Below are 288,358 nucleotides of genomic sequence, written 5' to 3'. Positions count from 1 at the left end.
GGAGGGATGATTTGTCCGAGCAGCGACAGCTAATTTTCAAAACTGATTGATAATGAAGGAATCATTTTTAAAAATTCGGATGTCGTTCCCGTGCCATGGAAATCGCCAGTCCAGAGCAAGCAATTCGGTGATTTCCAGCACACGAAGTCATCGTGTTTAAAAAGGCTGGTGAGGATCGGCGGGGGCCAGCCACGCTGCAGCCTTCACTCGGAAACTCGAGTGGTACCTAACAGTCTGGACGACTGCAGGTCCCCCCCGGGTCGCTCCGCTGTGCCGCTGCGAAGCGATCTGCAAATAAACATGGGTTTCTGTCCTACCGAAGGCAGGAATTATTAATCAACTTTACAATGAAAGTTCAGGCATTTTAAGCTTTAATTCTGCAGAGAGGCAGAGGGAGTTGCAAACACCCACTTTTCAAATTTCTTTACGAAGATGCTGTTTGGAGGTCACTTGAATGGAAAAAAAATTTCAATTAGAGAAAAATAGTTTTTGATAGATAAACGCTATTTTATCTATAAGATAAGCTAGAGAACATAGTTTTTGATAAAAAAAATCAAGTTTTGGAAAAACTTTTTTTTTTTTTTGCAGATAGGCTGAATTTCAGAGAAGACTGCTTTTCATGATTTTGGGGGTCGATGTATGCATCACAGTGAAATTTCGACTTTAAAATGTCAGAATGCTATGTGAGTAAAATAGGCTGAACAAATAAGCTGATGAGAGGCTTCTGGGGAAGTTAGGACAACATAGAAGATAAAATTCAGTAGAAAATAGAAGATAAAAAATCGTTTCGGCTGAAAGTAGATTCTTTTAACCAGTGCATCTCAGCTAGAGGTGGAGGCATGTTCCAAAGAAATAAATACAATTTCCTGAGAGTCTTTCACATTCTAGGCCTCTGCGTTGTACCCCCCCAGCCCCTCCCCACCAAGATTTTCCTGTGTCCTCCTGGTACCTGGTCCGTAACAGCCTCCTCTCCATTTGAGACGAGACAAAACAAGACAACCAACACTTTTCTTTTTTACAGAAATGACTTTTAATTTAAATCACACTCACAATTTGTAATAATTTAGTGAAGAGTTAAGAATCGTCTCTGCATTATCCATGAAGAGAAAGGTTTGCCAAGTAACTACAGTAAAGATTTTATTTTTAAAAATATTTTATTTATTTATTCACAAGAGACACAGGCAGAGGGATAAGCAGGCTCCATGCAGGGAGCCCGACATGGGACTCAATCCCGGGTCTCCAGGATCATGCCCTGGGCTGAAGGCTGAGCCAAACCGCTGAGCCACATGGGCTGCCCTAGAAAGCTAGACTTTTGCACATTGATCTCATCTCTGTCTACCTTGCTGGACTGTCTTAGTTTTAGTCTTTATTATCTTTTAGTTTCTAGGGTTTCTAGGTAGTCAGTTACACTGTCTTCAGATAATGTCAATGTTATTTCTTAACCTCCAAATTTATACTTCCTTCTCTCTATATATTTATCTTACTGCTTTGGCCAGGAGATTGAGAATAATGTTCTCAAACAGAATAACAACAACTGGGAATATTACTTTCATTTTTTTCTTTTTGGAAACTGCCTTAAATGTTTAATTAATGTTTGTACAGCTTGCTTATCTCCTCGCTCATCCTGAAGTCTTCCCCATTTCAGTGAATGGCACCTCCAAATTTCTAATTCTGGATAAAAACCTAGGGTATTGTTCTCAACTCTAGTCTTTCTCATAAACCTTACACCTAAATCCATATAAAAATCCTGCTGGCTCCACCTTCAAAATACATGCAGAAGCGTTTCACTACCTCTGTCACTTCTAGCATCTGCACATTGATTCAAGCTACTGTCACCTCTTGTCTGGATTGCTGCCCTAGCCTATTTGGTCTCCTTAGTTTTGTCTTTGTCTTAACACAGCATCCAGAAAAATTCTGTAAGTTTGTAATTCAAGTCATGTCTCTGTTCAAATCCTTCTAAAGATTTCCCAGCTCATTCAGAGTAAGAGGCAAAGTCTGTACCTCGTCTTCTACATGGTCCTATGCGGTCAGACTTCCTCATCATCTCTTTGACTTGTGTTTCTTACTCTTATTATCTTCCTTTCCTCTCTCCTCCCTTTTAGGCTTTTGCTTAAATGTCAGCTTTTCAATAATTCCTTCTCTGACTACTTCTTTAAAACATTCACAACAGGGGCCCCAGGCACCTGGCCTCTGGCCCAGCCTTCCAGAGTTGAGATTAAAAACTTTGAAAAAAATAAAAAATAAAAAAAATAAATAAAAACTTTGGAATTGGAAAACAAAACAAAACAAAACAAAACAAAAATAAAGATTCACAACACCCTATTCTTCCCCATATTTCTTCTCTGCTTAGTTTTTCTCTATAGCTCTTGTTTCCATCTGACATAATCTATATTTTATTTATTTGTTTGCTATCTATCTTCCCCCACTACGATTAAGGCCCATGAGGGCAGGGCTTTCTTCTGTTTTGTTCACTGCATTACCACATGCACATTGCCTAGAAGAGTCCTGGGTGCATACTGATGGCTCAGCACATATATAATTTTTCTCCTTAATTCTGCTAATATTAATTAAGATTTAAATGCATGTTTAGCATAATTGTGATCCTGGACTAAATTCTCATTGGTCTTGAATATTTTTAATACTCTGCTGGCTTTGAGTTGATACCGTTTGATTTATGTTTGTGCTGTTTTTTTGTTTTTTCCTTAAGGGAGCACAGTTCATAGTTTTCTGTTTGGTTTATAATTATTCAATTTTATATCAAGATTATACTTGTCTCATCAAATAAATTGAGGAGGAGCTTTCTACCCTTTTTCTATGCCCTGTAACCATTTATGTAATAGTCTTTTCATTAGATGTTTTATAAAATTTGTGTATTAAAAACAGGTGGACTTGGTATGAAGTTATTATTTATTTATTTATTTATTTATTTATTTATTTATTTATTTATTTGAAGTTTAGAGTCCTTCTATGGAGATTGATTTATTCAAACTCTCTTTTGATTTAATTTTGATAGAGTCTTCCATTTGATTGCATTTTAAAGTTTATATATATAATTGATGTCTTTTTATTTCTAGTGATATTTGAGTCTTTTCTATTTTTTGCCTAAAAAGCTTTGATCTTTTAGAAGCTTTGGCTTTTTATTTATTTATTTGCTTTCTTTTAAGTTTTTCATTCACCTTACTTTGTCTATACTCCAGTGTTGAATGTTTAGGCTTCTATTTTTATTTTTTTTCTCTTTTCTTTTTTTAAATGAGTATGTTTAACTGTATAGAAAGCATTTGAGCTGCATCACAAAGATTGTGATAGTTTGTTCTCTTTGTCATACATTTCTATTCAGTCTGTAGTCTCCATTTTGATTTACTATTTTCATTCAATAATTATCCAGAAGAATGTTCTAAATCCAAATCACGTGGATAGATTTTTTTTAATCTTTTTGTTATGTTCATTTTTATTTTATTATGCTCAGAATCAGCATCCTGCATGCTTTCTTATGTAAAACATTTAAAGGGATTTAGTCTTGTGGCTTGATGATGAATTTTTTTCAAGTATGTCGTGGGTATTTAAGAATATATTTTTTCTTTCTTTGTCCTGTGTAAAGTTTTATGGTTATCACTTAACAACTGCATGATAGTTTGTTATTCAGAACCTCTGAAGGGTTTATTGATTTCAGAGCCAAGAGTTTTAGGATCTCCTTGCTGGACTGTGATTTGCATTTCCCATCATTCCCATTCTCCAAGTTTCAAAACTATGCTGTTAAGTGTGTGGCCATTGACATGATAAAGACCTACTATTCTTGATTTTTACATTTCCTTCTTGGAGTGTTTTTTTTTTTATTTTTTTTTATTTACGATAGTCATACAGAGAGAGAGAGGCAGAGACACGGGCAGAGGGAGAAGCAGGCTCCATGCACCGGGAGCCCGACGTGGGATTCTATCCCGGGTCTCCAGGATCGCGCCCTGGGCCAAAGGCAGGCGCCAAACTGCTGCGCCACCCAGGGATCCCTCCTTCTTGGAGTGTTAACTTTTATTAAGAGCCAAAATAATGTGAGGTTTTTTGTTTTTTTTTTGCCTGTTTCTTTTTTGTCTTAAATTCTATTTTGTATAAATTAGCAGCATGCTATGAGTGGCTTAGTTTGAGTAGATGGCCACTCTGGACATGGATTATGACTAGGATAGGTAGGATTAGGTAAGACTATGGGACACCCAGAGTAGCCACCGGGGCTAGCTAGGGTTTTGGGAGAAGGGAGCACATAGAGGGGGCTGCTGCAGTGTCATGGATGTCCACCAAATTTTACTTTACAACAATGCAAAATGGGGGAAATAATAGAAGGCATCAGATACAGGAATGCATGAATTAATTTCACTGTTCACTTTTCTCAAATAAACATCCTCATTTGAAAAGCTTTCTTGATTTCAAAGGGAATGAAGCCAGGTACATGTCTTGCAATCCTTAGATGACTGGGTAAATACAAAACCCTGAGGTGTTAATTACTTTTAAAATCATTAGGGAAAATAGAAGCACATGTAGCAACTCTCAGAAGGGAATTGATCGGGTCTACAGAATAGAATTCTAAATTCTTCAAAAGAGAAGCTCATAAAAACGTCGCCTTGTAAGCTGAGGCCTTTTAGCGGTACTGAAGTTAAGGGGAATTTCAGATTGTTCATTCATCAGGCTTCCCACTCAAACCTGTGTGCTGTATTTTGCAATGTGGCCCAAATGGCCATACTTTCTTAATAAGTACTCCTGCAAAGCAAACCTTGACTCATGTGGAATACAAGGCAAAGGAGAATCATAGAACCATGTAATTTAAAGCCAGAAGAAAGGGAGGAAGGAGGAGAATTCTTTTTTAGTTAACCACCTGAATTATGGAAGATATTTAAATACATGTAATTTTATAAACTTTAAGTATATGTTGTGAACTAAGATACAAATAGACCTCAGTAAGAGAAGTGGGGCAGGGAAGAGTGACAATTTACCTGGGTTTCACATCACAAGGTGAGATGCCATGGTGTAGTGAGAGATGTTGCAGCCTCAATAATTTTAACTAGTCCTATATGCCCTCTTGGGAAATACATGCTTCTGGCATTTGAATATGTTGCATTGTGATTACTTTGTCTCATGGATGTCACCTAGTAGCACACGGACTTTGAAGGGAGGTGTGTGTCATTCATTTTTGTGGCTGCTATTAGTGCCAATAGCTTCCCAAACTGGAGTTGATGCTCCACCAAAGTTTGCTGAAAGATCGAAATGAATAATTAAATAGGATTTATATAGACTGGTCAAAATCCATCATGTTTCTGTCTCCAAATATTGGTAAATGAAGTAATCGAATTAAGGGTATGAAAATTATTTAAAGAGTCTGTATTTAGCACAAACTCAAAGATAGCAGGGTCCAACTTAGAACTTACAGAACTGCATGAGAAGAGAGTTGTAGAAACATTCCCAAGGCCTTCAATCCTTTCTGTACAACCTGGGTAACCTCAAGTCCTGGTGTGTCTGGGACAGTCCCAGTTTATGCTGTTATCTCAGTGTAATTATTATTAGTGTCTCATTTCAAAAGTGTCTCATTTGGAAAAGAAATTGTGATCATTCTATGTATAGAAGCTTGTACAACTCCATGTTCCTGAACCTATAGGCCCTTCAAATAGCGGAGAGTCTCCTGTATTAGAAGAGGACTGTTTTTCGTCCAAGGTGGACTCTTTTCTCTTCTGCAGAAGGTGCACTTCTGGAGAAATGTCTTGGAACCATGGGAGAGCCAAATTTTACAGCTTTGGGAAATGACATCTTTGGTTGCCTCAACGTGCTAGGACATTTTTGGCTTGAGCAAGACTCCAAGGGTCCAAAATATCTTGGTGCAGTTTTTATGAATCTGAGCCACTCTGTTTGCTGCTTGACATTTGACCCATTTGAAAAGGAAGAAGTATCAGGTTTCCCCGAAGCTTTGAACATGAAATTCTCCCACACTCTGGCAAAACCCGTTGCCAGTTGCCAGGAGAACTGACATAAAAGTGACGAAGGCAGTGATGACAATTTAGAGCTTCATTATGATTTCAACTCCCAAGTATCAGGTGTGTGGTTAAGGTAGTTTAGAGACCCGTAATGATGATTGCTTTATGCTCTGACCTTTTGTACCCACTTATCCGCCACCCCCCCCCCACTCAGTCAGCCAGCCTGTCCCTACTCTGTCTGCTTGATCGTGGTGCATTCTTATTAACCTGAGTCATAACTGTAGTTAGTCAGGTATTTGTTCAAAACACATTTATCAAATGCTTGTCATGTGCTAAAACTAGGGACATATAGATTTTTCAAAAGGTCTCTGCATTCTGGGAACTCACATTCTAGAAGTTGGGACTGAAACACGGGTAGATCATTAAGTCGTAGTATGATAAGGACCATGATGGTAGTCTAGCCAAAGGGTTATGGGAACTTTGAGGCAAGACTGATTGATTCCGTGTTAAACTTGAGGTTTCTTCTGTCAGATATTCAAGCACAAGTGCCTTGTAGGCCGTTAGGAATCTGGACACGGGGCTCAAGAAAGAGGCTGGAGCTAGAGCTAGTCATTTCGAAGAGATCCTAGTTGGAATCTACCAGAACGGCACATGGTGTAGCAGAGTTTAAAGATGCAGGCTCTGGAGTAAAATTCTACTCTGGGAAGACACTAAAGGGAGCTTTTTGCTTCTTTTTTTAGAGTTGTCTTGATTATAGTTTCTGTTAAATCACTTTTGACTGGAGGTATATAGATGTCATATGTCAGCATATGTATACAAAACTCAGAAATTTTCCTTTCATTGGGTAAAGAAAATTCTTTGATTTCTATTAAAATGGCTGAAATGGATTTACTCCATCATATATCATTAATGTTTCTTTAATGAGATTCTATCTACTATCTATCTATCTATCATCTATCTATCATCTATCATCTAGGTATCTATCTATCTATCTGGAACAATTGAATGTGTTACTTTCCTAAATGGGGATGATGGAGAGAACAATTCTGGTGGTGAGGAAAAAAAAATCTGTCAGGTAAACTAGCTCCCAAACATCTATTGTTCTATAAATATTCCCTCTTATCTCAAGGTGTGTGAGATAAGGCAATCTAGATTTTATCTTAGAAATGTCTCAGGAAAGCTAATCCTGATTGGAGACATCTGGCCGAAGAATGCTTATCTCCCCTACCCCCGTTTTATACCCTGAAGCCACAGAATAAGAATGATACGAACCCTTCTGCCAGCATCTCTCAAACAAAGACCAGGTCCTCTGATAGTTCTTCAGTCCTGTAGCCACCATCCAAGGCTCCCTCCACTGCCAGGGCTCATGAAGTTTTCTGGTGGAAGAAGATTAGAGACACTATCAAAATGACCTAGGAAGGCCGTGTGCAGCCTGGAACAGGACGCAGGGCTCTCTCCAAGATCCTTCCTCAGTGATGTTTTTGTTTAGGCCGTGGAGGGTTGAAGATACAGAAAGGATTTACTTTAAATGGCCGTAATGGGGAAAACAGTTGGGAGACGGGGTGTTTCTATGTCCTGAGTAGATCTTGCATGCAGAAGGTAAATGTTAAAATTTTCAGATATTTATAGTAATTCTTATTATTATTATTATAGCAACAACAACAAAGAGTAGCAACAACTAGAATGATGCTAATAGCAGACAGACAGCAAGTCCCATGTACCACATCTTCTAACCACTTCTTTAATCCTCACAATAAAACCCTTATAAGGCAGGGATATTTTACCCCCATTTTACATATGATAAATCAGAGGTAATATATTAAGAACGCTCTTGGGGCAAAGTTGGGATCCTAATTTGATTCAGATAATTCTACCTCAGGGCTAGTTTCTTCTTACAGGTACATGAGAGAGGATAATGGGAATTTCAAATTTTTTGAAATAAAATTTTTTTTTCTTAAAACTTGCTTTTAAAGGCTAATAAATATATGTATTTGAGATTTTTTTCATCTCTTGACATAGGGTTGTATTTGGCTCAGGAATGGCACAAAGAAACACATTCTAATTAAGTTGTGAATCCTTCTTTTGGGTCACTCAGTCATGGGTTCAGCCAAACACATGCTTTTTCTGCACCAACCTGGGACCTACTTAAGCAGGAGAGAGGAGGACCCTCATGTAATCTCTTTAGTAATAAATCCCAAGATACTCAAGAACTTGCTATATTTCAAATAATATTTATCAAGGGATCGAAGAAAATAAATGCTTTTAGAAGTCCTCTAAGAGTTTGAAACTTGGTAGTATATTTAAAATGGAGTCCTGGGGACTTTAAAGCATGTTTTTGCTTCCGTTTATGGTTTTGGAAGGGGAAAGAAGTCATGTAATACATTTTCCTCACCCTTTTAGGGAGGAACGAATAATTCTGTGTTCGTAATTTAGGCATTTTTCTGTCTTGATGACTTGGGTCAAGTCAGTCTAATGAATCAAGCCACAGGTTGGGTGGGCAGGAAGTGGCCACCACAGGATGCCCACATGCTGGATGCTCTGTGTCGAAGCGTGAGAGTCAGAATGACAGAGCCCTGCTCTGTGGGTGCCCGAGAAGAGGTCAAGGTGTGTAGGAAAGTGAATACCAGGGCTGACGTGAGAGGCTCGGGTTGGAGCGCCAGTTCCGTGATATACTGGGAAGGTGGCTGCGAACAAATGGCCTGAGGTCTCAGGTTTTTCATGAAGAAGTGGCAATGCCTAGTTTGCCATGCAAATATTTTAAAACTATTAAGTGATAAATTAATATGTTATTGATGGTAAAAGTAGTAGTGGGCTGTTTTGCAAATGTGTCCCAAGGGCCTACCGTGTGTCAGGCAGAGCTCTGGCACTGATGATACAGGAGTGACGAGCGAGTTAGTCTTTCTCGCGGAAGACAGTTTCTGAGGGCCAGGAATCCAGGAGTGGCTTAGCGGGCGATTTGGGCTCAGGGGTTCCCAGGAGACTGTGGTCAAGGGGTCAGCTCAGGTTTAAGGCTCGACGGCCTAGGGGACTCCCAGGCTTATTTGGTGACTATTGGCAGCGGGCTTTGCTACTTTAGCACCTGAGACTCTCCACAGCACTGGGTGCCACATGGCACCTGGTTTCTTCCAGAGCAAGTTATCCAAGAAAGGAGAGACAAGCAGGCCGGGAGCTGCAGCCTCTTTTATAACCTCGTCTCAGGGAAGGGACACATCATCACTTCAGATCGACTCTGCTATATGGTGGGGATGGAACCACGGAGGCTGTGAACAGCAGGAGGTTAGGATCCCTGGGGCCTTCTTAGACGCTGGCTATCACAATATCATAATACGTGCAGTAAATAGTGCCACAAAAGTAATACAGTTCTGTGATAAAGAATGATGGAGGGTTGGGGCCCAACTTAGCCTTTCTAAGAAGGTGACTCCTGAGCTGGGATCCTCCAGCGGAGAAGGAGCCAGCCATAGGAAGGTCCAGGGAAGAGCAGCAGGGATGCGAAGGCAGGAAGGGGAAGGAGGTGAGTGTTTTCTGGGGCTTGGCAATGAGTGGTAAGGGGAGAGGGTGTGGCCTGAGATACCCCTGGAGGGCCGGGCAGGGGCCAGATCCCCATAGTAATAGTTTGCATTTTTTTTTCAAAGAATGATAGGAAGTTATTCAAAGGCTTTAAGTGAGACTTAAGCATGACCTGCATTTTTTAAATTTTTTTTAAAGATTTTATTTTTTTATTTATTATGAGAGACACAGAGCAAGAGAGAGAGAGGCAGAGACAGAGGCAGAGGGAGAAGCAGGCTCCCTGCAGGGAGCCCGACGTGGGACTCGATCCCGGGTCTCCAGGATCACGCCCCGGGCTTCAGGCGGCACTAAACCACTGTGCCACCGGGGCTGCCCTATGACCTGCATTTCAAAAAAGATCTTTCTGGCTTTTTCTGGAGACTGAATAGCGAAAGAGCAGGAGTGAAGCCAGGGAGCCTCGTTTTCAAGTTATTTTTTTAGTTCCCAGCCAAGGTAAGAGGGCATGATGCCAGGAGCAAGTTGGTGAGAATAAAGGTGAAGATCGGCGGGCAATGAGGGCTCTAATTTGGAAGAGGAAATTTTGGGATGTGCTGATGGATGGAAATTACTATTTATGCGTGTGTGGAGGGGGTGGGAGGAAGACAGGATCAAGAATGAATTCCTAGTTTCTGTTGGTGTCATTGACTCAAATGGAGAACAGTGGGTTGGAAGGGTTTGGTTGGGGTGGGTGGATAGGGGTTGGAGAGGATCAAGAGCCCATTTTTGTCTGCGATGTCTTTGAAAAGGCTAGGAAGTACAGTTAACAAGAAGGCAGTGGCACATATGACCCTGAGGCATTGAAAACAGATCTATGAATTTGGGAATCATTAACAGAGATGTTTTTAAAGCCACGGATTGAATGAAATCCTCTAAAGAGGGTGTAGATGGAGAAGCAAAGAACCCAGAGAAATCTAGCTTCATTCTGGGGGTAAATAGATGACTCCGCCCATCACCACTGTCACTCCAGTCTTTCCCATGAGTGCCAAGAACATGCATTAAAGATAGAAGGAAAGGAAGAGGGACTCCTGGGTGGCTCAGCGGTTGAGCATCTGCCTTTAGCTCAGGGCGTGATCCCGGGATCTGGGATCGAGTCCCACATCGGGCTCCTTGCATGGAGCTTGCTTCTCCCTCTGCCTGTGTCTTTGTCTCTCTCTCTCATTGTCTCTCATGAATAAATAAATAAAATCTTTAAAAAAAAAAAAGAAAGGAAGAAGGAAGGAAAGACCAGAGGAAAAGAAGGAAAAGGAAGGAAGAAAGGGAAAGAAAGATCTGTCAGAGGAGGAGCCAGGGAAGGTAGCAGGAAGAAGTGTCTGTGAAATGAGCAGAAAATAAGGTGAGGGTGACACCCAGGATAAAGAAGAGGGGACCGTGGTCAACCATGTCCAAAGCTCTGGAGACACAGATGTGTTCTTTGAAGTTGTTTACAAGGAGATCGTTGGTGACCCTGACAAAGGGGGTTTGGGGGAAGTGAAAGAGGAGATCATAGTGGACAAGAGAGGAGCTGGGGAATGGGGAAGATGAGACCAGACAAGCAGCAACGTTTCCAGAACTTTTGCTGCAAAGGGAAAAGGGAATATAGTGGGAGCTGAGGGACAATGTGGGAATAAGGGAGGTGTGTGTGTGTGTGTGTTGGGGGGGGGTGGTCGGGGCTTCAGGACGCCGTTACATTGGAAAGTTGAGAGAGAGAGAGACTTTGGATGCATCAAAGAGAGCGAGAGTGAGCAAACACGAGAGATAGAACAAGAAAGGATGACATCCAGGGACACATGAGGCAAAATAAACAAAGAAAAAATTAGTTTAAACTTTTAAATTCTTTCGTTCTCTCCACCACTACCCTCCTCAACTAAAAAAGATTTTAAAACTTGATTTTTTTTTTTTTTTGCCAGATTTATTTAGGATGTGGTGGTACTTTCTTCTTTCGGTCTTTGAGTGATTTTTTGCCCAGAAGGCTAAGTTACTCATCCTTAGTCTGACTCATGCCTGGATGGAGGATATTAAAAAATAAGCCCAGCTGGGTGTGGAATAATATCTTCTACACAACATAAAGGCCTTGTGATACTCCGCGAGGTCAAGCGAAGGGACCACCTGAATGGAAAAGAGAGAATTTTCTCAGTTTGAGGCCAGCCCGGTGTTAAAGGTAAAGGGCAACAAGAAGAGAGGCGGCCTGTTGGAACGGCCTGGAGACGCCCCATTTCCCTAGTCGCCAGGGCTCCTGCTCCCCTGTAGGGTGTATTATGAAAATTCCAGCCGCTCTTCGAGGGGCCTTCGCTTGTGCCGTAGTTTATTCGACAAGCTAGTTTTATTCTTCTTTCCCTCCCTTCCCCTCTCCTCTCTCTCTTCCTTTAATTCTTTCTTTTGTTCTCTCTTTCTTTGATGCATGTTCTTGGCACTCACGGGGAGGACTGGAGTGACAGTGCTGACGGCTGAAGTCATCTATTTATCCCCAGAATAAGCACAGAATAGGCAAGAGATTACGCAAATTGACATGGATTGTGCATCCAAAAATACTTTGGCCTTAATTGAGAAGGAGGGTGGTTGTCCCGAGCATTGACCTTTCCTGCCTGGACCCCGCGGTCACCCCTGTCAAGGGGAACGGGGTGATGTCTCCTGAGGACCAGACATCCCGCCGGGCCTGCGTTATCCTGCTCGGTCCTCCTCGGTGCTCCTCCTCCTCATCCTCCCTTCCTGAGCGAGACTCAGTAACTTGTCTCACCCTGGATTATATTTATTGATTTTTAAATACCTCGTTTCTTTCCAAGAAGCATCCACCACAGCGTCAACCAACAGTGGATGAAAAAGCTCATGGAGACTCAAGACTGTCTTCGGTGACTCATTGGCTCAGGACCCAAGCCTATTAGCTGTCAGCGCACTCGGGTCCCCGGGGCTCGTTCGAGGCGCCCTGCTTCCTCCCCGAGGCTGTCCTAGGCCAGGGTCAGAGAGTTCTTGAACTGCGGGCACAGCAGGGGTTGGGGCGCAGGCTTTATGTCTGCACCCCGGCTTCTGCTCCCCCTGACCCCGTCCCTCACCTCCCACCGGGCGAGACCCCCCCAAGCCTGTCCCCTCCCCAGGAAGGCTCAGGAGAGTGCATCCCCTGTGGGGCACATAGCCCTTGGGTAGGGTAGCCGGCCTCCAGGCCTCCCGTCCTCCAGGCCTCCAGGCCTCCAACTCAGGCATCCTCGGCTTCGGAGGGGCAGGGATGAAGCTCTCCGGGCACAACTTTCAGGTCGGTGCACAGCTGGGCAGCGAGGGACCTTGGGGCCTGCAGAACTTTCCTTTGGGCCCAGTGCATCCTGCGCCCTTCCTGTGGCTGCGGGGAGAGGCTGGTGGGGCCCGTGCGGCCTGTAGGAGACGGCCCCCTCCTCCTCCCCCTTTGCTTGGCTCCCCGCCTGATTTCCAGGTTTATTCCATATGCCCTCAGGTGGGAGTAGAGGAGAGGAATTTGGTTAGCGGCCCCTGTTGATGACCCAGAGCACTGATAACCCAAAACCCGGGGTCTTTTAAACTGTGATTTAAGGGAATCGAACTGCATTTTGAAGGTAAAATGACCTAAACATTTTCTAGTTTCTGGCAATTAAAAAAAACTACCTGGGACTCTACGTCTTTATTTAAAGGGGTTTAGGTAAAGATTGTGAGTGTTCTTTTTGAATTCACATTTTTATTAGATTAAAAATATCACAGATACATGCTCATTAAAGCAAGTCGTGGAAGGAAAGTGTGTCGACTCCCTCTGCGTCTCCCCTGAGGATGTTAGTTTGGTGTGTACCTTTCCACAACTTTTCATGTGTTCTTACAAGCATGTCTATAAAAATATATATATAATAAATGCATAAATACATATATATATAATTGTATGCAATAAATAAAATGTATACATACATGTACATATAGATACATACATGCGTATATACACACATACATAAATGCACATAGTGGGTTTATTTGCTAATTTCTGTAAGATGGTATCATACTAAATAAATAAATAAATCCCCTTTAAGTTTTAACTTTTGTCTTTTCACTGATCTTAAGTCCCTGATAGCCCCAAGGTCAATCCAAACAGATCAAACCCTTCTTTATTATTATTATTACTACTATTATTATTTTTAAAGACTTTATTCATGGGAGACACACACACACAGAGAGAGAGAGAGAGAGAGAGAGAGAGAGAGAGAGAGAGGCAGAGACACAGGCAGAGCGAGAAGCAGGCTCCATGTTGGGAGCCCGACATGGGACTCGATCCCGGGACTCCAGGATCACGCCCTGGGACGAAGGCGGCGCTAAACCACTGAGCCACTCAGGGATTCCCCAATCCTTATATTATTATGATTCAAACAGTAAGGATGAAAGAGAAAGACAGAGACAGGATGGTTCATGGTGTTTTTCATCAAGACCATATGCGTGATGTTGAAGGGATGGAGGAAAGACAACAAGTTCCATTCTGAACCAAGTTCGAGACACCTGCAGGGTACCGTGGGAGATATCTAGTAGGGAAATGGCTCTAGAACTCCTGTGTGAAGTTTTGCGGTTGTTAGTGCTTAAGTCATGAGACCAGATAGATAAGATCACCCTCGGAGAATAGAAGGGGGAGAGGAGATGGAGCTAGCACAGACCCTAACACTCAAGGCTCAGCTTGCTGGAGGGGGAACCAGCAAGGGAAACTCAGAAAATAATTGTGTCCCTGAAACAGAGCCAGTGAGAGACGTGTCCTGCAATACTGTGAAAGCTGGACATCTCTCCAGGGAGTGGTCTCGCGTCTGATGTGTTATTTAGAGCACTGGCACCTACATTACCTATCTTAGTGCTCCTAGCATCATCTCCTGGCTTTCTTAGTTATCGTAAATTGAAGTTCAGGTTTCCAAATGGAGAGCTAAGACTTGAAACCACATCTTCCTGCTCCGAATCCAGTACTCTTTCCACTGTTCCCAGTTGTCGTAAAAAAAAAAAAAAAAAAAAAAAAAAAGCCAAGTGAAATGTAGATTTGAGCTAGCTTGTTCCTATAATTCTTTTTTTTTTCCCATGCAAACACACGAGGGTTTATTTATAAGCTCGAACTTGGGTCCAAGTATACCCGACACAGCGGAGCAGGGACTTGGACCTTGTTCCTATAATTCTTGAGACTAGATGACCTATTGAGATGCTGTGATGATCTACTTACCAGTCTCTTCAATCCTACCAATGGCTGGGAATTTCTCTTGGCACCTGATCTTCGGCACGGCCCCCAGATGACCTAGAAAAGCAGCCCTGTAGGGCCACAGAGCTGAGGAATAGGTCCCCTTCCTCAGGGCAGGTAAGGGGAGAAGGATGGAGCACAGCGGTTCTTGCAGGTTATCCCAAGGGGAGGGGGGTATTATTTTGCCCTCACCTTGGCCCAGGTGTCTTCAGTATCTCCATCCATTTCTCCTTCCCTGGATGAGAGGGGATGGGCGTTAAGGTTGGGCTGGTCTGGTTTTAAATGCTGGTTCTGCCACTTGCCAGCCATGTGACCTTGAGGGTATCATTTAATTCTTGAAAGACTCAGTTTCCTTTCCCAGGAAATGGGTCTAGTAATATATTCCCAAGGGGAAAATTATTTAAGCTCGGCAAGTAATTAATGTTCAAGAAAAATTAGTTGAGTCTTGCTGAGATTAAAACTCTTCATTGCCTCTCTGTTGCTCTGGGATAAGGACTCCTTTACCTTCACTGGGCTAAAAAGCTTTGTGAGGCCCAGTCTCTGCCTTTCTCTCCAGCCTCCTCTTGTACGTGTGCGTTTCCTATGCTCGTGGCTCCAGCCACACTGACCTCCTTTCTGTCCCTTCCCGCCACGTACTTTCCTACCATTCAGCCTTTGCAAGTGCTGCTCCCTCTGTCTAGAATGTTCCCTTCTCCCCCTCCTTTGCCCTCTTAACTCTTACTCACTTTTTAAAACTCATTTCCCATGTCCCTAACTCCAGAGAAGCCTTTTCTAATTTCTTGACCAAGGTGTCCTCTACGTACTTGTCCCTAACTGTACGGACTCGACGATAGGTAAAATTTTCTCATTGATCTGTGTGGTTTTAAGTACTTGTCGGGAAAGGTTGAGACCTCATCGGTTTTGGTTATCTTCGAATTCTCAGTGGCTGGTACACTGCCAGTCATGTAGTAGATTCTCAATATTTGCTGACTCAACGAATGAATGATGTAATACATGCACATTACTAGACATTCGCAAGTGCTCAATAAACGTCAGTTGGTTTCATAGCTCTCAGAAGTGAGTCAGCGATCTCCTGTAGCTACAAAGCTCTGGATCCCTCCAGAAGACAATATCGTGTTATGAAATCACATGGCGCTTAGAGCTGTGCTGAAGCTGAGTTTGAACGCCAGCTTTGCTTACTAACTGGACACATTTGAAACCTCTCTGACCTTCAGTTTCCTCATCCATAGAATATGGGACAATCATCCTTAAACAGGGCTGTTGTTGATGTTCGTTCAGATTTTCAGAGTACCTTCTGTGTGCTGGGCTCTCTTCTGGCCACTGGGGGCAGAGGGTGATGGGAGTAGTAGTCAGTGAGGTCTGAATGCGGACGGGAGCCAGGTCGTGCAGGATTTTATGCGTCACTAGGAGGACCTTTATTCTGATTGAGGTCGGGGTGGGGGAGGTTATGGATAAAGGAATGACATGTAGTTAAATAGGGTTATTCTGGCCACTATCTTCAGAATAGATTGTAGGGATGCAGGGGGAGAACCAGGGAGACCAGTTAGATGAGAGACACCGGTGGCTTGAATCAGAGAGGTAGCAGTGGAAGTGGTAAGGAGTGGTTGGGTTCTGTATGTAGTTTTTTTTTTTAAGTTGCTAGCATTTTATTTTATTTTATTTATTTATTTTTTCACATTCAGACACTTATAAAAAAGTTGATCACATAAGTAAAAAATAAAAATATCAAGTAAGAAAGATGGAATGCGTAGTTGAAAATCTTATCTTTACTGTCTTATCAAATTATACTTTCTTATAAATTTATTTTTTATTGGTGTTCAGTTTGCCAACATACAGAATAACACCCAGTGCTCATCCCATCAAGTGCCCTCCTCAGTGCCCGCCACCCAGTCACCCTCACCCCCTGCCCACCTCCCCTTCCACCACCCCTAGTTCGTTTCCCAGAGTTAGGAGTCTCTCATGTTCTGTCTCCCTTTCTGATATTTCCCACTCATTTTTTATCCTTTCCCCTTTATTCCCTTTATTAATGAGAGACAGAGAGATGGGAAATATCTGTATGTATTTTTAAGGTAGAGCTAATTTGTTAATGGATTCGGTACGGGGTTGTAAGGAAAGAGAAGACCCAAAGGTGAATCATGGACAATAGGAAGAATGGAGTTGGTATTTACTAAGATGAGGAAAATTTCAGGAGAAGCCACTTTGGTACATGGAGTGGGAATCAGGATTTTGTTTTCGGACATCTTAAATCTAAGATGCTAAGTAGAGATATCCAATGGCAGTTGCATATGTAAATGTGGAGTTTGCAAAAGAGGTCTGGAATGGCATTATACATTTGGGGATTGCCTGCAAAAAGATGCTATTTAAAGCCACGAGACCAGATGAGAAGCGCATCCAGGCTAATGTTGATAAATGTAGATTTAAAAACAGAGACGTTGGATCCAAGGACTCACGTCTAGAGGTTGAGATGGTAGGGAAAGCAAAGGAGCCTAGAAACCAGGGAGGAAGGGGGGAGACCAAGTGAGTGTGGTGTCCTGGAAGTCAACAATAGAGCAAAATGTTCAAGGGGAGGGAGTAGCCCGTGGATGTCCAATACTATTGGAAAGTCAAGCGGGATGAGACCTGAGGGTTGACCATTGGATCTAGCAGTGTGAAGGCCAAGGTTATTCTTATTACGTGCATTCATATATGGGAGGGAGGGAGGAAATAATTTAAGCCATAGTGACCTAGGAAAGATCTTTCATTGAAGGGAAATCCCTTCGGGTCAGCAGACTCTGGATTAACACATGCAGGAGTGTTCCTGGAGCCTGAGGTAGTAGCGGCTTAGGTAAGCTGGACCTCTTTCATTAAGGACTAAAAAAGGGTTTACACTGGGGGTTAGACGGGGTGGCCAGGAGGGATGAGGAGGAGGGATGAAATCAGAATGGGTGCAGGTTATTGAGATCATCTGAGGCTGGGGTTGTGGAACACTGACAAATGCCTGGTGATTAGGGCCAAAGAGCCGTGAAGCCCTGGGATGGGGATGTCCAAACAGGGTGCTGCACTGAGGGCCAAACCATCTCACCTGTGGCTAAATCTCTGATGAAGTCGGTCACTCACACTGACACCTTTGAAGAGTGTGCTTTTGGTGTTTTGGTAGAAACCGAGGGAGGCGTTAAGCTTCACGTAGGTGCTAACGAGGGGAGGCCCACATGCAAGGTGTCTGAGACCAGGAGGTGGTCTGCTGACCAGAAAGCAGCAGGGGCGGGATCCCAGGCTGCGGGGACCGTGGGGCTGCTAGCCTCCCTGGAAGCTGTAGGACGTTTTGCAGAGACGGCTTTGGACTTCTCCAGGGTGTGGGGTGGGAGGCCTGGGGGCCCTTATGGAGGTGACAACACCCAGGGCCTTCTGAGCTTCCACGTAGAGGCACTGGCCATGTGATGGACTGTATCCAGATGCTATTTTCCTTCCTCCATCTCAAGGCCTTTGGACCCAAATTCAAGCAGGTTCTCCCGAAATTTGGTCAGTCCCCCTGTGATGAGCTAGTGATGCGGGCCAGCTGCACAGCCACCGTAGTGCAGAGGTAGGACCAGGTCCTACCCAGGTACGGGGACTGGGATGGGGGGCAAAGCAGGGGCTCCAAGGTCAGGGGGGCAGCTCGGCCCCCGGGCTGCGGGGCTGCTTGGTCCATTCACCCCTGTCCTGTCTGGGCCTGCTGAGGCCTCGCCGGTCCTCTTACTGGAGCGACCCTCCATCATTTGAGGGCCGCTCCCACAGGCAGCCCCAAAATCCGGTGGCCTAGTCTAACAAGGATTCGGATTTTATTGGTTTCTCCCAGTCGGCGGGGGGTCAGCTGGAGTCGGGGTGGGGGCCCCGGCATGCTCCTGGCTCAGCAGCGCAGGCCCTTCCTTGCGCACGGCCCCTCGTCCCCGCAGGCCCCAGCGGCCTGTGCCTTGGACTTGGCCCCACATGAGGAAAGCACATGGGGGGGCCTCCCTGGTCTCAGTGGCCTGTGCTCAGCGGCGGCCTCTGGGATCCCCTGAAGCGAGGGAGTGGAATGTGCTTCAGCAGAGCACCCACGAGGGGGCACAGGGTCCAGTGAGCATCCACCGTTTATGTTCTTTATTATTATTATTATTTTCTTAAGTTTTACATTTTTTGAATTATTTATTCCTGAGATATATAGAGAATGGCAGAGACATAGGCAGAGGGAGAAGCAGGCTCCCCGCAGGGACCCCACGTGGGACTGGATCCCGGGACCCCGGGGTCACGGCCTGGGCCGAGGGCAGACGCCCACCGCTGAGCCCCCCGGAGGTCCCAGCATCCAAATTTTAAGTAATCCCTGCCGTGGGCCGGGAGTGGGGAGATAGCGTGGTCACCTGCGTAGGGAAGCGGCCCATCAGAGCCTGGATGTAGGAGCAGAAGGTCTGGTCCGTGGTGCCTCGTCGGGGAGCACACATCAGAGCATAGGTGCGAGGCACAGGTGCGTGCTGCGCCGACGCCGGGCCCTCGGGGGCCTCCTGGCCACGCAGCTGCTCGCAGGCACGGTGGGCGCCCGCGTCGGGGCATCCTCAGCCAAAAGCTTGGGCAGGGCCGTGGGACCCGGCAGCAGGGGAGGTGGGGGCTGGTGCTTCGTCCCCGATGCTGCCAGGAGGTGTCCGGGTCCCGGGGGTGGGACGCTTTGCAGGAGTGGGTGGCTGCGCCCGGGCGGCCCTACCTCCAGCCCCATGAGTGAATATGCTCATTTCTGAATCAAGACGAGGCCCCGGGGCTGACCCAAGTTGTCATCCTCAAGCCACGAGTCAAGCCAGGCATCCCCGTCTGCGTGGCTGAGCCGGAGAGCGTGCAGGGAAGCACAGGGAAGGGTGAGCCACGGGGGAACCCCACGGATGTTCCTGAACCGGCTGCGCCTCTCTCAAAAGAACACTGACATCTTGGGGCAAAACCTCAGGTTTCTGCTGCGCGCTGCCCGGACCGCGTTGCTCCAAAGTGTGTCACCGATGCAGCCTTGAAATAGGAGATTTCTTTTAATTAACATTCTCATGAACCTTATCACCAGGCCCAATGTGATTTTTTTTCTTGATATGCTCGCTCTCTAGCCTGAGGCTGCCTACAGGAGGCCACGTCCCAACGTTCCCATAAAAATGACTTCCACATTCCACATCCCAATTACTCTGACGGACCTGCCCAAGATGCCTATAAAACTCGACTACGGTCTACACCACCTTCTAACTAATATTCGACATGTGTTTTTGATCATTGAATCAGATTTTCAAAAGTCAGAATGGTTTTCCACGTGGAGTTTGAGTAAACATATAAACCTTTGTTATTTATATACGTGGTTCAAAAAATAATCTGCGAGGCCAAGGTTGCGGAGAGAGCATTGGACTTGGAGTCGGCTGAGCTCAGGGCTCCGCGCAGCCACTTATTCTCAGAGTGACATCGGGAAGGTGAGCTAATCTTTCGGAGTCTCAATTTCCTGATTTGGAGTCACCTCCAGGGTCACTGTGAGGCTTACGTGAGCTGACGCCTGCCAAGGACTCGCGTCGTGAGGGGCTTATGCTCGATGCTCAGGAGATAAACTTGCCTTTGCCTTTATTCGGTGCTTTTAGGTGCCAAGGAAGGAACACATTCAGGTTAAACCTTCCTGGAAGTGCTTTTGGTTACAGTTGACAGAGAACTCACACCAAATGATTTAAACGGCCTAATAAATGCGTTGGCTCCTCTATGTGAAAATTCCAGAAGTGGGACATCAGGCACGGTTTGATCCAGAGGTTCAGAACATCGTCGGGACTGCGGGGCTACGTTTCCACGGCTCCCCTTCACATCTGGGTTCATCTGTGGGTTGACTCCTCTCGTGTGCTTGGCTGCCTGCTGCCCCGGGGCTACACTGGGGTTGGGGGCGGTGGGGAGGGCGTGGGCCGTGGGGAAGAGAGCTTCTCCTGCTCCAAACATCAAAAAATAGTCATGAACTCCCTCTGGTTCGATCGTGGGCCCATCACCAAGCCCACCTATCACCGCGACTGGGGAACTCTGATTCCTTGATTGGCTGATGTCTGAAGCGGGGGGTGGAGTTGAAGCTTCCCAAACCACGAAGTTGGGGAATTTCTTTTCCTTTTAAGCATGGGAGAGAGTAATGGATATTGAGGAGACACCCCACTGGCAAGTCCCCTCTTGGTTTCCCTCTTTCTTCCCATACAGACACTTTGAAATCCGTTCCCGCCCGTATGACCACCCGTCTCTTCCACGGAAGGAGAAACCTCAAGTCCCCCATGGAGCTCCACATCTGGGGTCTGTGGATGTTTGGGTGGAACTCTTCACACTCCAGTGATTCGTGGCTAAATAATACGGCTCGCTCTCGTGGGAGAGCCTGCAAGTAGTCCCCGGGGGACAGGCTCCGGTCGGCCCTTTCCCCCGAGTGTTTGCGGGGAATGCCAGGTGGTGCTGAGCCAGCCCCGCGAAGGAGAGCGCTCTCAGGGAGCCTCCGCATCAACCCCAACCCCGAGCTGGGAGGTTGTTAGAAATACGTAGTTTGGGGTCCCACTCGGACCTGGAGATTCAGAAACTACGGCATGGAGGCCCAGAAACCCCTAGTTTTCAAAGATGTATTAGTCTTATGAAGATAATTCGATGATGCTAATTTAGGTGGGGGGGGAGGAGGGACATGGTTTTTAACGACCTCAAATTATTCGCGGGCCGGGGAAGCCCGTGAATACGGGTCGAGACAATACCCCGCTCCTAAAATCATCTCCTAACATCGTCAAACTCGTTCGCACTTGCAGCCGAGCAAGAGTTTTGCATCCCAGTGAGGAAAGGTAATAGAAACTTCGGTCTCTATCTGCTACGTGAAGGGGTGTATAGCCGAACAAAAGTGCTACCAAGAAAAACTCGAAAAGTCAGATAAGAAGTAAAAACCAAAACACCTGTCTGAACGTGTCAGGGAGTCTGTTTTAACAAGCTCTCGGGGTCGTTCCCATACGACTTAAGTTGGGGAGCTGCTGGCAGGGGTCCCCAGCATCTGGCAGCATCTTTGATGCCCACCGAATGGGTGGAGGCGAGGTGTTGCTACCCGCGTCCGGTGGGTAGGGCACAGGGGCCCAGCGCGTGTGTGGGACGCCAGGGCGCACAGCGGACGTGGATGGGGACCCAAGCGGCAGGAGGGCTGGGGCTGAGACGCTGCCCCCGGCGCTGGCGGGACAATGACCTAGAACCAACCTTGTCGAGCAGCAGCGTCCGCTTGCCCGGGACGCCCTCCTGCGTGCCCCCCTCACCGGCCAACCCGGCAGCCGCGAGCCACCCGCAGCCACGGGGCACTAGAAGCACGACTCGTCGGAACGGAGATGGGCCCTACACAAGCACAAAAAATGTAAGATATCTCAATAATGTCTTATATCGACCGCGTGTCCATGCGATAATATTTTGGATGTATTAGATGAAATGAAATAGGTTTTTTGAATTAATTTCACTCGTTTCCTTTTCTTTTCTTTTCTTTTCTTTTCTTTTCTTTTCTTTTCTTTTCTTTTCTTTTCTTTTTTTTTTCAATGAGGCTGCTACAAATTTTAAACCCTAAAGGCGAGCGACGCTGCTCTGGAGGCCGCAGGAAGAGACATGGACGGTGTCTTCTTTGAGCTGCTGGACTTTTAGGTCTCGTCGCAATAGGGAGGCCTGGACGGCTCGCTCTTACAGCAGGGTGAATAGGGAGGCGGATTAAATATAAAACATAACGACTGCAAGAAAAGCTCTTGTGGGCAGAAATAGACAATGAGAAGACGGCGGCCGGTAACCACTGGCTGGTTCCCTGCCGGAGCCCCTGGCCGGGGTCAGTGCCTCCTTGGCGCTGCAGTCAGTCCTGGGTCGGCCAATCCTGCAAATGCTGGCTATGCCTTCTGGAAGGATCCCCTTGCCCATTGTCCCTCGTGGCTCGTCAGGGATGGGTGCTGGTGGGCTCTCTTTCCGGGCTCTGTACTTCTTCGGAGCCCATTACCCTTTGGTGCAAATTTGGGGGCCCCAGGAATTGCCTTAGGAGCGGAGTCATTACAGGCTGTTGTCAGCCAAGCTTGGGTTTGTTGGGTTGAACCAAGTTCCTAAAACCGTAGGCTTCCTGTCTCAGCTCCGGAAGCCGGTAGTCAGGGCCCAAGTTCTGTGTAGCCACGTCCGGGTCAGGGAATCCGTGTGTCAGCGGTGAGCTTCTGTGGGCTAGGCCGTCGGGAGGGCCTGGGAGGGGCCCCGGCCACAGTCGGCACCCCTGTCCCCGTCCCCGCCCCGGTCGTGCAGCAGGCCGCCGGCCAGCAGGCCATCCCATAGGGCTACCCAGAGTGGTCAATGCAGGGCCATCTGTGTCCCCGTCAGTGTCCCTGTTGGTGTCCCCGTCGGTGTCCCCATTGGTGCAAGGGCAGCCCTGTGGTTAGGAGGTAGGCGGTGGCGGGAGGCCTGGGTTGGCGGTAGGGGCAGCAGCCCTGCCCCGGGGTCACAGTGAGGATGGCAGGCCTGCCCCGGGCTGGCGGTGGGGACGGCGGCCCTGTCCCAGGGTGGTGGTGGGGATGGTGGCCCTGCCCCGGGGTGGCGGTGGGGTCGGCGGTAGCCCGACGGGATGGGCTGGCCTCACAAGGCCCCGGGGGCCTGCATGGTGAGCACCCAGGGGAACACCCAGGGGAGCATCCAGGTGCCTCCCGCGCCTGCACCAAGCCTGGGCTGCTGGGTGTTCTTCAGGCACCGGGGTCCCCTGTCTCTGAGGGGACACACTCAACCTCCACTCCTAGGTTTGCGAGCAGAGTTTTTCTGGTGGAATAACGAGCCCCTCTTGCCATTAATCTTAATAGGCTTTGGGGCTAACAAAATCCATTTTCCCAAGGTCGAAATTATTCTTAAGTGGACTTTGGGAAACATTTTAACCTTTTTGTCACTCAGGCTAGAGAATTAAAATGCATTTCTGGAATTTTTTTCTGGGGTTACTCGAAAGCCAGAGCGAGGCGTGGCTACCTCTGTGTATTTTGTTTTACAGAAATCTTGACATCAGGGGACACGGGCCCTTCTTAGTTCTGGTTCATGTTTGTACTTCCATGTATAGTGCACATTCCCAGAGGATATAAGGAGTGGCGTAATGATAGACCAAGGAAAGTAAAAAAAATGTTTTTTTGAAGCAAACAGGCCAAAACTAAAAAAAAAAAAAAAAAAAAAAAAAAAAAAGAATGATTATGACACTGATATACCGCCCTGGTTGCAACCCAGGCAGCAGGGTTACCGCTAGGGTCTCAGACTGAATTCCCCTAACGTAAAGCAGCGCATGGCAAGCAGCTCCCCCTTTGCGCCCAGGTAGGGTGACATAGGGGGAGATGTCACTTTGAATACTCCCGAATGAGAAAGAAAGTTGACAGATTCAGCCGCTGCCTGGTTCAAAGGTGCAGGAAATGGATCCGATACATGGTGCCGTTTAGATTTAAAATAAGGGTCCTCGAGTGTTCACTGTTACTTGCAATAAATATATTAGATTTAAGCCTCAGTTTGAACTTAACCATAACTGGACTCCTAACTATCTGGTTTAAATGACTGGTAACATGAGGCATTTCATAATTTCTGGTCCATTAGTTGCATTCGGGTCCCAATTAACATTCCAGGACCTGGCTTAGCCAACCTACGTGGAAAACTGGAAGTGGGAGCACGGATTTGGACAGCCTGGGCCTTTAGTTTGGTGTTTGTCATGTAGTTTGTGTTGCCTTTTTTTTTTCCCCCTCTTTTGCGGGGTTGGGCTGGTGGAGGTCATCGATATTCTTTTTCTTTATTTTATTTTATTATTTTATTTTATTTTATTTTTTATTTATTTTAAAAATTCTTTTTCTTTAATATTAACCCGGGCTGCATGAATTTCCTGGTCCAGAGCCGCTCTCTGTGCATAACGAGAGGGAAAAGCCTTCTCCGGGCTGGTGAGGTTCTTATCTAGGGATCAGGCCAGGTTAAAAGCAAAAATCCACCTCTCTGCTTTACGTCCACCCCTGAGTGAGAAGTTAAACTGCTGCCCCACGTGAGCAGACGCATCTAAAATCACCGTGCCGCGCCCAGCTCAGACCTCCAACACAACCCCAGCCTGCTCCCGGGGAGCCCACTGTCCCTCTCAGGGAAGCCCTGTAGGTTTTTCTTAACTCATGAGGTGTCCAAATTATCTGAAGGGGAGACGTTGAAAGGATTCTTATGGAAGGAGCTGACAGGTCATCCCAGGCAGCTTCCCCAGAGCCGTAGTCGGTCAAGAGGTAGATATTGCGAGTCTGATGTCACCTCAATACCTGTAGCCCTGCCAGGCTGTAGCGACTGAAAACGGTATCTTTTAAACATTAAAAAAAAAAAAATTTAGAGAGGAAAAGAGAAAGAGGGAGAGAGGGAATCTTAAGCAGACCCCATGCCCAGCACGGAGATCATGACCTGAGCAGAGATCATGAGTTGATGCCTAACTAGCTGAGCCACTGAGATACCTCAAAATATAGTATCTTTTCTTTCTTTCTTTCTTTCTTTCTTTCTTTCTTTCTTTCTTTCTTTCTTTCTTTCTTTCTTTTCTTTCTTTCTTTTTTTCTCTTTCTTTCTTTCTTTCTTTTTTTTAAGAGTAGCCCCCTCTCTTTATTCCGTAGGTTCACGGTGAGTCGTGTGCCTGGGGTGAATGCACAGCGAGCGGGTGGCGTCTGAGAGCACAGTTTCATGTCCGTAACAGGCTTGTCTGATGGCCCTGTATTTCCAGCTTCCACTGAATACACTTGTCGCAGAATCGATCATGAGTTCCCACGCAGCTCCTCGAGCTCTTGGGTTCTGTTTGGCTGGAAAGAGCACGTAGAAGAGGTGCCTGGCTTCTCTGTGGTTTTTCCTGGCCCTGGGCCGGGCTTTGCCAGTGTTCCTAAGGGTGACGACATGTGGGCACTGCGACCTCTGCCCTTGACTCCATATTCAGTGCCACCCTACATCGATCCACTTCTGTCTACGTCTGGACACCGTGCCTGTTGAAGACCCCACTACCTGTCACCTGGACGGCTTCGGTGCTCTCACCACGGGCCTCCCAGCAGCCGTTCTCGACCTTCTCCGGATCCTTTCTCTGGGCTGCTGACAGATGATCTTCCTAGATGGCAAGTCGGACTGTCTAACTTCCTTCCGTAATACCCTTCTATACTTTCCCCCTGCCTTCAGGATCAGGCCCCACACTTTTGAGACGGCCCCTAATAACCTGCTTGATGAGCTGCTCCCCCATCTGCGGCCTCCTCGGGCACCTTTGTGCGATGAGAGCCTTTTCCCCTCAGCCTGCAACACTGTGAGGCAGACTGGAGGTTCGTTGCTCGCTGACTATTGGTGCTGCCCAGAGCGGGGATTCAGTATTTGCTATAAACGGACGAATGAAGGAATGACAGAATGCCTGCAGGGCCGGAAGCTGGGAAGTACGTAATGGCAAAGCCGATCGTGGCCCAGGGTTCATCCTTTATGTTACCTGTATGTTAAAAGTTAGCTAACACCAGAAGGCCAAGGATCTTAGCTTTTTAGGGATGAATGCAAGGTGGAAGGAGTTGGTATGCCTGACTGGTCGCGAGGAAATACATCAAATACGATTATACTAAAATTGCAAATGAAATGTCCAGTAGTATTTATTTGTCTTCTGGTCTACAATGGGATAGAAGTGGCTTGGTGGCCACCACCGCATCTCTGGCTATGGTCTGACAGCCTGCGGATACTTCCGGCCTCAGCACGGAAAAAAAGTGTTCAAAAGCATTTGCACGTCTGTGCGGGTTTTGCGTTTGTCAGTGGAAAGCTTCTCCCCGTAGGTTAATGAGTCTCTCTGCTTCTACTCCCGTGCCACTTTGGAAAGACTAGAGATGAAGAGCCTTGCCTGACCGCATGAGACTTCTTCTTTAGGGGCGTCAAGGCCAGTTTTCCTGAGAACCTGACCAGCCACTTATGTCTCCAATGGGAACAAGAGGTGGAGGGTGCAGGCCTAGGGACACAGGCAGACCTGCAGCCCAGACAAAACTTGGAGAGGAACTCACAGAATCTCCAACTTCCACGCCACAAAGAGTCTAGATGAACGGTATTAAAAACGAGAAGGTCTTTAAAAAATAAAAAATAAAAAAATAAATAAAAACGAGAAGGAACCCCCCCCACAACCATTTTTCTAGCATCAGTTAGATGCATTTCTTACTTTTATCAAAGTAGATAATTAGACGAATGCATCCAGAGAGACGAGAACTTCCATCAACTTCCAACCCAATAGCAGTAATGGCTCCCAATGACACTCACTATCTTTTGAATAAAAAATCTGAAAATTAATTATAGTTTGACATGCATATCCCAGAAGTTGATATAGTTGCTCTTTAATCAGCCCTCCATGGATATGCAATTTATTTTTATTTTATTTTATTTATTTATTCATGGAAGACAGAGAGAGAGAGAGACACAGGCAGATGGAGAAGCAGGCTCCATGCAGGGAGCCCGATGGGGGACTCGATCCCAGAACCCCCGGATCATGCCCTGGGCCAAAAGTAGGTGCTAAACCGCTGAGCCACCCAGGGATCCCTGGATATGCAATTTAAATCACATACAGCAGTCCCTTCCTGCTGCCTGGGATCCAAGTGTGATGGCTGGAGCTCCAGCAGACACTTTGGACCATGAGGACTGTGGACACGGTAACTGGAAGAAGCGTGGGCCCTTGGTGTAGATCTGTTCTGGGGGCTGTACTTCCAGTCTCTTCTGACACGGAGGGAAGTAACGTTGCCTAGGCCACTGCCTGTGTGTGATGTGCGGACAGACTAAGGCCAACTGCCATCCTGTGAACAGGGAGAGAAGGGGTGGAACGAGCTCTCATTCGTGGCACCCAGCGTCTGCTTGTGGCAATAACATTTCCTTGGGGCGCATTTCTCCCCAGGCACTATGTGAATTCTATGGGAGGTAGACACCCGGCCCCCCCCGCCCCGGACCGGGGACCAAGCAGCACATGTCAAGTTTCTTAGGCTGGGCTCTGCGCAAGGGTTCCTGGGGCGGCCTCCTGTGCCAGCTGGGAGGCAGCTTCTCACCATCCCCGAGAGAGCACATGAAGCGGGTGGGGGGGGTGCGGGTGCTTTGGGAATTTCCCAGGATGACTGCAGGTGTTGTAGGTGTTTTTGTTAAAGACGCTGCTCTTCTGAAATGTCATCAGAGCCAACGGTGTACCAGATCCAGCTTGTACCAGCTCTGAGAGCCTCCCTTCTCCTATCTGGGCTCCGACGTCCTACTGACGGCTGGCAATAGGCCTCGGCGGGGGTAGTCACAGTGTGGCCATTGGCAAAGGCTAAAAATCAGGTTGCTGTCCCCCCCATCCCCCTCAGCAGCCCACTGGCTAACACTGGACTAGCGTTCTAAAAAATCATCCTCTTTTTTCTCCCTGAGCTATCAGCGTGTGAAGCATAATAGTTACCTCGACAGTTTGGAGCTTCAGGAGCTGCAGGATGCTTTCCTGCCATCGGATCCTTCGAGCCCTGGGGCAGCCCCCGAAATGGCAGGGCCGGGAGCCGAGGTCCAGGGGTGCAGGCTGAACGGGGAGCCACACTGGGTCAGAGGCAGTGCTGTTGCCTCCACAGGAACCGATGGCATTTCCCTGGGGACAAGGACAGGGAAGCTCTAGCTCAGAAGGAAAAGATGAATCAAGGAGAGAGTCATTTTCTTTTCCATGTCGATGTGATTTCTTTCTAAAATAGGCCTACTTGAGAGGTAATACGGAAGGAATCACTGTGACAGGTTGAAGAATAGCACAGTACTTTCCTTCGAGGATTAGTACTAATCAGTGTCCCTTATGAAGCTGTGCAAGCGTGGTGGGGACCAGCGTGCTGCCAAGGACACCGCACGGGTTCTGGAATCACAGACCCGGCGCGGGAGCTCTCATTTTACACTCGTTTTACTGAATTTGCTGTGTGAATTCAGGTAAATCGTGAAACGTCCACACGCATCAGTTTTCCCATCTGTAAAATGGGTATAGTGAGGCCCACCCGGGGCTGCTTCAGGAACTGAGTGAGATTGCCACGTAGAGCGTCCACCGCAACGCCGCACACACGGTGGATACTCACAGGAGGTCATGCCCCCCTTTGCTTTTAGGTCTGGAAATGCTAATTATCATCAAGGTAACCACGAGCTGTGATTCATGCCTACATTTTCCTCAAAACGGGTCCAAATGCCTCTAACCTAACACCATTTATATTACGGACGTTCCGAAGGGACTCTTGCATTTTCAAAGCCAGAACCGGCATCACAGGTTAGTGGGAGACGGAGTTCAGAGGAGAATTTAGTGGGGAAAGGCCAGCAGTTTTTAATTTTGCTCTTTGCCTGTAGTACATTCCACGCTGGCTTTTGAGACCAAAACCAAATCTGGCAGCAGCAGGCAATCATAGAGTTTTCATGTAATTCAATAATTTATCACAAAAAATATTCATTTATAAACAATGACTTGTTTTGGAATGATAGCAGCTGTCAGTTTGGAGGCCTGCTGCTCCCCCCGGGAGAGGAGTCTGGCTTCCCCTCTGCTAAATCATGCAGGGTCGCTGGGTTTGGAATCTGAGGCTGAATGCACTTTACAATGTGTTTATGTTTTGGTATGTGCATTATTTCATTTTTACTTCGCGGTCATGAAATCCATGTCGCCAGATGCTGTGAGTGCCTCTGAATAGCCCCCCTGCCTGCGGAAAGGAAATAATCAAGCTTGGAGCCGTGATTGCACCTGAAAACACTTGGATCCGAAGAGCGTCAAACGTCACTCCCCAGCATGACAGACGCACCACGTCCTGGTGCTCCTCTGTGTCATCCTTTGGATTTGCTTCAGCAAGAAGGAATCCTGGATCCTTTGCTTTTTGGAAACTCTACTGCCAGAATGATTTGTACGTCTGCAAGTTGTGATTATGTCTCTCTAGCGTCTTGGGAAATCCAGTGTTTTGAGTTCAAGAGATCAGACTGCCTGCCGGGAAGGAAGTGCTCAGCATCCTATGAAACCACTTGCTACCTTGCATCACTTTTTCACGGCTTCACATCCGTTTCACTAAGAGCCGAAGGGCCCTGACTTCTCTGGGAGCTCTCCAGGCTCTCCCCAGAGCTTGGAAAGCCGTCGAGCAAATGCAGAAGGGAACTTGCCCACGAGCCGGAGGTCCTCCACTCCCAGCTTGCACTTCCATGGCCTGCTGTGGCCCCTTCCCTCCCAGGCTGACCTTCCACAGTTTAATCGCATCCACTCTCAATATCCAGCTACGGGCTGCAGCCAACTGGAAGACCTACCACAGTCTACTGGGGGGCTGCTGAGACTTTAAGAGTGTCCTTCCCCACCCCCAACCCCCCACACACCAAAAAATATGCTGAGTCCTAACCTGTACTATCTGAGGATGTGTCCTTGCTTGCACTTAGAGTCTCTGAGGGTGTAATCAAGTTAAGATGAGGTGGTCAAGGTGGGCCTTATCCCAATATGCTCATCGTCCCTCCTAAGAAGAAGGAAATCTGGATGCAGGGAGAACACCGTGTGACAACAGAGGCCGAGCTTGGAGCCATGCCATTCTGAGAATTACCAAGGATTGATGGTCACCAGGAGGGACTGGGAAGAGATGAGGAAGGCTGATCCCCAGCAGGTGTCAGAGGGAGCACGGCCGACTCCTTGACCTCACACTTTGACTCTCCAGAACTGTAAGACAATAAATTTCTATGGTTGTAAGCCTCCCCGCCCCCACCTCAGGTGCCGAAACCTGTATTAGTTTGCAAGGGCGGTTGTAACAGGGGTACCCAAACTGGGCGGCCTGTGCGTTCCCTGTGTCTCTTAAGAATCGGAAAAGTGTCCTCGACAGATGAACGGATAAAGAAGCTGTGGTCTATGTACACAGTGGAATGTTCCTTGGCCGTCAGAAACGACAAGTACCCACCATGTGCTTCGACGTGGATGGAACTGGAGGGGATGATGCTGAGCGAAGTAAGTCAGTCGGAGAAGGACAAACATTATATGGTCTCACTCATTCAGGGAATATAAAAAATAGTGAAAGGGATTATAGGGGAAAGGAGGGAAACTGAGTGGGAAACATCAGAGAGGGAGACGGAACGTGAGAGCCTCCTCACTCTGGGAAATGAACAAGGGGTCGTGGAAGGGGAGGAGGGCGGGGGGTGGGGGTGACTGGGTGGCGGGCATTGAGGGGGGCACTGGACGGGATGAGCCCTGGGGGGTTGGCAAATTGAACTCCAATAAAAAATAGAAAAAAAAAAGAATCAGAAAAGCCCAGTGGATTTCTGCAAGTCACAGTCTCCCACCCCTTTATCAGAGTTCCCCACCGCTGTCCCTCTTCCCCCAACATCCTTCAATGCTCCTCCCAACGCTCGGCTGTTGACACTGCCTGCGTCACATCGCCAGTCGCCAGTTGGGGTGGAGGTGCTCAGGCTCCTGACTGCCCGTCCCCACCGAAGCTTCCTGCTCTGGGCCCGATGTCATCATTCATTGGTCCTCTGCCAATGAGTAGCAATCATTTAATAGGATAAATAACTTCCCAGTGGGATGACTCCTCTGTGATATTCTTTCTGAGGGTTATGCTGATTTAACCCAGACATCTTCTTGAGAATTTCCCTAAGAAGCCCAAGTGACGTCTCTCAAACACCCCGATGGGCTATTGGGGAAGACGGCAGCAGGAGGATCTTTGCAGCCCTTTAAAGTACGAGAGTGGTGCTGTATTCCCCTTCCCGCCCTACAGAGGAGAAGAGCAGGAAGCAAGAGCCACCTACCCAGGTTCTCTTTCTTGGTAGTCATGCTTCCACCAGGGCTATTTTTGCCCAGATTTTGTCTCAAGGAGAAAAAACTTTTCTGTGCAGTCAAAAGACCATGTGTGGTTTCCAGCAAATGGGACTTTCTAACGGTTTATTTTTTGTTAACAACATAGATCTTGTGGACTGACACTTTTTCTTCAAGAAACTTCACATGGGCTGTAAATCGGTGACGGTCTTAAGCCAGCCCCTTGCATCCATTTCCCACCCTGAGTTGGAGGGCGCTGAGCCACCTTCGCTCAGTCTGCCGCACGCAGTGAATGGTCTGTGGAGCCACATGACGGAGCGGGGCGTCTGGAGAGGTTCTGCTCCCTTTTACCCTTACATGTAAGCTCCCCGCTGGGGTTTTTTTTCCCTCTCCTGAAGTTTTATCCAACTTAATTTCAAGTTGTTAGATTGCGGCAAGCAGTCTGGGGTACTTTAGAATGGGGGTCGGGGTAGAGTGGGTGGCAGAGAAAGAGAGAGAGAAGCATCTGGAAATCTGGGAGACTGTGGTGCATTTGAAATCTGATAAGCTGCTGCTGGTGTTAGCAGATCTCAAGGTTTATAACAGGCAGGCAGCAATGGCTGGAGGCATGTGTGCCCCTTGGCGGGTGCAGGGTGCTCACGCTGTGGGGCAGACCAGGGACACAGCACTCGGGCTTCGGGCCTGGGACTGGCTGAACCGTCTACCCTGGGACCGTGTCCGATCAGGGACAGAACCTCGCCCCCCAGCCTGAACCGAGCACCATGTGTGAGGACTCAGTTGGATTGACGTCACCAAGACCCACTTTAGGTAGCTGCCCAATATGGAGCTCTAGGATATCCAGGGAGCATGACACATTGGAATTAATATGGAAGACATTGGGCGGCCTTGGGGGCTCAGTGGTTTAGCGCCACCTTTGGCCCAGGGTGTGATCCTGGAGACCTGGGATCGAGTCCCATGTTGGGCTCCCTGCATAGAGCCTGCTTCTCCCTCTGCCTGTGTCTCTGCCTCTCTCTCTCTCTCTCTCTCTCTCTTTCTGTGTCTCTCATGAATAAATAAAATCTTAAAAAAATATGGAAGAGATTGGGGAGCTCCTAAACTCCTCAACGAGGAGCACAACGAGGCCAGGTGCTTTCTCATGAATGACCACAGCTACGCTAGTGACTCTGAGTCTCCTGTGCATCTGACACTGTGCTAAGCACTCAACGTACATATCTCCTTTAACCCTTTCAAGCCTATGAGGGTGTTTGGCTATCAGATCCTTCTTATAGGTGAAGGAGCTACCTTAGGGCTTAGCCCAGTGCTGCCATGTAGCCGGCCCCTGATAAATACACGCTGACTACGCGAGGAGGGGTGACAAGTGTGCTGAGGTTCGTATGGTTAGGAACTGATGGAGGCCACATTTATATCTGCTCCGTGAGATATTTTCAATCATGCCAACCAATGTACTCTGCACAGAATGTCAGGTGGAAGCAGCAGGGCTGGAAGTAGGATTTGTTCATGTGGAAGTCAGCAGCCCTGGAGAGTAGCATTGAAATACCCTTTTCCCCCCCACACAATAGAAGGAAGGAGGAGGGTTGGCGTTGACTGAGGTGGTGGCTGAAGGCACTCAGGCTAGGGCTGTGAACAAGGCAGGAATATTCCAGAGGGCAGACTTGAACCCATATAGGACCCCTGCATGTGGCTGAGGCAAGGGAGGGGAGGCTCTGAGACCTTACATGGTGTGAACAGAAGGAAATAATTAGCTAAATACGGGCAACCCTAGACCAGCCAATGCCAAGGGATCAGTGATAACAATCTTGGTTCCTTTCAGCTTTTGCTTGGAGGAAACTGCTATGTCTACATGTTTAAATGAATAGCTCTTCAATTTCAGGTCCTGTTTTAGACTCTCAAGGGCAGTCAGGTCAGCAGGAGTCTGATTCCAAAGAGGTGATATCACACTGGCCTATCCGAAGATGACCACTACAGGGCTCAGAAACAGTCTGTGTCATCGTAAGCAAACATGGCCCTCCAGAAAGCAGCTGCTGCTTGAGTCAATGGAAAAAAATATCGTGAGAAGGAAAATGTGAGCCATGTGCCTGTGCCCCACCCAGTTGCATCCCCATTTAAGGAATTGCCTGCCCTTTGAAATACTAGGAGTGAGGAGTTTGCACGCAGAGGCCTGAGTACTTTGCAACATGGGAATGTAGAGTTGGCCACTTCTCCAGGAAGGGAGCTTAAGTTCAGACGAGCGTTCAGGCCTGGCTGTTATTTCATTATCTAACTGCTCCAATGGGATGGGAATGAGCCCAAAGGACCACAGTACCTTTCAGATGTGGTCCCTATACGTCAAACAAAGCTCTCTCAATCCTCCAGGATCCAAAGAGGCAGTAGGATGGGGCTTCACAATTAATTATTTCCTACTCACGAGTTACACCAATGTATTATCCAAGCAGGTGAAGGGAACTGACACAGAACTTAATATGGAAAATATCCAATATCTCTAGTGGACACTGTTGACTTCTTATCCAGCAACCATCCTCTCTTGTCTCCACAATGACATCCCAGTTTTGTTCATATGATTTAGGGGGAAGTTACTCCGTTTCCAGGTTTAGAGGTGAGAGCCAGTTAATCTCGGCCACCAGAGGAATTGAATGCGTTTGTGGGTGACTGCTTTGGGAATGGGTATATGACCTAATTTTGGTTTAGGAGAGGGTTTCCGGAGGTTTCAAAGTTCTTCCCTTTCCTTCAGCGTCCAGGCCAGAAGTCAACTGCTTCTTTCAAGGGATATGAATAAGGAACAATGTTCTGTTCCTCATGCTGTGGCCGCCAGAGGGGAAGTCAGATTGAGAACAAAGCCGACAGACGGAAGAGGGGAGAGACTCCAAGACCAGTGGAGCCGTGGGTGTATCATCAGCAGAACCTCCCCACCTGTAGATTTCCAGCCAACACAACCCCTTGATGCCTTAGCCGACGCCTGTTCCTGGCCACTGAATGGCAATCAGGAAACTGGTAATAACATGGGAGAGAGAGAAGGAAGTGGTGGTTGGTGATAAGAGAGGGAACTGAGGTGGGCACTTGATGGGATGAGCACTGGGTGTTATTCTATATGTTGGCAAATTGAACACCAATAAAAAATAAATTTATATAAAAAATAAAATAAAATTAGAAAAAAAAGAGAGGGAAGACTTATTGGCGGGGGCAGGGGTGGTAAAAGACAAGGCAAGCATCATCTCAAATAGCTGATTGGTATTTGGGACTGTTGGTTGACTTTACCCTGTATTTTTCTCTATTAATGGTTGTAGGTGAGAGGAGCAATGGGAGGGACCAGAATTTCTATTGCCTAGTAGATCATGGCTGAGGATTTGTCCAAATCTAAAAGTACGACCTCTGTATCAAGGTCAGATGGTAGTAAAGAAGATCGGTGATAAGTGCATCCCAGAAGAAGAAGAAACAGATGGAATGGCCCTGCCGCTGGCTTGGAAAAATTGTATGATTCCTTTTTTTTTTTTTTTAAAGATTTTTAAAAATTTTATTTATTCGGTAGAGACACAGAGAGACAGAGAGGCTGAGACAAAGGCAGAGGGAGGCTGCAGGGAGCCCGACGTGGGACTCGATCCTGGGACCCCGAGGTCACGCCCTGGGCTGAAGGCAGATGCTCACCCGCTGAGCCACCCTGGGGTCCCAATATGGTCCCTTTCTTCATCTGGATGCATAGTGTACCTGTGGCCAACAATGTGGATTTACACAGCTATCCAAACACTGGGAAGTTTAAAAATGCCACTGCAAAGAGATTTCCTTTATTTCCTTGGAGTAGGTATTCTTTTTTTAAAAAAGGATTTTATTTACTTATTTCAGAGAGAGAGAGAGCATGAGCAGGGGGAGGGGCAGAGGGAGAAGCAGGCTCCCCTCCGAGTAGGGCTCCCGATGTGGGGCTCCATCCCAGGACCCCGGGATCACGACCTGAGCTGAAGGTGGATGCTTAACCAGCTGAGCCACTCAGGAGCCCTGGAGTAGGCATTTCTTATTATAAGTAGGAGTTTGGGGACCACGGAGTTATCAGTGATCCATACTGACTGGTGTACCTGATCTTTGAGTCTAGGTTGCAACCGTGGCATGTTGGAGATAATGGCTGAAGGCTTGGGTAGGTGGAGGCAATCAAGGGACCCCCAGCCTGTGGCTATGGGCTATCCCCAAGCTGGGTAGCCTTAGTGCACAGACCGAACAGAGAGCTATGACATTGGCCTCGTTAGCACCCCGGCGAGGGCCACCTCTAAAGTGCTTCCTGTTTTTCTAGATCGTAGACATGGCTGTGCCCATGGTTCACAGAACCAGTAACTCTTTCTCCACCAAACAACCAAACCAATCAACCAACCATTCATGTGGACACATAAACACACACATGTACAGACACACACACACACACACACACACACGTAGGCAAGGTAGGGGAGAGAGAGGGAGAAAAATTGCATTGATGTCAGCACTATGTCCTAAGTCCGTTTTGCTATGAGATCATGCTGTCTAGGAACGCTGCTTTGGCCACCAAAACTCTTGAATCTCCCTTTCTGGGTGTGAGTTTGCTTAACATAATACTCAGGGCTACAAAAGTACGGCACGCCTATGTGTTGACAAGTGACAGAGCCCTACGGTTCTAACCCGGCCATGCACTGGCACCTCGGGTGTAGCAATTCCCGACTGTTCTCTGCCACAACGTGCATGATGGATGGTGTTCACATGCAGGACCCATTTCCAGGAGCGTGTCCACTGTGTCTACACGTGTGATTCCAGGTGTCCTCAAGGTAACACACTTTCTCTGCAACTCAAGCATGCTGGCCAATGTGGTGATTTGCAGTGACACGATTATAGAGATGACCTCAAGGCTGCTTCTGACTTCTATTTAAAGCTGAATTATCCGCAAATGCCAGGACTTTATCACTGCTGATGGATCACTTGCAACGTATCTCACAAGGGATGGTGATAGGCGAGGATGACATGACGCCGCAGTTGAGAGCTGTTCCTCTCACACATAATCGTGCCTCTTTTATCTCCCGAATGGAGGCAGTTTCCCTTATGTAGCCCCGTATCTGTTTATTAAGTTAGTAGACGGTGCTGTGCTTGATTTCAAGAAGCCCTTCCGAGGACCTCTAAGGTGTAAGCACACATAATCCACATCACTCTCCAAATGCAGCTTGGTGTCACGTTTTCCGTAGGACTTACTGAAAAACTATGAGCAAATGGGATAATCAGAGAATGCATGAGAGAAGACCGTTGAAAAGAATGTTTAGAAAAAGAACATTTGATACAGAAAACTGGCTTGATGGCTAAAGGTCAATGCCACGACCCTGAGTAGTGGGAGGAGTAGCGGCACGATGAAGAACTCAGATTCAGCTGACTGTTTTTTCCAAAGCAAGTGCTAAGCTTGATAGAGCTTAGATGTTGACGGCCCCCTCTGCCGAGGAACGGGTGACGGGGCTGGGGGGTGCATTCACCATCTGACGAGGTGACTCGGACCTGGGCTGTGGGGCAGCTGCAGCAGCCCGGTCTCCTCTGCAGCTCCCTGCTGGTTGGGGGGAGGGTCCTGGGTGGACGGGCACGACGCCAGCATCCCATGCAGCTAAGTGCTGGCCGCTGCGCCCCGGGAGTGGGTGCTGCGGGAGGATCCGGCCTGCGGTCGTCCGTGTGCCCTCTCCCCAGCCGGGACTGAAGGCCGGAGAACTCCCAGAGCCTGAGTTCTTCCTCCTGTTACTGAAAGCTCTTGCTTTTCATTTTTTTGCTCCTGGTTGACAGGTGGATAAAACCCAGCGCAGGGGAAGTCATAGGAGGAATCAGTCCAGTCACACACTCCCCAAGGCAGCCAGTTGGTCTGATTACAGAGAAGTGAAGCCCACCCATGGTCTGAATTAATGCCACAAACATGTGTGATCACAGCCAGTCAGCGTGCACACGCTCCCAAGCACAGGCGGGCCCACTCGCACAGCAGAGCAATAACAGCTCAATCACGCCAGCGCTCCGGATGAGAGGAGACACTGCCAAGCCCACAGTGGACCCGGGCGTCAGGGGGTTTGGAACCTGAAACGTCTTTCTTCTCACTCCCCAACTGCACTCCTTCAACCGCAGGGAGTGGAGAGTGTCATCTCTTGGCTGAACGAGGCTTCCTGATGCTCAGGGAAGAGGGTTCGCCGTGGCACACCAGTGCGGAGCCCGTGGGATACGACAGCCCTGACAAAAGGAGACTTGACGAGTTAAGTGTAGATGAATCAGAAACAGATGGATGAGGTTTTTGTTAAAACACACATGGGTTGTACAGGCGAGGGAGGAGGGCTGGGGGACAGCGTTGGCAAAAATGCCTTGGAGTCTGCTGCGTCCTACCCAACTGTTCGATGAACTCAGAACACGGCCAGGGTCAACCTCCCATCATTACCGGGGAACATATAGGCCGTGACCCCCACATGAGCCATGAAGTAGAAATGGGCTTAATAAATATGCCCGCGCATTAGCAAGACTTGCAGGTTGTGACAAGGACGGAATGGGGCAGATTATGTCGCGTGATTGCCTGACGTGCGTTTCTCAAGCCAGCAGTTGACTTGATGTAGGGATGTGGGCAGCATGGAGGTGCTCTCTGTACCTCTCTCCCGTCCTGGCAGCTGGGCACTCTTGGGCCATAATCTTTCACAGGGTATTGAAAAGTGATGCTTTTAAATTATAATTTGCCCTCATTTTTTTTTTGCCACATCTCTTGACTAATTAAAAACTGACAGAAGAAAATGCCCTCAACCACAAACATCTAGAAGAAAATGGAGATATTTGGACAGGCTGAAATACTGGGACTTTTATGAGCTTTAATAAGGTTAATCAAGGCTCTGGAAAGGGTTTGGTTTCACGGTGGACTCAACAAAACAAGGAGCTTGGACCTTCAGTGGTTGGCTGGCGGGGGAGGCCTGGGAGCCGGGGCCCTGATGAGCGAGCGGCTGGTAAGGTTGGGTGAGGCCCTGCCGCAGCTTCTTTCCATGCTGACGCCACCATGGCGGAGCTTGGACCCTTCGGGCTGCTGTCGGTGTCCGACCACTGGAGGTCCTAAGTGGCCTCCTCTGAAGCTCTCACAGCTGAGTTTATCCCTCAGGAACTGGTTTTCAGAGGAGAGTCACCGGAGGTGGAGGCGCTTCGCTTCTTCTTGGCAATGTTACCCAGCCCAGGCCGGGCTGCTGGGTGCACGTGGGGCCCCGACGGGCCGGAGCACTCGGGAATGGCAAGGGAGCAAGAGGGAGCTGACGCCACTGGAGGCCGGGCTTCTACCCAAGGATTCGTGGGAAACAGGGCAAGAACCTGCTTCCTGAGCCACCCCCCGTCTCCTGCAGAGGGGCTCTCAGGAGGCGTGGACGGTCGCCCCAGCCGGCCATTCTGAGGCTGACCCCCAGGCCTCCATCCCAGCAAGAGGCCCCACCGGGTGGCAGGTGCCACGGCCACGGCGTCTCCACGGGATCTAGCCAGGGCGGCACTTTATCTTCAAAGCCTTCAGCCCTCCTTCCTGAAGTCTTTTCTTCTCTAAGTCTCTTCCATGATTTTTTTTCTCCTTCTGCTGACATCCCAGGAAGTTCCTCAGCCTGGCAGGGAGAGAGGTCACACAGTCTTCAGGGCGGGGGCTTACCCCACGGCCTTGTCCCCGAGCTCCTGCGGGGTGTCTAGCATGGTGCGCCCGGCAGGATCGTCGGGGAGCTCCTGGAACTGGGCTCTGCTTGCACTCGCGACTCAGCCTCGGCCGTGATGGGGCACGAGAGGGCATGGCCTGCTGCTCTTTGGCGGCGCCTGACATTTCCTTCCTTTCCTCTCCCTAGGAGTTGTGTGTTCACTTGCTTCCCACTGTGCGTTGGCAGGACCCCCCCCCAGCCTTCCTCCCCCCCCCAGCCTTCCTCCACCGACTCAATACGACCCTCTCCACATGCTCACCCCCAGCAGTGCCCTCTACTAGAGGCAGCAGAGGTTGACTCTGCTCCTTGGGTCCTGTTCCCTCTACTCTGGACAAGAAAACAGTGTCCACAACATTTCCCGTTCATGCGGACCAAGGTTAATGGATTGCTTAGCTGTGCCTCCCAGGTAATATATTTCTGTTAGAGAAAATGCCCTAAGCCCAGAGGTGACCCGGGGGCGAGTTGGGGGGGGACTCCAGGCACCACAGTGAAAGCCGGTGCCCTTCCCCCGTGGAGAAGGGGTTTGGGGCGTCAGAAGGCCACAGCCTTCAGTCAGAGCCATCAGAGTTGGTTCCCTGGCCTCCCACTTACCAGCTGTGGGAAAATACAGCAGGCAATTTTCATAAGCTCCCAGAGCCCATTGGACATGAATACTCATCCTTGGGCACCCCCCTCCTCCCCCTCATTCCCCCCTACCCCTCCTTCCCCTCAGGGTTGCTGCAAGGATTAAAAGACGTGCCATATGGAGTCTAACCCAGTGCCAGGCACACAGTAGGCACACACCAAAGGCAGGTGCTCATTTGCCGCTATCATGAGCTCCGACCACAAGCCAGCCTTGCCAGGCGCAGCAGGTGCCCCCGCCCGAGCTGTGAGGCTCACTTCCCATTGGCACTGGAGGTCGGGGCTCCCCGTTCCTCCAACAGGCCCCACCTTACCTGAGCGAACTCTTGCCAACCAGCTGCTCCTGGGCCTCCGAGGCCGGGGCGGCCGTCCTCCAGGGAGTGCCCCCGAGGGCTGCGGGCATCTCTGGGGCTGGCGTCCACTCTGCTCCCAGCTCGCTGCCTGTCCTGAGCAGGCCCGGGTGGCCTGCCGGCCAGATGGCTAGCTAGGCTCCTTCACAGCCCCGAGCCCCGCTCTTGCAGGGAGACACGGGCCCGCTGTCCCCGGTGCCACCTCCTGCACCCCGGGCGCCAGCCAGCATTGCCCCGGGAGGAGCTCCAGTTGGTCTGAGCAGAGGAGGGTGGAGTGGCCTGTGGAGCTGGACTCAGCTCGTCCCCTGGAGCGTGGATCTCCGCTGACCAGCTCACCGCCGAGCTAATAAATATCAAGCCCTTCAACGGGAAAATAAATTATCCTCCCGCTGCTAGGCAAAACAGTCGTGATAAATTGTCGTTTTAGCCAACAGTGTTTAAAGTAAAATCAGTAAAGTGTGAGTAATGACGGCTGAGTCAAAAGTCTTGTATTAAACACAATGGTCTGAGGAGGGCGGGGGCGGTGTTCAGAGAAAAGTGAATGCAAGTTTAACTAAAACAACTCTTGCTCGGAGTGGGGAAAAAAGGACTTGGGATTTATTATCCTATTAGTTTTTTCTGTAGGAGCAGCGCTCAGGGTGTCCCGGGCATAAAGTCAAAATCTCCATTTACCAGAGATGTTTAGAAAACATGTTCTTAAAAGTGGGAACTACCAAGTTTTTGACTGGACACCAGAAATATGGTTGAATTCTTTCAGTTTAGTGAGGAATCCTGAGAGAGTCCTATGGTATGGCCCTGGTGCTCCGAGGGCCTGTCTGGGGAGGACTTCTGGGCGAGGCAAATCTACTGGGTTTTTGCTTGAAAGATAAAAGGCAGGGTGTCTGGTTAGGTGACCCTGTTTCCAGTATTTATACATTATATTACATAATGTACAGTCAAACCTTACTAATTCCAATGAAGATTAGAGAAAAATGGAAATGATGGGAAGTTGAGTGTGATGCATTAAATGAACCAGCTTTAAAGTTCTAGAACCGTAACAGTACGGACAGGTGACACTTGTCATCGAGAACTTAAGGCCTTCTATGGATCCTTTTACACAGATTAAATATTAAATAACTTTCCTAGGGTCACATAGGTGGCAAACTGGTACAGGCAGGATTCAAACATAGGTCTGCCTATTTCTAAATCCTCATTCTTAACCACTATATAGGTGTCTTCTCTGTTCAATCTATAAATTCTATTTTATTATATTCGGGCACACAGGATTACCCAAAATAATTAAACAGGTTGCCAAATGGGCATTGGATGGGCTCAAGTTTAATGATGACAGAAATTTCATTACCAATATTAATCAATAACCATCACATTAACTGTTGGCCAGCAAATGTGCAAATAGCTAAGGTGCCGGATGCTTAAAAAAGGATTTATTTTCAGGGATGCCATACCTTTATATTCTTAGTTACATTATAGATATTACTAACTTTAGTTAGTTAAGGATTTGAGGTAGCTTAGTACATCTATAGATTATGAAAGAACACTCATCCTTCTCATTTAAAGTCATCCCCACCCCCTTTGCTACTGACTGTGTTCCCTTCAACTTTCTGAAAGGGGACTTGGCTCAATAGATCATCTCCGGTCTCTTCTCCATCTTGCCTTTTCTCTCTGTGCTGGTCTCTGAAAACTTACTTTTCAATCAGTCCAACATCCCTTCATTTGGGGAACTGTTTTTCTCCCATTCCATAGAAATGAGGTAGGACTGCCAATCAAAAGGCTGTGTTTTCTCTGTCACAGGATGGGGTACAGGATACAGACTGGCTAATCAGAATATCCTGTTATTAATTGACAGTGATGATCCCTAAGTGACCATAGGTAGCAAGCATAATCAGAATCCTTTTGATTTGTAAATGCTAGGGGAGGGGGGGTAGGGAAGGGAAGGGAAGCGAAGGAAAGAGAAGGAAGAGAGAGAAGGGAAGAGAAGAGAAAGAAGAGAAGAGAAGAGAAGAGAAGAGAAGAGAAGAGAAGAGAAGAGAAGAGAAGAGAAAGAAGAGAAGGAAAGAGAAGATCTTTCTTTTAGATATGTGAGTCCTAAATCCTTGTAAGACTCAAACTGATTACAACCATCTATAAATGTATATGAATAAATCCTAATCATGAAACCAATGTAGAGGAAATCAAGGATGAGAGATGTAGAAAACACTTTGAACAGTGCCCCCCCCCATGCCTATGTTCATTGAGCTCTTCATTTCCGATGACTGTGGGTGACAATTTAATGAGCTGCTACGCCAGAGTACTATCCATCAGTTCTAATGGGATTTTCACAGGCTTCATCCCAATGAGGTCAGATTTTCAAACCTACATTCCCTCCATTTCCTTGATGGTCTGTGCAAATCACTCTTTGGTACCAATTTCTACACAAGTCCAGGTTCTTGGTTGCAAGAATGTTAGCAGGGATGAATTTATTGTTCAGATTTTTAGTTGCTAAATTTAGCAGAAACACATTTATTGAATGACCTTTGGGTAGTTCATAGAATCGATTGAAAGCTGGAACACCAAATTAAACACTGGTAGGCACCAAGGGAACTTGACAACAGAGAACATCCTATTATCCTTGCATTATTATATCGCTCCAGTCAGAATCAAAGTCCTGGGGGGGAGGGTCCTATTGTCAGAGTCTAAGTCACTTGCCTACCCTCATTCTTTTTCAGGGATTTTGTGTTTATGTTCATAAGGGATATTGGTCTTCTTGTGATATCTTTATTTTTTGCTATTAGGGTTATACTGGTTTCATAAAATAAATTGAGAAATGTTCTCTGCTCTTCTATTTGCTGACATAGTTCACGTATAATTGGTATCACTTCTTTCAGATGTTGAGGAGAATTTGCCAATGAAGCTACCTGGGCATGGACTTTTCTTTCTGGGAAGGCTTTTAATTAACAAACCCAATGATTTAAACAAATTATACTTTCTATTTCTTCTCATATCAGTTTTGGTAATCAGCGTTTTCTCAAAAATTTGTCCATTTCATCTAATTTGTCAAGTTAATATTACTTCATTATCCTTTGAATACTTGTATGATCCTTAGAGATGTCACGCTTTCCTGATCAATCTGTCTAAAGGTTTATCAACTATCAATGTTTTCAAAGAACGTTGTTAGGCTTCTCATTGATATTATTTTTCTGTTTTTTGTTTCATTAATTTCTGTTCTATATTTTGTTTACTTTAAATTTAATTCAATTTTTTTCTATTTTCACAAGGTAGAAGCTTAAATAGTTAATTTGATACCTTTCTGATATAAGCACTTGATGTTATGAATTTTTCTCCAAGGACTGCTTTCATTCATCCCACAAATTTTGATATACTTTCATTCTTACCTACTTAAGAATATTTTTTTCTTGTGGTTTCTTTTTTAATTCATCCATTATTTAGAAGTATGTGACTAATGTCTAAGTATTGAGGATTTTCCAGATAGCATTTGTTATCAATTTCTAGTTTTATTCCTTGGTGATCAAAGAATATATATTATATGATTAAGGTATTTTAACTTTATCAAGTTTTTTTTGTTTGTTTTTAGTTTAGAATATGATCTAGTTTAGTGGATATCCTTGTGCACCAAAAGCATTTGTCTGAACCTGTTATTGGATGGAGAGATTATATAAATAATAATTAGATTGAGTTGGTTGATAAGTTTTTTTTGCATCTTATATACTTTACTGGTTTTCTTTCTGCTCATTTTGTCATTACTGGGAGAGGACAGTTGAAATTTCCAGCTATAATTAGGGATTTGTCTATTTCTACTTCAAGTTCTATTAGTTTTTCTTTCATATATTTGGAAGTTCTGCTATGAGGTATAGACATTTATGATTATTATGTAATTTTGATTATTTGATCTCTTTATCATTATAAAATATGCTTCTTTATCCATTGTAATATTTCTTGTCCTGAAGGCTACATTGTCTGATATTAATATAGCCACTCTAGCTTAGTGTTTTCCTGGTATCTCTTCTATCTTTTTATCTTTTAGGATTTTTTTGGAAAAAAATTACTTTTGTTTGCAGATGACATAATCTTAAATTAGTCTACAAAAATTCTTTTAGAAGTAATAAGTAAATACAGAAAGCAAGATAGAAGATGCAAAATTCAATTGTGTTTATTTATATAAGCAATGTATAATCTAAAAATGATATTAAGAATAAGTTCCATACATTACAGCACCAAAAAGAATAAGATATAGGAATAACTTGAACTAAATAAATACATGGCTTGTATGTTAAAATCTACAAAACATTGCTAAGAAAATTTAAGGAAGACTTAAATAAATGGAGAGATATTCTATGTTCATGTATTAGAAGGCTTAATAGTGCCTGTATGGCTGTTCTTCCCAACTTGATCTAGATAGTCAATAAAATCCTTATTGAAATCCCAGCAGACTCCTTTGAAGAATCTAACAAACTGATTCAAAAACTTACATAGGAATGTGAAGGACCCTGAATAGCCAAACGGTTTTGGAAAGAACAACAGAGTTGGAGGACTTATGCTACCCAACTCCTAAACCCACTATAAATCTACAGTAATGAAAATTGTGGCGCTGGCCCAAGGGCAGATATATAGGTCAGTAGAAAAGAGCAGAGTCCAGAAATAACTTTATAGTCAATTAAATTTTTATGAAGGTTCAAAGGCATTTAAATGGGGGATGGTATTTTCCACAAATCTGGATATCCACTTGTAATTTTTATAAACCCATGCCATACCTCACACTCAACACACAGAAATTAAGCCCAAATGGGTCACATGTCTTTTTACTGTTAACCTAGTTATTAGGTGTTCAGATTTAAAGTGATCATGTTTTTTTAGTCCAGTCTGACAACCTACGCCCTTTAAATGGGCTGATTTAGACCATTTACATTTAATATAGTTACTGATTTAGGTTAGGCTTAGATTTACCATCCTGCTCTTTCTTTTCTGTTCATTCCTCTTGTTCTTTGGCTTTAATTTCTGTAAGAATTTGTAGAATTTCAGTAGAATTTCTTCTGTAAATGTTTGGTATCATTCACTAGGGAATCCATCTAGGTTTAGTGCTTTCTGTTTTGAAAGATTATTAATTAATTGTTGATCCAATTTCTTTAAAAGATTTAGGCCTGTTCATATCATCTATATGTCCTTGTGTGAGTTTTGGTAGATCATAACCTTCAAGGAATTCCATTTCATGCAGGTTATCAAATTTCTGGGCATTTGTGATATTCTTTTATTATTCCCTTAATTTCCATAAGATCTACAATGATGATCCCTTTTTCATTTATGATATTAGTGACTTGTATTTTCATTCAATTTTTCCTTAATCTTGCTGAAGGCCAATTGATTTTATTAAACTTTTCAAAGAAACAGATTTTGGCTTCATTGATCTTCTTTATTGATTTCTTGTTTTTAATTTCATTGATTTTTGTTTTAATTTTTATTTATTTTCCTTTTTTAAAGATTTATTTTTTATTTTATTTTAAAGATTTTATTGTTTATTTTAGAGAGAAAGAGAGCATGTGTACATGTGTGAGTGGGAGGAGGAGCAGGAGAGAGAGAATCAGCAGACTCCTGGCTGAGTGCAGACCCCAATGTGGGGCTTGATCTCATGACTCTGAGACCATGCCTGAGCTGAGACCAAGGGTCAGATGCTTAGCTGATGGAGCCACTCAGGTGCCCCCATTATTTCTTTTCTTTTGATTCAGATTTAATTTGATTTTCATTTTCTAGTTTCCTAAGGTGGAAACCTAGATTACTGATTTTATATCTTTCTTCTTTTCTAGTGTATGCAGTTGTTGCTATAATTTTCCTTCTAAGTATCACTTTAATTACATCCTACAAGTTTTGATAAGTTGCATTTTCATTTTTATTTAGTTCAAAATAGCTTTTAATTTTTCTTCAAACTTCTTCTTTCACCCATGTGTTATTTGGAAGTGTGTTGTTTACTCTCCAAATATTTGGGGATTTGCTAGATATTTTTCTGTTATATATTTCTAGTTTAATTCCATTGTGGTCTGAGAGCATTACTTTGTATGATTTCTATTCTTTTTAGCTTGTTAAGGTGTGTTTTATGACCCTGGGTGTGGTGGATGTTCCATGAGCTGAAGAAGAATGTGTACTCTGCTGTTGTTGGATGAACTATTCTACAGATACAAATTAGATCCATTTGATTGATGGCAGCGTTCAGTTCAACCATGTCCTTCCTGATTTTCTGCTTGCTGGGTTTGTCAAGTCCTGATAGACAGGAGATGAAGACTCCAAAAAGATACAAAATACTTGGATCTCTTTAATTCTCAAACTCTCCTTCGTGTTCTGCAATTTAATGTTTGGTCTATAAAATTTATCTTGTTCAGAACTTGATAGAATATTTTAATGTGAGGATTTTCTTTCTTTTTGGGGAATTTTAACCATTATTTCTTTATTGCCTTATCTTTCTAGTGACATAGATTCTTAATCTGTTTTTCATATTTCAACCTTCCCTGCCAAGACAGAAACAAAAACAAAAACGAAACAAAACAAAAAAACACAAAACCCAAGTCTCTGTTTTCTTTTTTCATTACAGGCAAATCATTAAGGTCCAAATTCTCTCACTTATTCCTCATCTGTGCCAGCAAATACATTGTATTTTTATTTTCATAATTTTTCCTAACATCTCCAAATGGCATTTTGTGTTTCAAAATAATCTTTTTCTGCTTCATAAGTGTAAACCCAACTTTACAACTGTGATGTTCCTAATTATGCTGAAGTTACACATTTTACTCTACAATCAATTATTCCTCATGCCTCAATTTCCTCATCTTTACTAGGAAGGAATCCCAAATAGCATCATTTTCATATATTTCTGAAAGGATTAAATGAGATAATGCACAAAAAAACCCCCTCAGAACATGCAGAGTTTCTCTACCTGATAGAACATTTCCTCTCCCCACAAAGATCTTCTGAGAGACAAGTCTGAGTAGTCTCAGGGGCTGTGCTCCAAGGTTTTCAGTGAGAGTTGGGGACTGATGAGGTTTGGGTACCTGAGTTGTACCTTTTCAGGCCTTGGATGCTCTTCAATCTTATTGCTCAATCCTTCTGCTCCAAACAAGGCTGTTGACAGGGATGTTCTTTCAGCTGCTAACTGTTCCTGGGCGTTGCAGGGAATTAGGGAAGACATGTAGAGGTCACCGAGCCTTCTGTTGGCATGTCAATACCCCAACCGGGCCTCTAGGCCATGGCCCCAGGCCTCCTCCTGACTTTGGCCTTCCCCCAAGCGTGAACCATATTGCCTCTCCCACCTTTTGACATCGTCTTCTGCTGAGGGTTCCTGCACACACTGTGAGCGACTTCTTCTCTGGGTAATAAATCCCCCCTGTCTCTCAGGGGGGCCTTACTGATAACCTTCCCTTTTACCTTTGGGAACGGTTACATATTCAGAATATCAGCCGTTTCCGGTGGTGTGTAATAGGCCACCTCCACTCTGAGGTGCTTAAAACGTAAACCCTCATTTGGTTCACGGGTCAGCAACTCGGGCAGGTGTAACTGGGTGGTTGGACTGCCTGGTGGCTGACTGAGCTTGCCCAGGCGTTGGCTGGCAGCAGTTGACATTTTGTTGTATGAAACTTTATCTTGTCTATAACCTTTGATTTTCTTAATTCTGGAAGTGATGGTGGTGGGAAGCTTTTTAAACATTTCTCCATGTTTTCAGTTCCTCATTTCCTATTTAACTCTTTAATTCCATCTGCAGTTTATTCTGGTGTTTGCTGTAAGATACCGCTCTAATACATTTCCCTGTAAAGTGTCTATGTGTCTGAATTTTAAATCATTTATTAAAAATACATATAGGAAAAAAAATTTAAAAAATACATATAGGTTTAAAAGATTTTATTTATTTATTTATTCATGATAGAGGCACAGAGGGAGGCAGAGACATAAGCAGACCCATCCAGGGACCCTGGGGATCACGTCCTGAGGGGCAGGCAGATGCTCAACCACTGAGCAACCAGGTGTCCCAAAAATATTTTATGATTATTTTAGAGAGCCTACTTTATCACATATTGAGTTTTTATGGATAACCGAGTCTTTCTGGACTCTTGTTTTATTGAATGCTTTTTATTTGCTTAAGTACCCCTCTATTTTAATAAAATCTATGGTAGGTTTTAATGACTAATAGAGGTAAAAATTCTTATTGCTTTTTTTTCAAAATTTTTTGTCATTCTCAAACGTTTATTTTTTTTGTAAACTATCAGCATTTTTTTCAAATTCCCTACTAATACTGTGTACAATTACAAAATAATATGGGCAGAAAAATCAATTTTTGCAAGTTTTAAAAATACTGCATACTTGGTGATAAATTTCTTTGTATATTTAAAATTAAAATATATTCACATTATTTATACTTTTAAAATAACTCCAAATTTCTTTTTTTTAATAAATTAATTTTTATTGGTGTTCAATTTACCAACATACAGAATAACACCCAGTGCTCATCCCGTCAAGTGTCCCCCTCCGTGCCCGTCACCCATTCACCCCCACCCCCCGCCCTCCTCCCCTTCCACCACACCTAGTTCATTTCCCAGAGTTAGAAGTCTTTATGTTCTGTGTCCCTTTCTGATATCTCCCACACATTTCTTCTCCCTTCCCTTATATTCCCCTTCACTATTATTCATATTCCCCAAATGAGTGAGAACATACACTGTTTGTCCTTCTCCGATTGACTTACTTCACTCAGCATAATACCCTCCAGTTCCATCCACGTTGAAGCAAATGGTGGGTATTTGTCGTTTCTAATGGCTGAGTAATATTCCATCGAAAACATAAACCACAGCTTCTTTATCCATTCATCTTTCGATGGGCACCGAGGCTCCTTCCACAGTTTGGCTATTGTGGACATGGCTGCTAGAAACATCGGGGTGCAGGTGCCCCGGCGTTTCATTGCATCTGAATCTTTGGGGTAAATCCCTAACAGTGCAATTGCTGGGTCGTAGGGCAGGTCTATTTTTAATTCTTTGAGGAACCTCCACACAGTTTTCCAGAGTGGCTGCACCAGTTCACATTCCCACCAACAGTGTAAGAGGGTTCCCTTTTCTCCGCATCCTCTCCAACATTTGTTGTTTCCTGCCTTGTTAATTTTCCCCATTCTCACTGGTGTGAGGTGGTATCTCATTGTGGTTATGTCAATGCTACCCAGGGCAATTTACACGTTCAATGAAATCCCTATCAAAATACCATGGACTTTCTTCATAGACTTAGAACAAATTATTTTAAGATTTGTGTGGAATCAGAAAAGACCCCGAATAGCCAGGGGAATTTTAAAAAAGAAAACCATAGCTGGGGGCATCACAATGCCAGATTTCAGGTTGTACTACAAAGCTGTGGTCATCAAGACAGTGTGGTACTGGCACAAAAACAGACACATAGACCAATGGAACAGAATAGAGAACCCAGAAATGGACCCTGAACTTTATGGTCAACTAATATTCGACAAAGGAGGAAAGAGGATCCACTGGAAGAAAGACAGTCTCTTCAATAAATGGTGCTGGGAAAATTGGTCATCCACATGCAGAAGAATGAAACTGGACCACTCTCTTGCACCATACACAAAGATAAACTCAAAACGGATGAAAGATTTAAATGTGAGACAAGACTCCATCAAAATCCTAGAGGAGAACACAGGCAACACCCTTTTTGAACTTGGCCACAGTAACTTCTTGCAAGATACATCCACGAAAACAAAAGAAACAAAAGCAAAAATGAACTATTGGGACTTCATCAAGATAAGAAGCTTTTGCACAGCAAAGGATACAGTCAACAAAACTCAAAGACAACCTACAGAATGGGAGAAGATATTTGCAAATGACGTATCAGATAAAGGGCTAGTTTCCAAAATCTATAAAGAACTTCTTAAACTCAACACCAAAGAAACAAACAATCCAATCATGAAATGGGCAAAAGACATGAAGAGAAATCTCACAGAGGAAGACATAGACATGGCCAACATACACATGAGAAAATGCTCTGCATCACTTGCCATCAGGGAAATACAAATAACTCCAAATTTCTCCCAAGTAATTCCTGTTTTTCTGTTAGGAAATTATAAAATCCATATTGTAAATGGGATCTATCTTTTTCTAAAATTGATGTATTATTTTAAAAAGTTATTAACAGTATGAGACAGTAATACTGACCTCAAATTTTATCTTGAACTTTACTCCTTTACCTAAGTTGTTTTATAACTTTTAGTGGGTTTTCTTGTGATATTTTGACTCCATAACTGCATGAGCCAATTCTTAAAATAAATCTCCTTTTATATATATCCATGTATATCTTATTGGTTCTGTTTCTCTGAAGTATGTCATCTTCAACTATTCACTTGTCTCTTTTTAATACACAGTCATTTCATTTGTTACAACATTTTGCATTAGTAAAAATGACTACAGTGATAAAATTAAAATGGTAGTGGTAGGCTTCTTTGCTTTGTTCTTGAATTTGAGTACATTATTGAGGATGAAATTGGCCAATTTTAGCATCCACTGAACCAGTGAATTTTATCTGAAAGATTTTTGATGTGGCCATTTAATTGTGTTTTTAAATAATGTATCATATTTCCATTTCTGAGATAATAAGAATTTGGTTGTGATGTTCTTTTCTTCTAAATGTTTGCTGAATTATATTTGACAGTTAAAAAACTAATTAAAATGTATATTTTTATATATTTCTTAAAAGGAGAATCTCTAAGTACAATGTGGTTTTTGTTAATTCTCTTTTTTTAAACTCTTTTTTTCCCTGTCTGTAGTATTTTTTGGTTGTAGGTTATTAAATGCATACAAGTATTTTTAATATCACATCTTTATAATTAATTTATTTCTGCTATCATATCATAATGATCTCTTTTGTATTTCAAGAGTTTATTAATATGTTGGCTCATATTATATTTTAAGCTTTTCAGTATCTTTGTGCTTTTTGTACATCTCTAAATTCATCATAAATTTGCATAACCAAATAGCATGTCCTTTGGTGAATGAGTTAAATTATTTTATGTTCTCTCTTTCTTTCTTTCTTTTTTTTTGTTCTGTCCTCTGTTTTCCTAGCTTGAGTTTTATAAAATAGGACTTCCATGTTTTTTCCTTTATATCATAAATTCTGATGAATGGACTGTAATATTTTCTTTTTCATATTAATATAATTTAAAGTTAAAATCCTGTACTTAACATTATTTATGATTAATTTAAAACTGGCTATAAACGTTCTTAATTGCAGTAGTCATTAATTTATTACTGTAAAATCAGTCACAATTACTTTGGCAAATGTTTAGTATTCTAATCATTAATTTAGATCTGTACATTTAAACACAATTACTTTGGTCACTCCTCTGTGGAGGATAAGACATTTTTGTGCTTCATGACTCCCCCTTTCTTCTATTTGTCATTTGCTTAACCTGAGGTTCTTTTGCCTTCATTAGTTTTGATTTATTTTGTTCTGTTTTTGTTTAAACAATTAGTTAGATGTTTCAGCAATATCACTCTCATTTCTTTTATCCTCAAGAAGAGGATTTACTCTAGTCCTATCAGTATTGACTCACCAGCCTTTTGTATTAACATTTGCTTATTTTTAAAATGAAAAGAAAGGAAAGGTTGGCTCTACTGGATATCATACATTATTTTCTGCATCTAATTTTTCATTCAAGGATTCCTTCTTAAACCTCTACGCCAGGATTTAGTGTGCTTGTTAACAGCCCATGTGATCTCTGCGGAGAGGGCATTCAGTAGGTTTTCTAGAAGATCCACCTCCAGGGAACCCAGCCCCTCCTTCAATCAATGGGCTCTGAGTCTGTCAACTGACTGAAATCTGAAAACTGAGTTTTTCACTGTGGTGCCTGTCATTAGCCTTCAACTCATCAACCGTTGACTTTTTCAGATTATACAAATTGAGTTATTATACAAATAGTTCTCCATTTATCTTGTCCCCAGGAGCACCAGGATCTATTCTCTTTACCAGATCCCTATGGGTTAAGTCATTATGATAATTAAATTCACCTTGCCTTTGACGTGTGAGTCCTCTAGTCCTCCTTGCCTGATCTCTGCTATTCTAGAATCCCATCATTCTCACTGATACTCCGCGTCATTAATCCCCTACCATTATGTTGGCTTGCAGAGAACAGCCAGCCCCTAGTTTCTCATTTTTGCCAATGCTCCTCTTACCAATGAATTCCTTAATGCTTTTCTTAGTGAATTCAATATTCTCTAGAACTTCCCAGGAACATAGTCAGGTAGAGTGTTCTCAGGTAACTCAGTTAACATAAGCATAGTTGATGCTCTTTTTTTTTTTTACAGCTTTATTGAGATTTAATTCACCAACAAAATATACAATTAAATGGCTTTTAGTATATTAACACAGTATTCTAATATCCATTTATCACCACAGTTTTAGAACATTTTCTTGCCTCCACTAACACCTTGTATCCTTTAGCCATTACCTTCAATCCTCTCAAAGCCTCTTTCCCTAGGCAACTGCTAATTTGCTGTTCCTATAGATTTGCATATTCTGGACATTTTGCACAAATGGAACCAATAATATATTATTCTTTGTAACTGAGTTCTTTCACTTGGCATAATATTTCCAAGGTTCATTCATATAGCATGTATCACTACTTCATTTCTTTGTTATTGTTGAATAATATTACATTATATGGCTATATCACATCTTATTTATTCATTGATGGATATTTCCACATTTTAGCTATTGTTAATAATGCTACTATGAACATTTATATACAAGATTTTGTGTTTACTTATGTTTGCATTTTGCTTGGGTATATACCTAGAAATGGAATTGCTGGGCCATAAGGAAACTATGTTGAACTGTTAGAGAAACTGTCAGGCTGTTGGCTTTCCAAAGTGGCAGCACCATTTTCTATTCCCACTAACAGTGTATAAGATCTCCAGTGTCTCCGTATCCTCAGCAACACTTGTTATTAACTGTCTTTTTATTATAGTCATTCTAGTGAGTGTAAAGTAATATCTCATTTTGGGTGGATAATGATGTTTCACATCTTTTTAGAGTGCCTGTTGATCATTTGTATATCTTCTTTGGAGAACTGTACATTCAAATCCAATTTTTAAACTGGGTTAATTATTTTTCTGTTATCAAATTATGATAGGTCTTTGAATATTCTAGATACAAGTCCCTTATCAGATAATTTGTAAAAATTTTTCCCATTGTTTGATCTTCTCACTTTCTTGATGCTGTCCTTTGAAGCACAATTAAAAACATTTTTATAATGTCCAGTTTATCTATTTTTCTTTTGATGCCTGTGCTTTTGGTGTCACATCTAAGAAATCATTGGCTAATCCAAGGTCACAAAGATTTACACTTATGTTTTCTTCTAAGAATTTTATAGCTTCAGTTCTTACATGTGGTCTTTGAGCCTTTAGAGTAAATTTTTATATCTGATATGAGGTAAGGGTTCAACTTCATTTTTTTACATGTGGATATCTAGTAGTCCCAGCATCATTTGTTGAAGATTATCCTTTTCCTCATTTCAAGAAGGCACCTCACTGAAAATAAATGGACTCTAAACATCTGAATTCTTTCTAGGTACCAATGTTAAAGAAAGAAGTTATTCAGACACTTGTTAAAACAAGTAGGAAGACTTTGTTTAGGACTATTGCAAGAGGGGCATTGCAGTAGGGAAGAGAGATCAGGCCCGGCTCCAAATACAGCAAAAACAGCTGAGAATTTGTAGCCAACAAGCAGAATAAAGGGATCAATGGATGGAAAACGACTATGAGGAGAGATCGAGAGTAGGGGGATTTTTGCTAAAATGACTTAACAGGATTCTTGCTGAAGGCAGTCTATGATAATCAACTATCAAGGGTGGAGGATGAGGAATGTGATCAGATACCACGAGTGATCAGATAGCCAGGGCTGGGGGATTCTGAGAAAATTAATTAGCAGAATTTTTTTTTTTTTGCTAAAATTGGACTTTACAAGGACAGACCCAGAAACCCAAAGTTGAGGACTAGTTGATAAAATGGCTAAGAGGAGACTGACTAAAGTTTGGTCAGGAGAGAGTCTTTGTCACCACACCTAAGAAATCTTACCATGTTACCATTATCATAACTAAGTTTCAAGTAAGTATCCTCCCCCTCACCTAGTATTAGGGCCACCTCTAGGTATCCTTGTCAGACACTGAAACCTGAGTTAAAAATGAATGCCCTCTGTCAGTGAATTCTCAACTATTAGGTTTTATAGTTACTCCCCAATCCTAACACTCTTCAAATCTACCCCAAACATAGTCTCCCTTTTCTTACCAAATATATTAGGCAGGTTCTGCATTTCTTTTGACATATAAGACATCTCATCCTTCAGGGATTATACTATTCCTCTTAGATTATTCTGAGCTCTAACTTTTATTAACAGCTGGAAGGCGATGAAGAGTGGTGGGGGCAAGTATCACCCGGGGATGTATCTGCTTCAGCTGAGCTCACTGTATGGTATTCAGGGAAGGGGAACTTTCTCCTCTGACAAGGAGAGTGCCACTTTTGCTGGCCTGGAGGGCAGGGGATTTGAGGGGTTGAAGATTCTGTCTTTTTTAAAATTTTATTTTATTTTATTCAAGTTATTTCACATATAGTGTATTATTAGTTTCTGGGGTAGGATTTGTGATTCATCAGTTGCATTTAATATCCAATGCTCATCATATCAGGTATCCCCCTTAATGCCCTTCACCCTGAAGATTCTCAGTCTTATCCATTCAAATATGCCTATTCCATATTTTAGAGGACCACATTTCCTTTCAGGACCCTAACTTTGACATGAAAGACATGTTAAGGCTACCTATCCAGTCTCCATTGCAGCTCTGCCATTCTTACTATCAGATCCTGGGCAGAATTTTCAGCACAGTCAACTTTGCAACCTAAAGAGATGAGAATCTCTTTAAAGCTGCCATAAAGGCCATCTGGCTTTCAGCAGATGCTCTAAACTTATTAATTAATGTTTCCAAAGCTTCCGATATAATCACAAGTAGTCAGCCCTGCACAAATCCATTATTCTCATAGCTGGCATATTTTTCAAGTGCCACCGTACTGAATAACTCAGTGTCTTACCTGCTATATGCCTCTTATTCCAATTAAACCCAGGGGTGAAATCCCTAGTACTTTTGATGGCATTGCAAGCCAAGGGTTGCCTCACCCCAGGTACCACCAGCAGTGATGGCTCTTGTGCTTTCAGACCATTGGGTAATCCACCTCCAGAATCTAGTCCTGAGAGTCTGCTTTCTAAGGTCACTCTCAGTGCCCACTATTTTATAGTTGGTGGATCTGGATGCAGAACCCAAGATAAAAGCCTATGTACTACTACTCTATTAGGGAGTAAAATCCCTGGAGGAAATGGGAATAGTTAGGAAAGGAGCAAGGACAAATATGAGGGTACATCACCGTCTGGATACCACTTGATTTCAAGTGCAACTGACTGTTCAGTCTCATGAGATCATCTTCTGAGGGTTGTATGAACCTCAGAATAGTCCATTTGGGAATAGGAGTATGGTCAAGTTCTTGGCCCATGTGCACTAACTTCCCCACACTCTGGTTTGGGCATGCCTGGGACATGTACAAATACCAAATGGGTCCTATGGCATCCATGCCTCACAACAGGGCACCTGAGGCTTGAGGTGAGAAGCAGGTAACATGGAAATGAGTAAAGGGGCTTTGGTTGGTGCTTTTGTGAAATTCACTGCTATGGTGGCAACTGAGTGGTGTCCACGTAGAGATTATCATTGTGAGGAGACTGGGCTGAAACAAATGGTCAAGGGTCCAGGTATAGGTGAAGCTGAGAGGAAATGAGGTCATGAATATGATATGGAGATACAACACCCACATAGTCAATATGCAATCAATTTGTCCATGTCAAAGACTATAATTTAAGTTGCCATTATGAAGCAAACCATAGTAAGATCTATGATTGGTATGCAGATGAAAAATATATGGGGTAAAAAAAAAGAAAAATATATGGGGTGAAAAACTTATTGAACTGAAAAAGGCCAACATTTCAACAGCATTTGTTCTTGAACATGAATGAACCGATATATGTGGCTTTAAAATGCAGCCTTATATTATTACAATAAAATATGTCCAACTTCCTTCACTCGTTTCCATTATTCCTCCGGCCCCATGAAGCTTTTGTGTTTTGGACTACTGTGAAAAGGAATAATAATGGCATATACCATTTGCTAAAAGCTTACATATTCTAGGTATTTTATGTAACTTAGGTATTTAATCCTCGAGCAGCCTTAAAAACTACATATTGCTTCTGTTTTAAAGACCAGGAAATGGAGGCATAGATAAATGGCTTTAACCTGCCCTAATTACACAGCTAGTGATGGTAGAACAGGAATGAAATCCAGAAACATCTGGCCATGAAGCACATTTGCTGAGCAGCTACTGTATGCTGAGGGGTAGAGAGCACACTGTATTAGCTGGGGTTCTCCGAAGAAACAGAACCAACTTATATAATATAATATAATATAATATAATATAATATAATATAATATAATATAATAATATAATCATATCATATATAATAGGATATATAATCTATATATAGGATATATAATCTATATATTATATAATATTATATACACACATACACATAGATTTTTTTTTATAAGGAATTGGTTCATGGGATATGGAAGCTGGAAAGTCCCTAGATTTGCAGGGTGTCAGTTGGCTAGAGACCTAGCCGAGCTAATGGTGTAGCTCTAGTCCTAAGATTGGCAGGGCTTGACGTGTAGAAGAGCCAATGTTTCAGGTGGAGTCTGAAGGGAGGATAAAAGGCCAATGCACCAGTCAAAGGCTATCAGGAAGGAGAATTCTTTCTTACCCAGGGGAGTCAGCTTTTTGTTTTATTCAAGCCTTCAACTGATGGGATGAGGCCCACTGGAAGAACAATCTGCTTTACTCAGTCTAGAGATTCAAATGTTAATCTCAGTCAGAAATACCCTCACAGACACACCAGAATAATGTTTGACCAGATATCTGGGCATCTTGTGGCCCAGTCATGTAAACACATAAGATTAACCATCAGACCCACCCCGCCTTACTCAGGCCCCATGTCTGCCTGTGATTCCCATTTTATAGTTGAGACATGGGAGAGGGGAGGTGGAGGAGATTACTAAATGGTTTTCCCATAGCGACTCTGCTGGTTGCCAGAAAAGCTGAGCTTCACACTCAGCACTCCAGGGAGCCAATGCTGGAGTCATTTCCCCTGCATCATTCTTTCAACAGGGAAATTTCTGTTCTGTGATGAGGGGTTGTCAAGGAGAAGATGGGGATGTGTGTTCAGCCTTGTTTTGGAGAGATGAATTAGCAGGGAGTACAGGATGGATTTGGGTTTTGTCAAGGGTAGTAGACAGCTGGGAGACTGATGTTCATTCTAAAGCTTCATTTAACATCTCTAGGTCATTCATTAACCATTGGGGGGGGGATTTCATTGTTGAGAATTTGAAGCATAATTCTAGGGTGAAATATTGTAGAAAGCCTCTTCTCAATTTACTAGCAAAGTGGATTTTAAATAATTTTTCTTTTATAGCAAATATATCCTGTATTTCTATAGTGAGTTTGCTTAATTTAGCTTAGTTTTATTTAGTTTCGAATTGCTTTCATTTTTCTCTTCCAAAGACTTAACCTTAAACAAACTTATGTGTGTGTGTACACATATATACATTTACTTTTAACAGATTGCAAAACTAATTAAAATCCATACTCATATCTATATTGATACTTACTGTTGAAAGGCAGTAGACCACAGTGGTTTAGAGCTGGACTCTGGGGGCAGACTGGCTGGATTCAAATCCTAGCTCTGCCACCTACCAGCTGTGTGACTTTGGGCAAATTACATAACCTCTCGTGGCTCGGGGTTTTTTTTTTTTTAATCTGTAAGTGGATTGTATTAATAACACTTAGAACAGTGCCTGGCACATATTAAAGTATCTAAGGATAAGAATTTTTAAAATGCAGTTGGCTTCTAGAATCTAAAACGGAAAGGGGACAGATTCCTTCCTATAGCCTCCAAAAGGAGGGCAGCCTTGACCACGCCTTGATGTTAGCTCAGTGAAAGCCATTCCGAGTGGCCCTCGGAACTGTCAGGAGTGGGTCATCTGCGTGCTGCTGCTTTTCTTGGACACGGCAGGTGTCTCTCAGGTTCCTGCTCTCATTCTTCATCACTTCTGCTCCTCCCTGGAGGCACACTGCCTGGCCTCCATGGGTAGCCACCACTCTGAGTCAAAATGAAAATCTACACTAAAATTAAGAACTACTGAAGTTCCCAAGCTTGACTGGACCAACAGAATGCAAAGATGGGGAGTCAATGCACAGGCATTAGGGCAACACAGGCACGAGAGTCTTCACTACCTCCCTCAGAAATTTACCATGAATTTTCTTGATCCTAATTCTGAACATATAATTTCCATTATGCAATAAATTTGTGCTTTGCCTGCTCGAAAAAATAATTTTTATCATCACCATATAACAGGCACTATTTTAGGTATCAGTGATAGAGCCGCAATGAAAATAAATGAGGCCTTTCTGTTCTGTGCTTTTGTGAAACTCATTTTATTGGAGAAGACAGCGCCCATTCTTATTGCTTATCAAAGAAACAATTCTGGCTTAAAATATTATTTTTGTGATCGATTAAACACAGCACAAAAATCTCTAACCTCAGTAGTAATGAAGAAATGTAAAACAGTTTGACATTTTTGCTTATCACTTTTGCAAAGAGGGAAAAATAGCACTGGTGAGGTTATGGGTAAAGGGCCACTAGCACAGAGCACCACTCTAGAGGGCGTCCTCAACAGCCTCCATTTCCTTCCTACTTCACACTCAATCCATCTGGAAGTCCTGTCCTCTTTACTTTGAGATGTTTCCAGAAACCATCTTCTCCCCCAGGGCAAGGCATTGCCCCCTCATTTTTTGTGTAGAGGATTGTGACTCCCACCTAACTCAACCCCTGCTTCCTATTATCCTTTCCCCACCCGCCAGCCAGTCATGTTCTTGTGGGTAACACGATTATGTCACTCTATCCCATCGCAGTTTGAGCGCTCATGATCTGGCCCCTGCCTGGGGCCCCCAAGTTCCTCCTCTTGTCTACTCCACATCAGCCACCTCAGCCTTACAAGCTCACAAACCCATCAGGCTCAGTCCACCTTCCAGATCTTCCCATGTGTTCTTTCCTATGTTTTCCACTTGGCACATTTTGCCCAGGGGTAGTCACTGTCTGAAAGCCATGTCTTCGGAGGGGCATCCTGTTGATCCTCTCCAACATACAAGGCCCTATCACTGTACCCTTGCCTTTATTTTTTCTTCAAAACACTCAGCACTCTCTGAACTGACATCTTGAATTTAATTTTTCACTTGTGAATTATATCCAGAGTTGCCTATTTTAGAAACTTTAGTATTGAAGTTCCCTGTCAACTAGCTAGGATTTTGGTGGGGGTTATGGATTAAAGGTTTTTGTCCCCCCAGAATTCATATGTTGAGAGCTGAACCCCAAGTCATACTGTTGGGAGGGGAGGTCTCCAGAAGATGATTAGGTTCTGAGGGTGAGCATCCGTGAACCAGGAAGTGGACCTGCCCATATCGAATCTGCTGACACCTTGACCTTGGACTTTCCAGCTTCCAGAACTGTGAGAAATAAATTATTGCTGTTTAAGCCACCCCATCTATGGTGTATTTGTTTTAGTAGCCTGAACAGACTAAGACAGTGGGTTGTGGGCAAATTATTGGGTGGCCCCACATAATCCACTCTATTTCACAGCATGAAACTCTTTCTGAACAAGGAAAGAGCTGGGCAGGAAGTAGGCATTTGACTACGTCAATTAGAAAATGCACGGAGTAGATCATGCTGTGCAGGGACAGAAGAGGGAAAGAACGAAGGGTGAAGGGTTCGCTAGAGGGAGGAAGAGCAGGGAGCCTCTTGTTCTCCAGAAATAAGAGAACGGAGATGAATATTTACCTGAATATTAGATTCATCGTGAATTCACCCAAGTAGATTGAGGTTGAACCGACTTAAAATAAAATTACCTTTCTTTGTTTCCTTCCCCAAATCCATTCTTGTGTCAATCTGCATTTTGGCCAGGATCCCAGGGAATTCCTGTGAAGAGTAAATTTTTCTCCAGTTTGTAAATGTGTTCTGTTGATGCCACAGAGTGATACTACCTTACAAGTAGCTATAAACTCCGGACAAATTTGTAGAATTTGTAAAACTCGCAGCCAGTATGAATGGTTGCTGATGCCATTTCGTGTAAGAGCATCTCTTCAAAAAAAAAAAAAAAAAAAAAAAAGAAAAGAGCATCTCTTCAAGGTGGCCTAAAGTAGTTTCATTTAACAGAAATCTGTAAGCATCTATATTTTAAAAATAAATCTATGCAATGTTGTAGAATAATTTCTTGTGCATTTTTTGTGCATGGACAACAGCCTGAATCCTTTTCTCAAGGAAGAGATTATGTCACTTTGTAACAATACTCACCCTTGACATCAAAATCCTTAGGTGTCTTTCATTATTCTGTGCATGTAATGGTGCAGAAAAAAATCCTACGTTCCCAATTTGAATGCATTTTATGGAGCTGCAATACTTTAGGGAGGGGGGGGTCCCATGTTTTGGGAGCAATTAACGTCATCAAGAATCCCATTGCTGTGAGGTGTAGAAATAAACAACATTCAAGAAAAAAGCAGTATACAGATCTCCTTCATGTTCTGCTTCTGATAGAAACAAGGAAAGAACCAAGAACTCCCTCTTAAAATTGGTTTTGCATGAAAATGCCCAGCAATGGAGAGGACGGTTGCAAGATGGATGAACAGCAAGTCACGAGAGAGCCTTGAAGGGCATATTGCTTACAGCTGATAGGTAGCCGCCATGTGAAAACGAATGATCAATTTTGGGAGAGAGAAGTCTGCAATGAATTTCATTTTCTTTCCTTAGAGACGTTCTGAGAGAAAGCAAGCATAGATCTTCCAAGAAGGTCTGGCTCCTGGGATGACGTAGGTGAAACCCTCTTCCTGTGGTGCCCTTGGTATAGTTGGCTTCTCTCTTTCCCAGGAGCCTCAGTCAGGAAGCTTGAAGATTTTCTCTGGGTGGAATGCTCCCCTAGGGGCAGCCTCTACCTGAGGGAGGACCTTGCTTTGGCTCCGTTGACTCAGGAAGGTCAGGCATTGGCATTCCCTGCTATGCAAGTGTTCTTTTCCGGGTTCAGCTTACATGGCACGTTGAGTCCTAGAACACATGCAAATACACACAAAAATCCCTTGTTTTTACTGCTGGAGAAGCCCTTCAGAGAACTTGGGCCTGTCTCTCGAGTCCCACCAGCAGATGTCTCTCCTGTGTCTAAAGGACAGAGTCCTCTCATATGCTTGTGTCTGGAGCCAACTTGGGTCTTGATCTAATTTGACCCTCTCACCAGTTCTTGGTCAGGGAGTCAGGACTTTGCCCTGTGCATGCTGTTCTGCTTTTAAAGACGTTTTCCTAAATAGGCTGTGGAAAAATAAGACGTGTTTTGAAGTTATTTTTAAATATGTCCAACTGGAAAAGACAAGTTTCCTTCATTTACAAGTGACAACGTAATGCAATAATTTCAGAAAGTTTTGCTACAAAACATTTTCTACAAAAGAACTATGTGTACAAGACTTACTTTTGAGCTGAATTTCTGTTTTGTGACTCTGGGTAGGTCTAAAATGTAAATCTAATAAAGTGGTTCCTCTGCTTAAAACTTATCTGGCTCCTTTGTTGCCCATAGTTAATTATCAGAAGTTAATTAACAATGATATTGTAATAAAATATGATAACATTTAGTGGAATATATAACAATACTATTAGCTTAATTTTCCGGATTTTGTGACGCCTGTGTTGTCATCTTTTAAAGACTGTAATTTGTTAAAGAATTTCTTTTCTTATTCTAAATAAACCTTTCTATAAAATGTTTTATTATTTTAAAAATAAATATAAAATATTTCTTAAATAAAAACAACAATTTTGTATTATTTTTATTGAAGTGGAATCTCCAAATTATCAAGGCCCCGAAAACCTGGATCCTCCCTTGGTCATATTTTAGTCAGAATTTCCTTAGAGTGGTCTGGTCATCTGTATTCCTTGCTAGGCAAATGTTCTTAAGAGGGTGGCATTCACACGGTGCACTGAGACCCAGAATATACACACAAAATCTTTCATTTTGTTACTTCGGCAAATGCTGTGATTATCCTGTGTCTGTAAGCATCTGGAAAAACTACAAGTAGGGGAGAGAGAAAGTCCAAAGTAAGGGGGTTCCTTATTTATCTCATCTCTCACTGGGATAGGAAATTGCTTTGTGTTTCTTGGAAAGATGCTTTAACCTGAGTTTGTTTTCTTTGGGGATTATTGGGAATCACTTTTTGAACATGACCTTCTAATCCTGTGGCCAAACAATGGGCGACCTTGGGCTTCCCTGTGAAACATACACCTGTATGTGTCTCAGATGTGTAGGTGTGTCACGGCCAAGGGGCCTTCCCCTTTCCAGTGGTCCTGCCCCACCACCAAGCCTCCAGATCTTCTTTTAGGATGCTGCTCACCCCTCTCTAGTCCAAGCCAGCTGTCTCCTCCTACCCAGCTCCAGAACCAGTACCATGTGATGCTGTGGAAAAGACAGATACCTCTAGGTTCAGAGACAGACAAACCATGGTCTACTGTGGTGAGTTCATCTTTTTAAAAAGATTATAAATCCTCCCATTGTACAGGTGAGCCCCCAATAAATAACAGAGGAAGGCATCAGCTAAAGCTATATTATTACTATTAACTAGTATCTTTTTTTTTCTATTTAGCTTCCCAGTTTGTGTCAAATGCTTCCCACTAGAGTAAAGCTTTAATAATCCAGAATGCCTTAGAATGGTTTTGATTTTTTAAAAAAGTCAATTCAGCATAAAGGCATAACTATAAGCCCCCACCACCCACTCCCAACCCTCTCACCCCTACTCAAATTTTAGGAAAAGTGGGCAGCCCCGGGGGCTCAGCGGTTTAGCGCCGCCTTCAGCTCAGGGCATGATCCTAGAGACCTGGGATCGAGTCCCGCACCGGGCTCCCTGCATGGAGCCTGCTTCTCCCTCTGCCTGTGTCTCTGGCTCTTTCTCTCTCTGTGTGTCTCTCATGAATAAATAAATAAAATCTTTAAATAAATAAATAAAATCTTTTTTTAAAAAATAGGAAAAGTTATGTTGGGTGAGATCAGTCTTCTGAAAAGCATTAACTTTCTCTAACCAGTAATTTGAATGTAAGCGGCCAAAATGTGTAACCTGAGGGAAGTCAGGAGTGCATGTGACTGCACTGGTCTTGTCTAAAATCAAGGCCTGGTCAGTTGTGTCTTCCCAGCCAGGACAGTGGATCGACTGCGCAAAGACTAGAAGATGAGATGCTGAAGAGGTAGGATTTTTCAGAGCGTCTCTCTCACTGTCTGGAGAAAGCTGCACTCTGGCTGGTCTTTGGACCCATTTCCATCTGCTCAACAAGGCTACGCTGTGCTATGTGGTTGCGTGGAGGAGTAAATTCGGCTGACCTCTTGATCATCCATGCTTATCAAGCCAGACTTCTGATTATAATCTTGTTTTCCCCGTATATCTTCCTCCTAAAAAAGTGCTAACTACAGAAAGCTGGCAATTAAAGTCCTTGGCAGTTATACATTTTTTTTAAAGATTGTATTTATTTATTTGAGAGAGACAGAGAAAGAGATAGTGAGAGAAAGCCCGAGCAGGGGGGAGAAGGAGAAGAAGGCTCCTCCCTGAGTGGAGAGCCTGACCTGAGGCTGGATCCCAGGACCCCAAGATCATGACCTGAGCTGAAGGCAAACACTTAACTGACTGAGCCACGCAGATGCCCTGGCAGTCATATTTTTATGGATAATTAATACACTGGCATTCTCCCAAGCCTGAGCACCAAGTCTGAGACCAAGTGGAATTTCAGGATTGTGGAAGAGATTCTGGACGGCCTATATAGTCTTACTAGACACTGTCTCCAAGGCGGCATGATCTGAGTGCCTCCTGTACTTTCTAGGGAACTCTTCATTTCCTTCTTCCTCAAGATGTAAGAGAGTTAAACCTTAGTGTGCTTTAAATCTGTTGAAATTCTGGTTAGTTGGGATTTGGCTCGTAGGTATAACTATATTCGTGTTCTAAATGTTCCTCATTCATCCATTCATTCAATTATATATGTAACAAATCATTACTGATTACCACTCTGTTCTAGCCATTTTATTAGCTACTGGGAATATAATGATGAATACAGCACAATCCCTGCCCTCTAGGGGCTCTCAGTCCAGTTGGAAAAAGCACATATTTTAAACACATAATCACATAATATGTTAAGTACTGTGGCAGAGTTATAGAAAAAATGTGGAATAGGAATTCTTAATTGTTCACATAGCAAAGTCAGAGAAGGCTTCCCATAGGAGGTAATATTTGAGCAGAGTCTTGAGGTCGGCCAGGAGTTTGCAAGGCAGATGGTATAATTGGAAGTCCTCCAACAGAATAAAGAATATTTTCAAATAAGTCGTTTAATCAGGATGGAATTTAAGTATATGTGCATGTGAGTCGAGGAATGGAGAAAAGAAAGATGGATGATGTTGGAAAAATAGGCAGGTGTCAGGCAAATGGTTTTGTGTATTAGGCTAAGGAATTTATATTTTTATCCAGTACACTTGAAGAGGAGTCCTTGAAATACTGTCAGGGAATGTCATGGATCACATCACATTTGTTTGATTAGAGAGGATGGATTGGATGGAAATGGGCATAGCACCAGGAAGACTGGTTGGAGGAGGGCTGTTCCAGGGTCTGGTTGAGTGAGGGCTGGGTGAGAACTGAGGTAGTAAACATAAGAATTAAAAGTTGAGGGACAAAAATAAATAAATAAATAAAAGTTGAGGGACGCCTGGGTGGCTCAGTGGTTGAGCGTCTGCCTTAGGCTCATGACGTGATCCCAGGGTTCCCCGCAGGGAGTCTGCTTCTCTCTGCTTGTGTCTCTGCCTCTCTCTCTGTGTCTCTCATGAGTAAATAAATAAAATCTTTTAAAAAAATGAATTAAAGGTTGAAACAGACTTCAAGAACAGTTAAGGCATGAGAACTATCAGAGCGAGGAAGTTTCCTACATTTCTGACTTGAGCAGATGGGGTGCCCTCAACCTCAGTGGGAAGGTCCCTTATGGGGAGATGCAAGATGTGTTTTGTATATGTTGACTTGGGTCTATCCAGGTATAGATGGCGGCTGGAAATAAGAGTTTGAAGGTCAAGAGAGATATCCAGGCTGGAAATAAATGTTTGAAGATTAAAGAATGGGTAGTAAGGGAAGCCACAGGAATAGGCGAGGTTGCCCAAGAAGCCATAATCAAGGGAGAAGAGAATTGGGCTGGAGGCAGCACTCTAGAGAACTGTAATGTTTAAGGGATGAGCTGAAGAATGAGGGAAGTGAGAAGAAGGGGCCAAATGATTTGCTTTGGAGTGTTCTCATGTTAAATTGTCTTGTTGATAATTACCAGGACTATTCTTCCTTGACTTCTTCTTTCTCCTCTCCTCCCCTCCCCTTCATCTTCTCCTCCACCATCACGGTTTTGTCCCCCTCCTCCTCTTCCCCCTCCTCTCCCTCATCTTCCTTCTCCTTCTTGTTCCCTCTCTCCCCCTTTCCTGGATGCTCCCACCTCTCCTCATTTTTCTTCTTCTTCTTCCTTCTTCTTAGCACTTGACTCTCCCAAAATAAAATCTAGGGACAGACATGGAAGAAGCGTTTCTTCTACCTAGCACGTTCTTCTCCTTACCCAATCTCAGAACCGTAATAGAGACAAAGCACCCTGTGCTGTTATGTAATTGCTATATAACAGCTAACAGTAAGAAAAACTAACATTATTGAGCATTTATTAGGTCCCAAGAATTATCTCACTTGAATCGTGCACAGTCCTGTGGGAGAGGTACTCTAATTATCCTCATTTTAAAGAGGATGAACAGAGGCTCAGAGAGCTCACACGGCTTGCCAAAAATCACACAACCAGATGTGGTGGTCAGGATTCAAACCTATGTCCATGTGCCTTAGTCCTACATCATATTTCCCTTCTCCGTTTCCCATTACTTGCTCCTCTTGCCAATCCTAGTGCTGTGATGTCCCATCCCTTTCTACCCAGTATCTCCTTGAATCCTTCAAGTCTTAACTCCCATTAGCTTGAGGAAAAAAAAAAAAAGTCCCTTTGTGAGTCTCTTTCCAGAAGCTTCAGTAAGACTCGTTGGCCTCTGGGTCTGTTCCAATTTTTTTCTGTCTCTTGAATGATTTTGGATTTCTCTTGTGGTGGTTGATTATGCCACCGGGGCAGGTGACCTCACTCCTGAATAAAAATAATACTAGCAAACGCTTGTCCTTATGATGTGTCAGGCATGTACTAGCTCATTTTCACCTTACAGCGTCCTGCAGGTCATCTACAGGGCTTGCTGTACTCACCACAATGTCTTTGCATCTCGACTTGGCCCTGGCTGGCCTTCCAGGACTCTCACATGGGGTCGACTCCCTACTCTGATGGGTCCATGGCTAAATCCCAGCTGGTCCCCCTCCTGCTGGCAGCTAAAACCTTCTCTCTGGCTAAGCCTGCCTGCTTAACCCCCAAGAATGTGATCTCTATTCCCTAGGACTTTTGCCCCCGACTTCTACTGCTTTTGAAAATAAACACCCCCCAATCGCCCTTAACAACTTGCTGACAATGCTACAGAATGTCTTGCTGCCATAGACAGTAATAAACAGAGACAGCGTCTTCTGGCACAGACTGTGAGGGAGGCCGGCCTGTCCCGGTAAACCTATCATCTCGATTTTCTGGAGGCAAACATTTTTGGGCTGGTTGACTTTTATTTTACTTGCTTGATTTCTCTGGCTGTAATAAACTGACCTCCCAGTGTTCTCATGACCTGGATGGAGTTGGGCAATAAGTCCTATCTCTCGACCCCCCAGGTGCCTGTTTCTAAAACTGTAGGATCCCATCTTAGGGAGACACCGAAGTGAGCTGAGGGTTGGGACACCACAGAATTCATTAACATGCTGCACCTCCTTGTAGCAGCAGTTTTACTCCACAGCAGAAACAAAGGCCCTGTATACAGAGTTGAACACAAAATTTATGTTAATTTTTAAGAAAAAAAATGAGACTTTAGGTTTCTTCCTACATGCTACAGACTGGATTCCCAGGGACCCTTGTCACTGCTCTGAGGGCAGAGGAACTTTGGTGGAAAACTTTGTGGGGCTCTGGCCTTAGATGTGGGTGAGCTGAGCTGGCAAAAGAGGCTACTACTTGTCAGGTCTCAGTAAGTCCCCCTCCCTCCCCCGTGCCTTCTTCCCTCCCTGGTTTCCTTGCCTCCATCCCACCTCATCTTTGTTTTTCTTTCTCTTTCCTTCTCACTTCGTCTCTCCTTCCTTCCCTTCCTTCTTTCCTTCTTCTCTTCTTTTCTCAGGCTCTAGCTCTTTTTCTCTTGTCCTGATGAAATGCTCTCTTTAGGGGGAAGAGGTTGTCACTTCCCTTTTCCAAGCTGAGATGCGTTGGGGGAATCATAGAACTGCCATAGACCCAGAGTGCAACAGGCTGTGGTCTACCCCTTCCGCTTTTTAGGTGAGCAATGGGAGGTGACTCAACAAGGTCACGTGGATGGTTGAAGGCAGAGCCAGACTAGACCTCAGGGCTCCGGACTTCTGTTCCAGTGTTTGTAGCGTGTAGGGAGAATTGTCAAAGAGACTTTCGACTGAGGCACCAGCTCTCATTTCATGGACAAGTTGTGGGATTTGCAGATTGTCTGTTGTTGGTACTGCTGTAAGAACAAGATCGTGGTGATGATAGAAGGTGTCTGCTCCAGATTAGTAATACAACAGCTCTTCTGGAAATGCCGGGCTGGAGGCTGGCTCTTGCCAAACTGTAGCAACCAGTGCCCAGGAATCCAGACCCAGCCAAAACCAGGGCCAGCTGCTCCAGGGGAAGGAACAATGTGTTCTTTCCCTGCCCATCTGGGGAGCTGGGCATGTCCCCAGGCAGTTCACTGTTAGTTACCACAGCTGCTCTCCTACAAGGACACTGTGGGTGCCTTCCCATTTTTGCATCCTCGCACTCCTTGGCAACTGGCTCAATTATTTTTCTCAATGATTACATGGTAGACTGATAATCAAAGGCAGTTTTTTATTCTATAGGCAAATGCAGATCTCTTCCTTCAGGTAACCTATTGGACGTGAGCCACAGGCCCAGAAGGATCCCAAAACATATAGGTAGGTGGGCAAGGTAATTTTGTATCCTGTCTTTTCTTTCACAAACATATCTGAGAACTACTCCAAGATAAGTTTGGGAGAAGAGCTTGGAATATGCAAACCACAGATGTGATGCTGTTCTCCAGGATCTGACCCTCACAATTAATTATATTCATTTCTTATTGGGGCTGTAACAAATTACCACAAACTTAGTTGCTTAAACAGCACATTTTATCGCCTTGTAGTTCTGGAGGTCAGAAGTCCAAAATGGCTCTCGTTGGAGTATAATCAAGGAGCTGGCAGGGCTGTGTTCCTTCTGGAGTCTCTAGGGGAGAATCTGTTTTCTTGCCTTTTCCAGCTTCTAAAGACTGCCCACATTCCTTGGCTCGTGGCCCCTTCCCTTGTCTTCAAAGGCAGCAGTGGCCAGTCACATCTTTCTCTCATCGCCATTTTTCTGGATCTCACTCTCCTGCCTTCCTCTTCCGGTTGTAAGGACACTTGTGATTACATTGGACCCACATGGGTGATCCAGAATTAGTTCATCTTAAAGTCAGTTGATTAGAAAACTTAATCTCCCCTTGCTATGTAACATAACCTAATTATAGGTTCTTGGGATTAGAATGGGGACATCTTTGAGAGGCCACTGTTAGATGTAGACATGTTCATCGACATGCATTAAACATTAGGACCGGTGCCCTGATGGACAGAAGGGGAGGCAACTATGGAAGCATGACAGAGGAACCTCATCCAGGATGGGGGAACTGGTATGATGGTGGGGCAGCAGAGAGGGAGTCTTCCTGGAAAAGTTGACATTTGAGTTCAGATTTTTAACTTGTGTGAGAATCTGGCCGGGAGAGGGGGAAAAGCATTCTAAGAAAAGGGAAAAGGGTACAGGAGAAGCAAGAGTATGGCAGCATGACAGGGTATGAACTGTGCTGGAGTGTAGGGTCTGGGGAAGAGAGCGGGGACAATATAAAAGGCTGGAAAAGTTGTGCCCTGGAAGGTTCTGGCCGGAAACAGATGGCACTCTCAAAGGGGCAAAGGAAGGGCCCTTTTACAATGTTTGAATGAGGGGTCCTTTGGCAATTTCTGGGCTGGGTTAAGGGAAAATCTACAAGGAGTGATAAAGTACCCAGCAATCAGAAGTGTTACCACCCCTAGGCCTGGGGACAATGGGGGGACAATGGGAAGGAGTCACTGAGAGATGGTGAGAGTTATGACTTTAGGAGGAAACCACCTCCTGAAAAAAAAAAAAGAAAAAAAGAATAAAAACATAGCCATGTCCTAACTGTAGCCCAGCAGGGAGTGAGTCAGAGGCACACAAACTCTCGTGTCTTTATCTTCCCATCTTTCAATCTGTTGCTCTGGCCTTTCACTGGCAAACACAACCAGAAGCCAGGAGACAAGAAGCCTGGAGGCCATGGCCCTGGTGGACACGGACTCTGAGCCCCTGTGATTCAAGGAGAGTGGATCTGGGGTGGGGTGGGGGGACTGCAGGGAGCCGACAGGAGGACTTTGTATGTTGTGAATAAAGAATCTGAATTTTATACTGAAGACCACAAGGAGCTCCCAGAAGTATTATAAGCAGGCTTTTTGAACCTTTCTGTCAGTTTGTTTGCCATTGCATTTCCTATACTACCTTTATCCCCTAACTTTATCTAGCCTCCATCTTGACTTTATCCCATCTCTCAGAGCCTTGACAAGTTGATTTTATACACTCTTTGTCAGCAAATGTGTTAATGCCAATAATGCCTTCACGTGTTACCTATTTCAGATAATGTTTAGATTTATTGGGAGCCTTCAGTGCCTGGATCAGGTATATTGCCATAATTACGCTGTGTTACAAACTGATTCCAAACTCCTAGGCTTCAAACAAAAGGTATTTATTTTCTTCAGAAGTCTATAGTTTAGTGATTAAGGCTGGGCACTTTTTCTGGTCTCAAGTGGTCTTGCTCTCATATGGGGGCCACGTAGCCTAGTGGGTGAGGACTCACACATCTAGGGATTGTTCGGCATTCAAATAGTTTTTGATGTAGCTCATCTCCCCATGTTTCTCCCACCTCTCTAGTAGGCTGGCTCAAGCTTTCTCAAGTATAATGAGCTAGGTGAAAGGGGAGACTCAGAAATGTGCAGGCTCTCGACAAAGCTCCTGCTTCTGTCACAACTACGACCATTTTATTGGTCAAACTGAGTCACGTGTCCAAATAGACCCTTCCTCTTGATAGGAGAAACTATAGTCACCTGGCAAATGACATGGGTGGAGGAGCCACTAAAGAACCAGCACCATTAATGCAATCAATCTGCTAATCATTGTTGGGTGTCCGGGTGCCTTTTTTTTTTATCAAATTATTTATTGTCAGAATATTCCACTAAAATGTAAGCCCTGACAGGTCACAGCTATACCTCCAGTGACTCTTATGTGCTCAGTAAATTTTCATTAAAGCCATGAGTGAATGCCCAGTGCTCACATGGAAGTCATTTGGAGAATGTTCTTTATAGACCTATTCTAGTTCACCAAGTCCCCCCATAAGCAGATAATTGTCCTTAAAAATAAGTGAGCATAAATATCATTTCTTCCTGCACATTCAGGCCTGCTACACTGCAGTTTTACTTTCTTTCAGGTTTTGATTAAGCTGGGCAAACCTGGCCAAAGGCATGGGGAACAAGGAGAAGATGGCGGTTCCTCAGTCAAGGCCTTATGTCACCTGGTCACTCTCAGGTAGGGGCCGGGGAATTGGCTTAGCTGGATAGCTTGAACAGAAGACATCACTGAAGTGAAGAGTGTGATGCCCCTGTTAGGGCCTGAATTGTACTTCCCTTTAATTCCTATGTTGAAGTCCTACCCTCCCAGGGCTCAGAATGTGGCTGTATTTGGAGATAGGGTCTTCAGGGGTAAGGAAGATAAAATGACATTATATGGGTGCGTCCTAATAGAATATGACTGTGGGTTTATAAGAAGAGGAGACCAGAACCTGGACACACATGGACGAAAGACCACGTGAAGACACAGGAAGATGTGGCCGTCGACAAGCCAAGAAGAGAAACATCTGCTGCCATGTCCTCCTCAGACTTTGGGCCTCCGGAATTGTGAGAAAATAAAGTTCTATTACTTAATGGTGGTATTTTGCATGGCAGGCTTAGCAAACTAACACATCCTCTGATTTTTAAAGATTTATTTATTTATGTATTTGAGAGAGAGAGCGAGCGAGTGAGCACGAGGGGAGGAGCAGAGGAGAGGGAGAGGAAGAGAATCTTAAGCAGACTCCCTGCTAAGTGTAGAGCCTGACACAGGCTGAGATCATGACCTGAGCCAAAGTCATGAGTCAGATGCTTAACCAGCTGAGCCACCCAGGTGCCCCACACATCCCCTTTTTCAAAAAGGGCCAGCCAGAGAGAGAGAGTGATTTGGAAGGAACCCCCAACCTGGCTCCCAACGTTGAGTCCAAGGAATCTTAGCTGACTGTAGGGGAAGTCTGCTCATAGAGGAAACTCTGTGAACTGGAAGGCCCATGGGAGCCTTCAGAGTGGCCAGCGCAGGCTGGAGACAGATGGGGCAGTGGCCGTTTCACGCGGCCTTCCCTGGGGCTTTGCAAAGCGGTTCTAATATGTTCACTGTAGGCTGATGCTAAATTCCATTCAAGAGCAAGTTTCCCAGTGACCTGATTTTATTGGTTCCTCAGGAGTTCCTCTCTTGCTTTTCAGGCCTCCAGTCATCTAAAATGTGGTGTCTTCAGCAAATTCACCCACCTCATTATGTGTGATCCCTCTTCTCGGCCGTTTAGCCCTTCTCCCAGCTCCTAATAAATAAATACTGATTCTAAGACCAAAACCCAAGAGCCATACATTTAATTGCTTTCCATGCTGAGAAAGAATCATTTATTAGCGCTGTGCAAAGCGCTGTGTTTGAAAACTCCAAACCACATGAAACACCACAAGTTGGGAGCCAGAGCCTAACAGAGAAACAGCCAAGTTTCATCTGAACTTTGTTAGGCCTCATGACCTTTTACAAAACCTCAAAGCAAACATAATTCAGCCCCTGGATAGGCTCAAACTCTGAGTGGAGTCCTGTCATTTGTTTGGTTTTGCAGCAGCTGCTTATATCACAAATCCCCACTTCTGGTTAAAACAACAACAACAAAAAGATCCTTGAGATGGCTTCAACCCACTGTGATGTTCTGTTTTGTTTCGTAACATGTCTATTAATTGTGAAATTTAAACCTCCTTTGGAGAGCTAACTCTATTGAACAACTTGCGGGTTTAGGATTGCCAGGTAAATTGGGACTGAGGGACTTAAATGGAATTTTATGAAAAACCAATCGCAAATATGGCTGGAATAATGAAAGAAGGAATAGGTGGCGTAGGCGGAGGGATGCCAGAGGAGAATATTTCTGTTTTGTTTGAAAGAAGAAAGGTCAGGTGCTGAGGCATTGTCTGGACGTAGTGGGTGCTTGGTGAGAATTTGTTTCCGACCTCTTCAACACATGCAATCTGTAGTTTCGTCTTGTCCGGAACTTAATCCAGAGATCCCTGATAGAAATTTCACAGCCATTTTTATATTCCTAAATATGCATCCGGGCCTGCTGGACTGCTGGCTAAGTTAGAAGGGGCTTGAGAGCAGATGCTGTCCTAAGAAGGAGGCCAGCCAGAGGCTCCTCTGGTTACAGCTAGACAAGAGCCAGGATATGGCAGCCAGGGAGCATTCAGACCTTGAACCAGACACACCCACTGGGTTGGGACAGTTACCTGGGGGTGGAGGCTGACGCAAGAGCATGTAATAGAAGTTTGGTTGTATAGACTGAACACATTACCTGTAAATGATGGTGGTAGATTAGGCAAACAGAGCAAAAATAGGGTCCTCCTCTGACAGGTGGAGCCTTGTGAAGGACAGCAGTTTAGTGTCAGCCCAGGTTGGCCTGGTAGCAGGTGGCTGCCTCCGCCATGGGATGGAGTTTGGAGGTAGATTCTGATCAGGCTGTGTTAAGAATTAGTTTGGGTAGGAAAGGATGGTAGCCATAGCGATGCTGGAATAGCAGGGGCAAGAGTGGATTCATCTGGGCTCCAGTTCAGGATGGGAGCTTGGTTCTAACAGCTAGCCCACCTGCTACACAGTCTCCACATCAGGTCAATGGACGCTGACTCGTTTATGATGTAGACCAGAACCACTTGACATCTCTTCTCCTTTCCGTCTCCCTCCCCTAACTCGGCTCTGCCACAGCAGTGACTGGAAAGGGTGCATTGTGGGTGGGCGGGTGGTGTACAGGGAAGGAAATGAGGTCACAGAAGGAGGGAGTCTAGATCGGGCGAAGCCTTCCAGGCCACTGCCAGAACCTGCGAGGGAAGGAGGCTCCAGCCATTTCACTCATTACCTGCTCTTTTCTGCTTCAAGCTTCCCAGGCCCAAGATGAGTCCAAGCGGGACCCGCAAAGTTGGATGTGACACCCTTTCCTACATTCAGGGTGGTATGGGAACCGAATCCAAAGTATCTGCATTGGCACCCTTTTGGTAGATATTGACCCTATTCTCAATGACGAGTACTTGCCTTTGGTAAAGTTAATGCTTATGTAATATTTTTCTTCTTTTTTCTCTCTTCTTTCAAGGGTTTTATTTATTTATTTGAGAGAGTGTGTGTGCGTGTGCATGTCGAGTGGAGAGGGGACACAAGAGAGGGACAAGCAGACCCTGCTCAGCATGAAGCCCAGGGATGTTGGGCTTGATCCGACGACCCTGGGATCCTGACCTGAGCCTAAGTCAGATGCTTAACCACTTAACCAGTTTAGCCTCCCAGGTGCCCCACTGCTTATCTGATTCTACACTGGTCCCACCGAAAGAAGAAAGAACAAATGGTATTTTGACCCTGCTACTTTTGAATTTGAAGACTTATCCCATATATATTTTATCTCTTTTTATGAGCCCAAATATTTAAAAAGGTTCGCACCAAAATTGATAGATTTTTATTGAGAAACCATTTTTATTTTTTATTTGTTTGAACAAAAGAATTATCGTTAGGATCAATTAATTTTTTTGGTGTGATTCATTAATTTTGACTCAGCTTTTACCTAGTTGTACATCCTGTGATTGAGTTTTCTTTTGCTGAAATTATTTCTACCTAGCTTATTTCTCAGGTCAAAATTGATAAATATGCTATTTTTAAAAAATAAGATTTTATTTATTTATTCATGATAGAGAGAGAGAGGCAGAGACATAGGCAGACGGAGAAACAGGCTCCATGCAGGGAGCCCAATGTGGGATTCAATCCAGGGATTTGGGGATCACACCCTGAGCCAAAGGCAGATGCTCAACTGCTGAGCCACCCAGGAGCCCCAAATTTGATAAATATGTTAAGATTTGATTCTTCCATTCACTCAGCTAATAAGCATTTTAAATCATGTACAATTTTAGATGCTGTTGGTTTTGTTTTGAATAATTATTTCTGCCAAGCCTGTTTCCTATGTTTAATTGTTCAGTTTTTCATCTATGACAAATTTTACCACATACAGTTTTAGCCAATGTTAGTTTTATTCTGTGTTATTTTTTCCAGTAAATGTTCAATAAGAAATTAGATAAAGAGCTGCTAGTTGTTAAGGTTTTATTGGAGCAGTGGCCAAAGAGCACAGTCCTCGACACTGGGTATAGGGCAGAGTCTAAAGTGGGATCAAAATGCCTTGCACCTGGCTCTCCCCACTTCCCACCAGTCCAAGATGACAAGCCCATGAACCCCATGCTTGCATGAAGTGAGGCCTGTCAGGAAGATCCCTTGTTAGCTCTTTGATATAAATGCCAATTTCACCAATAGAGAGTGGTGGTGGGGGGCCAGGAAGAAAGAGTCTAAGAGACTAATGACTGCCTAATTATGACAAAATTTCAGGAGAAAGCAATATTTTGCATATCCCTTTGACAATAATTTTCAGTTCAAGATTGTTGTTCACAGGTTCCAAAGTTGCTGATACGCATCTCTTTATCACAAAGCTTTATGAGAAGCCCAAGACCTTAATAGATAGAGTAGGAAAGAGATTGCTCTGAGCTCTTTAGGAAAAGTCTAGAATTTACAGAGTTGTAGTAAAGTGAAGAAGATTGACCTGACTGGGAGATCCCTGGGTGGCTCAGCTGTTTAGCGCCTGCCTTTGGCCCAGGGCGCGATCCTGGAGTCCCGGGATCGAGTCCTGCATTGGGCTCCTGGCATGGAGCCTGCTTCTCCCTCCTCCTGTGTCTCTGCCTCTCTCTCTCTATGCCTATCATAAACAAATAAATAAATCTTAAAAAAATAATAGTCATAAAATAAAAAAAAAATAAAAAAAAGAAGATTGACCTGACTGACCTACATGTGAAAAACAGAGCCTGCCAATTGTATTGGAAAAAACAGGAATGTGGGGCCAGAAGACCTAGTGTCTGGTCCCTGAGAGTCTTTTTGCTATCTTGGGGGACTTAGGGCCATATTTTTGTTAGCCTTGACTCTCTGTTTCCTCATCTACAAAGTCCTGAATATCTTTTAGGGTTGTAAGTTGTAAAGTTTAAGAAACAAACACTCTGATGTGAAAGGTAAAGTCCATGGCCATTCTCACTGAGTAGTGGTCATGGGCTTCGGAAATGAATCATCTTTTCACAAGAAATCTTCTTTTCCTGACTTGTCCTGTCCTCTTCTCTCCCTTTCTCTCTTCTCCCATCACCCTGCCTCCTCCTTCTCTGCTTCCTCCCTCAGCTGGCTGCACCAAATAGTCTCAGGATGGGGGCTGACCACAGCAGAAAGAGCAACCTTTTTAATTAATTGGTTAATTCATTTTAGCTAATTAAAAAATTCTGTGTGTGGAAGAATTTAAAAGATTTTCCTGTGGGCTTGAAAACATAAATTATTAATTATTGGCTCAGTATCTTTGATACAGACCTACTCAGATCATCTATTTCTTCTTGTGTGAGTTTGACAGATTTGTCTTTCAAGGAATTGGTCACTTCACCAAGGTTATCAAATTTCTGAGTATAGAGTTGTTCATAGTATTTTTAAAATTATTCTTCTAATTTCCATGGGATCTGTAGTGATGCTCCCTCTTTCATTTCTGGTCCTAATAATTTGCATCTTCTTTTTCTTACTTAGCCTGATCTTTTCAAATAATCACCTTTTGGGTTCACTGATTGTGCCTACTTTTAAGTAATTATTAGGTAGTAGTTCTTCCTTTCTTTCTAAATCAGTCTCGAATTCCTTTCAGAGCCCAAACCTAGTGTGAATTTAGCACTTGTGTTTTTGTTGGCAAACACATGCAGGAGCCTGCCTGCAATGTACACTCGTATAGTTCTCATATACACAAATGATTCAGGGGTCACGTTGAGTATTTAAATACTCATCACCTAATCCCTAAGGTATGACTTTAAGGTTGCTATAGTATTTAATTAATCTTTGTAATATCCCTATTTTGAGCTTAAATAATTTTTTTTTCTGGCTAAGAGCCAGTGTAAGAGATGTGACCAAAGCGTGCCTTGTCATGAACAGGGGCATCTAAAATATACGTCATATTTCCAGTGAGAGACTTACCTCACACACTGATCATCTCTGCTACATCAGTCACTGCTTTTTAAGACTCAAGGGAAAATACTAGGAATATGTTGTGTGCTGTCTGGCACCTGATTATTACACTAATAATGTTTCAAGTGTGTCATTTATCACAGAAGTAATTAAAAAAAACTTATGTGCCACTGAGTTCTCTGCAATCTATTATGTAATCACAGAGTAATCTTGATTTTTCCTCCCAGAAAGAGCCCTTAGAGATCAATCTCCTCCTTTTACGTATAAGAGAACGGTGTCAGAGGAGTAAATGATGTGCTCCAGATCACAGAGCTGAAGCCTGGTCAGGGTCCCCCACTGCGCAGTCTCTGCTCTTGAGAGGGGCTCTGAGTAATTCTTTTTCATTGTAACACACTCTTCCCCATGTACGTTGCTGTACCTGACAACAGTGTGGGATTTCCAACGTTAGCTGCTCCCTTGCACACCTGGAGTTAGGGCCTGGGGCAGCCACTCCTCTAGAGCATGTGCCATAAGCAGCCGCTTTCTTCATAAGGAAAGTTCTTAGGACTGAACTCTTACCTGCTCACTGGGTCCTCACACATTTAGTTTTGCGGTGCTGCTTGGTAGGACTGCTGAACTCCGTTCCCAGAAGATTCTTGCTCTACAGAAGGAATTGTGTCCAGACCAACTTGTTTATCCAATATTGGAGGATGCTTTTGACAATGGATGATTGAGAACTTTCCTAAGTGAGACCCTAGTTTGACCTGAGCTCATTTCTTACTCCCCGTCTCAAATCATATATTACGCTGCAGTGCTAATGTGGACATGAACCACATCTGCAACTTTGCGGGAGCCTAGAGAGAGAGGCTAAACCCTGTGTAGCCCTACTCATCTTCTCCTTCATTTAACTATTGGAACTGAAGAGTACGGCCTAAGAAGCACTCCTTTAAGGACTGCCCTCACCAGTCACCTGTGGCCTCTTGTTCTTGCTCGTCTTGTTAGAAACTTCCTGGACAGAGGAATCACAGACTGACAAGCTTCAGGAGGTATTTTCTTAACATGATTCCCAGGTACTGACTTACCCCAAATACTCATGGGCCAGTGGGGCTTAGTTCCTGAGTTCTCACTCCATAATTAGCAATGCCAACCTTCTGGAAGGTTGTCTTATTCATTGCTGTGACTCCATTTTCGTGGAATAACTACTCCTCCATGCCTAATTCCATGATTTCCTCTTCTGTAAGTAGCTAGAGAGGAGAAGAATCTAAAACAAATATGGCAAGGGTATTTGTTTTGACCAAATTGGCAATTAATTAATTCCATGCACTGGAAGTTGCAATCAACATCTGCAGCAAGAGCAGCATCTTCTGGATGAACAGAAGAAATGAAAGGGATGGAGAAAGGGTCTGACATCTTAGTGCATAGATTTCATGGCTATGTATCCAGGGACTGATATTTATTTTCAAGTGTGTGTGAGCAACGCTCAGAGAATAAGGGCTAACCAGGAGCTGTGTACAGAACAGGAGGAGGAAAGCTTTAATTACGTGTGTCTCAGACGGGAGATGAAGAAGGCAATTGCAGCATTTGCTCGATTCAGAAGGAGTGAGACAAAGAGCAACTCACCTCCTTCCATTCATGTGTATCCCTTTCAAGGCAACTACGTTTCTAGCCGGAGTTCCTTTGAACATGAAAGAATGCCCAGCAGAGGAGGCCTTTCCCGTAGTGTGCATGCATGACGGTGACAGTGAAATAGAATTAAGAACGGAACCTGAAAAGGCAAGGCAAAGATACTGAAGAACAGATATGCCAAAGCTGGAATGTGGCTAAGGATGGGACTGCCACCCCCCTCCCACTAGGTGCACCCCTCTGGGGGGAATTTCTCTTTTAACTTATTACTCATAACCTAAATTGCTTGAGAGGCTGAACACACACACACACACACACACACACACACACACACACACACACACCCCTCTTCTCATTACAGAGATGTTCATTCTCATGGCTTCTGAGAGTCATTACATGGACACTCTTTCTCATTCTCCATGCTCATTACAGGGACATCCATTCTCATTCCCATGGCTGCCTTTTGGGCAGGGATGGTGATTCCTCAGCCTTCTTGGTGAGCTCTATTTGGGCTGTGTGGTGGCCTTGTGCTCTCCATCCTTGTGTAGCAGCTGCTGTGTAGCCGCGCACAGTTCTTAGGGACATGGCTTGTTTTTCTTTCATTTATTTTACTTCCTATATTCTTCCTTAAATGAATGAGATCTTGGCAAATGGCTTATCTTAAAAAAAAAAGGCTGTTCTGGTTTCCATTTCTAAGAGAATTTTGGCAGTAAAATCCACAGTGCTGGATATTTTACTGCATTTATCAATCGAGCACTGTGCATATGGAAACAGTCCTATCTAGATAAACCCTCAGAGCAATCACTGTTCACAAGAAGCCATTTCGAAAGAAGAATTTTTCTAACTTCAAGTGGAGCAAAAAGATAATTATAAGGAGTGGGCAAGGAAAGATCTGATGACCAAGAGGAATGACACACTTTTCTAGTTCATAAAAATAAAGTCTGGTAACTCATTTGTGGTCAAGTCTGATAAACTCGATTTTTCAAGTCAGGAATCCATTGTTTGTAAATCCGGACACCAAACTCAAAATATTTTAACCACAAATAGAGATTCATTTTAAAGATCCTTGGTTCTCGAGGTGCCTGGGGGGTCTCAGTCAGTTAAGTGTCTGCCTTTGGTTCAGGCCATGGTCCCAGGGTCCTGGGATTGAGACCCACATCTAGCTCCCTGCAGGGAGCCTGCTTCTCCCTCTTCCTCTGCCCCTCCCCCTGCTTGTACACTCTTGCTTCCTCTCTCTCTCTCAAAGAAATAAATAATCTAAAAAAGTTATTAAAGATCTTTGGTTCTCTCAGGGAACCCAAGAAACATTTAAAGACACTAGCTATACAAGTGGCCAGGACACAGATAGTTCCCCATTACAACCAGAACTCTCCCTCTCAGTGCTGCCTGGCTTTCTCCACATGGCAGAGGTGATGGCCTGAGTTTCCCTCTTCACCACTAAGAAGAGTCTGATCTAACTCCCTCAGTCTCAAGTCCAAATATGCAATGTGGAACTTACTGGCCCAGGTTGGTATAGGAACAATCAGCTATTGCAAGAGAGAATGGGATACTAGACTGGTCTAGCTTAAAGCTGGTGCCCACCTCTAAGCCAGTCAACTGTGGGGGAGGAGGGAAAGGTGGGTTGTATTGTATTTACATGGAAGTTTCCATGTTAACCATATGGATCAATGAAAGACAGCAGAAAATACCATAGGTGCCATCTACACAGTTCAACACTACTTGGTGAACTGTCCTTTTTGTGCTTGTTTTCCTTACAACTTTGCTGATTATAGGAAAATAATGTTTCTTCAATTTTGTGTGGGATGGAACCTGTGTTTTTGTTTGTGCCTGGGGGATATTTTTGGCTCTAAGAGGTTAGGCTTACCCTCCCCCCACAGAGTGAGCCCTGATGGCATTAAATATTGGTCTTTATGAGAACCAAATACAAATGGATATTAGCCAACATCATGGTTTGGACAGTATTGTGTTTCTTCTAATTAAAGGCTCTTAGGCAGCAGCTGGGCTAAGGAAATGCTCAAATCAAAGATCAGCATCTTATGGCATGCTGATTTTCAGTGAACTGTGAGCTGGGATTCATTGCCACACACCTCTTCCTGCCACTTGTGAGAGTCATTGGTCTCTGCTGTTTCTATTTTTAAAAAACTGTGGCCAAAAAGGCATTTTCAACATATTCCATTCCCCTTATGATCCTATACAAAGATTGCCATGTTGATATAATCATTTGAAAGCTTCTCATCCCTAACTTAAGATTATTGGGGTGACTAGTTAATAATTCCAATTTGCTTTATTATAGAAGCACTCACCAAAACTATTAAAAGCAAAGCAATATGTTAATATTTCAATGCCAGTAGGAATGCTGTTCAAGGGTCTTCCACTCTGTAGGAAAGATTTGCATGAACCTAATCACATATACAATCCTGAAAGATATAGCAGTATTAGGAAGAAATACATTGGGAAATCCCGGCCATTTCTATTGCTTACATTTACAGGTAATATAATCGCACTTCTGAAGAGGAAGTAGACAATCAGAGGCACGTGAATCAACAAAGGAAAAAAACCAACAAATGGCTTGTGAAAATATTATGTAATATAAGAAATAGTAAATGGTTCATTAAAGATAAAAAGAAAAAAATTCGTGTAAGAAAATCAGTTAACTAAAGGAATGCAAAGAAAATCTTTGAAAGCATCTGTTTTGTGTTCTCAATAAGATTCTCAAAATGTGTCCTCCATGAACCAAAAGAGGGAAGAGAAGATGATAAGACAGTAGATTCAATTTAAAAGGGAGTTAGTTGCTTGGGATGCAGGAAGAGATCAAAAAGGCTCAATGAGATATAGAGAGTAAATAAATTTAGATGTTTCATGAATTTTTAAGTTGATATCATAAGTTTAAGTAGTTGCAAAGGATCTATTTCTTAGCATATTATGAACATTGGTATTTCAAAACAAAAAGAAATGCTATCACTATTTAATATTTGTCCAACATAATCTACATAACTTAATCACTTTTATAATGACCATTTCTGCTCTATAAAGTACTTGAACAAGCTCATCTTTAACAGTGGGAAATTTAAAATTTAAAAGTTCCTCACATTTTCAGTTCACTTTTCCCTTCTCTGTAGGATTTATATTAATTTAATGTAATTTGAGCATGGCTTTAAAAAAAAGATTTATTTATTTATTTTAGAGTGAAAGAGAGTGTGAAAGGGGGAGGGGCAGAGAGAGAGAATCTCAAGCTGATTTCCCACTGAGTGTGGAGCCTGACTTCACAAACCTGAGATCATGACCTGACCTATAATCAAGAGTTGGATGCTTAATGACTGAGCCACCCAGGCATTCCTAAGTGTGGGTTTTTTTTTAATTGATCATATTTGCAACACCAGAAATATGAATACACATTTAAACTTAAACTTTAAAAAATTTTCTATAACCATAGGCTCTAATGGTTACACAAATTTCCTCTAGCTTGAGCTATCATTAAATTTTTGATATCCAACTGATCAAAACAATATAAATATATCACACATTGTGATAGTTGTTAACCATAAGTTATATGGTTTTATTGAGAATGCAGTTCTCAATGAGATGGTTAGGGCTATTTATCTTTTGGTCAATCAGTTCATATGATCATGAATGAATATTATGTATGTTAGAATGATATATGAATTAGCATCCATTTTGTTTTTTAAATTTTGTATAGATGAAAATGAGAAGTCCTATTCACATAAATAAGAACACAAGGAATTTTGTTATAGAAATGCCATGTATTCTTTGCATTCCTTCTGACTTATACACCAAAAATCACTATAGCTACATAACTATAAAAAGTTAAATTATCAAGCAGTTGATAAGTCTGTAATGTTTTCTTAATTTTGTTGAAAGCAAAGAATTGGAAACCATGTGACATGCAACAATATGTTCTACTCACTTGGCTGGAGTCTTTCCCTTTTTCAACATCTATACCAGTATTTCAAGTTGTCCCTTTGTCACCTCAGAGGCTTTTCAACCCTAGGCCAATGCATCTGTTTCAGTTACTGCTACATAACAAACCACTCCAAAACTCAGAGGCATAAAGCAACCATTTTGCTATGTTTACAGATTCCTGTGGGTCAGGAATTTGGTCAGGACATAGTAAGGTATTGCTCCTTCTACATGATGTTTGGGACCTCAACTAGGGTGTCTTGTAAGCCTTGGGACTAGAATGATCTGGAAGTTCCTTCACTTCTATATCCAGTGCCTGGATTGGATGACTTAAGACTGAGCTTAGCCAGAACTGTCCATCAGAGGGCCCATAGCCTCTCCATGTGGTTGGACTACAGTATCAAAGCCTCAAGAGTTCTTACAGGACTAAGTCCTCCAGGGTCAGTATTCCAGTGAACAAAACAGGAGCTGCATTGTTTTGTATAACCTGGCCTTGGAAGTCATATAACATCCCTTCTGCTATACTCTATTGGTCAAAGTAGCCATAATCTAGCCCAGATCTAAGGGGAGACATAGATTTCACCTCTCTGTGGAAGGAGGGACAAAGAACTTGCAGCCACTTTTTAAAAAAGATTTTATTTATTTATTTGAGAGAGAGAGAGCAAGTGAGACAGAGAGCATGAGTGAGCACAAGCAGCAGGGGAAGGGGCAGAGGGAGATGGAGAAATAGACCCCTGGCTGAGCAGGGAGGCTGACATGGAGCTCAATCCCAGGGCTCTGAGATCATGACCTGAGCCAAAGGTACACACTAAACTGACTGAGCCACCCAGACACCCCATTGCAGCCATTTTTAAGTGCCACAGTACCTAACTATTATTTGGATGAATGAGAGATATGTTTCTTTTCTATTGTGGGAAAAAGACAATTATGAAAGGAAAGAAGAACCTTATGATGTCTTGAAGAAAATTTACACGCAGAAGCTAAACATCTGGAAATTGATTTCTTTAAAGCTCTCCACCTTCCACATATACATTGGAATCTTTCTACACAACCAGGGGTATGTAAACTTCAGTTTGAATATCACTGCTGCAGGTTTCAGTACTGTCAAAGCTGATTTAAGTGTATTCTAGAAAAAAAAAATAAAAATTATACAAACATCTCACCATCAAAGAGACAACAGCAACAATAAACCCCATTAACAACACAAAAATTACTTTAAAAATAATAGAAAAAAAGAAACCTGGTGTTTAATTTATCTTTTGCAATACAAAAAAAAAAAAAAAAAAACCCCGAGATAACAAGACTTAAAAGGAAATGGTCGAGATTCAAGAATCCTATATTCAGGAAATTTTATATGTGAACAAAATTCCAAGATAAGAAGAGCTCAGAAAATACATCATTTATGTATCTTCATGAGATGAACACTCCAAAACACTAAAAGAAGATATGCTTGAGCTAATCAAGTGAGCATAAGTCAGTAAAATCTCAAGAATGGGGGTAATAGAGATGATGACTTTGGTAGTGGCCACATAGCTTCTGGATCTTCCTGAATCCCCATGTGGATTGCAAAACAAGATTCATAGATATCATTTATAGCAAAAGCAGCTAACAAAGTATCTTCAAAAGTCAAATATAAGTGAGTGGCAATGAATCATCATAGCCACAAGATTGTGTATTATCCATGTCTGTGCTAGAGAAAGCAGAGGGACTTGTGAGGGAGTGAATGTATAGCACAAGTTATTTACTGGGAAGCAAAGTCAGTTGATTTGAGAAAGTAGGTAAGAGTGGGAAGGTTTTTGCCTCTGTGGTAGTGGATGAGTGTTAAGGGGATCACTATGAGTGTAACATGGATAAAGCATTGTACTCCATGAAACCTCAAAACAGACCTCCCAGGACTCCCTTTAGGATAGAGATCCACACCAAGGAGAAACTGCCCAGAAGAGAAGTGTAGAGGTAACAGAGCCCAAGAGTGTTTAGAAAACAAGCCATTGTATTACTAAATACTATACAAAAACAATAGAAGAGGTTGTTCTGTACAGTTAGAATTGCTCTCTGTACCAAGCCTCCCTCTAAAAGCGCAGGAAAAATTCACATAAAAATAAGCAACAGAAAAGCACTGAGGCCAAATCCCATACAAAGTTATTATAGAAAAAAAGAGATTAAAAAGTAGAATAACATCCCCACAGACAGGGAAAGCATGCCAGAAAGACATGTTCACAAAACAGATAAAACTGTAATGGATTATTTCAAAACAAACTAAAAGGATTAAGGAAAGATACTAGACATGAAAGAATAACATAAATAAGAATTAGAAAACCTAAGAAATGTGATGACAGACTTAGTAAAGAATTAAAAATGGAAGAAAAACACCATTTTAGAAATGACTAAACTGGAAGGGAACACAAGTGTGGATAAACACACAAAATATCTGAAATAAAATAGAACATGAAGGAGAGGAAACGTTAAAGTCCAGAGGAAGAAAGAGACAAAAGTGACGTTGAGAGAAAATGACAAATATTGAAGAAGATCCAAAATACTGATAATAGGAGTCTCTGATAAAGGGAAGTGAAGGAACAGGAAAATAATGTGAGCTATAATTCAAGGATATTTTGCTGACATAAAATAGGATTTTAACACTGAAAGAGTACATTGTACACCTAAAAAAAGGAAACAATGGCAAGACATATTCTAGTGAAATTATTGGACATTACTGAAACAGGAAAAACCCTTTCAACATCTGGGCAAAAATAGCAGTGACTTACAAGGGAAACAGAACTAGATTATCATTGGGACTTTCTGATATTAATGCTTATGTCACAGAAAAATAGAGTAACATATTTAAGATAGTCAAGGAAAGAAAATATGAGCCAAGAATTTTATGTCCAACAAAACTGGCTTTCAAATATAAAGGACACAAGAAATGGTTATCAACACTCAAGAACTCAGGAAATATGTTCCCCTGAGATTTTACTAAGGAATCTACTGAAAAATAGGCTTCAGACAAGCAAAAGGACCAGAGAGATATTGTCCTAGAGACTTGTGGTAAATATTAAACATATAGTTACTTGCAGAAATAAGACTAGATGAGGTTGAAAGAAAATGTTATAATATGCAATGGCCAAACGATCTGAAAATATAGATACAATCCAACAATAAAAATGTTGGGGAGAAGGAGGAAAACACATATAAGTAAAAATTTTAATTGTTTTCAGTATTATAATAGGTGGTGGTAATATTAAATTGTTATTCTAAGTCTATTGTTTGTGAAGAGAAGTTAAAGCAAATGAGTAATTATGAGATATTCTATCATTCCCTGTGTCTTTGAGAACTGAGATTCTCAGAGTGGAGTAAAGGAGATACAGATCTAATATACAGAAGACATTAAGCAAAAATCTTGTAGTTCTGAATTTGAACTGGAAATATAGAATGATCTTACTATGTATTTTAATACTTATGTACTATATATAATTAATTATAAAATTATTTTATACATCATACCAGATAGTGAAAAAGCTATTAAAGCTTATTAGAATGCAAAAAAAAAAAAAAACTAAGAAAAAAGTCCTGAAACTCCTCATAGCCAATTTGAAGAGAATCCTACTAGCCAAAGGCAAAATATTTTGAGTTTTTTTAACCTACTTATTGAAATATAATCAACATATAAGTATTAAGTTTTATTAAGGATGAAAATCATAAGAGATTAAAACCCATTTAATATTTTTAAAAGCATGGAATTTTTGTTTTTAACAAATTGGTCACCTTCCGAGGATGATAGGGAACCAATTCATTAACTTGAAAACTGGGTGAAATAAAAGAAAAGATTCAAGGCTTTATCCTGCTTTTTCTGTATGAACTCTATCAGATAGTAACCAAATGGTTGGTGAGGGTAAATGTCATCTTATAAAATTATTTCTAGCTAGTAAAGGAAAACAAAATGATATAATTTAATATTATCATTTTTTTCAACCCATAATGCTGACCACCCGTGGTTATTAACATCACAAGAAGAGAGAAACCAGACATTATGCACCTCCTATTGTTTAAATAGTGGGGTTGAATTTGTCTCTGGAGCCAACTGTTCATGTGCAGAAAACACAAAGGACCAAAAACATGTTGAATTGAATGGGTTAAAAACTTTGATTTTTCAACACATAAGTTAAAAGGAAAATAAAACAATGGAGGGGGGAAATGAAATTTAAAAAGACTTAAAAGACAAATGATGGGGTAGACCAAAGAATGCTCACTTGGGTGATAAAATCCTAAAGGCATATAAGGAAGAGATTAGGGGAAAGTCTGGATAGAGTTAGTTTTTAGAGGGGAGGCTAGCAACCCTAATTGGGATGGGACACATGGAGGGCTTTCTGGGATATCTGGCAAGGTTCTGTTTTAATCTTAAGTCATAAACACTGATACATAGAAAAATATAAGCTAAAACATACATGTTTTAAAATATAAAAGTAACTGAGAATTAAAATCTGCATGTGTTTTTTCCAATTTATTAAAAAGTAAAACAATCAAACAAAACTACATAGTCCTTAAAGTAAAATATAGAACAGAATGGAAAGAACAGGGATAAATAAAAGAGATAGCAAAATATAAGATCACAGATGACCAAACACGTAGAGCAAGGCAAAAGGGCCCACGGCAACCACTGCGCTAAATGCAAACAGGCTCATTAAGCTACCCCATACTCCCTCACCCCATCCTATAAATGCAGCCCCTCACCACTGCCTCCTCCCAGTCTGTCCTTTGCTGTCCTGCCCACTTCTCCCTTGCAGTCTGTTCAATACACTTTTATCTCTTTTGTTTGGTCTTGGGTGAATTTTTTCACCTCCTGCATGTCTGGCCCCCACCCAACTGGGAGGCTCCACATTTGGTGGCCCCCATCTGATCGGAGCAACCTACAAAACATAATAGTCTTTAAATAAAGTAAATTTATTTACTTATAAAGTAAATACTTTAACGCTTTAAATACTTTATAAGTAAAGAATCTCGTAAATATGAGACACTCATATGTCTATGCGAATAGACAAAGATGATCATTTTGGATCAATACACAAAACTGTATGTGGTGCTATTTTTAAGAAACACACTGTATTATACAGGGTTCTCCAGAGAAACAGGACCAACAGGGTGTGTGTGTGTGTGTGTGTGTGTGTGTGTGTGTGTGTAGAAATTGACCAATCCAAAATTATAGAGGGAGATTTTAATAGACTGCCCTCAAAAAGTAATGAACAAATAAAAATTTAGTTAGGATATAGGAAATTTGAAAAATATTACCATGTCAGTTCCAGTGGACACATATAGAAAACTAGGATACACCTATTATTTCAAAATGCATGTAAAACATTCAAAAAATTATTTAGTTCTGTATGTTTCTTTTGGTGCTGGTTGTGTAAGTTCTTCACGTGTTTTGGATATTCACCCCTTATTGGATATATTATTTGCAAATATCTTCCATTCAGTAGGTTTCTAGATCACAATGTTAATCTCATCAGCTATTAAATAATTAACTTAATAAAAATAATAGTTCGTGACTGTGGAGCAATAAAATTATAAATCAATATGAATATAGTTTAAAACTCCATAGAAATAGAAACTAAAAATCATACTTCAGAAAAATTAATGGGTCAAATAAATAATCATACAGGAAAATTATTTTAGAACTGAATAAGTGATAAGAAAATTCTACAAATAAAAATTCATGATGCTTCAGAAGGAAATTTATAGCATTAACTGCAGATGCTCAAAAAAGGACTGAAAATTAATGGGGGGACCCTTCAATTAAACATTTAGAAACAAAAAAAACTTAGAAACAGAATAATAGAATAAATCCAAAGAAATTAAATTAAGAGAATAATTTTTAAATGGGTAGACATTTATTAAATAGAAAACTACACACTGGTTTGAAAATTGACAAACTATTGGCATGATTGATTTAAAAAGAAAAATATATAAATAAGCACTATTAGGACTACAACTAGAGAAGGATAGGGATTTCAAAAATCATTTAGAACTTTGTACCAATAAATTTGAAATAGGGACAATTTCTTCTACAAATATATAAATGACTAAAATGGAATTAAGAAACACAAAGACCCTGGATTTATTTATAACCATTAAGGAACTTAAATCAGTAGTCAAAATTTTACCCATTTGTATTATTTATCTATATTTATCTATAATACATATTAATTATTATATTAGTGTTTTCCAGAGAAACAGAACCAGTAGGATGTGTGTATTTATATGTGTATGTGTGTGTGTGTGTGACTCATGCAGTTAAGATTTGCAGTCAGCTAACTAGAGACCCCGAAGGCTGATGTGTAGTTTCAGTTCAAATCCAAAGGCCTGGGAAATAGGAAAGGTATAGGTTCTAGTCTAAAAACCAGGCTAGAAGGACACGTGAGTGACTCAGTCCATTTGGTGTCTGACCTCAGCTCAGGTCTTTCTTGATCTCAAGGTTGTGAGTTCAAGCTCTGTGTTGAGCTCCATACTAGGTGTGGAGCCTACTTAAAATAATAATAACAACAATAAAAATAATAATAATAAAATTAGGCTAGACTCAGGGTTAGAGACCCAATTAAAAAAAAAAAAAACAAATAAAACAGGGTAGAGACCGAACTGATATTTCAGTCCAGAGGCAGGAAAAGACCGTTGTTTAAACTCAGGAAGGAATTCCCTCTTATTCAGTCTTTTCTATTCAGCTCTTCAACTGATTGAATAAGGCCCACCCACATCAGGGAGAACCATCTACTTCACTCAGTCTACCAATTAAAATGTTAATTTTATCCAGAAACTCCCTCATAGACACACCCAGAGTAATGTTTGGCCAAATTTCTGAGCACTCTGTGACCTAGTCAAGCTGATACATAAAATGAGCCATTGCAATCATTTATTTTCCTCATAGTATTATTTAACTTAGGTCTAAGATAACTTACAGAAAAACTATTAGATCAAATAAGAAGCTAGCCAAGTCCATGCACGTTGGATCCACATACAAAAATCAGTGTTGTTTGTGTACACTAGTAGCAGACGATTAGAACATGTAATGAAAAGAAAGATCATATTTACAGCCTCAGGAATTACAAGGTATTTTGAAATAAGACTAATAAAAATATGTAAGATTTTTGTGAAGAAAACTGTAACAATTTATTGAAGGACATGAAAGAAAATATACATAGAGGGTAGTTAATATATTGTATACATAGATAGGAAGAGTCTTTTCTCATAACAAAATGTGTAAGTTCACTGCAATTCCGACTTTAAAAAATCAATGGGATTTTTCATGAAATTGAGTGATTCAATTCTTTCCAAAATTATTTTTTTTTTCTTTCCAAAATTCTTTAGGAAAAGTAAAGGTCCAGGTCATTCTAATCATGAGAAAAACTGAAAAATTTCAACAGAGAGATATTCTGCAATATGCCTGACGAGTATTCCTCTAAACTGTCAAGGTCATTAAGAACAAGGAAAGCCTGTCACCATATGTTATTAATATGTTGTACACCTGAAACTAATATAACATTGTATGTTAATTACATTTCAGTAAAAATGTAAAAACAAAACATTCATTGCTACCTGAGGTAACTATAAAAAATAATTGAAAAAAATAAATAAAATCAAACCATTATTTAAAGACAGCAAAAAAACAAAAACAAAGAAAGTCTTAGAAACTGTCACAGCCAACAGGAGCCTAAGGAGACAGGATGACCAAATGCGATATTGTATCCTAGATGAGATCCTGGAACAGGGAAAGGACATTAGGTAAAAACGAAGAAAATCTGAAAAAACTGTAAACTTTACTTAATAACAATATTGGCTTACTAATTGTAACAAATGTGCCATGCTAATGTAAGTTGTTAATAACAGGGGAGACTATGTGGGTGTATTGGAGGGAAATGTGGGACCTTTCTGTACAATCTGCTTAATTTTTCTGTAAATCTACAACTTTCTGAAAACAAAGTCTATTTTAAGAATTAAAGCCAAAGAATACGCAGGAAGAAGGAAAAGGAAGGTGGACTCACCACCATACCAACAGACCAAACTAAGGAACTAGGAATAGCCACATTCTGAGGATTTGATATATGACAGATACACCACTAAAAAGCATTGAGATGAAGGAATTTAATGCTATAGATGGTGCTAGACAAATTGATGTCCATATGGGAAAAAATAACATATGAACCACACAACACAGACAAAAATAAATTCCATGTTCACTAGATGTGAGAAGTAAAGTTTATAACTTTTAAATTAAAATGTAGGAGAACATCTTTATGATGTCGAAGACAGGAGAGGATTTCTTTTTTTTAAAAGATTTTATTTATTTATTCATGAGGGACACAAAGAGAGAGGCAGAGACACAGGCAGAGGGAGAAGCAGGCTCCATGCAGGGAGCCCGAGGCAGGACTCGATCCCGGGTCTCCAGGATCACGACCTGAGCCGAAGGCAGAGGCTCAACTGCTGAGCCACCCAGGTGTCTCCAGGAGAGGATTTCTTAAATGTGACACAACACGCACAACCATAAAAGAAAGTTTTTAATACATTAAAATTATAAAAAATTATACATTAATTATATATTTAAAAATCTGTAAAAAAACAATAGAGTTGCAACCAATGCCACAAACTAGAAGACACTTAGGATGCACTAAGAAAAAACTGATCTACAGATAGTAAAGAAACTGTACATAATCTGGCAAAAAAATTTGTACATGTACATAGACATATACAAATATACATTATATTGCTTGTAGTATCACACAGTTCAACTTAAATGTCAAATTTCTAAGAGAATGGATATATAAAACTTATTTAATATAGTCAGATATTATATAGTAATTAAAAAGGATGAGTTAAGACTATATGTATACTGGGACACCTGGGTAGCTCAGCGGTTGACCGTCTGCCTTTGGCCCAGGGCGTGATCTGTGAGTTTGGGGATCAAGCCCCACATCAGGCTCCCTGCGAGGATCCTGCTTCTCCCTCTACCTATGCCTCTGCCTTCTCTCTGTGTGCCTCATGAATAAATAAATGAATAGATATAATCTTAAAAAAAGACTACATGTATAACACACATATAGCTTGAAAGCATAAACTTGAGTGAAAATTGCAATGAAAAGATAGTCAATGTTATGCCACTAATATTATACACATATAATAACATTGCCATAAAAGTAGAAAACACGGACAAGATGGACAATGATAATTTTTAATATTGTGGTGATAATTAGATCAAGCCATAATAAAGGTTCACCTATGTCTGTAATGCTCTATCAGATCCTTTGGAAAAAGAACTGGATTAAGCATGGAAAAAATGATAACATTTAGAATCCAAATGGTGGTTAAATGAATTTTTGATGTATGATGCTTTGTGATTTTTTGTATTTATAAATATCTGATGGTATATATCTTTGATGAAATCTGTTTAAACATTTTCAACAGAAGCAAATGCTTTGCCATTAAGCTGGATCCATACACAGTAGTTTTCATTAACATCTGCTGACTTTAGGAACTACAGCCTTTGAATTTGAGGCAAAGAGGACCACAAGTTGAATAGTTTACTTCCTGAGCAATGTGGTTGTCATCCCCACCTGGGGAAGAGAAGTCTTGAAGACTGCAGGAACCGCATGTGACTAAATCTCTCATGGTCCCAAAGAATCAACTATAGAGTGGGAATTCTGCTCTCTGTAGAACCAGTGATCATAAGATTGTTAGCTTTGAATTTATTAAGAGGACACTTGGTTGTCTAGGAGGATAGCTCTAATTAATAAATCATTAATTCATTCAACAACAAATTTACTGGATTTACTGCATATCTTTTTGGTTCTGGAGACATACAAACAAGCAGGGCATATGAAGCAGATGTGTAAGGGAATAATTCTCTAGTACAGTGAGATTTCTTTTTAACAGCTGTTAACCAAATTTCTCACAGGGATTGAACTATGGTTGACAAAATACTTTAAGTTCCTTTAAATAGAAGATATCCTAAGCAAAAATGAACAAAAGCTCTTCTGTATGAGAAAATGTGAATACCCCTTAAAAAGGAAGCGGAGCAGAGATTGAGATGAGAGAGTAGGGGGCTGAGAATCAAAAGGGGAGGAGAGGTACAGCAGAAGGCAGCAAAAGGCAGGATACTGCATAGCTTTAAAGGACCATAAGCAGCCCTTTGGTATCTAAAATGAATTTTATAAATAGGAATAAATATCCCCAAATTTGCTTTTCAGACTAGTGCAAGGTAATCCCTCACTACTATGCCATATATTCAGTTAGTTGTTATACAGACAAATGCGGGGAAAAAAAAAAGACAAATGCTGTAAGGGAGGGACACTTCTGTAAAAACTGGAGGCACAGCCTGGGTTCCTCTTTGGTTCAAAGTTGTCAGGAGCAAAGACAACACATGCGGTAGCTAGAACCCAGAGATTGAGTTGATTAGGAACATGGGTCTTCTCAGAGTATATAGAAGTATTGGGAAAAGATTTTGGGCTCCCACTGCCTGAAAATCTAGGGGTATGAGCCATTGTTACCTAGATCTCAGAAGGGCAGTAGAATAAATTTGACTGTAATAATAAAGGAATGTGACACATGCTTGTCGGGAGTAGGAGATATCTAGTTCCCTGTGGGCGTGATGAAGGTTCATAGGGGATGTGATAGTTGATCTGGGTATGAAAGCATGCACACACGAGTGCTGCACTGACAAGGTGAGGAAGAGCAGAGGGAGCAGGATAGGCAAAGCCAGAGACAGTAGTGCAGTGGTTAAGAACACAGCCCCTGGGATAGATCACTTGGCTTAAATTGCAGTCTTGTCACTTACTAGTTATATTGCCATCGCTATTACTTACCCTCTTGGTACCTCCATTGCTTATTCTGTAAAGTGAGGATAATAATAGAATCTATCCCCTAAAAGTTGTTTATGATGATTAAATAAATCACCGGCACAGGAGTAGCTCAGCATTTCAGGTCTCCTGGTGCCTCGTGGTGAACACTGAAGGCACAGTGTGAAGATCATATACACTCCACTAATTGAAGACTTTCCTCTGTTGATGCTGTGGAGCACTGCAATTTTTCAAGTGTGGTCGGAGTTATACTTTAAAAAGATGTCTGGGGGCACCTGGTGGCTCAGCGATTGAGCGTCTGACTTCAGCTCAGGGCGTGACCCTGGGGTCCCGGGATCGAGTCCCACATCTGGCTCCTTGCATGGAGCCTGCTTCTCCCTCTGCCTGTGTCTCTGCCTCTCTCTCTCCGTGTCTCTCATGAATAGATAAATTAAAAATCTTTAAAAAAAATGTCTGTGTCAGGTCCATGAGCAAGGACTGGAAGTGAGAGAGAAGAAAAAGGGGAATGGCTGGGAAGTTTCTGCATTGATCTGCATTGATTCCTGCCAGGGCAGAGACAAGTTCCTCATCTAGGGCAGGGCTGGAGTGGGTGAAGCAAACCATGCTTATGTGAGAATTGGAAATTTCCTGCAGTCTCATTCCAGCCTCAGAATCCCCAGTGCTCTAGGCCAGAACTCTCCAATGGAAATATGATGCAGACTACAAATGCAAGCCACGTATGTCATGTAAAATTTTCTAACAGCCACATAAAAAAAAGTAGTAAGGAGTTGGTGACATTATTTTTTATAATTTTATTTAACCTCACAAATGAAAAATATTATCATTTCAACATGCGGTTAACACGAAAATTTGTCAATGAGCTATTTTACATTCCTCTTTTCATAGCGAGTCTTTAAAGTCTGGTGTGCATTTTATATTTACACTTCTATCAATTCAGACTAGTCATATTTCAAGTGCTCAATAGCCACATGTAGCTGCTACTAGCTACTGGACTAGACAGGAAAATAATCTTTCTGCCATCACCATGGTCTTTCAGCTTAGAAACCTTCCAGAATTTTCCAGAAAATCTGTCAACTTTTTGGTCTGGCTGGAGATACAAGGAGATACTTTCTGAAGTATCTTTCGTACTTTCTGAAGTCCCTTAAACAGGTACTGGTGATCGATTGGGCTCACTCTGAGGGCAGCAGTGTGTGTGATAAAAATCTTTGTTACTTTCCAAGTAGTCTAATGTCCCTGAAGACTAATAGTAATCAGAATTTCTGAGAATTTGTCGTCCTGAAAATTTGTAGGTCCTGCCTGTATTGTGTTCTAATTCTACAGTCTAGGGTTGCCTCATGAAGATAGAATTAGCTTTTATGGGGACTCAAAAATGACCCGAGGGACACCTGGGTGGCTTAGCAGTGAAGTGTCTGCCTTTGGCTCAGATCGTGATCCCGGGGTCTTGAGATTGAGTCCCGCATCGGGCTCCCTAGATGGAGCCTGTTTCTCCCTCTGCCTGTGTTTTTACCTCTCTCTGTGTGTCTCTCATGAATAAATAAACAGAATCTTTAGAAAAAAAATTTAAAAACAACCTGAAATGTTTAGACTAGCAAGAGTAGTGGTGAGATCTATTTTTATATAGAATCGTATATTTATTTAAAAAATATGAAGTGCCTACTAAGTATCAGGCATTGTGGGGGAGACAGTGCTGACCCCGAGACATGATTTCTTCTCTTGTGGAGTTTCTGTCTACTTGGTAAAAGCTGGAGTCACTTTTGGTCTTGTATGGACTGCATGGCTCCTGAAAGGTTCTTTTCATCTGGTTATTCTAGGTGTCTGTCCTTGTCTGGAGGAATTATTTGGGTTGCAGGCAACAAAACTCTGACAAACAAGTACCTGGCCCAGCTGAGGTAGGTCACACTCTCCAAAACTTCCCTGAAGGGGAAGAGGAAGGGGGGTGACTGGTGATCCCCCAAACGATATGTCCATCCTAACTGCTAGCACCTGTGAATGTGACCTTATTTGGAAAGTGGGTTTTTATAGAGATAATTAAGGATATCAAGATGATATCATTTTAGATTCCTGGATGGGCCCTAAGTGCCATGACTAGTGTCCTTATAAGAAATAGAAGTGTAGACACAGACGATAAGGAGAAGCCATGTGAAGACACAGGCAGAGACTGGAGCCATGTATCTACAAGCCAAGGAATGCCCAGGGCCTGACACCAGCAGAAACTCGGAGAGAGGCATGGACAGATTTTCCCCTGGAGCCTCCAGAAGGAGCCAATCCTGCGCCTACACCTTTATTTTAGACTGCTGGCTTATACAACCGTGAGACAACACATTGCTTTTGTTTTAAGCCACCTAGTTCATGGTCATTTATCATAGCAGCCACAGGGAACACATATGCCCTTTCCTTTAGACTTTGAGCTTTGTGGGAAGAAGCCGCTTTTATCATCTTTGTCAAATATTTATTAATCTCTCACTGGGTTCCTGGTGCTAATCAAGGTATTCAGATAAGTTCATCAAGACATCTAAGTATCCCAATTCATAAGTTCACCCATTACTTTTACTTACATGTCCACGGGTTCTCAATTTTCTCCCAGCTTGCTAACTTTTTGGTGTCAAAAAACTTTGGGAAGCCCTGGCCAAGAAGACAAAACACAAATGCCAACACTATAACAGACAACACCCTTTATACAGAGGGAGAGTCCTAATTTTCCTCTCTAGAGCCATCTTCCAAAGTTGCTCCATAAGAAATCTTTGCTTCAGTCCAAACGAACATCTCATGACTCTTGAATGTACCTCACCGTTCAAACCCGACTGCCGCTGACTCTCTGCCGACTCATCCTTCCCCCTATGCCGAATATTGTCTTCTCTGAACAGTCTCTGATTGACCCTGGGCTCCAAAGAGTTTGACTCAACAGCTGCTCCCGTTGCAGTTCAATGTATTCATTTACATGTTCTTTCCTTCTGGACTATGGTCTTCAAGGATAGGACCCTGGTTCATTCATCTTTCATTCCAGAGCCTGAATGGTAGGCACTCAACAGTTACTTGCACAATCACTGAATGATGGAATAAATGATCCTCAAGTGTGAACTCATATAAGGCAGAGCTGGAACAAAGAGGTGTGTAAAAGAGTGGTGTGGCTATAATCAGGCCATTTTGTTAAATGCAAATGCAGGAAGCACCTAATAGTTCATGTCTTAAACATTAAACCAGAAAATAAAAGGGCTAGAGCCAATTTCACCATAGATTCTGAGACTTTCAGAGTCGTGAGACGGGTGGCAAGGCCCAGAGTGGTGCCTCTCCTACCCTGTGAGCTTCCCTGGGTGCCTTCTCTGAGCATATTCCTTTCCCATCCTCCGTCTCAGCCCACCAGTGCTGCCAGCCAGAGCAGAAATCGCTACTGCGGGATCTGAGCCCCATGCTGCTTTCATCTTTTTCCTGGAAGGGGATGAGAGCCTCTTGTTTCATCAGTCATTTGCTCCCTGTCAACAGGCCTGCTGCTAGAAGCCTTGTGTGGCTCAGGTGGCTGCGGGGAGAAGTCCCAGGGGGGCAGAGGCTGTTTGGAGTGAGCAGAAGGCCCCCAAACCAGCAGGTGCTTTAGCAGCCCCAGAGGAAAGGAAACAACCTAGACGCCTTCCCCTAAGAGGTGGTTTTACCAGAAGAAGGATGAATAGGCCGGAAACCATCCCGCCAGCAAAACTCCCCATGTCAGCTCCGAGCTGGACAAAACAAATGCACTTTATCTGCAAGTGAGATTGGCTTCCGCGGGCTGATACATCATGCACAGACAGAGTGACTCCCTCCCAAGGAGCTTCATCTTCTCCCTTCTCAAAGTGCCCTGCTCTCCTGGCGGCCTTCCTGCTGGTGACCAAACAAGTTCAAAAGGGCAGGGGGATAAAGCAGACGCTGGCTCTCTCCCTCCACCTCTCCCGCCTGCATTTGGCCCTGAGGCCCAGCCTGGCTCTGGAGGGCAGGGGTTCCTCCTCTCTCTGGCATTGCGAGCCAAGGCCCAGCAGCCAGAGCCTGATGGGCTGGGAACGGCTGACCTCCAAGGGCCTCATTTCCCTCTGCTCGCCCCACCTAGATGGCTCAGAGGAAGCTGCAGTTCTGGTCTGCTTAGTGTTTGGTTGGCCTTTCATCTCTGGTGGGAAGATTTGGGGATTCCACAGAACAAACGCTCAGCCTTGGGGATTCAGTCGCACAGGTCATGGGTTTTACCCAGCCTCGCTGGGGTTCCCACTGCATAGTGGTAGGTTGGCAAATAGGTTAGAAGAAGGTTCATTTTGAGCTAAAAGCTTGAATGGAGAAAGGAAAGGGTCCTACGATAATTTTAGTTTTCTCTCCATAATCCTGACCACCTTCTCAGCCATTAATTCTGACTATGTCTGTCCCCCACTTAAGGTACAGGAAAGGAGACAGTGAGAGTAATAAAAAGGAAAGGATGAAAAGGAGTCCAGCAGAAACGGCACAGAGAAAAGGATGGGAATGGGAAGGGTGAGGTCATTTGGAGAGAACGGGCCAGGCAGCAAAAGGTACTGTAGAACAGGACCCCTCTGTCTGGCACAGTACACTTTCCCATTCTTTGCCCAGGTCCTATTTCCTTCTATCTTGAATGCTCTGTTGGTTTTGGAAATGCTTGGGAAACCCTCCTTGGCAGCCAAGACTTCCTTCACACTGGGGGAGGCCACCTTGCAACCACCTCCTGAGCAGCTTACTCGTGAGTGTAAAGTCTTGTGCACAACTCTTGATTCTACGGTTGGCATCAGCCATCTCTCTTTTGGGAGAGACAACGTGATGGAGTGGAAAGAATCCTGAACTGTTGTAAACGTAGCTCTACCCTTTTTAAAGATTTTATTTATTTTAGAGAGAGCACGTGAGCAGGGGGAGGGGCAGAGGGAGAAGGAGAGAATCTCAAGTAGCCTCTGCACTGAGCACAGAACCCAACGTGGGACTTGCTCTTACCTCCTTGAGACCCTGACCTGCATCAAAATCAAGAGGTAGACGCTTAACCCACTGAGTCACGGAGGCAAGCCCTAAACTCAACTCCACCCTTAACAAGCTGCATGACCTTGTACAACTCACTTAATCTCTCTGGATCTCAATTGCAAGGCGGCCTACCAGATTCTAAGGTCCTCTCTAGCTCTAAAATGGTACAATAGGGATCCCTGGGTGGCGCAGTGGTTTGGCGCCTGCCTTTGGCCCAGGGCGCGATCCTGGAGACCCAGGATCAAATCCCACGTCGGGCTCCCGGTGCACGGAGCCTGCTTCTCCCTCTGCCTGTGTCTCTGCCTCTCTCTCTGTGTGTGTGACTATCATAAATAAATAAAAACTAAAAAAAAAATAAATATCCGATCATAACTTTCACCTGCTTCAAAGTCCTACGGTGCTTTCCCCACTGCCCTCCCTGAGCATAACATATCTGCCTCTCCAGCTGTGTCTTCTCCTCTCCTTTCCTTACGTCCGGGCCGTCCTGAAGCAATCACAGTCACTCTTGATTCTGGTCTTTGAACATGCCATACCCTCTGCAGGAATGCCTGCGCTCCTCCCTCTTCTCCCTAACTCCTGTTTTTCCTTCCCATGTCTGCCTCTTCTGGGAAGTCTTCTCGGTCATGCCCTCACTTCAGCTGAATTAGCCCCCCCATTCCTAAAGCTTCTATGTTTACCCACATGTCACTTTCCAGAGGATATGATAATTGCTCTTCCTATCAAGTTGCCTTGTTAAGTCTTAATCTCATAGAAGCCCTCTGACAGCATGAGCTGTCTCTTGTATTTTCATATTCAGTTCACATCTGGGCACAAAACATACGTATAATATATAAAAATATATAAAATATGATTTAAAATCTATAAAAATATAAAAATATAAAGCATGAACACAACGAATTCACCATGAATCACTGAAGCTGACCTTGGACCCTTGTCTATATCTTTCTGAATTTTTTCATATAAATATATAGAAGAAATATTTTCTTTAGGAAGAGAACCAAGGCAATGGGAGTGCCAGAAAATGGGCAATAAAGCAAATGCATTTGGACCCCAAAGGCCTCTGGATTCTGTTAAAGAACCGTATACACTCTTGGACTAAAATGATGATGTGGCCTATTTCAAGGACTTGGAATGCACAAGGCTGACCTCAGCAGGGCTAGCCCCTCAGGGAAAAACATGACAAAGTTAATTGAAGCTAAAATGTGGAGGGGCATTTAGAGAAGTGAGCAAGAAAAGTTATCAGGATACATTTTATGAATCACTTTTCTCATTTTCCAGTGACTCTGTTACTCACGCTCTCACTCATCCTCATTCTTAACTACGGAAGCATAGGACTGGACCTTCTTCCAAATCATGGCCTTCCCACATTATCCCAGCAACAGTGGGAAATCAGGCTTTGGAGGAACCTGGGGGCGATTCCAAAAAATTGCGAGAGAGTCAAAAGGGCACATGAGTGTCATTACTTACTGAGCAAATGGGAGGCAGAAACTTTGGAAACACATGCTCATTAAAGTTAAGAGTGAAAAATGGAGAAACATAGCAGAAAGGGGAAAAAAAAATTGACCCGAAGCCTACCTGCCCCTCCCTAAAGACAATTACCAAAGAGTTTGGTAGGTTTTATTAACTTCTTTTTTCCATGCATATTTTCTCTTTGCTTTGTTTTAAAACCCGTTGTCTTCATACCCTATGTGTATTTTTTCAATTATTTTAACCTAAATTATAAAAGAATAATCTTACTTTATATGTGCTTTTATTAAACCCTTTGGATTACTTTTTACTGGCTCGGTGTCCTTTTTTTTTTTAAAAGGTAATAAATAGACATATATCCTATATAAAGAGCAAAGAGTGGAGACTGAGGAAAAGTAAAGAAAAATTTGAATTATAATAAAATAAAATTCTTTTTTTTAAATTTTTTATTTATTTATGATAGTCATACAGAGAGAGAGAGAGAGGCAGAGACACAGGCAGAGGGAGAAGCAGGCTCCATGCACCAGGAGCCTGATGTGGGATTCGATCCCGGGTCTCCAGGATCGGGCCCTGGGCCAAAGGCAGGCGCCAAACTGCTGCGCCACCCAGGGATCCCAAAATAAAATTCATAGTAAATTTAATAAGCGTGTGAACAGTGTATATGTCGCTCCTTTTCTAGAGGCAAACCAAGCATTTCCAGAGTTAACTTGGGTAAGTAAGTAATGGACTTGTAAAGTGGGAGGAAAAAGAAAAACTTGTGGTTCCTGGCTTGTCTCTCCCCCAAAGAAGGGAGGAATCAACTGATGTTCTTTTTTCTTTATTTTGAGGCCAAGTAGCCCCCATGGATCCAAACTGCTGTTGACTTCCAATCATGGAGGGTGAGTGAGATGGTCAAAGCAGCCCTGGGCCGCTGGGGGGTACATCCTCTCCTGCCAGGGGCACATGGAGGCAGAGTCACCTCACACCTCTGGGAGCAGAGACATGGCCCTATCTTCTTGTCTGCCAGGAGCCATCTGCTCTGCTCAGCCGGGGTGGCTGGGCCCATAAGCGCCTCTCTCCATGAAAGAGGCCGAAGGGCGAGGAGGAAGGAACCACTGCTCACTAAAGCGATTTCCCTCCCAGCTCCCGGAAACGCTACGGAGGGAAGCTTCATTCAGGTAACGGCTCTCAAACGATTAACAGGTGCAATGGGTTATTCATCAACACAGACGCCATCCAGAAGTGCATGGAAAATGTAGGAATATCAGTAGTGGGGGATTCAGCTAGACAATAGGCAAAGCCTTTAGGGTATGGTTTGGAAGAACCTAAATTAATACCTAACTTCATGTAAAATCCCTTTCATTGTTGACTCCGGCTGTGGACTAATGAAGCTATTAAAAAATGAGTGGGAAATATCAGAAAGGGAGACAGAACATGGAAGACTCCTAACTCTGGGAAACCAACTAGGGGTGGTGGGAGGGGAGGAGGGCAGGGGGTGGGGGTGACTGGGTGATGGGCACTGAGGGCGGCACTTGACGGGATGAGCACTGGGTGTTATGCTATATGTCGGCAATTTGAACACCAATAAAAAGTAACTTTATAAAAAAAAAGTGCTTTGGTTTGGTTTGCTTTTGGAAATGCACACTTTATCCCATATCTCCACTTAGGTCTTTCTGATCTCTCTAAGGAAAGGGGAGGGAAAAGGAGATTCATAAATAGTTCATTCCAGCACTTATTAAAACAAAGGTGGCAAGTGACTAGGTTTCCTGCTATTTTTTATTTGATATTTTTTATAGGGAAGGATTTTTAATATAGAGAAATCACTTCATCAAAAGAAGAGAAGATTGGCATAAAAGTTCAAAAGCAGGGTTTTTTTTTTTCAGTATATTTTTAAAAATGCCAGAGTGTAGAGATGTAGGCTTATATAAAAATAATACAAGCAATTACATTACAGATGCTTGGGTGACTTCTAAGTGTTTCAAGTACTGTTTTCAAGTATTTTCCTGATAGGACAAAGGGGAGAGGGATTTTGAAGAGGGGTTATGAAGAGGAAGAAGGAAGAGACAGTGATGTAATTTGGGGTCAAGAGGCTTCTTGGATGACGACCGGTCACATTTGCAACCCTAAATTCCTGCTGTATCTTCAGTCCTTTTCTGAGTTTCACAATGGAATTTCGTTCAGCTAACAGTTACGGAGCGCTTGCTACATGTCCGTCAGATGTATGACTGCCTTCTGAACGCCAGCATGTCCAAAGACATTGCTCCCTTCAGAGAGGGGGAAAGAATAAACACGTATTATTTCCCTGCTCACTCTAGCTGCACCTCCCAATCTGTTCCTTCTCCAGCCCACATGGTGCTGCTCCCTGCCTCCCCAGCTGGAAACCCCTCACATCATTCTGTGTCTTCTTCTCTCTGGCCTCCCACACTGCAGTCAGTCACAAAACCCTGCTAAGTCTACACTCGCTTGTGTTTGGCCTCTCACCTCTATCTCTTTGAACTCTGCCTTGGTAAAGAATGTGGCCATCTCTCTCTCTCTCTAAAGATTTTATTTATTTATTCATGAGAGACACAGAGAGAGGCAGAGACACAGGCAGAGACACAGAGGGAGAAGCAGGCTCTGTGCAGGGAGCCTGATGCGGGACTCATTTCCGGGACTCCAGATCAGGCCCTGGGCGGAAGGCAGATGCTAAACCGCTGAGCCACCCAGGGATCCCCTGAATGTGGCCATCGCTAATCTGGATTATTACATCTGCTTTCTAGCCACTGGCTTCAATCCCTCCCCATTCAGGCCTGTTTCCTTCAATGTTGCTGCCTATTTGGCTCATATGACTCTTTTGCTCGCATTTCTGTAGGCTGAATACTTGCATTTAACCCCCTCAGCTGTGCGCTCCCTCTCTCTCTCTCTTCCTGGAAAAGTATCATTTTCATATAATTAGTCTTTTTTTTAAATATTTATTTATTTATGAGAGAGAGAGAGAGTATGCACATGCACACACACAGAGGGAGGAGCAGAGAAGGCAGAGAGAGAGGGAGAGAATCCCAAGCAGACTCTGCACTGAGCGTGGACCTGGAATCGGGGCTCAATCCCATGACCCTGAGATCACGATCTGAGCTGAAAACCAAGTCAGACACTCAATTGACTGTGCCATGCAGGTGTCCCCTCAAATGATTAGTCTTTTGCCTATTTTGCTCTGCCAGTTGACTGGAGCACTTTGAGGCTGATCCGTGAACACGCCCCATCTGTATCCTTGGCACCAGCACAGCAGGGAGTGAGTGCTCAGTGACTGTGGAACCGAACTTACTGGGAAAGGGGCAGGGAAGAGAACAGAGGTAGGAGGGGAAGGTAGGAGCCTGTTCCCCTCCCCAGGGTGAGCAGAACTCTTCATGAATTGTTTCCCAGCTCATACCACTGCTCCCCTGGTTCTGGCAGGCACAGCAGAGGGACCTGACCCCCGCTCTGCCCTCGGTCTTTCTGCTAAGCAGTTAGTAAGCTGACGATGGAGAGTGCAATGGTTAGAAGGACTATTCGATGGGCCTATGGATGGGCTCCTGGGCACCCCTTAGAGTCAGCTTCTGACTTCCTTTAGATACTATAATATCTGGAAGCATGCAGGGGATAACACAAAATTGGTTACAAAGCAGTTTTTTATAGAACAAATTCTATGTTTCTGGCGACCTCCTTTATAAGTGGAATGGAAGAAGGACAATAAAGTACTTTAGGAGCTGTGAGATGAACTCTCTTGGAGAAAAAGTTGCTTCATAAAATGCCTTGATGCGCGAACAATTTGATTCTAGAAATGTTGCTCACAGGGCTAGTCCAAAATGAGCCAAAAGTGAGATAGAGATAATCCACCTGCTTTTGCATAAGAAATGAACAGAGTATATGGGTTATTGGCTGATGAGCTAGATTCAAAAGGGAAGGAGGTCAAAGGAATAAGGAAGAGATACATCTAAAGACAGAGAAGGAAGACAGTTTGCTTGACAGAGACAACACTCAAAATCCTCCATGCAGAGCCAAGAAGGGCAACATGAAATTTTAAAAAAAGAGTTTACAAGAAAGGTAAAAAGCTAGAATGGTATTAAAAGTTCAACAAATAGGGGCGCCTGGGTGGCTCAGTGATTTATTTTATTTATTTATTTTTTTTATAAATTTATTTTTTATTGGTGTTCAATTTGCCAACCTATAGAATAACACCCAGTGCTCATCCCGTCAAGGTTTAGTGCCACCTTCAGCACAGGGCATGACCCTGGGGCCCCGGGATACAGTCTCACGTCGGGCTCCCTGCAGGGAGCCTGCTTCTCCCTCTGCCTGTGTCTCTGCTCTTCTCTCTCTGTGTCTCTCATGAATAAATAATAAAACCCTAAAAAAATTTTCAACAAATAAGTAGATCTTGGAGAAAGAGGCAACAGGTAGAAAACATGAGTGCTCAGTCATATTCCATACTTCAATTGTCCCAGGGAGAAATACAGGTTTTCCCCACTCTGCTGGGCATGGTGCTTGAATCCATTTTAACTAAATCTTAAAAGATAGGGTGAGAAACTTTATATTTAGCCCCAAACTTGAAACAATCCAAACGGATTCAATGGGCAAGTGGGAAATCAGACTGTAGTATACCCACACAATGGAATACTACTCATCAATAAAAAGAAACAAAACATCAATAGATTCAACAGCTTGGATGAGCTTCATGGGCATTAGGCTGAGTGAAAAAAGCTACTGTCAAAGGGTTACACACTGTGTATTTCTATTTATCTAACCTTGCGAGTAATAAAATCATAGTTATGGAGGACAGATCAGTGGATGTCAGTGGAGCTAGAGCTGGTGTGTGTGTGGGGGCTGTGACTAGTAGGTGGTACAGGAGGGAGTTTCCTTGTGGTGATGGAATAGTTTTGCATGTTGACTGTGGTGATGACATGTGACAGGATTCCACAGTACTATATATATATATATATATATATATACACACACACACAAACTTATATTTATACATATATAAATAAACTGGTGATATCAGAATAAGATCTGTAGTTAAGTTACCAGTATTAATTTCCCGTTTTTTTTTTTTTTTTCAAAATAAGATATTTGGGGCACCTGGGTGGCTCAGATGGTTAAGCATTTGCCTTTGGCTCAAGTCATGATCCCGGGGTCCTGGGGTCAAGCCCTGCATCAGGCCCGCTGCTCAGTGGAGAGCCTGCTTCTCCCTCTCCCTCTGCTTCTCCCTCAGCTCACGGTCTCTCTTACTCTCTCTCTCTCTCAAATAAATAAATTAAATATTTTAAAAAGAAAGAAAGATATTTAATTTGAGACACCCAAATGAAGCACACACCAGAAACTACTGTTTTTGCAACTTTTTATTTTATTTTATTTTTATTTTTTATTTTTTTAAATAATAAATTTATTTTTTATTGGTGTTCAATTTGCCAACATACAGAATAACACCCAGTGCTCATCCCATCAAGTGCCCCCCTCAGTGCCCGCCACCCAGTCACCCCCACCCCCCACCCTCCTCCCCTTCCACCACCCCTAGTTCGTTTCCCAGAGTTAGGAGTCTTTATGTTCTGTCTCCCTTTCTGATATTTCCTACCCATTTCTTCTCCCTTCCCCTCTATTCCCTTCCACTATTATTTATATTCCCCAAATGAATGAGACCATATAATGTTTGTCCTTCTCCGATTGACTTATTTCACTCAACTTTTTGTGACTCAAACTATCTCAAACAAAAATATAAATAGTCAATTTTCATTATTTGCAGTAGTTGTGTTCTTTAAATTTCCATGAACCCTACATTAGCGGATACAGAACACTGGTTCACAAGTTTTGCTAGTGCAAGCCTCTGGCCACAACATTTTCAACAACCAATTGATTCATAATCTTGTTGGTTTTTTTTTTTTAGATATTTTATTTATTTATTCATGGAGACAGACAGAGACAGAGACATAGGCAAAGGGAGAAGCAGGCTCCCCACAAGGAGCCTGATGTGGGACTCGATCCCGGACATAACCTTGTTTTATGCGTGTCTCTGTTTAAGGACACCTGGTGTAATATCTACTGTTGATTCATTAACGTTGAACTCCCAGCCAACAGAACTGTAATTCATTTTTGAACAGAGCTTATCTAACACACGTGTTTTCTCTGTAAGGCTCATCACAACCTGCTGGCACTTCAGAGCATTAGACAGGACTCCCGCGCTGTGCTTGGGCCACTTTAAATAGCGAAATGGCCATTTAAAACAGTGAAATTACAAAAAAAAAAAAAAAAAAAAAAAAAAAAAGCACAAAAATTCAGAAAAGGTGGTGCTGAATAGACCACAAAAAGGACATTTGCTTACGGTATGATGATACAAAAATGAAAACGATAGGGCAGAAAGAATATTGCCTTGTCTGGTCTCCACTGGGTACGAGTGTGTTGAGTGACTCAAGTCTTTCCAGTCTGCACATGCCCACAAATGACTATGAAAGAGCCACAAGTACTGATTGTAGGCTTATGAATAAATTTTAGTGAGTAGATGACTTAGGAAACACAGATTCTGTGAACAACGAGGATTGATGTATACGTCCACGTGTCGCTCTACGCGTATATGTACACACACACGTAGATACACAGACGTACATATACACATATGTATTTATCTTTAGTATGATATGGTGACTGCAGAAGAGGCTGGAGCCCGGATTTACATAACGATACACATCGTATGATAAAATTGTAACTGTCATCTCAGTAGGAAAAACAATCTCTGACCAGCTGAGTTGAGAGTTGCTCATTTTCTTTGTAGTTTAAGGATTTGCAGCTTTTTTCTGAATGCTGGGATTTTTTTGTGGCTTCTAAACTTTAACTGCTATAGTTGGTGCTGGCCTTCACCACCATCATTCAGAAGGCCAGGATGGTTTCCCATCCCTCAGCCTTCCCCTCTTATTATGCCTCTCTCTTTCCCTAACCCATACTTAAACATTTGAACTCAGGTGACTAAACTCCCACTCTCCTAACGACTCACACTAGTCCTTTCGAAAGCAGCTAATGACAGGTGTAAATGACTGATAAAGGTTCACTAGGGCCCCCTTTTAGGGACCAATTTCCTACTTGACTTAGACAAAGGAAACCAAAGTCAAGTAGGATATTATTTTTGGCACTGAGCCACTGGATGGAGCATCTATACCTATACATCGACACATCTCCCTACGTAGATATATATATATATATATATATATATATACATATATATATATATATACACACACACACACACAATCTTCACTGTAAGTCTATATAGGATGAGGATCATGAAAAAGCATTGTAGGTACTCTTGAAGTCATTCTTCCAAGTTTCTTTAATCTACTTAAAAAGTACACCTTAATAATATTATATTTGGGTACTCTGTTAATAAGGCTAAGAATATACGTAATGTTCTGAAAAGTGGCTGTTCTCCTCCTCATCGGAACTGCATGTCTTTGTTTAAAAAGGAGAGCTTGTCAAGGTCCCAAGAGGAATCCCATTTCTCACTAGTATTAGGAATGACCAGAGCTCTTTCCTGCCCATACTGGGAATGCTCTTTTAGGGGTGGTAAGCCTGAAGCGCTTTTTGACAACCTGGAATGGCCCTTCTCATACTTGGGATCTATAACTATTATACTCTCCATTATGATTAAATTGCTTTTCTTCACTTCAGTTTCTTTTTAATCCCTTGTGGGCATATGCTAGTTCTGGAACTCTTATACAGAGTCTCTGGTTAGTGTATTTCTGAGAAGTTAGATAAGGCCAAGCTTTAGTTAAGCTCCACATAGCCGAGTGACATAGAGCTGTTTTTGGCTAAAGGCCCTCCAATTTTCCAAGTGCTCGAATGGAATCATTTAAATATAAAATGTATGAACATCTTTCCTCTGAACTAAATGGTACTCTTTTTCTTGGCTTAATTTCCTCTCGACATAAAAATTAAGACTCTTTCACCAGTACCAGCGATCAGTAATGCTGTACATGTTGCCAGACTCACAGATTAGATAAGCATTCTGGTTTCCAGTAGTGTTTTCATGGAATTATCTCTATTCAGGTCAAATTCTATTTTGAGAGCTCCAGCTGATTCAACAGCCCACAATTTGTACTTTTGGTCTCAAAGTAAATACTCGATTTAACTCAAGCCGAGAGAACTGTACTTGTATTTGAGCCCTGACCCATGTAATTTTAATATCCATTAGCCCGTACTATGGGATGTAATTGGATGGATCAGATGCTTCGTAGGTTCATGCAAACAGTGGGGAAAGCATTCAGGCCATTTCCCTTCCAAAGCAAACAGGGTGAGTCTATTGGTCTAAGCAAGAATTGCCAATTAGGCCTTGTTCCTCCCTTCACCACTTCCTTCCACTTTGTGTTGTGGGCCCGAAGCACAGAGAAAGGAAGCAAAAGGATTTTTAAATGTGTAGACTATCTGCCTTAGCAGGTTCAGATTCAGAAAAAAACTTGTAGTCAAGATATATTCGACAACAACACAGAAACCCGTGTTATCAAGCTGTAGGGCTTTATAGCTTGACATAAACAGGGGTCCCACTAGGGCCTTCTACTGTCATTTCTCCCAGACACAGGGGAAAGGGTGGGACAGAGAGTCCAGGTGGGAACTGAGTCATTACCGGGGATTGTCTCTAGATTAGTTAGGAATCTACAAAAAGTTGATTTGCAAGCAGGTAGGAGTATTCACAGAGGGGAGAAGGACACATTTGAAATCCAGAAATAACATCACTCGAAAATCCTGAGGAGGCCATGCAGTCATCAGAAGCAGCACTAAGGACTCGAGCACAGGCCCTCTGGCAACATTGCTGCCCTTCTGCCCAAGATGACGCCATCAAGCACGTCTGCTCTGACCAAAGGATGCGACAAATGGAGTACTCGGCAGTAATTCTGGAGTCAATGCTTAAAAATGGCCATTAACGTAACGCTAAAATAATCCTTGTAAGAGCTACTTTTATTTATTTTTTAATTTTTTTATTGGAGTTCAATTTGCCAACATATAGCATAACACCCAGTGCTCATCCCGCCAAGTGCCCCCCTCAGTGCCCATCACCCAGTCACCCCCAACCCCCCCAACCTCCTTTTCCACTACCCCTTGTTCGTTTCCCAGAGTTAGGTGTCTTTCATGTTCTGTCTCCCTCACTGATATTTTCACTCATTTTCTCTTCTTTCCCTTTATTCCCTTTCACTAATTTTTATATTTCCCAAATGAATGAGACCATATGATGTTTGTCCTTCTCTGATTGACTTATGTCACTCAGCATAATACCCTCCAGGTCCCTCCACATCAAAGCAAATGGTGGGTATTTGTCGTTTCTAATGGCTGAGGAATATTCCATTGTCTACATAGACCACAGCTTCTTTATCCATCATGTCGATGGACACCCTCCAGGTCCCTCCACATCAAAGCAAATGGTGGGTATTTGTCGTTTCTAATGGCTGAGGAATATTCCATTGTCTACATAGACCACAGCTTCTTTATCCATCATGTCGATGGACAAACTTCCACAGTTTGCTATTGTGGACATTGCTGCTATAAACATCGGGGTGCAGGTGTCCCGGCATTTCATTGCATCTGAATCTTTGGGGTAAATCCCCAGCAGTGCAATTGCTGGGTCGTAGGGCAGCTCTGTTTTTAACTCTTTGAGGAACCTCCACACAGTTTTCCAGAGTGGCTGCACCAGTTCACATTCCCACCAACAGTGTAAGAGGGTTCCCTTTCTCCACATCCTCTCCAACAGTTGTAGTTTCCTGCCTTGTTAATGTTCCCCATTCTCACTGGTGTGAGGGGGGATCTCATGGTGGTTTTGATTTGTATTTCCCTGATGGCAAGTGATGCGGAGCATGTTCTCATGTGCGTGTTGGCCATGTCTATGTCTTCGTCTGTGAGATTTCTGTTCATGGATTTTGCCCATTGCATGACTGGATTGTTTGTTTCTTTGCTGTTGAGTTTAATAAGTTCTTTATAGATCTTGGAAACTAGCCGTTTATCTGATAGGTCATATGCAAATATCTTCTCCCATCTGCAGGCTGTCATCTGTAGTTTTGTTGACTGCTTCGTTTGCTGTGCAGAAGCTTCTCATCTTGTGAAGTCCCAATAGTTCATTTTTGCTTTTGTTTCTCTTGTCTTCATGGATGTATCTTGCAAGAAGTTCCTGTGGCCGAGTTCAAAAAGGGTGTTGCCTGTGTTCTCCTCTAGGATTTTGGAATCTTGTCTCACATTTAGATCTTTCATCCATTTTGAGTTTATCTTTGTGTCTGGTGCAAGAGAGTGGTCTAGTTTCATTCTTCAAGAGCGTGGTCTAGTTTCATTCTTCTGCATGTGGATGTCCAATGTTCCCAGCACCATTGATTGAAGAGACTGTCTTTCTTCCAGTGGATAATCTTTTCTGCTTTGTCAAATATTAGTTGACCATAAAGTTGAGGGTCCACTTCTGGATTCTCTATTCTGTTGCATTGATCTATGTGTCTGTTTTTGTGCCAGGACCACGCTGTCTTGATGACCACGTTTAATGCAATCCCTATCAAAATACCATGGACTTTCTTCAGAGAGTTGGAACAAATCATCTTAAGATTTGTGTGGAATCAGAAAAGACCCCGAATAGCCAGGGGAATATTAAAAAAGAAAACCATAGCTGGGGGCATCACAATGCCAGATTTCAGGTTGTAAGAGCAACTTTTAATGGAAGGCTTATGACCTGCTATGTACTACCTTAAGCACTTTCCAACATATGGTTAATCTCGAGCAATCTTCACAACATCTCTTCCCTTGTACAGATGAAGACACTGAAGCTCAGAGAACTTTAGGAATTTATACTAGTTCAAGTAGCTGGTGAGTGATAGGATTAGAATTTGAAACCATATCAATTTGACTCTGGAGCCCCCTGATAGAGCAGAGCCTTATGTTTTTATAAGGCCCTCAGCATGTGTTTATGTATCTTCGGCTCTATGTTTCTGCATTTTATAAATCTCCATCTCTCTCTCCTCTCTCTCTCTCCCATGGCTACATGTTCCTACTTTCTCTTCTCCCCTGAGGGAGGAAAATATGTAAAAACCCCTTTTTGATGCCGAATCTGTCTCTTCTTGATGCACGTAATAAAAATATTCATCCTGTTCTCTTTCACAGCACATGCATACTCTTAACACGTTGGGCATTCAGTTTTGTGAGAACAACTTTATGACACTGTCATTTGGGAACTGACCACTATCTGTGAGGGTGGAAGGAAGCCCATTCTCCTGATTATGCTAGTTTTAGATTGTGTTTTACACATCTTGTCATATGGAGCTTACAGCACTATCCATTTCAAAAAGGCACCTCCTAGTGCCATCTGGGATTTTGAGTCCTTGAGCCTTCTATTACTGCATTATGAAACTATTAAGGCAAGATGTATGCTTTATTCATCTCTCAGTTCTGAATACTGGGCTCTGAGTAGCATCAGTATTTAAAAATATTTGTCAGTGACCAAATGATTGAATGATTAAACCTGTTCCTTGTGGAGGGTCAGGTTATACCCATGTAACCTTTGACTATGGCAGTGCTGATATATTTTTAAATATTTTTAAAATTTATTTATTCATGAGAGACAAAGAGAGAAAGGAAGAGAGAGAGAGAGAGAGAGAGAGAGAATCAGAGAGGCAGAGACACAGAGGGAGAAGCAGGCTCCATGCAGGAAGCCTGATGTGGGACTCGATCCCAGGACTCCAGGACCACACTCTAGGCCAAAGGTAGGGGCTAAACTGCTGAGCCACCCAGGGATCCCCAGTGCTGGTATTGGCCGGGATACTGTTAGGCCACCAATCACTACAGTTGATTTGATGACTACTACTACTACTACAACTACTACTGTTACTACTTGTAATTGGCATTTATTTAATGCTTGCTATGTGCTAGGCACATGAGGAAATAGGCTTGGAGGGGTTCAGCACATTAGTATATTGGGGCATAGGCAAGGGGATGCTGGATCCCCTTCTTTCTTTCTTTCTTTCTTTCTTTCTTTCTTTCTTTCTTTCTTCTTTCTTTCTTTCTTTCTTTCTTTCTTTCTTTCTTTCTTTCTTTCTTTCTTTCTTTCTTTCTTTCTTTCTTTCTTTCTTTCTTTCCCCTTTCTTTCTTAATGCAACCTTGATCATGAAAAATGTTCTTAGCTACACAGGGTCAGTGAATGGGGTTTTGTGGACCCAACCTGAGGCACTTGCTTAGCACCTCAGTTTCTTAACGGATGCTTCTAATAAGATGCAAGAGACTAAGTAGGAAAAACTAATGGCCAACTGGGCTCCCCTGCATTTTTTTTAAGATTTATTTATTTATTTATTTGAGAGAGAGAGTGTGCATGCAGACAAGCAAGTGGAGGGGCAGAGGAAGAGGGAGAGAACCTCAGGCAGACTCCTTGCTGAGTACAGACCCCTTTGCTGGGCTTGATCTCACAACCCTGAGATCATGACCTGAGCTGAAACCAAGTCAGAGGCCCAATTGACTGAGCCACCCGGGTGCCTCTCCTTTACATTTTTTTTTTTAGATGGAATTAAATGGAAGTGAAGTTGGGCCAAAAACAAAGTTTTAATTTCCATAAGTTGACCCCACCTGTTTAGGATAAGTCAGTAACCTGGAATGGGACTGACTCAGTCTATCAGTTCATAAAATTTAGGGTGCGACCATGGAGTGCAAAGTCTCAGACCAGGGAATGGCAGAAACTCCAAAAGGAAAAGATACAAATGCCTGCTATTACATAGATTTTAATCTATCTGTGTTAAAAAAAATAAAATAAAAGGAAAAGAACATGGACATATAAGAATCATCATCACAGAAGAGCACCTGGATGGCTCAATCAGGTAAGCGTCTGCCTTTGGCTCAGGTCATAATCCCAGAATCCTGGGATCAAGCCCATGTTGGGCTCCTTGCTCAACGGGAAGCCTGCTTCTCCCTCTGCCTGCTGCCTCCCGCCCCCCGCTTGTGCTCGTTCTTCCTGTGTCAAATAAATAAATAAAATCTTTAAAAAAAGAATCATCACAGGGAGGACACCAGATTTGTATAGTTTATTCTGAGCAACCAAGGGTAGCATTAAATTTAGGAGCATTCAGGTAGTATGGCATACGGAGAACCCGACATATAACCTAGGGAATCTGTATTTTTATTTTCTTTGATTTTGGGTAATTTTTTTTTACTTTGAAAAGAGCCCAGAGATTGTCTTTAAGGAATGTATCCTTTTACTTATGTATAAATGCAGCTGTATTGCTGTCTGCTCATTCCCGATGATAAGATCTTCCAACAGCCACTCAAGAACATCCACTCAGTTCCTGTGTCAGGTACTTTGCACAAATAAAACAATAAGCCCCCACACTTAGAAATTGGGATTTGGAAATTTATTACAAAGTTAGGATTTTTAAAAAATCTGTGGATGGTAGGATTATGTGTTAAGATTCGTTTTTCCAATTATTCTGTATTTATTAAAATTTCTAGAATACGTAATACTTTTATAATCAGAACTCTAAAATTAAAATAAACTAGTTTACTGAGATTTATGACACATGCAAACAGAAGATAAATCATAATAATAGCAATTTTGAGCGTTTCCTATATAACCAATAGGTACTGTGCTCAGCAATTGATATGAATGGTTTTATTTAATCCTCACAATGACCTTATGAAGTCAGTACTATTTTTAGTGCTATTTTTATTCCCATTTTAATGACAGTTATACTGAGGCCACAAAAAAGGTAAAACCCAATATCACACAGCCATAAATGGTAAAGACACAAATGCACTACTAAAAAGCGCCAACTGCACTAATCTGATAAGTAAAAGCAAAACAGAGATAAATCACATGTTTTCTAGTACTGAGGATGCTTCTCACTATGCAGCTATAGATCCATACAGCCAGGAAAGGCTTTATGCACCTCTACGTATTCGGTGGTAAAGATTATTATTTTTGGAAGATTTTGTTTCTTTTTCATAGAAGGCAGCTCAAGGCCATGAAGCATAGCTGCCTCTGTTTTTTTTTTTTTTTTTTTTTTTTTTTTTTTTTAATTCCTTGTGGTATACCTTCCTTCAGCTTTCCTGTCCGGGCCACATTTGGAAACTACTGTTGACTGCCTGGCTTGGTGATTGCGCGGTCACAGAGGTCCCAGCTTTGCTGGGAGAGACTCGGGATGGCGATACGGCCTTCCGCTGGGCTCAGCTTCTTAGCCTCACTGTGGGACTGCGAATCAATATTAGCGTTTTTCATAATAATACTTATTAGGCATCTACTTGGTTTATAGCACTGAACGTGAGATCTCAGGAGGGAGATGCATTGCACTCGGAGTGTCTAGGTAGCCGTTACCCTGGGACCGCTGAGCCTGCTGCTTGTGTTGATGCCAAGGGCTCTAAGCTCCTCTGAGGAAAACAACTATGTCAGTGCCACTGGGACTGGGTTTTATTTTCCACGATTGGGTGACTGGTGTGTTAACCTATACATTTTCCACTTCAGAATTTTGTCGAAGAAGAAACTCTACCTGGTTTCACGAGGATTACTGATTGATTTGTGAAGTTATTTAAGCCTGGAAATCTAGGCATTAACAGTAAATACTGAGCAGCCCTTTGTTCACCTAGTTTTAAAGCAATTGTTCATTGAGCACAGTTCTCGTGCAAGGCAAGGCAAGATGCCAGGTGCTGCAGATAACACAGAGATGACCAAGACCTGATCTCTGACCTTCTGATATTTATGATCCCCGGCAACACAAGCACAGGTAACCAGGAAGCAGCGAGAACAGGTAAGAAAGATACGAAAAGCAGCGGGCCCGGGCCCACGCAGCGCTTCTGTACCGGAGGTCGACAGCAACAGTTGTCGGGGCGAGCTCTAGAACGGGGCAGAACGGAGCATTGCTGAAGCGCACCCCCGTGCCACGTGGTACCCAAGGCCAAACACGTTCCCAGGCCCATTCCACATTATTTCCAGCTGCATGTAAAATACAGGCAATTACGATTCCGCCTCAGAATTGAAATGGAACTTGAAGATGGTCCAATATTACACACGCAGCTTACACCTTAATAATAAAATGCCACTCTCATAGAAGGGTCCCGAACTTGAATATGAAAACCTCTCTTAGTAGCAATTGTCCTCAGGGTAACTGAAGCCCCCCCCCAACTAATTCCTCTTAAAAGTCAAAGATTCAAAACATTCAAACCTGAAGAAGTTAGGAACACAGTCATCTTGCCCTTGTGGGTTCAAAGTCATTGAGTCCCAAATTCATTCTCTGCCCAATTTCCTATCCTGCTCTCAGCGGGAGGCCTCTCTCTGCGGGGTGGGCAGCCAGGGAGGTTTGGGCAGGCGCAGGCCGGCCTGGCGACAGCGGGTCCTCCCCTCAGGTGCAGCCTGGGCTGGCGACAGCGGGTCCTCCCCGCAGGTGCAGCCCGGGCTGCAACAGCAGGTCCCTCCAGGAGCTCCGAGGCCCGTCTCCAAGCTGCCGGCCAAGTCCATGGCAGCAGAGGCCTCAGGCCCAGCGGCTGCCAGTGAGTGCCGAGTGCCAGCGGCCACCTGGGGGATGCCAGGGCTGCCACCTCGGCCTGGGCACCCCCCCCGGCAGCCCCCTATTTCCTGTGGCCCCACTGGTGGCTCGGAGACTGGAGCCTGGAGCTGGGGCTGGTGTTTCTGAGGAGTGTGTCCCTGGGAGCTGGGTGGCCTCCAGTGCTCCTGCCACGTGCCTCTCAGCGCACGGTCCTTCTTCTGCCCTTTATCTTAAAAAAAAAAAAAAAAAAAAAAAAAAAACAACTCATTTTTGAATGGAAAATGTCAAACATATACAAAAGCAGACCGATTAGCATATGGAATCCCTCATTTACCCATTACACGGTTCCAACAGTAATTAGCTCCTCACGCTTTTGTTTTCCTTGACTTTTGAATATTTGAGGCCCGAGGAGGCGTCTTACCCGCTGCATCCTTCTCGGCAGCCCTGGGACGCGGCTGGTGGCTCCCCGTCTCTCTGCTCTTCCCCCCCTTCCTTGGCCAAGGCCATTTGGGCCTCTAATAAGTGAACATTTTCTTCTTTAATGCGCGGAGGGCTAGGGCTGTTGGCTGGGAGAAAACGCTTTTCTTCCTCTTTCCTTTTCCTTTGCTTTTAATCCCATACTTGTGTTTTCCTGTATGTTCCCTTGGATTTTGTTCGATGGCTCTCCCAAGGCAAAAGCGATGGCACGCATCGGCTGCCGGCCTGCCGAAGGTATCCGTCATTCAAAAAAAAAAAAAAAAAATCTTTCATTTCCTTCAGCAAGTATTTTTAAAGCATCTACCTCTTAAGCATGTTCTTTGTCCTGAGTCGTTAGTGGAGCAAAGCAGCAACGACCCCTGCCCCCCAAAGGGCATATATTCTATTGGAGGGAGACAAACAAGAAACACACGTTGGTCAAGTGTGTGCATATCTGCTAATAAAAAGTGCCATGAGGAACAACAAAAGCAGAGCGGCATATAGGAAGTGCTTGGGGTTGGGGTGGGGTTGGGTTAGTTTGGGGGGTTAGTATGGGGAGGCCTGGCTGAGACGGAGGTGAAGGCTGAGCTACGCACATATCTGGGGAAGAGGGTCCCAGCCGGAGGGCACAGCAAGAGGGGAAGCCCTGCAACCAGAGTGTGCGGAACGCAAGGAGGCTGGGGGGCACCGGGTGTGCAAGGGGGGAGCGAGAGCGGCAGGGCGGTCTGAGGTGGGGGTTGGCCCGTCCGAGGGCTGGGCATGTTTTTCTAAGTGAACTGAAAGCTTGAGAGGGCTCCGAGCAGAGGAGTGACGGGAGATGCCCTCCCAACCGATAGGCCGGGTCTGAACGTAGGCCTGGATTTGCTCTGTCCTCGCCTCCTGCCCCTCACGTGGCTTAGCTCCCAGGGAAGCAAGCGCCTTTCCTCCGGTCCGATGCCAGGAACGTCCGGGGCATGTACTTTGGATTCCAGGCGATACCCTCAGCTCTGCCCATACCTTGCCGTCACACCTCCACACTCCTGCTGCTGCGCCTCGAAACTCAGATGGCGCCTGAAGGATTCGGGCGGATTTCCCCAGCCTTCCTTCTCAGGCCTGCCCAGGGTTTCCGCAGCCGCCTAACACAGCTCTCCCACCTTCCCTGGGCAAGTCTCTTCTCGCTTGCTCTGTGAACTTGGTACTTGTGCCTCAGACTCTGAACAGTTACCTGGATTCGGTTAGATTCTCTGGGCAAATCAGTTTACATGCTGCCCCTGACACTGCATCTCTCCTCCCGTGAGGCTTCTTTGGGTTCCGGTAACTCTTCCTCACGCACCTACAATTAAGCCATCTCTCCCTCTGCTAGTGCTCTCTTTCAGAGCAGTATTACTTTTCCTTTTTGCATCTGTTCCGGCCTTTGGGATCTCATTTTATGTTTCATATTCATCTAGACTACGTTCTAACACCTCCTCCTTTTCCTAAAGAAGCATCCCTCCTTCTCCAGTGAACTCACTGGTCGTCCTTGGTTTGCTTTCACTCTCAGTATTACCCACAGAGACTAGAACCTGGATCATGGAGCCTCCAAGCAGCCTTCTGGAATTTATCTGATTTCCAGAACCAGCTCTGAAATGCTAAGTATTAGTATCATGGATCAGTAAATCACAGAAACCTGAACTTTTCACTCCGGAGCAAGGTTGCTCATTTTCACCTCATTTGAATAATAAAATTAACAGAACTGGGACCCCTGATGTTTAGCACAGATCTATGTAGGCATTTCTGTCTTGAGTGCACAGAGGTTGAAATTTAAGGAGGCTGGTGGGAGAAGAGAGGAAGAAGGTTTCCCTTAGAAATAATCTCTGTTAAGAACAAGGAAGCAATATCTTACTGTCCTGAGCTGCCAAAAGTCATTTTTATAGAATCAAATCCATGAACAATTGGCTACAGTCCATGTAATATTGGGAGTGTTAGAATTTGCACTTGGTCCCTATAGTGACTTGATCTGCGTGAAAAAAATGCCTTTTGCCAGCCCACTCCCCACTGGCTACTTAGAGTAAGAGTGTTATTACTGCACATAGGAATTACACTCTAAAAAGAGGCTTCGATTAAGGCCATTTTTAAATGGTAGAGCTTGAGGATGTGCTAGGCCATTTAATCTCCCAGTACCCTTCCCACCGTGCCACTTTATTCTGATTCTTCTGTAGCAACAAATGGCCCATTTTGAAAGGCCCAGCATTTGACTTCCTACCTCTGAAGTTCACCAGGCACAAATATTACCCCCATACACTTTGGGTCCCTTTCAGCTTGACCGCTGGCAGTCTCGCCAAGGTCCTTAAACTGGAGAGATTTTTTTTTCAACTGATATCAGGACATTTTCCTGAAGTAATTTCATTTGGGGCACCCAAGAGTTAATTTCCAGAGATCCATGCTTCATAGCTCCTTAGTGGTAGGTAGCCTGACAATGTGAATTCTGACAAACGGGTTACAAACACATTTGGACAGGCTGCATGTGCTTTCCACGCGGCTCGTTAGCAGCAGCCTTCTCATTCATCTCACACACTCATTCATACACTTACTGAACAACTACTCTATTTCAGGTGCTACTTTCAATGCTCACTGTGATCAATAAAAGCTTTAAAAATGTCACAGCCCGGACTGTCAAAAACAATCAATACTTCCCAGTCACATGATTGGGGTCACTTCACCCTTTGGGTCTCCACTATAACATTGCCCTAGAGGTGGGCTCTAGTTGGCAGTCTGGCTGAGCATCTCAAACTTGCACCACTCATCTCCCACTGTATTTGTAGTCATGACATCAGCAAAGCATCTGGAAAGGCAAGTATTGCTGAGAACATCTGTATAATATAAACTTTACGTGGGCCTAAATTTGCACTGTTATACACATGGGCTAAGTTGGTGATTAATGGCCCTTCCTGGAATGGGAATAGAATCATAGAAACATGTAATTTTAGAGTTAGAATGGATTTTAGATATTGTGCAATCCAATCCCTGGTATTACTCAAGAAACATAAAGCCACCTACTAATTCAGTCTCTGATGTGACTATTCAATAACTATTTATTCATTAGCTATTATGCTATTATATGATAGGTCCTGGAGATACAGTAGTTAAGAGGATATATTTGACTCATCATGGAGCTCATAGATGAGGAAGAGTAACCAGCATTAAACAGCTATTTACACAATGATGTCATTACATGGAAATACAAATCACTAAAGGAGCATCTAATAGGAAAAACACTCCTCTTGTCTAGAGGAATCAAGAGGACTTCTCTAAGGAAATGAGGATGTGAGGAATAGTGATATAGGCAGAGGGAACTGTGTGCTCCAAGGCTGGAAGGTGTATGTCACATCAGAAATTCTGGAAGGAATCCAGTGTGGGTAGAGAATACTGAGTGGTGGGGAAGAGCGATTCAGCGTGAAGTCAGAAGAGTAGGCCTGGGGCTGATTAGACATGGTCTTATAGGTCAAGTTAAATATTTTAAATTTCATTCTAATTTCAATGTGAATTGATTAGAAGATTAAATCAGGTAAATTATATGGTTTCACTTATCAATTATTTTTGCACTTATACTTAACTTTACCCATACATATTGTTCTGAGAGAAGGTTTGATACATAGAGAACAAAGACCAAATCTTAGCCTTTGAGATCCTACGTTGATTTTTTTCAATTGTAGTAAGAAATATGTAACACAAAATTTGCCATTATAACCATTTTTAACTACGTTGACTTATAAATACTAGCAGAGACAAGGGTTGTAAAAGCCGCTGTTTCCAACTCAAAGGGCCACAGATTTGAGGAAATAAAATTCTTCTGACTATAAAGAGAGGGAGCACAAAATTTACCCATTAACAATAGTTGGAAACAATAGGCCCATGAATGTAAGAGTTGGTTTCAACAAAAAGAAATCATATTGTGTTCAACTAGCTGGAAGAAGGAAGATGTTGGGGCAACTAGAGCTTAAAAGCAGTGGGTCTTTGAAATGTGCTCAGCCCTTTGACCCCCTCTGCCATGGAAGGATTCCCGAAAAGAAGGGCAATGACTATCCCCATGTAAGTTTGGGGGGAATCCTAAAGCCAACAGCATCCTCACTATCTTCTAAAGAGGAGCACAGGACACCAATAAAAAATAAATTTATAAAAAAATAAAAAAGATTATGAGCAGTTGCATTAAAAAAAAAAATAAAGGGGAGCACAGGACACCATATACCTGTTCAAAGAGCCCTACCCTTAATCAGTGGGTAATATCAGCCCTCTTTTTCTGTGTGAAAATCAACCCAAAACATAGCGGCTTAAAACAAGGGCTATGATTTTATTATCAGTCATGTTTTTTTTGAGGGTTAGGAACTCAAGAAGGGCTCAACTGGGTAATTTGGTAACAGTGCTATTGGAACATCAGCCGTCACTCCTGTATTCCAGATGCCAAGAAGAGTAAAGAGGAGATGGGTAAAAGAGCTACTTACACTTTCTAGCTGAGACATTTCCCTTTGATGATTATCTTTTTGCAGAAAAATCCTCCTGGAAGTCCCTTATATCATTTCTACTTGCATCTCACTGACCAGTATTTACCCATAGAGCGATACTTAACTCCAAGAGACTGGGAAATAGGGACTTTTTTTGTAGAGTCTCAAATAAAATCAGCATTATTTTTTAATATATTTTTTATTGGAGTTTGACTTGCCAACATATAGCATATCACCCGGGGCTCATCCTTTCCACTGCCCCCCTCAGTGCCCATCACCCAGTCACCCCGTCCCCCGGCCCACCTCCCCTTCCACTACCCCTTGTTCATTTCCCAGAGTTAAGAGTCTCTCACGTTTTGTCACCCTCTCTGATTTTTCCTACTCATTTTCTCTCCTTTCCCCTATAATCCCTACCTTCCAAGCATTGTTTTGAATATAATGAACATGTAAAAGATGAAGAGCAAAACCAATTGTGGTAGGCAACTAGAAGTCTCTGCTGCATTACATAAAGCAGACTGAGTTTTAAATCATAATAAACTCAGTTGTCTGGCAAGACTGGTTAATTGCTGGAATCCAAGTGAGAGGTGATGATGACTTGGACCAGGATGGAAGGAATGCAGATATAGAGAGATGAGCAGAATCAAGTGATGTTAAAGAGGCACCAACCAGGCTTGGTGATGATCCGGGAAAGAGAATGTGTTAAAGGTGACTTCCAGAATTTAGACTAGAATAATTGGGCAAGGTGTATGGGGGGAGATAGTAGTACCATTTACTGAACTAGAAATCACTAGGAGAGGACTTTGAAAAAAAAAATCATGTGAAGTCTGTAAAATTTGAAGTGCTTTTGAGTCATCCAAGAGAAATCTGAAGTAGGCAGTTGGGTGTTAGTGTCCAAAGCCCAGCGTGGTCTGAATCGGAAGTACATATTTGGATATCAGCATATAAACAGTGATTGAAGCCATGGTTGTGGGTGAAATAACTTAGGATTAGCTAACTAAGTGTGTAGATTTTAAAACTCTGAAGAGGAGTCTGAGTCAGCAAAGGAAACTGAAAAGAAACGGTTTAGAAAATTAGGTGGAGGGCACCTGGGTTGCTCAGCGGTTAGCACCTGTCTTCGGCCCAGGGCGTGATCCTGGAGTCCTGGGATCAAGTCTCACATCGGGCTCCCTGCAGGGAGCCTGCTTCTTCTCCCTCTGCCTGTGTCTCTGCCTCTCTCATGAATAAATAAATAAAATCTTTAGAAAAATTAGGTGGAAAATCAGGGAAGTAAAATGTCTTGTAAGCCAAGAAAGAAAATGTTTCAGGAATGAAGAGAAGGAAGACTAAAATATTTGTACTAGATCTTGTGACGTGGAGGTCACTGTGACCTTGGCAAGAGCTGTTTCAGGGGCTTAGTGGAGACAGAGCCGGACCATGGTGGAATGAAGGATGAGGGTGAGGAGAATAATCAGAGACCATGAGGGTAGTCTGCTCTGAGAAGTCTGTCTATAATGGGAGGGAGAGCAACATGGTAATCGTTGGGGAGCAGGGTGGAGGCCTTTTATTCTAATATCAATTCACCAGGAATCAGAATCGGGAAACTGCTATTGTCTTATGCTTTTCTGTCATCTTGTCTGTAATCTACTTTATTTATTTTTTATTTTATTTATTTTTATTTTTTGTAATCTACTTTAAATCACTTCAGCAGTGTGATATTTACGATTGTTGATTTTGATCTACATTTTAGGGGTTGCCACTATTCTGATGAGGAATATACTATCTACAAGTGTTTAGTGAGCACATTAAAGCTTCTGATCAGAAGCCCAGACGTTAAGAGGTGGTTTTATGCTAAGAGAATGAATATAAGAAGTGATTTTCATCAGTGAAACTGGAAAGTTGAAGATACGTGGATAGGCTAGAAATATTGTAAAGGCATTCCTGCCCTTGCAAGGCGAAGTACAGAAATCTCAATGGGCTGTGCCCTTCAGAACTGCATCTGAGATGTAATTCTAAAACGGTCCCGTGTTCAGTTCCTGATGAAAGATTCTGGATTACTAAATCAGACTATGATGTCAGCCAAACCCTGCCTCTGCAATAGTGCAGTGTTTGCCTCAATGAACCCATTTTGAAAAGTACTGAGAGAGCACCTAAAATAACAGATCTGTGGCTTCATCAGGTGTCAAGCTATGGAACAGGTTGTATGATTGTTTTATATCTGCTAGTGAATGGACACCTGCATATGGGATAGAATTCAATACACAACTTTACTATAACTTTTCAGGTCGTAGAGGGTCTTATCTGTAGACTTTGTCTGCCTATAAATATTACAGGCTACTAATTACTTCCCCAAAGATTGTCGTAATTGTGAGTGACCAAACTGACATAGGTCAATCAAAGTCCTTGGAAGCAGGTGATAGAAACCCCAGATAGTTCTAAGGGGTATTTAAAAATAGTCAGAACCTATGCATAGCTTGAGGAGAACACAAAACTCCTATAGAAGCCCATGACGCCTAAGCAATCCTGGGTGGGGTTGGAGAAACAGGTCTACAACTTGATCATATACTCGGTGTTGGCATATGGGAGGCACTCAATAAACGTTAGTCAATTCATTAGCCAGGTTCCTAGCAGGAAACAGATGGCCTACTAAAACTGGGCAATTTGAGAGTTTAAAAGAGAAATGTTTTCAAGGTTATTTAAAAGCTATGGGATGTTTTGAAGAATCTAAGAAGGATGCCAAAGGAGCAACATGAAACCATTCTAAATCGCACCCGTTGTTATGGTTTGAAGGTTTGTGTCTCCCACAAATTCATACGCTGAATTCCCCAGTTCGGCCGTATACAGAAATGAAATCTTTCAGAAGGTGACTGGGGTGAGCTCATGAGGATGGAGCACTCATGAATAGGGTTAGTGCCCTTAGAAGAGTCACGAGAGAGCTTGCTTTACCTCTCTGCTGTGCGCGAGGTGAGACTACAGTGAAAAGTTGGGAGCTGCAACCTGGAAGAGGGCCCTCACCCAACCCAGCCATGCCTGTATGTTGGTCTCAGCTTCTCAGCCTCCAGAACCATAGGAAATAGGTTTCTGTTGTTTATAAGCCACCCAGTCTATGGTATACTTTGTTATAGCTGCCCAGATGAAGACACCCATCTTGTGACTTCAGCTCAAGATATGGGTTCAGGCTGACCAGTTCAATTGGCCTAGCTGGGGTCATAGGTCATAGGTTCACCCTTTGACCAGGAAAAATAGGTGTATTTTATTATAGTAAAACATGGATAATGTAAAAGTTACCACATTAAGTGTACAATTCAGTGCCACTAAGTATATTCACAGTGTTGTACAATCATCATTACTATTAATTTCCAGAACTTTGGGGATCCCTGGGTGGCTCAGCGGTTTAGTGCCTGTCTTCAGCCCAGGGCGCAATCCTGGAATCCCGGGATCGAGTCCCGCGTCGGGCTCCCAGCATGGAGCCTATTTCTCCCTCTGCCTGGGTCTCTGCCTCTCTCTCTCTCTCTATCATGAATGAATGAATGAATAAATAAATAAATAAATAAATAAATAAATAAATAAATAAATCTTAAAAAAAAATTCCAGAACTTTTTCATCATCTTGAACAGAAACCCTGTGTCCATTAAATTCCTTGCTCTGCCCAGCCCCTGGTAAACTCTAATTTCTGTTTCTATGTGTTTTCTTATTCTAGGTACCTCATATAAGAGGAATTATATGATATTGCTCCTTATGTGTCTGGCTTATTTCATTTAGTATAACGTCTTCAGGGTTCATCCCTGTTGTAGCATGTGTCAGAATTTCATTCTTTTTTAAGGCTGAATAATATTCCAGAGTGATTACTGACTAGTGGTTCTATGGGATGGCACACAAAGGGGGGCTGGCAGGTAGTTGAGGTCTGATAAAGGAATGGCTCAGAAGGGTGCACATAGGAAATCTTCCAACAGTCTCATCTCCCTGAACCTTCAGATTCCTTCCTCCACGGTACACAGGAAGCTCTGGCATTTCATTCTCACTGGCAATCCAGATTTTAACACCCACTCCAGGTGCCTAAGCCAAGTCATTAAATCCAAACATTGGGTGGATACATGTATGCCAATACATTCTTCCCAGTCAAGCCTAATATTTTTCCATTCTTATTCAAATGCCCTTAGAATTTGCTCCCATACACTCCTCAAAGTCCTATAGATACAAATTGGTAAGGTCCTGTAAGTCTCTTGGTATAGAGCACAAAACAAGCTATGTGTTCTCCATTGGCCTTTCTTGGGCTCTACTCTCATCATAGGCTTGGAGGCAATGAGAAGTGGTAGGGGTGGACTTCTAGGAGAAGTGGCATCATGGTGAGGCTCCTGCCCCAGGTGCATTCATTGAAATGCTTTAAGCATGGGGGAGAATGGGATTAAGAGGGGCTGCCTCAACAGGCCAGAAAGGTTATGTGGGTTCATTATTCTAGGCCTTGTCCTTGTCTCCCCAAATGTCCTTATTCCACATGCCAAGGTCCCACACTTTTCATGCAGTGCCCCTGCCTTAGTGCAGGAGACTTGACAAGGTTGAGTGTCTCTATCTTGCTGCAGCTCAGCCACTGTTACTACCAGGTTCTGCACCTGAAACTCAGCTGTATACAGTGGCCACAGGAGAGAATTTGGGTTGAGTCACATGTAAGAGACAGGCTGACAGATGAGACCCCTAGACCTGGAAAAAGAGCACCAGTGATGAGTTTCCCAAAGGACATGAATTCTACTGTCTCTTCACTTATAAGATGTGTTTGTTGTATTATTTGATGTTTAAGGTATTCTTAAGCCTAAAATACACTGAGCCTATAATTTCCTTTTAATGTAGGATAAATAAAACAGAATTAAATGTGAATTCACCTTATTACAAAAAGCTTAATGTAGATTTAAAATCCAGATCTTTAAAAAGCTTATTGAAGATGATCACTCACTTTTCAAAAGCCTTCTCCATGGGAGTTCAGAATAGGAAACCTAGAAATGAACCTACAGCTATATGGTCAATTAATCTTCAACACAGCAGGAAAGAATACCCAATGGGAGAAAGACAGTCTCTTCAACAAATGGTGCTGGGAAGCCGGACAGCAACATGCAAAAGAATGAAACTGGACCATTTTCTTATACGATATACAGAAATAAATTCAAAAGGGAAGAAAGACCTAAATATGAGACATGAAGCCACTAAAATCCCAGGGAATATTTTTAAAGCTTCCTGATGATTCCAATGTGCAATCTAAGCTGAGAAACACAATTGGTTAACTTAATTAGTTGAATTCCCTTAATTAAATGCCCTTATGATACAATTTCTTTAATCAATTAAACTAGGGCTTATTAGAGTTTACAATGGTTTTCAATCATGGAAGCAAAGCTGTAGTGTTTGATGCACGGATGCTCCATGAGAACAGCTGTAGGTCTCTTGAAACACACCTGATAGAAGGACTGAAGGTACATCGTGATGGAGACAGTGACCCAGCTGACTCTTCTTTTTTAAGATTTATTTATTTATTTATTTATTTATTTAAGGGGGGCAGAGGGAAAGAAGGCGGCAGTGGGGAGGAACAGAGAGAGGGAGACAATCTCAGACTCCTGGCTGAGACTGGAGTCCGATGCGAAGCTTTATCTCATGACCCTGAGATTGAGATCATGACCTGAGCTGAATCCAAGAGTTGATGCTCAACCGACTGAGCCACCCAGGCTCCTCCCACCCCCACAGCTGACTATTTCTCAAGAGCATTTGCCAACTCTCTGAGGAGGAGGCATTGTTGATTAAAGTTAAACTCACACTTGCATTGTATGTTTGAAATTGGTTGTCATGTTTAATTTAACTGTTGAGTAAATTTAGTTAGAAATTTATACACAGTGGTTGATTAATTTATTTTTAAGTATACCTCCTTCTACTACAAATCCTAGCTAAAACCACAAGGAGTACTCTGGTTATATGAAAAAGAGCTCCCAGATTTGCTTACTGCACTGGCTTCCAGTAAAAGCACCCTTGTCTATGTTATAAAGAGAGTAGGGAAAGAGGTCTGGGGACCACAGCCTTGAATAGGAGTGATTCCCAGTGTGTAATCCTTAAAAATTCAAGATGTCTTGGGTTGTCAGTTGGATATACATGAACTCATTGATAAACTGGTGCTCAGTCAAAGGGAAAATTAGCCCAGGAACAGACTCAGGGGTTGGAAGTAGGACCGAGGGTTGTGGTTTCACTGTTGTTACAAACCTTATTGTTTTCAATTTTGTAAACCATAAATGTGTGTTAATTTGATAAAAGTTAAATGAATGACAAAAACATCTGGAAGGACACATATTTAATTTATTAATCATGAGCCCTCCTAGGGAGAATCATATGGAATTGGGAAAAGGATGACAGTTATTCAAGTTTTTGCTTAAATTTGCTTGTGAGTTATCCATTTTTTAAAAAGATTTTTATTTTATTTATTCATGAGAGACACACAGAGAGAGAGAGAGAGGCAGAGACACAGGCAGAGGGAGAAGCAGGCTCCATGCAGGGAGTCTGACATGGGACTCGATCCCGGGTCTCCAGGATTACGCCCTGGGCTGAAGGCAGGTGCTAAACCACTGAGCTTCCCAATTATCCATTTTTAAAAGGAATATATTCATGCATTACTTCTGTACTTAAATAAGGTAAAAGTGAAAGAAATAACAAAAGAATATATCCTAGGGAAAGAGATTTCAATTGAATGAAATGAATGACCGGTAGACTTTGAAATGACAATGACATGGTAGACAGAGTCCACCAACTCCCAAGCAAGATGAATAAAAACAGATTCACATTTAGACAGAATATAGTTGGATTTGGGGCATGCCAAATTATAAAGAAAAAAATCCTAAAAGTGCCAGAAGAATTAAGTAAATCCCTATATTAGAAGTATAGACTGATACTTTCTCACCAGCCATACTTGTTCTAATGAAATAATACAATAATATTCCTCAGCCATTAGGAACGACAAATACCCACCATTTGCTTCGACGTGGAAGGACCTGGAGGGTATGATGCTGAATGAAGTAAGTCAATCGGAGAAGGACAAACATTATATGGTCTCATTCATTTGGGGAATATAAAAATTAGTGAAAGGGAAAAAAGGGAAAAGAGAGAAAATGAGTGAAAATATCAGTGAGGGAGACAGAACATGAGAGACACCTAACTCTGGGAAATGAACAAGGGGTAGTGGAAAAGGAGGTGGGGGGGGTTGGGGTGACTGGGTGATGGGCACTGAGGGGGGCACTTGGCGGGATGAGCACTGGGTGTTATGCTATATGTTGGCAAATTGAACTCCAATAAAAAATAATAAGATCTTCAGATATCTAAAGAAAAATTTGAACCTAGAATTCTTTATCTAGCCAAATTATTACTTAAACATGAGGGAAAATAAAGATATTTGAAACATTTAATTACTGGAGACATCTTTATCTATAAATTTCCTCTAAGAATATTAATGGAAGATGCATTGCAACAAAATGGAAAAATAAATCCCCAAGGAAAGCAAGAACACACACAAAAAAAAATGAGCTAGGAGACAAATAAAGATCTGAACGTTAGAAGAACAAGCTGACAAAATAATTTGAATTTAAAATGCCAATGACAACAATCCGCCAGAGGTATAATAAAGTCATAAGCTAAACTACATCTAAATACTTTGCTTTGAAAATATAAAACAGCACCTGTTAGAAGCATATAAACAGAAATAATAATCTATGATCTTATTGGGATGTATTAATACACTTCTCAGAAGTTTTTTGACAAAATTAATTGCACACGGAATTTGAATAATCCAATGAATAATTCTGATTCTATATCTATATTTATACTTATATAGCACCGCATCCAGTAAAAAGAATAAATATCTTTTTTCTCCAAATACATATGGAAAATTCACACACAAAAAGCAGAGATGACACCTCAAGCCATAAAAGTAATCCCCACAGATTGCAAAAGTAGAAACTATACTAGACACATTTATTACAATAAAATTAAAATCTATGTCAAATGGATAGAAAAAAATCCTATACACTTTGAAGTTTAAAATCAACTTCAAATATATTTTGAGCTACAGAGTAAAGAAAAATATAAATGATAAACTTCTTAAAAGTGATTAGTGAAAGCAAAATACAGTAAAGCCTATGGAATTAAAATGAAGTTGTGGTCAGAGAAAAATTTATAACCATAAGTCAAATATTATAAAGTTATGATGACTGAAAATAAGCTAAGTGATCGTCCAACCTAAAAAACTTTGAAAATTATAACAAAATAGGCTCTAAAACTAGAAGAAAGGCATTTTAAAAGATAGAAATAGTGATTAATGAATTTATCCATTAAAATGTTTCTTTGAAAACATTGACAACATTACAACAACCTCTAGAAAATCTTATTAAGACTAAAACAACAACCGAATGCCTTTAGGGCCATAAATACCAATAGAAAAGAGTAAATGTTAGAATATATGTAACACTTTGTAATATTTGTAAGTTATATGAAATGGAACATTTTCTAGGAAAATGTGATTTATATAAAAATGATCTCAAAACAAAGCAGAAAACTGAATAAGCCTATGGTATAGTATAATTGAAATGGGAAATCAAAGGACTACTGTTAAAAATGGAGAAAGGACCAAATTGATATATATGGATGACTTCTATCAAAACTCCAAAAAACATGTCATCTCCATGACCCATAAATTATTCCAGTATCTCAAAACTTTATAAAGCCATATAACTCATTGAACCAAATTTCAGAAACTTGCCAAGAAAAGCTATAGAACAGAAAAAGAAAGCATAGAATATTCTTAATTAAAATATGGGGCAAAATTTTTAAATGAAATGTCAGCAAATAGAACACAACTCTGTATTCAAAGAATGAAGCACATGACCAAGTAGGTTTGTCCTAGAAACGCAAAGATGATTCAGCATATGAGGGTTTTACCAATGTAAGTTAGTACACTACAAAACAGGCCAAAGGAGAAAATCCTTTCGATCATCTCAAATAGATGCCGGAAAAAACCATCTGATAAAATTCAATGACTTATAAATCCTACATGGCTAGAAATAGGATAGGTTTAAAGGAAGTTTTTTTGAGGGGCATATAACAGAAATCTAGAGCAAACTTTACACTTAATGGTGAAACAGAAGTACTTCTAGCTATGTTAGAAAAAAGACAAGGCTGCCCATTATCACGGTGACTCTTAATTTTGTGCTGGTGATTTTATTCAATTTTTTCAGATTTTAATTATTTATTTGAGAGAGAGAGGGAATGAGGAGGGGGAGGGGCAGAGGGAGAAGCAGACCCCCCTCACTGAGCAGGGAGCCCGACACGCTTGTTCCCAGGACCCTGAGATGATGACCTGAGCTGAATGCAGACCCTTAACAAACTGAGCCCCCAGGCGCCCTGTGCCGGTGACTTTACCCAACATGTGAAGACAAGAAGAAACAGGAGGTATAGCATTGGAAAGGAGTCGCCATCATTCACAGCCAAAATAAATTTTTATACTAAAAACCAAAGAGGAATAGCTGATAAAGCTAATAAGAGTTAAGAAGTGGCTAAAATATGGGAACCAAATACCAAAATTAATTTGTTTAAGAAATTTCACTAGCTCAGATATTAAAATAAATGCAATTCATTTTTAGCTTTTGCCTGGGTCCCAAGGCAATAGGTAGCCATTACTTCCACATTTCAAAGTTGGTGCTGCACCACCCATTAAGAGCACCACCCATAAAGGACCAACCCCTGAATCTACCCAACTCAAAGGTGTAAAAGTATTAAAATTTTGGAGTTGAAAGTAAAAGGCATCGTTTCTTTGGTGTGAAGTAGACTATAGGGGCCCACGTGGAGGGGGTGACCCGTGTTTCCCACAGTTGGAGGGCCCAGAGGGCAAGTGTTTGATGCCGGTCTGAGGATTCTAAAGACACAATAAAACTATACGTCTTTCTAATATTCATATAATGTGTCTGTAAATCTGTAAGGGTATATCCTACGTCTATAACAGTAGTTACTTTGGCATGGGGACTAGGACTGGGACAAGGAAGGCAAGCTTTTTTGAGGTGTTTGAAAAAGACATTACATTGCTGCATCTGTGGGTAAATTAGATGCGGAAAACTTGCTTTTTGAAGACACCATTACTATGGGGGCCACATATTCATTAATAACGACCATTTTTAATGAACAACCCAAAGTGCTTTCTGAAGTCTGAAGATATAATTTACTTCCATAAAAAGACTTCATTTTTGACCTTAGACTTTTTTCATGAACTTTATTTTAAATCTTACATGTTTATATTATAACCGTATGCTCAGTATAAAAATTCAAATAATATGGAATAATGTAATTAAAGTTAATGTTTCCATTCACCTCTCCTTTCTTTAGTCAGACACCTTTCCTCAAGCTAACCATCATTATCAGTATGGGGTGTATCTATTGGGATAAACTTTGTGAAATATATATATATATTTATATAAATATAAATTTATATATTTATATATATGATTTATAAATTTATAAATTATATATAAAATATATATAATTTGTATATTTTATATTTATATATAACCTAATATATATTTATGTATTTATATATTTATATATATATAACCTATATATATATTTTTTTAGGTCCCTAGAACTCATTTACACATTATTCTGCAACTTGCTTCTTCACTTAATAATCATCGACATTTTTCCACATAGATCTTCTACATTCTTTTAAATTCTGCATAATATTTTACTACAGACGCCTTAATAATTTCATTCCCCTGTTAAATATCCAAAACTTAGATTTTTCCTAAATTTTTACTGCAATGAACATTCTTGCATGTTCATCTTGGAGTACAAGTTAAAATACATGGATAGGAGTGGGATAAAATGGTTTCTCAAAGAAGAATCAGATACTGTTACTGCAGGAAGGAAGAAAGAACAGATGGGTGGATGGATGGGTGGATGGGTGGATGGGTGGATGGATGGGTGGATGGTGGTGGACCAAAAGCAAGCCTCCAGGGGCACCTGGGTGGTTCTGCAGTTGAGCATCTGCCTTTGGCTCAGGGCATGACCCCGGAGTTCCAGGATCGAGTCCCACGTCGGGCTCCCTGCATGGAGCCTACTTCCCCCTCTGCCTGTGTCTGCCTCTCTCTCTCTCTCTCTCTCTCGAATAAATAAATAAAATAAAAATTTAAAAAGAGCAAGCCTCCAAGATTTGAAGTCTTACATATCTATTTTATTTTTTAAAAGATTATATTTATTTATGTATTTATTTTTTTGAGAGGGAAAGCAGGAGCAAGGGAGAGAGAGCATGGGGGTGGGGGCAGAGGGAGAGGGAGAAGCAGACTCCTGCTCGGCAGATGGTCCACCACGTGGGGCTCCATCCCAGGAAACTGGGATCAGGAGAGGAGCTGAGGGCAGCTGCTTAACTGACCAAGGTACCTGGGTGCCCTGAAATCTCACACTTTTAAATAAAATGTTTGCTTCTGTAACCTGGTTGAACTGTGTGAGAATGCTGAATGGGATGGTTGGGTGCTAGAGCTAGGGTGAAAACAACCAACGTATAATCTGTGAAATGTGTGAACTTTGGTCTTTCAGAGATAAATCTGAGACTGAGCCTACGTTCACAGAAGCACCTTTACCAACGAGAGAAGTTAAATGAAATTATGCATCGGATTGATATCACTCTACATGAAAGGGAGGACGGGCAGGTCACTACCTTACATTGATGACTGGAGAATACTGATTGGGGTAGGTGAGGTTCCCCAGGGGAATATCTATACTACTTCCGTGTGAAACTCTACAAAACCTGATCTTATTGACTGTTTCTTTTTTTTTTAATTTAATTTTATTTTTTGACTGTTTTTTTAATAAATTTATTTTTTATTGGTGTTCAATTTGCCGACGTACAGAATAACACCCAGTGCTCATCTCATCCAGTGCCCCCCTCAGTGCCCACCACCCAGTGACCCCCACCCCCCGCCCTCCTCCCCTTCCACCACCCCTAGTTTGTTTCCCAGAGTTAGGAGTCTTTCATGTTCTGTCTCCCTTTCTGATATTTCTCACTTATTTTTTCTCCTTTCCCCTTTATTAGTTTCACTATTTTTTATATTCCCCAAATGAATGAGACCATCTAATGTTTGTCCTTCTCCGATTGACTTATGTCACTCAGCATAGTACCCTCCAGTTCCATCCATGTCGAAGCAAATGGTGGGTATTAACTCTACCCTTGACTCTGACTTAATTACCCTTGACTCTGAGTTTGTCAATTCAGTCCTAACAACTGAATTCTTTTGATTTAGGGGTCTAGACCAGGTTTGGGGATTCTCTTCCCAAGCTTCTTACCTTCACTTACACTTTCCCCTGGATCCTAATGGCTTGGCTTGAGCGATAACCTGTTAGTGTGGTCTGTACAGCCAGGCTCTCCTATCTCTGGATGGGGTGATGATCCCACCATTCCTTAGTTCATGGGGAATGTGTTGCAGCTGTCTGAGGAACACAGATCATTAGTGATTTTGGCAGGATTTTGTTGGAAGCACAATGCTAAAGATGAAAGGTCAGTTTTATTTAACTGATGAAAACAATGAGTAGCAGATTAAGCTAGTTTTCTGGTAAACAGTGCCATTACTTTCCAGTAAATAGTGTCAAGATGCCTTGATGAATAACATACATGGAGATAAAGAAGAACATCTCTCAGTGATGGAAAATTAGGTATCTTCATGAACTCAAATATGCCTTCAGTTTTCTTCTTGCTATGATCTGTTCCCCAAAACATTTATCAACAGGTCATTTGGTCGTACTAACGGAAAAAATGAACTATGTTCCGCCGAAGACAGTCTACAAAGAGGGCCCAGCGTAAAGACGACTCTTCTCATCTCAAGTGTTAAGATGTCAAAACAAAGCAGTGTGTTCCGTGCTACTCCTGTGGTGCCCACTGGTCTGTCGAAGCTCACAGAGGAGCTGGAATGCAGTAAGGAAAGAGCCAGTCTCATAAAACTCGAAGGTAGCATACAACCCATCCGTGTCCTTCACCGAAAGATGGAAGACATAGTTTTGGCCTGATTGCACGGTTTTTGTTGGTCTGGCTTGGAAGCACACATTAACAGGTCATGCTGAGAGACAGAATTTTGAGACAAGAAGCTACATGGTGCTTGCTACCCGGAGAGCTGGATTCTCTATAGTACCTGGGAGCTCTCTGGTAGTAAATGCTTAGGGTACATGCTTTTGGGTTTTTTTGGGTTCATGCTGAAGGGAGAACATTGACTCTCACACCTTCACTTACACTTTCCCCTGGATCCTGATGGCTTGACTTGAGTGATAACCTGTTAATGTGGTCTGTAAAGCCAGGCTCTCTTATCTCTGGATGGGGTGGTGATCCAGTTAGTGGTTTTTTGTCACATGGAATCCCTAGCAAGAATGAAAAGAACAGCTAACATTCACCGAATGCTTATTGTATTCAATATTTTTTTCAAGACTTTTCAGGGATCATAATAATCAGTCCTCGCAGCAACCCTGTGAAAGAAAAAAGAGGCACAGAAGGGGGTTAATAACAAATGTTTAAAGTCACATGGCTAGTGTCAAAGTTGGGATTTGAACCCAGATGGCATGTAAGTCTCAGACCACACTCTCATCATTTTACATAATACCATTAAATTATCTCCTACAGGCCTGAAGTAACGATCTCCAATCTTTTATATTTGTGGTGGCTGATTTTTTTTTTTAAATTCCTCCTGACTTCCCTTAAAGGACTGTGCATGGTATAAATAAATTAAAGGAAAAAAAACTTGAACCAATTAACTGTGGGTTTTTTCCATTTATTTTTAGTATTTTGCAATACCCCTCAAGATATTTGCAGACACCCCACTGAGTGGCGAAGTAGATAGCAGCGAATCAGTCTGTGACTTTAAGTGAATGAAGTTCCCAAGCATTTGCAATAATAGCTAGGTTTCCCACGTAAAACATTTTGGAAACACCCTGACGCCGGAAAAAAGAGCGAGAGAGCCAGCAAGCTCACCAAGGTGAGGGGAATCTAGTTGCTTACCCACGTCGGCTTTGTTGCCTCAGATGTTAAGAGAAAACATCTTTTGAAACCATTACTTAAAAATGGAGCTTTTTGGACACTGATTCAGAACTGTTTTTGATCTTTTGGCCTGTTTTTGTTGAAACGATACATTGTTTTACAAGCAGTACTGAGCTCCAACCCCACATTCCTGCTGACATAACTATTATTATTTCATGGTTTCAGCATCCTTTCTGGTAACCCTACGCATAATTTGAAAAATATCTAGAAATATGTGTGTGCAAGTGCATGTACACGTGTGCGTTTCCGTGGAGGGGTGGGAGGACCATCCCTCAGGGCAGTGCCTCTCTGGGCATCGTGTCCGCTCGGGTTTTTCTAAGAATGGACAGCAAAGCAGCCCAGAGCACTGTGTATGGAGTAACCAGTTTGTACGGTAGGAACATACTGATTCCGTAGAATGAGTGGATAGAGTTGAACATGTGTAATTGAGGTAGTATCTGGCTTCAGGAAATGACATTTTCTTGGGGGAGAATTTTTCCCTTGGAGTGTTCCTATAGAACTCTAACTTGCTGCTGCTTGTTTGCACTTTCCAAATGGAAATCATGGCAGAGGGCAGAATTCAATTGCCTGGTAGCTCTTCAAGATCAGCTTTTGCCAAAAAAAAAAAAAAAAAAAAAAAAAAAAAAAAAAAAAATCAGCTTTTGCTCAACTTACTGGCCGGTTTGGATTTTAAGCAGGAAATAGAGAAATCTAAGACATCAGCAATGCTTCTGACACCATTAACTATAACAATTCTGCACATTCCTATAGCATGATGACTTATAAGCACTTTCAAACAATTTTATCATTTGATTTTCCCTCAAATTCAGAAAAAACCAAGGCAAGCAGTATTAGCCCCATTTTGCAGATGAGAAAACTGAGACTCAGACAAGTTAGAAGATATGATGAATGGCACCCAGCTGGCGAGTGTTAGATCTGAAAGTAGACCCAGAAGTTCTATCAGCATGTTGGTCTTTTCCTTCTTACTGATTTATAGAGGTTCTTTACATATTAGGGACATTAATCCTTAATTTGCAACATACATTGCAATACTTTTTTTCCAACAGGTCTTTTTAAAATTTTTTTTGTGTATTTTTTATTGGAGTTTGATTTGGTGTTTGTTTTTGTTGTTGTTTTTATTTTTGGTTTTTTTTGTTTTAAAAAAAAAAGTTGCCTGTGGAAGTTTTTGTTTTGTAATAAAAAAAATTTTTTTAGGGAGTCAGATAGCTTTTTCTTTATAGCTTCTGGATTTTGTGTCATAGCTAGAAAAACACTCCCCAAAGATTGGAAGAGAATTTTCCCTCTTGTAGAGTTTTTATAATTTTAATTATTATATTTAAATATTTGATCTTTCTGGAATCTATTTTAAATAATGTGTGTGGTATGAATCCACTATCTAGTTTTTGTTTGTTTCCAGATGGATACTTCTTTTGTTCCCTTACAATTTAATCATTACTTTCTCTACAATTTTGAGATACCCTTTCAGTATATTTGTGTTTATTTCTTTGCTTTTTATTACGGTGCAATAATCTGTCCCTCTATTCAAGTGCCAGTACCATGCTGTTTTAATTCTTGAGCCTATAATAATATGTTATAAAATTTATTATAATGATGTTTTTGCTTCTCTAGCACATCTTCATACTTCTCTTTTTCAAAGTTTTTCTATTCTTGCTTGATTATTTCACCATATGAACTTTAAAATCAACTTGCCTAGTTCCAGAAGAAAAAAAAAGTGTTGCTATTTTTATTGAGATTATGTGGTATTTATAGATTAAATTAGCAGGAACTGGCATTTTTATAGTATTGAATCTTCTTATCTAAGAATATGGTATGACCTGTCATTTGATCAAGTATTCTTTCTGTCTTTTAAGAGTATTTAAAACATTTCTTCAAATAAGAAATTTGTATATTTTGGGACACCTGGGTGGCTCAGTTGATTAAATGACTGAGTCTTGATTTTCACTCAGGTCATGATCTCAGGGTTGTGAGGTAGAGCCCCGTGCTTGGCATGGAGCCTGTTTAAGGTCCTCTCTCCCCTCTTCCTCTGCCCCTCCTCTCCAACCTTTACATCCACACTCTCTCTCTCTCAAAAAAAATTAGTACACATATTCTTTCTAGTATTTTTTTCTGCTATTGTACATTGAATTGTATCTTCCTTATTTCTGTATGTATGATCCACTGATTATGTATTCGTTTTTCTTAGCCAACAGTAAAATGTGATAATTTTACTTCTTTGCTCCCAATTTTTGTATCTTTATTTCTTAATCTTTCACCAAAATTTCTTTGGCTAATACCAAGAAACAATAGTCAATTAGACATTAGTGGCAGTGGCGGAAATTATGGTGGTTTTTTTTCATATTTTAAGGGCAATATTTCTAGTGCCTTATCATTAAGCATTGTGCTTGCTGGCTTATGTGTTGAGGGAAATATCCTATCAGGTTGAGAATATTTTCCTCTCTCCTATTTAAACACTAGTTTTCTTCAATTATTTGTTAAGGTCAAGAAGAAATGTTGAAGTTTACCAAATGCCTTTGAAAAATCTATGGAGAGGGGCACCTGGGAAGCTTAGCAGTGGAGCATCTGCTTTTGGCTCAGGGCATGATCCCGGGGTCCTGGGATCGAGTCCTGAGTCGGGCTCCCTGCATGGAGCCTGCTTCTCCCTCTGCCTGTGTCTCTGCCTCCCTCTCTCTCTCTGTGTGTCTCTCATGAATAAATAAATAAAAATTTTTTAAAGAAAATCTATGGAGAAATTATAGATTGTTTTTCCTTAAATCTATTAATATGATTAATTACATTTTTTTCATTATTGAACCATCTTTACATTGCTGAAATAAATTACTCAATAATAGCATATAATTCTTTTAATGAGCTGCTGGAGTCGTTTATTATTCCTTTGGTATTTGAATCAATAAACAGTTGTAAGACTGATTTATATTTATGCTCAATTATTATTGAGTTTTGTTATCAATGTTATGCTCAATGCATAAAAAAGATGAGATTTTTCTTTTTTCTGTGCTTTGGGACAGTTTAACTAGCTGTGGAATTATTTTTAGGACACAGAGAGAGTCTCCTCACACAATGATCTAGGCCTGGTGATTTTTTTTTAATAAATTTATTTTTTATTGGAGTTCAATTTTCCAACATATAGAATGACACCCAGTGCTCATCCCATCCAGTGCCCCCCTCAGTGCCCATCACCCAGTCACCCCCACCCCCCACCCACCGCCCCTTCCACCACCCCTAGTTCATTTCCCAGAGTTAGGAGTCTTCATGTTCTGTCTCCCTCTCTGATATTTCCCACTCATTTTTTCTCCTTTCCCCTTTATTCCCTTTCACTATTGTTTATATTCCCCAAATGAATGAGAACATATAATGTTTGTCCTTCTCCGATTGACTTACTTCACTCAGCATCGTACCCTCCAGTTCCATCCACGTCGAAGCAAATGGTGGGTATTTGTTGTTCCTAATGGCTGAGGAATATTCCATTGTATACAGAGACCACATCTTCTTTATCCATTCATCTTTCGATGGACCCCGAGGCTCCTCCCACAGTTTGGCTATTGTGGACATTGCTGCTATAAAACATCCGGGTGCAGGTGTCCCGGCGGTTCACTGCATCTGTATCTTTGGGGCAAATCCCCAGCAGTGCAATTGCTGGGTCGTAGGGCAGGTCTATTTTTAACTCTTTGAGGAACCTCCACACAGTTTTCCAGAGTGGCTGCACCAGTTCACATTCCCACCAACAGTGTAAGAGGGTTCCCTTTTCTCCACATCCTCTCCAACATTTGTTGTTTCCTGCCTTGTTAATTTTCCCCATTCTCACTGGTGTGAGGTGGGATCTCATGGTGGTTTCGATTTGTATTTCCCTGATGGCAAGTGACACGGAGCATGTTCTCATGTCCTTGTTGGCCATGTGTGTGTCTTCCTCTGTGAGATTTCTGTTCATGTCTTTGCCCATTTCAGGATTGGATTGTTTGTTTCTTTGCTGTTGAGTTTAATAAGTTCTTTATAGATCTTGGAAACTAGCCCTTTATCTGATAGGTCATTTGCAAATATCTTCTCCCATTCTGTAGGTTGTCTTTGAGTTTTGTTGACTGTATCCTTTGCTGTGCAGAAGCTTCTTATCTTGATGAAGTCCCAATAGTTCATTTTTGCTTTTGTTTCCCTTGCCTTCATGGATGTATCTTGTAAGAAGTTACTGTGGCTGAGTTCAAAAAGGGTGTTGCCTGTGTTCTCTAGGATTTTGATGGAGTCTTGTCTCACATTTAGATCTTTCATCCATTTTGAGTTTATCTTTGTGTATGGTGCAAGAGAGTGGTCTAGTTTCATTCTTCTGCATGTGGGTGTCCAATTTTCCCAGCACCATTTATTGAAGAGACGGGTTTTTCTCCCAGTGGATAGACTTTCCTGCTTTGTCAAATATTAGTTGACCATAAAGTTGAGGGTCCACTTCTGGGTTCTCTATTCTGTTCCATTGATCTATGTGTCTGTTTTTGTGCCAGTACCACACTGTTTTGATGACCACAGCTTTGTAGTACAACCTGAAATCTGGCATTGTGATGCCCCCAGATATGGTTTTCTTTTTTAATATTCCTGATCAAAACTCTTCAGAGTGTAGGGATAGAGGGAACATTCCTCAGCATCTTAAAAACCATCTACGAAAAGCACACAGCAAATATCATTCTCAGTGGGGAAGCACTGGGAGCCTTTCCCCTAAGAGCAGGAACAAGACAGGGATGTCCACTCTCACCACTGCTATTCAACATAGTACTGGAAGTCCTAGCCTCAGGAAGCAGGCAACAAAAAGAAATAAAAGGCATTCAAATTGGCAAAGAAGAAGTCAAACTCTCCCTCATCGTAGATGACATGATACTGTACATAGAAAACCCAAAAGATTCCACCCCAAGATTGCTAGAACTCATACAGCAATTTGGCAGTGTGGCAGGATACAAAATCAATGCCCAGAAGTCAGTGGCATTTCTATACACTAACAATGAGACTGAAGAAAGAGAAATTAAGGAGTCAATCCCATTTACAATTGCACCCAAAAGCATAAGATACCTAGGAATAAACCTAACTAAAGAGGTAAAGGATCTATACCCTAAAAACTACAGAACACTTCTGAAAGAAATTGAAGACACAAAGAGATGGAAAAATATTCCATGCTCATGGATTGGAAGAACTAATATTGTGAAAATGTCAATGCTCCCCAGGGCAATTTACACATTTAATGCAATCTCTATCAAAATACCATCGACTTTCTTCAGAGAGTTGGAATAAATTATCTTAAGATTTGTGTGGAATCAGAAAAGACCCCGAATAGCCAGGGGAATATTTTAAAAAAAGTGTTTTTGTTTTAATTCAAGTATAATTAGCATACTGTGTTATATTAGTTTCAGATGTACAATATAGCGATTCAACAATTCTACACATTTCTTAGTGCTCATCAGGATAAGTGTGCTCTCCTTTATTTTACCCTGTTTGTGCATTTATGATTTTTCCTTTCACATTTCTTGATTAGGTTATTAGTAGGTTATTAAAAAGTTCATCGATTTTATTGGTTTTCTCAAAGATTCATCTTTGAATCTATATATTAGTTTTCAAACTAATTTCTGCTTTGACTTTAATGTTTTTCTGCTTTTATTAAGTAACTTCTTGAATTGGATACCTAATCCATTTTTAAAACTCTTGTTAATGTAAGTACTGTACGGAGGTAAGGACTATACATTTAATGTAAGGGCTATACATTTTCCTGTGAATACTACTTTACATATTCTCATACATATATTCATTATTATTATCTTAAATAGTCTTCATAGTTTATTTGGATCTTTTTACCTCCTTGAATATTTTTTAAGATTTTATTTTTAAGTAACCTCTACTCCCAACATGGGCTTGAACTCACAACCCCAAGATCATGAGTTGCATGCTCTACTGACCAAGCCAGCCAGGTGCCCCACCTCCCTGAATATTTTTACAGTTTATCATCCACATGCATCCTAGAGACTCTAATTTAGTCTTGGTCATTAAAAAAATAATGGACATGTCTTTCACATTCTTTTAACCTACGCGTTGGCCTTTTATCCCTTTATTCTTACAGTTTATCTGTTGAAGGACCTGGAGCACATGAATTATAGAGTTCCCTACAGTCTAGTGCAATGTCCATTGCACATTTGTGGTGCAGTTCAACATAATCCGCTGACCTTTGTATTTTCTCCAAATTGGCAGCCAGATCAGCCTCGTGTTTTATTCCTTCGGGGAGACTATAAGTGATGGTGTGTTCTTTCATCAGGAGGTGCCCAGCCTGATTGTCTCCCCTTTTGTGCTGTTGGCAGCCATTGGTGTTCGCTGCTTAGATCCGTTAATTTAAAGGGGGCTTCAGAATGGTAATCATCTAGCTTCATCATTTCTTTGTCATTTATTACTTGTACTTCTTTTATAGAGATGTTTTTGATTGGCTGCCAGGCACGTAGGGAATACAGAATAAGTCCTCAGGTCTTCCCTTTAATTACCAGTTTTAAGTAGCTTAGTACTATCCTCTGAGAGTGACTATTTTTTTTTTAATGTCATCATACTTCATGGATTTAAACATAGGTGGTAGGGTGCAATCAAGTGCAATTGTTATCTTTTGTGAAGTTCAAGTTGTTCTATTTTTGGCCAATGGGTCCTTTTGATACAACCCTGGTAGTCTTTTATAGCTTTCTTGCTTTCTGGTATGATGACGTGTTCCAGGCTCATCTTGCACATTTCCAGACCCGGAATCAGAATCAGCTATTTCTGAAAAAGCCCTCGTTTACTTTAATGAGAAACTGTATTTTAAGATTGCTGGTAGGTGCTGCTGGGAATGCTCATTAGTAATGAGGTTGTCTCTTCAGTGGACAGAGGCAGAACTCATGGACACCTCATAAATTTAAGTGATAATTCCAACTCCAATTAAGTATTGCTATTGTTTTACCTTAAAAATTTTCACCTATTCATCTCCTTTCTTCCATTCGTAAGACACAGGGGATAACAAAATATCTCCATAATTACTCTGGCCAAAATTTATATGCGTAACAGTCTCAGAATAGCTATAATATCATACCACTATGATTAGTGAAAATGGTCTAAAAATGTTTTTGCGTACGCTTTCCAAATTCTACCCATTTTTAACAGTTGCAGTGTGTACATTACCAGGGCATAGAGTTGTTACATACAACATTCTTTCCCTTGAAGCTTCTATTCATGAAGCAACTCTAAGTAACTAGAAGCTTAGTGCTGGCCACCAATCTTTCTGATACCTCCCTACTCAGTTTGGTTTTCTAAAGCTAATTTTTTCTATTAAATGTATAAGGAAGAATTCACAGAACAAGATTCTCTAAGTTCATGCACGGTGATAATGGTTGTGCACTTTCCGCATGAAAGTCTATTTCTCTAGGTGTAAAATCTTTGGTTTACATTTTCCTTACTTGACATCCTAATTATGTCATTCCACTGTTTCTGGTATAAAATGCTATTGGCAAAAAGTCTATTGATAATTTAATATTTTGCCTTCATAAGACACTGTTTTTGCCTAAAAGCACAAAGGATTTTTTCTGTAAAGTCCAGCGATTTAGAGTACATATTCATGTTGGTCATTCTGTTTCAATATTATCAGATACATAGTATGCTCTTTCAGTGTGTGATTTTAATTATTTTTAAAAGATTTTTATTTATTTTAGAGAGAGTGTGTATGTGTGCAAGTGGGAGGGGCAGAAGGAAAGAGCGATAATCTCAAGCAGATTCCCCACTGAGAATGGGGCCTGATGCAGGATTCGATCCCTGAGATCATGACCTGGGCTAAAATCAAGAGTCAAACGCTTATCTGACTGAGCCACCCCAGCCCCCACAATTGTAACTGTTTTTATTTTTTTTAATTTCAGCAAAGTTTTCTTGGATTATAAAATTTAGTGTTTATTCTGCTTCCTTGCTTAAGTTTTCTTTTTCAGGGATGTCTATTACCTACTAAATATGTGTTGCCTTTCTTCAACATACTACAGTTTTTCTAACATCTTTTTTATTTCCCCATTTTTTTAAATTAAAACATTTCCTCCTTTTTTTTTTTTTGAAACCTCTGTCTTAATATGTTCACGTTGCCATAACAAAAATACCACAGATTGGGTGACTTATAAACAAAATTTGTTTCTCATAGCTTTGAAGACTAGGAAGTCCAAGATCAAGGTCCTGACACATTCAGGGTCTGGTGAGGTCCCATTTCCTGGTTCATACCTGGCCATCTTTTTTGCTGTAACCTCACATGTCAGAGGGCATGGAGAATTCTCTGGTGTCTCTTTTATAAGACATTAATCCCATTATACCTATATTAGACCTTTGATATTGTTCTAGATGTCATGGATACTTTCATGATTTTTTTGGGTTTGTTTTTTCTCTGTGTTTCATTCAGGTAAGTTCTATTCCTACTCATTCAAGTTTAAGTGCCTAATCTTAATTCTCTTCCTAAGTGTCTAATCTCATAGTAAGCTCATCTAGTATATTTTCCATTCAGATACTCTATTTTTCTTTACATGTCCATTCATGTTTTTAAAAAGAAATATTCTATTTTTCTCCCAGTAATGTTCATGCTTTCCTTTACATCCTTAAGCATATATGTAACATTTATAGTATCTTCTTTTTAAATATTTTATTTATTTGAGAGATAAAGAGAAAGAGCATGAGAGAGTGGCAGAGGGAGAGGGAGAAGCAAGCTCCCCACTGAGCAGGGAGCTTGATGCGGGGCTTGATCCCAGGACCCAAGGATCATGATCTAAGCTGAAGGCAGACGCTTAACTGACTGAGCCACCCAGGTGCTCTCATTTATAATATCTTTTAAGAGTCTCGTGTGTTAATCTATCCTCTCCATTATGTTTGGATCTGTTAATAGTGATTGGGTTTTCTCTTCATCTTTTTTTAAGCTTCTTTGCATGTGTGTTAAATTTTTAATTGGATGATGAACATTATGAGTTTTACATTGTTGAGTGATATATTTTGGTGTATTCCTTTGAAGAGTTCATCTTTATTTCTGGTATATACTTAAGTTATTTAGGATCAGTTCGATCCATTTGAGGCACACTTTTAATTTCTGCTAAGTCAGGTCTAAAGTGACCTTTTTTTCTAGAGATAATTTAGTTCTACTACAAAGTTAAAAGACTTCTGAGGGTTGCATAATCTTGGAGATAAAAATATCCTATGGCATGGCTATAATTTTAATCATTTACACATTTGTTGCCAGAGTGAAAAAAAAAAAGAAAGATACAGCTGAGCAATGGTTTGGGGGTGATACAGATGGCTAGAAACCTCTTGGAGAATAGACTTCCTTTGGCTTGGGTTCTGGAACTTCTTTTCCAAACATTTCTTTTTCTGCACTTCTTTCCTTACTCCAGTGTCTTTCTGCCACACAAAACAGTACTGCTAAGTATAGCTCCAGTGGAAAATAATCTTAAAACTTCAGATTTAGCAAATCCTGTCAAGCCAGATGTTGACCTGCTGTCATCATTGACAAGTACTTCTAGAACGACTTGATACCTATTAAAAAGCTACAGAACACTAACCAGAAAAATGATTTAACAACCTGCTCTTGCCCAAATTTTTAATCTCCATTTTTTTCCATGTAATAGGATACTGGTTTCTTTGCATTTACTCACTCTAGGCATACCAAGTCAAACTTTACAGCCACAGTTGACTTCTTCCAACACAACTCCTTTACTCCCTGAAAGTTAAGCCTTTAATTCTTCTCTGGATCAGTCTTAAGATCTTGACCACAGAGTTAGAGAGAAATAAAGCACATGTCCTACTCATGATAAAATAACTGGAAGATGAAGGAACGTATCAGGGCATTTGGATATTAACAGTTAACATCCTGTTCTTTCCAAGATGACAAGTTGGTGTCTATGCTAAGGAGGAAAACATTATTTATGATTTTAGAAAGCACTTGAATGTTGCGATAGTGGTCTGTTTTCCTGGTAAAGTCCTCTCCTATTCTAGAACTTGTTTATGAGCATGCTAGAGGACTAGACTGCTACTGGTTAAACATTCCCCTTTCCCTCTATGGCCTACCTTAACTTCTGATGAAATAGATGCAAATCCCTATAAGCACTTTCATGAATCTGTACAGTCATCAGAACAGGGGCAGAGCAGGTAATGATCTTGGCCAAATCAGCCTATATTAGGGTAGAGTGCCAGGGTATGAAATTGAATTTCATCAGGATGTCACACACATTACATATATCTAAGCAGTAAGTCATAATCATATTTGAAGAGTAGAACCAAAATTGGTCCCATAAGAACTCTACGACAAGAGTTCAAGTGCTGAAAACCTGAAGTTTTAGAAACAGTGTGCAAGACAGGATGAGAAGTTCAGAATGGAAGGTTCAAGTCAACAGTGCTAGAGGGCTGGAACTTTCCTAATGGATGGTGGCCAGGTGGGGGTGATGGGTGGAATCAGATAAGAAAAGGTGGTTTTGATTGATTGGTTTAAGCTGAAACTGAGCTGCTTTGGATAGGCCCTTCTCATATCCTGCCCTGTATTCTTGATTGAATACCCCATCCAGACTGTAAGCACTTCGGGGATAATGTGGTATCATGTAATTTTCTATAACCAACATACCACCCAGCACAATGTTTTGCTCCCTGCATGTTTCCTAACTGGCTAAAAACCCTCCTAACATATCAGCCATTTCATTCAGTCTGGCATAAATAACACTAAGTGCTAGTTCATGTAAACTACATTTGACAAATCGGTGTTAAATGTTTTATGATTTATTATACCTGGCAATATTTACTAAACCCATTTTACTCTTTAAAAAGTAAATCAAGAACATATTTCCAGGAGGTGTGTGAATTTTAAATCACTTTCACCCACATTAAATGGTCTCATTTAATTTAATGAGAATAGTCTCATTTCCATTAGGAAGTTCTCTTGTGTTTTACTACCTCAATGCCCTAAAGAGGGAGTCAAGTTTATATTCCAGCTAAGGGGCAGAGTTCCCTGTGCCACTTTCATAGAAAACCTGCCTGTGTTATATTGAAAATTCCATCCTGCGCTGATTACTGGTCTCAATAAACACATTATGATGGCTTTTATGGTTACCAGTGCTTGAGAGTTATTAGAAAATATAATGAAAAAAATTTAATATTACCATGTGATTGCTTCCTACATTTTTTCTATTTTAAAGAGTTGGTTAAAATGGTCATGCTCACCTCTACCATCCCAATACACCGCAGTTGTTATAAAACTAAGAGACACCCATGAACTTTAAAGAGCAGCTAAGCAACCCAGGTTTGATGCTTTCCAGATGACTTGGCGTTGGGCTAAGTGATCTCTCAATCTCAGGGCCACTGGTGCTCAGAGTGGACAACGAGGACAGCCACACTCACTTCCTATGCCTGTCAAAATATGACATTTACCAAATACTGAAAATATATGAAACTTGTGAAATGATGTGTATGGGCTATAGATGTGTGTGTGTGTGTGTGTGTGTGTGTGCGTGTGTGTGTGTGTGTATAAGATAAAAGGGAAACTTTCCTTGACACAATAGGTTAGCCTGTATAGCCTTTAGAACAGGCTGTCTTAGGCCTTGAGAGTCCAGAGATTCCTGAAGATCCAAATTGCTTTTGAAGGTAACAACAATTATTTTTACTCTCTGAATGATACAATGAGGTGAGAAGAGAGTATTCATTCCGTGAGCTTTTAAACCACCTTAGACTGGGAGAGGCATTCCCCAACAAGGAGTTACATGGAAATCGGGGGCAGAGAGGTCTAGCATCTATCTGTGATGGCTTCATAAGGTATCAACTTGGCTTGTATGAACTACACTTCCCAGAATTCCCTTTCCTGTACGTTCCTAGGAAAAGCAGGCCACAGAGAGATGTGGGAGATTTGGTGGGTGGCGGTGAAGCAGCAACAATCTTTTTTTTATATATATATAAATTTATTTTTTATTGGTGTTCAATTTGCCAACATACAGAATAACACCCAGTGCTCATCCCGTCCAGTGCCCCCCTCAGTGCCCGCCACCCATTCACCGCCACCCCCCGCCCTCCTCCCCTTCCACCACCCCTAGTTCACTTCCCAGAGTTAGGAGTCTCTCATGTTCTGTCTGCCTTTCTGATATTTCCCACACATTTCTTCTCCCTTCCCTTATATTCCCTTTCACTATTATTTATATTCCCCAAATGAATGAGAACATATTAATGTTTGTCCTTCTCCGATTGACTTACTTCACTTGGCATCATACTCTCCAGTTCCATCCACGTCGAAGCAAATGGTGGGTATTTGTTGTTCCTAATGGCTGAGGAATATTCCATCGTATACATACACCACAGCTTCTTTATCCATTCATCTTTCGATGGACACCGAGGCTCCTTCCAACAATCTTGCGGCTCACCATGCTGGGTCTTATCTGCTGACTCACCTCATTGGTGTGAGGGAGTAGCAGCTACACCTACACCTGCTTCACCTTTCCTTGGGTTCTGCTTCAGATTCTCCTACCCCTGGGCTGGGTCTGTGCGTGTAGTTCCTTGACGAAGGGCTCCGCTCTCCATACCACTGAGGTCAGAAGCAGTAAGAACCGACACAGTTTTCAGTTTGTCTTTGTGAGGCACTAGTCCAGGCTTGTGGAGTCTCCCCCAACATGATATCCATCTTCCCTACACACACCCCCCAACACACCATCAGAATTCACTCAGGAAGCAGAGGCTGTACCTCCATGTATATACACTGGGTACGTACATACGCCCATAGATGTAGAGCCAGTGTACATACATGTAAGTACAGCCTGGGCTCTGCTTCCTGGGTTAATCCTGACTCTATACCCTCTCTCTCCGTTTCATTGATATTGAGGCTTGAGATGAGGGCTTAGATTTGTTATTGTCCTTGTTGTTGAAATACATTCTTCATTTTGTTTTGGGTGATCTGCATGATAGAAAGTGCCCTCAGCGTGGATCTACAGGACCTCCTTTCAGGGATGGCTTTAAAAGACCTGCAGTTGTGAAATCTGGGAAGCTTTCCAAGGTTCCTTCTATTAACCTCTCCTTGATCCTCTTCTCCACTGCTGTCCCTCTGTGGATCAGTCTTTTGTATCTACAGAAAGGAGATGATGCTTAAGACAGTGGCTGTGGAAACAACCTCTTTACCTATTCTATGATTTATACATGTCATTTTAGAGATGAGAATTTAGGAAGAATTTTTCCAGTGGTCAGTCCTGAGAACTTGGTCTAGAATTTGAAAATCAAATTATGTTTAGTCTTGCACATGGAAATTTGGCTCAATTCTCTCATGATTTCTTTTTCACTTTGATCTGATATTCAACATGCAGGACACAGTTGAATGCAGGATTCCAGACCTGATGACCTGGCCTGTCAACTCCTTTGTTACCTCATCACTCAGAAGAGGGGACATTTGGAATTTTGTTGATAGATTGGCTTATATAGGAACAAACAGAGTGATCCAGCTTTCTCCTCCAGATCGATGTTGGCTCAGTGATGCTGACAGTAGCAAAAATTGCTTGTGATTACAAGAGTGATTACCTTCAGCCATAGGGAGTGGATCTGTTTTTTCTCGTCAGCAGGCATGGTGCACTGCCATTACTGTCATGGCAGTCATCTTGAGGTTTCCAAACGCTTTCAGGCCAGCTGTAAAGGCATACTGAGCTTGGATCGATCCGGAGCTTCATGAAAGCCAATCTAAGAATTTAAGCTGAGAGTCATAACAGCTCACATTTACAAAGTGCTGATTCAGGCTTCACGCCAAGCATTTTACAGGCATTTTCTCATTAGAGCAACTCTCTGAGGAAGTTATCATTATTCCCATGTTACAGTTGGGAGCATTGAGGACCCTAAGAGTTAAATAATTTGTCTGAAAGTCAGACGGCTGATAACACGAAGAGCTCGAGTTTGAACCTGGAATGTCCAATGCACAGGCCACGTGTATAATCACCACGCTACGCTGGAAACTGAAGGCAAGTCCAACAAGAAAGAATGAGATAATCCACACTGTTGATTCACAGCAAAAGAACAGCAGCTCGCCCTGCTTTACTTCCCATCCCACCTCATGGTCAGAGAGCAGACTGGAGACGAATTGGAAGTTCATGTTTGTCATCCTCTCACAGCCCTCTGAGACAAGGCTAAGAACAAAAATGGACCCAGTAGGTGAGCAGCTACCACAAGGGCACTTCCCGCAGCATCTACCCCTCCTGGCTGTGGCCCAGTGCTCTGCTAGGATAATAGATCAGAGTAGTGGTGATGTTTCTCTGAAGTTTTACTAAACAAACAGGGAAGCTGGACATACAAATTTTCTCAGACTATTAAATTACTACTCAGTTAGGGAGTAGGAGTGAGGCAGGGTGAAAAGATTCTACTCCTTTTGGCAAGACAAGCAAAACAAAATCTGGTCCACATGATTCTAGTCAAATATGCTAAGTGCCCTGTTACCCAGAGAACACATTTTGTGCTCCATGTTAAACTGTCAAGACTTGTTCCACTGAGTGGTATGTGGAGAGGAAAGCCAGTCCCGCAGGCTGCTCCCTGGGCCTGTAGACCCACTTGGACTGGGCCCATGGTTCAGCATGACCCTGCTGGTTCTCATTAACATTCTTGTTGCCTTGTCATTGATAAAGAAATAAAATCAATATTATGACTCTCACTTGACTTATTGTTTGTAGCTTTCAGCATTGCCTTTGCCCTTCAGATCCTTAAGAATTCATGGGATATATTCAAAATCAGGATTCCAGTTCCAAATCACCTGCTATTTTGTGAGTTCTGATGCCCCAGTCATTGTATCTCAGCCCCACCATTAGATATATACGAAGTGCCTCTTTGTGTTAGGTGCCGAGGGTACCAGGCTAAATGGTCATTGACGCAGGGAGAGCGGTCTGCCATAGGAGACCCATGGTTGAGAATGAGCCACAGTCATCCAATGGCTTACAAGCACTGGAGTTCTCTGGGGGAAACCAGCATCTCTGCCTAAGAGAAAGGATTTTGGGGAACCTACAGAAAAGGAAGGGAATGGCTGAATTGAATTTTGAAGGATGCAAAGGGGTCCTAACTCTGGGAAATGAACTAGGGGTGGTGGAAGGGGAGGAGGGCAGGGGGTGGGGGTGACTGGGTGGTGGGCACTGAGGGGGGGCACTTGATGGGATGAGCACTGGGTGTTTTTCTGTATGTTGGCAAATTGAACACCAATAAAAAATAAATTCATTATTTAAAAAAAAGGAAACAGGCTTGAGAAGCAATGGGAAATTGAATGACTTTTTTTTTTAAGTTTAGTTAATTAACATACAGCGCAGTATTGATTTCAGGAGTAAATTCAGTGATTCATCACTTACATACCACACTGGGTGTGTATGCACAAGTGCCCAGTTTATTCCCCACCACTCATCTGACCCACCCCCATCCACCTTCCATCAACCCTCAGTTTGTTCTCTCATTAAGAGTCTCTCTTTTTTTAAAAAAAAGATTTTATTTATTGATTTATGAGAGACACAGAGAGAGGCAGAGACACAGGCAGAGGGAGAAGCAGGCTCCCCGTGAGGAGCCTGATGTGGGACTTGATCCTGGGACTCCGGGGTCACGACCTGAGCCAAAGGCAGATGCTCAACCACTGAGCCCTCCAGGCATTCCTCACTAAGAGTTTCTTAGGCTTGTTTCTCTCTCTCTCTCTCTCTCTCTCTTTTTTGTTTTTCCATTTTTGAGTAGTGTGAGTAAAGAGCATAGGTAGAGACATTGCCAGAACCACATGGGAAAAGGAGGCAAGAAGTCCAGAGGACTGTTGAATGCCACGCTAAATAATCTCATAATGGGGAAACATGAACATTGAATGTGTTGAAGATGGGGGAGAATTATGATCAGAGTAGTATTTTCCTGTTTGGAGAAGCCTTCTCCACAGTGATGTTGAGGATGGATTGGAGTGTCCAGGGTGAAGATGGGAGGTGGGCAGTTAAAAGCTATTACTTTTTTTCTGGACAAGAGATGATGGAAGAAAGAAGCCAGTGAGCAGAGAAGCAGCGTATTTGGGACTGAGGATGATTGCACTAGGCATTTCAAGTCAAGATGGGGAGAGTTTCGTGAAGGAGGGAATGGGTGATAATGTCAGAAGCTGCAGGTACATCTGAAAAGGTAACAGGTAGCTACTGCATTTGGTGCTGGGCAGATAACTAGTGACTGTGGCGAGGTTAGTCTCAGTGAAGTGGTGGGGCAGGAGTCTGACTGCAGGGCAATAGGGAGAGCGGAGGAAATGAAGACCCGGAGAAGTTAGTACGGGTCATCATCTTGACATAGTTAGCCGTGATGAACAAGATAATAGGGTTTTTTTGGGTTGTTACTGTTTTCTTTAAAAGAAAAAAATCATCAACAACAACAAAAAAAAACCTCCAGAAAATGGAAATTGCGAAAATGGAACCAAGTCTTGTTAGTATTGGCTCTTTAAACCTCAAGACACACTGCAGCTTCAGAAGGATGCGCCAGTTGGACTCGGCCACCACAAGAATAACTCTTCTCCCTTGTCAAGAGCAACTGTCCTGATCATTCCACATTTATGCCTGAATCCCATTCCCGCCCACACCCCCCTTCTTAAACGTTATCCTGTTTACTTGGTTGATGCTTGTGCCCTGAATGAGTCTGTTAACACTACTGTTGACTACACCACACTCCTCTGGCTCAGGCTGTGACTCTTCTCTGGTTCCTGAACTGTAGACAGGCTGCATAAGGTCATCCGGGGCTGCAGCTCCACTCGCACTGGGATCTGAACCTCTTCCAGGTTCACATCCTCCAAAGTGAATAGCGAATGACGGTGTATGGTGGTAGGTTAAGACAGGCTGCCCGGGTTCAAATCCTGGCTCTGCCACTTGTAATCTGGGTGATCTTAGACACATTTCTTCACCTCTCATTGCCTCAGTTTCCTCATCTTCTCCTTGGGAACAATAACAGAACCCAACTCATGGCATGGTTTTAGGGATGACGTGTGTTAACATACGCAAGGTGTTTAGAACAGCATCAGGCACATAGTAAGCTCTCAGTGTCTGTCCTTGCCAGACAAGTCCTACAGTCCGCTCCAGCGAGGGTTTCCACCTTTTTGCTGCCCTCTGCTGGCCAGTGAACACACTGGAGGACTTAAAGCACAAAGCTGACCCCTTGTGTGTTGGACACAATGCAGATCAGATGATGATGATGATGATGATGATGATGATGACACTACAAGTGTCTGCGTATTATTTCATTGAATCTTCTCAGTAACTATAGTGAAGCAGGTAGGTATCATCATCCCCTTTCCATAAAGAAAAAAAAACTGACAGGGAGAAAAAAAAATCCCAAGATAAACTATATATGTATTGAATGAAACATCGTGTGCACTAAAGTAAGCCTTATTTGCAGCCAGGGATTCAATTTGAGGGAAATAAAAATGTATTTGTTTAGTTTTAATTCTGGGAATAGTTTGATCTGATTTTTTCCCCCTCCAGTTCAATAGTTTCATAAAACATACAGTTTTGGCTTTAAATCAAACTGATTCAGTAGGGTTTTTTTTTCCCCCTTTCCCCAAGAAAGTTGGTTCAGTTCATGGTTTAGTAATACATTAGAATTCAGGTTCACTTCTACTTGAATTTTGGATTGAAGTTAGGTTTGGTTCAAGTCCGGCTTCCAGGAGTCTGGTGAATTTTAGATTGATGGACATATTCAGGAAACGGCCAATAGCCAAAAAGAATGCACTGCGCCTGTTTCATCAAAAACATTTCCACAGCCCTCTCGTCTGAACCCGAATGATATCTGGTTCTCTTTAAGTTGGCTGTCCTGAGATGGAATAATAACGCTAAACATAGTAGTGAGTAGTGATTTTGCAACACTGACAAATGATCTCACTTTGCTGGACAGACTTCTAAACTTACAAATTTATAAATTTAGTCACACATGCATTCTAGAGGATCATACATCACAGATGGATAGAATTTGGGGCTCCATGCTCCTTGTACTTACTGCCTTGTCCCCACTGTAACCGTGTGAACAGTGTGTGATTGTGACAACTGTTTTGAATATGGATGATATCCCACGGATAGGTTATTCTTCCTTAAAAATGTTTTGAATTCCGAAGTTCAACCTCATTATATTTTTTTTTCCTGGAAAAAATAGGTTTTCAATTTTATAATAAAATTTAATAGACAAATAGGAGTCACTTTATGGAAATGTGTTTATAGCCAACTTAACTGGAAAATGTCCTTTTTATTAAGCAAGGAAGCCTAAATTAAGATTTTGTTTGTATTGGGATAGTGGTTGATGGTGTCAGAACATCAAGAAGGATTGGGAAGCTGGGATCTGAGGATAAAGGCTAAACTGGAGATGTTGTAGTAGTAACATTTACTGGGCACAGACTCAGTGCCAACCTCCCTGTCACTTAGATACCATAATTATTTCCATTGAATAGTTGAGAAAAACAAGCTTATAGGACAAAAGTAACTTGTCTAAACTGTGCTGGTTACCAAGAAGCAGGATTTGAACCCACGCTAATCCAGAACTCAATCACTTAACCATCAAAGTAAATTTGAAGGTAGTTAGGAATTGGGTCCAAAATATAACTTAAGATCAAGGCAAAGTAGAAATTCAGCCACCACGCAGGCAAGCAAAATTCAGGGCATGTGCAGCAACCAAGAGTCAAGAGAAGTCAAAGGTCAGAACCTTTTCATGAAGATGAAAACCAGAGGAGAAAATCAGTCTGATGAAAAAAAATAGTAAACTTGGCTAGACAAACAAGGGGGCTAAGAGAACAACTGTAAGGCTTTAGTCACAAAGAACCCTTGACTGAAATGCATCTTCCATCCTAGCCAGACGGCCTCGGCCAAGAAAGGAACCAACCTAATATTGGACCCATTAGACCTAATCATAGTATGTAGGTTCGTCCTGCTTGGGTAACGTGTGAGGTCAGAAATAAGAACAAGTTTAAGTTAACCTCGGGTCAAAGAATCTTCTATTTTGCCACATGTCATCTAGTTCAGTTGCCTACTCAGAGCAAGAATTCCTTTTACGACATCTCTGACTAGGTTATCCAAATCTTTATTTGGATATTTCCAGGAGTTGTAAGCTTGCCACCTTCTAGGCAGCTCCTTCCTTTGGTCATACCTCGTAATTGCTGGGATGTTCATTTTTTACGGGCCCAGAATTTCATCTATATGACTGCTATCCATTGTCCCAACTCTGTCCCTGTGGCCACACAAGAATACATCTGGTCCTTTTTCTACATATTGATTTGTACGAGATGAAGATGTTTAAAATATCCGAAATAAAAAAATCCAAAATCTCCCAAGAGATAAGAGAAAAACAAACAAACTAATCCAGAGCTCATTAGGGCAAGGTAGGAAGAGATGCCCTAACAAACCATGACCGATGTCTTTTTTCATTTTCATCCCACCCCAAGAAAAGTTCACCCTTCTAGATACTACCTACTACACACCAAGTATCTTAGGCAAAGCCCTGCTGTCTTTGTGGAATCATGAAGACTTATAGCGCGTTCTTCTTTTCTTTCATTCCGTGGAAATGAGCTGATATTTCTCAAAAATAATTGTATTAAGAGAGACAAGGGGGAAAAAAAGTACAAAAGAAAGATGATGAGCATACGATCAATAGACATTAGCTACAAATTTGGAGAGTATTCCTTCCAAACCAGAGTGCTCCATCTGTATGCTCTCTATAAGAATGGGGCGGGGGAGGCTGCCGTGGAGTCACATCTTTCCTTTGAAGGATTTTGCTAGTGTTACATCATCTGTTGAGCAAGGGGGGCCACAGCATTTCTGTGTTCTGGTAGGTGGTAGAAAGTAAGGTCATTACTTCTGTGAAAGGAGAACTTGAAGAATCAACCTTTATTGAGCACATACTACGGGCCTCTTAACCCTCATGTAACCTAGTAAGGAGGCAGGCTTAATGCAACCCATTTTACAGATGAAGAAAACAAAGTTCAGAGAGAGTAAACTGCCTCAAGTGCACATAGCTAGCGTTAGTAATAGTAATAATCATAATACAGATATAATAAAAATAAGGTGACATCATTCATCGAGTGACTTCTATCATGTTAGTGGTCATACATAGCAGTTACTCAACATTCTCTTCCATTCACCCATTTCATCGACATTTATTATGTAACTTAGAGCCAGCATGTGGCCCAAATTTGAATGTGATCAAAATTTCAACGTATACAGATTGAAGGCTTATTGACAAGCCGGGCTCATGCTGAGCATTAAATGTGATGAACACAGTACTGTCCCACCTGCGTGGGGTTTACTGTGTAAATTTATCCGGTAGCTGAGACCAGCAAATGAACGAGCAATTGCGATGACAAATGGTAAATGTTGATCTAAAGGCAGTGTTCTTTCCACTCCAACATACTGGGAAACACGGAATCTGGAAACATGCTCGTGGAGCCCCAGGCTGAGCTCCAAGGCTTTTTCCTTCTTAAAGACCTTGAGCCCTGAAGGCTGCCCTGCTGTCCCTGCCCAGTGTAACCTCGGGAGAGGGGGAGGTGGCCGTGGAGGGGCCAGTGTAGTACCTGGGGCTGCTAGCAGGCGAGGATTTGGAAGTGCTGCCTGGCCACGGGGGTGTGCAGGGGCTTCCAGACAGCTCAGCCCTTCCAGCGAACTGCTTGCCAAGGTATGAGTGAGTCCTTCTGTAGGGCGCTGGAGAATTGGCTGGGCCTGGGGGTGGGGTGTGGGCGAATGGGGGATGGGGGGGCGGATTGGAGGGGTGGGGACTGGCGTGCTGTGGTCCACAAAGACAGGAACGTAAATTTTTTTCATTAAAACAATCTTGAAATTGTTGGCAAGCCCATAAAAAGGATTGGTTAGAGTCGTCTTGGGGCAGCTTTTCTTTGAGTTCAGTTTATTAATGTAGGTTTTTACATGGCTTTTTATTAAGAAACATATGGTACTTTAGGCCACTTAACACCAAGGAAAAAGCTTCATAAAGAAACATTCTGAACACTAATATAATATAAACTTGTACTCTTGCCTTTTACAGAAAAGCAAGTTATTGGAAGATCTGTGAATAATCTCTAATGTTCATTGACAAGATATTTTATCTTCATTTAGCAATATATACATTAAGGCTTTCAAAAAGGGGAAAGAAGACTCTGGGTCAAAAGGGGTTTTGTGTGTGTATGTGTGTGTGTGTGTGTGTGTGTGTGTTGAAGGAGGATGCAAATTTGACAATAGGAGGTTTTATATATATTTCCCCTCCCCCCAAATGCCTTATTGACCCTTTGAGGTGTTTTCTTAAAGCAGCCGAGAAAGATGTCTTATTTTGCTTGAATTTAGGGCAAGATTCCATTAAATGAGATCCTTTCAAAACTATTCTCTACAAAGAAATGCGGGCTAATTAGAAAAAGAGCCTTGGGGTTGACCTTATTTGCTCATTTTTTTTTTTCCCAATGCTAGGCTCTGGTTCACAGAGCCAGACTCAGAGGTAAGAGAATTCTCAAAAGAATAGTACCCAACCTCAACATCTGCTGGAAACATGCCCCTTTCAATTTTTGTTCTATCGGGGAGTCACTACTCATGTCACAGATGACAGCCTTGCCCCCATCCTGGAGGCAGTCATCCAAGAATGTGCAGAGTCTGGGGGCTGGAGCTATAGACACTGACCCCAGAGACAACACGCGGGTGCTGGAACCAACAGAACCCTAGCCTGAGAGGGGTCACTTATGTGGCAATTTGTGGAAAGCCCTATGGCGGTAGTTGTTCTCAAACAAGAAATTTGGCCATCCAAGGGCCTTGGACAATATATGGAGACATTTTTGGGTGTCACTGCTGAGGGTGGTGGTGCTTCTGGCATCTAGGGGGTGAACATTAGGAATGCTAGTAAATAACCTACAGTGCATAGGATAGCACCTACAACAGGTTTATTCAGCCCCAAATGCCAAGAGTGCCACTGTCGAGATACAGGTGCCTTCTGGGGCTGGGATTGGTTGTACACACATTGAGGTGGGGGTGTTGTATGTTTTACTGCTCTATCCAGGAAAATTCCCAGAAGCTCCTCGAGCATACCTAAGAGTCCTTGAAGGCACTAAATCAACTCTACTTTGCTGTAGGGGTAGAGAGTAAAGACTTTTGAGATCATTGGGTAGCCACCTTAGGGGAGCGGAGGACCCGTGGCTTTGTGGTATATTTAAAGTTTCTAAAATTTAAAGAAGCAGAGAGAAGTAATGGTGGGGAGGGAATGGAGAAGGGAAGATGTTTTGACTCTGGGCCCATGACATAGAAGACACCACCCTACAGGGTGGCCATTCTCATTGCCATCTTAACAACCTTTATAACCGGATCTATAATTGTTCTATTAAGCTCACACTGATAATTAATCTGAATCGGATTTGAAATAAACATATTAGCCATCATTCCTATTCTCATAAAAAAAATTTAACCCGCGAGCCATAGAAGCATCCACAAAATATTTCCTCACACAAGCCAACGCCTCCATGCTCTTAATAACAGGAGTCACTATCAGCCTCCTATACTCTGGCCAACGAACAATTTCAAAAATTTCAAACCCTGCCGCATCCATCATAATAACCACTGCTCTAACAATAAAGCTAGGCCTATCCCCATCCCACTTCTGAGTTCCCGAAGTAACACAAGGAATCTCACTCACATTAGGCATAATCCTATTAACATGACAAAAAAAATTGCACCCCTGTCCATTCTCTATCAAATTTCATCATCCATTAACATTAACCTTTTAATATTAGTAGCCCTCACATCCGTGCTAGTAGGAGGATGGGGCGGACTAAACCAAACCCAACTACAAAAAATCATGGAATACTCCTCCATTGCCCACATAGGATGAATAACTGCAATCACTATCTACAACCCTACAATAATAATCCTAAACCTAACCTTATATATCCTAATGACACTCTCAACATTCATACTATTTACATTTAACTCATCCACACAACACTATCCCTGTCCCACACATGAAATAAACTCCCCCTAATCACCTCCATAATCCTAATTCTAATGCTATCTTTAGGAGGACTTCCTCCATCACCCGGCTTTATCCCTAAGTGAATAATCATTCAAGAACTAACAAAAAATGACGTAATTATTCTCCCAACACTAATAGCCATCACAGCCCTACTCAACCTACATTTCTACATACGACTCACATACAGCACAGCACTCACTATATTCCCATCCACAAACAACATGAAAATAAAATGACAATTTGAAAACACAAAGAAGATAATCTTCCTAGCTCCACTAATCATCATCTCCACCATACTGCTCCCACTAACACCTATATTATCTATCTTGGACTAGGAGTTTAGGTTAAAGTCAGACCAAGAGCCTTCAAAGCTCTAAGCAAGTATTATTTACTTTATTATTTAGTTAACCCCTGAAAAACAACACTAAGGACCAAAGATGGCTTTGAGCCCAGAGGTGGCTGTGTCTGTGACCAAGAAAAGACTCCCATGGAACGTGTCACTGCTGTGCCAGATGAGTGGAAGAGGACAGTCCCAAGACTAAGGACTGGTACAGGACCTCCCAGGTCAGCTGTGCCCCCTTGCGTTACACTGCTCCCTTCATTGACGGAGGAAGTTGGCATTCCCATCATCCTCAGGGACTGACCCAGAGTGGATAGTGCCCTATAACCCGGGAAACAGGAGAGTAAATACTCCTTTCACTCCAAGCTCAGATTTTCATCACTATCGCCTAGCAATAAGATTCACAACTATTGATTCGGCGCCTGCTCTTGGGAGACATTGTTCTGGATTCTGTGGGAGATACACGGAGGAACGGACTCCGCCCAAAAGAGATTCATTCCATAGTAGGGGAGACAGATGTATCTTCCACACTATGGAATATAACTGTAATAAGAACCAGATCACTGGAAGTGCTATACTAGAGGTAGTACAAATCAAATGTAGTGGGACAACAGGAAGCAGAAAATAAATTTATTCCAACTGGAGGCATGTGGGAAGACCTTACAGAGAAAGTGGGATTTTTGCAGGACCTTGAAAGATAGAGAGATTAGCATGTGCCCAGAGTTAAGAGAGCACATGGCCTGTTTGAGAAGTCACAAGTAATTTGGTGTAACTGAAGCAGTCAAAATTTTCAGGGGAGCTGCAATGAAGACTACGAAAGGCATTTAGAGCAGACCGCAGAGGACGTGAATACCAAGAAAAGGAATTTGTATTTTATCCTATCTGTAGCAGCAACGTGTCGGGCGGTATTTGAGCAGGAGAATGATGTGATTAGCTCTTTTCTTTAGAAAGGGCATTTTGTTAGTAGTAGGTGAGAGATGGAATGGAGAGATGGGAGGCTGGACAAGCAGGCAGGGAACTTTGAAAGCAGTTGAGTCTGTTTTCATTTTCTTCCTTTTTTAGAGACATTGAGGATGAAACTGAAAGGTCCAGCCAGCATTGGAGAGGGTGGCAGTAGGGTGTAGTGGAGAGGAGCAGGGGCTCTGGAACTCTATGCCCACATCCAAATGCTCACTTTGTCATTTGGTAACTGATCATTTGGGCAAGTCACTTAACCTCTTCGTGTCTCAGTTTCCTCACCTGTAAAATGTGGCTAATAAATATGATTTTCCTTACAAGGTTGTCGTCAAGGGTTTTAAGTGGGTTACAAGGAAACACGTAGGATAGACTTAGAGTTGATTATCACGTTTTGGGGAATTTTGCAAGATGCTGACGTCACATTGGTAGTTTGAGAGAAGCCATGGTGGGAGTACTTACATATGGAAATCGGCAAATGCTACAAGTCAAAGGGACAGAGAGAGATGCAGGGAGAAGATGAGAGAGGAAGGGGAGGATGGATGCATGAAGAAAAACAGACTAGAAGGAGGCAGAGGGAGAAAGAACTCCTCCTATATGACTGAACTCCAGAACCACCTCAAATTTCAAACCCAGCATCTCAAGCCACCTGAGTTCTTTGAGTGGCACTAACTGTTCCATGGACGGAAAAGGGCCTCCAAAATTAGGTACAATAGTCTGCACTGCTTATCTCATTACACTTTCAAGAGACTTCACACATGCTGGGAAATGGAAAAGTGGAATTTGAAGTGACTTTTGAGGAATGAAGTCAAAGTGATTTAATTCAAGCAACGAGTGCTGGGGCAAACCCTTCACCGCTACATCAAACCTAGGGCCACGCAACATAGATAACACCATGGTCGAGCTGAAGGTTGGGGTGTAAGGAGAGCTGGCTCGGAAATCAGACTACGTGAGCGACTCCCTCCTCTACTCCTTAGTAGCTTGAGGAAGACATTTCTCCTCTCTGTGCCTGAGTTTCCACATCTATCAAATAGGGTAAGAGTAGCACGTCCCTCGCAGGATTGCTGTAAGGAGTAAAGGAGTTACAGTAAGAATTAATATGTGGACCACACAGAGCGGTGCCAGCTGAGTGCAAGTACAGCAGGAGCACCAGCTGTTATTATTATGTCTTCGAATATTAACTGTTTCACTAAGTCACATGATTTCTCTCACCCTTGGTTTTCTCATCCATAAAATAGAAATAATATTAACAACTGGCTCATCTGTCTTATAGGGTGGTTACAAGGCTTGAATTAAATACACTGAATGTGGAAGTGCTCTGGCAAGGGGGATGAGGGTAGTGCAGAGAAGCAGTACAGCGCGGACAGCGAGAGTCCTGGAATGCGACGCCAAGGAATGAGATAGCGATTTCTGAGCAAAACTCACAGGCTGATTGTGAACATAAGAGGCAAATTGCAACAGGCTGTGCAGATCAGGAGTGCCTCTGCCAAGCACACATCAGCACACACGTGTGCCCAGCATGGAACAGAACCTGACTGCACGTTGGTCTTTTGGGCTACAAACCCATAAGCAGATAGCAGTTGGAAGCAGCACTAACACACAGTAAAATAAATAAATAAATAAATAAATAAATAAATAAATAAATAAATAAATAATCCACTGTCCGGTTATACCTGGAGCTGGAACAGCCCCCCGCGACGAGTAATGATGTGAGGTCGGACTTCTAGGAAAGCCTCGAGGCTCCCACCCCCTTCCTCCCCACGCACTTACCTGAGCTGAATAACGTCTGACCTCAGACCTGGTGCATCAGTCCTTCATCCTAGAAAAGCTAACGGTTTAATGACTTACCCACTATTTAGACCACAGGGTGACTGAAGGAGGAGAAGAATCTTCATGCATGCCCTGGGCATGCTCCAAGTAAACACCCTACACACCTCTTCTCAGACCCCTTCTCGGGTGTCGTCTCTGTATTGACAGGCCAGCTTCACCTTGTGATCGGCACGGGAGAGTCCTTTACCTCCCTCCCGTCTTCTAAAACTCTCTTTTCCTTGACTCCCATGACATCACTTTATGTGGTTCCTCCTTTCACACTCTGACCATTCTTGCCCCATTCCCTTTAATTCGTCTTCCTCTTACATGTTGGTGTATTCCTCATGAGATATTTCTCTGTTCACCCTATAATCTCTTCTGTGAATTCTCAATTATTTGCGTCTCCACATCTGAATCTCTAGCCTAACTCCCTCCCATGAAATTCTCTCTTATTGTGGATGACCTGAAAGCACTTTGAGGTCAAATGTCTAAAACCCAACTCATTTTCCCCTTCTCTGCCCCCAACTTTCTTTGCCAATCGTATTTCCAACCTGTCAACCATAGTCAAGGTCTTCACCATCCACCTAGTAACCTAGGTTAGGAACTTTTATATCCTGGGCCATTTCTTCTTTCCTTTCATCCCCACATTCAAATAACTATCAAGTTACATCTACTCTTCTGCACATAAATCGTCTAGTTCTCTTTTGGTGCTCTACTCCTGCTGTCTTCATTTATCGCCTCATAATGTTCCATTTGCATAATTGCAATATTTTAACCTGTTTTCTGGACCGGAATCTCTCCCTCTAGTGGAGTTCATTTTCCACAGGGCCAACAATTATCTCGGGAAGTGTAAGTATTATTATTCCACTCTCTACTTGAGCCATCTATTAAATATTATCTCCAAACTATTACATGATCTAAGCCTAAATACTACTCCAGCCTCCTCTCCCACCTCTGTTCAAACATGCATTCTCTCTTCTAGTTGCAGAAAAATATTTATTATTGTTCTATTAGGCTTCCATGCCTTTATATGTAGGAATCCTCTATTCCTTTCACCCTGACCCCTACCCCTACAATTCGGCGAAATAATATTCCTTATGAGGATGCATCCCCACTTCTCTAGTCTCAATGATGTAGTCCACGTAGGGGTAAATACGGCATGTTTAAAGCAAATATCTGCAAATGACAACTTTGTTTCCAACATCACTGAGAAAATTGGAGCATCCATACAAGAGTTTGCCCAGCATCCTCTCACATCTTCCTCCATTGGTATCTGCATCCATGTACTTGACAAACTCTGCCTCCCTTCCCATTACTGTAGATTAACATCTGTAGAAAGCCAGTTCCTCTACTTATATCTTTGCTCCTACCCTGCATTACTTACTGATGGGGAACTCCCCAGGAATTCTTTCTCTAGCACCATCAGGTTTTTTTTTTTACTTCCTACTGGGTGACTCCTGTCAGAATTCAGACCAGTTATTATTTCTAGAACTTAAAAGATAAATTTAAGTTTCTTTGATTTCACTTTTCTCACTAGCTCCCAGCTCGCTTCTTTCTTTCTTTCAGCAAAATTCCTCAAAGGAATTTTCCATAATCACTGTTTCCTGTTTCTTTTCTCCCATTTTCTCTAAACCTACTCCAATTTAGGCTTAACCCAGTGACTACCCACAAACCACTCTGTCACTGTCACTAATGATGCGACATAGCTCAGGCCTTGGTCCTCTTCCTGGTTGACACTCCTTCTCTTGGTGAATCATCAGCCCCAGTGGCTTCCTAGCATTAAGGAATGCACATCAATATGCTAGTGACTGCTGATTCTATATCTCCAGCCCAGACCTCTCTCCCAAACTCCAAATTCCTAAACTCCACTCCATCTGCCTGCCTGACAGCTACATTTGAATGCCGAACAGGCATCTTAAAATACGTCCGGAACCGAACCCCTGATCCTTTGCCCACACCTTGCTCCCCATATGGCTGTCTGCCTCTCGGGTGAGAGCAAGTCTACCTTTCCAGGTGCTGGAGACCTAAGATATTGGAATCTTGATTCCTCTCTTTCTCTTACATTCCATATCCCATCTGTCAGGAAACCACACTGGAGGTACTTCAACTTGTATCCAAACTCTGACTGCTTATCACTGACTTCCCGTCCAGCACCATCCTCTCTCATCTGGACCATCGCAGTACTGTCTAGCCTTGCCTCCCTAGAGTCTATAGCCAACACATCCCCCAGAGTCATCCTCTTGAAATGTAAGTCAGATTATGTCACTCCTCTGCTCAGAACTCTGCTACAATTCATCATTTTACTCAGATAAAAGGCAAAGTCCTTACCATGACCAGAAGACCTGTCAAGATTTGCAAACTTTAGACCTCTTTGACCTCCTCTTCTACTGCCCTCCTCCTCACTCACTGTCCTCCAACCACTTTGGCCCCTCTCCTTTTCCTCAAAATTTCTAGGCATTGGGGCACCTGGGTGGCTCAGTGGTTGAGCATCTGCCTTTGGCTCAGGTTGTGATCCCAGTGTTCTGGGATCGAGTCCCACATCAGGCTCCCTGCATGGAGCCTGCTTCTCCCTCTGCCTGTGTCCCTCATGAATTAAAAAAAAAAAAGTTCTAGGCATATTCCTGCCTTAGGATCTTTGTTCAAGCCTCCATCTCCAGTCTTCTAAGCAAGATAATCCTTGGCATACTCATCTCCTTCATGAGTAGGAGTATCGTCTACTTTGTACCTCACTGTATCTTAAGTGCCCAGAACAGTGCCTGCACATAGTCTCTCTCTCTCTCTCTTCTCCTTCATTCCCTCCATCCATCTCTTTCTTTTCCTTATTTCTTTCTAAATTTACACTTTGAAACAACACACAACCCAATTTTAAAAATGGGCAGTGAATGGTCATCTAACCAAAGAAGATATAGAGATGGCAAATAAGCATATGAGAATCATTGGTCACTAGGGAAGTGGAAGTCAAAAGAACAACAAAATACTACCATATACCTATCAGAATGTCAAAAACCCCAAACCTGACAACACCAATGCTGACAAAGAGAAGAAGCAATGGGAAGTCTCATTTATTGCTACTCGGAATACAAAAACGGTATAACTTTGGGAAACAGTTTCACAGTTTCTTACAAAGCTAAACATGGTCTGAACCCGCAGTTGCGCTCCTTGATGTTTACCCAACTGATTAAAAGTTACGTGTCTGTGTAAAAATCTGCACACAAATATTACAGCAGTTTTATTTATGGTCACTGGAATTTGGAAGCCTGTGTGTTATGTGATGAGAATGACACTTTACTTCTGTGATCTTCTTAGTAAAATCTTATAACTCCAGACTAATCATGAGAAAAATCATCAGAATCCTGTTTCATGGACGTTCTACAAAATACCTTACCGGTGTTTCTTAAAACTGTCAAGGTCATGAACAAACAAGGAAAGTCTAAAAAACTGTCACAGCCAAGAAAAGCCTACGAGACATGATGACATAAATGTAATGGGATAGCCTACATGGGATCTCGTAGCAGAAAAAAAAAAAGTTAAAACTAAGGAAATCTGAATAAACTATGGACTTTAGTTAATAATAATGTACCACTATTGGTCCATTAATTCTAAGAAAAGCACCATCCTAATGTAAGATGCTAATAATAAGAGATCTAGGTATGGAATATATGGAAACTCTCTGTACTAATTTTCCAATTTTCTGTAAATTTAAAACTAAAGTTAAAGGTGTATTTCTTCCTAAAAGCTCTAAAGCAATCTCAAATTTACACAATACTTGCTAGTACAAAGAACCCTTTTATTTCCTAAACCATTTGAGATGATGCTCCCAGATGCCCTATCACCCCCAGAAACTCGAGTGTGTAATTTCTACAAACAAGAACATTCTCCTACACATCCACAATACAACCACCGGTATCAGGAAACTGACATTGATGCATCACTACCACCTAATCCACAGACTTCACTCAAGTTTCACCAATTATCCCGATAATGTCCTTTATTGCAAGGGAGCCAGTCCAGAATCACACATTGCATTTAGTTGTCAAGGATCTTTCATCTCTTTTAATTTGGAATATTTCCTCATTATTCTCTTGATTTCCGTGATCTCTTGAAGACTTTCTGAAGTTTGCAGAGCAATTATTTGGAAGGTCTCTGAACCTGAATTTTTATAGTGTTTCCTTTTGATTAGACTCAAGCTCTGCATACGTGACAGAGAATCCGCAGAAGTAATGTTCTTATTGCAAGATATCAGGTGGGGATTTGTCCCCATAATGATGACGTTCATGTGGATCACTGGGTGTTCCAGTCCCCTCCACTCTAACGTTACTCTTTGTCCTTTTATGATTAATAATTAATTGGAGAGAGATTCTCTGAGCTACTGTAGATACCCTCTTTCTCATCAGTCTTTTAATTTGTGCGTTTTTTTCTTTATGTTTGACTTCTTGGTTTCCTCTCGTATTCAATGGGTTATATAATCCATTACTGTCATTTTCTATATTGCTGTTGACATTGTCCCAGATTTAAGCTGGTTTTTTAATCCTTTGTCTTTCTTTCTTTCTTTCTTTCTTTCTTTCTTTCTTTCTTTCTTTCTTTCTTTCTTTCTTTCTTTCTTCTTTTTTCTTTCTTCTTTTCAAAACATTTTCTGTATCCCTTTGCTGTCTCATCATCACTTTTACATTCTGACACAAATGTTCCAGACTCATCTAGTTTTTCCCCCGTCCTGGAATTAGCAGCTTTTCCATAGAATCCTAGGTCTTTTCAGTGGAGAATCGTCCTGGAAACTAAGACTTGGTGCTAGGTATGTTCATTGTACTTGCTCCCAAGCCCTCTTACTGGACAGGCATTGAGAATAAATTTATCCACTGAAGACTGTAATCCTCACTGAGATCTCCAATTCTAATACAGAATTCGCAGGGTTCAGTCTAGTTTTCTCCCTTTCCGTATTTGAAATCCCTTCACCAACATTGACAACCCTGGCAACAAGTATCCTTAATCAATGGCTAATTCGATCAATCCTACTGATGTAGGTAATCTCCTGTCACCACTGCCTCCCCTCCCAGCGTGGATGCTCTCCTTGTCCCATGTGGTTTTGGACACTCTACTCCTGTCTTTCAGGTGCCATCCTCACCACACGCAGGCTCTGACATCCCATGCCAGGCTGCATCTCTCTGCATCTGTGTTCCCCCTACCGTGTGGACAGCCATACAGTATGCGAGCTCTCCTCTGGGGTGGGGGTGGGGATGCTTTCCTCACTCTGCCTATGATTGTGTGCTCTATGCACAATGTCCTCCTTTGCTGACTCTCTCACCTCATGTGGATGTCCACATGTCCACTGGAATTACCTCCCTGTCTACCCCTTGCATGGTCACCCACTTCAGCATCAGGCTCTGGGTCCCTGAGCCCCCTTAATCCTGGTGAGGATGCCTACATTGCTCTGCCCATAAAAAAGGCTTTAGGACTGACTTGTTCCAAAAGGGAAGAGAAGAGGAAGAAATAAACATTTCTTGAATGAATGAAAGGATGAATGAATGACTAAAAAAAATTGCCTTAAGTTTCTTCTGAACTGCAGCACCCTGCAGGATGCCTAACAATAGTGTGCAGGGGTTGTTAGGATATCAGTCTAAAGGCAGGGGGATCAAATTTTACCTGAAATCTAAGCTGGAGGTCATGCCTCTTCCCAAAGAGGTTTTAAAATAACCTTCCACAATCATAGTTGTCTGTAAATTGGTAGCTAACCTGTGACAGTGAGCCCCAAATCTCTTCAGCTACTGAGTGTTCTATGCCTAGATCACGACTCTCCAGCCTTCGGGACATGACTAAACACTAAAGTCCTGGGTTCCTCTGTTGGGATGGGGAAGGTTTAAAACTGTTGCCGAGGGAAGGGCCAGCTGTTGTTCTACTAGCTATCCATTTTCAGCTCATACTCCGAGCAGGAAGTGACTTCTCCTGCCAAAAGGATTTCCAAATTTCCCTTTAATGCTACAGCATACATGAGACAGATAAGGCAAGAAAAAGAGCAGGGTCTATAATGATGATTAAGGGGCTGAGTCACTATGCAGCCATTTCGTTAGCGATTTAAACGTGCAGTCAGCAGCATGCAGGGCAAAGCCTTCTGAGGAGAACACCAAGGAGTATTCAGAGGCTGACTCTGAGTAATGAGTAATCAAAGTTAAAAAACTATTTAAAAATTAGCATCAAGAGTAATAAAGTAAAACAGTCAAATCTGCTCAAACTGAGTAAGCTAGACCATACTAGAGCTACTCCATCAGTCACCCTAGGTGAGGCTATCAGCAGCTCATGCCTCATGCTGGACTAGTTCTTGTTCCATGCACTGCCCTCTTGTATAGTAGTCGGAAGTCTGGAAACTACATTCTCAATATCCCTGCCAGTTAAATTCTAGACTAGGTTTCTTTGATGAGAGATATTGTATTAAAATGTAAGGTTATTGTTATTATTATTATTATTATTATTATTACTCAGATATGGTGAGGCCAATGGGTTAGGAGGCAACAGCCATTGAAAAGAGAGTTTGTTATCCTCGCAGATCCCAAGAGGAAGGGGGCACAGCACGCCACTGGGAACCACACCCACACAGGAAGTACCAGTGTCAATTAGGAGGCAGAGGGAGAAGGAAAATGTGAGCAAGATCCTTTATTGTGGTTCTGGGGGAAGGAACAGACAGGCAAACAAGTTTAGGATTGGCTAGTTTGAGTAATTCAGCGGGCTCCAGGTCATAGAGGCTGTTCCTAGTAGTCTGGTGCTTGGTCATAGGGTGATTAGGGCAGGAGGATAGTGACCCAGAGTATAAGGGTCAATAAAGGAGGTAAATGGGAGTATGGACTCTAGATTGGTTGGTTCCCATATGAACTGGTGATTTGTTTGCCATCTCTAGGAATTAGCAAATCCTGCGAGGAGATTGGTCAGCAAGGCTCCAAGGTGGAAAAGAATCAGAAAATAAAAGCATTGGGGCACCTGGGTGGCTCAGCTGGTTAAACATGTGCCTTTGGCTCAGGTCACAATCCTGGAGTCCTGGGATGGAGGCTTAGGTCATGATCCTGGGGTCCTGGGATGGAGGCTCAGGTCATGATCTTGGGGTCCTGGGATGGAGGCTTAGGTCATGATCCTGGGGTCCTGGGATGGAGGCTCAGGTCATGATCTTGGGGTCCTGGGATGGAGGCTCAGGTCATGATCCTGGGGTCCTGGAATGGAGGCTCAGGTCATGATCTTGGGGTCCTGGGATGGAGGCTCAGGTCATGATCCTGGGGTCCTGGGATGGAGGCTCAGGTCATGATCCTGGGGTCCTGGGATGGAGGCTCAGGTCATGATCTCAGGGTCCTGGGATGGAACCCCACACTGAGCTTCCTGCTCAGCAGGAGTCTGCCTCTCCGTCTCCATCTGTCTCTCCTCCGGCCCATCCTCTCTCTCACACTATCTCCCAAATAAATGAATAAAATCTTAAAAAAAGAAGAGAAAGGCATTTCCATGAGATGTGGAAGGCCGAGCAGGAGCAGTCACCTATTGTCACGCAGGTAGCAGGAGGCAGATACAAAGACTGGCAGAAGTGAGATTTTTGTGGCAGCCACGGAGACACTTGCTGTCAAACACCCGTCTCGGTGTTACGTTCGCCGTCCAGTTTCTTGGAGCTCCTGTGATTTCTCGATCTCTAAGAGCCAGCAGTACCCCTGAGCTGTAGCTGGCCTTCTCTGACCTTCCTTTTGCTGTTCTTCCAGTGGATTAATAGGTGCACAATCCCCTGTAGTAGGACTCTCCTGCTTGAAATACCTAGAGTAATATCTGTTTGGCTGACCGAACCCTGACCAACATTGGGAAAGATGCGGAGATTACGGCGTACCTTTTATGATTTACTGTTGATAATCTGCTAGCTAATTTGACTTCTCCTATCAAGATTCTAGTATCTAGAATTGGCAAAAGTATGTGTACAATTCCCTTTCTGGATTTTTATCTTAACAGAGTTTATTCCACTCCGGTGAGTCACATGCTACTGTCTTCTCATCCCCTGTATCCTCAAAGCAGTGTGTCTTTATTTTTGTCGCGGTACGAGCACTCAGTACCATGATAATGGTGCCTGTAAATCACATTCTATCCTAGTGGCTGTCCCCCTGTCCTTCCTAAGAGTTCTTTGAAGAAAAATATAATATTCATCTTTTTTATTTTCATCACTTAGTACAGTTCCTGACTTGTGTTAATTAAAGGAGTAAATGATAATGAATGAATAAAATGGAAATAAATAAATAAGTAGTCAAATGCAAGGAATTAATTTCCCTTGTATATATCTTATTTCTGACCCGTATAAAGAGACATAAACAAAAAAATATGTTTCCTAAATGTATATGTTATAATGGGAAATATTGGACATGCTCTAAAAAAATATTCCAGGCAAGCAGGGTTTGTGGACGGGTAGCTTCCCAAACTTGATCTGCAGGACCATTTCCTGTTTGGTGGTCTGGCTATTTAGATCTTGAGATTGTCACAGGCAGGTGAGCTGATGGAATTAACGTGAGGTTTTCTCATCCAGTATGGAAATGCAAATGAAATCCAATCTTTGAAAAAATGACGGGTACTGAGACTGGACCAAAGGAAAAATTCTACTTGCAGTGACCTTATTATTTTCCTTTAGAACTACGAGTATTATTTCTTCCCTTTGCTTTTTCTGCCAACTTCTCACAGAGCAGTACGCACACATTATCAAATTGTACAATACTGTGTATTGGTTTTCCAGGGCAGAGTATCAAAGGCTCTCATGAGGAAAGAAAAGGTTTTTGTAGAATGACACTGGATACTCCAAACATTCTCGTGTTCTTTTTCTTCCAGAATTGGAGCTCTTTTTTGATCCGATTTTACATTTGAATATTTTGAATATAAGACATTTGGGGCAGAAGAATAGTGTCCTCATTCTGCTAACATTTTGACGTATTTCGGGAAAAAAGAGGAAAACAAAAAAAGCCTTGAGGGAAAAAAAGAAATCTTCTAAAATAATCACTAAGAGATTTCTTATTTTTAATTCTTTTATGTATATATAATTGGATATGTCCCTAAGTGATCTTGCCTTTATTCTGTTCCTCACCTGTATTATTTCACATCAGTGGTAAACTGACAATGACTCATCTTACTCTATTTAAAGTTACCCAAGTGGTTTATGGTTGAATCATTTCTACCATTATTCTGGGGACCTAGAACAAAACAAACTTTTTAGCATTTGCTGCTGCTGTTGTTGTTGTTGTTGTTGTTGTTGACGACTAGGCTAAAATGTTACATTTATGAGATTTCTAGTTATTCACAAATCTGAGTAGTGAATTCCCTCCTGAAGTTCAGTCCTACAAACTGTTTTTAAAGAATGTATGCTAAGGCAACAATTTCCAGCACAGGTCCCAAGGATGAGATCTTTTTATCGAAATTATTAATCTCTTGTTCTATGGGCTAGCAGTACTCTCTCCTTGTCACCTACCTTCTGCTACCCTCCCAGAACAATCCAATCAGAAGAGAAAAGTCGCAGAAATATGGTCCTGATAGATCACGGTCATTCTGTAGGACACTTCTCAAAGGAAACCTTCCAGATGTAAATTAAGAATATTAACAAGCAATGGGCAGGTCAGAATATGAATGTCTCCATAATTGATAAATGTTCTTGGATGCCGAAATCAAAGAGAATGAAATTGAGTCAGCATGTTTCTGTTTTTCCATTAAATCCATAAATAACCCTTTCCCACACACCTGTATTTGTTTTCTATATGCTTTACCTTCCAGAAGAATTTAAGAACACGAGTCTTGCAAATGAGTTAAACTCAGAGGATCAGTCTTAGAGTCTATCATCTATCTATCATCTATCATCTAAGAAAGAGAGAGAGAGAGAAGGTGAGGGGAGGAACAGAGGGAGAGACTCTCCAAGCAGATTCCCTGTTGAGTGGGAGCCTGAAGTAGGGTTCGATGTGGGCTCAACCTCGCCACCCAAGAAATTAGGACCGGAGAAAAACCAAGAGTCAGATGCTTAACCAACTGAGCCACCCAGGAACCCCTTAGAGTCTTTTTATTTAAAATGATTAACAAATCCAACTTTTTCAAATATTCTATGCATCTATCAACATTTTTACCACCCTGCTATTTTTTCCAGTCTATCCCCCTATGCCATTGCTTTAGGTTTTCCTCCTTGAGTGAAAGTGGTCCAACTCATAAAGAAAATGAAACTTTTCATAATACAAAAAAAAAACCTTTTTTTTTAGTGATTCTCAACTTTGTTTTTTCCTTTTTTATTTATTTATTTATTTATTTATTTATTTATTTATTTATTTAATAAATTTTTATTTATTTATGATAGTGAGAGAGAGAGAGAGAGGCAGAGACACAGGCAGAGGGAGAAGCAGGCTCCATGCACCGGGAGCCCGACGTGGGATTCGATCCCGGGTCTCCAGGATTGCGCCCTGGGCCAAAGGCAGGCGCCAAACCGCTGCGCCACCCAGGGATCCCTGTTTTTTCCTATCTTTTATGCACAGGGAATGTTTGCTAAAATAAGAGTCCACAATAAAGCATGCTTCTGAGTTTTCTATAGAGAAGATAATAGTAACCAAAGTGACTCCTTAAACTGGGAAATTAGGTAAATATCACCTCTGGTCTCTGCTCTCCAGGTGCTGCTCTAGCACCACAGTAAGTGATAAAACATCCTAGACTGTGCATGGCAAGTGACAGTGAGTGGAGGGGAGGATGAAGGAAAAACAGATGATTGGGGGTCATAGAGGTGTTAATAGGCCAGGAGTGACATGCTAAATCTTCACAGAAGAGTTGAAATTTAAGTTGGGTCTTCAACGGCAGTGTGTTTGATTCCTGTGGCTGCTACAGCAAAATACCACAAACCAGGAGGCTTAAAATTGGGTCATGCTTGCTAAAGGCTCAAGGTGAGAATTTTTCTTTACTCTTCTTTAGCTTCTGGAGGTTGCTGACAATCCTTGGCAATCCCTTATAGCAACATAGATCCAATTTCTGTTCTTGTCATAACATAGTAGCCTCTCTGTGTCTTTATCTCTGTGTCCCTCCTCTTACAAGGACACACATCGGTGGATTAGGGCTCATTCTAATCCAATATGGGCTCTTCACTCGTTTACATTTGCAAAGACCCTCTATCCAAGGAAGGTCACATTCCTGGGTACTGAGAGTTAGACTTGAACGTGTCTTTTTTAGGAGACATAATTCAAATGAAAAAGGGCAGTATCTGAAATCAATTGTCCTAGAAGTAGGACATGAGTTGTGAGATGAGTTTTGGAGAAAGTGTTCTCAGGAGATGGAGAGTGAGGTAAGCAGGCTAAGGCAAGGACAGGAAGCCAGTCAAGGAACTGGATATAAAACCTCTTGGCGAGGCTGCTCCCAAAGGCCCAAGGCAATTCTCTGGAGCAGGGGGCAGCTGTGAGTGGCTAGAAACCACCATGCACACCAGCTGGGGATTGGGGTCACCAGACCGGCGAAAGGGATCTAGTGGGGCCCAACAACATTCAACTCATTCTACACCTGATTCTGTTCGTGTTTGCTTGTCTTTCACAAGAAGTGAAGAATTTCCCTCCAACCAGACAAAGTTGCCTCCAGAATCTGGTTGTTGTATTTTACAGTAAATCTTACAAGATGAGGATTAGTGGTTAGTGGCTGCAACAGTTGGTCCTAAAGCTATAGTTGATTGTCAGTCACTCTGTCCTTCTACATTTCCTTGATGAGAACCTCTGCTAATCTAAATGCTCGAAGCCTGGGATGACTTTGAGCCTCTGTCTACCATTCCCCTCGCGGATCTCAGTTGCTCTGCTTGATCATTTACCGTGAAAGTCTGGCATGGGAGGACTGCACAATGTAGCGGACCACGAGTACTCCACGTATTTCTTCCTGCTTCTGTTTGGTAGCCGCAGTCCTACCTCCTCAGAATCAGGGCTAATTACTTCTGCCCTTGCACTCATTCCTTTCTGCACCTGCAATTCTACTGCCACAAGTAGCCCAGAGAGAACGGTACTGCACCCCCTGTCCGTCTTCTAGGACCCAGGACTTCAAGAACCAAATAAGCCAAAGCTTTGGAAATGGGAAGCATGAATACTCCAGATAGGTCGCTAGGAGTGGCGTTCAACTGGGCAACCCCTTACTTCCTTATCTTGGCTCTCAGACCTATGCATTCTTCCTACTGGGGACCCAGCAGCATATGATGGTAATTGGTTTAAGTTACGTACCATATCCAAGGATGGCACCCCATCATTGCAGGGTCTCCTCCAAGCAGAAGCCTTAGTTGCCCTTTTAAGAGGCCTTTCCAATAGAAGCTTCTGGATGATGCCATATACGGTTGTACCAGGAACCTGACACCGTGTTAGCACAAGCAACTTTCCAATTCTTGGTGGGCACTCACAAGGTGTCCTATGATTTAACCCAATTCTCTGAATATTTTTCTTTGGCTTTTCCTTCACATCCAATAGCATGTTTCTAGCACCATAATCTTGACTTCAATTGCTCACTAAATGGTGATTTCATTTACTCTATTTTAATTCTTCCTCTAAACCAAACTAATTTTTAAGAATAAATTTTGCTTCCAATTGATCATAGTGACTTGAATAGAAGTTTTTTCAAGGGTAGGCAAGTGATGGCTTTGATTTAACAGAACAATGTTAGAATTGACATTTTTCTCTTGACCATTCCTATTGGATAGCAAAATGTTATATAGCTGCTACTTTAGCTACAGCCATCACATCCATGTTCACAGCAGGAATAATAGAGGGATATGCCAGCTGCACCTATAAACATCTATGAAAACATTCTCAGGAATTCCCACTGATTTCCCCATATTTCTCATTTGCCAGATCTGGAGGGAAGCGAAGACAGGGGTCAGGATTATGTTGACTGGTTTAGACTATCAGGATCCACTCCTATAGATGGGCACAGAGCAGCTCTGAACAAAATTGGAATTTGTTTAATAATAAAGAAGGGAGAAATGGATATTTAGGTAAGTAACTAACAGATATGCAGCAATTATCCAGATTAATCTTCAGATATGCTGTGAGAGTAGTAGAGGAGAAACACAGTTTCCCTTTCCACCACCATGCCATCACAAAATTAATAATTCTTCAATATCACATTATAGTTGTTCCATATTCAAATTTCTGCAATTGCTTCAAAGATCATTTTCCCTAGCTGCTATGTTTGAATTGTGATCCAAAGTCCACACATTGCATGCAATTACTTCTCTTGAGCAGATTCTTTCCCGCCATTTTTTTTAAATTGTTGCTTTGTCAGAAAAACCTGGTCATTTTTCCATTGACCCAACTCCCTAACCCCAAACTGGATTTGGCTGATTACTTCCTAGTGGTGGTGTTTAACTTGGTTTCTCTATCTCCTGTATTTCCTGTAAATTGGCAGATTTAGGGGCTTTATTAATATTCCTAAAACACCATTTTCATCAGTTCCTCTTTTTCACTTCTGCTCAAAAGTCTTCAGTGGTCCTTGCCACTGAACTTCCCAGGCATGATTGATTCAATTATTGGCCATTAGTGATTAAGTCAACCTCTAGTCTTTCTTCCTTTCCTAGAGGCAGGGGTGGGGCTGAAGTTTCTAACCCTCTAATCATAAGGTTGGTTCCCTGGCAATCACTCCCTTCCCTAGAGGTTTCCCAAAAGTCATCTCATTAACATAACCTCAGGAATGAAAGGGACCTGATACCAATCACAAAGATGTCCCTTCTACCTATATCACTCCAGAGCTTTTTTAGGAGCAGGGGACAAAACCCAAATATTACACCAAAAGATACTCTTACTGCACTTATAATATTACAAGGGTTTTAGGAGCTCTAACAGGAGCAAAGAATGAAGACAAAATATATATTCCTCGTTATATCATACGATCACACCAATGATACAAAACAAAGTCCATTTTATCTTTAGGCACATTTCCTACTGCATCACATGATGTATGTAATTTTTAGTGATGTCATCAGTCATATCCTTCCTTATCAAGTTTCACTTAATGGTTTTAAGATCCAATGGGGATGGCCATCTGGAGCCATTTATTTCATTAGGAGTGGCAAAATGGCGATACTCTAATTCCATTATTTTGTATTTATTGGCTGGGACGCCTCTATAAAGAAGAACATTACCTTGACATCTATTTGGTAACTGAAATATAGCTTATATGGGAAAAGCAAAACGAGAAAAAAAAAGGCTTGATTCTTTTCCTTTATAAAACTTCACAGCAAATAGTTGATGTTTTAGCAATCTAAATAATAACCAATTAAGGTTTTTGTTTCTTGGGAGGTTTTCTTTTGGGGGGGGGATATAGCATTATAAGCTTGTGAAATTTTAAATATGTGATGTGTTAATATCCACTACAGTCTTTTTTTTTTTTTTTAATTCTTTTGTCACTAGGAATCCCTTCCCTTTTGACATGACCCAGTTAGTCTTTGATAGCTCTCTTGCTTTCTGGCACAAAACAATGATCCAAACCAAGAGTTGTTTATTTTTTCAAAAGTCTCTTGTTCCTCTGTTGGAAATGGTATTACAGGCCATTTAATCTGGATGCTCAGAATCCTCATTGCTACTGGATTGTCATTGTGTCTGAGTCTTTTCAGTAGAGAGCACTAAGAAATATGCATTTTTTTAAAAGACAAAATCGTGTGGTCACTTTAATAGTTCCAATTCAAATTTAATATCATAATCCCTAACCCAGACAGTTAAGGTCAGAACAGAATGAGAATAACTAGTGTGCGTTGGGAAAAGTCAGATGACACAGTGGAAAAAACAGTGACCTGAGAGTCAATGAGACCCAGTTCTCTGCTCTGACTTAGCAAAATTCCAACTAACATAGTCACTTAAGCTCTTTGGACTTTAATTTCCTTCTATGCAAAATGGGTGGGCCGAACACAATGGTCACCATACTCCTTCCCAGCTCTAGCATTCTCTGCATCCATAAACTTAGACCATCTACATAGAATAGATGTAGAGAGGAACATTTTTGTGCCCTTTTGTGCCTTGTGCCCTTAAATAGTTATTGGAGGAGTGAATGAATGAACAATGTACTTAAAAAAATAACACCATTATTAAACTTGCTTATTTTTAGTGTTTTGTGACTAAAAAGCATTTGTGGAATGATTTTGGATTATTGAATGTACTGCTTTATTTTAGGCATGGTGAGGACTTCAAATACAAATGAAGTTAGATCTCAGGAAAATCGGGGCCTGGGTAAGAAAATGAAACACGTCTATGGACAATCTTTGGTAAAAACCTACTGAAATCCAGGTTGTACATTAATCAAAGGTGTTCTCTTGATGAAATGAGAAAAGCATCAGGCTGAGAGCACAGCGCTAGGAGCCAGATAGATAAAGATTTCCATTTATTAACAGTTATCAGTTTCGGATCTCTCAATATGTGCTAGATATTATGCTTAATACTTTTAAAGTAAATCTGATTTTAATTTCACTTACTAGCATGAAATTTTACTGTATCAGATTAAAGCTGGCTACAAGTTTTGATGTTCCTCTCAACAAGAGGTAGAGTCTATATTCCCTCCTCTGGAATGTGGGCTGGACTTTGACTTCTCTGACCACTGACCACGGACAGAAGTGACTATCTCAGTTCAGGCCTAGGCTTTAAGAGGACTGGTAGTTTCCAGGTTGCTCTCTTAGACTCTGAGTTGTCCTATAAAAATCTTTGCCTAGTGTGATGGTGAGACCATGAGGAAAGGCCCAGAGGCTCTGCGGCGATAGATAAGAGGCTCATTGGTATTCCAGCCTCCAGACATCTCTACGAAGGTGACATATGTGATCAAGTCATATTGGACCCTGTGGCCCAGCCCAGGCACCAGCTCTGACCCCAGTCAAAGCCAGAAGGAACAGAGAAACGACCTAGCAAAGCCTGGCCCTAACCCCTCACACGCAAAATCGTGAAGGAGAATTAAATTGTTGTCATTTAAAGTAACTAAAATTTGAATGGGTAATTACGCAGCAGTAGATAATTTGTAGAGAGCAGTAGAGAATTTATTCAAATTTCTCAATTTGAATAATTGAGAAAATAATTTAACTTCTCAGAAGCTCAGTTTCCACATCTGTATAATGGAGACACCACTGTCGTCCTCAATATCATTTTTGCTTAACGTTTATTGGAAGCTTACTATGTGCCAGCCATGGTGCTAAGTACTTCACATTTTAACTTCACAAAACTCCTGTGAAATATGTACGATTAATATTCCCAATTTCCAGATGGAAACTGAAGCATTGAGAGACTAACTTATTCCAACATACGACATACATGGCCTGACTGCAAGATGAAAAGAGGTTCATAGAGTATGCAGTCTAGTGTCAATCACGTAGCAGGGGCTCAGTTCATGGCGATGGTGATGGTGACGGTAGTGATGGTGATAGTAGTAGTAGTAGTAGTAGTAGTGATTGTTAACATCGTGTAGGAAAATGTTCTCAGAGAGTCTGGGTTCTGAGCAAACACTTGAAGGAAAGCAAAAACTTTAGGTGTATAGGGTGATAGGAAAAATGCCTTTGACTGGAAAGTAGGAACCAGATGCAGCAGAGGAGCGCGCAAACATGGTAGACAATGCTGCTGGGTGAGGGTGAGTCGGAGGTAGAAAGGGGGGCTAAACTGATGCTTAGGCAAGTAATTCCAAGTGGTGGCTCTGTAGGGTCTTTTGGCTCAAAAGGGGAAAGTGACGGGGCCGGCCATGGGTGATTTACTATGGCATCCAATCAAGCCACGTGTTCATCAAATGCGTGACTTACCACTGTGCTGCATTACCAAACTTCCTCTCCCCAATTAAGGGAAATACTCTTCTCATTTATAAGTGATTCGTAGGCAACTGCATGATCCCACCATTGAGGAGACCTGGTGGGGGTCATACCAACATGACCAAGGTCAAGTAGTCAAAAGATATTTATAGCCCATTAGGTACCGTCAGCCAGGCATCTCCCGTGCAGCCTTCCTAAATGAGGTAAATATGCTGGATCCTGGGCTTTCAGGAGATGGCTGTGGGGCCAGGGATGTTTGTTTGTAAGTCATATGAGATATCCAGACAACAACAGCCGACGTGCCGGAGAGCACGTTCCAGATGAGTGCTCATGAAGCACCTATCTTATCCTGAGTAAGGGTCATAATTTTTTCGAAGAATCATCGAATGTTAATTTTGGAAGAGACCTTAATTCAGTGCATTCCTTGAGAGCTGCATAAATGGACAGCAAAGGGGCTTGTCCCTTAGAGTTACAGGCCAAGCGTGGAACCCTACCATTTTGTTACTACTTTTCCTTTAGAATATGTGGAGATTCAAGATTACTTAGTAAATGCCGTTGGAACAACTGGATACCAGTTGAGGCAAATCCTTTTAGATTCACGTCTCATAACACAAAATAAACTCCAGACTAATTACTTAATTACAAAAATGTTACCTCAAAGGAAATAGTAGAAAATATATTTATGTTTGTAGAAGCACGATATAATTATGTCAGATTAAAGCAATAAGATAATTTAACAGATGTGACTACACGGGAAATTTAAAACTGTATAATAAAAATAGGAAACATGCAATCAAAAGAAATATCACAAATTGGGAGGCTCTTTCATAATATAATAAGATTTGAGAGATCACTGGCAAGAAACATAAATAGAGGGATCCCTGGGTGGCGCAGCGGTTTGGCGCCTGCCTTTGGCCCAGGGCGCGATCCTGGAGACCCGGGATCGAGTCCCACGTCGGGCTCCCGGTGCATGGAGCCTGCTTCTCCCTCTGCCTATGTCTCTGCCTCTCTCTCTCTCTCTCTCTCTCTCTGTGACTATCATAAATAAAATAAAAATTAAAAAAATGTAAACAGTATAAAAATTATTAGTGAGCTATTTTGTGTTCTGTAGTCCTTTTCATTCCTCTTTATGTTTGAAATCAAGAGTGTATTTTGTATTTAAAGTATATCTTGGGGGATCCCTGGGTGGCGCAGTGGTTTGGCACCTGCCTTTGGCCCAGGGCGCGATCCTGGAGACCCGGGATCGAATCCCACGTTGGGCTCCCGGTGCATGGAGCCTGCTTCTCCCTCTGCCTATGTCTCTGCCTCTCTCTCTCTCTCTCTGTGTGACTATCATAAATAAATAAAAATTTAAAAAAAGAAACATAAATAGATAATTCGCCTAAATAGAATATAATTATTAAACACATGAGGGAATGTTAAACCTCATTAACAAAGGCATAGTAATAATATAATAGTTAAAACAATTTTATACCCATTGTATAAGAAAAAAAATTAATTTTCTTGATCATATCAAACAATGCTAACTAGATTGTAGTGAAATGATTTTCTGGTGACACTATATATTGGTGCATTTTAGGAAATGACACGATGTAGTATAGGAATCAGGGCTACCTGGATGGCTCAGTGGTAGAGCGTCTGCCTTGGGCTCAGGGTGTGACCCCGGGATCCCGGGATCGAGTCCCCCATCGGGTTCCCTGCATGGAGCCTGCTTCTCCCTCCGCCTGTGTCTCTGCCTCTCTCTCTGCTGTTCTCATGAGTAAATAAATAAAATCTTTTTTTACAAAAAGGAATCATATAATATTTTGATAACTTTGGCTTGGTAATCCCACTCCTGAGACTTTATCTAAAGTACTATCTCAATTCATTAATAACACATGAATCTCCTTTTTCATTTCTGTTCCTTAGGTGTGCTCTAGTTTCCTATTTCCAACCGACTTTGGTACTCTGGTACTTCAAATCCTTCCTGTCCAAAGTGAAGCTCATCCTCTTTCCTCTAAGCTACGTGGCAAGCCACTTTTCATCCCTGCCTCACTGGCATCTGGGCTGTACCTGGCACATAATAAGTGCACAATAAACTTTGCTGAATAAATGAACTCCCCTGTTTTCATCTTCCAGGCCAGGCTAGGAAGCCAGGAGTTATCTTTCACTGTCTTTCCTTCTATAAAACATGTCACAGAATTTTAGTATTTCACAATGTCTCTTGGCCGCTCCCTTCTTCTCAGACCTCCTTCTATCCAGCTCCCTATGGCCTTGCACTTTGTTAACTAGAGTGGCCTACTGGTGCAAGCCACAGAAAGCAATTCTGGCTTGGGGATATGTTGGAAGGTTGCCGGTGACACATAGAATCGGAGCAAAGGCTGATCAGTCAAGCATCAGATAGATTGGAAACTAGGATTATTCCCTGGATTTCAGCAACATGAATTTGTACGTTGTCTCTCTTGGCTCCTGCCATGAGATAATAACCTCCAAGTACTTTGCAGGGCAGCGATAATTTTCTCAATGTTTAAGGTGCTACACTTTTTTAGCATACTGTACATCCAACAGCCGGGATGTAATTTATTTCACAACCTAGAGCGCTGAGCATAAAGCATGTACTTGACCGAGGTAGACCAGTGATGGGAAAGGAAAATGAGCTGGCTTGTGGAAGAGCGTGGGGTAGGATCCTGGGGAAAATTGATTTCAGAGGAAAGAAAATCTTACCTAGAATCCCATATTGTTGATCCTGACCCACATCTCCCCCAGCTACTGTCCTCTAGGTCTCCAAGGCAGAGAAAGCCAGTGGGATGCTCTGGGAAAATGCCCACTTGTTAGTGCTTTGGGCCCGTATTATTCTGTAGGCCTCTACTATGATAAAAGAACTAGATCCAATATGAGATGGGAGAGTCTTTTTTAATCCTGTTATCCAACAGCAAGCTTAGGGAACCAGCTCTAGCCTTTTCTCTCCTGAGCCATCCGTTGCGCTGCTCCAAAGCCCTATGAATGTGCTGCTATGCCAAAAGGAGGAAAGAGGAAGGAAGAGCCCCTTGAAGCACTTATTTAGGAAATGTCTCCAGAAGGATGAGAAAGTGATCCGCCAAAGGGCAATCCTAATGGAAGTTCTTTGCTCCTATCACAAATCCCCCCATCTTGGCCTTGGTCTAATTGTGAGCCTTGATGCATTCTGGTGCTCCTTTCCTGGAGGGAGGAAATCATGCTTAAACGCCCTCTCTCCAATACAATGGCTCACTAATCTGGCTGTGCGTGAGAATCACCCACAGAGGTCCTGTTCTGGGTAGAGTACTGGGGAGGCACCTAGGAGTAGGGTAGCAAGTTCCCCTGGTGATTTTGAGGCCATCAGCCCAGCACTGGTACATGGCCTGGACTGGGGGGGAACGGCTGTCCTACAAGTGGGGCAGGGCCCTCGCAAGTGACATTTGTCCTTGCTTGGGTTAACTCAAGAATATTGAGGCTCCATGATCAATCAGAGATGTGAGTGACCTTTTCTGTAGAGTCAGGTCACCACAGTATCAGAAAATTCTCGCATAGGACATCTTAAGGATACTTTTTCCTCACCCCCGCTCATGTGTATTCTGATATAATCAGTGAGATTAGAATATTGTTAGGAATTATGATTTCTTGGTGGATTCCAGAATGCAGTTTATTTATTTATATGACCAAAGTATATTTTCCCTTGCAAAACAAATTTAGATGGGCTTTAAAAATATTTTATACAAAGTACATGTGTTTTCCCATGAAATAATTTACGTATAAAATTAAAATACATTTTCCAGCAAAACAATACACTTAACCAGATTTATCCTTCAAACTTTATCTTTCCTCAGCCTTTGATTTCCTTATGCATGAGAAATAACAGTAGCTACCAGTTAGTGAGCATTTGCCATGTTCTAGGCACTGTTCTAATTGCTTTACATGTGTTAACTCATTTAATTCTCAAAATAACCCCATTAAGTACATCCACCTTATCTTCCTACAGATGAGGACACTGGGCCAGGGCAAGGTTAAGGAGCTAGTAAATGATGGTGCTAAGATTCAAACCCCAGCCGTCCTGGGCCCGGTCCTTATTAGCCAAGCTATGCTGCTTTTGTAAGCTCTTCTACATCAATGGCAGCTCAGATCTCTGTTCCTGGAAATACCTTTATCTGTTAAAGCAGATCCTCTCTGCTCCTCCCAGATTTGTCTGCTCATCCTGCAGACTCTAACATCCGTGGTGAGTGAAACAGAAAAAGAAAATTGAAAAATCAAATACCATCCCATCAGACAGAACATGAGAGACTCCTAACTCTGGGAAACAAACTAGGGGTGGTAGAAAGGGAGGTGGGCGGGGGGTGGGGGTGACTGGGTGACCGGCACTGAGGGGGGCACTTGACGGGATGAGCACTGGGTGTTATTCTATATGCTGGCAAATTGAACTCCAATAAAAAATAAATTTATATAAAAAAAATACCATCCCATCTACTCAACGAAGATCCTGTAGATGACCTTGCCCTGAATCCAGAACTGAGCTCTTGTTAATGTCAAAACCAGATTCCTCATGATATTTGTGGGACGTCACCCAAAAGCCCAAGCAGTTCTGCACATAGGTAGAGAATGCCTATTAATAACAGACTCTTTCTGTTAAAAACTGTCCCATAATTTCTCTGAAACTTTGCTCATGAAAAGACAAGTTGCTCTGGCTCCACAATGAATGATGATCCCTCCTTACAGCAGATTGTCTCCTCCAGAACTTCTCCCAGCACAGGTGTCTTTCTTCCTACCTGGGAATTGGCACTGATAGTTTGGGCTGTTGCTATAGTGTAATGTCCCTGAATGGACCCACATCCTATATTTGCCCCCATCTGCTGAAATGTGTCAGGTATTCATCCCAACGAGTGGGACAAACCTCCCAAACCTGCAAACCCTCAGCCAACTACCCACCGTAGGGTTCAAAGGAACTATGCAAAGGGGCCTGGTCATATGAACATCGACCTCTGTAGCTCAGAAGAACCCCAAGACTCATGTAGTCTCGGGATACCATTGTGTTTCAGAAACAAATTCAAAACCAAGAGTAAATAAAAAGGAGTTCTCTTTTAAAAAAATTTTAAGGATTTTATTTATTTATTCATGAGAGACACAGAGGCAGAGAGAGAGGCAGAGACACAGGCAGAGGGAGAAGCAGGCTCCATGCAGGGAGCCCGACGTGGGACTCGATCCCAGGTCTCCAGGGTCACACCCTGGGCCGAAGGCAACATTAAACTGCTGAGCCACCCGGGCTGCCCCTACAAAGGAGCTCTTTATGCTACAATGAACATTAAAGTGTGTCCACAGAAATGCTTACTTGAACTTGGTTTTTCTTCCTCCATTTTTTTTCCCCTTCTTCAAGAGGCTGCTCCCAAGGCTCCCTTCCAGCCCACAGTCTTTCCTTTTTGTCCTTCCCTCCGTTCCTGCATCTCCTCCCACCAGATCTCACCAAGTAGATCTACTTAGCCTTGCTCCCAAGAAGAAAAAAGTCTCCTTTAAGAAACAGAGAGAAGCTTTGAAAATTGACTTGACAAAGGATTTTCTCTGGTGGTAAGGTTGGAGCAGAAGTCTCTCAACACTCCTAGGTCATTATTTATCTTTAAAAAAAAAAAAACATGCTCTACATTACATCCCTATGACTTATTTATTTTATAACTGGACCTGTGTAGATTTTGACTCCCTTCATCCATTTTGCCCAACTCCGACCTTGTTCTTGCTTCCTTTAGGCATACTGCTTTCAGTGGGTCAGTTTGCGCAGCTCCTCCAACTTACTGAGATAGTGATAAATTAAATCAAGAGTGTAGATTTGCAACTGTAACCTTCAAAAGAGAAATAAATATTTTAGGTCCGTAGGAAGTAAGTGGTCACCCCAAAATAGATTATGATACTTTTGTTAAACAGAGGTTTTTGAAAGATTTTTTTTAAATTTATTTATTTGAGAGAGAGAGAGATCGAGAGCACACATGGAGGGAAAGGGAGAAGCAGACTCCTCACTGAGGGGACGGCCTCACATCCGGGGCTCAATCCCAGGCCCCTGAGATCATGAGCTGAAGGCAGATGCTTCACCGAGTAAGCCACCCAGGCACCTCTGTTAAACAAACTTTTGTGTTTTAGTTATTTTTCTGTCCTGAATAATTAGTAATTCAAACTTCTAAAGCTGCTATATAACCTAGGATGTTTTCACAGTATAGAGTTTTTTCCAAAATTCTGTAACAAATAATTTAATGCTACAATCTTATAATTTTAGTATTCTTTCTCATCAGTTTTATAGGAAATTTGGAGAATGTTTTCTATTTTAATGATCAGAAATGTGGAGGCACTCAATTCCTTGTTGTAAATCTCTCGACATACAGTTTGCCATATTAGTGGTAATTAATTGATGACATAAATTCAACCAAAGTTGTAGAAATAAAATGTTGATTGCTTCTGGCAACCACAATTCTGTTCTCTGTAACTATGGGCTTTTTATTTTATTTTATTTTATTTTATTTTATTTTATTTTATTTTATTTTATTTTATTCATTTTATTTTTTTTTCATTTTATTTTTTTTTTAGATTCCCCATATAAGTGAGATCATTTGGTGTTTGTCTTTCCCTGCCTGATTTATTTCACTTAGCATAATTCCCTTAAGGTCCATCCATATTGCCACAAATGGCAAAATCTCATTGCTTCTCACGGTTGAATAACATTCTATAGCGTGTGTGTGTGTGTGTGTGTGTGTGTGTGACATTTTCTGTATCCATCCATCGATGGACACTTAGGTTATTTCCAAATCTTGGCCATCGTAAATAATGCTGCAATGAACACGCAGGTACATGTAACTTTTTGAGTTAGTGTTTTCATTTTCTTCAGGTAAGTACGTGAAAGTGGAATTGCTGGATCATATGGTAGCTCTATTTTCAATTTTTTAGGAGCCTCCATACCGTTTCCCATAGTGGCTGCACTAAAATTTATCTTGTCACTTATTCTTAACTGGAGCTTTCTACGAAATGCCTTTCCAATTCTCTTTCCTCAACCAACAAGTTTGGGCTGCATTTTAACCGTGAGGATCCTTTTGCCTAGACTTTTAAAGCAGCGACACAGACGGGAAGACAGAAAAAGTGAAGCAATCTTTGAAAAGGGCTTCTCTAAGAAACCTAAGAGGATGTGCTAGATTCTGAAAGGAGAGGAGAGCCATTGGGTGCTCCAGGCAGGAGCAAGAGCTTTGAACCTCGGTGCTCCTCCCACCAAACGCTCCACCCAGACACGTTGGTCCAGTTTTTTTTCTTGACCCACAAATCACAATAGAACTCTTCTTCTTCAGGGTTTGGGGACTTGAACTCCCTCTAGAGGCTGAAGTGTGCCACTCAGAGCAAGTCATTAGGATATATAATGCATAGGGGTTGAAAGAAAGCCAAGTGTGAAAAACTGTGAGAATAATAAAGAGGCAGTGACCGAGGCTAACCCAGTAAACTAAAGGGGGCTCCGTAGACAAGGTGGCCCAAGCAGCGAGTCAGAGACTGACCCAACGAGCACATGCACTGGCGCTGCTCTAGTCTACACTCGATTTCACACCTCTTCTCATTCTGAATGCTTGAAAATACACCAGAACCATAGGGTGCATGCTTCTGTTTGGGAGGGGAGACATTCCTTGGTCCTCCTTCTGGAATTTCTCTAGGTGTCTCCTTGCCCTTCTACTTCCCAGCCTGCCTGGCTTCTGTGCAGGAATGCTTGGCCCTTCCTGAGATAGGGTGTATGAGAGCCGGCCTCTGGAGGCTGCTGGGCAGGCAGAGCTTCGGTGTAGGTCTCCAACCTTCCAAAGGGATTCGAGGCTTCCAAAGCCTCTAAATCCAGGACCAGGTATTTTGAAATGGAATAAGGAGATAGGAAGAGACAAAGTGAACTCTGTCTCCCCTGCCCCTATCTCCTCAATATTAGCTTTAGACAGGATGATGGCATTTAGGAGAGAGGAGCCACCCAACCAGAAACACAGGGTAATTCTTTTCTGCAACACTGCTGGGGACTCACGGCTTGCTGGGAAGGCTTTGTGCTGGGGGCCAGTGATCGGTGAGGAGTTAAACCACTTGCCGAGTTGTTTTTAACTAACCTCTAGCCCCGGGGGTTAAGAAATCTCCCTCTCTAATTGATGTCTTTAGTCAGTGGCTGCTTATAATCAAGAAGATTGCACTTAAAAGGTATAGAGGCTGGTCTTATTATTGGCATTAGAAGATTCTGCTTTGTAATTAGAAGCCAGGCAGTCTAGGGCCACTAGATCTCGAACAGCGGGGACAGGAGATATTTTAGTGACAACTGTGCATACTCATCAAGAAAAAGTGTGCTGTGCTGCTTGTCACGAGAAGTAATATTGGCATTTCATCGTGAAGCTTCTGTTATTCCATTTCACTTGTTTTATTTTTTTTATTATTTTTTTATTTTTTTCACTTGTTTTATAATGAAATTATTTCTTATGTTGAATATTAACCAACACATATTCACTATGTGAATTTGACATTTAACTGGTTACATATATATTTAAAAGCCATAGGTACAGGTAGTGTATATATTTAGCATTTATTGAGCATCTAGTATGCGCCAGGCACTACACAAAAGCTTTGTAAACAACCGGCTCTGGGGATACAGATCCAGGTAAACAAACAAATATTCTTGAATTTAAGGCATTATGATCAGGAAGGCTTGGGGAAGACATACACCAGGGGTCAGCAAATTCTTCCGTTAAAGGCTAGATAGAAAACGTTTGGGACTTCACAGGCCATATGGTCTCTGTCACAACTACTCAACTCTGCTCTTGTAACATGAAATCAGGCATAGGCAACAAATAAATGATGAGCACGGCTATTTTCTAAGAAAACCTTATCTGCGGCCACTGAAATTTGAATTTCATGTAATTTTTATGTGTCACAAAAAATGCTTTGTTTTGATTTCTTTTTCGACCATTAACAAATGCGAACACCATTCTTAGCTCACAGGGCTTTACAGAAACAGGCAAAGGAACAGATTGGGCCCATGGGCTGTAGTTTGCTGATCTGCTGCGTGAACTAATCTCTCTAGGACCATCTTGCCACTGTTGGGGAAGTACCCAACCACGCGGAGGAGACAGCAACTAGTGCATTCCTTTGTCTCAGGTGTGACCCAGAGGCACTAGAGTTGGTAAAATGTCAGAAGATATTTAGAGAAGGATGTTCTCTTTTCTCTACTCTCAGTGACGGTTCCAACGTGTAAAAACCTTCACATGAGGGAATTTAGACAATGGGAATGTTTCCAACGTCTATACTCAATCCATTGTGCAAGAGATAAGGCTTTATCACCAAAATGAGACCAAACTCCAAACACTAGTGCATCTGGATTGTTTTTCGATAGAACTTGATGGCATGGGAAGACTTTAGCCATAGACGTGGCTCGTACGGAAGGAGGCACTTTCTGTAGCGTGGGTTTAAGAGTTCAGCCTTTGCGTGTCAATGAATCAGCCTTATTGTTGTCCCTTGGAAAGAGCGTTTGTCAAATTTAGAGTCCTCCTTATACTAAAGTTTGATGATAGAAGGAGTTACTTTCAGAGACAGTGGGTCCCCCATGGTGGAATTATGGACAGAGTGGTTAGAGCCTACTCAGTGATAATGGGGAGAAGGTGATATGGGATGTGTAGCTTGAATTTATAATTCTAAGACCATCACAGATGCCAACTATGTGGTACACGTCACCTTGTCTCAACTAGGAAACAGCATGATAAAAAGACGAATTAAAATACAGTATGTTGTCCTGCACAATATTTTACACTTCAGATCATGCAGGCCCAACCTCACAACTTGGTGGACATAATTACCAAGATCATAGTTCCCTGGGTCCCTGGGATGGGTGAACGATTACTAAGTGGGTAAGTATTTTACACCCAGGTTGAGTTTTTCTCAGCCTCATGAACAAAGCACCAGGCATTTTCATAAAAGGGGATGAAAAAGTGGAGGCGTTTCATTTCATTTTATAACCCAGCCTAATGTCCCTTCCCCTGTTGATTTCTGATCTTAGAAACCAAATACTTGCTAAGGGGGAGAAAGTCTGAAAAGAGAAAAAATTAAGCTAAGTTTTAGTTAAGTATGTCCCTGTGGTAAGAATTTAAATTAAAGCACAAGAAAAAGTCTTACAGACCAAGTGGTGAAGTCTCCCCTGACCTGGACTTTTAGGGTCCAACCCTAAGAATGAGGGCAGGTCCCCGAGGCAGCTCTCTCTTGCACTGGCTGGATGAACTGCTGTGTCAGCAGCACCATGCATCATTAGCCGACCTGGACAGGCTCCAGCTGCCTTCCTTTTGCACTCTCTCTGTACCTCTCACTTTAAAAAAGCTTTCATCAACATCATCCCCAACATCTTTTGTTTTCCCAGCTGGAGAAGCCTCTCTTTCTGTTTGCATCCCATCTCTAGCTAACTAAGTTCTTTTGCCCTTAAGAACCGTAGCCATGAATCAAAGGGAATCATCACCTGTAAACTCTAAAGTGAATCCGAGTGCTCTGGGATTCCACATCCCATCTATCTTCTCGGAGCTGCCATATTTAGTTACCTTTTCCTCTCCACTGTTGGTGGTCATTATCTTCCCCTCTTTCCATCCACCATGTTAGAGACAAAATATGAAGGTCCTTCCAGCAATATTTCCTTCTGATTTAGCTCTGATACAGCGTAATCTTCTCTTTGCTTGGTGAGTTTCCCAATCCCTCTGTCGAGCTGGGTGACATACATGTCTAGCCCAGACTGGAGTTATTTACTATATAAAATGGTCTCCTGATCTAAGGTTTTCTCCAAATTCCCTGAAAATGGCTTTGCAATAAATCCAGGAAAGAAAAATCAGAGGGGTTGGTTTTGTTGTTTTAAGCATTGATACCCATTCCTCATCCATAAAACCTCACACAGAATTCTGGGCTTTTACGATCTTCATATGTTTTAATCCTCATATCCGAAAACTAGGTGGAACTTTAGAGAGTCATCCTCCTGCCACCAGGGAGGTGATTCTGCTTTAATTTCAAACCTGGTAAAAGCACAAAATTCTGCTATTGTGGTCAGGAACTCTGGTACTTCAGGCGTACTTCCTTACACTGATTTCTTATGACCATTTCTTGTTATTTTGGATTATGGTAGAAATGGTAGATAGACTATCATCATTTTCTGGGACATATAACTTCATGTGATAAAAATATTTTCTAGATAAGCTGCTTCCGAGCTGGGGTGGGGGACTACTGACTACTGACATTTCACTATCACCGTGTCAATTATAGCTAGCCTTTTTTTTTTCACTTTTTTTAAAAAAAGATTTTATTTATATGAGAGAGCACAAGCATGAGTGGGAGGGGGGGTAGGGTGGAGGGAAGGGCAAAGGACAAAGGACAAGCAGGCAGCAGGCTCCCTGCTGAGCATGGAGCCCAATGCAGGGGGGCGGGGATGCCCAGTGCACGGCTGGATCCCCCGGAACAGTCGCTTAACTGACTGAGCCAACCAGGCACCCCACAGCTAGCCTTTAGTCCTATGCCCCTGACCCTGCATATCACTTGTTTCTTCTTTACAAATTTGGAAAATCCAGTGCCCAGATTACAAGAAGAGGAAGCCCAGGGAACTGAGCAAAATGCAATCTAAATACATGCAAATCATGACAGCCTAATTCGTTGCCGGCTAAGAGAGTTTAAATGACCATGGGAGTGGGTTTTGAATAAGATTAAAAGTCCTCCTTGGTACACGAGAAAACTTTTCTGGGTTTTTAATTCTCAAAACAATTTTCAAGGCCTCCCTTATCATTTTCAGAAGCCAACTTCATAGCGTCACACTAAGAGTAGTGTCTCTGCACTTCCAGGACCCTCTCAGATAATTTCTGGGCAACAGCAGGGAGACTGGAAGAGAAAAGAAAGTGGAAGGAAGCTGAAACCATGCTGCTCCTTGGAAGGGGGTGGGGGGCTCTGTGCCAGTAAACTTGGGGAAACTGCTAACATAACCATGGCAACCCCTCTCACCTCTAAGTACCTGAGTCTAGTGGACAGGCCGCTTTCACAGCGATCAGCGACCTAAAGCCTGAAGAGACCTTGTTAGACAAGACAACAGAGCCCACCAGATTCACGCCCCCTTCTCTCGGCAGTGGCTGGTAAGCAGCTGGCACCCACAGCTGTAGCCACGGTGCTCGTTAAAACACAGAACAGGTCCCTACCGTTAGTAAGCAGCTGTCTCCTTGAGCCCCAAATTCACCCCTCCACTGCTACCCTCATTCCTCCAGCTTGCCTCAGACCTAGCCCTCCCAGCAAGCCTCCCCCACCATCCTTCAGCTAAAGGCCAGCCACTGGCACAGCGCGAGGCCTTCAGGGCCCTGCTCCGGCCCGGCAATGCCTGATAGTCCTACTGGTTCATCAGTGTCTCTAGCCCATCAGCGAAATATTTTAAACGTCAGTCTTGCTCTTAATCGTGAAACTTGGCTTCATTGCTATGCTGGCATGTGACCCATCTCCTGTGATCTCCACCTGGTGAGTCTTAGGAATCTCGGCATCTTGGAACAATTGGTCTTTTGAAGAGCCCAGCCATTCTCAGATGCACGAACTGCTCTTGTAAAACTTTGGTCTTTGTTTAGGAATTGGCACCTGCCATGGACTGAAGTGTGTCCCCAGCCACTCTCCCCGTCCCCTCCCCGTTCATGTGTTGAAGCCCTAACCCCCAATATGTCAGCATGTGATCTGTTTGTGGATCAGGTCTCTAAAGAGGTAATTAGGTTAAACTGAGGTTAATAGGTTGGGGCCTATCAAATATGACTGGCGTCCTCCTAAAAGAAGAAATTTGGACACAGAGACGTACAGAGAAAAGGCCATGAGACACCCGTGGAGAAGAGACAGCCATCGACACCTCAAAGAGAGAGGATGCAGAGGAGGCCCAGCCTGCCGGCGCCTTGACTGCAGCCTTCCAGCGCCCAGAGCGGAGAGAACATAAATTCCCAAAGCGCCCCCGTCTGTGGCAGTTGATTAGGGCAGCCCTGGAACACTGACAGCGGACGTCCTCTGACCTGGCCATGAATCCGTGCCATGAATCGGTGCAGCGCCTTGGCCGTACTTTGTTTCTTTGCCAAAGAACAGCGTGCGTAGGTGAAGCACACGTGCTAGTTGGCCAGGAGAGGGACCAGTTTATGTCTGCTGTGCTGGCACCACGTCCACAGGGCTCCCTTTATCTTTCAAATGTATCTCGGTTTGGCCAACAAATTGTGCGGTCGCCCTGAGTGTGTGTAGCACTTGGCTCCAATATTTGTAATTTTCTTTCACGTTCTCGGCTCCTCGTCAAGTACTTGCCACTTCTTTAAGTCCTGATGTATTTTGAGAGAGAGAGAGAGAGAGAGAGAGAGAGAGAGAGAGAGGCAGAGACCCAGGCAGAGGGAGAAGCAGCTCCCTGTGGGGAGCCTGATGTGGGACTTGATCCCAGGACCCCAGGGTCACGACCCCCAGGCATCCCTTAAGGCCTGGTATTTTCTCTGTTCCTTCAGGAACCCTAAAATGGCCCAGTTCATGATGCGGCCCGACAGGCGGTGGTATTATTCAGCAGGTATGCAGGGTACTGACCAGACTTCCGTAGAGAGCTGTGCAGAATGAACGCCCCGCTCCTTCCCTCGAGGAGTGGCGACCCAACATGGAACATCCATAAATCAGAGTCATCCTCTGCCATCTAATTTCTGTCCTACACAGGCCATTATTTTACACTTGATTTATTTTTTGGAAAATGTTCTCAAATGCTGTTTAATCTCCCCATCCAGATTCACTGCAGTGAATTTATGGCAGGCTTCAGAATACAATTAATGCATACTTCTATCTTATCCCATCTTGTAGCTGGCCGTGGCAATATAATGCTTTTTGGCAAGCTGACATAAGGAGAGAAGAGAAACTGTTCTCAAGGAAAATGTTAGCGATAAGTGAATTGGCAGTGTTTCAAATGGTACTGGGAAGCTAGTTTATGGTTCTGGTGGCCTTACCCAAATATCTCCACTGAATCCCTGCAGTAAATACCCTCTCTTTCTTGCCTCTCATGTGAAACTAAAATAATAATAATTATAACAGTTGCATCAACAGCTTAAGAAATCATTAATCTACCCAGCCAAAACAAGCACCACATGTGAAGCCTGAAAGTTGTGGCTTGAATCAAGAAGGACCAGAAGACAAGTAGACACAAAATCCATCCTTTCTTCTCTCCGTGTTGGTTCTTTTTCTGAAGTAGTAGAGTAGCTTCACGAGGTCCAGGGTGGAAGATAGGGTTCAAGGGGCTCTACTCTAAGTCGATTTCAAGATTTCTCAAGGGCAACATCCTCTGGGGGAAGGCCAGGTGGTCACATCGCCTGAGGTCTATTTAGCTGATGAGGATATTGCCTAAGACTGAGCGAGTCCCCTCAGCTCCATCTCTAAAGAGCTCGTATGAGTTTGTTTGGATACATGAACCTCCTCTTCAGGGACTTCAGTTTCACACTCAGTTCAGTGGGCCCAATGACACCAATGACCCATTTCTTTGGGATGCGTAAGTGTATCCAGGTACCGGTGAGATACGCTGTGCATATCCACATGGACCACGGGCCCCTGGACAGCCCTGCAGACACGTGTTGATGATTCCTCTGGCCAGTTTCCCACTGACAATATTTTCTTCATCTGTCCACATGTGGATTTGGAAAACTTGTCCTTTTGAAATAAGGATTGGTGTTTCCAGCCCCAGGAAATAATTTATGTAATTATGGTGAGGGAGATGAACAGAGCACAGGATGGTTTCCAGCCTTTATGTCCTGTATTTTGTCAAGAAACATTCTGGCAAGCTTGCCTTTTTTCTTTTTTTCTTTTTTTTTTTTTTTTTAAATAACATCTCTATTAGAGAATCGAAGAAAACCACTTCTCCAAATGGAAATTCTGTAATTGGACATCATCGCTGTCCATCACATTGGGTGTAATAAAGGGAGGCAGGCCATTGGAATGGGAGAGAGAATGAGGAATGACCAGATCATGTTTGTGGGCGAAGCTCTTTCTGTCTGCCTCATCCAGGTCTTGATGGGATGTGTGTGGGGTCAGGGGAGCAATTCTCAAAACTCTGCTCAGAGCTCGGAAACGTTTCAGGGTGCCATTGGAGGGCTTTTTCTTTTTTCTAAAAGAAAAATCTTTTAGACTTATTTCTGTTTTTAGAGCTCTATATCTTTCATTCACAGATTTATAAAACAAACAAAACAAAATAATCAAAAGTAAAAAAAAAAATCTACTTATAATTTTGAAGACCTGGCAGGAAGAAAAGCTTCCTCACTGATTTTTCTGTTTGTTTTTTGCCAAACATACCGTGAACCACCACTGTGAGATGGTCTGTTTGGGTGCCCAGGAATTCCACTCTCACAAATGCTTATGAATCGGCCGTGTTCTAACCCCATTTAGCTTCAAGAAAAAAGCACCCATTTTTCTGAGAAAATCCACTTTTTAAAAATTTATTTGACACAGAGAGAGGAAGAGAGCACAAGTAGATGGAGTGGCAGGAAGAGGGAGAGGGAGCAGGAGACTCCCTGCTGAGCAAGGAGTCCAAAGTGGGACTCGATCCCAGGATCCTAGGATCCTGACCTGAGCCGAAGGCAGATGCTCAACCAACTGAGCTACCCAGGCGCCCTTGGACAGTCATTTTATTTCTTCAACCAATGAAAGGTCTATACCTCGTAAGAGTCTTTAACCCACAGACCATGGGGTTTAGAGTTAAGGACAGACATGTCACGGCTTCCCCATTTCATCAGGATGCAGTCATTCCCCACTCTCCATATCCTTGAGAGAGGGTATTGGCCCCATCTACTCTGCTTTCCTCTGGGTCTCTTGGGATTTCTATGCCACTGGGCAGGTGACACAGAAGACAGCCATTCTTGTCTTTATCTCAGCAAGTTTGTTCTGCTCTTCCTTCTCTTGTTTTGGGAAAAAAAACTGGCAAAATAATGGACATTGGTAATAAATAAATAAATGAATAAATCTGTTCATTCAAGGATTGTATCTTCTCCCTTTTCACTGGGTCAAATGCCCCTTTGGTTCTCAATGACTGCCCTGGAACTGGATTGATTCAGTCCTAGCCTTGGGTTTAAGGCCCTCTCCCTGGGGCAACCCTTGACACTAGATACCATGGGCGAAGTGGTAAGAGACTCCAGGACAATGCAATTAAGTCTTTTGACCGAGAAATGAGATATGAACTGCCTCTGATGCCTAGGGATGGAGTGATGGTGCTGAGAAAGGTATGGTGATGGTCCAAGGAGACTGCTCGGAGGAAAACTCAGGATACTGCCACTCAAACCCTTCTAGTCATTCTCTGGAAAACTCCCCCTTTCCCCAGAAAAAGCTAATTTTAAAAAGAAACCCTAGGAAAAGGAGGAAAGGACTTATGTCACTTAAATGCTGAAGGAGTACTGGCTCTGACTCTAGGAGGCAGGACATGGTCTCTCGCATAGAGCAGAAGAAGCAATCCTGGGACCAACCACCGCAGAGATACGGAAAGCTTTTAAGAAACAGAGTGTGAGCTACCCAGAACCCCTGGAAAGGGGGCACCACTAGGTATTTTGGAATTCCAAACTGGAATCCTACTCCACTCTGATTGCCCTCAAAGTTAAGCAACAGGAAAATAAGGGGCACACGACAATAGAATTATTTGATTTAACATCTGAGAATATACTTTGAGACGTATAGGTGTTTTTGGTATAATATATTTATATTATACATAAAAACACTCTTAATGTTTATTTTATAAAATTTCAAAGAAAAAAGATTTCAGTCCATACTGACCGACTTCAGGAAGTCTTAGATTAATCTCATCCAATTTCCTACGTGTAATAGGGATCGATTAGTTTGTGGTTTACTCTTTCATTCAATCTAACATTTAATGACAGTTGACAATTTTGATTCTATTTATTACTCTTACTTTAGACCCCTCAGCAATACCAGGGTCTCTGGGTGTGATGAAAGGAGTTATACTCAGCCAGGATGCTGTGCATCTTGGCTTCTTCCTTTGAAGACAGTGACCCAATGTCCCTTCAGCTTATGGTATATGTTGTATGCCTTTGTTTGTCCTCATTCTAACTATTTTATTCATCCACTCATTCCATATTTACTTATTGAGCACCCAGTAAGGGCCAGATCCTCTATTTGATGCCAAAGTTGTCATAGAGACTGATGGGCCCAGTTACTTTTCTCTCCATGTGCTCAGCCCAGCCCTGTCCTGTCCTAACACCACGTCATAAGCCAGCCCCACCTGTTTTCTCCCAACTGTATTTCATAGTTCATGGGCTCATTGAAGGCCATGCCTGGCCAACACTGCATGCACCTAGACAGGTCATGGGTTATTGATGCACACGTGTGTGTTGTTGTATTACTTTTAAGACTGTAAATTATTTTTCTACATTGGAAAAAAATACTTTGTAAACTTTCACACATGTTGGTTATCTTGATAATCAACCGGATTGTAAGATATCTTACATCTACTGTAAAGAATTTCTTTTAATTACCCCAGCCCCGAATATAGGGCTTTGGCTAGTTAATATATGCTAGTTATTCACATGAATTAATAAATGGATCAACTTCATATATAGTATCTGTGAGCCTGTAGTTAAAAATGCCATTTGGGCACAATGAGGCTTTTCTTGAGGTGCTATGAGAACTTGCATCAGGACCATTCTGACTCTATTGGAGGCTCAAAACAAGGAGAATAAATGTGTTGGAGTTAGTTACCTTAATTTTTTCTTGTGCCTCATTTCAGCTGCCAGATTCCATGATATCAAGAACATGATGAGACTAGAGGAAGTCTGCAATGGTAGATACAATGACTGTCATTATTCTCCTGCATCCTTTTTCTAAACCGCCTTCTGATATTGCAGAGTTCTGTTCATGACACTTCATGGAATTTCCTGCTCCAAGATCCAGAGTTTCCCTTAATTCTTGGAATAACTCTGTAATCTAGTTCTTGCTACTGCAAGTCTGGGGAACTACTGTTCCATGCCTATATTTTTTTTTTCATGTAGATACAGAGAGTTTCCAAGAAATGTAGAATATCCAAGAAGCACAGTGTATTTCCAAGAAATAAAAAGTATTAAGGTGGAAGCTGAGACCTCACCTGAAGTTGGAAGCTTTAGAAATCTAGATGGAAGTAAAGCTATTGATACCCCTGTGTATTAGTTAGGGTTCTCTGGAGAAACAGAACCAACAATATGAAAAGATGTTCATGAAAAGATAGATAGATTAGATTAGATTAGATTAGATTTATATGGACATATAAAAAAGATTATGGTAAGAGATTCATGACAAGGAATTAACTCATGTGATTTTGGAGATCTGCAGTGAGTCAGCAGCCTGGAGGCCCAGGAGAACCACTGGTGCGGATGAAGTCCAAAGCTGCTCTGCTGGAGAATTCTCTCTTGCTAGAGGAGGCTGCTCTTTTTGTTCTATTCAGGCCTTCAACTGACTGGATAAGGCCCACCCACACAATGGAGGACGATCTGCTCACTGAAGGCTCACCAAAAGGGTAATCCCATCCAAAAACACCCTCTAAGTTGACACAAACAACCAGCCATCCCACACTACATGGTGCTAAACAAGAAGAATGCCCCCTGCCCCGCCATGGAAGTAAGTGTCAGAGATGGCACTGGTGCCTGGCTGGCTTTGACATGTATCCAGGGTGAAGTAGGAGAGGGAGGTATAGAGACAGAACAAACGTGTGCAAGTGAGCGTGAACCCAATGCTGTCGTGAGGGGCTCCGTGTTTGTGGACACCCTCAGCTTCGACTTTGGGGCAGACCTGGAAACTAGTTACTGAGCTCAAGCCTTGTTCCTGAGTGAGAGAGTGAGCCTGCATTTTGCTACTGCTTTCTTCTTGGGTTCCCATGGAGTTGGTGAGGATGTTAGGCAGAGATCTCAGTTTAGGCCTGCCTGAATGCATTCTCGATGACGGTCACCTCAGGTCACCTTAGCAGTAGCCCAGAGGAAATATTCAATTTAAGCAAATGTATCAGACATGGGTTTCCCTTTATCAATCCATGCTGACTGACCTTTAATGAATTAGGGAGAAATCCATTCCACATTGCCTGAATAAAGATGTAAGGCTGATGCATAAATCTTGACTTTAAGAAGAGGTAAATTCAAACCAGAGTTAGGAGCTTGCGCCTTTTGAGGCCATAGCAAGGATATTAATGACTCATAGTTATGTAATTATTTGACCCTATTTATATCCCAAGAACCCTAAATTCCACTTCTATTGCTCTTGTGGTATCAACTCGGACTCTGAGTTTGTAGGATTAGTGAAACCCACTGCTTCCCATCCCTGTCCTGCTCCAAGTTCTTCATCGCATTTCTTTGTTGGACAGAAGTCTTTGGCTTCCTTTGTTCTTTTGTTTATTTGTGTTCATTTGGTGGAAAAATAACTCATTCATCCCTCGCTGAGCCAGTCTGCTTGAAAAAAGAAATTCAGAACTTATTTTCAGTCTGTTCCTTTTAAAACTGTCCCCTTCATCCCAATTTTGCTCTCAAGAGATATGACCATTGTGGAAATTAAATTATAATTAGGGTCGAGGACTTTGAAATAATGACCCCCAGACTGACCCCTCTCTCTGTACTCTTAAGTGTCTCCTGGCGGCACACCCAGTGTTGAGTTCGGGGCCATTTTAAACCTGTTTCCAGAATTGCCACCTGACACTTAACCGTCACACAATACTTTGCCTTAGTAAATGCATCTGTTATATGGTATAGCACTAAATGCTTTCCTGAAATCCAGATAAATTATGTCTGCTGATTTGGTAATGTGGCCCAAGAATTCAATTTAGGTGAATTTATCAGACATGGCCTTTCCTTTATCAATCCATGCTGACCGACCTTTAATAAATTAGAGATAAATCCATTCCGTATTGGTGGATGTACAATCTGAGTGGAAGAGTAATCGGCACCGGATCTACAAACATGCCCCTGCCTAATTTCCTGCCCTTAATGTGCTCCAGTCTGTGACAGGGCACAGGGAAGCTCATTCGAATTGCTTCGTACTCCTGAAGAGTCAAGTGGGATATGGAGTTGGAGGAAACGTGAGGTTCTTTATGCCTGAGAGTTGCAGGGAGGGGGAGTATGGCTTAGTCATCTGGATGCGCTTTGCAAGGCTTGGGAGCTAGAAAGGATGGCTGTTTCCTCCCTGGCAGTGGTGATCTCTACGGCCCCTTTCCTCTCAAAAACTACTAGCTACAGAGAAGCAAAGCAGGGAACACTCTCTCATACTCCATAGTCAAAGGAGACTGGCGGTAGGACTGGCCTGAGGCTCAACTGGGATCTAGAATGGGATGAAACTAACTGAGGGCCATGATGAAATGGGCCTAGTTCTGAAGATCAGAGGGCTTCAGGAGCAACATTGGGGTTCTCCTTCAACCCAGAAGACTTATTAGTGGAAGTGAAGCTTGAAAAAAGTGCCAGAGGGCTTCTCTGTAATCTTTGTAATGATCTGTTTTAATTTCACTGCATTTAAGATATTGACATCAGCTGAGTTAGAGAAAAAAAGCCAACCCGGACGTGAATTTGGCAGATGATCAATAGTCCATGGTGAAATAACTTCTCAATAATACAAAAGCAAGTCCCATCCCATGCACAAATTCTGAGATTCACAATCCTGTTCGGATCCTATACAGGAAATGAAAAGTCCTATAAGAGAGGAATCCATTTAACTTAGTATAACTCAGCGTTCGGCAAACTTAATTGATACTGGGGCCCATTTTGTTTGCTTGCTGTTGTTGTTGTTGTTTTAATGAAATGCCTATTAAGCCAATATTCCTATTCAGAATTAACATTCCACACAGTACATTTTGGAAATGTTCATCTAATCTTTCCATGGATCTTCCTGTTTGCTTGTGTGTCACGATCTTGAAGACAGTTTTCGTTCATTCTTCCATTGGAGGAGTGTCCATCTCTGACGTGATCTTCAAGGCGTACTCATCTTCAGTTCCCTAGAAAAGATGTTTTCCGATTTGGCTGCACATTCTCGCTGAGATCCTCAAAAACTTGGTAAATGGGAAAATCCTTGCTTAAGCTACTTTTGAGTTGCCCTTGGAAGCCTTCGATATTTGAAGATATGAACTTGGTATATAAATAATGGAAAGGTAAACATTTATTTATTGAAAAAAACCAGAGCTCTTTATTAAAAAGTTTCCCGTAGCCCCAATTTATTTAGGGAAAATGATTGTGGCGGAGACAGCCATGTGTGGATTGATAACACTGAGGAATCCTGAATACATTGTGTCTTAAACTAGTTGAGCAATAGAAATGCTGGATGTGCCCTGGGGATGCCAGGCTGGCGTGTGCTGCATTGAGGCTGAAGCAGAGTGGAGTGCCGGAAAGGTGAGAGTGACCCCCTTAAGCTGGCCCTGGCATCCACAGTAATTGCTAACAGACCACGTTTCTTCTTACTTTTTTCACCCCCTACCTCAATTCCTAGCATGCTAACAGCATACTTTATTTCTGAGTTATTAAAAATTACATATTTCTTATATTGATTCTTGACAGTTACCAGCTGACTTCTAATGGTTTCCAGGTCTGGGGTTTCAAATTTACTGATTTCCCTTTTGATATTTTAATCATTCTTCTATCCCCTCCTCCTTCTCTTCCCTGCTGATTTGCCTTGTCTTCAGAATTTCTCAAAGCAGCTGTGAGGACTCTAGCTCCATTTCCTTACATTCTTAAGTGAGATCACCAACCAGGTAGATAGACATCTCAGGGTTTGTACTTCCCTGATCAATTTGAACAACTGCTATTCACACCAGAGCTACAGGCCCATGAACTCCAGGGGGCATAGTTTGTGGGGGTGGCTCCCCAACATTTGTTGGGTATGGCTCGTCCTTTCTTTCTCGGGTGATGCTTGGGCAATATTAAAAACTTAGCATCAAACCCAAACAGATCATAGGATAAAATGATAGATGATAGAAACTTATGAATGCAGTGAATTCATTCTGAGCAACTTGGGAAAAATGGAATTGGCGTTGATGTGTAGCTAAGAGAACCCAGGCCAGGCAAATTGACATTTGAGATGCAGTGGGCTCCATACAATCAGAAAATTTGTCTACTGTTTAATGTTGTATCCTCAGTGCGTGGTGCAGCTTGAGGCCGATAGTACGCCCTAATGTAGGAGTACGTGCTTCCTTTTTCCTCTTCTTGATTCTGACCAACAGTCAGCATTTGGGACAAATTTCGTGAGTAAAATCTTACAGAAAATCTCTACACTTCTCCTAAGTGACTTTCCAATTCAGCATCATTTAGCAGTTTCCTTCTTTGGCCCAAGAAAATATTTTAGAAATTTTCCCCGTAAGAATGCATATTCTGAATTTGCAGAGCCATAGAATGTTTGAATCTTAGAGTCCACTGGATTCAATGCTTTAGTTTTGCAGTGCCAAATGGTGCTCTTGGAAGTGAGATGATCTCCCTAAGAGGCTTCACACTACACGGAATGAGCATTCATTGTAAGTATTTGACCCTATCCAAGACCAGGAGCAGGACCAGGACTTGGAGAAGAAGGTTGTAGTAGATTGGCTCGCTGGTCTCTAGCTCTTCAAACAACCCCATGTTATATTTATACTCCAGGCTCTTTGCCATGTGACTCTCCTTCCTCCTCCTAGAGGAAGAGCATAACTCCCTCTTCCTTGACTTTGGGTTTGGCCACATGACTTGCATTTGCCCATGGGATATGAGGAGAAGTGATGTGGGAAGAAGCTTAAAATATGTACTCGGTTTGCCCTCTTGAGCTTCTTCCATTTGCCATAGGGACAGACCCCAAGTAGTTGCTGTTCCCACACATGAGAAAGCACATTCAGTCATTCCTGGACCCTATCCTGAGACAGGAACTAACCCAGCAAACTCACACCCCAAAGCACAGCCACTCAACCAACTGAGCTCAAATTAAATTAGAGGAAACATGGTCCACCACCTACCAACCCAAGGTGCTGAGATTTTTGAGGTTGTTTGTTAGACAGCATAAACTGACTACTACAGATGCCAATGTGTGTGAACAAGTTCTGGAAATGCATGGAAAAAAGGAGAATCCTGGACGATATGGCTGTTCAGGGTAGCCAAACTTCCCACCCAAAATCTTTGACCTCATGATCAGCAGAGGCTTTCTAGGGAGGCAAAAGTTGGAAAGAAGTTCAAATGAACCAGCAGCATGGGTAGAGGTGGGCCAGAAATTGGAAAGGAAGGCAATGGGGCTTTGCAACACTTAAAGCAATCAAAATAAACAGTTGTGAAACCAGGAAAAGGCAATCCCCAGCACAGGGGTCTGCCTCAGCTTTGGTACATTTAATCTATCGCATTAACACAGCTTTTAGAGTTATAGTCCCTCAAAAGGATTTGGACTCCATTTCTATCACAGTTGCCAGGGCCTAAAACTGTCAATTAGGAAACCATTTACCCAAGTAAACCCCTCCATTGGCTGTCAGGTGAAACTTATTACTCCAACCTGCATTTTGCCCCCCCCCCCCCTTTTTTTTCCATGGAGATCCAAACTCTCCAAATCTGCTTCACAACCAAATCACATTCCCGGAGCATGCCACAGAAGGGAGTGCACTTTTTAAAAAATTTATTTTCTTTTTTCTTAAGATTTTTTTAATTCATTTGAGAGAGAAAGAAAGAGAGAGAGAAAGTACATAAATAGGGGGAGGAGTAGAGGGAGAAGCAGACTCTCCACTGAGTTGGGAGCCTGATGCTTGGCTCGACCCCAGGACCCGGGATCATGACCTCAGCTGAAGGCAGACACTTAACCGACGGAGCCACCCGAGTGTCAGGGGATGCTTTGCTCATGGCTTTGTCTCAAGGAAGGTGACACAGAGGTGCAATTTGCCCTGCGGTTGGGCGAACCTTCTCCATGACTGCTTTTCTTGACTTCGTTTTTTCACTCTCAGTTCTAGGTTCTTGTTGACTGAATAAAGCAGGTTGAAGCGGCCCCCGGGCACAGACTGCGCTGCGTCGCACGGAAGAGTGGTGAGCACCCTTTCTAAACATGGACCATCCTCGTCGGGGATGCAGAGGACAATAGTTATTCCCTGCACCACCTCCCAGAAATGTGCCACCCCCTGGGAGAAGGGAAGGTAACATTCCCCAAGTGCTTCTCCTATGTCACCTCATCTCAGCCTCCCATCTGATGTGAATTTGCCTGAGACGTGGGCCCATTTGTTCCACTTCACAGAGAAAAAAACTGAGGCTGGGGAGGTGACCAGACGGAGCTGAGATTCCAACACAGCCTGTTTCATTTGGAGGCCAGCTGCCCTCCTCTCTACACAGCACTGTTTGGAGGGAGGAGGGTTCTGCGTGGCTGTGCCAGGCACCCTGTAGTAGGCTAAGGCCCTCTCCCTCCAGGCGTGGGTTTGGGCACAGCAAACTCAGCACAGTTATTTTTCACGGCCTGAAGACAGTTGCCGTATTAAACTTTAGAGGCATCGTATGTTGTGTTGCACCTGCCAATCTGCTGGTTTCTGCTCTTGCCTCCCCACAAAGCAACCTCGCGGCCAGTGGGAGATGTTTTCAACATATCATATCACCACCACTTAAAACCTTCCAAGATGTTCCCATCCCACTAGCGTTAAATCCAAAGTCCATGTCTTAACCTACCGGGTCCTGCGTGGTCCAGCCCCTATTACCGCCAACCTCTTCCTGCACCCACAGCCCATCCACTTACTCATCAGGCACCGGTTGCTTCTATTCCTAGAACATGCCAGCCTGTCCTGGCTCAAGGCTTTTATACTGACCATTCCTGCTTTCCAGAATGTTCTTTCCCTATATCTTTTCTCAGGTGGGCTTTTCTAGTCCATGAACCCTCTCCTCAGTAAGAACTTCCTCTACCACCCTGGCTAATGTATATCTTCTGGCTTGCTCCATCCTACTCCATCGGGCTCATGATGCACTTTAATTTCTTTTACAGGCCGGTAAGGCTCTCTGAATGTATCCTAGGTATTGATTTACTGGTGTACTTTCATAGTATCTATCTCCCCTCACTAGAGTATGGGCTATTTGCACAGTGCAGACCTTGGTCATGTCAGACTTGTTCACAATTACATCCGCAGTGCATGTGACAGCGCTTGGGGCATGGAAGGTGTTCATCAGGATGTGTTGAGTAAAGAAATGTTTGAATGTGCTTTGTACGTAGCTTATTATGTTGTTGTTTATTTTAATTTCAAAGCTTAATCCAGCTACCCTTTGAGCTAGAAGCATACTAATCAGACCGTCAAACTGTTAAGAGAATGTGGTTAAACGTGGGAGCCTAGAGCAGCTATGTAGTCTTGTCCATTGTTGTGCCCACGCCTAGCACAGTGCCTGGCACATGCATACTAACAGAAAGAGGAAGAAGCTCAAGGATGAATGGGGTTCCTAGTGGTTCCTATATATTGTCAGAAATGGAATTTTAGAGGAGAATAAAATGATTTTAAATAAAAATGAGGGCAGCCCTAGTGGCTCAGTGGTTTAGTGCCGTCTTCAGCTCAGGGCCTGATCCTGGAGACCCCGGATGAAGTCCCACGTCAGGCTCCCTGCATGGAGCCTGCTTCTCCCTTTGCCGGTGTCTCTGCCTCTCTCTGTCTCTCTGTGTCTCTCATGAATAAGTAAATAAAATCTTTATAAATAAATAAATAAATAAATAAATAAATAAGAATGAGGGCAGTATTTTTTTTTTTTTTTTACTTTCTTCTCTCTCTGCTCTCTTTTCTAGAGAAGATGATGCTGAGCAGAAAGGTGCTCTCAGTAATACTTGTTTTCCAGTGCTCTAGGTCAGGTGCTAAAGAAGCAAGAGGGGTCCTTGAGAATCTCACATGGTAGGAAACCAGAGAGATTTGGGAATGAAGCTCCCATCTGAAGTGAATTTTCCTGGAGTATCTCTGAATATGTACTTTCAGAAACCTGGTGGGGGAGATTATTAAATGGGCTTTAGTTTGGTGATTTTGACCATAGCTTTTCACCTCTGTTTACTGACAGCAGTGCTACTTGAAAGCTATCAGGGTGAAGCTTTTCAAATATATTTTTCTCTCAGATAATGAAACTATCTGTTGGCTTAATAAATAGCATAGGAAGATAAATAAAGCCGAGCAATATAAATGGGATTTGAGGTAGTTAGCAATCTTGTAATTTGAGAGAAAAATTGTTTCCAAGGAGAGAATTTTGGTTAAGGTTTCAGGATCTACCTCGTTCACATTAAAGAAAAGCAGATCAAACTTATGAGTACATATGTAGGAAAGACTCAAGAATGAATTATTTCTCAGATTTTTTTTCTACTATTAAAAAGGTATGTTTTGTGAATGGAGAGCTTTAAATTGATTTGACTGGAATGATAAAATGATCAAAGCTCACGTGAAAAACGTAAGGGATTTGCGATGAGAGCTCCTTATGAATACAGTGCTCATTTTCTTGTGTATAAACAGTAAGATCGAGAAGATCTAAGTTAGAATATTTTCTCATCTACTATAATGGATGTAACAGTGAGCAATTAGAATTAGATGGTTTATAAGATAAAATATTCTTATGAAAAACCAGAGATAACTGAACAGCATCAGTCATTAAGTGAGACATAATATTAGCAAAATGTGCCAATTTTTTTTTCCAGGGCTCTAGAGTGATTCTTTCCAGTGTCATGATGACTTTCTCCAGCAGTCCCATCCTACTGGAGTATACTCAAATGGAAACATACTGTAATGCCAGTCTCCTTTTCCAGTTTAGGTTGCTAGACATTTAGCAATCAATCTCCCAACTGTGCAAAATGACCAAACTAGTGGACTGAGAAAGATTTTTTTTTTTATTCTTGAGCATGTGGGTAAAAACTGGGCCACAGTCATCTTCTGCTAAAGCCAAGATGAACTGGAGGTATATTTCCACCAGTGGATGATCTCATTTTTACTACAACGTTTTGTTGATGCACTATCTTGACTATTTATATATATGATTAGCTGAACATGATGTTAACAGCAAGATCTAGAATTATATCCTAATCTTACGTCATGACTCATTAACTCTTCTCAACATAGGCCAGATAAGGAATGAGGAGTTTTGATTTAAAAATACTCTGTTTTTTTAAACTGACATTTATGCTATATGTATACACATTAAAACTACATACAATTAGGAAAAAGAGACACTAATTAGGCTGAGTATAATTTAATCTTTACTCTAGAAATATCTTTAATATCTTGGGGCTTTTAGGGGTTTTTAGGGTTTTATTATATAAAGAAATCCTGTGTAAAAAAGTTCAATTTCTTTGGAAAGTTCTGATTATGTGAAGCCCACAAGGGGTTGACAAGTTGCAGGTCACCCCTCTGCAGGATACTTACTTGGAATAAATACTAATGCTGTGTTGATTCCACGGTTAGACAACTAATCTGTCTTCCTTGATACCAACTACTGTATATATTTAGAATTTGTTCATAGTCTTCAAGGTATCAAAGATGAAAAAAGGAAGCTTGAGCAGACGTGCAGTCCCTCAACAATGTCAATGATGTCGTTTGGGAGATGGTGTGGCATAGAGAAGTCACGTCAGGCGGCACTGGTAAAAGTCCAAGCCCACTGCTTGCCACCTAATGTGACAGGAGCAAGTTACCAGCTTCTCTGTGTCTGTTTCCTCGACCATAAAACCGTGGGCATAATATCTTGCAGAACTTTGGTTAGGATTAGAAATAGTACCACATGCAAAGTTCCCATGGTCTTCGGCACTTGTGGAAACGACATACATTTTAGTTCTGTGGGTTTTGTGGCAACTATTCAATTCTGTCGTTGGAGGGTGAGAGGAGCCACAGACAATACATAAATTAATAAGTATGTCTGGGGCCCAATAACATTTTATGGACACCAAAATTTGAATTTCGCGTAATGTTCGCATGTCTTGAAATACTATTTTTCTTTTGGTCTTTCTCAGTCATTTAGGAGTATAACATATATCTTAATTCACAAGCCATACAAAAATATCTGGATGCCCAATAAAGAAAATCCTAGGACTAAAGGTTCACAGATGAATTCTGTCAATAATTTAGAAATGGATTAACAAGAGTATTTCAAACTCTTCCCAAAAATAGAATAGCAAGAAGCATTTTCTAATTCAGGCCATGAAGTCAGAATTATCCTGATACCAAAGTTCAACAAAGACATCGCAAGAAAAGTAACCTTAAAGAAAAAAAAAAGTAATCTTAAAATAAAGATTACATGTAACAAATAAATAAAATAAAAACAGGTAGAGGGCTAAATTTGGCCCACGGATATAAAGGAAATGGGACACGTCATCCTTGTTTTCTAAGATTTTTTTTTTACCTTTACAGAGATGTCTAGCATTACTCATAAAAGTAGTTGAATAACCATAAAATAGCATACAAATGAATAGAAATTAAAACAATTAAAATGGAGGAGGGAACTATGGAAGGCACAGGACAATGAAAGATCATTCATAAAGGTATGATTGACCCCAAAGACTGGAAGAGATAGATTGGTTTTTTTGTTCAATTATTTATTTGTCTATAGGATTAGGCTTTGAGCTTGGGCATCAAATAGGAAGATATTGAAAATGGCAGAGAGAGAGAGAGAGAGAGAGAGAGAGAGAGATTTTATGGCTATACAAAAACTATGGAGGTAAGCACGAAAGCTTGTGTGGGAAAAGGGGTAAAAGATATAAGAGAGAGAACAAGAGTACAGTATGGGGACAATACATCATAGTTCAGTTAGAGTAAATTAGTTAATGAAAGGTTTTGAAGTCAGTGGAGAATAGTTAATCATGGATTGAAAACTAGAGGATAATTTAAGTGTTTCTTCTGACTTCCAGTTGCATAGATTCCTATTAATTTTGATTTATTTCCTATTTATTTTCCTATTTCCTATTTAAATTTAAATTTTAAATTTCCTATTTATTTCATGTCTTAAATATTTATTATTTATACCTGTCATACTAACAAAACATAACAAAAAGCAATGGACTTGAGAGGGCTCGTGTACTTTTCTTTCTTTGGGGATTACTCTGAGATGCTTTCTATATCCAGATACTTGTCTAGCCAAGTGGCCCATTAGCTCTTGCAAAATAATTCAGATTACTTGTAATAATTATTTGTGGTGTGCAAAAATGAACACATTCTTTTAAATTTGGCTAGCTGACTTTTCTCCTGATACTTTGTCAACACACCAGAAACATCACATTTACAATTCTAAATATTCCCATAAATCACAAATAAGAACACCCAATCTGACCATGGGTGGTTACTTCTGCCTTCTTTCCAGCTAGAAAAATCTGTCCTTTCGAGAGTTGCTGTTTTGAGTCTGGTTTCTATCTATTAAGGTACTTTACCCTCAGTCCAAGATCTGAGCTAATAATCTCTGAGATGTTACCAAAACCATTCTGGAATTCCAAGTATATAATGTCAATCTTTCCATGGTCACTATGGAAACTATATCCTAGAAAAATGTAGTCACTTATTTGAGTATGACCTATCCCTTATAAAACTAAATTGGCCATTTCTAATAAACTTAAGCTTTTAAAATTATTCCCTTACTAAATCGTTGGTAATTGTATTCATTAATATTCTTACCGTGACCAATAGTACAATTAATATGAAACCAAGACAGAATATCAAGACAGCTCTGGGGCAGTGGGAAAACCACTGGACTCGAAACTGGGTTCCAGTGGGAAAGCTACTGGACTCGAAACTGGGACACCTGAGGTCAAATCAGACTGCCATTTACTCTCTGACCTTGTTCAAGTCACATTACCTTTCTGAACCTCAATTTCCTCAAAGGTAATATGGGGTAAATAACACCTACTTCAACAGGTCCTTGTTAATATTTGGTGAAATGATGAATAACTGGCCAATTAAATCTATAAAATATATATTCATTTGTAATTGTGTCTCCACTAACTTCCTCCTACCATGAGTGATTCATGATGAAACAGGACCTCATGGGTAAAGAAAATCAATAGATAACTTCTTAAAATTCAATTTAATCACAATTTTTTTGAACTCCTTCTCCCACCAAACATTTATCAGAGCTAGTAGATTGCTACAACAGAAAGGAAAATGTTAATTTTCTTCTCTCTTAGCAAGTTTCCTCTTTGGAATTGATATTGACCAGCAGGTATATATAGGCATGGGGACAACTGGCATGGAGAGAATTCACAAAACTGGGCTCTCAGTCCTAGATATTTGAAGGTTAAATTGATTTTACTTTTTCTTTTCATTTTGTCACTAAAAATCCAGAAAAAAATATAAGTAAACATCTGGAGCAATTTATGATGGTATAATTATGGTACAAAGAAACCTAGGAGTGGGAAGGAACACCCTTTGGGGAAATCAGTTCAACTCACTTGGTAATGTAACTTCCTTTTGGTAAATATTCATCTCTCAAAATCCCTATCAGATTATTGATGTTGCATTTTTAAAAATTCTTATAAAAAATAGATGCCAAATAGCTATGATATGACAAAGCATTTCAAACAAATCATTATAAAAGATTATTTCAAATAGCACCCAAAATACAAGTATCAGACACATGATGTTTATTTTTTTGCCCACTAGATATGGGGACTCCAATAGCTAGAAGCTGGATATCCTATTTCAAAAATGCCAGTCACTTGGACAAATAGCCCAATCTCTCGTACAGAGAAATGTCCAATGTCACCCAAAGCTTTGAGGAGGGGAGTAAAGATATTATTGAAGCTTCACTGCAAGTAAAACAAAACAAAACAAAACAAAACAAAACAAACAAAGATATAGACTGTTAGCAGTCTATATTTTAAGATCTTAGTTAACTTGGATTATCTTGAATTCTGGGTGATTATAGTTCTGAATTACAAAGTTTATTTCTCTTTAATTTATAAAGTAAGTTAACTACTAACATAACTAACATTTCTATATGAGATCGTTTTACTTATTTTGTCTCCAGTGACTACCACCACTCAGCATCTTACTCTGATTAGCTTTTTTTTTATTGTTCCAGTTGATAAAGCAGCATCTTCTGGCATTGAAACCTACGCCCATTTATTGTCAGATATCACAGCACTCCCGTTGGCCCTACTGAGGTTAGATATTTAGCCACAGCTGTTTAGAGTCGGTGATGCAGACGGTTGGCTTTTCTCTCAAATTTATCCCACTTCTTTAGGATGATTATTCTTCTGACATTAGGTTAAGAAATAAAGAGAAGAAAAAAATATCAACTCTATATCCTTGATTGATGAGATTGATGGAACCAAGGATTCAGTCCCAAACAACTCTCCTCCACATTAGTGGTCATTTAGGAGACTTTCTGACCCTCAACTTAGAGGTTTGAGAGTGTATAGGCCTTTCTGCGTTCTATCATGGCCCCTAACAAAACCACATACCCCAGTCCTCTGGTCCCAACTATGGTGCCTGCAGGTAAATATTTAACCGCTTGCTCTCCAGAAGAAAAAAAATCCATGATTTGTATTGAATGTCAATCTCTGTAGCATGAATATTCCTACTATCAACTAGAAGTAATTGAAAGTAAATTTGGAAAGAGATGCATACCCCAGTAAGCTGGGGAAAAAGATTATAATAATAATTTAAATAATATATCAGACACAATAGGTGTAAATGGGGTTGGTGTCACTTAGTTATTGAAAATTCCTCAATGGCTCCTCTTTGCTATAGGAAACATTTCATAGCAGATGAGTAAATTTGGCTTCTGTACCTCCCCTTCCACATCTATCCCTTTTCCAGCCTCGTCTCCCATTGCTCTCCCAAACTCAGCCTATGCTAAAAATGTACAGACATATTTACAATATCTAAATGCTCCATATGTTTTCATGACTCACTCCCAGGTGAAGACCAATTGTGAGTTCATACCCATGATCAATGGGCCATCTAGGAATTGCTCTCTATTCTTTTGAATTTTAGTTCATCTAGTCTTTATTACTTCTGCAGCTCTCTGTGACTTTAAAAAAAATGATTTAAAAACTGTACTTTTTTTTCTGATTGTTAAAGGTGCCATAAGCTACTACACGATTTCTGGAAGGAGAAGCAAGAAAAGACATTTAGCACTGGAAATATTGAGGGTGTAATCTCAGGATAAAGTTTTTCTAAAGAAAAGGAAAATTGATTCTTTTATACCAACGTGCACATTGCATTGTTATCTTTATTTCATTTCAATGTGGGTAGGTAAAGAACTTTATCATCAATCACAAGTCCTTGTTTTGGGGTTTAATTGTTTTAATAGAAACTAAAAACTCCGTGACAGAAGGAAGGTCAGTTTTGTGACATGACAGATGCTCAACAAATATCTGTGAAATGGATGTAAGGATGAATAGTTATGAACAAGGTGCCACAAAAAAATTTGAAGACCTGGTTTTGAAGCTCAGTCATTCATGAGGCCTTTGCAAATATTAGGAAAATATTTGCCTATGAAAGGCCAGAGAATCATGAAAATATATGGGAGTGAATCTTTGCTGAGAAAAAGAAAAACCAGCAAAGATTTTAGTAGTCTTATAAAATTGGAATAACAAATTAAGAATTAGCTTTAAACACATAACTACTTTTCCTCAAAGAATATTTTCTGAGATTTGGGGATGCATAAAATGCTGGCTCCAGAGAAAGAGAACCAATAGGATCTTCTCAATCCCTATCTCAGTCTCTATCTGGATATCTTTGTCTATTTACACATAATAGTAGGTATAGATATGCATATACATAGATAATCGATATTTACTTTAAAAATTAGTTGGATATTTTAAAGAGATTTTTATTTTTAAAAAAGTAGGTTCTTTGCCTGATGTGGAGCTTGAACTAACAACTCCAAGATTAAGAATCCTGTGGTTGGGGCAACTGGGTGGCTCAGTACTTGAGCCTCTGCTTTGGGCTCAGGCTATGATCCCAGGATCCGGGATCTAGTCTCACACCAAGCACCCCGCAGGGAGCCTGCTTCCCCCTCTGCTTATGTGTCTGCCCCTCTCTTTGTGTCTCTCATGAATAAATAAATAAAATCTTAAAAAAAAAAAAAAAGAATCCCATGCTGCACCAACTGAGCCATCCAGGTACTCCTTGAAGTGGCATTTTCTAAGAATAAAGGGTTCAACCCATTACAAAGATATCATATCCCTAAATTTGAATGCACTCCATAAATCATAAAAATATTTTATTAACAAAAATAACATGAAAAATAAATAAATCATAATCACAGTGGGAGATGTTAGCACACTTAAGTCAATAGCTGATAAAACAAGCAACTGAAAAACTAAGAATGAACGAAAAAATCTGAACAGAACTAACAAACTTGGATTATTTGATAAAAATGGAACATTTCACCCCAAAATGAAGTTCTTTGCAGGTGTATAGAAAATACTAACCAAATTAACCATACACTAGGTCATTAAGCAAGTCTCAATAAATTTTAAATGACTAAGATTACCTAGAATGTCTTCTCTGATCACAGAGAAATTTTTAAAAAAAAATTAGTAACAAAAAGATGATTAGAAAAAATTTTACTACCTAGAAAATAGATTTATAAATAGCTCATATATCAAAAAAGAAATCAAGTCAAAAATTAAAATGTTTTGAACTGAATGATGATAAAGACATGACATAGCAAAATTTGTGGCATGCAGTTAATACACTACTTAAAAGGAGAATAATTTATACTTCTAAATGGAAAAAAATGAAGGAAGTCATGAAATCAATGATTTAAATTTCCATTTCAAGAAATGAGAAAAGAGGAGCAAAGAGTCCATCAAATCAAATTTAAGAAGCATATAATAAATAATAAAAAAGACAAACCAATAAAATTTTAAAACCACACACATGATAGAGAAAATCAGAAAAACCAAAAGTTATTTCCCTGAAAATATCTATAAAACTGATAAATCCCGGGACTCCTGGATGGCTCAGTGGTTGAGCGTCTGCCTTTGGTCCAGGGCGTGATCCTGGACCTGGGATGGAGTCCCACATGGGGCTCCCTGCATGGAGCCTGCTTCTCCCTCTGCCTCCCTCTCTCTCTGTGTGTCTCTCATGAATAAATAAATAAATAAAATCTTTAAAAAATAATAAAAAATAAAATAAAATTGATAAACCCCTTAAAAAACTAACCAGGAAATTAAAATAAATGGTTAATATCAGCATTAAAATTAAGAATATTACAATGGATCATAGGGTCATCAAGTGATAGAAAGAGGGTATTAGGATAGACTTTAACCCAACACTTTTGGTAATCTGAATAGAATGTACAAATTCCTCAAATTAACACTTATTACCACTGACAAAAGAATTAAAGCAACTTTGAATAGTGTTAAGATGTATTTAAGAAATGAAATTTGTTATTAAAATTATAGACAACTCAGAAAGCTAAATGCGAAAACTTTTAAATAAAAGGGCTAGAAAATTGAAACCAATGATATATAGAAAGAATAATATAATAAGAAAATAAGGAGTCAACCAACACTCATTGCCAATACGTCACCATGCCACCTCACTCGTTGGGCATTATTAGCAAGCCCATAGGAACTCCTGAACAAACGAGAAAATATGATGAAATTTGGAGAAGGCCTCTTATGCCTAGGTCTAGAGAGAAGATGGCAACTCACTTGGGGAATATTCTGTGCATAATAGCTTCAAGAGTTGTCATTTCTGGCCAGGAGCTACTGTTCTTGACCACAGGACCTGCAGGCTAGTGTTAACTTCTGCTCCTGCCACTGCCCAGAGTAGCATTTGCGTTTTCTCTCTTTGGTTATTCTTCAGCTACATTGGCCTTTTTTTCTTTTCTTTTCTCAACTATGGCAAAGACAGTCCTGTCTCAACTCTCTGTACTTGCTCTTCCATCTGCCTGGAATGTCCTTTCAGGAGTGAGCTTAAGCACCACCTCCTCAGAAAGACCTTGCCCAAGCACTCAATCAATCTGGAAGTCATTCTTTAATCTTCCTATAGTTTTATTTATTGATTCTCTCGCTTAAGGTGTATCTACCTACTTTAACGCAAGCTCTATGAATGAGTTGTATCTTGTCTGTTTGATATAGTCTATGTCCCAAGCACCTAGCACAGTACTTGACACACAATAGGCAGTTGTGGCAGTCTGAGTCCTCTGAGGACAGAAGCCACGATAGGATTAGGCAGACAAGAACCTCATGAGTGGAAGTACCTACAGAGGACAAAGGAGAGGGAGCAAGAGTAGGCTGGAGAGCTTTCAGACCGTGACGCGGGAAGGAAGGAAGATTGGGTAGGAAAAGCCTCAGACCACAGGGCAGTTCTGAGAAAGTCTCCTCCAGGCTGAGAGGGTGGCCCCTATAAAGATTGCCATACAAAGATTTTTTTTTTGAGATCTGATAGTTTTTATCCTAAAATTTTAGTCATGAGTCAGTAAAACATAGTAATATAAAAATCAGAAATTTATCTCCACTTTATCTTTTCATCCAAATTGTGTCCGACAAAAATGTCATGAGTTTACCTATTTAAGGGATAAGTCTTTTGCCAATATTTGTAGTAACTTTTACAACTTTTTTTTTTGCCCTGATAGGTGATCTTACACAAGCCGTAGACTACCTTTAGGCCGAGGAGACATCCAGCGGCTGTCGAATGCCTCCAAAGCCATCTGAGTGGCCTGGCTCCAGAAATCCCATCATGCTCAGACAGTGGCTGAAAGTAGGGAAAGCTGGATCCACGGTGGATTCAAAGGAATGGCATCTAGGGCTGGTGTTCATGAGGCTTCCCATGAGGATTCACTCGAAAAGAGCTCTGGGTGGTGAACTTTCTGGCCTCCCTGACCAGTTCATAGATACTTGTTGAAAAAAGGAATGAGTGAACAAATGCATGGATAAATTTTTGAACTCCATGCTAGAGACCCCTTCATGGTCTAACTGGACGAACTGTTGGACCCTTCAGCTGGTCTCACGCAGGGCTGATCTTCCTGGCCATCGCTTCAATGGATAGTCACACTTCAGGAGTGTGTGTAGGTCAGGGGTCACTTCTGTGATTGATTAACACCTTAATTGATCCATAAATTAGCTTTATTATTATTGCTATTATTCTTGTTTTCTCTAACCAGATAATAACCCAGGAAATGTTAGTATGTCCCTGTCCCCCACCACCACCACCACCACACACACACATACAGTTCTTAGCATAAGCGCTGGCCACATTGTCCTTCTAAAGTAAAGATCCCAACCTCCAAAGCCTACTGGAAGCAAGCATGTTATGGAGACAGTGAAGTAGGGCTGGTAGGGAGTGGGAGGAATCATGGTGAACTGGAGTGGGCTTGCCCCACCTAAACGGGGTGACTGCTATAGAGCTGTGGCCCATTATTGCCAGGTGGGAATGCAGACTTTGTGCTACCAAATCAAGCAATGCCAGAAATCTGGATTTTTATGTGAAATCTCCTGATTTTTAAATGTTGGGAACTAATTAAATATTTCTTAAACACTCTGCAGGCCAACACCACCAGCCTGGCCAAGCAAAACATGCCTGTGGGATGATTTGGCCACCAGTTTGTAGTCTCCATTCTAGACCTTGGTTGACAGACAACATTCTAGATCTTTGAAACTCATAGTTTTGTTAAAAGTTTTGTGGCAGTTATTCTTGGAAGTCTTCTCAGAACCAGCCGATGGCCGGCCACTTATGTCATTCTCCGGGATCCTGGATCCAGAAAGCATGGAAGACAGCAGGCCATACATGTCTGAGTCACGAAGGTCATGGGACTCGGGAGACTGGGGTAAAGTTCTCCATGAAATTCAAAGTGACAGACCTCTCTTTGCCAGTATGTGAGCCAGTCTGCCAGTGAGAGCAAGGCTAAAGATAAACAGATGGCTCTTACTCTCTGCCCAGAGGGAGCGCAGAGTGGGCTCCGAGGGGACAGAGAATTTTAAGGCAAGGCTTACTTTCAGCAAATGTCAAGACCTAGGGCTAGAAAACCCACTTTTTTCTTTGGGAGTAAGGTAGAGGGTTAGAAACCCCCAGGGGTAAAGCTAAGAACAATAATGATAAAACTCATTAGTTACTCAAAAGCATGGGAGGTTTAGAACAGTAATGCTAATTTGTAAAGTCCCTCCAAATAACAAGAGTTGAACCCGTTTCTCTCCTGCATGCACACACAGTATATGCCCAATTCTACCTTCGGTCCACTTTGAACACGTTGGTGAGAATTTTGATATTTGACACAATGAATCATTCCCAATTCTCCGGAACATACATTTCAAATCAGTCTTGAGGTTGGTGGCATTGAAAGTGACCCTCTGGTTGGTTTTCAGAAGCATGAAGAAACCATGCATTTTAGTGGACCCACAGGGATACAAATGCCTGCCAGAGCTTAACACGCAGTAGTAGGAATACCATTCTTGGGTTAATATGCTAACACAATTGTTGTTGGGCCCTGATTGGCTTTTAGGTCCTTGTTCAGTCTTCAAAACTGTGAGTGTAATTCAACAACGCTGACAATCTATTCCTGAAGTTCCAACTCTGTTCTCATCGATGGTTCCATAATCCTTCCAATTTTGTATTTATTTTATTGCATGATGACGGCCTTCTTCAAGACTTATCTGTCCGGGTTTAAAATAAGTTATTGCACTTCTGAAGGTATAGGAATGCTCCTTGCTTTTTGTTTTTTTGTTTTTTTCTTGCATTTCAAGCTCCGTGTATTTCCATGTCTTGTCACATCTGTAAGAAAGCATCGCCATGCGAACAGCAAGCGCTCTAACAAGTTGGGTTTTACGGTCTTGCAATCCCCAAAAGTCCCCGATCTGAGGAAGCGGCTCCATAAATCTCATCACCAAGTTTCCCCACCCGACAGCATAAGAATAAACGGCATCTGCCCACGCTGCTTCCAAACATCTCATAAACTGGTGATGTCTGTGGGGACTGGCTTGGAGAAGAGTCACAACCGGAACCACTCGCTGCATCACATCACACAGTGGACTTGCCCACAGGGGTCAAGGTCCCCGCCGTCACGAGATGAGGCAGTGGTGGCCCAACAGCTGTGCTGCTGACTGCAATCAAGCATCAAGCTGCTCTTCTCCTTTCACCGCAGGTGCCTCATTGGCGAGCAGACTCATATCTTCCATGTGTAGACCCCACTTCTCAAATTGATGATGGGCATGTAGTTAGGACTCAACAGCTCATGCATGTCGGGTAATTGCGTGTCCACATATATGCTTGTGTAAGAATCTGCACTCCTGCCGTTGTACGACATTTAGAGTCCCCCCAGCCTAGTCCAGGAAACTAGCTGCAACTCAACTTCTAGACTCCATCTTTTTACTCATTCAACACGTATTTAGTGAGACCATATCATGCTTAGGTGCCCACCTTCACCTTTGCGTGTTGACCCCACTCTCTTTCCAGGGCCAGCCCAATAGGACAGAGGGGTTTATTTTCAAATGGTCTTGGCAGAAAGTGGTGTAGCAATTAGCCTCTCTAGAAGAATCCCCTGCTATTTCATCAGTTTACTAACTTCTGTGCACTGGAATGGAGAGGGCTGCCAAGTGCAGCGTTCTTTTTGGAAAAAAAATAAATCCTAGTTTAAAATCCTCTACATAATCATATTCTGCTTCGCTTGGCAAAACTCTTAGCTCCTTCGATTAAGACATCAATTGCTCTTTTTTTAGACTCTCACATAGTAAATCTTGCATGTTTCTAAATCCTTCTTGAAATATTATATTTATTGTATGTGTTCTACCATAGGTAGTATTTTTATGATGCTTTACCAAAATGCTTTGTGACCTGTCTGCATTTAGCTGTCTGCAATCTGCCTTTTAGTCCACATCTGCTTACTGCTAAGCAGCTTGCCTTTGCTGTAACTTTGTGTTAAACATGACAAGTTATTATCGTGTTTGCTATTTGCTGCCATTTGCAATTGTCATCTTTTAAGACATGCTGTCTCCCTAGACCACTTTTGAGCATTTGCATGACATAAAAAGAAATGACTGCAAAAAAAAATTGCTTAAATGCTATGCCTGGTTGTGGTTTTAAGTGAAACATCTGGGCTCGTTCAAATCACCCTTTCTTCTGATGTGACTTTCTTTGCATGACTAACAAAGGCAGGAGGTTTAGCCAGGTGTCTTTTCCCAAGAGTTACTGGAAACAGGGCATTTTTCCTCCAGGGACCGTGTTTCTGGCCTCCTTGAGGCTCCTGGGCAGAAATACGGGCACCTCATATTTTTCTCCTCAACCTGTCCTGGTCTCTGGGTAGCTTCCAAGAGAAAAGTCTCTGGAACATCCTTTGAAAGGAAGTCCGGAGGAGGGTCCCAGGAGCAGAGGCACAGTGCAGAGAAGTGGAGAAGCTTGGGGAAGACTTGGCTGTCATCTGTAAAACTGGGCAAAGGAACTGGGCTTGTTCTGGCTGGTTCCAAAGTGTGGAGAGTCTAGGAGTCCAGAGTCTAGGTATGAAGAGGAAGATTTCACTTCCACAAAGTCATTAACTGCTCCTGCTTCAGGTCTCAGCGGATGGAATACTTCCTCAGAGAAGCTGTCTGCTACCCAAACTATAATAGATCACCTTCCCTTGATAGTCATGTCACTCTGCTTATTTCCTCAGAACAGTTATGAGATAGTGAGGTTTTCTTTATCTTCCTTCCTTCCTTCTTTCCTCCCTCCCTCTCTCCTTCCCTCCCTCCGTCCCTTCCTTCCTCTCTCTTTCTCTCCCTCTTGCTCCCCCCCTCCCTGTCTCTGCCTCTTTTATTGTTCTCCCTAGCAGGACGTGAACTTCGACAACAGGTACCCTTTCCATTTTGTTCACCCACATATATGCAGAATAGGGCTGGCTACATAATATGTGGGGCCCGGAGCAAAATTCAAAAAGCAGGAAATAAGTGCTGCTAAATGTACTAAGGTATAAAACTTCTTTCTTGGGTGGTCTCTCTTTCAACTTAGCATTTTGCTTTTTATTTGCTATTTAATGACATTCTAAGTTCAGAAAAGTTGGAATTTTGAATTATTAGCATGGATTTTACCATTCATCTTTATATCGTGCAATGCCAGTTTTAAATGCAACTATAAGAGCATTTAACTCATGTGTGGTATCACACAAATGACACAGTCATATTTCTTAGCTTATACATGCACATGTATTTCATTCTTACCAGAACAGTAGAAATGCTACACAAAACTAACTCAACAGTCTTTATTTCACTTCTTGATACCTTCTGCTGACACTCTAAAAGTAGGCTTATGAATAAGTAAAGAGGGGCTGAAAAGGAAAGGAACTAGGTGTCACCCATATTTCGCTTTCCTTCTACGTCGTCATTTCAGCATTGAGTGGTTGGCTAACGCAGAGAAGTAACAGGTATAAGAAAGCATATGACCATCAAGAGATGGATGGTTCGGAAGATGAGGTACTCAGCCATAAACAGAATGAGAATCTTGCCATTTGCAACAACGTGAGTAGATGTAGAGGCTACAAGGCTAAGCAAAATCAGAGAAAGACAAATACCATGTGATTTCACTCGTATGTGGAATTTAAGAGCCAAAACAAACAAAGAAAAGAAAGACAAGAAACTAGGGTCTTAAATACAGACCCGCTGGTTGCCAGAGGGGGAGGTGGGTGGAGGCAAAGGGTGAAACAGAAAAAAGGGATTAAGAGTACTGAGTAATAAGCACTGAAGAATGCTGAATCATTACACTGTACACCTGAAACTGATTTATTTATTTATTTATTTATTTATTCACGAGAGATACAGAGAGAGAGAGAGAGGCAGAGACACAGGCAGAGGGAGAAGCAGGCTCTTCGCAGGAGCCCCACGTGGGACTCGATCCCAAATCCCGGGATCACGACCTGAGCCGAAGGCAGATGCTCAACCGCTGAGCCACCCAGGTGTCCCCCTGAACCTGATTTAACACTGAACAGGTTCCTTGGTCTCTGTTCTATCCAGAGCAAGTGAGATATCCCTATCTGACCTAGATAAATCTCTCCTAGTTGATTTAGTTCAGAAAGTATCAGGCGTTTGCAGATGCCTGACAAAGAAACGCATTGTGTGCCCTGGCCCACTCCTGACTCACTCACTCTCCAGGCGTACCAGTCCTCTGTATATGTCATGACTTTTCACACTTTCATGCTTTTGCCCATCAGAGCCATCTCCCTCTCCTCTCTTTTCCAACCAACGTGTCTTCCTTCCGGAAGACCAGCTTTCCTGTTGCACCTTCTTTAGTTCTCATTGACATAGTTGCTCCAATGCCATTGTATTGAGAGGTTGCTGGAGCGCCCGGGTGGCTCAGTTGGTCAAGCGTCTGCCTCTGGTTCAGGTCATGATGCAGAGTCCCAGAGTTGAACCCCAAGTTGGGCTCCCTGCTCGGCGGGGAGTCTACTTCTCTCTCTGACCCTCCCCCCTCTCATGCTCTCTCTCAAATAAATAAACAAGATCTTAAAAAAAGAAAAAGGAAAGAGAAAGATTGTTGACATTTTTGTCTCTGAGCTCTCCTCTGGGACAGGGTGAGGAATTGTTCTCTTTTGCATTTTTGTTGCCTGGAACCTTGAATATAGTACCTGGTACTTAGCCGATGCTCACTGTCTGTTACCTGAGGGTTAGCTGATGATTTACCAAATTACATCTGTGGTTAGGCCTGGGAAATGTTGTATTGGGGCTATTTTCAGAATACCTCAGTTACAGGTCAGTTGCCACCTCCCAGTCCTTATTCTTTTTATCCAAAGATGACTCTTCATTGGAAGCTCTTTTAGCTGATTGTGGGAATTATGCAAGACAGTGTGATAGAAGGGAGTGTGGACAATAAAAAAAGGCATATTGAAGTCGTTTTGGAGGTAAGCCCTTCAAGAAACTGTCTGAGCTCAGCTGTGCCTACAGTACTTTGAGAACTAGCTAATTATGAACTTATAGACCACAGAACCCTGACTATGACACCCACATTCATTCTTGAAAAATATGACTCAGTTGTCAGTCCTGCACATATACAGGAGTAGGAATCTGAGGGGGAAGAAATATCTATCTCCTGCAGATGCCATTCACAAAGATCCCCAGACAGTCTCCTAAACAGACTGCATTGTTCTTGTCTGGTCTCATCCCACTGGGAAACAGTCCAGGGTGTTAAATATTTTCCCTGAACATACCAGTCTACCTCTTTAGGCATGCTGTTTTACAGGGGTCTCTCCCAGTGGGATGTTGTTTATCATTTATTTCTCATCCCAAGTGAAAATTGCTATAGAAATAAATCTTTTCATTCAGTACACAGGTTTGTTAAAATTATAACAAAATAGAACAGATATTATCATGATTTTGCAAAGAAAAAAAAGGGCCTTACTCTTATAAGATGGGAATCTTAATGAATGAGTGACACATTAGAGTTTTGTTTTATTGTCTTTTGTTTTGTTTTGTTTACCAAGAAAAAGGAGTTGTCAAGAGTTGGCTAGGAGGAATGGGATATTAGATCATGTGGGGACTAGCAAGACTCAAGTGGAAAAGGCAAAACATAAAAATTCTACATGAGAAAGAAGCAAGCTCCGAAATTTCTATCTGCTTGCTCCATCATCACACATGAAGTGCTTCCATACTGAGTGGCAAGACAGGCAGGTGAGACTGGCTTACCTACGACTGGTGAATGAAAGTGACCCTATCATGCTGGAAGATCTAAGAACTATGAAGTCCAGATGAGGACGTGGAGAAGGGTATCAGATATCCATCCTGCCCCCCGCCCAAAGGCAAATGCAGCGGGGGAATCAGTCCTATTCCATTTATTTCTGTGGTCTAGTGGTGGTAAGAATAAAAATTCTTACCCCGATTGTGAGCCAGTCTAATCACTGGGTCATCTCTCATTTAGCTCTCCATTATACTACTCTGTCCCTGACTGAATGAATCCTTGTCAAGTAATGGTTAAACCTTCCACTGTTCCCCAAAACACCGAGCGCCAGCTGAGTGTAGATCATCTGCCAACACCGGCAGGCACGTGAAACTCAAATTGGGCACATGTCTCCTGAGAACACAAACATACCTATGCCAGAGGGGTGGCCGTGCCTCCCAATGCCTTCAGAACATGCAATAATTTCACTGCTTAAAAAAAAAAAAAAAACTGGAAAAAAAAAGCATTGTACACTTAAAAAAAAAAAAACAAGAAAAAAAAAAAAAAACAAAGAAGACTTGGCTGAAGGCACGATTGCTTTTCGGAAGGGAAACTCTTTTCCCAGGGTGCACCATGCAGACAAAACTTACTGCATCCCTTCTGAAAATGTGTCTGGAACAGTCTTCCAAGATGATTAATAGAGCAAGTATTTTTCATAAGGGTCTGACCTTTGAGAGCATAAGCAGACAAAAGGCACAAATGGCCAGAGTTGGGTGGAGAGCTGCAGGCTCACAGAACACCCGTGTCCACTTACCCACCACTCAGCAGGGCCTGTGACACGGCGCCGTCCCTGCGGGGAAAGCTGCTAGGGCCCTGAGGTCTTGGAAAGGCTTCTTGTGTAATGTTAAGGGTCTTTACCTGAGGAAGATTTTCTTTCAAATGATGGGACAGCTGGCATATTGCAAGTGCGGGGACTGGGAAGATAAATTTAGCCAGAAGATTCTTACACCAAGCTTTCAGCTCTGAGCAATGGGCCTTAAGTTTAGGAGCAAATTCCCAAATGTGATGTGCAGAGGAAAGGAAAAAGTGGGTAGACATTTTGGGGAAAGAAAATCAATATTTTTGAGGACTTATTTTCAAATTGGTGAGGCCATGCCTGTGGAAAGATGTGGAGTCTCAAGCCCAGTTACGTCTAATTCCAAACCTCGTTCTCATCCCACAAACCAAGCTGGGGGAGGAAGGATTAAATAGATAGATCTTGTTTAAAAAGAATGCACCTTACTGGTTCCGTCAGTTAAAAGTCTGACTCTTGATTTGGGCTCAGGTCATGATCTCAGCATTGTGAGAACGAACCTTACGTAAGGCTCCATGCTCGGGGGGAGTCTGCTTGAGAGTGTCTCCTCCCTCTGCCCACCCCCCATGCTTGCTCTCTCTCTCTCTCTCTCTCTCTCCCCACTGCTCCCTCAAATAAATAAATAAATTTGTAAAAAAAGAAATAAACAAATAAACCATATGTGTCATGAGAGTCTCTGCTGAGTTGGTAAGTCTAAGCAATGCTGAATTTTCTTGTACTAAATTGTATTAATGCATTTTTTATTTCATGCTTCTCTTACTTTTTAGTTTTCCAGTAATTTTCATTTATGTATCCGTGGCTTATTGGCTTAAACAATCGTATTGATTAGTTGATGTCACCAGGTACTGTGCCACATGGTTAGTACAGGGCGTCCTCTGAGCTTGGCTTCCCTTACAGCTGAGACTAAGGCTTGCAGGTGGGTGGTTTATCTGGGAAGTGATTTTGGAGGGAAGTGGGGGACCAGGAAGAGTGAAAGGGGGGAGGAAAGCCAATATGCGGCCACGTTACAGAGCTGACCAGCAGTGTGGGCTGCGGGTGCCCAGTCTTGTTGCTCCTTCTGAGGAACACGTGGAGGAACCAGAGGAGAAGCATCCCGGCCCCTGGCCTGCACTGGGAGGGAATCACCCCACGGAGCACGGACACTTGCACGCTCCTGGGTGCACCTACGTGAATGTCAAGTGGGCTTCTGCGGTGCGTCACCCAGGGGGCGAGGGCAGCCTCGGGCAGGAAGCAGAGGTGTTCGGTGCGGGCCTATGTGTGCGCTGTCGATGGGGAGCAGTTCGAAATCTTGCAGAACTCTGCCAAAGCCCCGCGCTGAGGCCGAGAAGTGGTGAGGCGAGGAGCAGGATACCTGAGGGAGTGTGCTAAATGGATATATGACCTTTGCCCTCAGGAAAGAGCTGGCGGTTTAGTGAGATGCACAGTGAATGGATCAACAAGCCATGCAACTACAAGCCTTGATAAGCACTATCAAGGTGCTAGGGGGAGAGGACAGTGCCAGCGCGGCCCAGCAGGCCCGTCTACCTAGAGCGGGGTGTCGGCGACCGAGGCATCTCTGGGGGTGTGACACTTAGGCTCAAACACCCACTGAACGAGCAAGAGAGAGCAGGCCAGAGGTGTGGGGAAGGGCATCCGAGAAACAGCCTTTGCCCAAAATGGGGGCAGAGAGGATCCTAGTGAGCTGTGGAAATGGAAGGAAGCTCGACGTGTCTCCGGAGAGGGAAGAAGTGAAAAGGAAGAAAGAGCTGTACCTGGGGAGGTGGGCAGTTGGCTTCTGGATTTTACTCTGGGTAAGATGAAAAGCCAGTAGAGGTATTTTGATATTTTTGAAAATTCTCCATGGCTTTTATGAAAAATTAATTTGTGCTCTGCAACAGGGGAAGCAGGGAAGCGTTTCTGAGGTAGTCGCAGTAGTCTGGCGAAGGAGAAAAGTGGGCCGACCAAAGAGCTATTTTTCCTTCCAGAGAATGTGGTGGTGGGTTGATGAGGAAGAGGAAGAAATGGGAATCAAGAATGACTCCCAGATTTCCATCCTGGGCATTGATTCCCTCACCCAAGAAATATTTATTAAACATTTACTACCTACAGGGCATTCCTCTAGATCACAGGAATCCAAAGATTGATAAGACTCTACCCCAGCCCTTGGGATGACTCACAGTCCAGCAGAGGGTAGGAAGTGCTCCGTTTCCTGCACATTCCAGACCTCATTAAAAGCTAACACAATCGAGGTTACTTCCTCCTGTCCAGATGACCATAAATGTATTCTACTTGGGTGGCCCCGTAAGACTGTTAGTAGCCCAGAATACTTCAGAAAATTGATCCACAGACGAATCAACTGCCCATGGGTTCTTTTAGCCTCACTGGTTAATAATTAGCTTCTCAGACATCTGAGATGTATAAAGTTTCATCCTGAGCATTCACTCCTGAAAATGGAAGTGCTAAATGGATTGGAGTTATCTGGGGTCAGTGTAGCAGAGTCAGACTCTGTAAGGAAGTTTTCCCAGCATGAGACATTGGCCATTCCTTTCCTGTTTTCTTTGAAGTTCCTGAAGCCATGACAGGCTACCAACAATGCTGTGTCCTCCAGCTGGCATTCTTGCAACTGTTGGCCAATCTTTTTAGGCTTCATTATGAAGATGAACTTTATAAGGTCAAAGGACTGCCTCAAGCCCTGCTGAGCCTGAATCCCTGTGTCCATGATCATTTCCTTGTAGGTTCTTCAACCTGCTGTAGAATTTGCATTTTAACTTGCAATAAGATATCATCTAACATCTCCAAAACCACCCCACGTGTGCCTTTTCTCAGCCACTATTGGTCAAAACACAGCAGAAATAACTGTCCACAGAGGAGTAGGAAAATAATTATTCAGAATCATTAAGACTGAGGAAAGTACTGTATCATGCACACTTGGGATAACTGAGAGCCCAAGACGAGCACTCCCTTGTTCTGTCTGAAGACCATGGGAAAGCTTGTGTTAACTTCTCCTCCCGAGAAGAATCAAACAGTAATGAGTCAGTAGTGGTGGGGGCAGCACTGAATGAAGTGCACCCGTAACTCTAGGTGTTGTCTTCCCCTTAAAGTCATTGGATCTTTACCTTCTATTCAACATCCTAGAATCTACACATATTCCCTTGATATCTACTAGATTGGCTGATCATCTTAATGACAGTCCCAAGATTTGAAAATGCCAAGATAGATGGTATCTTCATGAAAAGACTCTGGAATCATTCATTTTCTTCTGAGCTCAGGGGAAACAGTTTTGCTGGTTTTAGTGCACTGTTCACAAAGGTATTGAGTACATTTATCTGGTGAAGGCACATGAAAGGCAAGACTTGGATCCCAGTGTCGAACTGGAGCTGGTGTTCAGTAAAGACTAATTTCAAAAACAGGAAAGAGCAACAGTAGAGAGAGGATATAGGCTCTTCTCTCAACACTCCAGCCCGGGCCCTATCCTGTGGAGCTGATCCCGTGCAAGTGAACCTGATGTAGTCTAGACTTGGCCAATCCGAACGATCCATCCTCCAGACTGCAGTTTGGTTCACAGATGTGCATGTGACCTGTTGTGAGGTCAGTTAGAGATCTCCATGGGCCTTGTGGGACTAGATGAAAGGTATTTTCTCTTTCAGATCGCAATATGTGAGAAGGTATAAGCTTGAATTTGTTAGTAGTATCTTGCTCCCTCATAAAGAGAGCTTGCTTGCTTGCTTTGATAAGAGCCAAGCAGAGGTAAGTAGAAAAGAGGAAGAGGGAGGTGGGGGGGAAGAAAGGAGGGAGAGAGAGGAGGGGGAAGAGGATGTGAGAGAGTGAGAGATGAGAGGGAGGAGAGAGGAAGAGAGAAAGAAGGGGGAGGAAGGGAGAGAGGGAGGGAAGAAAAGGCAGAGGAGGGAAGGAGACAGAGAGAAATGGGGACATGGGGCGGGGATGGAGAGTGAAAGAGAGGGATTGAGACCTCAAGGCAACAGCTGAAACCCAAGAGAGACAGGAGCACATAAAGGGAGCTCTTTGTCATGGGAGTCCATGAACTCACATTTATCTGTATTTGTGTCTCTTGCAAGGAAGGGTCCTGGCAACCTCAGGAGGCCATTTGATCACCACATTTCAGCAAGAAAGCGGACAACTCCAGATGCCTTAGGAAGAAGTTCCTATATCATGAAATGTTTACAGCCATAAAAATTTATGTTTTTGACACACACTTAATGACAGAGAAAATGCCCATGATAAGTCAAGTGGAAAAAAATTAAGAACTTTTATAGCACAATACTTAGTTTTTTTGTGACATCTATTTACATAATTGTATAAAAAATAGACTGGAAAGAAATATGTTGGAATTTTAGAGGTGGCTATCTCTGTAGATATTATTAAAAGTAATTTTAATTTTCTTCTTTATACATTTCTTTGTTTCCCCCATTTTCTACAATGCATAAAAACTGCCTCTTTAATCTATAATAAAAGGCATATTAATAATAAAAGTCAGAAAATTCATACTTTTGAATTAATTCAAGATGGCTTTCACTTAGCCCACAACACTCTCCCAAATGTATCAAAGGTCATGTTTCAAAACACCTGAAAAATTTGGTACTTGACTTCCAAATGGAATCCTTTGGGTGCTTGTGTATTTTATTGTAATGGCCCCTGACCATGTTTCTAGCCCCGTTGCAGTTTTAGTTCAAAGTAGGAATGAGAACTGTACCTTCCACAAGGAGCTAAGGGTCCAGCTATTACTACAGATATTAAGATAAGGGACAAGTTCTGAACTCCCTATTGACAGAGGGTTGTGTCATTTGGAGGACACTTCTCAATTTCATCCGACAAAATTGCTGGATGTCAAATTCTTAAATAAACAATACCAAGGTTCCTGCGGCGGGGTGGGGAGCAAGTCAAATAGGAGATCCTTGCTCTTGGCATAAAGGTATACATCTGAGAACTAACTTATCACATTTCACAACTCGCTGTAAACTAAGAGGCGTAGAGAAGAAAGGGTCAAAGGCTGCTCTAATTACTCTCATTTGAGCAAGCAGAATGAAATGAAGTTTCCTGGGGTAATTAATCACATCGTGATGAAAAGTGAACACACGCTGGACAGGTTTTTTTGGTCAGAGATTTGGTGGGAATTGCCACTGCCTCGTGGAGGACGCTGTCGTTCCTCCGGCAGAAGGTTCCCACTTAGGAGGGAAGGTAGTAACGCAAGGCCCAGCGTCCGAAGTAAAGGCGTAAGGAAAACAGCAGCAATCATCTGGCATTGCTCTCGCCTTTGAGTTTTGGCTTCAATTCTTGCTGGGAACAGGAGGCTTGCGAGTTTCTACGGTGTGTTGGGTGGAAACGGTCTATGCCTGGTGATTTTCACAAACAGATGAATATACTCCTATTTCCAAGCATGCGATTCAGCCACTTGGACTCCAGCAGTAACTGCCACCCGTTTCAAAGGAGCTGGTGTAATGCAGTCCTTACTATCTGAGCTCATATCTATTACGAAAATCAAGCTGCATGTTTTTCCAGGTGCTACCATCTTGGAAACAAGGCACAAGGGGACCAAAAAATGTGTTTCAGAACCTAATGTGAAAACCTCCAATTAGGCTTTTTTTTTTTAAATCCAGTTATTGCAAGTTGTTTTGGCTAAAACTGGAACATATTTAAACATCTTCCAACCTTGTATATTTGCTGCTCTTACTGCTTATGTGTTATTTTGGAAATGTTAAAAAAAAAATCCCATCAAATTAAATGTAGACTTGACATTGTAGTCTACTTTGGTCTTTTTTATTAATTTGAGTGTGAAATTAGGCAATGCCTGTTGATTGTCAGTAAAGTGATTACAGTAGAATGACTAAATAGCAAATAGTCCAACTGTCAGAGGATTTCTGAAACCAGACCAGGAAAAACAGCAACATGGAATTAAATGCTATTCGGGGACTTTGATTCTCTGTCTATCTGTCTCTTTATGGTGTTCCATATTTCAGGCCAATCCTAGGCCCCTTCTCCCACCCACCCCCACCCCCCAAACAACATGGAAAGCAAAGAACAGCTCTCCTGCTGAACACTGTATTATTCCGATTTATATTTTTTAAACTTTTTGCCCAGTTAGTCATATGTCTGAAAATGCATAGAATATCCTCTTAAGCAAGAGTGTGACTCAAAATCTCACTACATACTTGCAAAAGAGCTTTGGCATGCCCCGTCTCTGAGGAGGTTGCTGGGGTTGAGACTGGACCAAATGGCAGCAGAATGCCTTCATGAACATGGAGGTAGCTCCCAGATCAAGGCCGGGTGGATCTGAAGGGCGGGGCAGCCCATGGGGCAGCTTGGAAAGTGGGAGGGCAGCAACGTTGGGGAAAAACTGAACAGAACCTGAAGGAGTCAAGCCATGGTTGGTGCCAAGTTTCTTCTCTTTCCATAGGAAATTTGGAATCTGCTCTTATCTCTTTTACCATACCTCCCAAACTTGCCTGGAGTTCGTATTTGTTCTCTGCATGCAGTCATATTACATTCCATCTCCCAGACTTTAAACTACTGACTTGACCATGAATCTGGCCACTTTTATCACACTACAGACCTTCCAGCTCATAAGGCACCCCCTTGATAATCCTACAATAATGCCCAGGAACATCTACAATAATGCCCAATAATTTCTCAAATGCTTAGTGAAGTTTCTCTGGAAAGCTCTCTCATGTACTTTCAAACCTAGATACCTTACCTATTATCTCCACATTACTCATTGAAATTTTGATCCCCACAAAACAGGCCATCTGTAGATCTACCATGAAATCAGGGGGTGGATCAGAAAAGAATGACTAAAAATTACAATATAATGCGAAAGTACTTGAGTTGATGGCCCTGGAATCAAGCACCAATATGATAGCTACCCCTATAAAATGACTGGAGTTGAACTAATAGACACCTCTGAGTGGTTGTTCAAAGTGGTATTCTTTTTTAAGAGTACCTTTAAGAAATGACTTCTGTTGTTAAATGGATCACAAAAAACATGTGACCATTGGGTAAAAAAAATTAGAATACATATATTAAGATAAAAGCAGATAATAAGAATCAACTGTAATCCCATCACTGGACTGTTGATGTTTTTGTTGTATATCCTTCAGGAGACTTCATATTGATGGATTTCACAGTTATAGACACAAACGCACGCGATAAGATATCCTGAGGAAGCCAAAGCTAAGGTTCAGAGTCATTTTGTAAGTGGTATTAGGTGTCGCCCTACCCACCTCCTGCTTTTCCCAAGTATCTTTTTGCTTCTCCAGGATTCACATGGAAATGGGGTGCTTTATGAGAATGGAACTCAAGACACGTCCAACTTGGGGTCCAGACATATAGTTATGTCTGGCAAACTATGTGTGTGTACTTGGGAAGCTGTTCTCCAACAGAAACCAAACATCAAAGATCTAGGGATCCCTAAGAAAGAATTCATCTTAAGTGTCAAGCTAGTTGGACCAAATTCAGAAACGGGGATTAAAGGAGAAAGTCACGATTCCGGATTCTGGGTAGAGCTATAACTTCAATCTCCATCCATCCCACGCCTCAGGTTAGTGCAGCTAGAGAAGGTGCCTCTGAGAAAACAAAAGGAAGAGCTTAAACTCTAGGATTCCAAATACCTTTGTAGTAGGAATCCTTTAACTGAGCATAAAAAGAGAATTAAGGAGCTAGTAAAACTCAGGCATTAGTGATTGCTGTCCTTAAGGAAACATCCATAGATGTTCTCTCTCTCTCTCTCTCTCTCTCTCACACACACACACACATAAAATCTGTAATATAATTTTAAATGATTTCAATATTTGGATTTTACTGTAATTTACTTATGAACAGTGGTTCAGTGAACATCTTTATACCTAATATTTGGGCAAATTATCTAATTATTGATTATCTAATTACTTTATTAGGATGAATTCCTAGAAGTGAGATTGTGGGTCATAGGCATACACCTATTTAACACCTATGATATGAACCATATATATATTATATTCCCTCTAGAGAGACTGAACCAGCTTACTCCTACCAGCACTGAAGGAATGTGACACATAAAATGTTAGTCGTTTAGTCCACCCTGATATCCTGAATAGAGTGACCCCTTCCCTTTCTCAGAGCCACCACTCACTGTAGAAAACAGTAAAACGAGATGGACCCAGTTTATAGCACCAAGTCTCATCATAGACCAATAGGGCAGAAAGTGCCCCACGTGTAAATCGTCAACCTTGGCCACTCTTGCTCCTCTTCACTCTGCAAGCCTCTACCTAACTTAGACTGAGTGTAGTTTTTTGAGTAATACATTTCCCTCCTATTCAATAGCACAGTGCTGGGATAGTTTTCTTCCCTGACATGTTATTATACTTTCCCTCAGATCTGCTCTCATTTGGCATTTCCACCCTGCATTTCCAAACTCTGAGTGTGTCCATGTAACAGTGTTTGAATTCACGCACATCTGAGCCATTTTAAATTAATGAGTCAAATAAAGATCCATGAAGCCCTACCATTCCCAACAGTGCCCCAATACTGCACTTCATTTCTTCCTTGCTCTCAGTTTCCTTCTCTGAACTCATTTCTGATTCTACCAGTATCTTTTACACTTGCTGTATCTGTTCAATTTTAGAAACACATTTTTGAGTAGCACAATTGTTTAAAAGAGGACTGAAGAATACACTATGAAACACAAACTTTTTCTTCTATCACTTGGCAAAGATTGTAGAGCATCATGGAGGTTACATGGGAATTTTTAAAAATTAGCGCTTTTATACGTTGATGGGTATAAACCAACAGAGTGTTTCCGGAAGGTAATTTGAAAATATGCATCAAAGGCCTTGAAAAACATTTTGTGTATGCAATTCTAGCTCTATGAATTTATCTGTTGAAAATAACTCAGCAAGTATAGGAAGGGTATCATAAAAATGTGTTTATCACAATATTATCTATACATGAAAATGGAAATAAAAAGAATATTTGATCATAGGGAATTGTTTAAATAAGATGCCACATGCATATGGAAATATATATGGCTATTAAAATGAAGACAGATCCGTATTTATAGTAATGAAAAAACACTGATGATGTAATTTTAAGTAAAAATGGCAGACTGCAGAGTAATCAACGTAATGTGATCCCATCTTGGTAATAAAGACATTTGCATTTATGTAACTAGAGTGGACAAGCTGGATCCCAGTTCCACTGTGTGCATGATTAGCCTGGGAAAAGAAGGTACCAGAGAGTCGTGTAATGGACACTTATATCTAGGGGAGAAAAAGGAAAAAGCAGGAGAAAAGGCCCTCACCAGCCTAGGTATGGGTTTGACTCCTACAGAGATGGAACCATTCTCTCCAGTTTTGATCCCAAAATACAACCTGCCACTGAAACTCCAAGCATGATGGGAGTGGACTTGCGGCAGCACCACCACAATCACCATCTCCGTCTTCACATGGCTGTCTTCCCTCTGGGTCAGTGTGGCTCTACCTCTTCCTAGAAGGACAACAGTCATATGGCTTAGGTGCCCACCCTACTCCAAAACAACCTCACTTTAACTTGAGTATATCCGTGAAGACTCTTATTTCCAAATAAGGCCACGATGCTGTAGTATGGGGTGTTAGGATTCCAACTGGTTTTTCTGTGGGACACAATTCAGTTCATAAAAATGTCCTTGTGTAGTCCCCTCCCTCACTGATTCTGGACCATGTAACTTTCTTTGGCCCACATGAGAGGAATAAACTTGACACAGAAGAGGTATGAAGAACCCTTCAACACTGAGGCTGGCCCTCCTGGAGCACTACCATGACTCTGGGAGGGAGCTTGGCATAGCCTCCTGGAAGAGGAAAGGGCCACAGGTTCAGGGGGGCCTAGGTATCACGTTGTCCCAGCTGTGACCCCAGCCAATCCTCAAACTGAATTCAGTCACGTAAGTGAAGCCAGATGAAGTCAGAAAACTGCCCAAGCTAGTCACAAAATAGTGAGAAATCATAAATTATTGTTTTATAGTATCTACCAAGTTTTAGGGTAGCAGTAATAGAAAACTGACATGGATAGTTATTGGTTTTCCCAAAGTCTAAGCCCCAGTCAGATCTGATGTTTCCCAGCTCACCTGTTCTAGAATATTGGTTTCACTGGAGTTAAAAAAGCCTTTAGAGATAATCCAGTCTGATTTCCATATTTTACAGATAAGACCATTGAGACTTAAGAGCTGAAGTAATACACCTAAAACCGTGTTGGTGTACAGGCAGGCATCGGTCTTCTGACTCTTGGGTTTGTGCTCTGTCAACATAGCGGGAGGTCACATGTTCTAATATGAAACTACTACTCCAACGGGGGGACGGACTCATGGTCAGACAGCTATTTAGTGTCAACATCAGGCCTAGAAATCAGACTTCCTAACTCCCTTTCTAGAATTCTCTTCCTTTGTGGGGGGAGGGTGAGCCTGCCGTGTAAATCTTTCACTGGCACATGTAACTGAGCATTTTCCTACAGAGGACATTGTCCTATCTTTGCGCCAAAGTGGGATTCAGAGGGGAAAAGATGTCATCCCTTATCTTTCCGAGCTCTGGAACCTCTTTCTCTTCCTTTTTTACTCTCCTCTCCTAAATCCCCCGGCCCTGGAAATAGGAGTGAGAACTCCTACCCCTCCCCATCAGCCACCACTTCATGCAGGATGGATTAATGAGGTTATGTCTCCAAAGAACTTTGAGTTCCTTGGAAGAAAGGCATCAACATGCAAAGTGGTGGTTGTTATTGCGATTACTTCACTGAGTAGGGTTTCACAGCTGTCCTGATGGAGAAGGGGCCAACAAAACAGAATGCCAGTTTCCCCCAGCAGAGGAGCAGCTGGAATGGATTATAAATGAGACCTGTGTGCCCGGTTCTCTTTTTCGTCAAAGCCCATCAGACTTTCTCAAGGCCCAGCACTCCCTTTGACAGCACAGCAAGCTCTCTGAGCCAGACAGGTGTGGGCAAAGGCACCATCTAAGCTCCACATGGATAAGCCTGCTTGGCAGGGGCAGCAAAACCCTATATTCTGAAACAGGGCCAACGCATTACCAGTGCTCAGTAATGCAATGGATTTCTCCAGTGGTGATTTGGGGTAAGTAAAACATTCTCCTTGCTCAAACTTCCCTCCACTTTATAGGGCACCAGGGACAGGGGGAGGGAGAGGCAAGAGGGTGTGCAGACTCAGACAAATGTCACACTGCCAGGACCAGAGCACCTCTGCCCACCCTTTCTGCCTTCTTTCTCCTTCTTTCCTTCCTCTTCCTTCCCTCTTTCCCTCCCTTCCTTCGTTCCCTCCTTCCTTCCATTTAGTACAAACGTATTCAATATTATGTCAGGCATCACGTTAGGTCATGGAGATATAATGGAAAACAAGATGCGGTTCCTCCCTTCGAGGAATTGGCCCTCTTGGTGAAGGAGTAGTGGTGGGAAGACAGATACAGACACGTGGACAAAACACCTTCCATAACACAGTCCACAACCCACACGGCTATGCAAGATTAAGGATATAGTCCCACAGGGACACATGGAGAAGCCACTGAAGCTGGTTTTGAAGGGGTCTTTGAAGACCCCTAAAGGACAATCAGAGATTGTCACACTAAGGGGAGGGCAAGCAGAGGGAATATTCCAAGCAGCCACAGTTCCATTGGTTCTACAACAGTATAAAATCTGTGTTTTGTATGAGTATGTAAATGAGAGAGAGAATATAAGTGGCGGGTATTGTGCTATAATCCTAATATCATTCGTGCATTTATTGAACACTTGTTACGTGCTAGGCATCGATAAAAGCTTTAAATGCACTGCCTTATTTAATCCTCATAACGATTTTATAAAGCAGTTTCCACTGCTGTGTTTTGTTTTGTTTTTAACTGAAGGTGAAACTGAGGCCCATGGAGGTTAAGCGACTTGCTCAAAGCCACAGACTCGGTTAGTAGGAATGTCGCATGTAGCCCCAGAGAACCTCACTCCAGAGCCCACGCCTATAACCGGCACAGAGCAGTTGTGCAATGGCCTGCCACCTCTATATGTAGGTTAGCTTTGTCCCCATCTGACGGGACAGATCCGATCTATTCTTAAAAAAAAATAGATGGAAAATAGCAAGGTATAGCATTCATGGTGGGTTCTCAAATATTGGCTAACTGAAAAAAACAATTTCTCCAAGAACCCAGGAAATATGGGTTCTCTAGTGCATTGGATAAGCAAAATATTTTCTTCTGATCCAATAACTCATGTATGAAATAGCCTTTTAATCCACGCCAAGTCGTATGCACAAATATGCTGGCAAACAAATTAGAGAGTGAGTCAAGAAGGGTTAAATTTGTACTTTGGGACCATTTGGAAGTTTTTAGTTATAACTTGTCTTTAGGTTGTCCAACCTTTTCTAACCCTTTTGTGTTGTCTCTCTAGCCAGACTATAAGCTCCTGGAGGCCAGCAACTTCTCTGTTGTCCATCTCTGTCTTTGTCAGTGCCCAACCCGCTCCCTCCGTGGTGCTCTAAAGATATCTGGCTGTATCTCTGCCAAAGGATTTTTCATGGCATCCCTCATGGTTGAGTTGTGTGCAAATTTCATATGAGTTCTTGAGGCCATTTTGGGGAGGGAGGGGCACATAACACATTTCCAGTAAATATTTTTTGACTTGAAAATAGAAGGCACTTGGTAAAAGTTTAGGGCTTGCTGATAAACCAAACCCAAATCAAAGGCTTTCAAGCAGCTCATGTACCTTCTTCAACATCCCGTAGGTCCCAGTCCTTTCCACTCTCACTACCCCTCCCTTCATTCCCTGCCCCTGAGTAGCATTCCGTAGCTACACACCAAAACCACGTTGTTTATTCCATTGTCCCTTATGCTCCATTATAAATATCCTTTGGGGGATATTATTATTATTATTATAACACCCTTATTAATCATCCAAAAGGGGGATGGACACTCAGTTTGGAGATTTTTTTTCCCCAAAAATGACCATTTCCAATGCCTATAAAAGCATTTTGATTTGTTTTCAGATTTGTGTGTGTGTTATTAATTTCAAGTTTTCTGTTTAATGTATTTAATAATCTGACCTGAGGGCGGGACAAGATGGCGGAAGAGTAGGGTCCCCAATAATCTGACCTGCATTTTCCCTAGTGTTTTCCACTATAACAAAAATTATTTGCTGATATGAAGAGTAAGGAGGGCTTAATCAAAAAAGGTGAATATTACTGGATCCCTTAATTCTAGCATGGAATGAGCATGGGCTCAGGCTTTTCTAGATAGATATAGATAGATATAGATATAGATATAGATATAGATATAGATATAGATATAGATGATATAGATATAGATATATCAGTTCCTTTGAACTTGACAATAGCCCTACGGGGTGGACACCCTCATCATGTCTGTGCTATAGATGAGGAATCTGAGACTTGGGGTTGTGAGTGATTTGTAAGTGTAATGCTGAGATTCAAATGGATCTGATTTCCTCGTGCTCTTTTGTCCCTGTTATTGACTTAGAATCATTTCTCAAAGCACTCTGGAATTGATCTCATGTACCCCCCACATACAGAAGGGGAGACAGCTGGGCACATGTCGGTGAGATGCCTAAGGTCAGGGACTGTCAGGCATTGATTGTTTGTTGGTGATATCCCACTACTCATGCCTGTTTTGAATAATGAGGTCAAAGAGGCTGGGGATCCAATTGTTCCCGCTTGCTTGATACAGATGCAGGTCACGTTCGAGTGACAGAAATAAACAGACGTCTACCTATGTCTGGGCTCTGTAAAAATTAGCTGCAAAAACAGCTTCTGCCTTTCTCAATCCTTCAGGAGGGTCGCAGTGAAAGTGAGGCAGGGCGAGAGGGTTGGCTTACCCGAATCACAGAGCTCCACATCTTTCCGTGGTTACTTTATATTGTCCCCCAGGCATATGTAACCAAATTGTCATTCCCCAGCACTCCTCAGACCTTTCTTCCATGTGTGGTATTTCCTCTGAAGCAAGTTGAGCTTGAAGAGGACAGGGACCTGGCAGCCTGCCTGGGGGTTATTCAACCCCACAAAAATAAAGAAATACAGAGCTGGGCCTTGGCATCTGGTTGGATCCCATCCACTATAAACCAAAATTATTTCAGAGGGAATCTTCCTTTTTTTTCCATTCTTTTTTCCCCTGTTTACTTAAAATCTGACAGGGACTCTGCAGGATCATTGCATCTCTCTGGATGCCACATGCCAGGTGCAGGTGGAAGGCAGTGGGGAGAATGCGGCCGGCTACCGGGGGTGGATGTACATGACCTTGCCCGGTGACCTCACCTTCTCATGGCAATTCAGGCTGCTGAGAGCATTCACTGTGGAAGCTTCTCTAAAGCATCTAGAACTGGAAGCTTCTCTAAAGCATCCAGTTGATCAATGTGTCAAAATTGGGGTTGGTCAGCTTTCACTACAGATGTGGAATGGGCCTTAGTTCTGGGAAGGCACTTAACAAATGTTAACAAATATTCATTCAAATTCCTCCTTTGTTTACAACATTTTTGATGAATTATTTTGTCCCAGATCTAACATATATGTGAATCTAGGGTTTTGCTGTTTTGTCACTACCGGTTCTTGCTTATGGGCATCTCACTTGTCTAAGAGGGGGTGGTCAGTATGAGTTGAAATTCTGGAGCAGGCTGCCAACATCCAGTTGCCCACTCTGCCACTGCCTGGCCGTGTTACCTTGGAAGTCACTTACACTCACTATAACTCAGTTTCCTCACCTTTGAAATAGGCATGATGATAACAGTACCCACCTCTTGGTTGTACTAAAGCTATCGTAAGGATTTGAAGAGTTGATCCACAGAACTTCTGAGAATATTATCTGTATATACCATAACTAGCTATTACTCATTCTTAACGAGTTCTTGCCTCGGCTTGCTCACGTTCTATCTGTAAACACAGAAACCTTGGTATTTTCTGCATTTATCTTGTTCAGTTGTGAAAGAAGTAGACAGGGAGGACCTACTGTGTGTGGGCACTAACAGCGTATGAGGACCAAATATAAAACAGATTCAAAGTGAAAAGCAAAAATTGTGTTGATAGTATAAAAGTCACTATGATTCGATTGATATTAAAAGTGATTCTGCGAAAGGAACAAAGGGTTGGTTGTGGAAGAGGAGGTGGACGGGAGGGGGGAGCAGAGTACGGGTAAGTGGGTGACAGGCACTGAGGAGGGCACTTGATGGGATGAGCACTGGGTGTGATACTATATGTTGGCAAATCGAACTTTAATAAAAAATAAATAAATAAAATGAATATATTTTTTAAAAGCTGTAATTAATTTGGTAAAAAAAAGATATTAAAAATGATTGAGGGGATTTTCATAGTACAGAAAACCTATGTCTTTCACTCTAGGGAGATGGTTTTGTTGAAGTTTCTAGGGGCCAGGGATAGAGAATAAGTGATGTGACAAAGGCAGCTGATGCCACAGTCGATTTGGTTGGGACTGTCTGAGAGCTGACCATCTACCGGGGGGCACCGGTTCTCCTTTACCTCCAGCCCGTGCACGAAGCATTTAATGCGAGTGGCTTTATGAGCGATGCTCGTCTATGAGGTATGATGTAAAAAGAACCAGGAAGCTTCCGCCCAGAAATGGCTCCACTTCCCACCTGCCGGCAGGTGCATAAGGAGGAAGTCTGCACCTCTTTCTGTTCCATAGGCTCTTTCCATGTTCATTCAATCTGCTTCTAGCTCCCTGGACACTTCATTCTGCTGATCACCCTCAGGCCTTTGCCCTTGAAGCTCCCTCTGCCCAGGAACCTCTCCTTACTATAAGGAAACAAACAATCTGAATATTTGGAGTTTCAGTTAGGTCATCGCCTTCTTCGTGTCTCCCTCCTTTCTTATAAACTGTGACACTGCATTACTCTTGCCACTGAAATGTCTATAGTCGAAGGAACTAGAACACTTAGAGGAAGACCACATATCTTAATCATCTCAGCTTCCCAAAACCTAGCAAAGTGCCTGGCTTATAAAAGATAATCAGTTAAGTGTTTGTTAAAAGGATGAATGACTGAGATAAATGAATAAGGTTTAAAAACCTCCTGGTCTTCAGAAAGCCAGGTAGAAAACAAAAAAACTGAAATCAACTAATTTCACCACTTTTGAGCCACTTTGGATAAATGGTACTGGGAGGGAGGCTTAAATTCTTAGCTACGACATTTTCTGACAAATTTATTTTATTCCATTTTATTTGTGTCTCATAGCATTTGGTCTAGTGTATATCACAAAAGTAGCTGCTTAAGAAATGTTTGATGAATGAATGGACGATCTAAGGGATTTCATCTTTAGCTGCAGGATTATGGGGGTGTCCCTGGGGAAGGTGGCTCCATAGTCTAGAGCCTGGAGAGACAGTGACAGTCAGTGACAGATGCAATGGGATGCAATGGGAATCACTACCCTGATAACCCCAACAGCAACCAGAGGCCTTAGCTTCTGAGGCAAAATCCATGTAAGAAGGAGCCTTGGAAGGCCCTCTGTACCCTTCAAGCTGTCCCACTCCCAGTGTCCCAGTATGGGTGAAATCCCATGCTCACATATGTGAGTATTGTATCTTGAATGATATTAATATTCTTTCTCTTTCATTTTTATGTGTTCATGACCACCTCCCTAGTCAATAAAAAGTGAGATGATCACAAAGTAAAAAATAAAGGGAAATTTAAAAAAAGTTAAAAAAATAAAAATAAAAATAAACAGAGATTCATTATTGGGTATTTGATGTTCACAATAGGATTTTGCAGCAAGACAATATAGTCTTGAAAGCAGGCATTATGGAGTCAGAATTTTCTAAATCATTCTGGTGCCCACTTAACAAATGGAGGCTTGTCCTGGTGAAATACATTATACAATTTCATGTAAGGCAGAGAAGAAGGGGACCTCAGAGAAAAGCTTGCCCCCTCTAGGCCTAAGGGATTGTGCAGAGGATGATAAGGCAATGAGGGAAAGGACGTAAAGAAGAATATAGCTATTTTAATGGCTCTTGTCTGGGTCTTCAGAGCCCTATCAAGTGAGCAACAGCAGTGAATAGGTTGGGAGCACGGTGAGAGCACAAAAACTTCTGACCCACCCTTCGTTTTGGATGGAGACAATGGAGCCTGAAGCTATAGGAGTTTCGAGTGTGGAGGGGGGATGTTCAGGTTGGAAGAGGGACTGGTCTGTGGGCCTGAACATCCCATATTTTCACAGGGCACGGATGCTCATCTGTGAAGCCACAGACCTGCCACGGTAGCTGGAATGGGGGCTGAGAGGGGCCTCCAAGGTGGACAGCTGGGGCCAGAAGCTGCAGGTGGGGCATGGACGCAAAGGGGTCTTCATCAACAGTAGCGGCTGGGGAGTGGGGGTGAGTCTTTGGGGAAGGCCCTGGACTCCAAGCAAGTGGAGCATAAATAGAGCACGAGTCCACCAGCCACAGATGTCAGCTGCGGCGCCAGCTGTGAACGCCAGGCACAGGGCGGTGCCAAGCATTCCTCAGCAGACACAGGCACCTCACACCCAAGCACAAGTGCAAATCCAAGAAGTCCCTGCCCCCACTGCCGCGGCCCCTGGGACCCAGAGGGGGCAGCAAGACCGGGAAACGAGGGCTCCAAAGCACCGAGCAGGAGAGCCAGGGGTTCTACGGGTTCTCTATAAATGAGTGGATGGAACTAACTTTAAAACTAAATTAGGCTCAGTGTCGTTGCTCCCTTGCTCCTCGAGCTGGCGAAGGGCTCGTGAGAAAAGTCAAGTCAGGGATGAAGACCTAAAACAGCGGATTTTCCTCCTGTATCCAAAGTGCTGTGTGAGTAATCCGAGAGTGTGTTCTTCAAGGCACTTCTGATGCTCCGCAGGCCAGTCGTGGGGCTCGGGAAGGGCAGGATGTGCCAGGTACACGAAGAGGGATTCCGTCCACCTGATGCCAGGAGGGGCTGCCAGGGCTTGGGGCACGCACTGCTGGGGCAGTGGCCCTGCTTCCACCGCTCCCTCCCTGCCCCAGGCCTCTCTCTCCGCTCTCTAGTCCCTCCCGCATCCTTTTTTTCTTTCATTTCTTGACCTTTACTTTTCTTCTTTGAGGAGAAAAGCACACAGAGGGGCAGCTAAATCGGGATGGCCTTTGAGAGACCTTTGGGCATTGAGAAGAGGTCAAGCTGAACCCCCAAGCCCCCAGGAAGCGCCTCCTTGACAGGTGTAGGTCCCTCCGAAGGACCTTACGATGGTGTCATGACCCGAGCACGTATCTTCACTTCGGAGTCCAGGGAGAGATGACAGGGGCAACAGAAGCTCTTCCGAGTACTTCACAGTTAGCTGATGAACACGTGAGTGAGTCGAAGAAGCCCTCAAAACGTTTAGCAACTGGAACATTCCTGACGCAGTACGTTAACTGGAGTAACCCAATATAATAACGGCCATAAGGAAAAAACAAGTCATGCTCCCCAGAGACTATCTATAGCCATAGGGAGAAGATGGGGAACTTTAAGTAAATAACTAATTGGAACGATCCAAAGTGTTGTTTTGACTAATAGTGGGGTTTCCACGCGGTGACACGAACTGCCTCTGCTTTGAGGGGTTTCCACTCACAAAACAAGCCTGCCCCAGTGAAACATCTGGGCGTTTAGTAAGGCGACAAAGTCTTAGGAAAAAAAAAGGGGGTGTGGGGGGATCAGAGCCGAACAGTTTCAGGGCCCACCTGCAGGACAGAGATGGGGGATGACAAAATGCCCCTCATCTGTGGCCTCCTTGACCTTTCCTCATTTGTGTGAACTTTTAACTCGCAACGGTTAAGGTTGAAGTCAAATTCAGTTTGATGCGATTCTGAGCGATGCCGGGGCGCCGGGACGAGGCCTCTCTCTCTCAGCAGCAGGCTCCAGAAGGTTCGCAGTCCAGGCCTCCTCAGGCCTCTGGCTCCTTCGTGATTAAACCACGAGGCCCCTGAACAATAGTACGTGGCTTTTCCAGGAGCCAGGTCCAATAAGCACCCAAAAGGGGACAAAACATAGGAAAGACACAGACTGGATTTAGGGCATTGAGTCTTGTTGTAGAACTTCGAAGTACAACTTATGTTCTTCTTATTTCAAACATAACGTGGGGAAGAAACGAGGTGAAATTGCTCGGAAATCCCCACCCTCGAAAGCCTGCCATTGGCCCTGGGTCTTTAATAAAGAGCGGGCAGGAGAGGAAGTGAGGCCAGGTCCTTGGTCTCCGCCGGTGCAAGATAAAAGTAGGACTTCATTCAGTTTAAAATTGTGACAAGAACACATCAGTTTGGGAGCTAGGCAGACCCGGGCTGGAATCTCAGCTTTGATCTTGAGCAAATTATTTAAATTCTCTGACCCTCACCTTCTTAGACAGCAAATAGGTGATGATGGCACCTGTTCATAAGGCTTACAGACGCTTAAATGTGTTGTATGTAAATCTCTTGCGAGGCGCACGGCATTAAGCAGGCACTTAATAACTGCATCCGATTGAATATTACAGATGTTCCAGATATTAGGATCCTTCTTACCAGCTACAGACACAATGCCCCGACATCTTTTTTTCTGTCTCTTTCTCTTACTGAGCTAATGGCCAGACCTTAGGCATATAGTTCACAGAATGAGCTCTTGGTCAAACTTTGTTAATTTTTAACACAAGGCATCTATTGAAATTTTCTTCTGTTTCTGTGTCCTTTATTGAATGGTTAAAGCTACTCATAATAAAGTAAACACACTAAGGGCACCTGGCTGGCTCCATTGGGAGGGCATGAGACTCTTCACCTCTGGGTTGTAAGTTCAAGACCCAAGTTGGGTGAAGAGATTGTGTATTTATTTATTTTTAAGATTTTATTTATTTGTTCATGAGAGACACACACACACAGAGGCAGAGACACAGGCAGAGGGAGAAGCAGGCTCCATGCAGGGAGCCCGATGTGGGACTCGATCCCTAGTCCCCAAGATCACGCCCTGGGCCAAAGGCAGATGCCCAACCACTGAGCCACCCAGGCGTCCTGGGTGAAGAGATTAGTAGAATTAGTAATGATTTTATGATATATTTTTCAGACTCTCAAATTCCACATCTATAGTGAAAGCTGACCAACCCCAATTTCGATACATTGATCAACCGGAAACTTGGAGTTGCCCTCTTCAGTCCTTGTGGGGAGAGGGGATGACTCAATGAGGAAGGCTGTTTCTTCCTAATGAATGCCCAGCCATCCCACTTGGTTTTGTTGAAAAGCAAGACTCAAAGTCTCAGCCTCCGTGACTGCCAAGATCCTGTCACTCTTAATGTGCTCATTTCCAGCTGTGGCCCCATGATGTCTCTTCAAACAAATTGATCATGTCCCACTCCCTTTAGATGGCCCATAACCATATTTGAGAGTTGGACAGAAATACTGCCTGACAGATGACCCACATTGGGGCCAGGAGGCTTCAAGCTCAGCATCTCCCAGTCCACTTGCCAGTGTGGGACGTGCATGGGGCCCACACCTAACAACTGTGTCAGTGGTAACACGGCCTAAGTGCTCAAACACTCAGCTGCTTCCTGCCTGCGGATGACCTCAGGGCCTTAGAGCAATTGCATGTCTGGAGTTTTCTTCCTAGGACCCCATGTGCCTCCATCAAACAAGCCAACAATTTTGTTAATTGTCTCCATTTAGCTGGAACATGAGCTCCAAAGGGCAAGGCGTTTAGTCTGTTTTGTCTAATGCTGTATGTCCAGCATGGTAGATGTGTATCCGGCATATAGCAGGTGCTCAATTTATGTCTGTTGAGTGCATGACTCAAAGGAATATCCAAAGGTGATGTCTTCCCTTAGTTTTTCTCAAGAAAAAAGGGGTCCTAGTGGAAAGAAGTAGGTACTGAATATGCCGTCTATAGACATTCTCCTTTATTAAAACAAAAGATGCTTCAAGTTACCTGTCTTATCATTATGATAGGTGCTCTTTATTCTGAGCGTAGATGCGGTGCCATAATCGTGATGTACTTTCAGCTTTAATAAGCTTGTAAGAAGAAAAATGTGCTCCTTTGTATTTACTTTTACTGTTCCTCCTCACCAGAAGTTTTGGAATGGTCAAATGGATCATTTTAATGGGACTTGAATTTCAGTAATGGACCTGTCAAAAGAAATAAGGTCATGCCATAAAAACCAATGTGAGTTTATTGTTTGTATTTTGATGCACAAAAGCGATTTGAGGAAGTTCTGGAAATATTTTGCCCTCTGATGAAATCTGAGGATCAAAACTGTTTAATAATCTTTCTTAATTTCTTAAAAAGGACTTAACTTCCTGTTATATCTCACTATGGCTGGCTTTGACCATGCCAAGCACCTGTTACTTCTCCTCCTGGCATTTGCCTTCACCCGGCACACGTTCCAATTGTCATCAGGTGTCATAAGTTTATGTGCTTAATCGTTTAACATCAGTCCCTCCTGACTAAACCGTAAGCAGGAGAATTTTTGTTTGTGTTGCTTATGTTGCTTCCTCAGGACCTAGAATGGTGCCTGGATTGTGGTAAGATGAGCAACTTAATTAAAAGGCACAGCCCGGATCCTGATATCTGTGCAAGCATGTCTCGGAGAGGAAGTGATAGCCATAACAGGGCTTGGCACCCAGGCCATCCACTGTAGAAGATAGAGAGCTGGACTAAGGCATGGGGTAAGTCCAGCTTCGTTCTTTTCTAAACATGTGCCATCAGGCATTTAGTCTCCCCAAGTGACGTTCTGATGCTTGGAAAGTGGTAATAACAATAGTCACTTAATAAAAGAGTCATGAAGATAACACGAAAAGAATGACATAAACGTACTTTGCAAAAGCCACGAAGACTTACATAAGCATCAGGTTTCGTTATATGCTGGGCACACCTGCCTGTTGGTGAAATGAGTGATCGGTAACCTTTTACACAGTTGGGGCACTCTCCTGAAGAAGCCAGTAATGGATGCTCGGTTTGCATCCCAGGCTCATAAAGGGAGATGCCACCCCATGAAATACCAGTGATCAGGGGCTTATTGATACTGCTTGAGGAGCTTTAGAAAATTGTATATTCTTAGGGGTGGTAAGCTGTATTGCTTGTTCATGGTTACGTCTCTCTTGCCACCTTCACTCAGCCTGTCACATATGCCGTGCTTTCCGATAGGTGATATTTAATTCTCACCCTGTGGATATTGGGCCTGGCCATAGATTTGCCTTAGTCAATGAGTTATAAGTGGGTGTGATGCTTGCCACACCGATGTAGAAACCTTAGATGCATTGGCATGGTTTGGCTTGGCACCTCCTTGAGCTTCTGGCCTCAGTTATGAGAACGGCACGCCCTAGTTAGTGGATACTGCTTCAGTCTGGGTTCTGGAATGGGAATACACATGCTTCTAGGTCAAGCCCAGGCATGCCAGGCACAGCTACCGCAGACTCAGAGCTCTCATGAAACGTGAGCGCTCCTGAGTTGCCGAGGTGGTTGGCTACCTTTGTGAAAACTGACCAGTACACCAGGATCCGCTCCAAGCCCACCGGAGTCCACACTCAGAGGCTCAGGAGTCTGTGATTTAAAAAAGTTCTTCACGTGATTCAAATAATCAGTCAGGTTTTGGAACCACTCTGCTAGATTATCTACACCCCTTCTCTCTTTCCTGCCACCTGCTCATATGAACGGGGCTTGACTAATGCTTCCACCGTCCCTATAACTCAGCTGGTAACATTCCTGGTTGTCAGGCCAGCAGGAAAAAGAAAAGGATACCCCTCTGCTTTGGAGATGGTGATAGAATATGGAGCTGCAAAGACTGAATCTTGAATTAAATCAGACATTTCAAGGTCACCTGACCTCTCCTCTCCAGCTCCTTATTGGGAATGTGATAGAATAATTTATTACTGCAAAAGCAAGATATAACCTATAGAAGGACATACTCTATAATAGGCCAGATGGTTTGGATTTGTGTGTGGCCATTATTCTAGTTTCTGACAATCCCTAATAAGTCTGCCTACTTTACCTACTAAATTATTATTGGCTAATCAAAGTCCTGCAGTTGTGTCTGTTGATGAGGTCTCGAGGCACTTTACAAAAGGCCAGAACAGCAGTGTCAATGGCCACCGACAGAAACCAAGCCTGGGATTCCAAGGAAGACTTTTCATTTACTAACATCTCAGCATGAAAACCAGAGCCTGCACGTTTGGATGATGAGGGAAAATGACTTTTTTGTTTTCTGGCCACTTGTGATTAGGTCATAACGAAAGGTCATGAATGAGCAAAATTAAAAAAGCACTTTATAAGAGTAAAAAAAAATTCATTAAAATTTGTCGGACAATCTCGTAACCATAGTTATCTCTTAATAAAGTTTAGACAAGACTCTACGGAGAACCAGATCTGTAACAAATAGTCCTACTTCTTTCAGTGCCAGGGACACTCCAGGAAGGATGCCACATGTGGTTTGATTATTTTTTTTCTTGGCAGCAAGGGGGTCAAGAGGTGTTTTCAGTATTATCATGAATGGCATTAAAATTGAACTGGAGGTTTTGTTCCTATTTTGGCCTTGTAGAAGCTGTAACTAACTGTTGTCTCCATGTTGTAAAAGCAGAATTCCCATATCCTCCAGATTCTAGTCAATAGGACAGAAAAAAGCTATTTTATGTACTCAGCTATGCTCAAGAGGACTTTTTGAAAGGCATAGTATTACAGAGCTTGGGACTAATCATCTGGGACCCCCTGAGTATTTCTTTCACTACACAGGTATCTCGTAGATCCAGAGACTCAACAGCTCATGACAAGCAATGAAGATACAACAGGCTTCTAGCACATTTATTTCATCAGCATGAGAAACTTGGGAATATTCCGTATTCAAATACATTGAAATGGGGATGTGTAGAGCCAAAAGCTGTGTAAATCCTATTTTCCCTTGAAAATGAAGGTCTACATTCCTTTGAGTGTAGCTTTCTTCAGCTCCTGTCCTCCATGATCCCAGGAGTATGAAATTGATAAGTATCCAATTACTTCTTGCAGAGGAGACTTCGCAACCAGTATTCATATTGGCTTCACTTATTCTTTTGAAAAGGAAGGGTAATTATCTTAAATATTACTTAGATAGTAAAACCTCAATTACCTGAAACACTTGAGGGAATCCAGGATGCTCCAGCTGATGATGGAGTATGTTTTGCTACAGTCTCTGCTGTTGATGTTGGCATGCAAGGTGCAGGGGGCAGAGTTGAGTGTGTCACTTTTTGGAATAAAACCCCAGTATGAGTTTATTTGCCTGGTATTTGCCCTTTCTTCTAAAATTGAAGACCAAAAATTCTTGGTAATTAAAGTTTCTGAATATTTAGATTTCAATTATTCTATTTTACAAAGGCGTGTATTTTTTTTTAAAGTTATGGAGACATCTGAAAATCTGTTGAAAGCTGTAGACCTCCTCCCCACCCGCAGAAATCCAAATTCAGGGAGTTCACCTGGGGTTAATGGAGTCCTGGTTAAGCGCTCACAAGATAATGAAAACAACATGGACTTGAGGTCTAATTTCTTCCCCTTTTCTAGCTGTGTGGTGTTAGGCAGATCACTTAACTTCTCTGAGAGCTAGCTTCCTTTTAGTTTTGTAAAACATAGAGGGATCTATAAACCTTAGCAATTTTTCTTATAACTGTGGGAAATGTGAGTTTTACTGAGCCCCCCAAAACGTTGCTCTCTTTCTCCTTCTATCATTAAGATCTCTTGAAAGAGCCTAAAGAAAAATCTCTTTTTTTTTCTACCAATTATGCGTGACCATAATATATCACTGGTGCCCTTCTTAGGCTTCTGCTTTACAACATTAGAATGGACACATTAATGTGTGAGACATTAGAATGGGGCACAAGATAGAGTCAAAGCAAATGTGCACATTTACAAGTAAATACCTAAAAAACATTGTGCCTGGATAACTGAACTACAAACTAGAGAGAGGTCCTCAGCCCAACATTAAAAGCCAACAGTTTTTGAGCACTTTATGTGTGCCAGACACTTGCTAAGGCCTTTATATACATTTTTTTCCATAATTTTCAACAACCCCCTGAGGTGGGTTTTTTGTATTTTGTTTTTGTTTTTGCATCTTTCTCTTATCCACGAGTTTCTTGCATGTTTTAAGACATTACTACATACATTAAAATGCACAGATCTCAAGTGTACAGTTCACTGAATCTGGATAAGTGAATACACCCATAAAATTCTAAAAAAAAAAAAAAAGCATTGCCAACACCTTAGGAAGTTCCTTCCTCTTCCCACTAGCTTATTCCCTTTTCCCTTCCAAAGACAACCTTTTTCTTTTCTTTTTTTTTTTTTTAATTTCTTATGTTGTTGCTTACTTTTGGTTACTCTTAACCTTCAAAAAAAAAAGGAATTAAACAGTATATATTTTTGCTTCTGGCCTTTTTCACTCAGGCTTTGAGGTTCATCCATGTTGTTACTTGTACCAGTGGTTTGTTCCTTTTTACCAGCAAACAGTATGTCATTATATGGACATACCACAATTTGTTACATGCTCTTGTTGATGAACATTTGTGTTGGTTCCAGTTTGGGGCTATTATGAGTAAAGCTGATCTGAACTTTCCTGTACAAATTTTTCTGTGGACATATGTTTTCATTTCCTCTGAGTAAATACTTGGAATGGGATTAAAGCTTTAATTGTTCCTGGTGCTCTAAAGCTTCCTCAAAGTCTAGATGAGCACTTGTCAAAGGATTTTCCTCACATTCTTGTAGACATTGAGACTTGGATGCTAGCTAAAAAAAAGTCCCTAATCCTTTATTTGAAAGCCATGGGGTTGGTTAGATGTTTCTAAAAATCTGAATTTTTCAAATTTTTGGAAAAAATATGAATACGTAGACATATATATAACACTCCCCAGTGGGGTCTGGATCAGCACCCTGAATGAAGTGTGTTAATACCTCTGTGAAAAAAAAATACTATTCTTTACACTGAGTGTGATAAACAAAAACTATTAATAACTTCATGTCAGTTCATGTCAGATTTTGTCTCCAGATGAATTTTCTGCAAATTAAAAAAATTGTTTTTCAAAAAAAAATGTTTTTCATAGGTTTTTTTTAAAAAAGTTTTTATTTATTCATTTAAGAAATCTCTATACCAAGCATGGGGTACAAACTCACTCATGAACCCCAGGATCAAGAATCACATGCTCTCTCAACCGAGCCAGCCAGGCACCCCCACCCCCACCCCCAGCAGGGCTCTTTTAAACAGCTTTATTATGAGACAAACAACTCACCATTTAAAGGGTACAATTCAATGGATTTTTTGCATATCAAATTATTTTTAAAAATTGTAGTATAATACATAATGAAATTTTAACCTTTTTTAAGTGTACAATTCAGGGGCATGACATACATTCATAACGTAAAATCAGTACCATTATTTCTACATTTGCACCATCCCATTCAACAGAAACACTGTAACCATTAATCAATGACCCTCCTTTCCTCTATTCCTTACTTTCTGCCTCTATAATTTTACTTATTCTAGAGTGTTCACGTACATTGGACCATACAATACTCATCCTTTTGTGTCTGTCCATCTTACTTCACTTAGCATCATGTTTTAAAGTCCTTCCATGTTGTAGCACGTGTCCGAGCTTCACTATGTGTATTACCACATTTTGTTTATGGACAAACCCATTGAAGGACGTTTGGGTTTCCACCTTTTGGCTATCACAAATAACGCTGTTATGAACATTCATGTACCAATATTTGTTTGAATGTCTCTTTTCAATTCTTGGGGTAAATATCTAGGCGTGGAATTTGCAGAACCATACGGTAATTTCACATCTAGCTTTTTAAATTAATTCTATGTTTTTATTGAATTCTGTTTTTGCAGAACTGCCAATCTGTTTTCCACAATGACTGAACCATTGTATATTTCCCAGCAGCAATGTAGGAGGGTTCTAATTTCTCTACCTCCTCACCAATACTAGGTACTTTGTTGTTTTTGCTATTGGCATCCTAGCAAGTATAAAATGGAATCTCATTGTGGTCTTTATTTGCATTTCCTTAATAACTAGTGGTTATTGGCCATTAAAAAACAAAGATTTTATTATTTATTTATTTATTTATTTATTTATTTATTTATTTATTCATTCATTCATTCATTCATGAGAGACACACACAGAGAGGCAGAGGGAGAAGCAGACTCCATGCAGGGAGCCCGATGTGGGACTCTGATTCCGGGACTCCAGGATCATACCCTGAGCCGAAGGCAGACGCTCAACCACTGAGCCACCCAGGCATCCCTCATTTTTATATCTTTTTCAGGAAATGTCCATTCACATCCTTTCCCCATTTTTAAATTGAGTTAGCTTTTGGTGTTGAGTTGTAAGGGTTCTTTATATATTCTGGATATTAGAATATGTGATTGTCATATATTTGATTTGAAAATATTTTCTCCCATTCTGTAGGCTATCTATTCACATTCTTCATTATACCCTTGATGCACAAATTTTTAGAATTTTGATGAAGTCCAATTTTTCTATTTTTTCTTGTTGCTCATGCTTTTGATGTCATATCTAAGAATCTACTGCCAAATTCATGGTCATGGTCATGAATATTTACCCTTAGTTTTTTTTTTCTAAGAGTTCTATGGTTTCAGCTATTATATCTATATTGTTGATCCAGTTTGAGTTAATTTTTGTATATGATGTGAAGTAGGGTCCCACTTCATTCTTTTGCATGTGGGAACTAATTGTCCCAGCACCATCTGTTAAAGAGACTATTCTTTCACCACTGACTGGCAATGAGTATTTGGTACTCCTGTCAAAACCCAATTGGCTGTAGATGGGTTTATTTATGGATTCTGAATTCTATTCCATTGGTCTACATATCATCCTTATGCCAGTATCACACTGTTTTTTTTTTGTTGTTGTTGTTGTTGTTTGTTTGTTTGTTTGTTTTTTACTATAACCTTGTCCTGAATTTTGAAATTGATAAGTGTGGATCTTCCATCTTTGTTCTTCTTTCCAAAGATTGTTTTGGCTATTTGGAGCCTCTTGCAATTCCATATGAAGCTGCATATCAGCTTTCTTTCAATTTCTGTGATAACAACAAAAACATGTTGGAATTTTGATAAAAACTGCATTGACTCCATAGAGCATTTTGGATAGTATTGCCCTCTAAATGATATGAAGAAGAGTTTCCCTGCCCATGAAGATGGGATGTCTTTGCGTTTTTCTAGGTCTTCTTCATCTTTCATTGATATTTTATAATTTTCAGTACAAGTCTTTCACCTCCTTGGCTAAATTTATTCCTAGATATTTTATTATGTGCAATGCTATCAGAAATGGAATTATTTTCTTAATGTTCTTTTCAGAGTGTTCATTTTTGATGTATAGAAACAAAATTTTTATGTTTTATGTGTTGTTCTTGTGCCTTGAAACTTCATTAAATTCATTTATTAGCTCTAATATCTTATGGATTCTTCAAAGTTTTATATATATATATATATATATATATATATATATATATATATATATATATAACATATATATGATCATGTCCATCTGCAAATAGACATAATTTTACTTTTTTCTATACTTTTGTGCCTTTTATTTAGATGCTTTTGTTACTTTAGATGCCTTTTATTTCTTTTTCTTATTTAAAGGCTCTGGCTAGAATTCCTAGCACAAGGTTGAATAATAGTGACAAAAGCAGGTATCCTGATCTTAAAGGGAAAGCTTTCAGTCTGTCGCCATTCAATATGATGTTAGCTGTAGATTTTTCACAAATTCCCGGTATAATGTTTAGGATGTTCCCTTCTATTCTGAGTTTTCTGACAGTTTTTATCGTGGAAATGTGTTGCATTAGTTGAATGCTTTTCTGCATCAATTGAGATGACCATGTGAGGTTTTATTCCTTTGTTATATTAATGGGCTGTTATTACACAGATTTTTTTTTCTTTTTTAATTTTGAACCACCATTGCTTTCCTGGAAACACCATTGCTTTCCTGGGATAAATCTCACTAACTCATGATGTATAATCCTTTTCATGTGCTATTAGATTTGATTTGCTAATATTTTGTTGGAGAGTTTTAAACTTAATTTCATTTATTTATTTTTTTATTTCAGAACTATGAATAAGGAATTGTGAACCTTAGCTCAGTAAGGTGGCTAAGTAGTCAATAAAAAGGAAGCTGATCAATGGAGCCACATCAACATGAAAGAGATCCCCAACAGTGTGTCTCTATGTTCCAGGGTTTTATTGGTTCCCTTCAACATTTTATCAATGGCTTGAAGATGAAGAGAAACTGCTATCACACTTGTAGCTGAGAGAGCTAAGGGGGTGACATAATATTTGAGAGCAAAATAAAGATTCCAAAAGATTCTGACAGGATAATGAGGACAAACTAACAAAATGTATTTAAAATCTGATGTTAATACTTTGGATTCAATAAAAGGTCTAGGGAAAGTGGTAGGGAGGAGGGTTGCTGGATTAACAGCCATTCCCATAAAGAGAGCTGGGGTTATTTAACTGCAAACCTGACATTAACTGAACATTTTGAGGTTCCAGAAGAGGAGTGCAAGCTGGGGCTATGAGGACAGTGTCCTGTCCACAGTGTACATGGATACACGTGTGTGGTGTGTGAGGGTTGCTTAGTTCTGCTCTTGACTCTGCACATCTGGAACATTTATTGCCTTCAATTCTGAGTGCCAACTTTTAAGTGACAAACTGGAGCCACTCCAGAGGAGAGTGACCAAGACAAAAAAGGACTCAAAATCATGTCAGGCCAGGGAATGTTGAAGGACCCAGGGCTATTTAGCCTTGAGAAGGGAAGATTAAGTGAGGGATTGGAGAGTTGTTTTCAAATCATATCATGTGAAAAAATGAAATAGACTTTATCTGTGTGCTTTCAGAGAGGAGAAAAAGACCTAGTGGTAGAAGTTGGAAAAAGGTACAGGCCAGCCTTCTACAAGGGAGACATTTCCAATAATCAGTAAAGTCTAAAAAATCTTGAACACCTTATTGGTGGCAGAAAAAGTCTTTAAGCACCTTAGCTCCCCACTCCCTCTTCCAGGGAATTTCTTCCCATTCCCTTATGATTTTTACTGAAATATCTTGAAAGTTGCCCCTGACCCAATTCAGGCCAATGAGTCCTCTCCCTAGGATTTTAAAACTTAGGAGTGAGAAACAATCAGGCTGCCTATGGCCGAAACTCTAGGAGGTAATAGCAGAGAAGAGTTTCATACCATGAGGAGAAGGCTGATGCGTACAACAAGAAAGAAAATACAAAGCTAGCGCTCAGAGGAGTTAGAGAGAAGGCATGTGGAAGAGAAAAGAGAGGGAGAAATGAGAGAGGGAAAAGAGGGAAGTTTGAGTTCTAAGTTCCAGGTATTCCTTTTTTTTTAAGATTTATTTATTTATTTGAGAGAGAGAGAGAGAGAGAGAGAGTGAGAGTGTGTGTGTGTGTGTGTGTGTGTGTGTGTGTGAACAGAGGGGAGGGGCAGAGGGAAAATGAGTAAGAGAATCCCCAAGCAGGCTTCAAGCTGAGTGTGGAGCCTGACATGGGGCTTGATCCCATGACCCTGAGATGCTGACCTGAGCAGAAACCAAGAGTCAGACACTCAACTGACTGAGCCACCCAGGTGCCCCCTAAGTTCCCAATATTCTTGAGGCTTATGACACTCTTATCATCACACAACTTGGTAAGTCCACTCTTTCTTGGATTTTGTGAAATATCCTAATAGCATTCCAAAAGGTGATCCCTCTTATTTAAATAAGAGTTGGGTTTCCATCACTTTTAGTTCAAAAGACTCTAATATGAGCAGTTGTAGGAGGCAGTAAGATTTCCATGTATGGAGGTCCTTAAAGCGAATGCTGCCATCACCGGCCAAGAATGCTATGAAGTGGGTGGGAGTAAAACTGAAATAGGATCAGTCATGAGTTGATCGTTTTTGAAGCTAATGATGGCTTATTATTTTATTCTCTATTTTTTTGTATATTTAACATCTTCCCTGATAAAGAGAAGAAAGGTGATAGGGAAAGAATTGTAGCACTGAGGCAAAATGAACTAAATCAATTGGTCTCAAACATATCAGATTCCTCAAGTAGATTTAAACACTAAGAATTCAATAAATAAATGAAAGAATTCAAGACCTCACTCTTGAAAATTTGGATTCATTCAATCTGGGACAAGGCTCAGGAATCTATACATTTTCAAAACTCTTCAGATGGTTCTAACCATCAATCAGGTAAAAGTCACTATTGGATTAGAAGACATTTAAGGCATGTTCTACACCTATGATCCAAAGGCTCAATGAAGAATAAAGGCTGGAAATTAGAATGTGTTAACTGATATCCAAACAGGTCTAGTAATTAAGGTTATGGAGTTGGTAAGCAGCAATGGAAAAAAGTCTAAAACCCAAGCAATCCAAGTCTTCTGTCCTGCTCTCGACAATTTTATATATATTTTTAAAACCTTCCTAATAAACAAGGAGACACAAAGAAAGCCGACTCTAGATCCAGACCACTTAGTTCCAATCCTGCTTTTGTCTCTTACTCATCTCACTGTCTCAGTTTCCTCACCTGTATCCTCTTCACAGGGTGGTTGTGTAAAATAAATTAAACGAGTATATATATATATATTATATATATATATATAATATATATATATAAGGCTTAGCAAACAGTAAACAAGTGTTCACTACTGTTACAGTTATTACTTGTATTACATAGTAAGGAAATTCTCACTGAAGACCTTTCAAGAAGACTTTAGATGGTTATTCATTGTTGACAATTCAGAGCAGGGGTGGAGTATTTTCCAGCCCACACCCGGGATCTGGCTTAGTGCTTCAAGTCATTCTGTTCAGTATAAGAGGCTGTTGCCTCTTAGGATGCAGAACTTGAGTCATAACTACGGCCCTGGTGGGCCACCCTGGCTAACTCAGCAGAGGAACGGAGATCCAGAGTGCTCGTAAGGGCAGCTCACCAGCCATAAAAAAAAAATAAATAAATAAAAAATAAAAAAAATAAAAAATCACCAACCCATTTATTCCAGAAGGGTTCTTGCTTCGTGGTTTTTTTTGTTTTGTTTTGTTTTTGTTTTTGTTTTTGTTTTTTTTTTTCCGACATACCCAGTCATTGAACAAATAGATAACAGTACCTGGCTTTAATTACCACAAATAACCACCATCAACAAAACAGCTAAGATAGGTATGCTTGCTTCTAAGGAAACCAATAGATATGAAATTCAGCATTCCTAAGTTCCTCAGGAGTAAAGACAGAAGAAGATGGGCATGGGGTGGGGTTCAAAAAATATGTGTTAAGGGGACAATCTTTTGGTGAACGGCTCATTCATTTTACAGACAATGGAGACGATTTCAGGTTCAAAGTATGAATCTACAGCTTCAGTTATTCCTTAAAACTGTAAAACTTGAGAATTTCACAAAAAAATTAAATATTCTTAAAATATTAGATATTTTAAAAAGGAAAGTTGAAGTTAAGCATAAAAGAAGATGAGGTATTTCCAATGGCCTAAAGGGCTATTTCTAAATAAATGAGGGCTCATTTTCAGGGGCAGCCACAAAGATAAGGAAAAGCCTGAGTCAATCTCTCCTCCCCTCATATTGTTTTTTCCCTCTGATGTGCTCCAATTTTTCCTTTCTCTTCCCAGATTTTGTTGTCTTTATTCATCTTCTCCCTATGAATCTCTCCCAGACTCTGTTTTAAAAACTATTCTCTTTCCCTTCCTTTTCCTTGTCTTTCTCTTCTTCTTCTTCCTCTACCCCAGTCTCTTTACTTCTAATGATAAAATGGAAAGGAAGTGTTCATTATCCCATAATGAGCATTTAAGAAGATTGTACTATGTGCCTGGCATATTTTATTATGTTTTTGGTTGGTATTAAAGTATAACTTACATATGTGAAAGTGCACAAAACTACCACCAAGTCAAGACACAGGACACTTCTAGTCTCCCTGCAGGCTCTCTCCTGTCCCCTCTAGTCAGTCCCCTCCCCAAAAGTAATCATTCTTCTGCTATCACCTGAGATTAGTTTGGAAATTCCTGTGATTAGAATCAAGCATCTATTACTTCGTACCTAACTCTTTCTGTTCAACTTTATGGGATTCATGTATTGCTGTTGCATGTAGCAGGTACTGTTTTTTCAAATGAAGTTTTGTGTCCTAAGAAGGAATAGCATTTTTCTTTCTAAAATAAACCAACCAATTTTGGTTATGTTGTACATAGATTGGTTCATGATGAATTGCTTTTTCTCCCCACTGGTTCCAAACTTCACCCCCTAGTACCATATGGACTAGTGCTACTTGATGAGGAAACAACAACAACATCCCATGCTTGAGTTAAACCTTCACTCTTCTCAATGGAGCTAGGGATTGAACCATCTGAGATCTCTTTTAGATTGGGGTTTTCACAGTTTATCTACTTGTGCGTTCCTAGTTTCCCAATTTAGCTGCCTTTTCAACGTGGCCACATAGACCCTGTAGATACTAGGCAACCTCACTTGTTGAGGATTTCTACCCCATTGTTCTTCTTGCTAATTCCTTCCTACCACTAGAGGTCAGGGACCAGTTAGTACTATTGGGGGCTGAACAAGTGCGAAGGACCAATTAGCTGGCACTTGGAAGGACCCCTGGGTGGCTGGCTGGGAACACAATGGGTTGTGAGCTGAGGTTGAGAGGAGGCGAAAAAAGGCTGAGCTACCCAGGCAAACAACTTGCATTACCATGTGGAAAACTGGCCTCAAACATCACAAGTGCTATTTTTACTTATTTACTTATTTATTTTAATTGGCAGGGGCATTTTGTGTAACACATAACTGACATTTCACTTTATTTCCTTTAGGCAGAAGAATGCATCAAACTCCAGAACAAGCTTAAGCATTCCTACTTGGAAGTTCCTGGAATGCTTGGTTTCCAGATTTAACAATAATAACAATAATAAAAACATTCACTCAGGAACTTCTGAAAGTTTCATACAAAAAATTTTGACAACTAAAAATATTTGTAGGTAAGCATCACTAACTCTTTTAATGGACTAAACTTATTTTATGGTTCTAAAGCCTTGTTGCTTAAAACCCAATTCTTTAAGGCTGTTGTATTCTTCACTCCATCACCCCAAGTCACCCTGACCTCACAGTGCCTATACCAAATAGGATACAATGAAGATTACAATTTTAATCAGTTTCTTGAACATTTAAAGTAAGAGAACAAAATTTAGAGATAATGTAGGTCAATAGTTTTCAAAGAAATGGTTAAGCTATGAAGCACTTGGTTTTATTAAGTCTTACCCAGAAGCTCCACATACAAAACAGATAAAAAGTAGATTTCCTCTGGATGATATACAATGTTGAACTGTGACTTCTGCTCACTCAGCTCCCCAAATCCACCTACCCCACTCTGTGGCCACAGAGGACATATTTCTGAAACCCTATAACTCTAGGGACATTGCTTGAAGACTACTGATCTAGTCCAACCTCCTTATTTTGTGACATACTGAGATCCAGCCCTTGCCTAGCTAACATCATACATCAACAATGACATCTGCCAAGAAATGTGGCTGGAGACTAATTATATTAATTATTTTTATTAAAATTTTAGGGTTTCCCTCCCCTCCAGAAAACATACCGTATACTTCTTGTCCCAGCATACACACACACTGGTACATAGAGTGTACATATAAGACTAAAAACCAGTTAGTTCCGTTTGGTCAGACCCTAAGAAAGAGAGTCCTATTTGGTGAAACGGCAACCCTGTCATATTTAGATCTAATGGGTTAAAATCATGATCTGATAAATTTGAAAGTTCACTAAGGATGGGAATTTGATCCCTTCAAAAGAAGAGGATAGTTTTATATCTTGAGTGTGCACCAGAATCTGCTGCTATGGAGACCATTTGCTAATACTGGAGGTTGGAGAGCAAGACAAAGTTTTCCACAGGAAGCCAGGAGAGGCCACTGACATGTGGGGAAAAGGTGAGCAGGCCATTAGTGCTGCCAGTGAGAAGGCACTGTGTGCCTGGGGTGAAAAGGAAGGTCAAGCCAAGTTACGAACAGAAGATCCAGGGAGAACCGCAAAGTCTTCCCTCGCCTATACGGTCATGCAAGTGGCTTATTCGAATACCAGCGAGGGAAGAAAACTTGAGAGCAATTTCCAGCAAAGGCTTTTAATATCAAATGGCTCTCCAGTCTCCCGTATCTATTTACATCACCAAGTAGCCATTTATTCTACTTTTAGAGGGTCTAATTGAGATGAACGATGTTACACCTGAGTTCAGGCAAAACCAGAGCAAATAATCCCAGACAAGGATCAGTGAGTAGGGAATTCGCTTAAACCTTGGCATTTGCCTTTCTTGAAGTCTTGCCTAACTTGTGCTTCATCTTTAACTTAAAAAATAGCACAACAAACATTAGTAATTATGTTTTGTGCTTTTAATAAACAGTTGTGTTTTAAATTGAAAAAGAATTCTTGGAGTCTTGTGATAACAGAAGCAAAAAGATTTGCTAGTATTTTCCTCTCACTTTATTAAGTCTAGGGAGAGCCTGCCTTTTCAGAGTGTATGGGCAAGTAGGGAGCATAGCTCAGCGGCAGAGCATCTGACTGCACAGTACATGGGCAGCACTAGAACGCTCTGTGGCCATATGTACTGACATCAACTCTTGGTCCCACAAGGACCCTTGGTCCCTCCAAACCTAGACAGTGAGCTGGCCTTAGTTCTTCTACTTGCACCTAATTTCCCATGCCCTCTAATTGTATAAGCTTAGAACTGGAAGAAGATGTGAATTGGGATCCTCTTTCAGGCCATGTCTTACTTGTAGACGCCTGGCCTGAGAGTTTGCTAAGTCCCTGGCAGTGTGGCATGCTGAAGTTGTGTGCATGGGGTGAAGAATGGAGATGTGTGCTGTGCTGGAGGGATTAGCAACAGGTGCTCGCCTTTTGCCCAAAGTGCTTGCTAAACAAAGAAAGGGAGGTTGTGCTTTTTCACTTTGGCTACCAGCAGTTTTGCAAAGGTAGAAGCCGACAAGCAGGGGACTGGTCAACTAGACGCTTCCCATTTGAGGAATGTGGTCCAAGGGGCTGCTCTGAGTATGATACATGCCTGGGGTCCTGATAATTACTGGGATTTCCTCAACAAACCAAACTAGGGATCCTTCGCCACCAGGCCATCAGAAGAGAGAACCAAAGGTTAACACAAACTAAAGGGAAGAAGGTGAAGCAAAAAGTCATCCTTCTGTTCAAGGCTTGTGACAAAAACTTCTATTTCTGACTCTCTTCTTTGAAATCCTTGTCCTTAAAATGGCTTATGGTGGGTGGAACCCCTCTGGTAGGCGTATGGGTGCTCAATATATTTGGGATGATGAGACCATCATTCTCATTGCCTTAATAATTGAGCATTCAAGCCAAACTCCTTGTCTGACTTCTAACCCCTTTGCTTATTGACATTTCAAGCCAAACCCCTAATTTGATTTCACTCATCTGAGAAGGAGAGTCTAACCCACAATGCTCTAGTGCTTATCTTCTGAGCTCCTCAGAGATAGCCCTGCCGCCAACCACTCTTCTCCTGATGTAGGGAAACAGAAAAGGAGATAAGGGATTGGGACAAGGATCAAACAGATAAGGAGCAAACTCTAGATTTATGAACTGATTAAGGGTATGAGCTGTTGACAAGGGCTAGGACTACACACATAAACAAGATGCTTCAGGGAGGCCAGGAATATGACTTTATGCCTTGGGACTCTCAGTGAGCTCAACTGGTGAACCTTGATCCTCAGCTGACCCAGCCAGGCCAACACACTAAAACTAGGCAATGGAAATAGCCATTTATACAACCAAGGGCAAGGGACAAGAGACTTCCTGCTGCTCCTCTAGGAGTAAGGATAGAATAATTCGAGAAGAGCTTTGGCCCCAAGGTGGGTCAGGATCAAACTGCCCTCCAGGGGGAAGAGATGGAGGTGAAGGTGGCAGCTGCAGAGCCCAGAGTGACAGAGCAGGCTTCGTGGTGGTCGGGACCACTCACTGGCCAACACCTGAATGAACCTTACCAAGTTCGTTCCACATCCACATCTACAGCCAGAATGGGAGCTTGGCCCTAGAGATGAAGCATTCAGGTGGGCATCTTGCATACAGGGAACATCTATTGAGTACCTACCGTGTGTTGGGTGCTAGTCTAGGTGGGAGCAGTACAATGATAAGCAAAACGGATTCTTTGCCCTCATGGAATTTATAATCTAGTAGAACAGGCTAATACTGACCAAGTCGACACAGCAACATAAAATTAAAAACTGCAGTTCTCAGTGAGCAGAAATCCTTCCAATTTGCATTCTTGCAGAGGGCCTTCTCCAATCCGACATCTAACAATCCTTTCTTTTCTGCCCACCCTAACCTCTTGGAACAGACTTCTGCTTTTCTTCCCCTGCTCTCAAAATGTTTTTTTTTTTTTCCTCTACTGGTGCTTACTTGGAGAAGGTTTCTCATCAGACAATGTCGGGGACCTCCTCTCCCCCTAAATACAGTAAAACAAGGTCTTTTTCCTCAGATGATCGTGGACCAAGAGCTCCCCATTTCCCTTTTAACCACAGGTTGCAACAGCCCCTATGTAGAAAGGCACTAAAAAATCACTCTGCCTGGATGGCAGGAGACAAATGTGGGGCCGAGATAGACATTGTAAGACTTGTTGTATGAAGGCCTCAGAGTTAGTCACTGGTACCACATTCCAGAAAAAAATTGGACTGGAGCTTTAACCCAGCTGGACCACATGAAGAGTTGGCAAGAGATTTCAAGCTTCTCCAGGGAAACAAAGATACATGAATCCGTTTTAGAGACTGGGTTGTCTCCCAAACAGTAATTAGATTCCTGTCTTGCATCCCACAATCCCACAGGTGTAAACCACATGAACAAATATGTGCTTAGGGGTGAGGGTACGAGTGGTGGGGGAGGTGATGACAGTTCTGAATTCATAATGCATCATCTCAGGTGGCAGCTGTGCATCTGTTCCATATTTTGAAACCCCTTCCCATACCAGTAGAGCTATTTCAGCAGATAATATCTCGGATTGACTGAAAGAAAAGTCATATGTTACCCAGTGTCCTGAAATGGCTCAAGAAGATGGATAAGGGGAAGGTGTCGGGGTTGAAACTTGTATTTTACCTCCTGACTTTCAAAATCATTTGGATGGCAGCTTTAATGCAGTCTTGGAAACTGGACTTAATTAGCAGGAATAAGCTCTCTATATGGGAGCTCTTGGACAGGCACTTTGGGTCCCTGCTTCCCCAAGCTCTCTCCCAGGGATGGGATTGAACAGTTGTGGCCCGTGGGGCTCCTACAAAGTACTTCCAGCCCATATGTGGCTAAAAGTGATAATCCCAACACGTTTTGCAGGAAGAAAAATTGTGCTGGGAACAGCAAGTCAAGCATTTGCTGAGTTTTAGTAGGAGGTGTGAAAAATATGCAACTCTACTCAGGGTCATTCCCATTGGCCTCACTGCTAGCCATAGCGTGTGTGAAGGGAGGCAGAGTCAGCTCCAAGCTCACATCCATCTTTCTCTGGCCCCATTAATCTCTCCTCTTCCTGAAAACCAACTTATCTTGCAATTGGTTTAAAAACCTCCCAGGGCTGCAAATAGGACTGCTGCTAGCAATGAAGGGCCTCTGTGCTAATTAGAAAAAGACGTCCTCTCTGGGTATGAAAATTGCACAGTTGCCCCCTTTAGGCAGATCAATTAGTGAAGGAGTACTTTCTTGCAGGCTGACTCAGGCCTGTGCCAGGACTCAGGGCTCAGCGATTACAGCAGAGGCTGGAGTTCAGACCTCCATATGCTTCCCCAGCTGAACTTCACTGTACCCACTGGCTAGGGTTCCGACGCCTCTTCCGTGGCTCACAAAGTAGGCACTACCTAGCTGGAATACACTTTCTTCTAGCCAAGTCCCCTTGATGATGCCTGCATTCAAAATCCTCTGCACTTACCAACACTGCACCCTTGGCATCCCCTCAGAGATACTGATGAGCATCACAATTGAACCAACAAACAGATAACAACACTGATTTCAGTTGCTGCCCTGTTCTGTGACAACTGGCAATTCAGACACAAATTGTAGATACGAATTCTTGCCAGACACTCTTTCCCCTATGATCTTCTCTCTGACATTTTCGTTCACCTGAGAAATGGGCTGCATGTTCATGAGTTTGTTTCTGATTTTTGCAAGCCATTTCTTTAAATCTTGTGGGTTTTTTTCCCTTGGTCTTTAAGTACACCTGCTGTCTTAAGGCTGTGACATCAGTAACAAAAGTAATCATAATGATTAAAAAAAAAAAGAGCATTTACCAGATACCAGATGCAGGTGTTATTCTAAATGCTTTCTATGAATTAACTCATTTGAATCATCATAGAAGCCTTATGAGATTGTTTTGAGATGTGGTAACTGAGACCCAAGAAGTTAAGTAATTTGCCAAGATCACATAGCTAGAGCAGTGGAGCCAGGACTGGAGCCTAAAGCAGTCTGGCTCTAGAGCTCACCCTCTTAACCATGATGCCATATTGTCTCCATCTCGCCATTTATCAAAACTCTGTCCACTTTGCTATCTGTTCCTCCATCCATCACTCCATCTACTCACTTGTTCTATGTACATACATTAAGTAACTATATACTAGGCTCTTTCTAGGTACAGAGGATGCAACCCTGGGCAAGATATAAACTTTAAAATACACTTTGAGAAAAATAAAATAAAATAAAATAAAATACACTTTGAGAATACTGGGGTGGACAAAACAAGTATAAACACAATAAGGCTTTATATGGTTTCGTAGTAGGTATTTACTTTACCAATAGCATCTCATCCCAGAGATTTCCCTTTCCCATTGCTCCTATTATGGGATAAGCCTAGGGGCCACGTTTACAGCACGAATATCTGCTGGCCACAAGTGATTGGACCAGAGTAAATACGAGACATACGTCCTAACACTGCAGTGAACATAAACCACCAATGAATTCTTAAAGGGAATTTGCACTAAGAGACACAGGAGAGGTGGGCCATCAAGGAAAAGGCTAGAGTTGGCTTATTAGCAAACACACAAGTTTGGGAATTATGTAAGCAAAGCCTTAGACATGAGACTGACCATTGTAGCTTATAGACCATTAGGGACCTGCTTGGCTGCCAGAGAGATGGCCTCCATGCTAAGAGTAGTGACAGATGAGGTAGTTAAATATAGTTCAAAATATGAAAAGTAATTTCCATGAGCCACATGGGAATATTAGTCTTATCACTGTGTGTCTAATGGATGACTATGGGAAAAGGTCCTCATATGGGAGGGCCTTGTGGGCCAAATGAAGATCATGGTGCAAGAGGCTGGTGGCCTTCAAATATTTCTTTTTGCAAACTAAATGTCACAGGGAACCACAAAGCAGGTAAGAGGATAGTTGTTCTGGTATAACCAAGGGTCAAGGCCATGGAACCCTCCACCCTCTTTCCTACAAGGTGGTGGTGCCTTCTAGGGTTGTGTTACTCAGAGGTTTTGCTTTGCAAGTCCTCTGAGGATATAGGTTAAGAGAAGGATATAGGTTAAGAGAACGATTTTCACCAGAGACTGGCAAAGTCAGAGCTCCTGGGAACCCAGTAATACCCAGGGCTCCTGCAATGGCCTGGAAGTGAGAGGATATGGGCTTAATCTAGCAGAGGGAAATGCAGGGAAAGGACAAAGCTGCCAGCTACTTTGAAGGGCAGGCTGGTGGTGAAAGTTGCTATCTGCATCCAGTTGCTCTCAGAGATTTGTAGAGATTTCTGGTCTTTACCGCTCAGTTGGATGACCTTCTTAGCATCTGGGTGGCTCACTGTGGCCTTAATCTTTATTTAGCTTGATTTGAGCTATGTGGTCTCAAATAATGAAGTCTAAGGCCATTCTTAGCCTTGGTTTGATTCACAGGGTTGCCACACTGGAAACAGATGTCTAATGTTTATTGAAATACTGAATTGAATTAAAGTAATTATAAAGAAATAATTGGTTACACATAACTACCATAGAATAAGATCAGAATGTTGCTAGATATGGGAGAGAAGCTCTATTCCTCTACTACAGGAGTTTTTAGGCATGATATTTAAATAAAGGAATAAATTTAAAAAATACAACCGTATTTCTTCTACCTCATATCTGGCAGCATAAATAGACATGGCGTTAGATAGACATGGATCCCATGAATTCTAGAACTGTAGCTTACTATGGTTGATGGTTGGAGGTGCTATACCAATTCCCTCAGCATCAGTTTCTAAAATAAAGAGTATAAAACACGCGTCCTAAGATGGTTTTGAAGCTCAAAGTGGATGTCATGGGGCAAGCAGTGGGCTCAGCGACTGCCACACTAGTAGGCACAGGACGTGCTCAGCTAGATAAATGCGTTATGTCACCTGTTACCACAGCTTCCCCATCTGAATAATGTACAATAGTCATTAGTACATCTTTGACAGGTTTTTGAGAGACCAAATAAGGTGACACATGCGAGAGCACCGAGCACTCCTAGGACCGACGATTTTAAATAGAATAAACAGTTTGGAATGGGTGACCTGAAATGTAAGAAAAGGGACAAATCTGAGAAGTGGTTAAAAGGAGCATTTTCTACCTCTTTGTAGATTAAGAAACAACAATGACAAATTATGAACCGTCAATACATAGGGAAGCCCAGCAGCGAGCGACAAAGAACTGCGGGTGATCTGCGGGTTTGGGGGTCACAGTGTCATCCTCCTGGCAGACAAGCTTCCGGGGAAACCAGGGCTCAGGCACCATTCCATTCCAGCGCTTGGGCCGCTGGACCAGGAGAAGCAATGCCTCCCGAGTATGGCTGACTCAGAACCGTCTCTGTGTGAGTTTGCCTATTGGGACAATACAGGCTTTGTCTGTATAATATGTTCTCTCTGATAAATACTATTTTTGTGTCACCTACCAATCATTAATCACTTTATTTACGTATTTGGGTTGCTGTAGTGTGGTAAGAATTTGACTTTTTCCTGAAGTATACGAGGCGGCCTACAGTAAAGACCTGTAAAGGAGGTGTCTCCGTCAGCGCAGGCTGCTGTAACAAAAATACTCCGGACTGGGTGGCTTATAAATAACAGAATTTCATTTCTACCAGTTCTGGAGGCGAGGGTAGCTCAAGACGAAGGCGGTGAGAGCCCACCTCCTGGTTAGACAGGCGTCTAAGTGGGCGTCTGGTGAGAGCCCACTTCCAAGTTCACAGAGAGCCACCTTCTCACATCATCCACATCCCCATGAAGGGACGTTGAGGGTCTCTTCTATTAGGCACTAATGCCATCCATGAGGGCTCCACCCCTCATGACCTAATCACCTCCCAAAGGCCCCCACCTCCTAATATCATCACATTGGGTGTTAGAACTTAACATATGAATTTGGGGGGGGGGTTGGTGGTGAGGGGGGCACAAGCGTTCACTCTATAGCGGAAAGAGACCAATGCGAGGAAAATTTTAAAATGTTGGTGGATATTGGGATGGGTAGAGGATTCAACGAATGGTACTAAATGGTTTCAAATAGCTGACATTGTCAAAGTCACAAATCACAATGCCAATACTGCCATTTATCAATATCTACAGTGTTGCATTTTGGTTAGAGTGTTATCATATCATCTTTTTAATGACTTGCTTAATACTTTTTTTTTATTTTAGAGAATATTATTGGCTTTAACACCACAGAGTTTACAGCTGCTGCAAGCAGTTAGCTGTTCTAGGTCACTAACACAAACTGGAAAAGAGGACAGGCAAGCCAGTGGGAGAGGATGAATTAAAACATCGAGCAGGAGCACCTTATTATGTATTATTAACTGGTTTCGACTGAGTTATTGAAATAATGGGATGACTGGGGTAAAATCGCCCGCCATCGTATTCAACAAATTCTAGAAATCAGCACATAGTGAAGGTCCAGTAGCGTCTGTCTAGTCAAGCACTGACTAAGTGCCAAGCACAGTGATAAAGGACATTATCTCATTTGGTCCTTAGAGTTGTGCTGGATACAGTAGCCGCCGTCCACATGTGGCCACTTAGGTTTCAATGTCAGTTAACATGAAAAATCGGGCTCCTCACTCACATGAGACACAGTAGGCACCTACCTATTCAAGTAGCTAGTTGGGTGCTGGAGACTGTGGGCATTTAGGGGATATCAGGATGTTACCCCTGGCTTTGTCACTCATGGTCATGTGAGCTAGACTAATTCAAGTCATGCCCTCTGAGCTTTGGTGTTCTCATCTGTAAAATGGGACCGACAATACCTATGTTGTAAAACTGCTACAAGGATTCTAAATTAGAGGTTCGTGTGTCACCTAGCCGATTGCCCGCTGCATGGTGGGTGGTGAGGATGGAGGAGGAGCAGGAGGAGGGAGTGGGGGAGGGAATTCAAATTATTTCCTCAAAAAGCTTCTGGTGTGACTATTACAGCATTTTGGTTCCTCCCAAGAAATAAACGTGTAGAGCCATGGTAGGACAACGCCCCTTCAACACATTTCTACCATCCCTGTAACAAATACCCTCCCTCCGGGCCATAAATCTCTTCAATGCTTCCACGCACTTAGGCTAGTGTCCCTCTTCCCCCTATTTTTCAGGAAGAGTCTCAAAACTTGGAAAAACAAAACCAACTTTTGAGATCTGAAGGCATCACGGCCCAAAAGTTTAAAATCGTAACCGCAATTAAACCTTGTCTCAGTTTACCACGAGGGCATCCTTACATGAAAGGAACCAGTCTCCACCTGAAATCCCAAGAACCAGTGAGCACTTACTGGGACAGTTTTGGGGCGTGAGCAAAGCTGCTCCTCTGGGGACCTGCCCTGATTGCATCTTTTCTTTTTTTCTGACCTCTACAGACAAGACATTGCTGCAAGTCCCCGTGCTGTTAGGAAGCTGAAGCTGCCCCCCCCACCCCCCCGTGAGAGACCAACACACCTGCAGTTGCGCTGTTTTCTTCCGTCACCCCAGCCACTTTGCAACATCTGGATAAGTAGCTACAACGCAGCATCTTTTCCTGTCTCGGGTCTCAGCCTCCCACTGACCACAGGGTCAAGCGTTGTGCTTAATTCCACGGCCTACCCTGCTGTCTCTTCAATCAGTGCTGTCATTGCCCCCGTCGGAGGGTCACGGACGAGTCTGGACAATAGTTCTGCTATAAGTGAGTCTTTGCCTGGGGTATAGATTATTCATAAATCATATCTTTATAACAGCAATAACATTCCCTGTTGTCTAGCAGGTGCGTTGACTGGTGGTTTGTGATCTGTCTGGACAGTCAGCCTTCTGCCAAATGCATATTTGTGGAACTCTCGTAGTACACGTATCCCTGCCAATATTTTTTTTTCTTTCCTGCTCAAGCAGACTTTTTTTTTTCTTTTTTGCAGCCAAAGCCAGCATTAGGGATGTGCAAGTGACTACTGAACAATCCAACTGCTTGCCGAGACTCTCATCGGAGGTCCTCCGTGTCCTTGCACATCGCTGGACGGTTATTCTGGCAATGCCAAAGTGCTTCAAGTGGAAGGGAAAGGGAACTCACATTTGCTAAGCACCCGCACCGTGCCAAGCACTGCACTCCCTGCCTCACCCATGAGATCTTCATCTGATCCTCTCACCAAATTCAAGAGGTAGGCTCTATCCTTAATGCCATTTCACAGAGGAGGAAATTGAAGCTTGGAGAAGTTTAATAGTGACAGCAGCTAGAGGGTATCACGCTCTGATGTCAGGCACCGTGATACAGGACATTATCCCATTCAGTCCCTAGACCTGCTGCACAGTCCAAAAAGGTAACATCTAGTCCCAAGTGGCTCTTTAAATTCAGATGGGTTCACATAAAATGACATTTGAAACTCAATTCCTTAGTCATAGTAGCCACATTTCAAGGGCTGGGCAGCTGCACGTGGCTAGCGGCTTCTGTCTTGGGGCAGATACAGGACATTAGCATCATGGTCCTAGGTTACCTTGGCCAGTGCTTTGTCACAAGGCTTAATCTTCATTGCTAGGCATGCAATCCGTGTTTCTGGGATTTTCCTGGTCTGCTTTTGTGGAGTTACCAGAGGCCCGAGGCCGCCCGCCTCCACTGGCCGGCCACGGGCACAGGCACCTTACAGGTCCCTGGCCTCCGAGAGAAGCCACTTGCTGCTGTCTCAGTGCGCCTGTCTTCAGCATCGCCGCTCGCATCCCTGCAGGCTGCAGGTCCACCCTGGACACTCCCACAGGGTCTTCTGAGTGACCTTGGAGGCGGACTGAGTCCCACGTGGTGGTGAGTCTGTGGCTCCGGCAGGTCCCAGGGGGCACGAAGGATGCAGAATGGGCTGCTGCCTCTAAGCTCTCCCGCTGAGTCAGGACCCAGGACTCACTCTGTGGCCCGGACAGAGACGTGGCCAGCGGCCAGGCTTCTGCTGACTCCAGCCCAGGGCCCCTGCTCTTACTTTGGGAACCACGTCCCTGAGCCAGAACCTTCACTTTCCAGGGCTCACACTCACCTTGATACCTGAATGTGTCTGAGATGTCCTAGAGCTGAGATGATGCAGAGCGGGAGCCATATGGCTTGTTGAGGGACCCTGACACATCAGGGTTCTGTCCCCCACATTTTGGAGAAAATAACTAACACTCTTCGGTTATTTAGTAGCCCTCATTATGTGTTCAGGACTCTGTTTCATGTGCATCATCTCATTCACTCTCCACAACAATCCTCAAGTGGCATATCCTTTTTTACTCTCACTTTACCCACCAGAAAATCAAGGCACAGGGAAGTAATCTGCTTGAGGTCACACAGCTATTTGGAGATTAGTTGGGATTAATGACCACTATGCCGTTTTGCTTCTTCTTTTACTCTAATTCTGTAAATAAGAAATTATTGTCCGCGATTAGCTGATGAGAAAAATGAGTATTAGAGATTAAGGATCTTCGTCCAGAAAGCAGGAAATAGGTGGCTAAACCGGAAATCACAGTAACAACGTTGCTGTGTATTTTAGCTATTTTTAAAAGTCCAATTTTAGGCAATTCAGCTGGAATGTAAACAACTGTTTTAAGATAAAGAAGAGTACTCTGTGAAATGTAGTCACTCTACAGATTTAAGGTACTCTCTTTTATGTAGCAAACTCATAATGTGAGAAGGATTACTTCTTGATGGTGTCCTTTACATTAGCGTCACTAATGGCTTGCACTCTTGTAAGTGCTCAAAACCCAATAAACGAGAACAAATTCATTAGTACGGACTACGTTAGACTGCATTAATGCAACATTGTGGCTTGAACTCAGTGGAAATTTACTTCTGTCTTGTGTAAGAGAAGAAGTGAGAAGCCCAGGGCTGGTGTGGCGGCTTCCTCTGCGGGCCTCACTTTCATGGGCCAACATGGATGCCAGAATCGGGGCCATTATACTCATGTTGAAGACAGTAGGATGAAGAAGGCAGAAGAGACGCATGGATACCTTTTCAACCAAGAAGACTTTGTTTTGGGATCCCTGGGGGGCTCAGTGGTTGAGCGTCTGCCTTCAGCCCAGGGCGTGATCCTAGAGTCCTGGGATCGAGTCCCACTTCGGGGTCCTTGCAGGGAGCCTGCTTCTCCCTCTGCCCGTGTCTCTGTCTCTCTCTGCGTCTCTCATGAATAAATAAATAACATCTTTAAAAAAAAAAGACTTTGTTTCTATTTATACCCACTATACTAATGGGAGCCAAGGAAATGGAGTCTCTTGGTTGTGCAAGAAAACATCTAGATAAAAACCAAGGTCTTGTTTCTTTTTCTTTTTTTTTTAATTTTATTTTTCATTTATTTGAGAGAGAGAGCACACCTGCAAGAGAGAGCATGAGGGGGCAGGCAGAGGGAGAAGGAGAGGGAGACTCTCTGCTGAGGCGGGAGCCAGATGCGGGGCTCAATCCAGGACCCCGAGATCATGACCTGAGTTGAAGGCAGATGCTTAACCGGCTGAGCCACCCAGGTGCCCCCAGGGTCTTGTTTCTGAGAAATAAGAGGACCTAGATTTGGGTTTGGCAACTAGGCATGTCTGCCATAAGAACTAATGTTCAGAATAATCCACAAGTCTGCTATCTACTAGGTCATTTAGGCATCGCTCCCATTTTCTGGCTTGCCTCCCAGCCTGAGTTTTCTGGGTAAAGCAGTAGGAAGGCCTTCAATGCTACCTGGCACAATTTCTAATTCTGTGGATCTCAGAAACAATACAAATCATGCATTGTTTTCCCTTTTCCTTGTTCAACATCGTATCGAAGGCCTTTGTAGCACAGACCATTTACATCTAATGATGATCTTGGGAGATCACAGTTATCCTCCTTGTACTTCCTATTCTGTAAGTTATCCTCCGTTTCTATTTTGACAGTGTATTTGTTAGAAAACAGGCCTCACCTCTCCAATTTCTTTCCTACTCTTGGCTTCTTGTGTCTGCTTGACCACCATTAGATTTGGGCTTGACAAAATTTGAGCCTAGTTTCGATGTTAACCTTCGAGGGAGGACCTTCGTGTTAAGCCATCTCTCACCAAATAAGTTGGAGCAGCAGCATTGATAAGTAGAAATCCTTGGGAAAGTGATTAATTATGTTTAGTTAAACTATCAATTGATTGAACATCTTAGCTTCTTTGGGACTCAGTTTCCTCACCTTCCATACGAGGCAGTTGGGAATTCAATTAAATAATCTCTAACGTTACTTTTAGTAACGGTCCCATGGTCTACGGTCCCCTGGTCTTGTACTGGCAGGTCCCAGGAGAGCCAGCAATTGGGATATCCAGGCCAGAAACAGAGTGGCACTGAAGGGAACACGAGAAGAGGCCAAATCTCTTTCTAATTTCTGTCACAGATCAGCCTTTCCCGCTTTGAACTCGAATCAGTCATGCCTGAGGGAGGAAAGAGAAGGCAGATGTCTCTTCTTCCGTGAAGTGGAAAGTTCTTGGAGGGCCAGTGTGCAGGAGTAGCCTGTTGGGTGAACAGGATGAGGAACACACCTCAGAGCTGCCCTCTGGGCTCTCCCTCTCCTTCGGCCTTTTCCTCTTTATTTTTGTCCCTGACACTTCCTATTCCATTCCTTACATTTCAATTATCCCCAGGGTTTTATAATCCGAACCTTTGACTTCTCACTCACTAGGCTCTCCTTGCCCATCTTACCCACCCAAATGTGTATCTCCAACCCAGTTCTTTGTTGAGCTCCAGATCACAAGGTTGCTTTGTGGGCATCTCAAAATAATCTATCTACAAATGAATTCATCCTCTTCTCACAAAATGTACAGTTTCGACATCCCTAGTTTTAAAGAGCTGTACCACCAGCCTCCCTTCCTGCCTACTTGAAAGCCTGAGAGCCATGTTAGACGCCCTACCCTTCCTCCCATGGCCTGTCAGTCAGCAGACCTTCTCACTTCTGTTACCTTCTCCCACCACCAAGGGCTCACCAATTTTATCCACATTGTTATAATAATCTCTGGCATTCTCTAATCCTTCCATAAAGACTTCTTTTAAATGAAAGGTCTATTAATAACAGGGCCAGTGATAGCGAAAATAATCACTGGCTTACTTTTCCCTCGTGGGTGCAAGTGCTTTTTACTTATTATCTTCAAATCTCATAACGACCCTGCCATGTGTTTATTGTTTTACACGCTTTACAGATATGGAAAGAAAGGTTTACAGAGGCTAGACAATACCCACAATATTACCAAGTCGTCAGTGGTAGATTTCAATTCCGATCTTTTGAGCTTCAGATCCTGTTGTTTAAAAATCCTGCATGTCCTACCACTTGTTCCTCTGCCATTGCCTTCAAGGTGGAGTTTAAACCTTCTCAGCATGGTGTACATGGACCTTGACAATCCAGCTAGTGCTACTCCCCAAATTTATCTACGGCTGCATCCACTCTCTATGCCACATTCATCCATTCTTTCAACTTCAGGATCATTTCCTCCCTTTTTGTGTCTCTTCATTTGGCAAATGCTGTTCTTTACCCTGGAAGGACTTTCCCCATGGATTACACTACTTTGGATCCAAATATTTCATTCAAATATTCAAATGTCACCTCCTCTTCAATGTCCGTCTGGCCTTCTGAGTCTGTTCCTTCCACTGTCCCCGCTGAGAAAACCACTATGATTACATTTATTATTTCAACTTTTCACTATTTCTCTTTTCCTTCTTAAGACAGATTACTTTTTCTCTTTCCTATATTTCTCATGTGTCTAGAACATTGCATGCTCAATAAGTGATGATGGTGATCATGATAATTATCATGATGATGATGATGATGATGATGATGATCCAGACAAAGCTGATGGTGATATAGTCAATAGGGATGAGTGTGCCCAGGACTCACTCTTGTCTTTCCTTAAGCTCTTCCTAAATCATCCTATCCAGTCCCAAGGCTTTTCACACCTACTTTCATATTGATAACTACAAACTTTTTGTCTCCAGGCCCGACTTCTCCCTCGAGCTCTAGATGAATATATCCAACTGTTTCCTTACCGCCTTCATTTATAAATATAACAGGTACTGAACCTTAATGTGGCTAGAACAACACTCTGAAGAATTTCCTTCCTAAACGGCTACTTTTCCAGTCTTCTCCATTGCATTTCCTAGTCCCATATTTTACTTGCTTGCTTTGACTAACAACTGGAAAGGTAACCACTATGTCTCTCATATCCCATAGCCAATTCATTAGTAGATCTTGTTGGTTTTACCATTTCCCAAAATAATGATAAACCCCATGTCCTACCATTTCCCTCCTTTATCACTGCTATCACCCACATGTGAGTCAAGGCATCTTTCAATAACAGGCTCCTAACTGGTCTCCTTGTTTCTATTCTTGTCTCTCTACCCTCTATTCTCTACACAGTAGCCAGAGTGAACATTTATCATACGATCATGTCATGTCATTGTCCTTGTTTGAAATGCCTCAAAGGCATCCTCTCACATCTGAAACTAAAATAGTCTATGTCCTCTACCAGGATCTACAGAACCCTCCTGCCTACTTCCTGACCTGATCCCCACCAGTCTCTTTCTTCCATTAGGCTCTGACCATTCTGGCTTTCATTCTGTGTCTCAAACTGGATCAGCTGGTTTTTGCTTCAGGCCTGTGCACTTGCTATGTCTTGGCCTAGAACATACTTGCTCCCAGATCTTTGCATAACCAGCTCCTTCTCACTGTTCTCTGCTCAGTTATCCCCTCCTTAGAGTGGCCTCCCGTAATCACCCCACCTCAAATAGTCTCACCTGCACCACTGCTACCTTCTCCATTACTTTCTCTTCATATGTGTCTTAGCACTGATTCCCCACTATCTGAAATTAATCTTATTCACTAATTTACTTGCTCATTTACTTCTACTTTTTTATTGTCTATTCTCAACTAAAATGTAATCTCCAAGAGAAAAGGGACCATATGTATATAGCTTTATAGTTATAGATGTATTTATATAGAGATATAGATGTAGATTTTAGACATGTACATACATATATGTAAAAACTCCCCTAAATCTCTTTATGATTTGAGCACAGTAAGACCAACAACTCCAATAGCTAGCTTTGCATTCTTTTTGGTGCTGCCTCAAAAATTCCTCTTCAAAAAAAAAAATCTATTGTATTTCAACAGTTATTGACATCTGAAAAACTAGTGGTATGATACATGTAATAAAATGGATGAACTAAAAAACATCATTCAGAGAGAAAAAAAAAAGCCAATCAGAAAAGAGCATGTATTATATGATTCCCTTGATGTAAAATTCACAAATGGACAAAAGTGATCCATGGCGATAGAGATTAGAATAGCAATTACCTAATAGAGGTCATTCGCTGGGAGAGGGCTGAGGAATCCTTTTGAGTAGTGGAGATGCTCTTGATCTGGACGGTGGTTATATGGGCACATACATATAAAAGTGTGTCATCACCCTATATACTTGGGATTTTTGAAGTTTATTCTTTGCATGTTATACCTCCATCCATCCATCCAACAATCAAGCCACTGGTAAAAGCCATTTAGTCACAATGAGATCAGAAGCCTGAAGGGATTTGGTATAAAGGGTTAGGAAAGAATATTTTTTAGGATTCAGTGCAGGCTTTTCCTCTAGGGAAAAAAAAAAAGTCTCTGGAAAATATGGGGAGATGATGATTCCAGCACATCACGTTGTACCCTTGCTGTTAAAAGGAAAAATCTACTTAAGCCTTTACATTTACTTGCTCCGTTCCCTGTGGCTCCCAAGCACAATAGTGAATGTAAGCTACAATAAAAAGGTCATTTTCTTCTTTCAGCAACAGTAACACAAGTGGCTACATTTCCTGATTCTGGATTAAGTTCAAGATTTCAAATACAACTGGACTCGTTTCTGATTAGAAAGTTTGATATTTATCATAGACTTCCCTGTCTTCCATAACCAGTATGAGCGAGATTGCGAAAAAGTAAACTGAAAGGGACCATTCTTTTATTCAACAATTAACCCCATCTGGGTAAATAATACGGCACGGTGCACTTGAGCCACTGCTGTTAGGCTCTGAGTTCAGAACTCAACACGGCTTCAAAGCAGCGTCGATGAAACGATGACAAGATGCTACAGAGGTGGCTTTTTATGTGGAATATAATGCGCGTCTAGTGTTACATAGTACAGTAACGAGGAGAAGAGGGTTGTAAAGACAGAGGATAGAGTGTCTGGAAGTACTTACCTGAGGGAAACACAATCTTGGTGTAGTTCAGGCCCTTAGGCCTAGAAACACAGTATATGGTCTAGAAACTTGAATATTCGAAAACAATTTCACCAAGGGTTGTAAGGTTTCCATCACAGGCAAATAAAAACAAAATTCCCTGAGTCACCAAGGCCGCCAAGAGCTGAGATGCTTCTGAAAACCTGAGCTTCATTCCCTCTTTTATCAGATAATTTCATTATACAAAGGGGCATATGTCTCTTAAAAGTATCAAACAGCACATTAGAACCGTGAAAGCCCGTCAGTCAACAAATCCTTTTGATAAAGATCGATCGCTCCCTGAATAAGGGGAAAACATAGTCCAGGTCAATCTGTCAGCAAACGCATTCAAAAATCTATACTCTGAATTGAGACAAGGGACTCTAATAAACTGAGATTACTTTCCAAGAAAATATTTGGGTATCCCTACAAGCCCAGGCCTCACACCTGACTGCATTTGGCATCCCCAGGAAGAATAGGCTAGTGATCCACGGAGGTGTGCAGGCATCTTTGGTTACTTCTGAAAGGCAGGCCTCGCCTGATTTCCACCCGCCTGTATCACTTTTAGTAAATGGCACGGGGATGGAAATTAGTGGGGGAACCAGCTTGAGACCTGGGCAGCTCCGATTTCTCAAGTAGATTTTCTATTGTAATACGGGGACTCTGAAGATCACATGAGAAACCCAGGGGCTGGGATCTGCTTCAACAGTAAACTGTTTGCAAAGCCCCCGGAACAAAAAGCGCTTGTGCATCTAATCTCTGTCAGTTACAGAAGTCTCTCGATAGATCCACGAGGGAAGTGAAACATGGAGAAGACAGATTTGGATCATCTTTATAACCGAGGAAAAACAGCTATCCGCGTCAGTTCATGAGGTCCCGGCTCTGCAGCCCAGGGCGCACACCGGGGAGGAAGCTAAGGCGGACAGTCCCTGCGGTGTAGGCCGCGCAGGTTGCACATTCTCATTTAATCCCGGTCCCGCACTGAAGGCCGGGGACCATCATACCCAAGTGACACAGCTCCCAGGAGGCACAGGGAGCCAGTGGTTCTACCCAAGACATTTAACCCACGACATTCCATGGTGCCATTTGGAACCACGGGGTCCCATGTATCGAGTCTGTGACTGTCAGACTCTGGCCCTTCCCTTAACCTCATCACAGTCCAGGGCGACGCGTCCACCATCCCTCCCCATGGATTCCCTTCGCAGTAGTTGGGCTAACTTCTGGGCAGCACAGGAACCTCCGGTTTTGTTTTCTTTTATCTGCCATTTAGTAAAAGAGGCTGGCTCAAGGTAAGAGGTCGGCCTTACCAGCAGCGAGGGCTGCACGGTTGGAAAAAGCATCAACCAAAGCCCACAGTTTGGAAGCTCACGGGCACAACACCCTGTGTGAATAGTCAGAGGGTCTACAAATCGGATAGGTGGTCGGAGGCCAGGGGTGAGGAGGACTGCAGGAGGCAGAGACTCTGGGCTAGGGCCAACGAAACCAACCATGCCGGTTGTCATCCAGCCTCCACCTGTCCTTACTGGAAGGAAAGACATGACTTAGATTTTAGGAGGACTGGATTCAAATAAGAAAGCTGCATCAAATCCAACTATGGGACTTGGGGCGAGGCAACTTACCTGACCAGCTGCCAAGTTTCATCATCTGCATGTTCAGGATAACGGCACCACCTGATGGAAGAAAAGCAAAGATTAGAAAGAATAAAGTGTAGGAAACACCTAACCCAGTGCCTGGAATACAGCAAGCCTTCAGAAATCTTGGGTCTCTCCATTTCTCTTTCCATCCTCTTCAGGAAGAGCCAATTTGACTGTGACATTGACCCTACAGCCTCGTATAAGGAAATAAGTTACGACTGGTTGGTCTGACAAATTCAGACATGAGGCAGGATGCGGCCCAAAACAGAAGCAGTTCTGAGCAGCAGCCACTTGTGAACCATGAGCATCACCGCTTGGGAATATAGTAGGGCAGCCACGACTGATCGTTTTGCTTCCTTGCCGCCACTTTGCGCAACAGCAAAGATAAGTGCTCTGATATTCAAGCCAGGTAGGAATCTGAAATGGTAACTGCCTGGCCCCAGCGTTAAACAGGGCAGCCATACCCATCACTGCTGCTATCCCATCCTGCACGACGACCACTGTCCCTCCTCCCTACCCCACCAGTCCTCATCCTAGTGTTCCAAGCCATCATCCCTCGGTTTTAGTCTGATTTCCTATTTGGCTTTTCAATGGTACAGCCTGACCTCATGAGCCTAAAAATGAAGAATAAAGGGGATTATACACACTAACGGGGAGGAAAGAGCCTCATCTTTACACAGGAGTGCATTTTGCCCCTTCCTACTTCTTTTCTTTTAATGGTTTTCTGGAAAGTGATTGAACTGGAGTCCTGGTCTATCCTCCTCCTTAAGTGGCCTTGGTGAGTCATAGATTTCAGTCCCCTATTAGTAAAATATGGTCACATGAGATACCATCTCTGAGAATCCTTCTATTCGGGTATTCTGTGAGCCTCTTATTCTATTTCACAGGTTTATGTCCATACTTAGAGAGTAAGGAGGCAAAACTGTAGGTTGGGAGGCTGTGTAGGAGGTGGCATTAGGCGTAGGGTCCTGAGTTCAAGACCAGCCAGTCGCTAACTTGACATGCTCTTAAATGAGATACTTCCCCCCCTTTTTTTTGAGCCTCTCTCTCCACAGCCATAAAAAAGAAAATCGACCTCAGAATTGTCAAGCATTCTTCAAAATCTAATATTCCACGGTAGAGAAAATAAATCCTCATTTTAGGGCATAATTCATATTTCAGACCCATCAACAGGTGTTGAAAATCCTTTGTGGGCAAAGAACTAAGAATTAACAGGCATGGCTTTCCAGAAGCTCCCCAGTATTCCTGATAGACAATAGAGGGCACTCTTGGCATGTGTGCATCCAAAGGGTCCCCAGAGACCCTGGTGTGAGCTACCATGGCATATAGTTTTTCTGGAGCTAAGGTTTTTATGAAATGTTACTATAAAGTTTCTATTTGTCCCACATGCTGGCCTTTTGCTTACTGAGCCATATTTAATCTCCATTTGGCCCTTGGTTCACGTTCCATGAATTTACCAAATTCTGGTATTTATCGGGAATTAATCTGGTGTCTAATTCTCCCATATGAAAATTCTCATGCAAACACCTACATGGACCTGTTGTCCATCTCTCCCCTCTTTCCTCCACCCTATGCACATTTTCACTCACTCACTTTTACCAGGTTCCACATTATTTTTTATCAAATTAAAGGAAAAATTCAAAATCCACAAAAATGGTATGAGATTCCAAAGGTTCTCTTGTTCAGATTCAGAAAAGTGCAGTAAGTGAACACATTTGGGGTTAGCAGGACACAGGTCTTAAAATCACATTTGTCCCTAAATGGTACTGTTCACTCAGTGACCGGGGCCTGGTCAACTACATCTGGTCTTCAGTCCACCAGCCTTCGTTGAGTCACTTATGCCTCATATTCCTTAGGCCTAAACCCATGGGGCTCTACTATGTTATCTAGTCCTCTGTGGACTTCTGTGACTGCCATGAATTGAGTGGCTGCATGGTTTAGGTGAAGAGTGTGCCTTTCAAGTGGGATAGAGCTCAACGTGAATCCCTGCTTTGCCACTAACAAATGGCCTGAGGAAAGTTGGCTTTCCTTTTCTGATACTGCTTTCCATATGGTGAAAGTAGAAATAAAAACACCTCCCTTCTGAGTTTTTTTCTGATGATATAATGAGATACCCCTCGAAGGGCCAAGCACACATAGAAAACATTTGGTAGGTGTTAGTTCTCTTCCCTTCCTCCCATGTTACAATATAAGCTTGGTTTCACCCATCTGGATGTTCTTGCAGAGCTTATCAGCCATCCTCTGAAGGATTCGTTAGTGTGTAGTCAAGTGTGAGGATCAAAGTAAGTAGAGGACAGTCGGTGAGACTTTTAGTCTGAGAGTCCAAAAAAGTGTCCTGGTTTCTCTAAAACAAAATCATACTTAAAGGTTTAACTCAGAAGTTTGAATCTTCAGTAGTGAAGCAACCAGGAGACAGCTTTGGAAGTTAACTGCTCCACAAACAGCCCAGGGTCTTCTGCTTCCCTCTCCACCAGGGCAACTCAGGGCCACCAGCCTGACCCATTGTGCTTGGTGAACCCCGCTGGACCGAGATTCATCAAGTACAATCTGAAGGGTAGATTCTAGCGGAGTTCTGGAGCATCCCTACTTGACCGGCCTTAAACACCAATTCACCTGGCCTTTCAAACAATATGCTTAAATCGTGGGCATAAAGCAGCAGCAGAAGAAGAAACTAAGTAGGTCAATTCTCTTTGAGTTGATCAGGTACAAATGCCTAACCCTTGGGGCCATTTGTTTGACCTGGTGAATAGGACAAGAATGTACAATGAAAAACAATCTAGTAGATTTTGAAATATTTGTCTCTGAAGCACCATCCATGCCCCTTTTAAGTACATATGATATGATCCATATGATCATACATACGACGGTGCTCACAATTGCCCACAGGGATCCCATTTCTTATTGAATTTTGATTTTTCCATAGAACTAGAATCCATGGTCACTTACAGATTAGAATGTACTCGACAACCAGAATATTGCCTTTTTGACAAATAATTTCAGCTAAGTTTCTGCTAAAGAGTGTTTCAGACATTTTTTTAAAGATTTTATTTATTTGATAGAGAGAGAGGAGGGAGGGAGCACAAGCAAGGGGGAGCCACAGAGGGAGAAGAAGCAGGCTCCCCACTGACTAGGAGGCCTGACATGGACTTGGTCCCAAGACCCCAGGATCATGACCTGAGCTGAAGGCCGACTTTTTTTTTTTAATAATAAATTTATTTTTTATTGGTGTTCAATTTGCCAACATACAGAATAACACCCAGTGCTCATCCTGTCAAGTGCCCCCCTCAGTGCCCGCCACCCAGTCACCCTCACCCCCCCCCCGCCCTCCTCCCCTTCCACCACTCCTAGTTCGTTTCCCAGAGTTAGGAGTCTTCCATGTTCTGTCTCCCTTTCTGATATTTCCCACTTATTTTTTCTCTGAAGGCCGACTCTTAACCAACTGAGCCACTCAGGTGCCCCTAAAGAGTGTTTCACTTTAAGAAAAAAAGGTCTTGACAAATTCAGCAGTACTTTTAGCAAACCAGCATGGCAGAGTCAATCAGGGTTACAATGATGTTAAAACGCAGCCGCATTCAGAGGAGTAGGCCACAGGCCCCAACCACGTGCCTTAATACACCAGACAGAAATCCAATGATACTCTTCTTCTGAGGCTGATATATTCCGTAGATTTTTTTTGCCTGTGATTCCAAGAGGAAGTGCTTATAATTATTTGCTCTCCATGTAATGATTATCACATTTTTTATTTCAGAGCAAACACCCCTGGAAACACATTCCTTGTGGTAACCTGAGACCCCCCATTTGGGCAAGATTCTGATTGATTTCAGCAGAACAAAGGGACAATTGCATCTCATTTGAAACCCAGATGAGGTGCTCCATATTTCATTTTAGATTGGGAGTGATGATGGTTGGGTGGTCATACTTCAAGGGGAGAAATAAAACAACAACAATATTGAACAGTACTGGTGTACAGTGGCTATTTTTTTGGGCTGGAACTGGTTAACTAAGAATTGAAAAGTCATCCACTGGTAGCCTGAACAGGAACCTGCAGTCTGCAAACACTTATTCCCATCAACACTGCTCCAAGGAGGTGCCGAAATGCAGGGTCCCTCATTCTGATCTTGTGTCTGTCCTGGTATGAATTAACAGAGGGGAACAGGAAATGGATCAACACTGTTCATAAGTAAGGAGGCCAGGCAGGAGGGGAGGTCCTTCTGCTTTCAATCAAGAGAGAGGGTACAATCTGAGGCGTCATCAGTACATCTCAACCATGGGTAAACCCAGGCTTCTGCAGGGAGCGGGGCTTCTTTACAGATGGAATTACACATTCTGCGAGTAAAAATTATTTCTTGTACAGAATACCTGTTAGCTTACGGCAAAAATGTGGGTGGAAGGAAACACATGGAGTGGTGAAGCAAGCAACTCAAACAGAGCATATTTCTCCACCCAACACAGGACTAGACAGAGAAATCATTATCATCATTATCGATACTCTCATTGATATTACTTAATAGGGATATTTTTCCCAGTTCCTCATCTGGAATACTCTGAGAAAGGAAGACTTGGAAAAAAAAAAAAAAAACATTCCCTCTCATGGAGATTTTTAGAATCCAGGAGCTCAGAAGCAATTTACTCTATGCCATTGGTTATTCGTGTTTTAGTGAACACTGCTAGCCTTGCTTTAATATTGACACTGATCCTTGCTTTGTTGACATCTTGGGTAGCTACTATTAAGAGCTGGGAACTAATTTGCTTAATTTCAACCTTACTAATTCAATAAACTTCCCTGTTTACTTTGCTTGCTCAGCAAGCCTTTGAAAAATGAGACTTTTAAGTGATTTCCTACTCCAGGAAAGATTTGTACATGGGCACTTGGTCTTAATCAGAGAGGGGATGGACTTGTCTGGGTGGATATGGTTGGAGGTACAGCTTGCTGGGCAGAGGCAGGAGGAGGAAACTGGAAAACCGCCAGCCTCTCCTGAGTCATCTTCACAGTATGACTACAAGATTCCATTGGAAAGGAGTTCCCCAACACTAAAAAACGCCCAGATATAAATGCAAGCACAAAAAGCAGAAAATATGTTCTCTTTTTGGCTATTTGACATTTTATTAGCCACATCCCAGTTTCTGTCCTTTTGTGCACATCAGTGGGAGTCGCCTAAGTTTCGAAGAGTATGTTGGAGATGAGCTATGTCTCGAAAACTCACTTTTACTTTGCAGTTCGGCGTGTCAGCAGCAGAGCTCACCAAGATACTCGTCACCTCCTTGCTATAAGTCAGGTGTATTTGAAACTATTGCTTATTTATTGAACTACTGTGGCCACTTACGAAAAAGAGCTAACTTTTTTTTTCTACAAGGCATAACACAGTAAGGTATTTAGAAACCTGATAGAAGTGCACATTGTATACAGCGGGTCTCTCTTTGTTAAAATATTCCCCGGGGCTTAGCATAACTTCCTTCCAACGCATAGTAGGCACTTAGTAAATATCTGCTGAATGAACGATTTGTGCACTCAACTGGCTCTGAGTAAATGCTTCATGTACTCAGAAAATATCACCGGAACCGTGTCTATACAAAGCCAAAACCACATTTAAAAATTATTCAAACCAATTCTTTGGCAATACTTAAGCAAAACCGAAGGACCATTTGTTCCCTAACCAGCCCTCAGCCCTGATCTTCAGGGTTTGTCTTTGTGTCCCGTAAACTCAGGCCTGGGGCAGGGGTCCCTGTTATTCCCTTATATTTTGTTTTCATTATTATTTTCTTTTTGAAAGAGAGTGTTTCTCCTGTAGTCCCAATGAAGGGTGGTCCTTTCCATTTCAAACTAATCTTAACAGTATGATTGGAGAAGAATAGCCAGGCAAATTTTATTTTACTGGCCAAAAGATCAGTCCAATGTAAAGAGGAATTTTCTTGATTCTGGGACCACAAAGCTGTGGGGGAACTCTTGGATGAAAGTCATAATCCAGCGGAGAAGGATGAAAGGAATTTAAAGGTGAATTTGGGGACTTTGGAAATTTAATACTGTGATTTGGTATCAGATTTAAATTCTTTCCAAAGCCACTGTGAAATCAAGGTGGGGGAGGGGTGACTTACAGAGAGTTGAACGCTATTAAAACTATATATAAAAGTATTTACCAGGCCCTTTTCCTCTCCTAGTTAACACAATTCTTTAAAATTCTCCATAAAAGATGATTTTATTGAGCTACATCTTTTAACAAATTGAAGGATTGTTGTGTCTAGTACTGAAGATAAAAGTATATATATATATTTACTATTTATTTATAGTTATATATATATATATATATATATATATATATATATAAATGTGTAAAGCACAGGGTTAAACCGAGACATGGTGCTGCCATGTCGTACATCTGGGGATCCAGCACAACTTGAGGAGATAACATACCAGTGAGGCTCCTAATTGACTCGATCCTTCCATGGCACAGGCAAGGTAGATATAACAGGAAATAAATTCCCAAATGAGCGGCTAAAGGGATGGCTTCACATAGCTTGCTTCCGTAGCCTGGAGACAACTGTGCTCATGGGGGTTTTGAAGACATTCTGCTGGACTCCCAATGGAGAGAATCCGGAGACAGGAAAATAAAGGAACAGGGCTGTCTTGCATAGCAGGACCTTCAAGAGCGCTGCAGATAAAGAGTGCTTATTATTCCAAGAGCTAAATAATAAGGTAATAGGTTCTTTTCCCAACAGGCCCAATGAGCCATTCTAATTTGTTAGAGGTGCTGGCAAAAGTAGGTGTTTTCAATGAAGAGAGGCCTCAGGATTTAATACCTTCCTAAAGGATAATCACCCTGGTCTCCCTAGGGTTCATGCCACCAGGGGTCATCCTACTGAGCTTTAGGGTCTCTCCCTTTGGAGAGATAATACACTATCACTGGGATTAAAACTGCACAAGCTTCGCAAACAACTGAAGTTTGAGTCCTGGCTCGCATTATTCTCTCAGAGACTTCATGCCTTTATCGTAAAATAGAGGTTATAACACTAATTTTTGCTGCGCTTAATTTAAAGAACAAATGAGGCAAATGTGGGGAGGGAGCAGTTAGTATAGGAATTAGTATAAGTAAGCACTCTCATGGCAGCCCAGGGTCATTTTAAATTCTCAGGAACATTAGAGATTCTGATCTTAATAGTTCATTTGATAACATCCCACCCAGGTAGGTATCCAGCTTATGGCAAATTGTCAATGGAAAAGTTAAAAATGAAACTAGCAAATGAAAGATGTTTATGTAAGTTTTCCAAATCACTTTTTAAAGCTTTTATTTGACATTTGCAATAAATTCTTCTCTCTTTTTTTAAATATTGATTGATTAGTTGATTGAGTTTTGGAGATTCACATGTTGTTCAAATGCTCAGCCTTGACTGATTTATTTAGTGAGATATTTACAACTGGTGCATCAGCTCATTCATATAAAAAAACATTAAAAGGACCATGAGTTTGCACTTAACCAACATTAAAATCTTTTTTTCCAAAGCAACATAATTTGGCCTAGAAATTAAAATCTTTTCTTTTTCTTTTCAACTTAAGAAGTTTCTTCGTTGTGAGATTTTAAACTATGACCTCCCTCTGTTGTTGCAGTTTCTTCTCTGAAAGCACCTATAACTCTGAGCTCAGCTCCGTTTTCTGACTTCCATATTTTGTATGTTCTTTTGAATCATTTCAATCTTTATTCTTCTCTACTTCAGGCTTCTCTCCATTGGGTTACCAGTTCACTTTTTCCCTCGGGGTAACTATTTCTTATTCCTGCTTTGCCCCATCTGTATATATCAGAAATGTACTTATAAATGCACTCATATGCCTTTCTGAATTGAATTAATTCTAGATTATAACGGAACACAGATTTTGAAGTATTTTCTGTAAAGGGATAAATCTATGCAAAAACAAGACAATAAAACCATATCTAGAATAAGGAGATACAATCCTTAAAACAATGTTTAAGGGTAAGGATAAGGATAAGCATCACTAAAACTGGAAACGTCCCCGTGTTAGCAGCGTGGACACTAGGAAGGGCAACCACAGAACACTCATACCAACATCCCCCATGCCGATGCCCACGCAAAAGGTTGGCAGTGGGTCACAGCATTCTTCATCACGGATCCAGTACGAAGCCTTCACCGTAGCTCTCCCAGCAGTTACGACCGATTGGAACTGGCACATGGTAAGAGATCCATCTGCCACTGCAAGTCTATGGAAGCATTTTTTTAGTTCAACAGTATCAAAATGTGTGATACAAATTTTGTTTCTTAAGCTTCCAATGGAATTTTTGAGGACCTCTGTCCTTAACTGACCTCATTTCCCAGAAGCTAACTCTTATATTTAATGTCTGTTGGGCAGTTTTCCTCAGGGTCCTTTCTGAGGGTAGGCGGTGGTCACAATGTTCCCCAAATTGCTGTTCTTGATCGTGTCTCGTGACCCAAGATCCATTTGTACTTGGGTGCGAATCTATGCTTATGGGGGCTTTCCAGTTCCATCTTCCATCTTTTTTTTTAATAATTCTTCTGTGAGGCGGGATACAAGACAATTTGGTCACACACAGTAAGTTTATTGAACAATTGGTATTAAATAAAAACAAAGAAACGGATGTGGAGAGGTAGGAGACACAGGAAAATTCTGTGTTAGTGAATTTGCCATTCGGTGACTCGTAAGGGCCACTTAATGAGCGTTACCTGTGTACCAGCACTTCATCTACACCATCTTGTTGAATATATCTGACAACCCCATGAGGTAGGTATAATTATTATTTTCATCCTATAGATGAGGATATTGAGGCTAAGAAAGTCTAAGTTAATTGTCCAAGATCACACAGCTGTTAAATGTGAAGGCCTAGATTCAACCCAGATTTGTCTGATTCCCGAACCCATTCTCTTAACCACTATGCTTTCCTGCCTAGAATGTCAATAAAAATACTTTCTTTAACAAAAACAAGTAATATTTTCTTATAAGGCATCAAGCCAATAATAATGTCCTTTCATTTAACAGATCAGCTTCTGCTGTGGAAATGGAGCCTTGGAGTGGTGTGCGTGATAAGATGTTGAGTAAACCTGCAGGAAAGGAAGGCCCATCATTCATTCACCAAACAGAAACATACAAGAGAACAAAGAGAGCCTAGCATAGGGTGGTTTCATATTTTACATGGAAAGAGGCTACAATTACATGTGTGGTCAGGTCACTTCCATGGCCCTGTTTCCTACTCTTTTCTCTCTTCCACTGACCCAGGAGAGGATTCCCCCCGTTAGGCTGTTTGCTGTGGGAAGGTTGAACTATGTCTTTTCTGAGTCCTCAAGACCTAGCACAGTGACTGGTACAGAGCAGGCATTGAAAAAAAAATGTTTGCTGAAAGCTTAATGCAAGGAGTGTAAGGGAGAAGGGAAAAAAGAAGAGTGGGGAAAGGAAAGCAAGAAAGGAAAGAAGGAAGAATAAAGAAATAAATCAATGTCAATTAAAAAGAAAGAAAGAAAGAGAAAGAAGAAAGAAAGAGAAAGAAAGAAAGAAAGAAAAAGAAAGAAAGAAAGAAAGAAAGAAGAAAGAAAGAAAGAAAGAAATGTCTTTTAACAACCTAGACGTCCTGCCCTAGACCCACAGTGGAATCCTTCTACCTGTGAATGTACCCACTGGGACCTCTATCTACTATGGACTCCAAACGCCTAAGAGTTGCCTACTTTGGGTTTTTCTGCCTCTTCTGTTCCACCTACTTTGCAGGTAAGACCTCCCAGTGTTCATTGCCACATTGCTGGGAAGGGAACAAAAGGGATGCTGGGGAAGAGAGGCCGTTGATAAGGTCGGGGGCAGGGGGGGCTCCAGGTTCTGGTGTTCTCCAGGTTGGTCTGTCTCACTTCTGATCAACCTGTTGTCGGAATAGCATCTGGAACCCAGACACGAAGGACCCTAACCAGAGGCCCACCTCTTTCCAGACCCAATAGCCTTTGGGGTCCAACGGGCAGCATTGGCTACATGTGGCCGAATGTAGGGATCTGCCTCACTGTGACATTGTCCTATCCATGTGTCACAGCCTAGATGCAGTTTCTTCCCTGTAAGATAGGTCACTTCACCTCTGACCCACGAGACCATCTTTAACCCTTTATCCACTATGAATTAGCTCTTCCTTAAAAAGGCAGGTGCTCTGCTCTCCAGACAGATTCCTGTAAGTCCCACCTGAAGTACAGTTTTGGATTTTCCCTCGCCTCTGAAGCCTCAAGCCAGCTGTCCCTCTATGATATTCATTCTTTATAACGAAAACACCATTCACCTACTTGCTCTGGCATCATTCGGGACTTCTCTCACTTATAGCCCATATCCAAAGCATCATCGATCTTTTCACCATAACATTTGAAATGCATGTCAAATCAGACCACCTTTTACCCCTTTTAGTGTTATTATCCTAGACCACATCACCGTCATCATTCAACTACTCCACTGAGTTAGACTCCTAACTAGTCCCACAGCTTCTGCTCTTGGCCTCTTCCAGTCTCTATGGAGCAGCAGGTGGTCCTTTCTAAGACAAATCCAGGTCATAAGCACTTCTCTGATCAAAACAGCCCACTGGATTCCCTCGTCTCACTCGAAGTGAAATCCAAAGTACTACATTTGTCCCACAGACCCCATACAAGCTAGCCCTACTTACTTCCCTAGCCTCATCCCCTATCAGTGTCCCCCTCACTCACTCTGCTCTTCCACACAGGACCCTTTGCTGTGTGTAGATGTTCCACACACTTTCCACCTCAGGGCTTTGTGCTTGTTCTTCCCTCTACCTGAAATGCTCTTCCCCAGAGATCTGCAAGGTCAATCTTTCACTTACTCCTGTTCATTGTCTATGCATTGTCACCTCGTAAGAGGCGACATACTTGCCCATTGCCTGATCCTGCCAAGCTTTCGTTCAAAGTATGCATCGCCCCATGACATGGTGTATATATTCATTTACTGAATGTGCACCATCTCTTCATTGAGTAGAAGGTGCAGGAGAACAGGAATTTGGTGTTGAGTACTAACTAGAGCACCTCTGAACAATGCCTGGAGCAGAGCTGGTGTCTGACAAGTATTTGTTCAGTGAGCAAAGGAATGAATATCCAAAGAGTTTTCCAGAGGAGTTAGCAGAAGGCTGGAGCAGTTTCAGAGCATCAGAAGAAGTGAGGCCAGTGGCTCTTCTTATGAAATGTGCATCCCCGCACCGCTGTACGGCCCCAGGCCTGAGCCCCTGCTGGCTACAGCGAGCCTTTGCTGGGCAAAAGCAAGGCTCAGGGAGGAGACACACATGGGGCTATTTATACCCCTGCCCCTCGCCCCACAGGCATGAGCCTGCCATTCCTGCCTCACAATCTAACAGCTCTCAGTAATAGAAGTAGTAATAATGAGTCCAATGCCCCAAACAGGGAGGCAAGTAGGCTCTTTCAGAGGTTAAACTAAGGGGCACCCGGTTGGCTCAGCTGGTTAAGCATCCAACTTTTGATTTTGGCTCTGGCCATGATCTCAGGGTAGTTGAGATCAAGCCCTGAGTCAGGCTCTATGCTGGGTCTGGAGCCTGCTTAAGATTCATTCTCTCTCCCTCTGCCCACCTCCCCCCAAAAAAGTTAAACTGAGGCACTGAGACATAACGATGAGCCAAAGGTCATACCAGAAGTTGGACTAGAACTTAGGATTAAAATCTAGATTTCCCTTCTTTTGGGTGTTGGCTATCAAAAACTTTGTGCTTGGAGCTGGTCCAAGACTCATGGATGTTTCGTTCAAACAGAAATGAAAGAGAGCCCCTAAAAAATAGACTGGTTTGTTAACTTTCCAAAGTTGTGGTCATCGTGTATGATACGATAGATGAGTTTAAGCAATCAGAACATTAGCAAACCTCCCTTTGGGTTTCCCTGACTGCTTCCCTGTGTTTGCAGACATAATATTCAGTTTCCCCAAAACATCTCTGGTTACTGAAAGTAAATTTTGTGGGAAAATGGTGACGATGGTCAAATAAAGAGTTAACACAACCCAAACAAAAAATCCAGTTTGAAATATTTTTACAACGTTCTTTACACTCGAGAGCGGTGGAGAAAAAACAGGATTTTAAGTGCTGCTCTTTTTCCCATTAGGTTGTCTGCTTTTACAGGTGGCAAGTTTCAGTGAGATCTAAAGGCAAAAGGCTCATGCAGAGATGGTCTGGAGCAGAAAGACCTGACCCGCCTAACCTCCTGCCCATGCATACAACATAATCACTCACAAAATAGATACTAAAATAATGTTAGCAGCCGCCTGACCTAAACTAATAAAACTGAGCACGTTGAGAGTGAAGGCAGAAAGCCTGTCCTTAACTCACCCCCTTGGGCCTCGGCATTACTTCTTCTCTGGCCTGAATCAACGGAGCTCAAACCAAATGGCTGTTTGCACCTCCCTGCTTTTCCTTGTGTCATTCTGACACTCTTTTTTTTTTTTTTTTCTCTCCCCCTAACAGGGCCTGACTCAGTGAGTTTAAATGCCCTTCTCTTTCTCACTCACCACATGCAAACTTTAATTAAGGTTGTCTCTACGTAACACCAACATAACCTGTTGAGCAGTGAACCGGCTGGTCAAATCACTGGGTTTGGGGCCAGGAGAGGAGGGATGGGGGGAGGTCGGGGGGTCAGAACTGACAGCAAAAAACACCCTAAGTGCTCAGACAGGTTCCTTTTCACAACACTCTCTCCCGTTGGCTGTAAGCACCGCGCCAGTTTCCCTGCATTCTGGAGAGCAAACATTTCTTCACCAGGGTGGACGTGTTGGGCTCTGAACCCATCCTGTTCCCGTTGCACAGAAGCTCCCTACGCCTTATCATCCCCGGGCTGTCCAGGGCAGCAGGGCGACTGCCGATCTTTAAGAACATGTTATCCTCCATTAAAGAGAAATCTGAAGTTCAAAAGACTGACACCAAGTCCAGAGCCCCAACAAAAAATTAAACGTTTAAATTAATAACTGCAATTTTTAACAAAGACTAATTACAAAACATAAAGGCCAAACAGGGAACTTGATTTATATTCTCAACTTCAAAGTTACAAAGACAGAAATACTGACTGAGTATTATAATAATCAATTAGGTCATATTCATGGGAAAGAACCCCCAGCCCCCATCCCTCCATCTCCTGGCTCAAGTGGCTTATACAATAGGGACCCCGGAACCAGGAAACAGGTGGTGGCTCCTTAGCTTTGCAGACTTCAGAGCCATTTATTAGTTTGACATGGGAGCTTCAGTGCCTCCACTCCTGTTGTCCAAGGACACGCTCCAGGCCGGGCTCCAGCATTGCCTTCAGGCTGCGATACCGAAAGGACAAAACCCAGAGGCTGAGGTCGGAGAGAACACAGGCCAAGCATCACAGCATTGAGAAGGGCAACCTTTGCCATTCCTAGTTCGTGTGCACCTGGTCCAGTCATTCTGCTGCATGTACTGGAGCAAGCGACCCTCCTTAGGAATACGGTTCAGGAACGCTCCGATTGAAATCTGATTTTCTGAAATGTTTCAAATAAGATCGACGATGGGCAATAGAACCCTATCAGTTGTAACCCAAACTCACTGGGCTTTGGCTGCAACATGTCCAGTCCCTGAAACAGGACAAATATAATGAAAACAGCAGCTTTTCACTTGCTGCAATAATGATAATAATAATACATAACGTTTATTAAGTGCTTTTGTGCATTTTACATATTTTGTCTAATCCTAATTGTTACGTTCTAAATAAATATATATTGCTTAAAATTTAATTAGAAATTCCCAAGAATTATTGCTTTGAAAGGGGTAAACTGACAATCTGAGCTCTTATGGACTATTGTTTCGAGAAGAATGATTTGATAATAAGTTTAAAAATTATATGTATTGTTTTGAACCCAAAATTCCAATCTTAGCTATTTTAGTACAGAAATAATCGTACAAGTTTACACCATAATTTGCACACTGATACTTATTTTTGCATCATTTACAAGTGGGAAGACTATCAATAACCTGTTTATCAATAAGCATTTTTATAACTAAATCATGGAATATCCATAGCAGGGAAGTTAAAAGCATAGGTTCTGAAGTCGGAAAACCCTGACCGGATTTTCGCTCTACCTCACCTTGCTGTGAGAACTCAAGCAAGATCCTTCACTTCCATAAATGTGTTTTTTCACCTATGAAATGATATATAATCTATCTATAGGTGACAGTGAATAAGACTTTAGTAGGATAAAGCACAGAAATCACTTAGCACAGCACCAGGCATGTAGTGAGCACTCAGTAAGTGTTATTATTCTTTTTATTGTGATTAATTTTTTTAAAGATTTTATTTATTTATTCATGAGAGACACACAGAGAGAGGCAGAGACACAGGCAGAGGGAGAAGCAGGCTCCCTGTGGGGAGCCCGATGCGGGACTCGATCCTGGGACCCTGGGGTCACACCCTGGGCCGAGGGCAGTCGCTCAACCGCTGAGCCTCCCAGGGGCCCCGATTGTGATTATTATAACCACACTATCTATCGACTACTCTGCAGCTATTAAAATGATGAAGTAATTCAACTTATGTTGGCAGAGAGAGATGCCCATCGCCACAATCTTTCTTACTAAATGCTCTTCCTCACGCCCAGCCCCATTAGACAGGGAATTCCACGAGGTTGTGGACCACCCCCGCCCTGTTCTCCATCCCCAGGGCCTGGACAAATGCCTAGCATACAGTAGCCACTCCATTAAACTTGGTTGAATGAACAAATGAATAGATGAGTAAAAAACAGTAAAGAAAACATGAAGTGTTTATATTTAAAAGTCAGAAGCAAATGCAACAAACTGCTGACAGTGCTTTTCTTTGAGGGAGAGAATTAGGGAGGAAAGTAGATTTTCATCTACATTTATATTTACTATTTAAAATTATTTAGTAATGACAAAAGTTGTCCCCATGTCAAGATTATAAAAACCTAAAAGATCCTATAAAAAAAAGTGTATGCTTATGAACAGAAACTAGAGAAGAATGTGCACAGAAATGGAGAATTTTTAGGTAAGTCGTATTGCATTTTCTCTTTTCTAAAACTTTGTTTTTTACTCCACTGCTGTTACATATTTTAAATAGATTATATTTAAGTATCCTAAGAAATGAACTCTCAAAGAAGGGTAAGATGCATTTTCTATAATTTTTACTATAAAAATA

The sequence above is a fragment of the Nyctereutes procyonoides genome, unplaced genomic scaffold, assembly GCF_905146905.1.
Source record: "Nyctereutes procyonoides isolate TBG_1078 unplaced genomic scaffold, NYPRO_anot_genome, whole genome shotgun sequence".
In the NCBI taxonomy this organism is placed as follows: Eukaryota; Metazoa; Chordata; class Mammalia; order Carnivora; family Canidae; genus Nyctereutes; species Nyctereutes procyonoides.
Note: the sequence above shows the minus strand (reverse complement) of the source record.